General features: G+C 34.3%; 1 protein-coding gene and 1 non-coding gene across 2 annotated transcripts; both read right to left on the bottom strand.

Moving 5' to 3' along the window:
* Positions 1-102,911: 102,911 nt before the first annotated feature.
* CDH9 (cadherin 9) lies at positions 102,912-279,639 on the bottom strand. The gene is made up of 14 exons (XM_042997256.1): positions 279,611-279,639; positions 277,997-278,081; positions 258,681-258,795; positions 190,933-191,209; positions 136,924-137,218; positions 130,257-130,376; positions 129,500-129,667; positions 127,253-127,440; positions 126,049-126,302; positions 114,798-114,970; positions 114,263-114,384; positions 108,899-109,016; positions 108,538-108,789; positions 102,912-103,399 (listed from the first exon to the last, which is right to left on the bottom strand). The coding sequence occupies exons 4-14, from the start codon at positions 191,158-191,160 to the stop codon at positions 102,912-102,914; spliced, it is 2,406 nt and encodes an 801-aa protein (XP_042853190.1). The 5' UTR covers positions 191,161-191,209; positions 258,681-258,795; positions 277,997-278,081; positions 279,611-279,639.
* LOC122232172 lies at positions 211,022-211,128 on the bottom strand. Its single transcript, XR_006209530.1, has one exon. It is a non-coding gene; the product is annotated as a U6 spliceosomal RNA (small nuclear RNA).
* Positions 279,640-288,358: the final 8,719 nt, after the last annotated feature.

The following is a 288,358-nucleotide window of genomic DNA, read 5'->3' as shown; positions in this document are numbered from 1 at the left end:
GTAGAGATGCACTCACACATGGCTGCTGCTTTGTGGCTGTCAAGAAGATGGCAACCAGGTAAAGGAGAGACTGTTGCTTCTTAACAGCCTGACTCTTAGGCGATCAGTGTAAGAAAATATTTTAATGGAAATCAAATATTTTAATGGAAATATTTTAATGGAACACTATATGTCTTTCTTCTAGCTTAAGGAATAAAATATTATGAATAAAATCAAAACTCATTGTCATAATGGACACATTTCTCCCTTATGAAAATATATGATCACTGTACTGATTTGGGGATTTATCATTCCCATACGTAACTATATATAGCTGATATATATCCTATCTTTATATTTCTACCTACACAAAATTGTTGTGTCAATATATAAATTAATTGCAAAATCCTCCATGTATATTTGTATAGATCTCTTTTTCTCTACACTTATTATTGTTGTGTAAATCCATTGTTGATAATATGGATCTGGTAAATTGATCACTAGATGACTGCTGTTGTAACTATTTATTTTATGAGTATACTGGGCTTTATGGAATGCCCTGTAGATGAATATTGTTGTGCAGAGGGATTGTACATTTTATGTATCTGTAATTTTAAAAACAAATGGACAGTTTATATTTCTTGAATTAGTTAGAACTAGATAATCTGTTATTGTTAGTGTGTTAGCCATCATGTTTTCAAATAACACCTATCTCCTATATAAATATAGACGATGATAAAGTAGATAATGAGAAACTCATTGTAAAACCCAAGGTCACACAGATTTTCTCTAGATATTGTATAGTTTTACATTTTGTATTAAAGTTTATGATCTACCTTGAATTAAATTTTGTGTAAGTTATGAGACAGGGGCTAAATTAATTATTTTGCATTTGGAAAGTCCATTGTTCCACTACCATTAGTTGAAGAGATTAAGTGTCTTCATTGAATTACCTTTGCATTTTTATGATTCATCAAGTCACTCTATTGGTGTGGTTTATTTTGGGTCTTTATTCTGTTCCATTGAACTATGTATTTATTCTTTCACCAATACAGCACTGTCTTCATTATAATAGTTTTATAGTAAATCTAAAATCTAGTATTATGGCTCCTCAACTGTATTCATTTTCAGAATAGTTTGGAGGTATTATAGTTCCCTTTTTATTAATAAAATTTGAACTCTGCTTGTCAATATCTTTGATTTTTCCTGAGGTATCTCTCCTTGGTGCACAGACAGTTGCCTTCTCATAGTGGCCTTACATAGTCATTACTCTGAGTGCATATCCTTGTGTATCTTTTTTTTTTTTAATATAATCTCAGATTTATTTTCATTTTTTTAAAATTTACATCCAAATTAGTTAGCATATGGTGCAACAGTGGTTTCAGGAGTAGATTACTTCATGCCCCTTACCAATTTAGCCCATCCCTCCTCCCACAACCCCTCCAGTAACCCTCAGTTTGTTCTCCATATTTATAAGTCTCTTATGTTTTGTCCCCTCCCTGTTTTTATATTATTTTTGTTTCCCTTCTCTTATGTTCATCTGTTTTGTCTCTTAAAGTCCTCATATGAGTGAACTCATATATTTGTTTTTCTCTGACTGACTAATTTCACTTACCGTAATACCCTCCAGTTCCATCCATGTAGTTGCAGATGGCAAGATTTCATTCTTTTTGATTGCCAAGTAATACTCCAAGTTATATATATATATATATACTATATATATATATGCTATATATATGCTACATATAGCATATACATATATATAGCATATATATATATATTGCATATATATATACCACATCTTCTTTATCCATTCATCCATCAATGGACATTTGGGCTCTTTCCATACTTTGGCTATTGTTGATAGTGCTGCTATAAACATTGGGGTGTATGTGCCCCTTCGAAACAACTGTATCCCTTGGATAAATACCTAGTAGTGCAATTTCTGTGGCCTAGGGTAGTTCTATTTTTAGTTTTTTGAGGATCCTCTATACTGTTTTCCAGAGTGGCTGCACCAGCTTGCATTCCCACCAACAATGCAAGAGAGATCCTCTTTCTCTGCATCCTCGCCAACATCTGTTGTTGCCTGAGTTGTTAATGTTAGCCATTCTGATAGGTATAAGGTGGTTTCTCATTGTGGTTTTGATTTGTATTTCCCTGATGATGAGTGAAGTTGAGCATTTTTTCATGTGTCGGTTGGCCATCTGGATGTCTTCTTTAGAGAAGTGTCTATTCATGTCTTTTGCCCATTTTTTCACTGGATTTTTTTTTTTTTGAGTGCTGAGTTTGATAAGTTCCTTATAGATTTTGGATACTAACCCTTTATCTGATGTGTCATTTGCAAATATCTTCTCCCATTCTGTAGGCTGCCTTTTAGTTTCGCTGATTGTTTCCTTGGCTGTACAGAAGCTTTTTATTTTGATGAGGTCCCAGTAGTTCATTTTTGCTTTTGTTTCCCTTGTCTCTGGAGACGTGTTGAGTAAGAAGTTGCTGCAGGCAAGATCAAAGAGGTTTTGCCTGCTTTCTCCTTGAGGATTTTGATGGCTTCCTGTCTTACATTTAGGTCTTTCATCCATTTTGAGTTTATTTTTGTGTATGGTGTAACAAAGTGGTCCAGGTTCATTCTTCTGCATGTCGCTGTCCAGTTTTCCCAGCACCACTTGCTGAAGAGACTGTCTTTGTTCCATTGGATATTCTTTCCTGCTTTGTCAAAGATTAGTTGGCCATATGTTTTTGGGTCCATTTCCAGGTTCTCTATTCTATTCCTTTGATCTGAGTGTCTGTTCTTGTGCCAGTACCATACCGTCTTGACGATTACAGCTTTGTACTATAGCTTCAAGTCTGGGATTTTGGTGCCTCCTGCTTTGTTTTTCTTTTTCAAGATTGCTTTGGCTATTCTGGGCATTTTCTGATTCCATACAAATTCCATACAAATTTTAGGATTATTTGTTCTGGCTCTGTGAAGAATGCTAGTGTTATTTTGTTAGGGATTCAATTGAATATGTAGATTGCTTTGGGTAGTATCGACATTTTAATAATATTTGTTCTTCCTATCCAGGTCTCCTTCTTCTCTTAAGGACACAAGTCATATTGCATTAGGGCCCCACTTTCATTACCTCATTTAAATGAATTACCTACATAAAGACTCCAAATGTAATCACATTAGATTAGTGTTTCAACATATGAATTTTGGGGAGATAGTTCATTCCATAATAGTGGGGAGCATTCAGCTTCCCACCAGTTAGTAAGATGTTGGCTATAAATTTTTGGAAAGTGCTCTTCATTAGGTGGGACAAGGAAAACACATTTCTATTTTGGTAAGAGATTTTTATCAGGGATGGGTGCCAAATATAGTTGAATGCCTTTCTGCATCTATTGGAATGATTATACAATTTTTCCTATTTATCTTTTTTGTGATGAATTATACAGGTTGAGTTTTGCATGCTGAACAACTTCTGTATTTCTAAGATGAACTCCATTTGGTCAGAATGTATTATTTAATATATTGCTGGATTCAGTTACATAATGTAATCTTGAAGATATTTACAGCTATGTTCATGAGGGTTACTTGTCTATAGATTCTCTTTTTCCAATGTTTTTACCTGGTTTTGATGTGTCGTACTACCCATGTAAAGTAGTCCCTATGAATTTCCACCTGATAGTATCCATTGCCTACTGCAGACCTCTCCCTTTGAGTAACTAGCCACTGAATAGTGAGAACAGATCAGCACTGAAGGATGCCATATGTGATTAGGTTACAGAAGATTATGACATCCAAGATGGTAACAGACTCTCTTATTCCTGGTTCTGGTGAAGCAAACTGTCATGTCACAGAGTCCCATTTGGTGTGGAGTGAGGGTGGCCTCTAATTTCACTGTAATTTTAATAAGTTGACAATAATTGGAAAATAAATAAGGAAGAACAGTTAATAAAATCCTTTAAAACAAGAATCATGACAATCACATTTCAAAAAGTATTAAAGAGATACAAATGTGACGCATATATAAATTTAATATATAAAATTTAGCATTTTGAATCACTGATTGGACAGTAGTAATATACACTGCTTTGTATTTAATCCACTGCCTACACAATGTAAACAATTTCAACAAACTTCATATAATAGCAACTTATTTATAGATCAAAACCTAAAAAAATCTTAGTATTAAAAGAATAGTGTCTTGGGGAAGTTTTCTTGGTGTGACCCAAGTAATAATTGTCAGATAACAATCTCTCACTAGAGAATAGTTTCTATTAAAAAAACTGCATGTCAAATTTACATGATTATTTTTAATGCATATTAAAAAGAAAGTAATACTCATGGTCAACAAAATCAACAATAAAAAGAGAACAGTATATGTGCAAAGAATATAAAAAGGCAGTTTACAGCAGAAATAAAATTGGCTAATAAACATGGGTAAAGTAGTGAAATGTGATGAAAGATAGAGATGTTAAAATGATAGCATTAATTTTATATTAGTGTTTGACTATCATTTTAGAAAATGTTTAAAAATATATTGTTAAATATCAATAATGTGGGGAAAACACACTAAAACAGACTTGATGAGATTTATAATTTCTAACAATCCCTTCAGGGGAATTTGGCAATATCTATTTATTTATGGAATGCACATAAACTTTAACAAAGCAATTTCATGTTTAAAATGTATCCTATGTAAGTACATGTATAACTATCTCTCTAGATTCACACAGATTTATATAGATCATACGCTGAATGAATAAAGTCATAATTTACAATAATAATAAACTATAATAGTCTAACTGATTTAAATCATTGAAATTGGGATCTTCACATATTGGAATACTATGTAGTAAGAGCACTGGTTGAAAAATCACTGTCCCTTGAGTGTTTGTGTACATAATAGGAAATATCGTAGAAGCATACAATGAGCATGATTGAGTGCTTATTTTGAGAGCAGTGCTTTTGCTGGGGAATTTCACTTTATATTATACTTTTTATATTTTAATTTTTGTAATTTTAAAAATTTTATTGTGGTAATTGTCTATTATACTTTATATTAATAATACTGTGGAAAGCATTTTTGATGCAATATTTACTGACTATAGAGAGATGGCCATTGTATTTCCACCAGAGGTTAATAAAATATATATATAGTGTATATGTTTAAAAGTGGTTACTTTGACTATACACATTTCCCTAAGTCGATAGATCATGAAAGCAGATACTTCTAATACATAGAAGTGTCTACTTCTGAAAATAGGAATTTAACTGGATTCCATTCATATATAAAGTATCCCCTTCTTCCCTCTTTTTACTCAATTCTTTCTGGGCCCAGTTGAATTCATAGAATCTCTAATGAAATGCTTACTCCATTTATCACCACATCTTGTATCTAAAATTATTGGATGTTCCTTTGGAAGCCATCATGTACACATTTGCTCAATTACCCATAGTGGCAGGGCCACTATTATGTAATGAATATTTGTCTAATATTTGCTTATAACAATTTTTGTTTTCTAGGGGCTTAATCAGTGCTTTCTTATAAGCCCTACTGATGGTTATCCAACTAAGCATTGAAAATATGATATGTTTGGTCAATGCACACGAATTATTGGAGAAAAATGATCAAATTTCAGGGTTGCAAATTTAGATAAAGTATTAAAATCATATCTGTACTTTATCAGTTACCAATTAATAAGTAAGCCATGAAAATAAAATTACATTCTATCAGAACAATTCATAGGAATGTGAATACATATACAATACTATTAGATTAAAAATTCTTGGCAGAAAAGGACAAAACTAAATTTACATAGTGAATTTCATCACAGAACTTTTCCTTTGAGTCCTTTCATCAACTAGGACAAAAATATATTGTTAAACAAGTTTTATAAACCAATGGCTTAGGGTTTACAAGGGTTTAATTTCCAGCTACTTCATTTATATCTGAAATACCTTCCATTTTCCTCTCCTAATTTTCTTCTCTCTTACATCTATTTTCTATGTCCTCTTTACGTAACTATTATAAGTGAAGAAAAGGTGACTCAAACAGTTATGTACCTTATCCAAGGGCATATACTTTAATATGTGCCAGAAATAAAATATAAATTCAAGCATGACTAACTGCAAAATTAGCAATGTATTGGACATTCAGGAAGAGCTGATTATGAACAATATTCATCTACCTATTAGAGGAATAATTAGGCTATTAGTGAAATAGTAAGGCTATTTTTTCATACAATTTTTTTTATATTTACTGTTTGTTTGAAATACTTGGAACGTAGCAGTGGCTGCACAGAGCCAAAATACGTATATTTAATGTAGTTTTAGTTCTCCTATTTAGGAAAGATTCTGTCATGTTTTCTTTAACGTATTAGAACCACTGTTGTTAAATGTCTCAAATAGGAATCTAAAAAAACATGTTATAGTACATGGAGTAGTGGAGCACCTGATGGCTAATTCAGTTAAGCATCTGGCTCTGGATTTTGGCTCAGGTCATGGTCTCACCATCGTGAGATCTAGCCCCACGTCAGGTTCCCTGCTGGGTATGGAGTCTGCTTGATGTTGTCTCTCTCTGTCTTTCTCCACTTCTCCTCGGCTTGTGCTCATGTGTTCAATCTTTCTCAACAAGTGAATGAATGAATGAATTAATGAATTTCTTATAGTACTTGGAGTATCTAAGACACCTGCTAGTAACACTTTGTTAATTATTACATTTATTTATTAGGTAATACTAAAGTGCGTTTCCTTATATTTTTTAACTATTAAATTACTATTATAACAAATTTAAAGGGTAGTCAGTGGAGGAACCCCTGGGTGGCTCAGTTGGTGCCTCTGACTCTTGATTTAAGCCTAGATCATGATTTCAAGGTCCTGAAATGTCAGTCCCAAATCCAAGCCCCGCATCGGGCTATACGCTAAGCGTGGAGCCTGCTTAATAGTCTGTCCCTCTCCCTCTCCCTTTCCCTCACTCTCTTACCCTCTCCCTCTCCCTTCACCCCTCCCCAACTCATGCTCTCTCTTTCTCAAAGGGAAAAGAAATATAAAAGATAGTCAGTGGAAGCATTATTTTCTAGTAAGAAAATTAAGATTTAATGCTCTTAAGTTACCATTTTTAGTACCTGTTTGTGCTTGCACTAAAATACCAGGCGTTGGATTCCCCATAAGCTTTTGCATATCCCTGTTACAGCTATTAGCTAATCAGAACTTAAAACACCACTCAAAACAAAGGAAAGAAACACTTAAAACCTCTACATCTCATAAACTAAGGTCTTTATTTCATAGTTGCAGTGGTTCATAATTTCTTTTTAATTTCTGAAATGATCTAGGAGCAATAGTGTAGATAGGTGTATTTTGAACTAATTGCACAACCTGGATCTTTTTTTTCCCTAATTTTGGTTTGTTGATGATTTATATGGTTGTTTTGTGCAGCATGTGATTTATAAACAAACAAATAAATAAAATCATAGTTGTGTGAAAGGCTGAGAAGATGAAAGTAGAGAAAAATTGCATTATATTTTCGGTATTTGAATGCATCCCCTGGGAGTGATTCTCTTTTTAGTGAGGCAGGAAAGATCTTTTTTATTCCACAGTATTTTTTACCCTAAGATTCTGTGTGACCATGAGACATTTCCCTAATATGTATTTTACTAAAAATCAAATGCATAAGTAAACTTTAAAGGAAGGTGTATTATTGTAAATCTAAAAAAAAAATAGTACATCAAAAATAGAAAATTTCTAGAGTATTTAAAATATCAGAAGAAAAGTGATATACCTGTCTAGTTAACTTAATTCTACTCCATATCTTAAGTTAGTATTTTCAAACTATTTCTAGGTTTATGCTTTGCACCTGCATGTAAATCACACTGTTATTCACCTGAACAGCTTCTTTTGGATGCCTTCCCAGATTGGAGCCATTTATACACAAAATGTTTTCTTGGCAGGAGAAGTTCTAAGTGAAGTAAACAGTCTTGATTGGTCGGTGTATAAAATCCGCAAATGTACAGTTAGAAGGGAAGAGTTGGTACTGTAATTGTCCAAAAAGCAGTGCTTGGCATTTGCAGAATGAAGTATTTTCATTGGATCTCTCTATACGAAGAAGAAGACAACACTGTACTTTTCATTTGGCAAATGGAATAAATCCAGCACTTGTAATTTTCCATTCACTTGGAGATTCTTACTGCTAGAGTGCCATTAGAGTGATACTCCAAATTGATTTGTATTACTGCAGCTGAACCTTACCAAGCTTTAGGGGGGGAAAAAGGTGCTTACTGACTCTGCTTTGTATTTATATGTTTATGAATATGCTGAAGTTTCTGTTTATTCAGGATAAGTGAGAAAGATTGTACAAATGATTAAGCTACTAATAAAGAGTTTATTCAAGTATGTTACATACTATAGTTAAGAGTAAAGACTTCAGACTTAATGCATTTAAATCCTTACTCGAAAGGTAGAGTTGTGTGTTCAAGAGCAGTGTATTTGATCTCAACAGAATTCAGGTTTTGCATCCTTTATAACAAGCAAAAATACAGGACATGCCTGATAGGGTATGTATGAGGGGAAAATGAGGCAATAAATGAAAAGAGTAAGTTATCAACAATGTTTGTTGGTGATTGTCCTAGTAGCTGCATGATAAATTAATATTTTAGGGATACCTGGGTAGCTTGGTCAATTAAGTGTCCGACTTCGGCTCAGGTCATGATCTCAAGGTCCATGAGTTGGAGCCCTGCATAGGGCTTTGTGCTGACAACTCAGAGTCTGGAGCCGCTTCAAATTCTGTGTCTCCCTCTTTCTCTCTCTGCCCCTTCTCCACTCATACTCTGACTTTCTCTCTCTCAAACATAAAAAAAAACTTTTAAAAGGTTAATTAATATTTTAAAATATTTTTATATTCACATTGATCTTTGGAGTTTGCTTTTATAATCATTCTATAGGTTTTATTTTATTGTATAGATAAGGAAACTACAATTCAGGAACATTTAATGACCCCTTACTTGTCAAGTAGAAGAAGCAGACTGAAAACTCCAAGTCCCTTTTTCTCTCATATGATTCCACATAAAGATAAACATTTAACATTTCAGTCCTTGCTTAATTTTTCCAAAAAAAAAAAAACAAAATAAATAAAATAAATAAAACAACATCAGCAACAAAAACACAAAAACACATTCTTTTAGGATCTTGCCATACATAAGTTTATCACTGTGAGTATCAGTTAACATTCTTTAGTCTTACAGTAGGAATGAACTTTTTCTTATGTGTCCTATATATTGTTTGTACAACATATACGTTATATGTTGTACAGGTTTCATATCATATATTCTAATATGCTTAATCTTAATTTTTTTAACATGTCTTCATTTTTGAGAGACAGAGAGAGACCACACGTGAACAGGGGGAGGGGCAGAGAGAGAGGGAGACACAGAATCTGAAACAGGCTCCAGGCACCCAAGCTGTCAGCACAGAGCCTGATGCGGGGCTCAGACCCACAATCAGTGAGATTATGACCTGAGCCAAAGTCAGATACTTAACCAACTGAGCCACTCAGGCGTCCCAATATAATATGCTTAATCTTAAATGTGATGTTATTTAATTGCATCTTTTCATGGAGTTAACATGAAAAATTTATTTTAATAACCAACAAATTAATTGTGGCCATTTGAACTTGTTCCAGTAATAGATAAAGGTGAGAAATACTGGACAAATTTAACTTACTGAGACATTGATAGTATATGATACTGAAAAGGGAGGCTTTCATACAGTAAAACATAAATAATAGCAATAATTATAAAATTGGCCTTTTTTTTACCAAACGTATTTATTACTTTTTATCATAAGAAGCAAGTTAATGAACCTCCTGAAGAGGGAATCATGTTATCAATAGAAAATTTATTTGAATCTATTAATTTGAAAGGCATTTTTCTGAAGACTATTTGTTGCCCACTGAAAATTTATTCAGTAAAAATGAGCTTACTTTCAATATTTTCCAGGATTCATATATATTATTGATTGGTGACGCTCAATTCAATCTACTCATGTACTTATTCAACACATGTTTAAGTACATGCTATATGTGTGACGAAATAAGCCACCGTCAAATGGAACTTACAGTTTACTTGAGCAGATCTCTATTGTGATGGTTATTACTGTGTGTGTTAACATGACTGGGCTAAAGGATACCCAGATAGCTGGTAAACAAATTATTTCTGGGCATATTTTGAAGGTGTCTCTAGAAGAGATTAGCATACTCAGTGGACTGAGTAAAGATTTCCTTCACCGGTGCCATTGGGCATCATCCGATTCATTTGGAGCCTGAATAGAATCCAAAGGTAGAGGAAGAGGGAATATGCTCCTTTTGCTGGAGCTTAGTATTTAATGAAAAAGGTGAAACTACAAATGCAAGAGGTTCAACCATCCCCAAGTAGGATAAATTCAAAGACAACCTGAACTCGTCACATCATACTCAAACTGTTGAGAGATAAAGAGACATTCTTGAAAACATCAAAAAGAGATGACTCTTTGGGTTCAGTGAAGATACTTAAAATTAATAGCTGACTTATCGAAAATAATAAGGTGAAAAGTGATAGATGACATATTAAAATAACTGAAGGAAACAGACTGCCAATCAAGAATTATATATCCAGAAAAATTATATGTCTAAAATGAAAGAGACATTAAGTGATTTCTAGATACACCATTGAACAATACAGTGAAACTGTTAGACCTAACAGATGCCTATAGAACACTCTTCCCAATGATGGAAGAATACACATTTTTTGTAGGTGCATGCAAAACATCTTCTAGGCCATAGTTTAGGCCATGAGAGAAGCTTTGGTAAATTAAAAAGAAGTGTAAACATACAAAATGTATTATCCAAACATAGCATAATTAAATTAGAAATAAATACCAGAAGGAAAATTGGGAAATTCACGAATATATGGAAATTAAAGAACAAGTTCTTAAATAAAGAATGATTCCGGAGAGAAATCACAAGGTATTCAGAAAAATAGTACTTTGCTTAGATAAATAAGAACAAAAATGTAACACACCAATACTTCTGTGATACAACCTAAGCAGAGTTATAAAGAGAAATTTGCAGAGATAATAACCTAAATTAAAAAAAAAGATATAAATTCCACAATGTAACCTTAAAAAACCTTAAGACTAAGATGACCAAATTAAACCCAAAGGAAGAAAATAATTAATATTATTAGATCACAAATAGATGAAATAGCTCTTATTACAGAATATCAATGAAACCACAAAAAAGTTTCCTATTTGAAAATATCAACAAATATCACAAACCTTCAGCAAAAATGTCAAAAAAAAAGACTGAAGTGAATAATATTAAAAATGAAAGAGATCATCATTACTGAATTCCTAGTAATAGAGGATTGTAGAAAAATACTGTAAAAACTGCATGCAGAATAATTAGCTAACTACACATTAATATTCTACCAAACCATATGCAGCACTGTATAAAAGAATTATACAACATTACCAAGTGTGATTTTTATCTCAGCACTGCAAAGTTGGTCTAACATATGGAAATCATTTGATGTAATGCATGGTTGTATAGAATAAAGGGGAAAAATCGTGATTATTTTAATAGATGCAGAAAAGCATTTGATAAAATCCAGCATGTTTTCATGATGTGAGCACTAACCAAATTGGGCATAGAACACAATTTACTCATCAAAAAATCTTTTTGGAATAAGTCACAACCAACATCACATATAATAGTGAAAGACTGAATGATTCCCCATTAAGATGGGAAACAAGACCAAGATGTCTACTGTTGCCACTTATACTTAACACTGTGCAAAAGGTTTTATTCTGGACAATTCGATCAAAAAAAAAAAAAAGAGAGAGAGAGAGCGATAATAGGTATACTGATTTAAAATGAGAAAATAAAACTATTTCCATAGATGCCATGACCTAGTGTATAGAAAATTTATATGAATTCACTAAAAACAAAACAAAACAACCCCCACCCCCATATTAAAAGCAAAAACCCTACCAGAATTAATATACAAGTTCAGGGACATAAAAGAAAAATAAGATCAGTGTACAAAAATCAATTATAGTTTTGTATGCAAGGAATAAACAATTTGAAAATGAAATTAATAAAATATTTAGCATCAGATATGCAGAATCAAAAAAATAAAATACTTAAGAGTAAGGTAAGAATAATAAAGTCAAGATTTTAAACCGAAAATTACAAAACCTTGTTTAAAAACGAAAGCAATTCTAAATACAACATCCCTGTCTTTATTACATTTCACTTTATTGCACTTTGCAGTTGTATTTTTTACCAGTTGAAGTTTCAAGAATTCTATAAAGGAAGTAACTGCAATGCAGTAGAAATAGCAGAACTAGAATTAGTAGTGGAGCCTGAAGATGTGAATGAATTGCTACAATCCAATGATAAAACTAATGGGTGAAGAGTTGTTTTTAATGGATGAGAAAAGAAAGTGGTTTCTTGAGATGGAATCTATCCCTGGTGAATATGTTATAAAGATTATTGAAATGATGAAGGATTTAGAACAGTACATAAACTTAACTTGGTAAAACAAAAGCAGTATTTGAAAGGATTGACTCCAATTTTGAGAGTTCTACTATGGGTAACAACATTTATCAAAGAGCATCAAATCCTACAAAGAGATCTTTTGCAGAAGGAAGAGTCAATTGTTCAGCAAGCTTTATTGTCTTAAGAAATTGCCACGTAAATTCCCAGACACATGTAACCTATGAAAACTAAAGCAGGAAGAAATAGAAAATTTGAACAAACCAATTACCAACAATGAAATCCAGTCAGTAATTTAAAAAACTCCAAAACCAAAAGTCCAGGACCAGATGGCTCCACAGGTGAATTCTGCTAACATTTAAAAAAGAGTTAATAATTATTCTTCTCAAACTATTCCAAAAAATACAAGGGGAAGGAATACTTCCAAATTCATCCTATGAGGCCAGTATTATCCTGATACCAAAACAAGATAAAGACACCACAAAAGAGAGAGAGAGAGAGAGAGAGAGAGAGAGCACTACAGGCTAATATCTTTCACGAATATAGATGTGAAACAAAATACTAGCAAAATAATCCAACAATATATTTTAAAAACATATACCCAATCAAGTGTGATTTATTCTTGAGATGCAAGAGTGACTCAGTATTTGCAAAACAATCAACGTGATATGTCACATCAATAAAGAACAGTATAAAAACATATGGCCATTTCAATAGATGCAGAAAAAGCATTTGACAAAATACAACATCCATTCATGATAAAAACCCTCTGTAAAGTGGGTCTACAGAGAACATACTTCAGCATAATAAAAGTCTTCTATGAAAAACCCAAGAGTGGACATCATACTCAATGGTGAAAAACTGAGAGCTTTTCTCCTAAGATAGGGAACAAGACAAGGATATTCACTCGGCACTGCTTTTATTCAACATAGTACCGGAAGCCCTAGCCACAGCGATTGGACAACCATAAAGAAATAAAAGGCATCCAAATTGATAAGGAAGAAGTAGATGTCTCACTATTTACAGGTGACGTGGTTCTACGTATAAAAAATCCTAGTGACTCCACCAAAAACTACGAGAACGGATAAATGAAATCAGTAAAGTCTTAGGATACAAAATCGAGGTACAGAAATCTGTTAACATTCCTACACAGTAATAATGAATCAACAGAAAGTGAAATAAGAAAACAATCGTCCCATTTACAATTGCACCAAAAACAATAAAATATCTAAGAACGAACTTAACCAAAGAGGTGAAAGACTAGTACTCTCAAAACTTTAAAACACTGATAAACAAAATTTGAGATGACACAAAGAAATTCCATGCTAATGGGTGGGAAGAACAAATATTGTTAAAATGTCTACAGTACCCAAAGCAATCTGTAGATTTAATGCAATCCCTATGAAATACCAACAGCATTTTCCACAGAACTAGAACAAGCAATTCTAAAATTTGTAGGGAACCATGAAAGACTTCAAATAATCAAAGAAATCTTGAAAAATAAAAACAAAATGGGAGGTATCACAATTCCAGATTTCAATTTATATTACAAAGCAGTAGTAATTAAAACAGTGTAGTAATGGCACAAAAAATGGGCACATAGATCAATAGAATAGAGCAGGAACCCAGAAATAAATCCACTTCATCTTCGACAATGAAGTAATGAATATACAATGGGAAAAAATCTCTTCAACACATGGTGCTGGGCAAACAGGACAGGCAAAGAATGAAACTGGACCACTTTCATTCACCATATGCAAAATATACTAAAAATGAATTAAAGATCTAAATGCGAGACCTGAAACCATAAAAATCTTTGAAGAGAGCACAGGTAGTAATCTTTCTGACATCGGCCATAGCAATATTTTTCTAGGTACATCTCCTGAGGCAAGGGAAATAACGGCAAAAATAAACTGTTGGGACTACATCAAAATAAAAACTTTCTGCACAGTGAAGGAAAAAATCTTAGAGGAAGTCTATTGAATGGGAGAAGATATTTGCAAATGACATATACAATAAAGGATTAGTATCCAAAATATATAAAGAACTGATACAACTCAATACTCAAAAACAACAACAAATAATCCAATTAAAAATTGGGCAGAAGACATGAACAGACATTTCTCTGAAGACACGCAGATGCCCAACAGAGACATGAAAATATGCTCAACATCATCATCAGGGAATTGCAAATCAAAACTACTGTGAAATATCACCTCTTACCTGTGAGAATGGCTAAAATCAAAAACACAAGAAAAAAAAAAGAATGTTAGTAAGGATGTGGAGAAAAAAGAACACTCTTGCACTGTTATGAGGGATGCAAATAGGTCCAGCCATTGTGAAAAATAGTATGGAGATTCCTCAAAAATATTAAAAATGGAACTACCCTACAATCTGGGAGTCACACTACTGGGTATTTACTCAAAAATACAAAAACACTAATACAAAGGAATACATGCACCTCTATGATTATTGCAACATCATTTACAATAGCCAAACTATGTAAGCAGCCCAAATGCCCATCAATAGATGAATAAAGAAGATAAATATATCAAATGGAATATTATTAGTCAAAAAAAGAATGAAATCTTGCCATTTGCAACAACATAGATTGAACTAGAGAGTATTATGCCAAGTGAAATAGTCAGAGAAAGACAAATACATATAGTCTCACTTATATGTGGAATTTATGAAATAAAACAAGCAAAGGGACAAAAGGAGATAGACAAAACAAGAAACAGACTCAACTATTGAGAACAAACTGATGGTTGCCAGAGGGGAGGTGGATGGGGAGATGGGGGATGTAGAGGATGGGTTTTAAAGAGTATACTTATCACGATGAAAAAAAATAAAAGAAAATGATTTTTTTTAAAAAAGAAGAAATTGCCACAGCCACCCCAATCTTCAGCTACCACCAGTCTCATCAGTAGTCATCAAGATCGAAGCAAGACCTTCCATTAGCAAAAAGATTATGGCTCACTGAGAGCCCATCAGAGTAGTTAGCATTTTTTAGCAATAATGCATTTTTGATTAAGGTACATATACTTTTAGACATAATGCTTTTACACATTTAATAGACTACAGTATAGTGTGTACATAACTTTTATATACAATGGGAAACCAAAAAATACATTTAAATTTTTTTACTGAGATAGTCACTTTATTCTGGTGGTCTGGAACTGAACCTGCAATGTTTCTGAGGTATGCTTATGAAATGGAAAGCTATCCTTTGTTCTTGAATTTGATGACTTAATTCTATTAAGATCCAATACTTCCCAAATTCATCTGTACGTTGAACAGAATACTTAACAAAAGACTGGCTCTTTTTGCAAAAATTTATAAGCTAAGACTAAAATGTATATGACAATGCAAGTGACAATAAAAAAGGACAATAAAAGATAATAAAACAAAACAAAACATGTTATCAGAACGGCCAAAACAATCTTGAAAGAGAACAAATTTGGAGAATTCACATTTTTCTGTTTCAAAACAATGCATATTTATAGTAATCAAGATAGTATACTAGGTAAGCATAAGTATGAGAAACAAGGGAATTGAATTTAGAGTCTAGAATTAAAACCTTCCATAAATGGTCAGTTGGGTTTTCTACAATAGTGCGGAAACAATTCTGGAGAAAGAATATTCTTTCAGAAAGTGGTATTGGGACCACTGCATATACATGTGTGAAATAATGAATTCAGACCCCTACTTCGGAACATATACAGCAATTAACACTAAACTGAACTTGGATCTAAATATAACAACAAAAACTTTAAAATTCTTAGAAGATAGCAAATATTTCTCATCTTCAGTTAGGTAATGGCTTATTTGACAAAATGTTTAAAGCATAAGAGAAAAAAAAGAATAAGAGACATAAATTGACTTCATCAAAATTAAATCCTTGTGCTTCAAAGGACACCATTAAGAAAGTCAAAAGACATTCCATGGAATAAAATATGGCAAAGTATTTATCTGAAAATATATTAATAGGTGCAATATATAAAGAGGTCTTACAAGTCAATATTAAAAAGACAATTAGCTCAGTAAAAAATAATGAGCAAGAGATTTAAATAAACATTTTTCCAAAGAAGATTTACAAATGGCCACAGTACATGAAAAGATGATTCACAGCATTTATCTTTAGGGAAATGCATGTCAAAACTACAATTAAGTAAACTTCCCATCCACTATAATGGCTAAAAAGACAGATAACAAGACATATTAAGGAAGTGGAGAATTAAGAACAGTCCCAGATTCCTAGTTGGATAGCAAAATGGTACATTTACTTTGGAAAATTTTTGTAATTCTGTAAAATGTTAAAAATTGAGTAATTCTATCACCTAACTATTCCTCTCCTAGACATATACTCAGAGAAATGAAATATATCTGCACAAAACTTGTATACATAGCATTATTTTTTTAACGTTTATTTATTTTTGAGAAGAGAGAGACAGAGCATGAGTGGGGGAGGAGAGAGAAAGAGGGAGACACAGAATCTAAAACAGGCTCCAGGCTCTGTGCTGTCAGCACAGAGCCTGACGCGGGGCTTGAACTCATGGACCGCAAGATCATGACCTGAGCCGAAGCTGGATGCTTAACCGACTGAGCCACCCAGGCACCCCAACATAGCATTAATTTTTAACAGCCAAAAAAGGAAATGATTTAAATGTTCACCTACTGAATGGATAAACAAAATGTGGTATATGCATACACTTGAATATTATTCATCAACTTAAAAAAACAAAGTACTGATACATACTACTACATAGGTAAACTTCGAAAACATTATGCTATGTGAAAGAAACCAATCACAAAAGTCCACATATTGTAGGCTTTCATTTACATGAAATGTTCTGAAGAGGCAAATCCATTGACACAGGTCAACCGCTGACATAGATCAGCGGTTACCAGTGGCTACAGGTAGTGGAGAATGGAGAGTGAGTGATAATATGTGATATAATATTTTCTTTATGTTTACTTATTTTTGAGAGAGAGAAAGAACATGAGTGGGGTAGGAGCAGAAAGAGAGGGAGACAGTGGATCTGAAGTGGGCTCTGTGCTGACCGCAAAGAGCCGGATGGGGGGCTCCAACTCACAGACTGTGAGATCATGACCTGAGCCAAAGTTGGATACTTAACCAACTGAGACACCCAGACGCCCCAGGGAAGGGGTTTCTTTTTTGTTGTGACATCTAAATGTTTATTGATAAGTTCATTTTCCATCTATAATCTCATTTCTGTCACAAAACCAGTGATATGTATGTGTGGATCTATTTGAACATTTTTTTTCTATTCCATTGTTATATTTGTTCATTCTCATGTCATTATCACAGTATCTTAATTATAATAGCTGTATAGTATTTCTTCAAGTACAGTATTGTAAGTTGCCCATTTCTGCTAATTTTCATTCAAGGTAGTGTCATCTAATGCATATCACTTGCAAATTCTTGTCATTTCAAAAGAGTTGTTGACTTATTATTCATATGCTTAAAATCACATTGCTTAGAATCTATAGATTGATTTGGAGAAAGTTACCTCTTAAAAGTATGGAGCCATCTAATTTTGTCCTCACAAAAGCACAGAAGAATCCTAGCTTCATAAAATCACTAGGCAAGTCTTTCCTATTTTTTGAGTTTTTCTCTTTAAATGTGATGTGTGTTTCTTTCTTTCTTTTTTTAATCTGCCCTGGCACTGTTTACCTTTTATTCGTGTGTAGACCATTTACATAAAAGGAACTTATCATTTTGATTGGGTGTAAGTCTACCACTTGGTTATTTGTCTGATTTGTTCTGTATTCCGTATTTGTCCTGTTTTCCTACATACTTTTGGTCTAGAGCGTTTTTGGAATTCCTTTTTAACCCCTTACTGGCTTATTAGCTACACTTCTTTATTTTAATTTTTGATGGCTATTTCAGGGTTTACCACATGTATCTTTAACTTATGGTAGCCTGTTTTCAATATTAACCACTGAATGTATGCTGTTGCACCACCTAGGATCTCTAGTACTATCTTAAATAAGGATTGGCCATCCTTGGTGTGTTCTTAACTTCAGTAAGAAATCAATTAATATTTCACTATTGAATATTATATTTAATGTAGATTATTTATGTCCATGTTCTTAATCAGAAAAAAAGGATCCTTAATTCTGAGTTTCTTAAGTCATTTTTAAACCCAGAATAAATGTTGATTTTATCAAATTATTTTCTGCTTTAGAATAAATGATTACTTTTTCTTTGTACTACTAGTGTGGTAAATTATATTCAGTGATTTCTAAATGTCAAATCAACCTTGCAGTTCATGAATAAACTTTAGTTATGATGTAGTATCCTTTCTATATATTGCTGGGTTTTATTTTTTTAATGTTACTTAAAATTAATTAGTGTGTGAGAAATATCACTTTGTAATTATCCTCTCTTGTAGCACTCTTAAAATTTGGGTGTCGAGTGTATTCTTGATTAATAAAAGGAATTTGGAAATATTCTCATATTTTATATTATTTGAAAGTTTTTTTAATGAATTGTTGGTTTGCATTCTTATTTAAGTGAAACCATCTGTGGCTGGGGATTTCTTTGTGTATAAGTATTTTAAATTATGGATTTAAGGTTTTTAATACTCATAATTCTATGCCAGTATTTTATTTCTGTTTGTGATAGTGCTTGTAAATTTTATCAGGGAAATTATGATTTTATTTAATTTTTAAATTTTAATTGGGTTAGTAAACTTTTTCAGAATATCCTATAATTATCTTTTGGATATCTATAGCGTTTTAGTGATTTTGCATTTCTACATCTTTTAAGAGTTTATCTAGGGGCGCCTGGGTGGCTCAGTTGGTTAAGCGACCTACTTCGGACAAGCTCAGAGCCTAGAGCTTGCTTCAGAATCTGTGTCTCCCTCCCTCTCTGCCCCTCCCCTGCTCATGCTATCTCTGTCTCTCAAAAATACACATTAAAAAAATAATTTTAAAAAGTTTACATAATTTATTAATTTTTTTGGAGATACAGTCTTAGCTTTGTTTATTTGTATGGTTCCTAGTTTAATTATTCTTGATTTTATCTTTACTATTAAATTCCCTAGACATTTTGTGATCTACTCTAGTGCCCTTCACTTATGTCATTGTTTCTATATTTTGAAAATATGTTATTAGTGCAGGGTAGGGGACATGATATATTTTCTTTAAGCAACTTAATTCTTGATTTTTTTGTAATACTACTTGCTTTTAAATATGCTTTCTTGATATAAATATAGCTAAGCCATCCTTTGGTTAGTTTTTAGATGGTACATCTATATTTTCCATACTCTCTTTTCACCTTATCTGTGACTGAGTGATTATTTCTTTAACTTTTAGTGTGTTTCCTGAAAGCAGCACTGAATTGGGTCTTTTATTTTTGCCAGTCTTTTAATCTTTGTCTTTTAACCAGACTAAATTTATTTTGATGCAGTTATTATCATAATTAGGTTTACATCCAACAGTGTGGTATTGGCTTTCTCCTTGTTGAATCTGTAATTTGTTCATTTAATCCATCTTTCCTGGCATTTTTGCATTAATCAACAATTTTTATTTCTCCTTCTAGCATTTCATCATCTTTTAGGAGAGACTAGTAGCAAATAGATCTCTTCAAATAATGGAATTTAGAGTGATAAACTGTCATACGATGTCCAAGGAGCACAGAGTATACCATCCAAAATAGAATTCATTTGGTCCGTGGTTAAAAAGTACATAGTGTCGCTTCCAGCAAGTTTAACAATTAGTTATTAAATGCAGTCAGTGTTTCCATGTTCTACTTGAATTGCATTATCTCTGTATAGTGCAATCAAATAAGTGGTTAAATACATAGAATGATTTAAAAAATTATAAATATTGTAAATTATGACCTTTATAAGAAAGCTATTTGCCATGATAAGCACATAAGTACACAAAGATTTGGGCAATGGCTATTTAAATGTCAAAATTAGAGCTCTGGAAAACTAAGTTATAGTCAAATATAACAGTACATTTTTAGTATTGACATACATTTTACAGATGATCTAATTAAATCCATAGCTTTTGTAGAGAAATGTAAGATCTTTGGGGAAATACTTTGTTTCCAAAGATACAGAGTTAGAAGCAAACTTTGGCATAAAATTCAAGTCTTGTATTGGTCTAATGCCAGCCAAATAAAACTTTTCTAGTGGAATAACTCAGGTATTGCTTTAAAAACATTTTTTTTTCCCAATACATGAAACCTCTGGCCCAGGACAAAGTTACATAGTTTTTTTTTTTTTTGTTTTTTTTTTTTTTTTTTTTTTTTCACAATTTCTTCTGAGTCTGTCATGAAGTGCTGAAGTTAGTTAAAGAGAAAAGCAAAACTTTAAAAATTTCTTTCCATGATTCTTCTTTGTAATGAGAAAATTAAAACGTAGCATTTTTGTACTTTTAAATGTATTCAAACATCAGAATCATACTAATTTTAAAGTTCCAAGGATCTGGGGCACCTGGGTGGCTTAGTCAATTAAGCGTCTGAGCCTTGACTTCAGCTCAGGTCATGATCTCAGAGGTCCTGAGATGGAGCCCTGCCTGGGGCTCCTCATTGACAGCACAGAGACTGCTTGGGACTCTCTGTCTCCCCTCCTCCGGCTCACATGTGTGCACTCTCTCTCAAAAATAAGAAAACTTAAAAAAAATAAGGTTGTAAGGATCTATTTATAAGTTATCAATTATTTTTAAAAAGGTGAAGTAGGAATTCAGTCTATTTCCTAGAAGGCACAGGAAACAAATTACAACACACCTTTAAGAAATGATAAGGGATTTTTTTTCCATTCTTGAATTTCGCATTTAGGTTAGGTAAAATTGAAAAGTATATTTGACATTCTAGTGCATAGAGATTCCATATAAAAATGTCAAAAAAATTTTGTGATAAATATAAAACTCTAAATGAAACTATAAAACTCTAAATAAAACCAATGCATATGGTGAACTGAACAAGAACATTCATTGTGATTTTTATTGCTTTGATGATTACAACTTGTCCAGCCAGTATTCATTAATTGTACTAGTATACATTCCTAATTCTAGACTTATCCATCCACAATTTGGATTTTTCTGTTATTATTGTGATAGTGTTTATGCTCTTTGATTATATTCTATTTTTCTATTTAGGGAAAAAATGCATAACGTAAGCATTTTTCAATTCCCACTGAGAATTTATGCACTATTAATTAGTCCCTTTTTCTCAGCATATGTGAGAAAGTCAGATGGGGTTTCTGCTTGACTACAATGCATTAGAAATAGATGGCAATGTTTTTATTTTTACAGAGTACTTTACATAGGCAAAACCTATGAGGCAACATTCTTCCCTCTTAACACTCAGTACTACCGACATCACCTGCCATTTAGATCTTTTGTGTGGTCTCAGGAGAAACTTATGGCTTGAACTCCAGCAAGCAATGATACTGGTTCCCATCTGAGGCTCCTCTGTCCAATACTCTGATCCTTAATCTTTCTCATCCTGGAGAATAGTCATATATTATGAGAAGACAAAGGGTATAGTTTCCATGAAGGTGCTTATTTATTGAAGTTCCTCATAGCTCTGCTTTTGTCCCCCTCCCCCAATTGAAGCGAGTGGTGCCAAGAAAGCTAAGATGGCTGCCAAGTGGCGAAGGAGAAAAGAGATTTAGAGTTAGACTGAGTGGATTCAGACTGCAGATTTAGACTCAAGTAACATGTAGACAATATCTCTAGAGACTAGCAAGCTGTAATAAATTACACACTGTAAATATGCAATATGCAGGCCTCAGGGACAGGCTGCAATAATAGGTAAAATAATCCTCCTCTGTCCTATCTCTTTCCCTTTAGGGATTTGTATCTGGAAAGTGATCTTGCCTAAAACTGAAAGTTATGTTACACAAGCAAGCGCCAAGAAAATCATCACATCATAAAACTTTTTTGAGGTGTATTCCCACAAAGGTTAGCATAGTATAAGCTCAGGGATGTATTCACGAAAAAAAAAAATCTTATTTCTATTCACTGGCTTGTACAGCCTCAGAATACTGATTACTTTTGAAAACTAAAATGTAATCATGTAACACAACATAAACTGTGCTAAGGAAATACATAGATTTGAATTTTTCATATGGACTCTTAAAGTAATTTTTAATATATTTCAAGCTTTGATCCAGGAATAATCTAATCCTCTCACACGTGGAACCTGGCAGTATTTAATATGTAAGCACCTGGAAAATTATCTGTTTTCAGAAAAAATTAATTTCTAGCACCTCTAAATGAAAAGATCCTTTGAAGCAGAAAATAGGAAAAGATTGTGAGTGTGTGTGTGTATATGTCTTTAGAGAGGCTGGAAATTAAGGTATATAATCATGTGGAGACACTTTACTCTCTAATCAGCTAGTACAAAAATTTCTTGAACTAGAGACTGGCTTGTATGGAGAAAATGTTTTAAGTGTTTCAAACTCTAGAACTTGATTGTTAGCTCAAAAGAAGAATGAAAAAAAAAAAACCACTGAGTCATGGAAGGGTGAAGACAAAGGTTTCGGAGGGAAAGCAGGCAGTCTGCTGTGGTGTGCAAAGCAGAACATAATTAAGACATCTAATGCTAATACCACTTACAATCATTTTCCTATTTAATTGAATTCAAGTCTTTCACAAAATCATATAGTGCACTAATGTCATATATTGGTCTTTCCATATAAACTACAACAGACTTATAATTCTACACAGAGATAGATCTTGTATATGTAAAGAGGAAGCATATTTGGCCAAAGAATACAGAACTTGAGAAGTCTGCTCATTTTGTTCTTATATAAAGAACAAATGTATAATTTTTTCTCCATTTAATGTCTGATTCTGGTACTGGTAAAACTGTGCGATAATTGTGTTCAACTGTGTGTGATACAGGCTCAAACAAAGTACCCTCTTTATAAAAATTCTGAATATAATCTTAAAACCTTTCTACCTGAAGGGGCAGAGGAAGCCTCATTCACATAGAATTATTGATTTCCCTCCTGTCCAATTTGTTTAATTATATAAAGGATTTTATCAATATCTTTAAGTTATAAAAATAAAGTTTTATTTTAAAGTTTTATTTTAAATTCCTAAAGCCAAAGAATTTGCATTAAATTTATCATATACCTGAACTTAATTACTATAGTTTGAAAAAAAAAAACTATTAAAAAGCAAACAAATGCTAACTCATTCCACTTATAAATAGCTATTGTACATGATATTGTTTAGTGTACATGGTTGATTTCTGTGCTGATTCACAAAATTTGATTAAAGTTGTCAGGATAAAATGCCAACTGAAAAAGGTGGTGTAGTTGTTATAATGTGAAGGTTTTTTTTTTAAAGTGCACATAATTATTTTTTAATGAAGATCTAATTATATCTTATAATTATCTCAGATCATCCCTTCCTTTCAAATTAGAAACCCTAAATCATACTCACAGTGCCACATTTAAGTGAAAGATTAACTTAGAGATTTGTAAACCCTTTTTAGAACTTATATACTTAATATTTTCAGTTTTATTTACATTTCTAATACTCCCCTGAAAAGAAATGGACTTTTATTAGCAAACGCCTGCTTCCCACTAATTACAGGCTCATTCCTATCATTTCAAATTTTTCTTTTTGTCCAGAAGATGCTGCTGCTGCTGCGTAGATGCTCATACAATGTTAGCGACTGACTGTTCTGTGTCTCACTGTCACATCCATCCTTGACTAACAAAGAGATTGATGTGGTTTTTTTTTCTTACTGATTTTGTTCTTCATTCCACCCTGTGATTACTGCCATCTTAGAAAGCAAGGCTTATAAAATGTAAAGGGGATTCTAAGAAATCTATTTATGTTATCTGATCCAAGAAGGAAGCAAAAGTGAAGATTGGATTAAGATGGGATCAGGCACTAAAGATTTAGGATATGAAGGGTAAAGGCGATAAGTGATGTGAATTTGCAAACAGTACCATACCTGAAGAAATCATTTTAACTGAAAAGCTAGTGCAATAGAATACAATGTAATAAATCAGAATGGTCTGGCGAAGGAAGGAAGGAAGGAAGGAAGGAAGGAAGGAAGGAAGGAAGGAAGTGATTTAATTAGGAATAAATGAAATCAAATAAATAATTTTCCTATTTTTGCATATTTATGTTAAGGTATAAAACCTAAACAATGTATCTTTTTCCCCCAAACCCCACACCCTATTAAGAAGATACTGTATGATACTGCTCATATATATGCTCTATTCTTTGTCTTCTGATTACAGAATTAATTAACGTTAAAAAAACTGAAGAGGAATTCTAAAATAGTATAGCTCTACTCTTGCTCTGTGAAGATGAGAGGATCCTCAAAGTAGTACCGTTGTTTCACCTCCTGACCTCCTTGTTTGCAAAACTGCTAAACTAATCATAATGTCTCTAGGTGTCCTCTGTGGATACATATACACATGTGCATATGCACACACACTCACATACACACGCAGACACACACGCGCGCACACCAGTTATTTCAGTAGACATCTTTGACTAGTTGTTATGTACATTGCATTTGAGGGAAAATTTATATGTATTTATATGTGTTAATGGGGTATTTTAAAAATGCACGTATGGATTATGTGTACTAAAGTTACTAACCTAGTGTGTGTGTGTGTGTGTGTGTGTGTGTGTGTACACAAATATTTAGAGATTCGGATATGGCAGAGAGTTAATAAACAGTATGAAGCTTCTTTCTGACATACAAAAAATAATGGCATCTATAAGCTTACTCTGGAAAATAATCATTCCTTTCAAGCACACAAGGAATGAAAGTTGCCCATGTTCTCTTCGACCAAAAGAAGTCTCAGGAAATGCTAAAGAATAAAAACATACATGTCTCTTTTTTAGCCATACTACAAAACCCAAATATCTTAATAACAGTAGATAGCTAAAATAATATAATTTGGAAACAAAACATACTTCAGAAATGTGTGCATATAAACCAATAAATCATTAAGAAAATTGTGATATATTTAGAACTTAACAAAGAAAAACTTATAAAAATATTTGGGATAAGCATGGAGGTATTTATCGCCTATCAGAGTGTCCTTACAACATTGAACAACAACCAAAAAAATTATGAGGCATACAAAAAGACAACAAAAAACATTCAGGAGAACTAAGTTCAGACATATCATGATATAGATTGGACAGAGTACTTAAAATAACTATAAATAATATGAGAAAACCTCTAGTGAAAAGGTAGATGACAGTAAAGAACAGATAATTTCAGCAGTGAAATGGAAATCTTAAAAAGGAATCACATGGAAATGATAGATTCAAGCCCGTGCGTGGAGATGAAGAACGCCATTAATGAGCTCACCCGTAGACTTAGTGCAGCTGAGGAAAGAATCGGTCATCTTGAATATAGGGTGATTAAATTACACAAAAAGAAGCGCAGAGAGAAAAAAAGAGTAATCGACAAAACAGAACCAAACATCCAAGATCGGCGGCCCAGTGTCAGGTGCTGGAATATATGTATAATTGGGATCCCTGAAGCAGAAATGTTTCCAGAAATAATGGTTGATGTGATTCCAAAAATAATACGACAGACAGAAAATCATTGTTCTAAGAAGGTCAGGTAGCACAAACTAGATCAACACCAGAAGCACGTGCTTGCTCACACACGCATGTGTGCACACAGCACTCACCCACACACCTAGGCATCTTATAGTCAGACTGCTGAAGAGCAAAGACTAAAAGAAAACCTCGAACATGTCCTGAAGAAAAGGCATGTCACATTTCAAGAAACAATGGTAAAAAATACAGCACACTAATCATCAAACACAATGCAAACAAAAAGGCGAGAGTGAAAGTGTAGTAAAAGAAGTTTTTCAACCCCAAATTCAATACCAGCGAAAATCCTCTTCCAAATCACAAGAAATGGCAAACCAAACCTGAAGGAATTCATGCTTAACGAACTCCTTTACGGAAAATGTTAAAGGAATTTCTTCAAGAAGACAAAATCTGGGGGCGTCAGTGTGGCTCAGTTGGTTAAGCAAGCAATTCTTGATTTCGGCTCAGGTCATGATCTCACGGTTCCTGAGCTTGAGCCCCAAGTCAGGCTCTGTGCTTTCAGCATGGGATTCTCTTTCATCTCATGTTTGGGATTTGTTCTCTCATTTCTCCCTGCCTCTTCCCCTCAACTGGCACATTCTCTCTCTCTCAAAATAAATAAATATTAAAAAAAGACAAAATATTATATAGTCAGAAACTTGGATCTACACAGAGAAATGAAGAGAATCACCTTTGAAATAAATGACAGTTTACTCATTAAAGCAAAAATGGTAATATATATGTACAATACACATTTTTAAAAGAAAAATGTGTGATAATAGAATATGGAATGGGAAGAAGATACAAGAATATAAAGGCATACATTACATGTCAGTGCTGTAATTGAGTATTAATATAAGTTTTAATTGAGTATTAATAGAAGTTTATATTATTTACAAATGTGTATTGTAAACTCTAGGGGAATCACTGGAAAAGTCAAACAACAAAAGATAAATAAACAGCTGAAAATAAAGGAGAGGCAAAAACCATAAAGTCATAAAATGCTGAATTAAAACCAGAGAAGAATGAAAAGCTGGAAAAAAAAAAAAAAGAGCAAAAGAAACAAATAGAATACTGCTAGAGGGGCACCTGGGTGGCTCAGTCCCTTAAGCGTCCAACTTTGGCTCAGGTCAGTATCTCACAATTCGTGAGTTCGAGCCCCGTGCTGGGCTCCGTGCTGACAGCTCAGAGCCTGGAGCCTGCTTCAGATTCTGTGCCTCCCTCTCTCTCTGCCCCTCCCCTGCTCTTGCTCGCTCTCTCTCTCTCTTTCTCTCTCTTAAAAATAAATAAACTTAAAAAAAAGAGAACACTTCTAGAAAGATGACAGATTTTAATCCAAATATATTTATAATCAGTTTAAATAAGAATGGTCCAAACACAATTGCTAAAATAAAGATTATTAAATGCATTATTTCTAACGAACATAACCAAGATATATCCTGCCTTAAAAAAAATCCCATCAACAACAACCAAAAACAAACAAACAAGCAAACAAACAAACAGAATCAGACCTGTAAATGCTGAGAACAAACTGAGGGTTGCCAGAAGAGAAGGCAACTCCTCTGCAAATGAGAAAAGGAGTGGGAGCCACAGACTTTCAGTTATGGATCAGGTGTGTTACAGGAACAAAAGGCACAGCATAAGAAATATAGCCAATGACACTGTAATGGCACTGTGTGGTGACACATGGTAGACACACTTTGGTGAGCATAGCGTAATATGCATTTGTCAAATCACTACTTTGTGCACCTGAAAACAATGCAACATTGTGTGTCAACGATATATATGTATACATATATATATATATATATATATACATATATATATAAAATTATATATCCAATGGAAATTATATATCCAATGGAAAAATATCCCAATTTAAATATAAATATATAAGCCAGTGAAAACAAGGTAAAAAAAATTATATACCAAACAAAATCTGGAACGTAAATAAGACATTAGTGAAAAAAAAACTGTTGAAATGCAAGCAGCGTTTGTTATTTAGTTAATGGTATTGTACTGAGTTTACTTTCTTAGTTCGGACAAATATCATTATAAGACACTATTATTGGTGGAAGCTGGGTGAAGGGTGTCTGTTTGCTTTCTATACTACCTATTTAAAAAAAATCTACAACTATTCTAGAAGAAAGTTTATAAAAATATAAAGTTATTTTTCAGTTACTAGATAGTCAGGAAGTGTTTATTAGTCAGAGGAAGTGTATTTCCACCAATATGTGAGCAGAGAGATGGTAAGAAAATGTAGAACTATGTCTGTTTGTAAAACAAACAAACAAGCCCCACCCCCCCACAAAAACCCACAACAGCTCATCCTTAACTTTTTAAAATATAATATTTTGCTAGATAAAGAATGGTTCTTTTTTTGTGGTTTCAAATTTTTATTGAAACTGTAGTTAGTTTATGGGATCCCTGGGTGGCTCAGTCGATTAAGCATCCAACTTCAGCTCAGGTCATGATCTCACAGCTCCTGAGTTCAAGCCCCGCATTAGGCTCTGTGCTGACAACTGGAGCCTAGAGTCTGCTTCCGGTTCTGTGTCTCCCTCTCTCTCTCTGTTCCTCCCCTGCTTTCACTCTGGCTCTCTCTCTCAAAAACAAATAAACATCAAAAAAGTTTTTTAAATAAATTTTAGTTAAAATATAGTGTGACATTGATTTCAGGTGTAGAATTTAGTGATTTATCACTTACATACAATAACTAGTGCTCATTCCAACAAGTCCCTTCCTTAATGCCCATCACCCATTTAACCCATCCCCTGCCCACCTCCCCTTCTGCAACCTTCAGTTATAAATACTGGTTCATATTTTATATATTAAAATACAGACATCTACACCCTTTGTTTCATTTTTATGAAATAAATTATCTCAATAACAATAGCAGAATATATATATAGAGAGAGAGAGAGACAGAGAGACAGAGAGACAGAGAGACCTCAGCTGCTTAGTTTGGCTACTGTAAATAATGCTGCAGTAATCATAAGGGTGCATGTATCCCTTTGTATTAGTTGTTTGTTTTTTTTTTTTATTTTGTATTTTGTATTTTTACCGGATAGTGCAATTCCTGGGTCATAGACTCATTTTATTTTTAGTTCTTTGAGGAACCTCCATACTGTTTTCCACGGTGGCTGCACCACTTTGCATCCCCCCAACAGTGCAAGACGTTCCTTTTTCTTTACATCCTCACCAGATTTCTTGTGTTTTTGATTTTAGCCATTCTGACAGGTGAGGGGTGATATCTCATTGTAGTTTTGATTTGCATTTCCCTGATGATGGGGGATACTGAGCATCTTTCATGTCTCTGTTGGCCATCTGTGTGTCTTCTTTGGAGAAATGTCTGCTCATGTCTTCTGCCCATTTTTTAATTGGATTATTTGGTTTGGGGATATTGAGTTTTATCAGTTCCTTGTATATTTTGGATACTAACCTGTTATCGTATCTGTCCTTTGCAAATATCTTCTCCCATTCAGTAGATTGACTTTTAGTTTAGTTGATTGTTTCCTTCACTGTGCAGGAGCGTTTTATTTTGATGTAGTCGCAATAGCTTATTCTTGCTTATATTTCCCTTGTCTCAGGATACCTATTTCAAAAAATGTTGATACAGCCATTATCAGAGAGATTACTGCCTGTCCTCTCTTCAGAAATGTTTATGGTTTCAGGTCTCACGTGTAGTCTTAAATTCATTTTGAGTTTATTCTTGCAGATGGTGAAAGAAAGTGGTCCAATTTTATTCTTTTGCATGTGGCTGTCCAGTTTTCCCAACACCATGTGTTGAAGAGATTGTCTTTTTCCCATTGTATATTCATTCCTCCTTTGTTGAAGATAACTGGCCATGAAATTGTGTGTTTACTTCTGGGTTTTCTGTTCTATTCCATTGATCTACATGTCTGTTTTTATGCCAGTATCCTACTGTTTTATTACTACCGTTTTGTGATATAACTTAAAATCTGAATTGTGATACCTCCTGTTTTGTTTTTCCTTTTTCAAGATTGCTTTGGCTATTTGAGGTCTTGTGTTGTTCCATACAAATTTTCAGATTGTTTGTTCTAGTTCTGTGGGAAAATGCTATTGGTATTTTGATAAGGATTACATTAAATCTACAGATTGCTTTGGGTACTGTAGACATTTTAACAATATTTGTTCTTCTCACCCATTACCATGGAATTTCTTTGTGTCATCTCGAATTTTGTTTATCAGTGTTTTAGTTTTCAGAATACTGGTCTTTCACCTTTTTGGTTAACTTTATTCCTAGATATTTTATTGTGTTTGGTGCAATTGTAAATGGGAGGATCGCTTTCTTAATTTCACTTTCTGCTAATTCATTATTACTGTTTAGGAATGTTAACAGATTTCTGTACATTGATTTTGTATCCTGAAACTTTATCTGTTCTCGTAGTGTTTTGGTGGAGTCATTAGGATGTTTTTTTTTGTTTTGTTTTGTTTTGTTTTTATTTATACTATCATATCATCTGCAAATAGTGAGAGTTTTAATGCTTCCTTACCAATTTGAATGCCTTTTATTTTTTATGTTGTTTAATTGCTGCAGCTAGGAATTCCAGTACTATGTTAAACAAAAGTGATGCCCAGTGAACATCCTTGTCTTATTCCCTATCTTAGGGGAAAACCTCTGTTTTTCACCATTGAGTATGATGTTCCCTATTGGCTTTTCATATAAGATAAGTCCTTTATTATGTTGAGATATGTTCCCTCTAGACCTACTTTACAGAGGGCTTTTATCATGAATGGATGTTACACTTTGTCAAATGCTTTTTCTGCATCTATTAAAAGGACTGTATGGTTTTAATACTTTCTTTTATTGAGAAAGTTGTTTTGCAAATTTTGAACCACCCTTGCATCTTGGGAATAAATCCCACTTGACTGTGATGTATGATTTTTTAAAATATATTGTTGGATTCAGTTTACTAATTATTTTGTTGAGGATTTTTGCATCCTTATTCATGAGAGGCATTGTCCTATAGTTCTCTTTTTTTATGATGTCTTTATCTAGTTTTGGTATCAGGGTGATACTCATCTCTGAATTTGAATTTTTTTTTTTAACGTTTATTTATTTTTCAGACAGAGAGAGACACAGCATGAACGGGGGAGGGGCAGAGAGAGAGGGAAACACAGAATCGGAAGCAGGCTCCAGGCTGTGAGCCATCAGCCCAGAGCCCGACGCAGGGCTCCAACCCGCGGACTGCGAGATGGTGACCTGAGCCGAAGTCGAACGCTTAACCGACTGAGCCACCCAGGCGCCCCTCAGAATGAATTTGTAAGTTTTCCATCCTCTTGTATTTTGAATAGTTTGAGAAGAATGATTTTTAGATGAATTAGTTTCAAAATATTACTGTTTTAAACATGTATGACTGGGAGTAGGTGCCACAGCTATATTTAGAGTTTTTCTATATCTAATAATTTGTAAAGCACACATGATTTCAGCAAATATTTTGAGATTCTATAATTTACTATGAAGATATTTACTAGTAATAAGTTGAGAAGTAACTATTTCTTCATCATTAACTTTTTACAGTTTTTACCATTAGTACCCATTAATATAATAATAATAATAATAATAATAATATCCCTTAAGTGCACACTTACTATTTGCCAGGTAATGTTATGAATAGTTTAGTATCTTCATATTTTAAATCTCACTACAATAATAGAAAGTGGAATAATCTGAATATATGTAATACTATGAGCATGAAGAAATAATATGAAGATTTAATGATACAGTGTGGAATTTAAAGAAAGAGGAAATAACACTTATTTTAATAATACAAAGATTTACTATGGTACATAGGTAGAGTGTGAAATACACCAGTAGAAAAACTTATTGGGACAGTATTCAAAAAATATTGCTGTTTTCCTGATCTGCTAACTCTTGATATCAAATTCATAGCCCAGATTTGTATTTTTGGATCTTCCAGCTACATAGCCTTTTTATCAAAGTAGGTAAATGTACTTCCATTAAAAATAGATAAAATTAGCAAGAATATATTGAGAAATCATACACTACAATAAAAATTCTGAAATATACTTAATGTGCCTTTAGACTTAAACAACTTACATACATAGCAAATAAAAAATTGTCTTTTATTTTTTATTCATTTATTTAAAATTTATATCCAAGTTAATTAGCGTATAGTGCAACAATGATTTCAGGAGTAGATTCCTTAATGCCCCTTAACCATTTAGCCCTTCTCCCCTCCCATAACCCCTCCAGTAAGCCTCTGTTTGTTCTCCATATTTAAAGAGTCCCTTATGTTTTGTCCCCCTCCCTGTTTTTGTGTTATTTTTGCTTCCCTTCCCTTATGTTCATCTGTTCTGTGTCTTAAAGTCCTCATATGAGTGAAGTCATATGATATTTTTCTTTATCTTTGGCTATTGTTGATAGTGCTGCTACAATCATTGGTGTGCATGTGCCCCTTCAAAACAGCATACCTGTATCCTTTGGATAAATACCTAGTGGTGCAATTTCTGGGTCGTAGGCTAGTTCTATTTGTAATTTTTTGAGGAACCCCCATACTGTTTTCCAGAGTGGCTGCACTAGCCTGCATTCCCACCAGCAGTGCAAAAGAGATCCTATTTGTCTGCATCTTCACCAACATCTGTTATTGCCTGAGTTGTTAATCTTAGGCATTCTGACAGGTGTGAGGTGGTATCTCATTGTGGTTTTGATTTGTATTTCCCTGATGATGAGTGATGTTGAATACTTTTTCATGTGTTGGATGGCCATCTGGATGTCTTCTTTGGAGAAATGTCTATTCATGTCTTTTGCCCATTTCTTCTTCATTGGATTATTTGTTTTTTGGGTGTTGAGTTTGATAAGTTCTTTATAGCTTTTGGATACTAACCCTTTATCTGATTTGTCGTTTGCAAATATCTTCTCCCATTCCGTCCGTTGCTTTTTAGTGTTACTGATTGTTTCCTTCGCTGTGCAGAAGCTTTTTATTTTTAGGAGGTCCCAATAATTAATTTTTGCTTTTGTTTCCCTTGCCTCTGGAGATGTGTTGGGTAAGAAGTTGCAGCAGTGAAGATCAAAGAGGTTTTTTCCTGCTTTCTCCTCGAGGATTTGATGGCTTCCTGTCTTACATTGAGGTCTTTCATCCATTTTGAGTTTATTATTGTGTATGTTGTAAGAAAGTGGTCCAAGTTCATTTTTCTGCATGTCGCTGTCCAATTTTTCCAGCACCACTTGCTGAAGAGACTGCCTTTATTCCTGCTTTGTCACAGATTAGTTAGCCATACATTTGTGGATCTATTTATGTGTTTTCCATTCTAGTCCATTGATCTGAGTGTCTGTTTTTGTGCCAGTACCATACTGGCTTGATGATTAACACTTTGTAGTACAGCTTGAAGTCTGGGATTGTGATGCCTGTGGCTTTGGTTTTCTTTTTCAAGATTGCTTGGCTATCAGGATATTTTCTGGTTCCATACAAACTTTAGGATTGTTCCAATTATGCGAAAAATGCTGGTGTTATTTGATAGAGATTACATTGATTATGTAGATTGCTTTGGGTAGTATTGACATTTTAACAATATTTGTTCTTCCTATCCAGGAGCATGGAATCTGTTTCCATTTTTTTGTGTCTTCTTCAGTTTCTTTCATAAGCTTTTTATAGTTTTCAGTGAATAGATGTTTCACTTCTTTGGTTAGATTTATTCCTAGCTATTTTATGGTTTTTGGTGCCATTGTAAATGGGATCGATTCCTTGATTTCTCTTTCTGTTGCTTCATTATTTGTGTATAGGAATGCAACCAATTTCTGTGCATTGATTTTATATCCTGCCACTTTGCTGAATTCATGAATCAGTTCTAGCAGTTTTTTGGTGGAACCTTTTGGGTTTTCCATGTAGACTGTCATGTCATCTGGGAAGAGTGAAAGTCTGACCTCCTCCTGGCCGATTTGGATGCCTTTTATTTCTTTTTTGTTGTCTGATAGCTGAGGCTAAGACTTCCAATACTATGTTGAATAAAAGTGGTGGGAGTGGACATCCCTGTCTTGTTCCTGACCTTAGGGGGAGAGTTCTCAGTTTTTCCCCATTGAGAATGATATTAGCTTTGGGTCTTTCATATATGGCTTTTATGATCTTGTGGTATGATCCTTCTATCCTTGCTTTCTTGAGGGTTTTTATCAAGAGAGGATGCTGTATTTTGTCAAATGCTTTCTCTGCATCTATTGAGATGGTCATTTGGTTCTTGTCCTTTCTTTTATTGATGTGATGAATCACATTGATTGTTTTGTGGATATTGAACCAGCCCTGCATCCCAGGTATAAATCCCACTTAGTTGTGGTGAATAATTTTTGTAATGTATTGTTGGATCCAGTTGGCTAATATCTTGTTGAGGATTTTTGCATCCATGTTCATCAGGGAAATTGGTCGATAGTTCTCCTTTTTAGTGGGGTCTCTGTCTGGCTTTGGAATCAAGGTAATGCTGGCTTCATAGAAAGAGTTTGGAAGTTTTCCTTCCATTTCTATTTTTTGGAACAGCTTCAAGAGAATGGGTGTTAACTCTTCCTTAAATATTGTTAGACTCCCTGGGAAAGACATTTGGCCCTGGACTCTTGTTCTGGGGGGAGAATTTTGATTATTAAATTGATTTCTTTACTGGTTATGGGTCTGTTCAAAGTTTCTATTCCTTTATTTTTCAGTTTTGGTAGTGTATATGTTTCTAGGATTTGTCCATTTTTTCCAGATTGCCCATTTTATTGGTGTATAATTGCTCATAATATTCTCTTATCATTGTTTTTATTTCTGCTGTGTTGGTTGTAATCTCTCCTCTTTCATTCTTGAGTTTATTTAATTGGGTCCTTTCCTTTTTCTTTTTGATCAAACTGGCTAGTGGCTTATCAATTTTGTTAATTTTTTCAAAGAACCAGCTTCTGGTTTCATTGATCTGTTCTACTGTTTTTTTGGTTTTGATAGCATTAATTTATGGTCTAATCTTTATTATTTCCTGTCTTCTGCTGGTTGTGGGTTTTATTTATTTCAGCATAGATTTATGTTTGGAAAATATTGCCAGAAATATAAAATCAATAGATTTTTAAAGAAATTTGGCCACCTTCTCCTCTCTACCTTTGGTGTTTCTTTGTCCTTAGGATTTGATGCAAGTTTTTCATAAGGACTAGCTCAAAGTAGTAAACAGTTATTCTTTTCTAGATCTTTCCGCTAAGCATTACTGACAGGATTTGATTTCATTAAGACTGATGTGTTATACAAGTATATAAATTATAGTTTTATTCACCAACTCATAGAAAACGTATTACACTGTTTAAAGACTGAAGTTTCTCGGAATGTGTGAGACTCGGCAGTCTTGTCATATTCTATGAACTAGTGATGTATAAACTCTGATACAATATACACTGAAAGTTGTTTAAAAATGTACACTGTATAGAAAATATATTCATAAAACATATTAGAAAGTACACTTCCAATATCGAGGATAATGATGTAAATATAAAAAGAAAAATGTTAACCATATTTATCTCTGGATAGTATGATAAGGAAAATTTGTTAAAATTAATGTTTTTCAAATGATAATACCATACATAAAATATTTTTATGAATGGCTACTTCACTTACAATATATTCTTATATGTACTAGTATCCAATATCTGGATGAATAGATACTTAATTATCTACCTGATAAATAAGCAACAGAATGAGTTGTGAAGATATATATTCTCCTCTATATAAGCAAATTCTTAGCATAGAAAATAGAAGAAAAATATTCCTTTATAGACATAATCTTACTTCTTAGTCCTTCTCTATCTCTCTGCACCTAAAATGATTTTCTTTTATTTGTTTATTTTGCTCTTGGCTTAAACCAATAATTTTAAAGTGCATTATAATGGAACACTTATTCTTTAATATGCTAAATAATCTTTACTTGAAAAAAGTCATCTTTGTCAAATGTATTTGCAATATTTAGGGTTTGATTTTTCACATATATTATTTGTGGGACACCTACGTGGCTCAGTTGGTTAAGCGTCTGACTTCAGCTCAGGCTGGCAGCATGGAGCCTGCTTGGGATTCTCTTTCTCCCTCTCTCTCTACCCCTCCCTCCCAAATAAATAAATAAATAAATACACTTAAAAATTCTTTAAAAAATAAAATATATTGTTTGTGACCTCAGATGTTTGAAAAAAATTAAGATGTACTATACAGATGCAGAAGATAACACAAATATATTATACTAAAATTTTAAACTATAGAATTCTTCTTTTACATGAGATATTTTGTTTGATGCAGTTTCCAGCCATTATTCTAAAACTTAATCATGCAAATAATAACCTAAGACTTTGTTAAAGTTCAAATCCCAATTCAGTAGTTTTATGGTGAGGCTATAGATATCACAGTGTTCTCATTGATCACAAACTGCTAGGTGATGCCTCCCACTGTTGATTGAATAGCAAAATGGTCCAGCAAATAGATTAGAAAATCCTATGTTAGATCAATATCTGTAATAAAGTAGGTTCTTTACTTTGTGTCAATAATTTATTCTAAAAATATTCTTCTAAAATAAAATTTATTAAACAAATCATTCTAAAATAATTCATCCCATTAAAAATTCTAATAAAATTTTATTATATTTGTTTTTATATAGTTTCTAATAGTTTTTATAATTTTTTTATACTGAAGATACAATATATGCAGTTTTATAGCTACATGACATTGAGAAAAGTAATAAAATATCAATAGTTCCCCAGTTAAAACTACTACTAATAAATTTTCTCTTAGTACTATATTGTGTATTCATTCTTTCATTTGTTTGTTCATAATGTAGTTAATTTATAAATTATAGTGCCTTTGAGAATAATTGAAGGGACTATTGAAGAGAAGTAAAAGTAGAAATTAAAATAGTTATTAAGGAAAAGTTAGCACATGGAATGCATGTTATTAGGCCATATGTAATTAGTAGACTTGTTTTACAAAGGCAGCTATAAGAAGTTCCATAAGGCAAAGAAAAGATAAATAGGAATCAGTTAAAATAATCACAATATCTAGAGGATAAAAATAAAACTGGACAAACAAGTTGTCCCATGACATTGGGAGTTGGGAATAAAATTTCCCTTATAAAATCTAATTTAAAAATATACAGAAAGGAATGATACCAAGATCTCCAAAGTAAGGCCCATATTAAAAGTCATATAACCTTTTTTTATGTAATACTCAAAATATGACTTCATATCGCAAGAAAAACTGGTACGTAGAATATTTAGAAGGCCAATAAAATGTAGTGTTCTTCTTGTATATTTTATGATTTTCTGTTTCTATCTGAAAATATTATTTTACTAGTCTAAGTATCAAATATAACTAAAGAAATAGCAAGTTGTGTTTTCATGTTTTATTATTTTGAACATATCTTATAAATTTCCACTATTATCAGAGGTATTTAATCTTACTCTGGATGTCATTTATGTTTAAATGAGTTGTCCAAGGTACCTGAAATAATATTAAGAACAGTTTACCATTATAATTATTACTGTTTTTAATTTACACAGTGATGCTGTTTGTACCCATACAATGATCTACTTCTTGCATTGAGGAAAAAAGAAGAATGATCCTGGAACTCCTTTTATTCTAAACTATGAAACATAAAGCTTAACAAAACCTTGTGACATATTTTCCAACATATAAGTTTAATTTTAATTATTTTAATATTAAGCTGCATAAAAAGAAAAGAAATATGCTTAACAGTACTTCAGATTTATTTATTTTATCTCATCTTTTTTTTTTCTGATGATTCTCTGGTTTTTTTTTTAAATTCAGAATGTATTATAATGAGAACAGTAGTCATCACCCTTATGTGTCAACTTAAAGTTGATACTAATTTGGCATTAACAGTAAAAGAATGATAGCTACTGGAGCAGCAACAGCCCATACATAGATCTGTGGTTTCCTAAAGACTTTTACATCAGGTCTTGATCAGAGGTGGGCATTTTCAAAGGTCATCCAACTGTCCGTACTAGTCAATTACCGAACATCGGATACTACTGACAGTTAAGCACTGCTGAAAAATTATCTAAGGCACGACAGAGATACCAAGAACTTCCAACTGAACATTCTGCATGAATTTCAGAAAATTTCCCTGAACTTTCATATTAGCTGATCTTCCTTGTATGTAAAACATTCCATTTCTTTCTCCTAATATTCTCAAATTATAGGCTGTTGAAAATGGTCAAAATTTCAATCATTATTTCTATTTTGAGAACCCAACTTGAAATTCTCTCTTTAATGCTTTCTTAAAAGAGTATTAAAAAACCTCTCTAGAAATGAACTAAGTCCTATGACAAGAGTATTATGGAAATATATTCATCTTTAACATGTATACACACACACACGTATAGCTGTAAATATACATAAATATATACATGCATACATAATTTCCTTTGTATAATGATGGTGCCTCTACCAGAATATTAGCCCACTAGTAGATAATATGCCTGGATTTGAGGAAGTACTAAGTAAATATCAATTGAAACAAATAATGGAAAACAAAGAGGGAAATGGCATTGGTTAACTTTTCAATAATCTATTTATTTAGAATCCAGAATAAGCAAATTGAATCCAACGGTACATTAAAAGAATTATTCACCACAATCAAGTGGGATTCATTCTTGGGTGGCTAGGGTGGTTCAATATTTGCAAATTTGCAAATGTGATACACCACATTAATGAAAGAATAAGAACCATATGATCCTCTCAATAGATTCAGAAAAAGCGATTGACAAAGTACAACATCTGTTCATGATAAAAGCCCTTAAAAAAGTAGGGATAGAGGGAACATACCTCAACATCATAAAAGCCATATATAAAAAACTTACAACTAATAGGAAACAACTGAGCGCTTTTTCTCTACCCTCAGGAACAAGACAGAGATGTCCACTCTCACCACGGTTATTTAACATAGTACTGGAAATCCTAGCCTAAGTAATTAGACAACAAAAGGAAATAAAAGACATCCAAATAAGCAAGGAAGAAGTCAAATTTTCACTATTTGTAGATGACATGATACTCTATACAGACAACCCAAAAGACTCCACCAAAAAATCGCTAGATCTCATATACATATTCCATAAAGCCACAGGATACAAAATCAACATACAGAAGTCTGTTGAATTTCTATACACCAATAATGAAACATCAGGAAGAGAAATCCAGGAATTGATCCCATTTACAATTTCAGCAAAAGCCGTAAGATACCTAGGAATAAATCTAACCAAAGAGGTAAAATCTGTACTCTGAAAACTACAACACACTTATGAAAGAAATTGAAAAGGACCCAAAGAAATATAAAAACATTCCATGCTCATGGACTTGAAGAACAAAAATTATTAAAATTTCTATGCTACCCAAAGCCATCTATACTTTTAATGTAATTCCTATCAAAATACCACCAGCATTTTTCACAGAGCTAGAACAAACAATCCTAAAATTTGTATGAAACCACTAAAGACCACAAATAGCCAATGCAATCTTGAAAAAGAAAAGCCAAGGTGGAGGCATTACAATTCTGGATTTCAAGTTATATTCCTCAAAGCTGTAGGCATCAAGACACTATGATATTGGCACAGAAACATACACAGAGATCACAGAGTTCAATGGAACAGAACAGAAAACACAAAAATGGACCCACAATTATATGGTTAACTAATCTTTGACAACACAGGAAAGATATCTAATAGCAAAGAGAAAACTGGACAGCAGCATGTAAAAGAATGAAACTGGACCACTTTCTTACACTATACAAAAACTAAATTCAAAATGGATGAAAGACCTAAATGTGAGATAGGAAACCATCAGAATCCTAGAGGAGAACACAAGTACTGACCTCTTTGACATCAGCCATAGCAACTTTTTACTAGATATGTCTTCTGAGACAATGGAAACAAAGACAAAAATGAACTATTGGGGCTTTGTCAAGATAAAAACTTCTTCACAGTGAAGGGAATAATCCATAAAATTAAAAAACAACCTTCAGAATGAGAGAAGATATTTGCAAATGACATATCTGGTAAAGGATTAGTATCCAAAATATATAAAGAACATAGAAAACCCCACACCCAAAACACAAATAATCCAGTTTAAAAATGGGAGGGAGACATGAATAGACATTTTCCCAAGACATACAAATGGCTAACAGACAAATGAAAAGATGTTCATCATCACTCATGGTCATGGAAATACAGATCAAAACTACAATGAGATATCACCTCACACTTGTCACAATGGCTACAACTAAGAACACAGGAAACAACAGGGGTTGGCAAGGATACAGAGATTGCAAACTGGTACAGCTACTCTAGAAAACAGTATGGAGGTTCCTCAAAAAGTTAAAGATAGAACTAACTACCCTATGATCCAGCAGTTGCACTACTAGATATTTACCCAGAAGATACAAAAATGCTGGTAGGAAGGGCTACATGCACCCCAATGTTTATAGCAGAATTGTCAACAATAGCCATACTATAGAAAGGGCCCAAATGTCCCATCAACTGATGAATGGATAAAGAAGTTGTATGTGTGTGTATGTGTGTATACATATACATACAACTTCTTTATCCATTCATCAGTTGAATGGAATAATACCCAGCCATGAAAAAGAGTGAAATCTTACCATTTGCAACAACATGGGTGGACTAGAGAGTATTATGCTAAGCAAAATGAGTCAGTAAGAAAAAGACAAATATCCTATGACTTCACTCATAGTGGAATTTTAGAAAGAAAACAGATGAACATAAGGGGGAAAACAGAGGCCAATCATAAAACAACTCTTAACTATAGAGAACAAACTGAGGGTTGCTGGAGGGGAGGGGAGCAGGGGATGGGTTAGAAGTGTTATGGGTATTAAGGAGGGCACTTATGAGGAGCGCTGGGTGTTGTATGTAAGTAATGAATCACTAAATTCTACACCTGAAATTAATATTGCACTGTATGTTAACTGACTGGAATATAAATAAAAACTTAATTAATGAATAAATTAGTAAGTAAACAAACAAACGTGAATAAATAAATAAATAACAAGGGGGAAAAAGAAGCAAATTACACTGTGTATTAACTTTCAAAGTAAAATGGTGTGAAACACATAGACACACATAGGAATATTACTCAGCCATAAAAAAGAATGAGTTCTTGCCATTTGTGACAACATGGATGGACCTAGAGGGTATTATGTTAAGAAAATAAGTCAGACAGAAAGACAAATGCCATATGATTTCATTTACAAATCTAAACAGCAACAACAAAAAAACCTAGCTGAAACAGATTTATGAATACGGAGAACAAAAGGGTATTTACCAAATGAAAGAGGATGGGTACAAAATGTCAATATCAATATCAATAATCACACTATACATTGATTTCCTCATGAACAAAAAATGGATCATGATAACACCCACCTTCCTGTCTAATATCAATTCTTTTCTAAACACTTTTTAAAATATGTATATGTTTGCATGTGAGTACACATAAATTTTATATCTTTTTAGAAAATTGTCACATCTATCCCTGATGTCATGAAAAATAGAGCAGTTTGTGGGGAGCATATATCCATGTACAATGAAGGTAGTTAGCTAGTTACAGTAAAAACATTGTGTATTTTAATCAGTGTTCTAGAATGTTTGGTGTTCTATCTTGTGCATGATTCCCTTAATAAATATTATCTGATACTTCTCATTGATATCATTGGTACCATTACATTTACACAGAACATGTCTCTTTAAATTGGTAAGTGACACTAATACTAACAGAAAGATTTTAAAGGAAAAACAACTTAAAGCAAATAAAAACATTCAAAATTATGCACACTACCCAAAATATAGAGTGAAGCATGTAATTTATTTTCCTCTCTGCTTTTGATATCTAAAGGAGAAAAAAAAAATCCACTGAATTATGGAAGGTAATCCAGATAGATGGCTGTCCTTTTGGCCTGAGACAACCCATAAACTCATCCCCTTAACTGGCTTCTAGAAGACAACTAATCACATTGGCATAATTTGTTTTCTATAATTTTATTCAGGGTATGTGGGGTTATAAGAAAGGTCACATTGCCTACTCCACTGAATAAAGTGTTTCACTTCAAAAATTCCTGTTGTACTCGTTTCTTACTAATGTTTCGGGTTTTTTTCTTTTGTTTGTTTCCCCTTCTGGCTGCTCTTTTCTCATATGATTATTGGGTCTTTAGTTTTTCTTTCTTTCTTCCAGGAAATTCCACTTATTGCATTTTTCTCACGTGCCTATGAATTACCTGGGAATCTTGTTAAAATGAATCAGATTCTGTTTCAGTAGGTCAGGACTGGCCTTAAGATTGTATATTTCTTTTCTTCTTATGTTTTTATTTTATTTTATTTTTGAGAGAGAGAGGGAGAGAGACAGAGCATTAGCAGGGGAGGGGCAGAGAGAGAGGAAGACACAGAATCTGAAGCAGGCTCCAGGCTCTCAGCTGTCAGCTGAGCCCAACATGGGGCTTGAACCCACGAACTGTGAGATCATGACCTGAGCTGAAGTCATACGCTCAACTGACTGAGCCACCCAGGCGCCCCAAGATTGTATATTTCTAACAATCTCGCCTATGTTAACTGGTGCTGCTGGTCTTTGGACCACACTTCAGTAGTAAAGACATCATAGATGAATTCTTGCTCCCCATTAAGGTTTCACTCTTTCCTCTATCCCGCTAATTCAGTGTATCAAATTATTCCTCAGTAATAGATCAATCCCATTTTTAAAGAACTCTAGTCTCCTTCATTATATGTAATACTCCCCAACCTAATTTCCAATGTTCTTGCACATCTGTGCTCTCTTAACTTGTAAGCATGAAAAGCAGTTTTCTTCCTTGGTGCCTTTATTCATACTATTCACTGATAATCAGATAATCTCTGGCCAACTCCCCATTTTGCCTTGAAATGTCTGACTCCTTCTGATTTTTATGCCTCAATCTAAGTGTAACCTCTTCCAAGATTCTTTAAGAATATCCTAAGAAAAAAATGTACAAAATGCCTGATAATCTTCTCTCTCTCTGACAATGCTACAGATCTTTGCCTTCCTTACTGATATTTATACTAACTTATGCTGTTTTATATCTTCCCCTATATCCACCTTTCAAATTAGTACTTACCTAAATTAGACATTTTAAGCTATTTAAATTAGTTTCCTCTTGCTGCTTTAAAAAAACACTACAAATTTAGTATAATAAAACAACACAAATTTATTATCTTAAAGGTTTTGATGTCCAGAATCCAAAATAGATTAGGTGGGCTCTAGGACTCACCATACCCACACTCACTGTCCACTATTCATTGGAAAAATGGTGAAGTCAACTTGTTTGTAAAAATGAGCTTTGGATAGATGAGCTAAGTGTTATTCATTGGCCACATAAACTATTCGTATCTGCCTGAGCCAGCAGAGTTTGGCATTTTCTGTTGTGTTCAGTGTGGATGTGGGTAGTGTGTGTGTGTAAGGATGGGCAAGGATATATGAATAAGAAAGATTTCCAGGATTTAAAGGAATTGAAATGAGATCTTGCTCTGTTAGCTTTTGTTTGCTTTGATTTGAATTCTTTTACTTATACTTTTTGGAACTACTGTATGTTCTCAAAGTACATTAAAAAAAATGTTTCTACTAGTCCCATCAGAGAGGGTGTAATTTCAGAGCATCTGGAGTAAATTTAATAATATCAGTATTAACATTTATACAAGGCATTAAGTCGTTGAACAGTAATGTAATCCATAAAGACAGGCTTGAGACAATAAACTTGGGCATAAGGAGGAGCTATAGCTACATAGCAGACATTCTATGGTGATGATAGTAATCAGACTAATCTGTGAGGACAAAAAATGCTATTACACTTCTTAATGGTATTCTAGTTACTGACTTTCAAAGAAGAGGAAGGTGAGGAAAGACGGAAACAACTTATATATGTTGAGGAAAATGAATAATCAAAGGATAATAATTCTTACTCCCTTCTAAGGAAAACTGATCCTGATAATTAGATGAAAGTTTGTCTGTTAAACTTAAATAAAGTCTTCATCTTTAACATAAGATGTCTGTGTGTTGGAAGAAACTCTCAACCAATCTTCAGGGATTTCATTATATTAAGAACCTAAAAATCCAGAAAGCATAAAACTTGCTTGTGGTTGGAACAGCCAACTCTGAATTCAGCATCACGGGAGAGTTTCTTCATGCATGGCAAGAGCTCACTCATCCAGCCTTTGTATACTCTAACCTCGCTCCAAATGTAACATTTTGTTAGATGCTAAAAAAGATACACTAATCCTCAAGCATTTTCAAAAAGCTGGAGTAACCTTCCCTAGGAGCAAACCCATAGGATTTGAGGAATCCTATGTGTAGGAGTGTACCTGCAGAAGGCTCCAGCACATATACTTATTTTGGATGAAATCAAGAAATGACACAAATTCACTGTCTATAAATCATTAGCCCGATATATTGCGAGATCCCTTTGCTCCTTCAGCGTATATTCTGTTAGACCATTAACACTAAAACAATTTTATGTGTGTTTGATTCATTTTTATGATCATATGATTTTTTTTTCAAAAGTGGATATCTTTGTTTCTTCTTGTGATTACGAGGAACTTTAAGAAGACGCCTAATGAACTTTACCTCCTGATTTTATATCCTTATGCAGTCTCCTATGACCTGTATAATCAATATGATGTGGAAATAACAGCATGAGGCATTCAAGAAAGGCTCAATTATAAAACAAATTTTGGTTCCACATTATTTTTTTTCTTTAGCATTTTGCTCCAAAAGTCTACTGGTATGTCTTGATGACACTCAAGTATCCTTATGGGGATGTCTACATGGTCAAGAGCTGCGGCCTGGTATCATTAGCCAGGACCGACTTACCAGACATGTAAGGAACCATATTGGAAATGAATCCTCCAATCAGAGCTAAGCCCTCAGATGACTGCCACTGCAGTCCTTCCCAACCTCTTAACTATAACTGCATGAAAGACCCTGAACCAGGAGATTCCAGCTTCGATGCACCTGATTCTCTGACCCACGGAAACCATGATTACATAATACACATGTACACACAATACACATAATACACATAATAATACACATAATACACATAATACAATTATTGTGTTAAGCCACTAAATTGTGAGGTGATGTATTATGTAGCAACAGGTAACTAAGAACCCTCTTTCCTTATCTTTCTTCTCTGATTTTTCGTCTTTACTTTGCTTCTTTTAATCCTAATCATCCCAGATAATATGTTTTCTCACCATCATTGATCTGGATCATAATACTTATATCACGTAATCCTTGCATTTAAATATGATAAGCTCAGTAGAACACCCACATTTCAAACTATTCATGAGGTAACTTTTCTTTTGCAATTATAATTGGGTTTCAATAGAAAAAAAATAGAAATAGGAAAAAAAATAGTTGTATATATATAATTGGACCCGGGATAAATATACTTTAACTGAACAGGCTATCTTTTATTCTGTTAGCGGCTATTCTTTCTATTTTCTGTTTTAAGCTATGACTTGATTCATTTTTTGTTTTAGAGACTCAAAATGTTTATCTTAAAATAGGAATAACAGTATCTGATATATAATTTTATATATAGCTACTGACTTTTTTCTTTGACTTTTACACTAAGCACTGACATTTCAGTTTTGACAGTTTATTTATCACATAATTAGGACAAGTTTCCCATTAAGATAAAATGAACAGAAAAATATTACCAGAATATATCACATATTTTAATTGTAGGAGTGTTTTCCTGAAATGAAAACATGTTGAATTTAACTAAAATAATATTTATGAATAATTAATATGGATCTTAGAATTATCACCAATAGTTGAAAGCATTCTGTGGTTCCTAAGTAATAATGATATTGCAAACCATGCATCCAAAATGTTACTCGGTGAATTTTAGTTAAAATATTTTTTCTTAGGGGCGCCTGGGTGGCTCAGTCGGTTAAGCGGCCGACTTCGGCTCAGGTCATGATCTCGCGGTCCGTGAGTTCGGGCCCCGCGTCGGGCTCTGTGCTGACAGCTCCGGGCCTGGAGCCTGTTTCGGATTCTGTGTCTCCCTCTCTCTGACCCTCCCCTGTTCATGCTCTGCCTCTCTCTGTCTCAAAAATAAATAAACGTTGAAAAAAAAATTAAAAAAAATATTTTTTCTTAGCAATAAATATAAAATACTAATTAAACTGGGCAAAATATAGAAATAAAGTATATGATGGTTATTAGAGGTGGGGGGTGGGGGAAAATGGCTGAAATAGGTGATGGGGATTAAAGAGTACACTCATCATGATGAATAAAAATAAATAAAATAAAATAAAACAAATAAGGTATAAACTCCCACTTAATTTGTTTATATATACATATATATGTCTGTGGGTTTCATGGATGATAACTTTGACATGATAAAAATCAGTCCTAAAATTATAGCATTTCCAGCACATGTAAATATATATATATATATATATATATATATATATATATATTTCCGAAAACTCCTCCCTCAAATTTTATGATTCTAACTAAATCTTCCCTGGGGAATGCTTGCATCTCTGTCTCAGGTTGACACATTTTAAAGATGAATCAAGTTAGCTTTAATTATACATTTGTCAATAAAAAATGCATAACAATAGCCAAAAAATACCATGAAGACTGTATGTACCAATGTCCCTGTGGATTTCACATACCTTACAACCTTTTTAGTCTTCTCCAAACCTAACCCTTTAACCATGGTTACCACTATATCCCTTTTCCAAGAAAGTACTGTGTAAATGAAACCTAGCATTGCCCAAGACACAGCTGTCATTTTTTGGTGTATGAGGGATGAAGGAAAACTAGAGTTGCTAGGGGCCCAGGTAAGGTAGCTATCTCTCTTTGTCCAAAACAAAATGGTATAGCATGTGATGGGACTTTGGTAATAAAACTGATAAGAGTTCTAGGCAAATGGAGAAAGTGGGAAAACTGGTCTTCCTAAAAGTCTTGGCATATGAATTAACCACTGATATAACTTGCCTATATATGTTTTTCGTCAGTTTGTTAGAATAATAGCTCTCTCCAAAGATATTAATCTTCTAATCTCCAGAACATGTGAATGTGTAACTTTAAAAGGAAAAAGGGATTTTGCAGATGAGATTAAGTTGATGATATTGAGATGCAGAGATTATCTAGGCGGGTACAATGTAATCACAAGACTCCTAAAAAAGAGACAAAAAAGTCAGAGCTAGAGAAGTCAATGTGACTATGGAAGCAGAGAGAGATTTTGAAGACACAATGCTGGTGGTTTTGAAGGTGGAGAAAGGAGAATGACAAAGAATCTGGGAAAAAAAGAAAATAGATTGTCCTGTAGAGACTCTAGAAGGTACTAGGCCCACTGACACGATACTCTTAGCCCCATGAGACTGATTTTGGACTTCTGACCTCCAAAATTATGAGATAATAAATTTGTGTTGTTTTTTTATTATTTTTTTTAATGTTTGTTTATTTTTGAGACAGAGAGAGACAGAGCATGAACAGGGGAGGGTCAGAGAGAGAGGGAGACACAGAATCTGAAACAGGCTCCAGGCTCTGAGCGGTCAGCACAGAGCCCAACGCGGGGCTCAAACTCACGGACCGTGAGATCATGACCTGAGCCGAAATCGGATGCTTAACCGACCAAGCCACCCAGGCGCCTCAAATTTGTGTTGTTTTAAGCCACTAAATGGGTGGTAATTTGTTGCAGCTGCAATAGGAAACAAATAAATTCCTGAGGTTCATGCTTATTTTTGGATGATTTTTATGTGTTTGTTTTCATCTTTTATCCATTTTATTAAAAACATATATTTGTTATCAATTATTAACATCTTAACTTTGTGCCAGGAATTGAGCTTTTTCTGTGCTTAATTTTAGTATTCTTCCTTTCAGTCAATCTGAAATCTTATGTGTAAATGCGCATTTCCTCTCTTTTTCTCTTTCCTTTTTTTTTTAAATTTCTATAAATTACTAACAATATCAATTCAATATCTATTAATCATTTATTAATTAGAAAACACTGTAAATATGGTCATGCACTGATATACACATGGTTTCGACCAGAATCCCTTCATGATTAATAAGAGTTATCTGTGGAATTTCTGACCATGGTGAAAAAAGTAATTTGTGGATACAGAGCATGATGGTGTTTTCTTGGCTCAAATGTAATTTCCAACTTTTTTCCTAATTCCTATTAATGTTCTGGCTTTTTATCTAACCTGTCAGAGACACAGGGAATATTGCTTAGACACAATAACATATAGCACCTTGTGGTAAAAGAATTGTATTTAAATTCTTGTTCTAACATTATAGCTTAGACAATTTACTTAATGCATCTAATCACTATTTTTCCTATATATCTAAATGTAGATCTGTATATAGGTAATTAGACATTTAAAAAGAATATTTTTCATTCGAATACTATAAAATACTTTTTGGGATGTTTCTTATAAATAAATCATTTACAAGTTATACTGGTCTATTAAGCAATAAATTGCTGTTTTGAGAATGCAAAATAATGAAAAATAATACTGTAACACCTAATGAGTCATTAGAACTGAAAACAAATAATAGTACTAATGTTTTTAATAGTTCTGCTAAAGTGCTACTAACAGATGAACATAGGGGAAGGGAAGGAAAATTAAAATAAAGACAGGGAGGCAAACCATAAGAGACTCTTAAATACAAAGAACAAACTGAGGGTTGCTGGAGGGGTTGTTGGCTGGGGGAATGGGACAAATGGATGATGAACATTCAGGACGGCACTTGTTGGGATGAGCCCTGGGTGTTACATGTAAGTGATGAATCACTAAATTCTACTTCTGAAATCATTGGTACACTATATGATAATGACCTTGGATTTAAAAAAAAAAATGCTAAATTAGGGGCACCTGGGTGACTCAGTTCATTAAGCATCTGACTTTGGCCAGGTCATGATCTTGTAATCTGTGGGTTTGAGCCCCCTGTTGGGCTCTGTGCTGACAGCTCAGAGCTTCGAGCCTGCTTCAGATTCTGTGTCATCCTCTCTCTCTCTGCTCCTCCCCTGCTCATGCTCTGTCCATCTCTCTCTCTCTCTCAAAAATAAACATTAAATTTTTTTAAAAAATAAATAAAATGAAATAAAAAATTTAAAAAGGATAAATTAAAGGAAATGTAAACCAAAAACAAGACAAAACAAAACATTGTAATACTGTTTTATGGTGACAGACAGTGACTACACTTATGGTGGTGAGCATAGTGTAATATAAAGAATTTATGAATCCCTACATTGTACACCTGAAACTAATGTAACATTGGATGTCAACTATATATCAATAAAGAAAAGAAGATAGGAATTTTATAGGATTTTGGAGAAAAAAAAATAAAGTGGTATTAAAGTTAATATAAGTGCACACATTAATATTAGCATTTTTAAAGATATTATCTAATAAGATGATGATAGGTCACCAGTGAGAGATTCTTTCTAAATCATCTTTATTCTATTAATAAAACCCTTTCACACTGAAATTTGGAGCTGTTGCCTAATAGATGTCGAAGTATAGGATGATTTGTGTGTGATATTTGAACGTTGACTGGAATCTCTCCAGAGTACAAAAGACGGTAAGGTTAGTTAGGAAGTCCATTCTCCAGCACTTTCCCAAAGGTATTCATTATATAAAACTGAAGGGTTTTTGTTTGTGTCACCATAATAATTCCAAACCACCTTGAAGATAAATGCCCTTCAATGACTGAGAAGTCTTTCAATACTAATATCAAGAAATCATGTGTTGACAACTAGTGTATTATCATGTGGTAAAGCCTTAAATAATTTCATGTTTTCTCAAATTCTAGTCAAAGAATCAAAGAAGTTTTTTTTCCTCTCCTTCCTTTATACAAAATGGTTGAAACAGCTGGCTACCCATAGTTTAGTGAGTCATTTGATTCTGTGATTTGTTCTAAACACAGCAGGGTTCTCTAAAAAATTAAGACAAAGAAAACTAAATTCAAGCTTATGGTGAAATGAAGCTGTGATGCTATGAATATCATTCTTTTGGAAATCTTGGAAAGCTACTTAAGAAATCAACTCCAGTTAGGAAATGCATTAACACTAGGATGAATAAGACAATTTTCTTTGGTTTCATGGAATTACTAAGAGGGAGTTTTAGCTTTAGTTTTAGTGCTGACAAAAATATACCAAAATATCTGTGCGTATAAACTATATTAACATAAACAGAGTCACAGCATTTTATAACAGGTAGAAAGTTGGTCCTAGAAAAATAGAGATATTTAAGATTGCTTTAAACAAACCTAAACATTGCTTTAAGATTTATTAATGATCAACATATAAAAGAAGTGATATTAGAATGGATAAAATAGTGTCATCCAAACCAGATTTAATGTGTTCTCATATTTAAATCTTCACCATGACTCTCTATGATTGTTTGCCTATATATTAACTGTGTTCTTAGCATTCATATAAAACTCACTCCTAAATAACTGTGAAAAATGTCCCTTGTGTTTTAACTCAAATGACAGGGGTAGGGCCATAAATGCACAACCCCAAATTATCATGATAAGTGATTAGTTTAAGGCCTTTAATCCATTAAGGTCGTTTGGCTGAAATATACTATGCTTCATTAAAAAGTTGTATTTGCCAAGAAATCTAAAAGTAATGGATTCCAGGGTTATTTTAATTACTTAATAATGGTGACATCTTTCAGAGCCACCTTCTGTATTGTTTTCTGACCCTTCTTTTTGATGATGAGAGTGACTTTCAACCTCTAGTACTCCCAAAATAATGCCCTATAGCAGGAGGAGTATACCTAGTGTCTTTATTTCTCTCATCTCTTAGTTTATCAGAACTTGCAGAAGCTCCCAGCATATTTCATTTAGATTCAATAAGCAAGAATCAGCCTTGATGTCTGACACTAGATTACAATAGAAGAGAGGAATTTAGTCACTGGCCTTCTCTAGCTGCAGAGGAATGGGTTAGGCACTGCTACAAGGAAGACTCAGTTGGGAATTGTTGACGTTTAGGTAACTGAAGGAGTCTGCCATTGACTTGACAGTGAGTCACAGAGAATGAGGCCACTAGAGAAAGACAAGTGGTTAATTTTCATGAGGTTATTAACTAGCAAATGACGTTCATGGTAAACAAAACAATGTAAGCATATTATAAGCACACAAGGAATAAACAAAGACAAAGGGAGAGATTACAAAGGGTTGTTAAGTTTTTCTTAAATGGAGTCATAAGAAAATGGGCAGTCGTACAAGGTGGACATGATTCTGGCTGTGAGCTTTACAGATGTCAGCGTTATTACCTTTTAGTCACACTGAATAATGATGAATACTTGCAGTCAATTTCCCGGAACCTTGAAGGTGTGATGTATGTGATATATATGATATATGGGTTAAGGTCAAATTTTATTTCATAAATCAAGAGAATGTACCTTTCAGTGACACTAAAGGTTAAAGATTAAGTGCTCTGTCTTTTAGATTATCAGGTCATAACTGTATATTTAGAAAAATATCCCCATATTTTATTCAAAATAAGTAATATTGGTTTCTCTTCAAATCTCTTGTTTAAGCATGCAGAATAATGTTTGTATAATAATCAATATCCAGTATATGCATCAACTTAGATTTTTGAAATTTGAAATTTCTTATTATAAGTCATATTTGGCCTTATGGGTTTCTAATTGTGCACTGTGGACCAGAACCAGCTAGATTTCACAGTACTCCTTTGTTTTATTTGCAAGTATAATTACGACTTGTGAATTTCTCCCCGTTAATTATCTCCAATGTAGAGGTCAGGGTGAGAGCTAGGTTAATAATACCCTATTTTGAAAAGAAATGATCTACATCTTAAAATGCAATATGAGTGCAGGTATTAACCCTTTGCAAATATGGAAGGTGAGAAATTAAAAGATGAAACAGTTTGCCTACTGTCATATCACTAGGTCACTACTGAAGCATAGCTCAGCACTTTCCTCAGTGATCATTTTATCGCTTTCATCTCTGTCACCTTTCATCCCTGTGGTATTCTGCCTACACACAGGATTCTTAATCTCAGAAATGAATTCAAGCTGAGATGTTTACAGGTGACAATGGCTTCTGAAAACATCAATATTTTATCAGCAGCTTTCAGTTGTCTATAATGTAGCAACATGACAAAGCCCATGGAAGAGATACATTTTTAAAAATGTGACTCCATTATTGGCATTTACAGAAGAGCAGCATGAGCCCCAAATCTGATTCGTGCATCTAGGCAATTCAATGCTACAGGATTTCACAATGCTACTCTTTACACTTTATATATGATTAATTTATATGCTTTATATATATATATACGTATATATATAGGGGCACCTGGGTGGCTCAGTCGGTTTAGCGTCTGACTCTTGATTTCGACTCAGGTCATGATCTCATGATTCTTCAGTTCAAACCCCACATCAGGCTCTGTGCTGGCATCTCAAAATCTCAAAGCCTGGAGCCTACTTTGGATTCTGTGTCTCCCTCTTTCTATGCTCCTACCCTGCTCACACACACACATACACACACTCTCTCTCTCTCTCTCTCTCTCTCTCTGTGTCTCAAAAATAAATTAACATTAAAAAAATTAAAAATTAAACAATGTATGTATTGATTAGTTGACGAGTTATTAATGGTCTTATTTTAAAAATGAAATTTACTGTCAAATTGGTTTCCATACAGCACCCAGTGTTCATCCCAACAGGTGCCCTCCTCAATGCCCATCACCCACTTTCACCTCCCCCTTACCCCCATCAACCCTCAAACTGAGTTTGTTCTCAGTTTTTAAGAGTCTTTTATGGTTTGCCTCCTTCCCTCTCTGTAACTTTTTTCCCCATTCCCCTCCCTGCTGGTCTTCTGTTGAGTTTCTCAGGATCCACATATGAGTGAAAACATATGGTGTCAGTCTTTCTTTGCCTGACTTATCTCACTTTGCATAACACTCTCCAGTTCCATCCACATTGCTACAAAAGGCCAGATTTCATTCTTTCTCATTGCCAAGTAGTATTCCATTGTATATATAAACCACAACTTCTTTATCCATTCATCAGTTGATGGACATTTAGGCTCTTTCCATAATTTGGCTATTGTTGAAAGTGCTGCTATAAACATTGGGGTACAAGTGCCCCTATGCATCAGCACTCCTGTATCCCTTGGGTAAATTCCTAGCAGTACTATTGCTGGGTCATAGGGTAGGTCTATTTTTAATTTTTTGAGGAGCCTCCACACTGTTTTCCAGAGCGGCTGCACTAGTTTGCATTCCCACTAACAGTGCGAAAAGGTTCCCATTTCTCCACACCCTCTCCAGCATCTATAGTCTCCTGATTTGGTCATTTTACCCACTCTGACCAATGTGAGGTCGTATCTCAGTGTGGTTTTGATTTGTATTTCCCTGATGAGAAGTTACGTTGAGCATCTTTTCATGTGCCTGTTGGCCATCTGGATGTCTTCTTTAGAGAAGTGTCTATTCATGTCTTCTGCCCATTTCTTCACTGGATTATTTGTTTTTCGGGTGTGGAGTTTGATGAGTTCTTCTTAGATTTTGGATACTAGCCCTTTGTCCGATATGTCATTTGCAAATATCTTTTCCCATTCCATTGGTTGCCTTTTTTGTTGATTGTTTCCTTTGCAGTGCAGAGCTTTTTATCTTGATGAGGTCCCAATAGTTCATTTTTGCTTTTAATTCCCTTGCCTTTGGATGTGTCAAGTAAGAAATTGCTACGGCTGAAGTCAGAGAGGTCTTTTCCTGCTTTCTCCTCTAGGGTTTTGATGGTTTCCTGTCTCACATTCAGGTCCTTCATCAATTTTGAGTTTATCTTTGTGAATGGTGTAAGAAAGTGGTCTAGTTTCATTCTTCTGCATGTTACTGTACAGTTCTCCCAGCATCATTTGTTAAAGAGACTATCTTTTTTTTTTTTCCGTTGGATATTCTTTCTTGCTTTGTCAAAGATTTGTTGGCCATATAATCGTGGGTCCAATTTTGGAGTCTCTATTCTATTCCATTGGTCTATGTGTCTGTTTTTGTGCCAATACCATGCTGTCTTCATGAATACAGCTTTGTAGTAAGGGCTAAAGTCTGGGACTGTGATGCCTCCCGCTTTGGTTTTCTTCTTCAATATTACTTTGACTATTCAGGGTCTTTTGTGGTTCCATACAAATTTGAGGATGCTTCTTCTAGCTTTGAGAAGAGTGCTGGTGCAATTTTGATTGGGATTGCATTGAATGTGTAGATTGCTTTGGGTAGTATTGACATTTTAACAATATTTATTCTTCCAATCCATGAGCACGGAATGTTTTTCCATTTCTTTATATCTTCTTCAATTTCCTTCATAAACTTTCTATAGTTTTCAGCATACAGATCTTTTACATATTTGGTTAGGTTTATTCCTAGGTATTTTATAATTCTTGGTGCATTTGTGAATTGGATCAGTTTCTTTTTCTTTCTGTTACTTCATTATGAGTGTATAAGAATGCAACTGATTTATGTACATTGATTTTGTATCCTGCGACTTTGTTGAAATCAGTTATCAGTTCTAGCAGACTGTTGCTGGAGTCTGTCATCTGTGAAAAGTGAAAGCATGACTTTATCTTTGCCAATTTTGATTCCTTTGATTTCCTTTTGTTGTCTGCTTGCTGATGCTAGAACTTCCAACACCATGTTAAACAACAGCGGTGAGAATGGACATCCCTGTTGTGTTCATGATCTCAGAGGGAAAGCTCTCAGTTTTTCCCCATTGAGGATGATATTAGCTGTTGGCTTTTCATAAATGATTTTTATGATGTCTAAGTATGTTCCTTCTATCCCGAATTTCTCAAGGTTTTTATTAAGAAAGGATGCTGAATTTTGTCAAGTGCTTTTTCTGCATCGATTGACAGGATCATATGCTCCTTATATTTTCTTTTATTAGTGTGATGTATCACATTGATTGATTTGCGAATGTTGAACCAGCCCTGTAGCCCAGGAATGAATCCCACTTGATCATGGTGAATGATTCTGTTGAATTATTGCTGTGAAATAATGCTGTTGAATTCGATTTGCTAGTATCTTGTTGAGAATTTTTGCATCCATATTCATCAGGGATATTGGCCTGTAGTTCTATTTTTTTACTGGGTCTCTGTCTGATTTTGGAATCAAAGTAATGCTGGCTTCATAGAATGAGTCTGGAAGTTTTTCTTCCCTTTCTATTTTTTGGAACATCTTGAGAAGGATAGGTATTATCTCTGCTTTAAGTGTCTAGTAGAATTCCCCAGGGAAGCCATCTGGTCCTGGACTCTTATTTATTGGGAGATTTTTGATAACTGATTCAATTTCTTTGCTGGTTATGGGTCTGTTCAAGTTTTCTATTTCTTCCTGTTTGAGTTTTGGAAGTGTGTGGGTGCTTAGGAATTTGTCCATTTCTTCCAGGTTGTCCAGTTTGTTGGCATATAGTTTTTCATAGTATTCCCTGATAATTGCTTGTATTTCTGAGGGATTGGTTGTAGTAATTCCATTTTCACTCATGATTTTATCTATTTGGGTCATCTCCCTTTTCTTTTTGAGAAGCCTGGCTAGAGGTTTGCCAATTTTTTTTATTTTTTCACAAAACCAACTCTTGGTTTCATTGATCTGCTCTACAGCCTTTTTAGATTCTATATTGTTTATTTATGCTCTGATCTTTATTATTTCTCTTCTTCTGCTGGGTTTGGGGTGTCTTTGCTGTTCAGCTTCTATTTCCTTTAGGTGTGCTGTTAGATTTTGTATTTGGGATTTTTCTTGTTTCTTGAGATAGGCCTGGATTGCAATGTATTTTCCTCTCAGGGCGGCCTTTGCTGCATCCCAAAGCGTTTGGATTATTGTCTTCTCATTTTCATTTGTTTCCATATATTTCTTAATTTCTTCTCTAATTGCCTGGTTGACCCATTCATTCTTTAGTAGGGTGTTCTTTAACCTCCATGCTTTTGGAGGTTTTCCAGACTTTTTCCTGTAGTTGATTTCAAGCTTCATAGCATTGTGGTCTGAACGTATGCATGGTATGATCTCAATTCTTGTATACTTATGACGGGCTGTTATGTGACCCAGTATGTGATCTATCCTGGAGAATGTTCCATGTGCACTCGAGAAGAAAGTATATTCTGTTGCTTTGGGATGCAGAGTTCTAAATATATCTGTCAAGTGCATCTGATTCAATGTATCATTCAGGGCCCTTGTTTCTTTCTTGATCCTGTGTCTAGATGATCTATCCATTGTTGTAAGTGGAGTATTAAAGTCCCCTGCAATTACCACATTCTTATCAATAAGGTTATGTTTGTGATTAATTGTTTTATATATTTGGGGGCTCCCGTATTCGGCGCATAGACATTTATAATTGTTAGCTCTTCCTGATGGATAGACCCTGTAATTATTATATAATGCCCTTCTTCATCTCTTGTTGCAGCCTTTAATTTAAAGTCTAGTTTGTCTGATATAAGTATGGCTACTTACTCCAGCTTTCTTTTGACTTCCAGTAGCATGATAGATAGTTCTCCATCCCCTCACTTTCAATCTGACGGTATCCTCAGGTCTAAAACAAGTCTCTTGTAGACGGCAAATAGATGGGTCTTGTTTTTTTATCCATTCTGATACCCTATGTCTTTTGGTTGGAGCGTTTAGTCCATTTACATTCAGTGTTATTACTGAGAGATATGTGTTTAGAGTCATTGTGAAATCCGTAGGTTTCATGCTTATAATGCTGTGTCCGGTACATTGTGGTCCTTGCAACATTTCACTCAATGAGTCCCCCTTAGGATCTCTTGTGGGGCTGGTTTAGCGGTGATGAATTCCTTCAGTTTTCATTTGTTTGGGAATACCTTTATCTCTCCTTCTATTCTGAATGACAGACTTGCTGGATAAAGGATTATTGCTGCATATTTTCCTGTTCATGACACTAAACATTTCCTGCCATTCCTTTCTGGCCTGCCAAGTTTCAGTAGATAGGTGCTACTATCCTTATATGTCTACCTTTGTATGTTAGAGCCTGTTTATCCCTAGCTGCTTTCAGAATTCTCTCTTTATCCTTGTATTTTGGCAGTTTCACAATGATATGCCGTGCAGAAGATCGATTCAAGTTACGTCTGAAGGGAGTTCTCTGTTCCTCTTGGATTTCAACGCATGTTTCCTTCCCTAGATCAGGGAAATTCTCAGCTATGATTTGTTCAAGTACAGATTCAGCCCCTTTCTCTATCTCTTCTTCTGGAATTCCTGTGATATGGATATTGTTCCGTTTGACTGCATCACTTAGTTCTCAAATTCTCCCTCATACTCCTGGATTTTTTATCTTTTTCTCAGCTTCCTCTTTTTCCATAATTTTATCTTCTAATTCACCTATTCTCTCCTCTACCTCTTCAATCCATCCTGTAGCCACCTCTGTTTTATTTTGCAACTCATTTAAAGCATTTTTAAATTTATCACGACTATTGTTTAGCCCCTTGGTCTCTGTAGCAATAGATTCTCTGCTGTCCTCTATGCTTTTTTCAAGCCGGTAATTAATTTTATGACTATTATTCTAAATTCTTGTTCCATTATATTGCTTAAATCAGTTTTGATCAATTCATTAGCTGTCGCTACTTCCTGGAATTTCTTTTGAGGAAAATTCTTCTGATTTGTCATTTTGGCTAGTTTTCTGTCCCTTATACATTTTAAAAGCTTGTGTGCTCTGCACCTGTGGGCACTGCTATATTAAACACTGTCCAGGATCTGGCCCTTCAGGAGGTGTTTTTTCGGGGATTGTTACTTGCTCTCTGTTGTTTTGAGTTTGGTTATTTTATTACCCTACTCCTAGTAGTAGTTTGGACCCTCCAGTAAATGTGCTTTGATTTGTTCCTTGGAGTAGCCCTTTAAACGAAAACAGACATACAGGAGACAAAAACACGCAAACACAAAAATACCACAAACAAATAAACAAAAACCTAAAGATTAAAAATAAAAAAAACCCAAAACCACCATAAAGAAGAGGGTGGAGGCGGTGGTGATGGAAGGGCACATACAAAGCGAGAAATGACAGGGCGGGGAGAAGAAAAAATAAACCTTGACAAGCAGAGAGTCTAATAGGCTTAATCCAGAGAGAGAGAAAGGAAAATGAAGAAGGAGGCGGGGAAAATAAAACGAAGATAAAGTTACCTAGACAGAGAAACTATATGGCTTGATTATTCCAGAGAGAGAGAAAGGAGTGTAAAGAAGGAGGTGTAGAACGTGTATCAAGACAATGGATTAAATATGTCTGTTTAGACAGACCAATATCCAGAGTAACCAGCCTAGTGGAGGAAAGAGATAAGGAGGAGAAATGGGGGGGGGGGGAGGGAGGAAGAGAATGTATCTCTTGAGTTGAATTGACCTACAGTTAATCCAGGCAATGCTGCATCCCTTGTAGGTAGTAGCCCTCCGCAGGGTCTGTGCCGCTCCAGTGCATATGCCATTACCCAGTGCAAGGGGATGTGATTCGGCATAATCTGAACCCACCTCCACTATGGGTCCCGGGAGTGATCCCTAAGACTCTGCCTTGGTGGTGGTGGTGGGGGGGTGGGGATCCCCCAGTCTTTTCTCCACAGAGCCAGACCTGGTGGACTCTGTTTGAGTCTTCCTCACTGTACCGTGGGCACAGACAGGGTGGTCCTTCTCTCTCCACCATCTCCCCTGACCCTGCACTTGGCTAGGATTCAAAGTCCTGTTCTGTGTGCTTTGGCCCTGGGGAAGCGCCTCTCAGGGCGCTGATATGTGGTCCGTGCCGGCTTTGTCTGTGTCGCAGCACTTCAGGGAGGACTGACTTCTATTGCGAACTGAGTTGCTGCCCTCACCACGAGCCCCCAGGGTGGCAGACACAGGCAGGCTTTGTCTTTTCCCACAGCACTCCAGGGAAATGGCCGACTTATCCTCCTGTAGACTGTGCCCTTGGCCCAGTCACTGCACCCCGGGTGTGGCGGACACAGGCAGGTTCTGTACTATGGCACAGCCCTCCAGGGAGGGAACCACTTTCTCCAGCTGTGGACTGAGCCCCTGACCTACACCTGCACCCAGGCCTGGATCCCCCCCTCCCCAGGTACACGAACAGGGAGCTGGCCCCAGTCCAAAGAAAGCCCCACTGTTAGAGATCAGATCCCTCTCAGTCTCAGTCCGAGTCTCAGTCTTTCTCCTGTCCAGATACATTCCTGCACTTCCCTAGCCACTCTTTCTCTTCCCTTTGTCTCTCCGCAGAAGGGGTCCCTCCCCTCCATGCCCATGCGGCCTTTTTTTTTTTTTTTTTTATCTCCCCCTGTTCGCAATTACCCACCTATCTTTTTTTCCAGCTTTTCCATTTTATTCCTAGTAGATTCAGTCTCTTTTCCTCCCAGGCTCTGGTGATCAAAGTCCTTTGGCTTTTACACTTCTTTGTTTGAGAGATGTGGGACGTGTGGTTTCCCCCTACTTCTCCACCATGTTGACTGGAAAGCCTTATATTTTTATATTTGTGTTAGTTTATTCAGTCAGATTTCTATACAGAAGTGTTTTCAACAAGTTTACGGACTGTTAAGTTAAAGGTAACGTCACATCAGTTCATATCAGTGGTAAATACAAGTCACAGGCATGATGATTTTAACATTATTCACAAAAACTTAAGAATCAAAGATATTTTCTTGCTTGCAGAGTCACCTGTAAATTTTCAAGTATATTTTAGTTAAATAAGAGAAAAATGAGGAGATGTCATATTTAAGCAACTTGCCAAATACTCATGTATTATGTATAGTGAGGTGCCATAGTAAATGGAAACCTACAAATGGAGTATATAGATACTTCTATTCATATGGTTTATTGTCATGTTCTGAATTACTAAACTTTCGGATTGTACCCTACTGTCCTATGTGTTATATAGGACATCTAATTAAATACTATGTTATCTTTTATGTTTCAAATATAAGTAAATATAATCATATTAAATAATTAAAATGGGTCTTTAAAACCAATATAAATAAGTTTCGTAACATTATATTAAAAAAACATACCATATAAAGCTTCATATTTCCACATTGATGTTTACCCATAATAAATAAAAGTTTTTGAAAGTGCTTTGTAGTTTGTTTTCTTATGATGCTCCAGTTTATAAAATAAACTCAGTTTTTAAATAACATTAGGATGTATGGAAAATAAAACATCATTAAAGGATAGTGTATTTGAATAATTAATTAATAAATATATGTTTGCTTATCTTTGTATTTGTTTTTGTTTTTTTGTTGTTTTGTTTTGTTTTTACACAAATAGATTTAAGATTCTTAATACCTGAGTTTTAAAAGGCAGAGTGTTTCCCTGGAGACTGGCTTTTAAGTGGCTTCCCAAAGATGTGCATTGAAATGTTCCAAAGGGAATGTTTTCCCAGTAGGGAAAGGGTTGGGATGCTAGAGGGGTTACTCTTCATAAAATTGACTTTGATTCACAAAATACCAAGTAGCCCCTGTCCACAGAGGTTCAGTTCTGAGTAGAGAAATCACATTTACTAGAATAGAGAATGCTTCCATTCCCACTGACAAAATGTTCTCAGTTGCCCAATTCTCTCTCTCTCTCTCTCTCTCTCTCTCTCTCTTTAATGTTGTGGGGTTTTTTGTGTAGTTGATGCACAATGCCACAGTAGTTTCAGGTGTACAACATAGTGATTCAGCAAGTTTATATGTGAAGCTATGCTGGCCACAAGTGTAGCAACCATCTGTCCCCTTATTATGCTGTTACAACATCATTGACTATTTTTTACCCTCTGCTTTGTCCTGACCAACCGTTTGTCAGTCTTCTCTCCTCCCTAAGGGTCCCTGATTTCTAACTGCTCCCAAGTTTGAGCAAGAGCTAAAAAAGTGGAACATGCCCTCTTATCCGCTTATCCCAGGAATCCACTGATTGTAGCAAGAAACACCTCCTGTCAGACTGTAATGATCATTTTCCCTTAGTTGTCCAACTTTCTCTTAGAAGATTTTGCTGATATTTGTTACCTGTCCCCACCACATAAAGAAAAGCCTTTTTCCTTTTGATTTTGAGACATTTGGTAGGTTTCTAAGATTGAGGCATTCCCCTTTATAATAAACTTTGTTCTGAGTAAAGGATTTCCCTATCTAGGTCTAGATTTGTATTTGTTTCACAGCACCCCGTGGCTTGAGTTAGGATGAAAAGACAGGGGCAGAATAATGCCAGTTGTTTGTTCTGACAAGAAATTCAAACAGATTTCCACTGATGTGGCTCTTTCTGCTTTTATCAGTTCCTTATCCATGATACTTTTTTTTTTTAATTATTGGGCCGGTAGAGCTGGGGTGGGTGGGAGATTGCTTGGATTCCTCTACATGTTAACACTCAGAATGAAGACCCATTAAACAGTGAAAAGTTGTAGAAACGTCTCAGCCAAAACTGCGATGTCCTTTTACCGTGGTCTACCTTATCATGGATTGAGAGGGACATAAGCCATCTCTGTCTGTCTGTTGATCTCCATAAACAGAGGTATTCAAGAGTTACAAAAAAACCTACTACAACAAAATAATTTGTATCAAACCTGAATTTATTAATTTGGCAGGAAAGAGATTCCCATCACTCTGGAGAGAGTTCAGTGGTTCACTCTGATAGTGTGATTCCTAGATACAGGGCCAAAATTAACAAAGTTACTTTAAATTATGACAGGCTTCTGAAGACACTTTTTTAATGTTTATTTTTGAAAAAGAGAGAGACAGAGAGTGAGTGGGGAAGGGACAGAGAGAGAAGGAGACACAGAATCCAAAGCAGGCTCCAACTCTGAGCTGTCAGCACAGAGCCCGACACGGGGCTCAAACTCACAAGCTGCAAGATCATGACCTGAGCTGAAGTCTGATACCTGACCTACTGAGCCACCCAGGCACCCCAACATTTTTGATTGGTTACTAAATGAAATCTAAAATCCTAAAATCTCTCTTTTGACTGATTATTTTTCATCTTGACATTATTTGGGTAGATATTAAAACTGGGGCTCAATTTTTAATAGATTCTGGAATGGTTTAAAGCTCAAGCAGACTATGGACTTGTGAAAACTTAGAGAATTCCTTTACAGAGGCCAATGATATGCTTGAGATATTTTTTTATTTTATTTTTTTAAATTTTTTTTTACGTTTATTTATTTTTGAGACAGAGAGAGACAGAGCATGAACGGGGAGGGGCAGAGAGAGAGGGAGACACAGAATCAGAAACAGGCTCCAGGCTCTGAGCTGTCAGCACAGAGCCCGACGCGGGGCTTGAACTCACAGACCGTGGGATCATGACCTGAGCCAAAGTCGAACGCTTAACCGATCAAGCCACCCAGGTGCCCCCTGAGATATTAATCTTTAACACAGTAGGTGAAACATGTAATGCTATCAAATATGTGTTAAATAATGGTAAAATGTGTATTCGGGAAGTATTATGTTCCTAAAGTTCACACATATCAGAATCCTATTATTGACATTTCCCACTCCCATGAAAAATTACAGGGAAATGTGTATTTAGGATAAAGTAGGCAGATTTTTAATAGAAGTCCAACAACCTGGGATTAAGGTTTTTAGTTTTTTTCCAGTCCTTAAATTCAAACCCTAGTCTAAACATATGATTAGTTTGCTAAGGCTACCATAACAAAGTGTCACTAACTGGTTGGTTTAAATAACCGAGATTTACTGTGTTAAGATTCTAGAGGCTCGAAATACAAAATCGAAGCATTGGTAGTGTTCCTTTCTTCTGAGGGCTGTTAAGTTATTTGGGAAATATAATTAAAAACAAAATTATATGCTATCCCAGAGACCTTCCATAAAAGTAGCAGAGAAAGAAAATAATGTTATTATTAGGTTCCTGGGTGGCTCAGGTGGTTAAACTTCTGACTTTGTCTCAGGTCATGACCTTGCAGTTTGGGAGTTCAAGCCCCACGTTGGGCTCTGTGCTCACAGCACCAGACTGCTTAGGGTTTTCTGCCTCTCTCTCTCTCTCTCTCTCTCTGCCCCTCCCCTGATTGCAATCTCTCTCAAAAATAAATAAACAATAAAAGTAATTTTTTTTATTGAATAAGCATGAAATCAGAATGTGATGCTCTAACAGGCAATCCACGAAGAGGTTGCAAAGATAGAAAGGAATCTCAGCCTTTTATATAGTTGAGCAGTTACAACACATTGCAAATATATTCTCCAGATGAACAGTAATTAGTTTTGAAGTAAGAGCAGTTGGCAGCACCACTTTTCACACATAGTTCATGCCAGATCCACCTTGTAAGCGGGGTGACCACCTCTGTTAGCGAATTGGCTTTATGAGAAGAAAAACTTCTTATGTCTTTATGATACAGGTGATGATTTTGGAATTTGGAATGGGTGCTCACAGTAGTTAGGCTCCTATCCATCCTCAGAAATAGGGGAATCCAGGTGCTATCTCTCTTGATATTTAGATTTCAAATCTAGATTTAGATTTCGAAATCAACATTTAGGTAAAGCTATGACTACAGTGGTAAGACAAGAAAACACTCAGAACAAAGGTCAGAAAAGTTGATAAATTAGAGGAAACACCAGTACTAAGTACAGTGTTGAAATATAGAAACCAGTGAATAAGAACAGAAACTAGCAAGTCAAGAACAAACCAAAAAATATTCCCAGATGTGGTTATTTTGGTCAAAGTTCAAATGAAAAGAAATGCATATGTCTGAGGTGTTTGTTTGTTTGCTTATTTATTTATTTATTTATTAAAAAGCAATTATTCACCAACTGCTATGTTGCATGTGGGTAGATGACTAAATGTAAGGAATCTGGAGTAAAACATTAAAATATTTTATTTTAGAATGAGTCGAATGAATTAAAATCATATACTAGTTTTATGGAAAAATACTTTTGTTGCCAGTTATAGAGTCTCCATTGTGTGAATGGAGGTCTCAGTCCTTGGATTCCCCACGAGAAGGTTTACATGCAGGCCCACGCCCAAGTCAAGACAGCCAGAAGGAAAGTAGCAAACACAAAGCAGTTTATTAAAGCGACAGTACAGTGCCAAGGTGGGAGAACATCAGGTTCCAGGAGGTGCAAATGACCCTAGGTTGTTTTGGGATTGGGTATTATTGGGTCTCTCTGGTCTGTGAGGAGCTGTGATGTGCTGTGAGGTGGCCTCTAATGAGGCTTTTTCGAATCATTTAGGGACTCTTCTCACAGGTTGGGAGGGGGAGTTTTTGACCCTACAAGGTTTCCACCAAAAATGTCATGGCAGCCTTTCTCCAAGGGAGGCCTGTGCCCACAATGCAAATGCATTAAAGTGAGTCTGGGGTTAAGGTGGAGCAGAGATGGGAGAGAAGAGCCCACAGTCATACCTATGGCTCTTTGGTCTGACAGCCCCAAAGTGTTGGGAGCCACAAGGTCAGGATGTTTTGTCCCAGGGCTTCTAATGTTTAGTTTATTTATCACCATCCTTGCCTCCAGCTCATGCCTCTGTCATTCCCCTTCAAGGACTTCAACTTGGCCTCCAGGTGTTCCTTCCACTGTTCATGTCTAGCACCTACCTAACACTTTAAATCTAAATAATTAACTATAACTTTTCAATATCTCACATAAAAAATAAAATTAACAATATTAACATAATGCAATGTACCTTTTGAATATGCTGTTGTATAAAAGGTATATATTATACTAAAGCAGACTGTTTCTTGCTTCAGATTCTGTATTCTGGTATATACCACAAGTATAAAATGGCACAATATATTAGAAAAACTCAAATTCAGAAAAGCTTTATAAATAGTCAAGGCATGACAAGTTCCATTATTATGGTTAGTTTTAACAAAATGGTGGATCAGCAGAACTCAGCAATTTGATTACATGTAGTATACAAAAATATGTTGAATACAAAAATATGTTGAATACAAAAATATGTTACCTAATTTTACTTGCTCCAAGTGTGTACTTTAAAGGGAAAAAAAAAGTTATGTAAAGAATAATTATTGAAAAGAGTAAGTGATATGTTGAGTAATAAATTTTAATGGGTATCCATGATTCATTACAGCCTGGCAAGAGTATGTCAGAGGACAATTTTACTAAATGATACATGCTCTGACTTTGTAAAATGTGTATGTAGATGTATTCATATGTACATATGTGTACCTACATATATACACATAACATGTAATTTATTTCTGACTTGCAATATAAAATTAATTTAATTTTTTAAATAAAAATTTAATTTTTAAGTAAATCTAACACATTGAAAGATGAAATATGTTCCAGTTCTAAATAGATGAGATGGTAATTTTTGTTGGCCTTCACTTCCCTGCAGAGAATTTTCTTTTAATGGTCTCTAAGGAAAGATAATGATGCAGTATCCCTGAGTGAGTATCTCATCTTGAGAGAGCACAAGATTATAGTTTTTAAATGATAATGAGTTTGAATTAAATTTTGGCACAGTAATGAGTTTACACCATTTCATTCTTTGTCCTTGCTTCAAACTCTGTTTTGAAAAGGAAGTATAAGACTATTAACAGCTGATATTGTCAGAGCAAATAATGGTAATATAGACATCTTTTCTGAGGGATTTTGACAGAATCTGTACCATGGAAACAATCTCTCAGCAACAAAATTGTCCAAATTGGGAAATAATCCCCAGGTCTATGTATCCTTTTTACTTATACTTTTGTGATTTTCTTTAAGCTACTTTAATTTCCCCATTAAAGAAACTCCAGGGATAAAAATCTATGACTACATTAATACTGTATTCTATTTGAATTAGAAAAATCAAACCACAGAATCATGGCTTTGAATGTTCCCTTAGAAATAATCAAGACTAGCACATCCATTTGAGACAGGGAGAGAGCAAGATCCAGAATGCCAGTGTGCATTGCCCAAGGCCAAGTAGTTAGTGCGAGGAGAGCCTCCAGGGAAATACAAATCTTCCTTTTCCTTTTCAGGGACTATTTTACTTAAGCTGTTACAAACACAAAATATAAATTGAAATAGTTATCCATAAAATTATGAATTAAGGATACTTTTACACAGCAGGTATTTATTTTGATATTTTTCGTTTGAATATAGTTGACAAATAATGTTCCATTAGTTTCAGGTGTACAACATAGTGAATCAACTTCTGTATACATTACGTTATACTCACCACAAGCGTAGCAACTATCTGTCACCATTGAACACTATCACAATATCAGTGACTTTATTCCCTATTCTGTGCCTTTTATTCCTATGACTTACTCATTCCATAACTGGAAGCCTGTGCCTCCTGTTTCCCTTCACCCATTTGCTCATCCTGTAACCCTCCTCCCCTCTAGCATGCATTTATTTTTTAAAAAAGACTTGATTCTAGAGAATAACTCCCTTGTGAAAATTTCCATTAATATTCAAATTCATGTTGATTAGAAGCATGATTCTTAATTTTAAAAGTCTAGTGAATAAACTTTAATATGTGTTAAATTGGGTTTATTAAATAATACCTTTATATTTTATTTCTTGTAAAACAAAACAGAATAATTACATATAAGAAATTCCTCGTCCTGGGGCACCTGTGTGGCTCAATTGGTTAAGCATCCAACTCCTGATTTCAGCTCAGGTCAGGATCCCAGGTTAGTGGGATCAAGCCCTGTGTTGGGCTCTGTGCTGAATGGGGAACCTGCTTGGGATTCTCTTTCTCCCTCTCCCCCTCTCCCCAGGTCTCCCTCTATCTTTCTAAAATTAAAGAAAAAAATCCTCTTCTTATTATCAATTGAAAAAAGAACTCAATTCAAATTAGACCAAGAAAATGAAAAACTTGACTAATAATTTATAAGCAATCATTTGAAGAATAAACATTTTCTCTGTAGGTAGATATATCATCTACCTAGATATGTTTTTTGTTATTTGACTTTAGTTCATTTCTTTTTCTTTTTCCTTTTCTTTTTTTTTTTTTAAATATATATAACATGCATTTTGTTATAGGAGTAACTGCCATCTGAACAAACCAAGAAACAAAGATGTTTCCAGAATCCTCTTTTAGCTTATGCATTTCTGAATAATTGGTTCCAGAATTGCCTCTGGCACTTTACTTCTAAAAAGGAAAACCAAATTAAACCAAACCAAACAAACAAACAAACAAACAACCATGATTAAGTTAGTTTAAAACCAGAATGCTTCCAGTAAGCTTCTAATCGCTCTATCTTTGGACAATTATTATATGATTCTCCTGAGCACTATTGTTCTATATCAGAGTGTCTGTGTATTTTATTCAGTTTTTCCCTCAACTAGTATTTAATGAGGATGTGTTCGGTTCAAAGTGGACATTAGTGGGATCATTGTGAGCAAAGCACACAGGGTTCTTAACCTTGTGGAGTCTCAATCTAATGGAATAGATTGTAATCAAGCAAATAATCACAAAAATATACAAATATATGTAAACTACCATAGCTCTGATGAAACAGTACATGTAACCTTGAATAAATATAAAATAAATAACCTTGACATGGTGTAAGAGGAGGAGTTAATCATTCGATAGACCAGAAAAATATTTTCCAAGGATGTGATCTTTAATTTAAAAAAAATTTTTTTAATGTTTATTTATTTTTGAGAGAGAGAGAGAGAGACAGAAACAGAGTGCAAGCAACAGAGGGGCAGAGAGAGAGGGAGACACAGAATCTGAAGCAGGTTCCAGGCCTGTCAGTACAGAACCTGATACGAGGCTGGAACTCACGAACCCTGAGATCATGACCTGAGCTGAAGTCAGATGCTTAACCAACTGAGCCACCCAGGCACCCCTGTGATCTTTAATTTGAAATTGGAAGGAAGATTATGATTTCACAAAGTGAGAGGATGTGTGAGGTCCAGTTAATATTGTCCCAAGCAATTGAAGGAACAACTGACAGTGACTTTGAGCAGAAGCATGTCCCATTTGCAGAAATGTACGAAGGACAAAATGGCTAATATCTAAAGAAAATGGGGAGTGTATTTGAGGCAAAGCTAAAGAGGCATATAGGAGACAGATCTATGTCACGTTAAATAGTTTAAGAGCAATGGAAATGCCCTGATTATTGTTTCTAATTTTTATTTTTAAGGATATGGAGCAACATAAATAAAATTTTAACTCTATGAGAATATTCCTGAGTGCAGCATAAATAAAATGGTTTAAAAGTGCTAAAGGAACTTGGTGTCAAATTAAAAGGCTGTTGCTGACTCCAGGAGTTATATGGAAATATCTTGGAGTAAGAAGGGAGTTTTGCAGGTGGAAAACAAGTAGACACAGTGTTTGAACAGTGTTTAGTAGGAAAAAAAAATGGCCTGGAATGTTTTGATGGATTAGATAATGAAGAGTGTGGGAGAGTGTGATAGTGTGTTTTCTGACTTATATAGTTGGGTGGAATCAGTTCTCATTTACTAAGATAGTGAAGGCTAGAAGATAATCACTTTTGAGAGTAGAAAAATCATGACTTCAGTTTGGTCTTGTTGAGTTTAATTTGTCTTTGAGTCAGCCAGGGAGTGATTCAAGTAGGTATATAGGTTGTAGGCCTGGAGCTGAGAGTATTTTATGATAAAGTGTTTTGTATATGGAGGCAGATCTGGATAGAAGTAACTTTTATTTAAAAAAAAATAGTACTTTTGGCTGACAATATAGAACACTTATTAAAACTGTTATGTGTGTTATATGTGTTCATCCCAACTCAATTTAGTGTAATATCACATCCAAAAATCCACTCTCAAATATGACTGTTATGCAGATGAGTAAATACCGCCTCTATTGTGAAATTAATGCTGGTCTTTAAATTACTATTTAAGATCGTATTGAAATTTCAAGTAAGAATTACAACCTAATTGAAGGAAAACAAATAGTGATATCTGAATGGAATTTTTTTTATAATGCTTACAGATTCAAATATATGCTAAAATAAAGTTCAGCACCCAAGACAAGGCCATCAGATTATTAGTGAAGATTTAGGCTTCAGAAGCACCGATAAACATTTTAATTACTTCAAGTGGATTGTCAGACATTAGTGCTTGTACGCTACGTTTCTGAGACCATGTAAATAGTGTAGTTGGGAATATTCCTCAGTTATGAGGCTGTGGTAATTGTGTATAAAGCTTATAATGAGGGCTTCAAAGTGAATCTCTTAACTAAGACTTCATCCTTGTATGAATTACCATTTATTCTTTCAACAAAATATATAGTAAGAAAGTATTGTGTAAAAATCACTTGGAATGCCCAAAACCATAAGCCAGGAATTCTTTGTGGTACTTAACAGTCTCTCAGAGTGAGACCACTAGAAAGCTAAAGTGCTAGAGTGTATTATCAGAGGAGAAGAGTATTCAGGGTCAAGTAGTAACCCAAAGAAATTGTAGTCCATTGTACTTATAGGTGAGGGTTAGAGTCTTAAAGGGGTGAAAAGGACTAAGTGTTCCTTGCTTCAGACAGAATTAAATTTAAGTGCAGTTGATGGCAAAGTTGCACTCTCTTAGATGCCTATGTCACATCTTCTCCTCTCTCCTAAATCACTTAAGACTTCCTTTTCCTGCCTTGATCCAAGATATCTTTAGCATTTTTTTCACAGAGAAAATAGAAGCAATCAGAAGAGAATGTCCACATATATCTGCCAGTAAATTTATCAAATCTATCTGAATCCATGTTCTTGTCTTTCTTTCCATCACAGTGGATATGCTCCTTGGGTTTCTTAGAAATACCCACTTGTGATTTTTATGTCTTCCTTTCTTTACCATCACTTTAGAAATTGTTCCCTCTTTTGACTTCCTCTAACAGTATGTTTTTTTTTTTCTGTTAAATCATTTCATTAACATCTATCTTGGCTTATATATCTCACCATATTAAAAATTCTCTTTTGACTCTGAAGCCCTTCCAAGTAACATAAACTTTTCCATTTTTAAATCTTCTGGTTTACTTCTTTCTCCTTTGGAAACACTTACGGCATGATTCATTTCTCATGACTCCACTGACACAGCTTTTCTCAGGGTAACTAATAGACCTTGGATGCCAAGTTCAATGGACAGTTAGAAAACTTCATCTTTCTCAACTGTCAGCAGCATTTGACAAAACTAAGTGATCTTATACAATCTTTTAACTTTTTAAGTGTTCTCTATATAGATCAGCTGCGATTCATATCTCCTACCAAGATCTTATTCCTAACTCCAGGAACTCCACTTTGTTTCTACAAGGCATTTTAAATTTAATGTGTATTAAGTGAAACTATAATTCCCCTATCAAACCTACACTTTCTGCACTACTCCAATTTTAATGAAGAGATGCCTCGATTCTTCTACTTGCTCAAGCCAAATCTATGCAATCATCCTTGGGCTTTGCCCATAATATATCACACTCAATACACCAACAATACTATAGGTTGTTCCACTGAAATATACCTTGTCTCACCAATTCTCACCACCTCACTTCAGCCATCGTTGTCCACAATACCAAATTTGATGCCGTAAAAATATGTCTCATCATATTGCTCAAATTCTCCAGGGTTTTCCACTCCTACTCAGACTACAATCCGAATTCCATATGAATGGTCTTCCAGGATGTATGTGATCTGAACCACTTATATTTATAACCTATCTCTAACCTCATTCCTTCATTCTCATTCATATTTTCTCTCATTTTGCTTTTTGTTGTCCCCAAAATCATGCCAGGCAAATTTCTGCCTTGGTGACTTAGGTTCCTTTTTGTTTGTTTTGTTTTGGGGGTTGTTTTTTTCTGCCTGGGAAGTATTCTCCCAGAATTTTCAAGCACTTTTGTCCTTTATTTTCCTTCTAGTGTCTGTTCAAATATTATCATATCAAGGAATCTTTACCTAATACCCTTTTATGAAATACTATATAACCACTTAAGAATCTTGGTCTCTCTTAACCTGCTTTATTTTCTTCCTAGCACCTAGTCAACCTTCCTTTACACTATATTTATGTATTTCTCTTGTCTACTTTCTCCACTAGAATATAAATTATATCAGTAAGATATGACTACAGTCAAGTTGTCTGTTTTACTTACAACTATATTAATGATGCACAAGACTGCGTTTAACAATATTAATCTAATAATAGAATTTGCTGAAAGAACAATGGACTGACAGAATAAATAAATGAAAGGAATAATGTGAAAGGCTTTAGATATTATAGGGACCCAAGTATGCCTAAAAACATGCAACTTTAATACGACTTCAATTATAGCTATAATTTTTGTATGAGAAAAATTAACATGGCTAATTATTGTTTTTTTATTTGTATCATTTTATTTTATTTCATTTTTTAGTTTTACTTTTTGAATTTACATACCAAATTAGTCAGTATATAGTGCAACAATAATTTCAGGAATAGATTCTTTAGTGCTCCTTACCCATTTAGCCCATCCTCCCTCCCACAACCCCTCCAGTAACCCTCAGTTTGTTCTCCATATTTAAGAGTCTCTTATATTATGTCGCCCTCCTGTTTTCATATTATTTATGCTTCCCTTCCCCCATGTTCATCTGTTCTGTGTCTTAAAGTCTTCATATGAGTGAAGTCCTATGACAGTTGTCTTTCTCTGACTAATTTTACTTAGCATAATACCCTCTAGTTCCATCCACGTAGCTGCAAATGGCAAGATTTCATTCTTTTTGATTGATGAGTAATACTCCACTGGATATTACCACATCTTCTTTATCCATTCATCCATCGATGGACATTTGGGGTCTTTCCATACTTTGGCTATTGTTGATAGTGCTGCTTTAAATATTGGGATGCATGTGTCCCCTCAAAACAGCATCCCTGTATCTCATGGATAAATGCCTAGTACTGCAATTACTGGGTCGTAGGGTAGTTCTATTTTTAATTTTTTGAGGAACCTCCATACTGTTTTCCAGAGTGGCTGCACCAGCTTGCATTCCCACCAACGCAAAAGAGAACCTCTTTCTCTGCATCCTCGCCAACATCAGTTGTTGCCTGAGTTGTTAACCTTAGCCATTCTGACAGGTGTAAGGTGGTATCTCATTGTGGTTTTGATTTGTATTTCCCTGATGATGAGTGATGTTGAGCATTTTTTCATGTGTCGGTTGGCCATCTGGATGTCTTGTTTGGAGAAGTGTCTATTCATGTCATTTGCCCATTTCTTCACTGGATTATTTGTTTTTTGGGTGTTGAGTTTAGTAAATTCTTTATAGATTTTGGATACTAACCCTTTATCTGATATGTCGTTTACAAATATCTTCTCCCATTACATCGGTTGCCTTTAGTTTTATTGTTTGTTTCCTTCACTGTGCAGAAGCTTCTTATTTTGATGAGGTCCCAGCAGTTCATTTTTGCTTTCCTTTCCCTTGCTTCCAGAGATGTGTTGAGTAAGAAGTTGCTGCGGCCAAGATCAAAGAGGTTTTTGCCTGCTTTCTCCTTGAGGATTTTGATGGCTTCCTGTCTTACATTTAGTTCTTTCATCCATTTTGAGTTTATTATTGTGTATGTTGTAAGAAAGTGGTCCAGGTTCATTTTTCCACATGTCACTGTCAAGTTTTACCAGCACCACTTGCTCAAGAGACTGTCTTTATTCCACTGGATATTCTTTCCTACTTTGTCAAAGATTAGTTGGCCATACATTTGTGGGTCCATTTCTGGGTTCTCTATTCTGTCCCACTGATCTGAGTGTCTGTTCTTGTGCCGTACCATACTTTTTTGATGATTACTGCTTTGTACTACAGCTTTAAGTCTGGGATTGTGATGTCTCCTGCTTTGGTTTTCTTTTTCAAGATTGCTTTGGCTATTCAGGGTCTTTTCTGGTTCCATACAAATTTTAGGATTGTTTGTTCCAGTTCTGTGAAGAATGCTGGTGTTACTTTGATAGGGATTCGTTGAATATGTAGATTGTTTTGGGTAGTATTGACATTTTAACAATATTTGTTCTTCCTATCCAGGAGCATGGAATCTGTTTCCATTTTTTATGTGTGTCTTCTTCAATTTCTTTCATAAGCTTTCTGTGTTTTCAGTGTATAGATTTTTCACCTCTTTGGTTAGATTTATTCCTAGCTATTTTATGGATTTTGGTGCAATTGTAATTGGATCGATTCCTTGATTTCTCCTTCTGTTGCTTCATTGTTGGTGTATGGGAATGCAACCGATTTCTGTGCATTGATTTTATATCCTGCCACTTTGCTGAATTCATGAATCAGTTCTAGCAGTTTTTTGGTGGAACCTTTTGGTTTTCCATGTAGAGTGTCATGTCATCTGGGAAGAGTGAAAGTCTGACCTCCTCCTGGCCGATTTGGATGCCTTTTATTTCTTTTTTGTTGTCTGATAGCTGAGGCTAAGACTTCCAATACTACGTTGAGTAACTGGTGAGAGTGGACGTCCCTGTCTTGTTCCTGACCTTAGGGGGGAGCTCTCAGTTTTTCCTCATTGAGAATGATATTAGCTTTGGGTCTTTCATATATGGCTTTTATGATCTTGAGGTATGATCCTTCTATCACTACTTTCTTAAGGGTTTTTATTAAGAAAGGATGCTGCATTTTGTCAAATGCTTTCTCTGCATCTATTGAGAGGATCATATGGTTCTTGTCCTTTCTTTTATTGATGTGATGAATCACGTTAATTATTTTGCAGATATTGAACCAGCCCTGCATCCCAGGTATATATCCCACTTGGTCGTGGTGAATAATTTTTGTAATGTATTGTTGGATCTGGTTGGCTAATATCTTGTTTAGGATTTTTGCATCAATGTTCATCAGGGAAACTGGTCAATAGTTCTCCTTTTTAGGGGAGTCTCGGTCTGGTTTTGGAATCAGGGCAATGCTGGCTTCATAGGAAGAGTTTGGAAGTTTTCCTTCCATTTCTATTTTTTTTGGAACAGCTTCAAGAAAATAAGTGTTAACTCTTCCTTAAGTGGTAGAATTCCCCTGGAAAGCCATCTGGCCCAGGACTCTTGTTTTTTGGCAGATTTTTTATTACTAATTCAATTTCCTTACTGGTTATGGGTCCGTTCAAATTTTCTATTTCTTCCTGTTTCAGTTTTGGTAGTGTATATGTTTCTAGGAATTTGTCCATTTCTTCCAGATTGCCCATTTTATTGGCATATAATTGCTCATAATATTCTATTATTATTGTTTTTATTTCTGTTATGTTGGTTGTGATTTTTCCTCTTTCATTCTTGATTTTACTTATTTGGGTCCTTTCCTTTTTCTTCTTGATCAAACTGGCTAATGGTTTATCAATTTTGTTAATTCTTTCAAAAAACCAGCTTCTGGTTTCATTGATCTCTTCTGTTTTGGTTTTTTTTTTGGGGGGGGGGTGTTGATAGCATTAATTTCTGCTCTAATCTTTATTATTTCTTGTCTTCTGCTGGTTTTGGGTTTTATTTGCTGTCCTTTTTCCAGCTCCTTAAGGCGTAAGGTTAGGTTGTGTATCTGAGATCTTTCTTCCTTGTTTAGGAAGGCCTGGATTGCTATATACTTTCTTCTTATGACCACCCTTGCTGCATACCAGAGGTTTTGGGTTGTGGTGCTATCATTTTATTGACTTCCATATGCTTTTCAATTTCTTCTTAACTGCTTGGTTAGCCCATTCATTCTTTAGTAGGATGTTCTTCAGTCTCCAAGTATTTGTTACCTTTCCAAATATTTTCCTGTGGTTGATTTTGAGTTTGATCGTATTCTGGTCTGAAAATATGCACGGTATGATATCGATCTTTTTGTACTTACTTAGGGCTGATTTGTGTCCAAGTATATGGTCTATTCTGGAGAACGTTCCATGTTCACTGGATAAGAATGTATATTCTGCTGCTTTAGGATGAAATGTTCTGGATATATCTGTTAAGTCCAACTGGTCCAATGTGTCATTCAAAGCCATTGTTTCCTTGTTGATTTTTCTATTAGATGATCTGTCCATTGCTGTGAGTGGGGTGTTGAAGTCTCCTACTATTATGGTGTTACTATCGATGAGTTTATGTTTGTAATCAATTGATTATATATTTGGGTGTTATCACATTTGGTGCATAAATGTTTACAATTGTTAGGTCTTCTTGGTCTATAGACCCCTTGATTATGATATAATGCCCTTCTGCATCTCTTGATACAGTCTTTATTTTAACGTCTAGATTGTCTGATATAATATGGCTAGTCCGGCGCTCTTTTGTTGACCATTAGCATGATAGATGGTTCTCCATCCCCTTATTTTCAACCTGTAGGTGTCTTTAGGTCTAAAGTGGGTCTCTTGTAAACAGCATATAGATGGGTCTTGTTTTCTTATCCATTCTGTTACCCTATGTCTTTCGATTGGAGTATTGAGTCCACTGACGTTTAGAGTGAGTACCAAACGATATGAATTTATTGCCATTATGATGCTTGTAGAGTTGGAGTTTCTGGTGTTTTTGTTTTTGTTTTTGTTTTCATCTTTTCTGCCCCTTTTCTGCCCTCATCTTGTCTTCCCTTGTAGGTTAGGGACTTTTTTTTCCCTTGCTGCTTTCATGATTCTCTCCTCGCCTGAGTATTTTGTGAATTTGACTATGCTATGCCTTGTTTATGATCGGTTTTTTGTTGAATCTAATGGAATCCTCTGTGCTTCCTGGATTTTGATGTCTGTGTTTTCCCCAGGTTAGGAAAGTTTTCTGCTATGATTTGCTCACATAACCCTTCTACCCCTATTTCTCTCTCTTCCTCCTCTGGGACCCTTATGATTCTGATGTTGTTCCTTTTTAATGAGTCACTGATTTTTTAAATAGTGCTCTTTTGCTTAATCTCCCTCTTTTTTTTTCTGCTTCGTTATTCTCTGTAAGTTTGTCCTCTATATCGCTGATTCTCTCTTCTGCTTCATCTGTCCTTGCCGCTGCTGCATCCATCCGTGCTTGCAGCTCAGTTATAGCATTTTTAATTTCATTCTGGCTATTTTTTACTTCTTTTATCTCTGCAGAAAGGGATTCTAATCTATTTTCGATTCCAGCTAGTATTCTTATTATTGTGATTCTAAATTCTGGTTCAGACATCTTGCTTGTGTCTGTGTTGGTAAAATCCTTGGCTGTCGTTTCTTCCTGCTCATTCTTTTGGGATGAATTCCTTCATTTTGTCATTTTGAAGGGAGAAGAGGAATTAATAAGGTATAAAAATTAAAATTTAAAAAATTAAAATTAAAAAATATTAAAATTAAAAATAAAAACACACACAAAAATTGAATAGAGGATGCTAGATCCTAGGTGTGTTTTGGTCTGGGTGTAGAAAGTGGTTTGACAGATTAGAGAAACAAAAACAAAACAAAACAAAAAGGAGTGGGGGAGAGAAGACAAAAAAAAGAAAATCGTTTTAGAATTTGAAAAAATGAATACATACACTAAAGTAGACTATAATACACAAAAGTAGAGAATATAATAGAAAAAAATTATAGAAAAATATTTTTAATAAAAATTAAAAAGAAATATGAATTTTTTCATTTTCTGTATTTAAGGAAAAAGAAAAGAAACAAAAACAAGAAAAAAGATAAAAAAGAAAAAAGAAAATAAAAGACAAAAAAAGAAATCGTTTAAAAATTTGAAAAAGTGAATACACTGTAGTAGACTGAAATAAAATGATGGGAGTAAGATAGAATTTGAAAAATTTACATAAAAGCAAAAAATATAGTAATAAAAATTAAATGAAGATTTTTTAAAAAGAAATTGAAAGAAAAAATGAAGTTTTTCTCTTTCTGCATTCAAGAAAAAGAAATGAAAAAGAGAAAAAAGAAAGAAAAAAGAAATTGTTTGAAAATTTGAAAAGGTGAGTACACTGAAGTAGACCAAAATAAAATGATGGAAGTAAAGTAGAATTTGAAAAAATTTGCACAAAAGCAAAAAATATGGTAATAAAAATTAAAGACAGATATTTTTAATAAAAATTGAAAATACAAATGAGTTTTTTCTCTTTCTGTATTCAAGAAAAAGAAAAGAATTGTAAAAGAGAAAAAGGAAAAAGAGAAGGGAAAAAAATTGAATAGATGAACCTGCTAACAGATTGAAGTAGGATTGAAATTGCTTCGTTTTCCCCTAGAGGTCAGTCCATGTAGCCCTTTATAGTCCATAAATTAAGCTGGCGGTGAGGTTTGTGTTGTTGAAGAGCGAAGTTGGCCCGGTTGGGCAGGGCTTGGTGTAAAAGCTCCGCTCTCCACTAGATGGCGCTGCTAGCCTACTGGGGTGGATTGTTGCCGTGCTTGTGGGTGCGCATGCATGGGAGCGGTTAAAAATGGCGCCACCCAGCCACCCAGTCTGTTGTCCCAGATCGGCAATCGCACACCGGTCCTCCAACTTCAGCTCTCGTCCACTCTCTGTGACCAGGCCCCAGGCAGTACCTCTCTCCCATGTTTTGTCTCAGATGCAGCTGTTTTCCCCGGCCTCTTACTTCGGAAGGACTGTGGCTTTGACCCGCTCCAGCTCTCTGTGGGAGGGTCTCACTGAGCAATGGCCGAATGTCGGCTGCACCCAGGTACTCCCGCTAGACCCTGCTGTTGCCGGTGCCCAGAGACTGTGGCCAGGTGCCGGCCCGCCCCCGAAAAAGATCACGAGACAGTGTAGCCTCAGCGTTTCAGGGACCATGGAAAATCACAACACACATCTGACACCAGGCTTCACCCTCAGCAACCTTGCCCCAGAACCAGCGAATGTGGCTGCCTTCCCAGGTCTGCTGGGACCAGGTGGCTTCAACCGTCTCTACCAAATGTCCTTCCAGTAGTGGAACCGCTTTTCCCTGTGTGGCCCAAGAACCTCCCGGACCCCACTCTGTTCCTGGGGATTCACCTTTCCCACCAGAGCACCGCCAGGTATGGAGCTGCGGAGCTGCAGCCTTTGCGCTCCCCTTGTTTACAGTCTTCATGGAATTTAAACCCTCTCCTTTCTCCTTTCTCTCTTTTTAGTTTAGTCCCTGCGGCTGTTTCCAATTTTCCACTTTCTCTCCAGCTGCTTTTGGTGAGGGGTGCTTTTCTCATAATCTCCCCACTGTTTCCGTCCTCTCTCTGTATGCAAAAGCACCTCCCTGCCCTCCACGGCTTCTCTCTCCCCAAGTTTACCTCTCCGAGCCACATACGTGCTGAATTCTGTGGTTCAGGTTGTGCAGATTGTTGTGTTAATCCTCCGATCAGTTTTCTAGGTGTGTAGGATGGTTTCGTGTTGGTCTGGCTCTATTTCATGGATGCGAGACACACAAAAAACTTCCATGCTCTTCTGCCATCTTGGCTCCTCCCCCTGGCTAATTATTGTTTTACCAGATAAATAATTAATTATTATTTTTCTAGGTTTATCTATAAAACCTTAGGACTCTATTTCATTTAGGGTTCCCTGATATAAACAAATAGTTTTGAGTATCATGTGTTTGGAATCACATTAAGTAATTGGTATATAAAATGAATGAAGAAAACTAAATATCATTGATCAGGGAGAACAATCATCATGCATTTTCTATAGAGAAAAGTGAGTGCTATGATTGGAGAGCATAGTGTTAAAATATGCTTAGCAGAGGCATTTCACATGGCCTTTATTCTAGGATTTACAGACTTAACTATCACATAAACTAAACACATGCTTAAAGCAGCACCAGCCAACCAAAGATGCCGCTTACAAAAATGAATGTATTAAGTTTTTTGATGCCCAGGCCTTCCAGAAGTTTTAAAATTGCCTCTATTGTCTTGTTTCTCAAAGTGACACGATCACAAAGGGCTTCAGCTACATTTATCTAGGGATAAGCCTGTATCTTTAATTTTATTACCATACATTCAGTACAAATGCCTTTTATCTAATGCTTATGAGTACATTTATCTAAAAACTGGAAAGAACACTACTGAATGCTGATCAGTAGAGACATCTGCCAATGCAGATCTGAGATTATGTTGTACCATTTAAATCTACACGTGATGGGCTATAAAATGTTAAAAGTGAAAGTGTTCTGATTCCATTTCCTACTTTCCTTGACTCTAATGGTTTCTTTGATCTTGCTCAGAAGCTATAATTGGGACACTTCAGAGTGAGATAACCGGAAGTTTCATTGACAGGAGGGTAATTTTGTTTCCTGAGGGTATGATCATCCTTCTGGTATTTTGCCAAGAATCCTTTTTTAAATTCAAATATGATTAAGGAATCCTTAAGAAAAAAATATATAATGTTCTTAGTGTGCAAAAGAGGTAAAATAACTATCCTTCAAACGTGAAGTTTTAAAGGAATCACAGTACATAATGGAATATCTAGTTTGCATTGATATATTATAAGAAGTGAAGGAAGAGAAAAGAGACCCAATAAGTGACACAAGCAGAATCTTCAAAGAGGAAAATGAAAGCATTAAAGAAAAGGGGAGCAAAGGATACGGAAAGCTTATAAATTTTCTTGCTGAGTACAATGGAAGTTTAATGGAAGTAATCCTTTTTACACATTGGATCATTTCAGAGAGAGGCATTGCAGAGAGCCTTTTCAGATGATCAGAAAAATGGCAAAAGAGAGTGGAGAAACAGAAGACAATTAGAATGAACATGGATCAAATAATTAGAAAGAAATTTATAAAATTCATGCCTAAATAAGTCTTACCAACTATCTAGCTTGACTCAAAATTAAATGTCTACACTTTTAACATACTGCCATGATAAGTGTGTCTTTATTGTTTTGTTTGTTTGTTGGTCTTGTGATGTGGGCTTTTAAGATCTATTGGCAACTTGCAGATATGCAATACAGTATTAACTGTAGGCACTATGCTATGTTACTTCCTCATAACTTATTTTATAACTGAAGTTTGTACCTTCTGACCACACCCTTATTTTTTATTTATACAAAATATATAATATTTAATATAATGACTATAAATTTAATTATAAATTCTATCATAAATTAATTCCGTTGCCCCTCATTTTATATTGGGTAGATCATACAACACATTTTGGTTGGCTTAAAGTGAGGACACATGTTATGTCTATGGAATTGAGTTAAACTGAGAAAATTACCTTAAATAGTCCTATTTTTCTGATGCCCAAACCATGATGAATAACAGCTTTGTTTGGTTTTTGAAGCATTTTTTCAACCTTGGAATTGTTGATTAGTTAGATTGATATACAATTCTCCTATTTATTCTGTAAAATGTAAGCTATTATTTCTAAATAATTGTCAGGTTGGCATCTAGAAAGACAAATGTGGAATTTTATTGTAAACTTGAATTAATAAATTATACAGTATCATTTGACATAGCACATAGTTCTCAGAATTTAGAAGAAAATGAGAATTTCAGATTATATTACCCAGAGAAATATTACAGATCCCCACAATCCCTTTTATGGGGATAATTGCCTTAAGTGATTATTATGCAAATTAATCTGTGGGCTTATGCAAAAAGATTGAATGTACATGTGACTATAAATGATGCTATTAAGTAGACCTATGCAGTTACTTTTAAATCCTTTGAGGAAACATTTTCTTTCAGCTGGTCGTAAAGTATTTTTTGTCTTCTTGAATGAATACGTTAAGAACCTTTACTTCAATGAATAGTCATAAAATCATGTAAGCCCCAAGGGGTTCTACCTTTGGTCTCCTTTTTCTTTTTCACTTTGAAATGTAATGGGCCAATCATTTCACCAAGGGCCTCTGATAAACTAAACACATGGGAAAATTGTGAATTTATTCCAGGCAGATCTAGGGAAAAAATGTTCAGAAGCAAACATATATCTCCTAGATGTTGGAAAACAAGCTTGCACTTAACATAACCTCTATGTATTTTTTTTCTTCTTGCCAGTATGTTCTCACATACTGAAAGTGAGTCAGTCCACAATCATCCACTTTTCCATTCAGCTTGATAGTTTTACAGCTTGAGATAATTTTTGTGTTTGATGTTTATGTATCTAGAGAGAGAACAAATTGGACACATACAATCTAATTTTTTTAATGTTTGAGAATGTCATAATTGCTAGTTCTTGAGAAAATATGTTAAGGCTGCTTTCCCATGTGGTTTATATGAAATGCTTTCCCATGTGGTTTATATTAAATTTAGTGGTATTTAAATAGATACATAGTTGACCACTGAACAACATGGGTTAGGAGTGCTGACCTCCCACATAGTTAAAAATTTCTGTATAGATTATTACTCCTCCAAAACTTAACTACTAGTAGTCTACTATTGACTGGAAACCTTACCAATAACATAAACAATCAATTAACCCACATTTTGTTATATATTTTATATACTGTATTCTTACAATAAAGTAAGCCAAAGAAAAGAAAATGTTATTAAGAAAGTCATAAGGAAGAGGCAATGCATTTACCATACTGAACTGTAAAAAATCCACCTATAAATGAATAAGTTCTTTTCAAATTCATGTTGTTCAAGGATCAACTGTGGTCAAAGAAAGTTATAGTTTTAAATATTTTTGATGAATCAGTTGGTTAAACATTAGGTGACATGTTCATTCTCAGCACCAAAATCTGGACCCTATCATATGCCAACATAGTGTGAGAATCTTCATTGACTATGCAAATAATGCTTTCTATATTTAACCACAGAATTTTTTATTTAGAGTGCACCTTGCAAGTTGGATATTCCATGAAATATACTTTGATATAGTCTACAATCAGCTATTTCAAAGCCTCTCCATTTTCTCTGAATTTCCCATTTCTAACACTCCCTTTCTAATATTCAGTAGAAAGCAGATGCCAATAAATAGAAACTTACCCAAGTTCCTATCAGAAATCCAGCAGAATTATTTATATATGCATCAATTTTTTTCATTCTTTTCCCACCTAAAGAAACACCACCAACCATGCTCTGAGCTCATTGACTTCCATCTTCTCAGAATTATCCACCAACTCAGTTCTTTTCTATGTTTTCAGCCTCTCCAATTTTGCTCACTTTTATTCTTCTCTTCTAAGAATTTCTCTCCCCTAGGATTTTAGAACTGGAGTTCTACCAGAGGCACGATTATATGATATCAGTCTCAAGTACAGATTGTCAAAATTCTTGCCCTAGTATCTTTGGCATGAGTCTAGAATCCCTCAGAGATTCCAAATCAAACCTGAAGTAATAAAATCGCCAAAACAAACAAAAGAAAAAAAAAACACACAGAGTTTATAGCAAGGACTTTTCTGGAGATATATTTGGAGTACTCTATTCAAGATCTTTTCAAAATCATCCTTACAAATGAAGAGGGATGGAAAATGCTCTTTTCCAGTGCAGGTCTAGAGAGAAAAACTTCAGTGGGACCAGTGGAAGGGAGTAATAGGTATCACTAAAGTTAGGGAGCCACAGTGGTCTGGGGGAGGAGTATGCTATTGTTCTGACTACCAGTTCACCCAAATCATGTCTCTTTCTTCCTGAAACTATATCTAAGTCATAGTTCCCAACTTCCCATACATGCGGCTGTGTGTTTTCCATTCTGGCCACTGCAGTGTGGAAGGGAATTAGATACAATACTTCCAAGCCTTTCATAAAAGGCCCTAATTTCTCTCCTTTTCTTTTTCTTTCTTTCTTTCTTTCTTTCTTTCTTTCTTTCTTTCTTTCTTTCTTTCTTTCTTTCTTTCTTTCTTTCTTTCTTTCTTTCTTTCTTTCTTTCTTTCTTATGTTTATTTATTTTTGAGAGAGGGCGAGCGAGCGAGCAGGGGAGGGGCAGAGAGAGAGGGAGACATAGAATCCGAAGCAGGCTGCAGGCTCCAAACTGTCAGTATAGAGCCCGATACAAGACTCGAACTCAGGAACCATGAGATCATGACCTGAGCCAAAGTCGGACACTTAACTGACTGAGCCACTCAGGCGCCCGAATCTCTTCCTCTCCTTCTGTCTCTCTCCCTCTCTGTGTCTCTCTCTGCTGTCTAGCGAAGACAGCAGATGCAAGTGCAAATGCAAAGAATAGTGGAATTGCAAAATGGAAGGACCCAGTTGAGTTCTTGAATGGCTGGCTGTTCAGAAAATCAACTTCAGTACAACTACTTCAAACGATTGAATGAATATAAAATAAACTTCGTTTATACTGAATTAAGCCATTAGGATATGAAGGTTGTTTTTTTTTTTCCATATTAACTTCTAGAAGGTAATTTTTGCCTAAGACATTTGGAGATAACAAGAGTTACACTGATCAGATGCTTTGAGAGAGATATAATGGAGAAACATCCTATCAAATCAAAAAGAAAACACTTGCTACCAAAGTTTCAAGTGTACTAGTGTGTTTATAGGAGATGTGGACCATGCAGAGAGCAGAGAAAGATATTAGCTATTTTATAACAACTGTCTTATCTCTTCTTTCCTTATTTCTTCTGTGATTCAAAGCTAGAAAGGTCAAAAATATTAGCTACCAGGTTGAGGGAGGAAATGCCCAAAGAGATAGGATGGACTAAGCTTCATAGCAAGTGATTAATCCCCAAGACTCTGGCTTGGGTGTTTGAGGGTATTTGATATCAAAAAAAGTTGAGAGTTTGATAATTTTGAGGAACTGAACATTCCAAAACCTATAACTAAATATAGATTATGTTTTTAACGCTAACCTTTGGAAAACTTCTTACCTATGCATCCATGTGCAAGATAGAAATTTAACTCTTTATTATATAAGTCTGAGTAGTATATTGGCTGTGCTTCATCTATTTATTACATCATTTTTTCTAGTAATTTACCCTTATACATGTGTTTCCATCTTTATGTATTTCATTAGAGGTGATGGAATAGACAAAGAGTACCGTTTTAGTGGTGAAGCATATGAATCTTGCTCATATTCTAATAGTTGATATCAATGATATGGCCACACTAGCAGCAAGAGGCTTTAGTATTAGGTGTTTATTATGTATGACCATTGGCTAGGCCAAAGATGTTACTACTCTGAAGGAAAGCAGTAATAAATATTAGATTAAAATTAGCAGTCTGGTCCATATTCTACTAAATTAATTATAAAGAAGCAATTGCATTTTTATTATGTCCAGTAGGTCACCTGCCTTTAATAAACTAATAGATACTAAGAAACAACTTAAAAAAAAAAGTCAACTCAATAAATACAGCAAAAGACCTTTACTAAAATTATTTCCCAAATTTCTTGATTGAATCTTCAACCTGTGTTGTTTTTCCTTCTTCATCTTTTTTCTTATTTAATTCACAGTGGTATGGTCCTACTGACACTATTTTACTGATATTACACTCATGAAAACAAAACAAAAATCTCTTGTTTCCACCTCATGTTCCATCTAATCTTCTGTGTTACAGCTGTATTGAGGATAGTTGTCACTAGTGATAAAGATAAAATAAATATAAGCCATGAACTTGTTTTTGGCTAGTCACTGTGTATCTGGGTGTGTGTACACGAAGGAGAGGTTGGGAGAAAATCCAATCCATGTAGTTGTTTCCAATTTTGCTGTGACCCTAAAACTGCTCTAAAAATAGTCTTTAATAAAATAAAAAGAAAAACCAAAAACTAACAAAAATCTTTGCATGCTCAAGAAATAAAGCATATTCACACACAAAAACTTGTATGCAAATGTACATAGCAGTATTATGCATAATAGTCAACAAGTGGAAATGAATTAATTGGCAAATGGATGAACATATTTTGATATATCCAAACAATGAAATAATATTTGGCAATAAAAAGAAATGAGTGCTGATAACATGCTATAACATGGATAAACTTTGAAAACATTGTGCTAAGTGAAATCAACAAGTGTTAAGAGGCCACATATTGTATGATTCCATTTATATGGAAGGTACAGAATAGGCAGATTTATAGAGACAGAAAGTATGGTAGTGTTTGCCTAGTGTTGGGAGGAAAACATTACCTATATAACTTTGTGCAAGATAGAGTTTTCTTTTTTTTATCATATAAAGATCTGAGCTAGTATACTGGCTCTGGTTCATCTATTTCTTGCATCATTGTCCCTAGTAATTTCCCCTCATACATGTATTTCCACCTTTACTACATTAGAGGCAGTGGAATAGTAAAGGAATGCCATTTTAGTGGTTAAACAACACATGATAGACAGGAAATAGAAGGGTAATGGCTAAGGGGAGTGGGGTTTTGAGGGAGATAATAAAAATGTCCTAAAATTTCTTGGACATGTGGTACTAGATGCAAAATGTAGTAATGGATACACAATTTGGTGAAAATACTAAAAAACGTTGAGTAATACAGTCTTAATAGGTGAATTTTATGGTTATGAAATATATCTTTATTTCAAGATGCAAAATATCATTTAATTTTTTTTTATAGAAGTAGGGACCCACAGAGGCAAAACTTCCTGTGGCTCATGAAAACCACAATACAGCCTTGACTATATGCTATGAGAAGCTTAGAATACATGTGCCCTACATCTGCTGTTTTTGCCCCTACTTCTATTTCTGACCTCAAGATTCAGAAGCAATGGCAAGCCAATACCAATAATGTTTGCCTTTCAGAGTCTTCAGTCCCATTTTATGTAATTTTGAAAACATACACATAGTTCATGAGATATTTATGGTAAAAAATACCTATGGTTCTGAAAAATACAAAAGATCTGACTCTGGGTAGCAAGTACACAGCTTGAACTCAGCCCTTTTCTAGCATGGCAGATTTCCTGAATGACCTCAGTCTGGATCAAAATCAGAACAGAACTAATGTATCATTTTCGTAAATGCAGCATATATTAAAAGATAAAAAAATGTTCTAAGAAAAATTCAGTAGAAATGCTGGTCTCTGTTCTGATATTTAAATAAAAAATACAGACTTGGAAATAGCAAACTGAATAGGACACTAAAGCCTTGGCTGGATTTTCAGATAGAATTTACTAAGTATGGGACGTTTCATCTAAGTGGTATTAGGATTCCAGTTCCCCTAAGGATAACATTTGGTGAGTGTTCACAAATCTAAAATTGCTCCTATCCTAAATTTGGAGGACAGCTAATACATAAGCTAAATTCAGTTTTTTTCTCAAATACATGGTTTCTTTGGTAGTTAATTATACCCTTTTATGATGAGGAAGTTTGAATTAAATTATTTAATAATCATCTTTTTTGGGGTTGTGGTAAAGTTAGGCTGTAACAGAGATACAACAATAATTTAGCTACTTAAAAGGGATAGGAATTTCTTTTCTTTCACATAGTAAATCACGGACAGTATTAGGGTTAGCTGAACAACTCTACTCCACAGGAGCATGGCTCTGTTCTCCATGATCTCCAGCTCCACAAATTCTGGCTGATGTCTGAAGCTAGCTTATCTTCCCATTATAGACTATTATATTTAACTTCTTTAGAAACTTTTTTCATCTTTAGAGTTCATTATTTAATCCATCCTTAAGGAAGCAGATTTTAAGGTGGACTAAAGTGAGTAGTTTAGAAACTGTCAGAGCCTTCTGATAAAATACTCCTGGATTATTTTATAATAGTCACATCTGTAGAATCTAGAGGCAGGCTACCTGAGGGATAGTTTCAGCTTTATTACTTATTAACTGTGAGAACTCATACATGAAGCATGCTATTTAATGGCTCTGTATCTGTTTACTCATACAGAGATGTATGTTATAATAATCATACCTCAATGATATATTAATTAATAGATTTAAGGAGGCTAGAGAAGTAGCAAAGCCATAGTAAGTGCTCAATAAGGAATACTGAGTACTGTCTACTAAAATATTAAGTAATTTAAAGTAAGGTAAGATATTGTTGGTTTTTGTTATTTGTTTGTTTACTGTTTTATCGTCAATGCCCAAAGGGCCTGGTAAATAGTAAGCACTGAAATGTTAGAGTTAATAAATACTGAGGCATTCCACAAAATATTCTTACATCTATTTATTTGTTAATACAAAGAATCTAACACTCAAAATATGGTTTAATGTAATTGATATAGCATAACATTTGTGAACTAACATATTGGGATGCATCTGTCTAATTTGAATGCTGGATCTTCAACCCCCTAAAGGTTTGTTTAAATTCTGAGTTACATTTGCCTTCTCAATAAAATAGGATTACTAAAAGCATACCTCTCAAATGTTATTTAAGGATCAAGTAATATGGTATAACTAAAGTGTTTAAGATGATGATTAGAAAAATGATAAATGTATTACTGGTATTATTTTTACTACTATTATTACTTCCCATTTGGATAATCATTAAAAGTGTAGGGGTTCTCTTTATGCTGTAATTACATTAACATTCACTAAGCCTACTTTATACCCTTGTTATTTTGTCTTTCATTAACTTTTAAAATGCTTGTTTTCTCAGTAGACATGTTTCATACCATTTTATATTCCATCTGCTCTCACTGGTATATGACTGCAATGAATGCCAACTGGTGATTCATCCTAGTGATTTAGGGAAAGTGTTCTTTAGGTATAAAATCAAGCAAGCCACTTTCTCTGTGATCAATTACTCATGTCTTTCTTTCTGAAAAGAGATATTGTTTAACAGGGCTGCCACTCAGTAACCTCTCAGAAACGTGGCTTCGTCCAGACATCCTCTTCATGTAAATGAATTATTTTTTGCCATCATGTCACACAATAGTAGTACTTCTCTTAGGCAGGGGTTCATTGTTTCTGTAGGCACTGTTGCTAAGAAAGATCCTCACAGATTCTTTGACACTTATTGTCCTTTTGTTATTTTTCTCACTGACAAAGGACAAGAAAATGAGCTTTGACCTTATCATTATTATTCAGTGAGTCTTTAGTGGAGACAGTCCCTTTGGAAAAACTGTTGTCATCCATTTGCTTTTCTTCCTACAGAATCCTTTTGAATACCCTCTGACTTTTATGAGGTAAGGTTTTCCTAGTCTGCTCTCCTCTTTGAAGGCAAAGAATATTCATCCCAAATATTTTCATTTGGGTAACCAACAAATTTATGTATTACTAATTCCAGAGTCTTGGCATACGCTGTGTGTTAAGGATAAGTAGGATTTAGTCTCTGTATGTATGTTGCTAGTGTATTAAGAGATCAAATTTATTAAATTTTGAAAAATGAAAAGGTATACATTCATCCAGCATATTATTTGGGTTGACTCTTGAACTTTGAATCTCCTTATTTTACTTCCAGTCACTGTATTTTCAAAGACAGTATGTTACCAAGAAATCGGAATCATTTCTTTTAGACATAAAAAATCCTTCTTTCTCATATTTTTTTACTGAAACAGTGCCAAGATTAATAAACTACAAAAGCCTACTAAATCATCAAAATGATCACATTTCATGAGAATTTATTAACTTTCAGACTTTAGGAATCCAGAAGCCTTTGCATATCTACAGGTTTATTAACATTAGAATTTTATTGCCATAATGCTAATAAGGTCTAATACTACCCAAAATGATCTTTTGTTTTTAGTATAGTTTATTTGTTTATTTTTTTTTGCTATGAGGAATAATTGTGTAATTGTAGTTTGACCTTCAGAATGTTTTATAAAAATAGTCGTCTATAGATATAAGTTAGCAAATATATGTTTGATTAGTCAGAATGTTATTTTAAATTATATAGAAGTTTGTAATTCTAAATATTGATGTCCCTCTCTGTTTGCCATGGGTGTGGCATTGGACAGATTTCTCTACCCACAGGGACCCTATTCCAAACTTTTTTCCTGTCACACTGCTTGTCTCCTTATTCATTTTGAACTACGCGTGAAAAGTCTTCATCCTCATTCGGTCTCTCTTGATGGTTCTCTTAACTCTGTCCACTCTTTTGCGTATAATCCTTTTCTTCAGTTAAACACATTGAACACGTTGACATCTTTCTTTTTTGATTAATTAAATATAAGACGAGGACAAAAGTGTGTCATTAAATACTTCTTTGAGGTTTACAAATGGACCCATGAGATATCTCTGCCTTCCAATTACCAAACACATACTATTCACCTGATTTTATGTACCTAGAATTACAGAGAAGCAGAGGGATAGTCACGAGGTGCCAAAAGTTACAAAAGATCTTGTTGGTGGAAAACTGGCATTTTGGTTTCCTTCCTCAATGTACAGGGGACGAAATTATTCTTTCCCAATGCTTCTGTTATTTGTTGCTATATACCAAGCTACCCCAAAACTTATGGGCATAAAACAAAAGCATTTCACTTAACTCATCATTCCACGCGTTGGCAATTTGGTCAAGGCTCAGGTTGGTGGTCCTCATATTGGCCTGGATATTATTTTCTGGGTTTGTTCACAGTTCTGGGGGATTAGCTGGAGTAGCTAGAGGCTCTCTTTATATGAATATTTTCTCTTATTCCCCAGGAGGGTAGCCAGGCTTGTTCATTAGAGGGCAGACTATTTCTCAGGGCAGGGGCAGAACTGCAAGCTCAGAACTTGGACAAATCACTTCTGCTGTATTCTATTAGAATAAAGCAAGTAGAAACACCAACAGCCTAAATTCATGGCATGGGGAAAGAAATTATAATTCTTTTTTATTTAAGTTTGTTTTTATATATTTTGAGAGAAAGAGAGAGAGTAAGCTGTGGAGGGGCAGAGAGAAAGGGAGACAGAGGATCCAAAGCAGGCTCTGTGCCTTTAGCACAGAGCTTGATGAACTGTGAGATCATGACCAGAACCGAAATCAAGAGTTGAATGCTTAACCGTGAGAAACTTAGGCATGAAGCATGCTGAAGGTGCCCTAAGAAATTGTAATTATTGATGGGAGAAGTTGTAGACAATCTTTGTCCAATTTTTTAAGGTACCATACGTAGTCCTATCTCCCGGAGTCAGGTGAAGTGTTGCTCCATAAGAATCAAACAAAATTCACCTGAACATATCAGAGATATATTAACAAAAATATAATCTGGCTTCCCTTCTCGTCTTAATTAGATGCCGACTGAGTTCCTGAATAGGAAAGTTGCTTTATTGTTGTCATCAAAGCAGAACAGAGAGAACAGAACAGGATGCCTTTTTGGGAAAATGCAACATGTGTCTCATAATTTTGAATGTTGGGCAATATTCTGGAGGCTCTTTCCATTACTGTTTAGATGCTTAAAACCTTGATAATAAAATAGCCCATGATAGTGGGCTAAGAGCAGAGTATGGAATAACAGAGTACCCATGGAAAAGATGGAAGCTATCTCCAAGTTCCTCAATTCTGCATCCTTCCCTCGCATTTTCCATGACCTGCAGAAGGCAAAGAATATCTTAGAACTTCTGAAATACCGTGTGAATGAGCACAGAAAGCAGAGAAAATGTGCTTATATTAAAGAGACTGATGATCCCTAGAAAAAGAGAAAACTTTGATTTGTGAGTATGAATGCAGTTGGTCAAATCAGTATATGACACTGTGCAAAAACTGACTCAGTGCCGCAAGGCAAGTAGATAATACTTTCATAGTGAACTAGGACTAACTAAATTAGTGATTATGGATGCTTGATAATATCAAAAGTGAAAATAGTAAAAATATATATCTATAATTTAAATAAGAGAAGTAAGATAGACCAGGAAAACGTGTGTGTGCTTTCTTGTTTACTGTCTCTCTGGCTACGTTTTTTTCTCCTATCGAGATGCATTGCTAGGCTTTGTACTGATAAAGGACATTTATATAATGAAAGATAATGAATGTTGTAGGAGCACATAAGAACTTTCATATGAGCATATAATTCCTTAAATCATTGTCATCTTTGTTCTCAGTGGATTAGAGCTTCAGTCATTTCTATGGTTGATTTTGTTCTACTTGGGATTTAATTTTAAATTAAATTTTAATGAGGTGTAATTTCTTTTCCTCATAAATTGAAGAAGAATAAGGATGAAGTTTCTTCTTTTTTCCTCAAAATAGAATTCTACTTAAAAAAAATCTTAAAAATGCAACTACCCTTTGAGATTTATAGCATAGTTTTTAGCTTAGGGCTTTTCTTTTTGATCACTTACATTTATGCTTTTCCTCTTAGACCTTTCATAGGAATCTATAAAAAGAGCTTTTCTCTCAAAGATGAGCAGAATTTCCTCTTAATCTTAAGTTCACTTTCTTGGTCCCAATTCACAAAGGTGTTTCTGCTGCATATGTAGAAATTCACCAAAAATATATGCCTAAAATTGTTAAATACACATTAGTTTTCTTGGGAAATGTTATTTTATTTATAGGTTTCTGCTGCCTGGTAGCATGTATATTTATTCTTAAAAGGAAGATGAATATAGTATTTAGAGAATAAATAAAACATATTTTGTTAAGCTGCTGAAGATAAAAACAAATCATGTTAATTAATTTGTCATATATGATCTAACGGCAAGCAGTTTAGCTGTATTAGTTTCAACTGAATTAGATTAGATTTTTAAATAATTTTTTTAGGAATTCAGATCACTCATTTAACAGAGATTTGCATTTAAATATCTTTTCACATTGTTTCTAAATTATTTGTTATTCAGTGAGTAAAACTGATGGTTATTGCATTAAAGTTTTAATGAATAAAGGTGGAGAATATTTAATATAATTTCATGATAATAAGTATGAGAGTAGATTAATAATGAAAAAATGCAAAATACGATCTTTCATTATAGCTGGAAGGTTAAGGAATTAATTTTACAGACCATGAAATGGAAATAACTTCCCCACTATTTTATTAACTGACGCTTAGATCAGTCTAATCAACTCTCCTATTCGGAGCATGTCTGTCCTCTGATCTAGTAGCACTAGATCAACCTTTCCATCCGTTCATTAGGTTAACATAATTCGATAAATAAATACTCAAGTAAGAACTACATCATATTACATGATTATTTCTTGATAAGATGCCTTATTTCGCTACGTAAATACATCAACAATCCTAAAACTGAAACAAGTGTGCACTTGTTAGCGACATTTTTTGTAAGTTAGGCAATTTGTTAGCATGATGCAATCAATACAGGAAGCCACCATTCATCTAGAACATAGGGGAATATTTAGAATACTGTAAACTTCACAATTAGTTCTTTCTTATTGGGTGAGTTGTAACTCAAAGTATGATTTTTTTCTATAAAAATTAAAATCTGAGTATGGAAACACTCTCTGATGACATATATGAATGACCCTCTACACTTTCAGGAGATATTGTGATATAGATGCTACATTTTAAATATATTATAGATATAAGTATTATATCTGTCTATCTGTCTACCCAGATTAAATGTATTTGAGTTTTATCCTTGACAATGTCTGAAGTTTTCCATCATTGAGAAGATAAAGGCTTCCAGTTATGGAATGAAAAATTCATGGAATAAAAGGCAGAGTGTGGAGAATATAGTCAATGGTAGTGTAATGCTATTGTATGGTGACAGATGGTAGCTACAATTGTAGTGAATATAGCATAACACATAGGGAAGTTGAATAACAATGTTGTACAACTGAAAATAATGTAATATTGTGTGTCAATTATATTCAAATAATCAAAATATCAAAAATTAAAAGTAAAAAAGTCATGCTTTGGGAATGGGTGGATATATGTGTGGAGCAGAGTGGGCAGTCATCAAAATGACTCCCTGGCTCACCTCTGTCATGTTTTAAATGAATACACATGGGAAAAGAAAGCCATATATTTTATTCAGTGGCCAGAGGAAAAAGTAATCAGACTAGTGTCACCATCGTCCATTCTTCTATTCTTTCATCCTAGTAAGATGTTCCTAATTTCCAAATTGGCCACTTTAGAATGAATGTGGCTAATGATAACTGTGATGTTCAATATTCCTTCCTGACTTTAGACTTAATTGCTGCCAGGCACCATTTTAATTTGCTTGCTTTGCAGATTAATTCAAAAGTGGTCTTTCAAAGGTTTAAAAGTGTGATATGGAAATGCAGGATATAAGGTCTCACTTCTGACCTCAAATTTTTGTTTTTAGTGCTGGTGCTTTCTATTGCTTCCTCTGTCCCAGTCCTATCTGAGAGAATGTGACAAGCTTCCCACTATTACCTGGCTTCAAAGTGTGAATACATATTTGGGCACCTGGGTGGCTCAGTTGGTTAACCGTCCAATTTCCGCTCAAGTCATGATCTTGTAGTCTGTGGGTTTGAGCCCTACATCAGACTCTGTGCTGACAGCTCAGAGCCTGGAACCTGCTTTGGATTCTGTGTCTCTCTTTCTCTCTGCCCCTCCCTCACTCGCTGTCTCTCTCAAAAGTAAATATTTAAAAAAATTTAAAGAAGTATGAATACAAATTTACCTATTATTATTAGCATTAACTGAAGAGTAAAAATAAAGTCAAAATATTTAATTTTTAAGGAAAGTAGACATATCTAATTCTACATATACTCCATATAACTTATTATCCAATGCAATGTATTTAATATACAAGATTTTGTGGGAATTTCTCCTAATCACAGAGTGATTTCCCCATCTAAGGAGAAATAATCAATAGAAATCTCGTCCATATTGTGGCATTTTTTTTAAGTTTATTTATTTTGAGAGAAAGAGAGGGAGACAGTGTACACGAGTGGGGGAGGGGCAGAGAGAGGGAGACAGAGAATCCCAATGAGCCTCCATGCTGTCAGCAAGGAGCCCTACCCAGGCTCAGTCCCACAAACTGTGAGATGGTGAACTGAGCCCAAATCAAGATTTGGACGCTTAACTGACTGAGCCACCAAGGTGTCCCACAGAGTATCAATTTTTAATACATCATTTTATGTGCTGCAGTTTTGTTAGCTTTTGCTATTTATTATTAGATATTATATGTCTTCAGATTCTGATATTACCCTTATCTAGAACTTGCTTGTGTAATTTCAGATCCTTTCACTTACAAGAAAAATATTTTATATCCTTTAGTTTTTCAAAACCCCAAATTGTTAGTGGACATTTTATTATTATTTTTTAAAGATTTTATTTTTAAGTAATCTCTACACCCAATGCGGGGCTTGAATTTATAATCCCGAGATCAAGAGTCACATGCTCTACTGACTGAGCCCGCCATTTCATTATATTTTTAATCAAATTGAATATGATTGATATTTTCTGAGACAAATATATGATTAAAAGTTCCTAACTCGATGCTACTACCATGCTTTCCATTTCATAAAATGATGACCTAATATAGGATACTGGTTAAAAAGCTGAGCCTACCATATCGAGTCAGGCTGCCTAGATTTAAAGCTTTTCTTCATATTTTACTAACCTTTAACCTTAAATAAATTTTAGCTCCCTGTTATATATAAAGAGAAGGATAATACTTGTCTCAAAAGATTTTTGAGACTTACGTGAGTAATCCCTGTAAAATGCTGAGTACAGCGCCTAGCACATGGGAGCATAAATACATCTTAATGTAGCTATTCTCTTCTTCTATTTACCAACTTCCTTAGTCTGTCAATAACCAAGTGTGCATTACCCTATAATTAAAACCACAAATATGCTCTATACTAAATTATTGCATTTAATAAATAAATACAATGATATTTTGAGTAATTTCATGATTAAGAGGACCATTATAAAATATCTGTGAAATATTTTAGAGTATTTTAAATGTTTATAAAATCATATTTTATCTGTTTTTACCTTGCCAAACTACCATTTTTAGATGTCTAAAACTTAATTGTAATTTGTTTCTTGTGGTCTTCTGCACAGGTAGATGGACTCCCACTCAAAGTGTGACTTGAATATAGAGACCAAAGATGCCATGCACACACACCAATAAGGTATGAAAAGCTTTATTATTCATATGATTGACACCTCTTGGGAGAACACTGAAGCCTCTCAAGTAATTCCAAAATGGCTAAGTTTTTATTGTGATTAGAGGGTGGGGCTAGATGAAACTTTGCTCCTATGGGTAGGACGTATGTGAATTGAATTTCCTGTCTGTGCCCAAAGAAGGAACAGCCAGACTTTTATCAGCTTGTCCAGACTTGGGGTTCAAGGAAAAGAGGGAAGGGTAAGGCTTTAAAGCTCTCAGTAGTCAAATATCAAAAAATGGTGTCTGTGTCCTCGTTACACTGTGATCTTAAATTTTAATATCAAAATTGACTGAGTTAAATTAAGTAGAAACAGCTCCTTACCGTATTTTATTCAAAGGTGACTTTGATTGATTTTTACTGGATATAGTAATTCTTGTTTACCAGTTTTTAAATGATATAATTGTGAAACACATGTGAAGCCAAGAAATACTATTTTACCCTTTTTTTATACCATTTCTAAGCCTTAATCACATACCACTTTATATTTTAGTTACTCATGTTAATGTTTTGTCTATTGAATTGAATTTTGAAGTCTTATAAGAAATGGGTTCTGCGCTGTACTATTTTTGCTTTTTTTTCACCTAGATTCACATAATCCTAGCATTTAATTGGGATTTATAAAATTAATAAGTTAATCATTAACTTACATAAGATTTTATCAGTGAAGTTTCTTTGTTGCTATAGCATCCTGAAAAAAGTAAATTATAATTTGAATCAATACTTTCCATTAAAAGCATTACTTTTCTCAGTATACTATTCCTGTAATTAATAGAAAAAGGCACCAATATGTTTCCTATAAAAAAATAAATTTGAGGGGCGCCTGGGTGGCGCAGTCGGTTAAGCGTCCGACTTCAGCCAGGTCACGATCTCGCGTTCCGTGAGTTCGAGCTCCTCGTCGGGCTCTGGGCTGATGGCTCGGAGTCTGGAGCCTGTTTCCGATTCTGTGTGTCCCTCTCTCTCTGCCCCTCCCCTGTTCATGCTCTGTCTCTCTCTGTCCCAAAAATAAATAAAAAACATTGAAAAAAAAATTTAAAAAAATAAAATAAAATAAATAAATTTGAAACTAACAGACCACACAACTGAACTATTCTTACAAAGCTGGTAGGAGAGAGAGGTTATAAATGTGATATACTCTGATGAATATAACATTTGATTCAAATAAATATATAAAGGTATATACTTTATTTGGCTTTAGTTGATATTTTGTGCATATTATTCTAGATCATGTTGTACTTGATTATTAAATCAATGTGTGCATACTGAATTTCCAAGTATCTGAAGGGTTTTAAATGCATTTTTCAGGATTATATACACTGAAAAGTAGACTTGAATTGGTGTAATAAAACCAAACAGACAAAACCAGATCTGAATGTTTATACATTCATTTCAAGAATATGACTACCCACAATGTATTTCCTTATAATGCATATATGTGAGGCTATTATATATTAGTATAAGTAATGATCATATACTAAATTTATAATAATTAAAATCAAATAAATAAGATTTATTGATAATAGCATTCATAATTTTTTTTTAGAATTCTGGTCAAGGTTGTATACTAACATTGTTACAAACTCAAATGCCTAATGCCTATGAGGAATAGGCAGATCATATAAACTAATGAAGCTGCTGTGTAAATGTCCTTGGAGAAATTTCTGGTGACCAAGGAGTTGAAATACTTCCTTCAAACTAGTGAAACTTCACGACACCAATACAGTTAGAGCCAAAAGACAAGTGATTACTAAAGCATTTCTGTTTGTGTAAAATACAATGGAAGTATAGTATTAGACACAAATGTGTAGTAATGTCATTTAAGAGATATGTAGACAAAATTATCCTAAACATGAATGGGGAGAAGGAACAAGAAAAAAAGACTGAAAGTGTTTGACATGGGACATAGGACTCTGGATTCCAGTTCTGGAGGAGAGACTCAGGGAATGCCCAGGTAGATGGTGGGAGGAGGTACCAGGATGCATCTGGCTTAGAAGACAGTTAATCTCACTCAGTAGAGCAGTTCAGTGACTGAAGGAAATATTTCTTCAAGGAGATGAAATTAGCTCTCCACTTTTTTTGTGCTTCTGAACCTCGAGAGAGAAAATTTACACAGCTGACAGAATTTGGAGCTGAATTAGTAATAAGGATACATAGAAAACCAAGCAAAAAATTGCAGGGAAACCATAAGACATAGTTAATGGTTAACTTCATAGTATACATAATTTTGGTTACATTGAAATTAATTACAGTGAAAATGCAAGCCACATATTTGTGAAAGATATTTATATGTTATTGAAAAATGGCTACTATCAAAATTACATGATTATGTGTTTAGAAACAATAAGAAAATAATAGACATGAACTGGCAGTTGTTGAGATTTACTGAGTGATACATAAATATAGCAGAAAACTACCTAATTTCACTACTAGATTCCACAGGAAAATCCACAGGGAATTATGTATAGGTGAAATACCTTGGCCTTTAAATGCTGGTAATACTATGGTGATTTTTGTTGTCCTTTTTAACACTATATTTGGTAATAATATTCCATCAAACAACAACAATAACAAAAACTGCAGGTAAGATAAGGCCCAATGTCTGTACATTGCTAGTTTGAACATAATAAATAGCTGGTGTTTTTTTTTTTTTATATGAACTGTTATTAAGCAATGTTTATTTATTTTAATTTTTTTAATGTTTATTTATTTTTGAAAGAGAGAGACAGGAAGAGTGGGGGAGGGGCAGAGGGAGAGAGACAGAGGGAGACACAGACTGTAAAGCAGGCTCCAAGCTCTAAGCTGTTAGGACAGAGCCGGATGCTGGGCTTGAACTCCTAATGGTGAGATCATGACCTAGGCCAAAGTTGAATGCTTAACCGACTGAGCCACCCAAGCGCCCCCAAACAATGCTTATTTTTAAAAAATAGTCACACATCATTACTGAAATTTGGAAAGTAATTAAACATATTTAAGTAAGAAAACATTTTCATAGGTTGTTCAGCTTGCCTTTATTCACAAAATATTATCCAAATGTGAGAAAAGAGGGCTAAAACCAATCCAATAATTAGGTGATTATAAAGATAATTAAAACTGCACAGAGAAGGCTGTTTCTTTGATTCCTTATTTGTGTTGGCTTGTGTTTTGATTCTGGCATTTAGAATTGATGGCCTGAAATCTAGTAAAATCCCATTACCGTATACTTTTAGAAGCACGGATCATTGAATACAATTTTAATTTAGGGAGGCTTTTTTAAAAACTGGAAAAAATTTAGTCATGCTTTCTGTAATTTTGAAAAGATATTTTTAAATAGTGACCTAATCATGATCAACCAGAATTCAGCATACAGTACTTAGATTTAATACTCTAGGCTGTAATCAATACTGTGTTGAAGGCATATACTTTGTTATGAATTTGAATATAATTCTTTTTTGTTTACATTTGTTTTATTTAAAGTCCTATGTGTTGATAATATTTTACCAAATTAAGAAAAGTATCATATCTAAATATTGAGCATGTCACTTAACTTTTAACAAATATTTGCTGCACGTTAACAAGGTATGATTTGGGAAGAATTCTTGTTGGAAGAGGTCACTGAGAGTATGTGACCTCAGGCTGACCCCCAAACTAGACCCTGGGCTTTCAGAAGCTCCTCACAACCCTCCCCTGTCCTTGCAATGTACATTTTGCCCACCATTCTCACACTAGGAGCTGTTTCAGTGTTGCACCTTTGAGAGAGTAAGGAGCTGTGGAGACCATCTAGGCTGAGTAGGTGACTGAATCCAGTTAAATCCTTTGACAAACTTTTAAGATTCTGGCTGGCAGGTGCAGAAATGTAACTTGTCCTGTTGCTGCTCAAGACAAGCCTCGTATGCAAGTTCCTTTGCTTATTAAACCTGCCGCTGGCCAGTCTGAAGGGGCCTTCCTCCTTCTTCCACCTCCCCTTGCCCTGTGTGTGGAAAGGCCAGTTTGTGAACCAACAATCATTCTAGTAGAATTTGGCAAATGAAATAATTAAGTGATAAACACATTATGCATTGTGTTCAACAGTGATATTTTCTGTGGAAAATATTTATTTTAAAATAAATCGGGAAAGGAGAAATGGGTTTTGGGGGTTGTAGTTTTCAGTGGCGTTTGACCCAGGACTGGAAAGAAGTTCTAATGGTTAACTTCATGAATATCTAGGGAAAACTAATTTCAAGGATAGTGATCAGTCAGTGCAAAGGGAAAATGCTTAGTGTTTTAAAGGAAGAACAAGGAGCCCAGAATAACTGAAGTGAAATGAGTTAAGGAATTAGAGAAGAGTAAGATCAAAGAGATAAAGGGTACTTGATAACTTCGTGAGGACTGACTTTCACTGTAAAGAACAATTGATAGGTTTTGAATAGAGAAATGAAATGTTCATGCTTACCTAATTGAACGGAGGGAAGGAAGGAAGAAAAGAAAGAAAAGGAAGGAAGGAAGGAAGGAAGGAAAAGAAAACAAAGAAGAAAAAGAAATGCACACCAGTCTGTATTCTCTCTTCAGTCTTTTCAAATAGATGGTAGGAGCCAAGGTGAGTAAGAAAGAACTCTTAGAAGTATACTGTGATAATCCAGGTGCACAAAATGCCAGGATTGTAGCCGGGGATGTGATGAAAATTTATTATATACCAGACAGATTTTGAGGGTATAGTCAATAGGATTTCCTAAAGTATAGCCTATGAAGGATTATAGAATAACAGAAATGAAGGATGACTACAAGATTTTTGACCTGGACAGGTAGGAAGATGTTGTGGTCTTTTTTTTTTCCATCAACTTGGGCCACTTTGAGAGTAGAACAGATTTTGGGGGCAAAAATTAGAGGTTAAAATTTGGACATATCCCACTTCATTAAACTTTCATGTGGAAATTTAGAACAGTTCATTGGAAATATGTTTGGATTATAGGAATGAAGCAAAGATAGGGGGTTGTAGACCTCCAAAGATGGAGGTCTAAGTTTGAGAATTTTCAATTTATCTCTATATTGATATATCTGTATGTTCATATGGATATTGATGTAAAAATGTATAGAAACTGGGAAGGTGGATAGATCATCAAGAGCCAGAATTTAAGTTAAGAAAAGACAAGAAAAGAAAAGAAAAGAAAAGAAAAGAAAAGAAAAGAAAAGAAAAGAAAAAAGAAAAAAGAGGGCTTGGTCTACTCTAAAATACAGAGTTAGACGGAAGAAGCCAGTCAGGGAGGCTGAGTAAAATAAAAGAATACCCAATATAATAAAGGATCCTGGCAGCCAGCTATAGTGGTTACGCCAAAGTGGAAGGAATAATCCACTGAGGTCAGTTCAACCACTGGCTATGGTAGGATTTTTTCCCCTTATTTGTTTACTGCTTTGTGTTGGTAATGCTGTTTTCTTTTCTTTACTAAATTGATTTTTTTAAGTGACTGGAATCTATTTCACGTGTCTAAGAGCAGGATTGAAGATACTACCACCCAGTCCATATCTTAAAGTGCAAATAATGTAGATAGGTTCCTCTCTCTGAAAAAAACTTCAGATATAAATATAGACAATATATTATTTTGAATTTATTGAATATATAAAACAATGATTGTTTTAATTATATTTGGAAAAAAATGTTTACTCAACTAGCTTCAATTTTATCTTAAGTTTAAACAGTCAAAGCTAACTAATTTATTTTGTTTGGAAAGTAAACACACTTTAAGAATTAATTTTCCTCAGATTTTACCAGTGTCTCAGTCCCATGAGAATCAAGTGATGGAAACTAATATTATTGAATGTATTGTGTGCATCTTAATGAAATAAAATTATCCAAATACAATAGAGTAAATATTATTATCTCTATTTTTTGTGTGGGTATGGGTGGGGAAGTTATATTTTTCTTTCTTTTTTTTTTTTTTTTTACTTCTCAATTAGGAAATTTTTTTTTTATTTACAAAAAAGCTGATCATTCTTCTAAATGCATTTTCCTACTACAAGAATTTCATAGATTATTAGAAAATTATGAAAAGCATTAATATTTCATGAAACTGGTAATTTCTTTGACCAAATAGGACTCCTTGATTGATAGCAAAAACAATCATATACTTATTAAGTATGAAATCTATTAGCTCTGTCCTCACAAAGACATCAGTATATTAGTCATTCTCAGATCCAGGAAAGGGAGAACTCAAACCAGTTTTATTAAAGTGCTGAAAAATGGTAATCAAATGAATATTTCTTCATAATAAAGCTTAAAAATTTAATGTGTCTTATTCTATGTGGTATTAATATGATTTCCTCATTGCAGTTGTAGGTTTACAACTTACAGGTAGCTTGGTTTGTTGTGATGCGCTTAGTATTTGAAGTGTGGTAAACCCAGGCATGCAATGTAACTACCAATTCCCCTTTGTGACTCAACATGATTTTTTTTCATTTCTAGACAGCTGTTACACGTACAGTCATTATAGCCTCTTCTTAATTTGTTTACTTCTTGCCACTTATTCTAGTTATTATAGAATAAAGTGATAAGAAGTTTAATAGATATCTAATTCATTTTTGCCGACTGCTTTAAGCCACTCAACGTTATCCTCCTCAAATATTTGTCTGATTCATGCTGGAATAGCTCTAGCAATGGGAAAACTTAATTACTTTCTAAAGTAAAAAAAAACAAAAAACAAAACAAAAAAAACCTTTCTAAACTAAACCTAAAACTTAAAAACTTTCTGTTTTCTGGAAAATTCCAATGATTAGAAAAATTTCAAATTTTTCTTAAGTGCAAAGTATATTTTATTTTCTCAGCATCAAATTAAATCTGTAATATGTGTCAGCTACTGGTGCTAAAGTTCTTGAATGGTCTTTGAAAATTGTATAACATAGTAACAGAATACACAAATTTGTCTATAATTGGTATTTGCTATTTAAAAAGGCTTGGTAACAGACTAGTCAGTGTTAAATTTCTAAATAAATTCCACATTAAGAATGACCCTGGGTATGATATTTACTCCTTAAAGGATGAATAATAAAAGAGAAAGCAAAAGATAATTCATGGCACAGGAAATGAATAGTATGCAATCTCCTTGTGAAGTTTCCATATTTTAGTTTAGGTTTTATTCTCCAGATTAAACCGAGGCAGGTTTTCTGCATAGCAGTCTCAGAGATTTGCTAATGATTATTATGCACAATTCTGCCACTCTCTTCCTCTTTCTCATGTCTTAAAGGGTCCAAATTCTGTCCAAAAACAGATTTTTTTTTACAATCCCAATCATTAGTAAAACCACACATTCCCTAATTTTTTTTAATCTTCAGCCTACATGTCACCAGTTATTTCAAGATTTCCTCAAATACAGTGACTTTGAATCTACACAATAAAGTTTTCAATTAAAAAAAAAACCCTCTAGTTTGTTGATACTCATTTTAAATGTCACCTGGCTTATATTCCATGAATTATCTGATGAGGAGAACAAAATCAGAACTATTCCTTTTCATTCTGAAAACTTCTGTTGAAGGAGAAAGAGTGATTTACATTTTTTCCCCTGATACACATAACATTTCTTACACATACTTCATATACTCTCAAATAAAATTCACTGGCTGATTCTATAGAAAAAATTATATAAAAACCATAATCATTCACAAGTATATTTATAATAGTTTATATTTCAAAGGTCTCATATCCTATTAATGGGTAGGTATCAGTGGTTGAATAAGCATTTGTCCATATTCAAGTGGCAGAAACAAAAAATCATAACTTACACTAAAGCTCTTTTATAGTCTTGCTACATTCTAGTTCCAAATCACATGCAGTAACTTAGCTGTTTTTTCCCTGAGTAAATTGTGTTTTGTCTATAAAGATGTAAAAAATTTCTGTTATAATTGAGATCAGAACTGCTTCTAGGAAGTAAATAAAATGATATTTATTTTTATAAATACTAGTTTATTTCATAAAAATACAAAAATATAAATATACATTTATAAAAATATGAATGAATTAACACAAAGACATTCTTCAACTAAATAAATATGGCAGTAATAGTCATTCCTATTTCTTTAGGGATATATTTTCATATTAATTTACAAAGCAGTTGCACAATGTTTAATAGTAAAGGTGACTATAAGTCAGTTAAGAAAACATTTATAAAGTCTTTATATTTAAGGAAAGGCACAAAAAGCCTTTTATGTAATTTGTATTGATTATTGATGTGATATACTTTCGTTCAGAGATTGCTAGGCAAAGAGAGTGAACTGGTTATTATTACTTTTTTTAAAATCTATATCATTCATATTCATTCACAGAAACTTACTGATTAAGCAAACCCTTACTAAGACAACACCTACGTATTGTTTGTAATTTCAATTTTTAAAAAATTTCCTCCAAGGAAGAGAATGCAGGCCACTCAATCTAGTAACAAGAAGCGTACTTCCACTAACATGGATCAAGTCATACGATACTCTTAATCTCGGTCACTGTCATCACCCCCATACATATCAGCAAGCTTTTTAAAACGAGGTCCCCAGTCGCTGAGGTAATCATAATCTTGGTTACAATCGGCTGTGAGAGACTCCAAAGAACTGAGTGAATCGGCTATGGAATCATTGCCTTCGTAGGCGTATGTTGCCAGTGAATCATAAGGTGGTGCACTTGGGTCTGAGTCATTTTCTTTCAATCTTCGATGGATAAAATCTTGTACATCAATATTTTCCCACAGAGGCACAGTCCTCCTTATCTGAAAAATAGTTTCAGGCATTACATCTCTTCTAAGTTTACTGTCTTCTCTTGCTTCTGGATTCCTTAAGGTGCCAATGTCAAAAGCTTGGGTATCTTCTTCCCCACCACCTTCATCATTATAGGTCACAATGTTGTCACGGACATCGTCTTTTGAAATTATCAGAGGTTCCTTTTTTCTCTGCCTCTTCAGTGCAGCAAACAGCACAACTAAAACTATTCGTAATAACAACAATAACAACAACAAAGAGAAAATAGTGAAAGTCCATGATTCAGGTTTAAATTAAATATAGCACCCTTTGGAACAACAACAACAACAACAAAGAGAAAATAGTGAGATTCCATGGTTCAGGTTTAAATTAAATATAGCACATTTTGGAAAGGGAAGTTTGTGTGGTATGAGAGATGCTAAGATTTGTTTGGATAAAAAGTGACTATCCTACACAAATACACAGTGCCTTGGGCCAATGAGTAAATGTCCTGTATTGATAAAAGAGCAGATATTACAGTCCATTTATTTACTTTCAAGAGTCACTCTCCTGTAGAGCTCTGGCATTGAAAAATCCTTATTCAGTTATGGCTAATTCATTTAGCCAGCTGTTAATTATGTGATATCTCATTCCTTCCAACAGCAAACTTGCTTAAAAATACTAAAATTCTAAAGCTACACTCATTATTAGCCCAAGATAAATTGAGCAATAATTTAATAGTTTCTTAATGACTCAATATATGCAAAACATCACTCATATACATGCATATATACATAAAAGTGCAATATATGTGTGTATATAATATATACAAAAATATATATGTGCTACTGATCTAATCCTTCTAATAGCTCTTATCTATTTAAATTCCTTTTTGGACCTGGTTTTGAAAGCCTACCTAAAATCTGAGCCATCACTCTATAAGCTCTGATATGGAATTCAAATTCTTACTTATCTTTAACCTGTACTCATCTTACAAGATAGTTCAGATTAAAGATAGTTCAGACTAATTGTCTTGTTATTGAGGATTTCCTTGACTTATAGAAGTACATTGGAACTTTCTGGCTGACCTGTTATTTGTAATCCCTCTATTTGCTGTATCGTTTTATTTTTTATATACTTGTGTTATCAAATTAGTTGTGAACTCCCCACATGAAATATACTTTCTTATTTTTGTTATGTTACTAAAATGTAACATATGCATATATGTGACAATGAATGTCTGTATGCAAAATAAATACATTTTGCAATTTACAAATACATTTAAAAGTAAGAAAAAATAAATAATTTCCAAAATATAAGTTTTTCATTGAAAATGGAACAAGTTCCTAATTTTGTATATAAGAAAAGTTAAAAATTAAATAAAGATAAACTTTCCCAAAACACACTTAGACATTGCATGAGAGAAATAAAAAACAGCTTTTCCTTAATTTAGGCAGCTAAATGTTTTGCTAATACTATTTAGGTTTTATTAAAAAACAAGAACATGTTGGCTCAAAAATCTATCATTTCTTTTCTTGATTTTTGTATTGAAATCACACAAAGCAAACTCATTTACATTGAAACCACACTTCACCATGGCCCTTGAGTTTCTTGTAACTCCTTTAAAGTCTGCCCAATGCTATTGTCCTATCAGCCAAAACACTTTCCTTAGCTCCTAATAATTGGTAGAAAGAATAAAAAAAAAAAAATCATTAGTAACATCTTCAGTTAACCTCCATAGAATAGGCTCCGGGTGCTGAGCTATATTCAGAATCATCTTAGAGACAATAAAACAAAAAAACTACTCAATAAAAATGAGACATATCTCTATTTCCCCTATTAAAGGATGAACATAAGTTAATTAACTCAGCATAGATCTGAAATCCACCAATCTAGTGAATCATGAAGTAGAAAAAAGGTTTTTTTTTATAAATTTAATATTGAATTAATTTATAAATTATCTACTTTCCTCAAAATTTTTATAAACTCTGGCTATAAAATAAGAACAACATAGTCAAATTATATTAAGGGCTCTTAGCTAATATAATATTTATTAATTCCCAAAAATGGACCTTGGAACCTGTTCCTTTGTTGGGTCACAATTACCTGCTTCATTTCCCTAGACTGAGGTTATGTGAATGGAATTTAGAAAGGTAAAGATAATGAATAGAAAAAAGTATGTCATTATTTTTATTAATCTATTACTGGAATTTAGTATTTCTATTATGAATATCAGAATATACAAGTACTGTAGTGATAGTAACAGTATGTGTGACTATTAAACCAACAGAAATCATAGATATTTTATATTGCATTTTAGTTATGATATATCTTAAATAATCATTAGACTTGCACTAGAATAAGGCACATATGACAATAATTAAACACATTTTGCTTTTGTTTCTTATTTAATTTGGATAAACATATTTCCTTTTTTTATATATCCTGTTATTATTGATTTATTATTCTAAATAGTTCCCATAGTTTGATTCCCAAGGTGTGTAAGGAACTAAAACAGTTAAAAAGTCCTGCATCAGGTTTTAATCCTCGACTTTGCCTTGTAACATAGACAAACCCTAATAACTATATTTCTTCAAACTGTAAAGGTAGGTCTGAGATATTATTGTCCATGCTATATCACTGTCTTGCAAAGAGGCAACTCTTCTAACTATAGAAATTTAGTAACTGGGGGCGCCTGGGTGGCGCAGTCGGTTAAGCGTCCGACTTCAGCCAGGTCACGATCTCGCGGACCGTGAGTTCGAGCCCCGCGTCAGGCTCTGGGTTGATGGCTCGGAGCCTGGAGCCTGTTTCCGATTCTGTGTCTCCCTCTCTCTGTGCCCCTCCCCCGTTCATGCTCTGTCTCTCTCTGTCCCAAAAATAAAATAAAAAACGTTGAAAAAAAATTAAAAAAAAAAAAAAAAGAAATTTAGTAACTGTGTGCAAACAACAGGTGTTGGTGAAGATGTGGAGAAAAAGGAACTCTCTTGCACTGTTGGTGGTAATGCAATCTGGTGAAGCCACTCTGGAAAACAGCATGGAGGTTTCTCAAAAAGTTTAAAATAAAAGTACCCTATGATTCAGCCATTGCACTACCAGATATTTACCCAAAGAATACAAATATACTAATTCATTACCTACAATAGCCAAATCATGGAAATAGCCCAAGTGTACATCCACAGATAAATGGATAAATGGATAAAGAAGATAAATAAATATATATATGTGTATATATATATATATGTATATATATATATACACACACACATACATATGTATACATATGTATGTGTGTATACATATGTATGTATGTGTGTGGAGATATATATATATACACACATACATATGTATATATATATATATATACATATGTATGTGTATATATACATACGTGTGTGTGTGTGTATATATATATATATATACACACACACACAATGAATATTACTCAGACATAAAAAAGAATGAAATCTTGCCATTTGCAACAATGTGGACAGAGCTAAAGAGTATTATGCTAAGTGAAATAAGTCAGAGAAAGACAAATACCCTATGATTTCATTCATATTTGGAATCAACATGGGAAAAAAGAGAGAGGCATAAAACAGACTGTTAACTATAGGGAACAACTTGAGGGTTACTGGAGGGGAACTGTGTGTGGGGGGGGGGATGGGTTAAATGGGTGATGGGGATTAAGGAGTGCACTTGTGATGAGCACAGTGTGTTTATGGAAGTGTTGATACTGTACACCTGAAATTAAAACTACATTGTACATTAACTAAATGGAATTCAAACAAAAACTTTTTAAAAAGATGAAATCACAGCAAAAATGTTTTAGGAACTTTGATAATGAAACCTTCTGAATTAGAAACAATTTTAACTAAAATAATAGAAAATCCCTCCATCTTTATGCAGTCGGTCGGGAAGGTGGAAAACAAGAAATGTGTGCCTTCTATATTGTATAGGGCAGGAAGGTGACCGAGTTCTCAAAATAAAGAAACAGCCTTGTAGGATTTCTGCTTAGAAAAAACTGTTAAACAATTTAGTGTCATAAGACATAGTATGTAAGCTTATTAGGGGGCGCTTTTGTTTCCTCATGTATGCATGTGTGTCTTTGCGTGTGTATTATCTTAATATAGAAATTTAAAAGTCAAATTTAAAATATGCATATTTCCATGTTGTCCTAAATTAGGAAAGTAGAGCTATGTGACCAAATAAAACAATATAATATCAGTAGCACTTAGCTGAAAGGTAAGCCAAAATTGATACTTCATGGGGATACAAAAAATATTTTACAGAAGAGCTGAACTTTCTAGCAGCAGTTCTGAGATGTGGACTGGTGTTGGTGTATGTATGTTCTAAAGCACCCTGAAAAAATGTTTTTCTAAATAGTTGGATCATTTGAACTGAGACAAATGTTTTCCCCTCACTTTTATCAATCCCCCACTGAAGTCGCATAAGGATATCTGGCCAGAGGGATTTCATCCAGATTGCTTGAAAGGATTTGCGGTGAAAAGGAGCCAGCACATATGAGCATTGGAACATAAATTTGGCTGGCTCTCATGCCCTAAGCATAAGCATTTTGGATGAATATTTGATGGAAACAATTTTGGGGGGAATGTTTTACAGTGGAACAACTGTTTAATTGAATTAAATCGTTGTCCTGTTAGGGCATGCTCAAATCAAACATTTGCTATAGCAAGCATGACTTTATTTAGAAAATACTGCAGGACTACGTAGACCACAATGCCATACTGATATTTTTAAAAATGAACTTAAACCTTTAATTTGCACCTATGTTCAAATTGTATCAATAAAATGCTCATCTTATATTGACAATTTAATTGCATTTGCCAACTAGGTGCCTAATATACATAACTTGGTATTTGTTAGATATATTGTTTGTAAAGGTAGTCTTTGACTTTGAGAATAATGGTTTAGAAGGAGAATTCTGAAATAGACTAATATATTGACTCTATTTAAAACACTTTCTAAATGACTGAATTTATGTAAGTTACTTAGTCTCCCTTGAGAAGAACCAGAGTATCCATCTTATGGAGTTGATACAAAAAGTAAATCAGTTCTAAAAGTAAATGTCCTGAGAACAGTGACCATGATTAGCTAGTACTAAACAGTATAATACAAAAAAGATTTTAAAATGTGTGTGTATACATGCATAAGGCATGAGCTGTTAGCTCTGTTTTTCATCTCTAGAAAGCTAGTCCTATCCTCAGAGACAACTAGATTTTTTTTCAAATCGAAAGAACAATTTCAATAAAGAGTTAAAAATGTCAATCTTTCACTCTAGAGAAGTGTGCTTTTCAGTAGCCCCATCACTGAACAGTGCAGGAGAGACTTATTTGAGTCAAATGAACATTCAGAGGCAGAGCTTACCAAGGAGTATGATGATGCAGAGAAGGATGGCGATCAGAGCCCCTGTGCTGAGACCGGCCGAGAGGACCAAGGCCTCTGCATTGCAGGACTGCATGTTTCCTTGATTATCACAAGCGCACACACGGATAGTGAGTGTGCCGGTGCTGCTTTGAATTGGATAATCATTGTCAAATATTAAAATCGGTAGTAGATAGGTGCTCATTTTGTTGCGGCTATACCCGTCTTTTCGAGTCATGATTCCTGCTGTATTATCTAAAAAAAAAAAAAAAAAAAAAAAAAAAAAGTGGGGGAAACAATTGAGTCCAGTCTTTAATTTTAGAACATAAGGACTTATAATTTTACTTTTAAAAATATTCTATACCTTTATTATCTACAATGGTGAAGTTCGGATTGAGAGGAAATTCTGGCACTGGTTCAAAGAAAAATTTGTGGCCTCGGGGAGGATCATCTCTGTCCATGACACTGACAGTCTGAATCAGCTGAAACCAAGTCAATAAATGAAATAAAGCACAAGAAAAAGCAATGCATGTTGTTTTTATAGGACATTTTAAATCAGTGTTTGGGTTTTAAAAATATCACTGACATTAAATAAATAAAAAGAGCCCATTTTCAGAAATTATGGCAAAGCTTTTTATGGTTCTGTATAATATAACAATTAGTTAAGGATAAAAAAATGTCCATCAAGTATTACCATGCAAGGTATCTCTATGAATTATTGTCCGATTCCCAGCCACTGCAATATCCAACCTTAAAGAAAAATTCAATCACTCCAACATCTCCTCTTTTAACATTGTTAGAATGTCCCAGTGTGTTTTAATAATAATTGGTTACCAATCTGTTGCCTCCACTAAATAACGATTGTCTCAAAGGCAGAGAACATAACAGATGCACTTTTCAAAAACAAAAGTGCTTAGCACAGCCACTCTTACAGATCAAGGACACTATGAATATAGTTTTGAAACAATGAGTAATATGCCACATGATACCAGAAAGCAAAAGATTTTAAAGCTAGGGGGCACCATAACTACAATCACATTGCATAGTTTATTCAACTTATTTGTTTTTCTTTTAGTGGTATTTGCAAAGCTTAGAAAGAGATACAAATAAATGCTTTTAAGGTTTCATAAAATCAGTGTTGACGTTGAGAAATTATGACACCTCTTAGCTGTGCTTGCTGTAAGTTACAGGTGTGCCCTCGTGTGAAGACGAAGCTGCAAATTACAGGTCACACAAAAAATTCTATTGAACATTTTACAGTGGAAAAAGCACCAAGCTACACATCGGGTGCTGTTTTCCTAGTCCTGGGTCTGCCATCTGTGTGGCTTGAAATCACAGCCACTTAATTACTCTTACTTTCAAATTTCTTTTCCACAAAAACAGTTGCGCCACTCGCTTAGAGGCATAGTAGTCCGACTTCTGTGATGAACAACTGTTGGAATTTCATAGTAGTTTGGCATATCCACAGTTTTTGTTACTGTGAACCTTCTGTAGCCATACTAACCTGATGACTCACTAGTCAATGTTTTTTCCTGTTTTAATACTAAGTAGGATTTCATTCATTTTATTGACAGAGTGGCATGTAGCCTTACGCTTCTTTATATAATTCTTCTGTATGTGTACAATTATTAAGAGAAGTTTAATGCACATTTTCTCCTTAGAAGATTGGGTCATGACATAGAAAAAAATACTTTTAAGACTTCAGCACTTTTGCTAAACCTCCTGTTCCATATCGGCAATGGTATATCCAATATTTAGCAATATTTTATTTTATTTTTTAACGTTTATTTATTGTTGAGAGACAGAGACAGAGCATGAGCATGGGAGGGGCAAACAGAGGAGGAAACACAGAATCCAAAGCATGCTCCAGGCTCTGAGCTGTCACCACAGAGCCCGACGTGGGACTTGAACCCACAAACCCGCGAGATCATGACCTGAGTCGAAGTTGGCGCTTAATGGACTGAGCCACCCGGGCGCCCCATGATATTTAGCAATATTTTAAATCATAAGCAATGTAGGTCCTCTGGTTATACGGCAGAGTTCTTGAAGTGATTAGATCAGCCATTGTTTAAGCATATTTTAACAGAGAATACATATCCGTAGCTTAAAATACATTTTTAACCTTGTTACTTTTAACAAGCAAATTGTTATGTGTCAAGTATAGAAACAACGACAGAAATTTTAATACTAATATTACTATTAAAATAATTTTTAGTTGAGATCAATTATTTTTACCAAATATTAATTTGTAATACATATCAACTACTCACATGAAAAGCATATTAATAGACAAACGAGTAAAGAATATCTATACACTGTTGTCAATTGACTTCTTTCTCTACAAGACATATGTTCAAATCCTAATTTCCAGTACCTGTGAATGTGATCTTATTTGGAAACAAGCTCTCGTAGATGCAATCAAGTTAAGAAGAAACCGTGGTGGATTAGTGTGGACCCTAATCCAATGACTGGATTTTTCCCATAAGAAGAGGGAAATAGGGATACAGATAGAATGTCATGGGACAGTGTATGCAGAGATTGGAGTAATTCTTATAAACCAAGGGATGCCAATGGTTTCTGGCACTCACAGGGGCTAGGAAATGGCAAGAAAGAGTCTACTCCTAGAGTTTATAGAGAAGGGATGGCCTGCTGACACGTTGATTCCAGACTTTATTCTCCAGAACTGTGTGAGAGCACATTTCTGTTTTAAGCTTTCTAGTTTGTGGTAATTTCTCATGGTAGCCTTAGGAAACTCATACAGTTGTGAAAATGGCCACATATTTATGAAAAATGTTCAGCTCAAATAATGTTGGGAGGATCCGTGTTAAAATTATTATGAGATATTATTTTTCGGTAGACATTTTAAAATCTAGTGTTGCCCAATAAATAGGCAGTCATCCACTAGATATATGACATATTTAGGCAACTATTTGTAGGCATTGATGCACATTTACATATCAAATTTATTCCTACTTTGAAGGTTGTATCAAAGGAAAAGAATACCAGGTAGTATATAAATATAAATGTACTATAAGGCTCATTATAGTGCTGTCTGCTAAGTTAATATTTTGTTTGTAAACCAAATTTCCATTTTAAGTGGGTAGTTGAATAAACTAATTAATGTATAGCTATGCTGTAAAAATTCAGCATCGGTTTAAAAATAATCATTTGCTGAACTGAGAGTATGTCCATTACATGTTGCAAAGTGAAAAAAGAAAAACAATTTTTAATCCAGATAACTATGTAATGATGCTTTTTTGGCAAGTAAGAATAAGAGTAAGAATAAGAATACCCCAATTCTATCTTTTGTGTATGCAAGTGGAATATGGTACATATCTCTGTCTTAGTCTACTTGCTTGGGCTGCCGTAAAAATTATGCAGCCTGGATGGCATCAATGCCAGAAATTTATTTTTCTCACAGTTCTGGAGACTGGAAGTCTGAGATCAAGGTCTGTGAGAGCTTTCTTTCAGGCTTGCAGACAGCTGCCTTCTTGCTACCTCCTTACAATGCCTTCCCTTTAACTGTATGCATAAAAAGAGAGAGAGGGAGAGTGATCTATCTGTTGTCTCTTCCTTAAAGGACACTAAACCTTTCAGATCATAGCCCTAACCTTATGATCTCATTTAACTTTATTTGCTTCCTTAAAAGCTCTATCTCCATACTGGGGGTTAGGGTTTCAAATGAACATTTCGTCCATTGCAATCTCTATTGGAATAAAAAGAAGACTGTATTTCACTTTTATTTTCTGTGTTTAAAAAAACATGATGGAGGGGTGCCTGGGTGTCTAAGTTGGTTGGGCGTCCGATTTCCGCTCAGGTCATGATCTCATAGATCATGAGTTCAAGCCCCGAGTTGGGCTCTGTGCTTACAGCTCAGAGCCTGGAGCCTGCTCAGATTCTGTCTCCCTCTCTCTCTGCCCCTCCCCTGCTCACACTCTGTCTGTCTCTCTCCTTCAAAAATAAATAAATATTTAAAAAATAAGTAAAATAAAAAACATGATGAAATTATATATGATTCTTAACATCCACCTACTTTTTCCTTAAAAAATATCTTAATAATGTGTTAAAATTTCCTTCAATGAAATTTGTGCGGTTACTATCATTTGTAAAATACTATATTAGTGTCAAAAATGAACATATTCTGCAGTTGCTTAAAGTTACTTTAGAGATATCTTATATATGAGGGAACTTTGCAAGAGGACTTTGTAACTCTTGTACAAACAGTCTCTTTTTATCTCAATAAGATTAAAGTTGAAAAAGCACAAAGTATAATTATCAAACCAAAATGTCTTGCCTGAGAGATTAAAAGAGGAAAATGTAATCAACAAGATAATTATTTTGATTCCCATTATACTAACACAGAACAATTTCATGTTCATACTTCATGTGTTATTTAGTAATGTATTCCCATTCTATTCTTTTTTTTCAATATATGAAATTTATTGTCAAATTGGTTTCCATACAACACCCAGTGCTCATCCCAAAAGGTGCCCTCCTCAATACCCATCACCCACCCTCCTCTCCCTCCCACCCCCCATCAACCCTCAGTTTGTTCTGAGTTTTCAACAGTCTCTTATGCTTTGGCTCTCTCCCACTCTAACCTCTTTTGTTTTTCCTTCCCCTCCCCCATGGGTTTCTGTTAAGTTTCTCAGGATCCACATAAGAGTGAAAACATATGGTATCTGTCTTTCTCTGCATGGCTTATTTCACTTAGCATCACACTCTCCAGTTCCATCCACGTTGCTACAAAGGACCATATTTCGTTTTTTCTCATTGCCATGTAGTACTCCATTGTGTATATAAACCACAATTTCTTTATCCATTCATCAGTTGATGGACATTTAGGCTCTTTCCATAATTTGGCTATTGTTGAGAGTGCTGCTATAAACATTGGGGTACAAGTGCCCCTATGCATCAGTACTCCTGTATCCCTTGGGTAAATTCCTAGCAGTGCTATTGCTAGGTCATAGGGTAGATCTATTTTTAATTTTCTGAGGAACCTCCACACTGCTTTCCAGAGTGGCTGCACCAATTTGCATTCCCACCAACAGTGCAAGAGGGTTCCCGTTTCTCCACATCCTCTCCAGCATCAATAGTCTCCTGATTTGTTCATTTTGGCCACTCTGACTGGCATGAGGTGATATCTGAGTGTGGTTTTGATTTGTATTTCCCTGATAAGGAGCAACGTTGAGCATCTTTTCATGTGCCTGTTGGCCATGTGGATGTCTTCTTTAGAGAAGTGTCTATTCATGTTTTCTGCCCATTTCTTCACTGGGTTATTTGTTTTTCAGGTGTGGAGTTTGGTGAGCTCTTTATAGATTTTGGATACTAGCCCTTTGTCTGATATGTCATTTGCAAATATCCCTTCTATTCTTGAATATAACTCAGTTTCAACATAATTATGAATCCAGGTAGAAACTATTTCTTATAGATAGATAGATAGATAGATCTATATGTATAGATATTTATTATATACCAGTATATAAATTGAAGCATATATTACAACCTTTTCTATTATATCATGGGTTCCATAATAGAAACCACTTCAAAAGTTACCTTTTTAGATCACTGTGAATGTTCTGGTAAGGGGAGATAAACAGGTGACAAAGAGGAATGGCAATAGTTTGCATGAAAAAAAAAAAAAGATTTGTTCAAGTGAATTAATATAATGGTACCTGCCTTTGGAAACAGGAAAAAACAAATTTAAGTTTATAATGATTTTATTTACCTGCCCAGGCTTTGCATTTTCACAAACAAATGTTTCATAGTACATGGCAAATTCTGGAGCATGGTCGTTTATATCTAGAATTCTGATGAAGACAGGGATGTGGCTACTTTGTTTTGAGTTATCTGCAACAAGAACATGTGTAAGACTTCAGTCTCATTTACAGAGAAGCGGTGACACCACTCTCCCCATTTGTAACTTAGCAACAGATCATTTATGTGGTATTCACTTTCTCAATTGGATTGCTGATGAATATCTCAGCTTGCTTACATGGTCCAGATGGAAAGCATGATTAAAAAGAGGAGAATATGATTGAGAATGAAGTATTATTATTTGTAAGACATAATTTTCTTAGATTACTTATTTTTATGAGGTTAGATTATATTTCCATCCTACAGTAAGCTATAAGAGAAAATTAAATTTAAAAAGTGGATATTTGATAATCATTAAATAATATAATATCCAACACACGCTCAGGCTGCTAACGATAAAATTATTTCACTCAAGAAATAGAGTCTACTTATTGCTGTTATTTTACCACTTTGGTGTTCAGATGGATGTATTTCCCACTCACTTATTTCTGTGGCTGTAATGGTGATGTTGTGCCAAGGAGATGATTCCCGGTCCAGGGGTTTCAAAGTGAAAATAGAGCCATTTTCGGAGTGAATACTAAAAATCCGGTCCATATCAGTATGCCGATCAATGGAGTATCTGGCAGAAAAGAGATTCATGAATCTAGGCATTATTTTAAGATTATTAGTTCATCTACTATTTCTTAAAAGTTATAGGCAATTCAAACAATGTTCTCATAAAGTCATGACAGTAAAATGCTGATAACTTTCTTGAATTTTTATTTAATGTAACTGTCACTTAGACGATTTGATATGTTTGGCCTTTTCCATCATTACTATTCTATGATTGTGTGACTTTAGAGTTATTATTTATACTCAGGAATACTTGCAGCAGCCTTTGAGTGAGTTTTTAATTGTCACTTGATTTACTTATCCTATCATAGACCTATTGCAGTGCTTGAGACATATTAAGTAGTCATATTAAATTTGATGGAGTCAGTTGCATAGATAAATTGAAATTATGTTAAAAAGAAACATAAGAACTTGTCCACAGAGTCCTTATGGCTATAAGTGAATAGAGAAACTGTTGTAAAATACTTTGCTCTTGAATGGCTCTCTTTTAGGGAACATATCAGCTGAATCAAAGGTCATCCTCCAATCTATTCCTCTGACCTATTCCAAATAAAAATGAAATGACATATTACACAGAGTTCCATGACTCTTTCTCATCAGGGTTGGATATGGACACTCTATGATTGGCAAAATAATGCCTCCTCATGTCCCCCAAAGGATGCCTACTTCTTAATCCCTGAAACCTATGGATATGTTACTTTACATGGTAAAAGTAACTTTGCAAATGTGATTAAGGTTAAAGTCATTGAGAAGGAAGACTATTCTTAATTACCTAGATAGGCCTAAATGAATCATGCAAACCATTTAAAGTGGATGAAGAAGGCAGAGATGTGCTCTAGAGAAATGAGACAGGAGGAAAAAAAAAGAGATTTAAAGTATGGAAAGGAATTGATCTCTTATTGCTGGCTTTGAGGATTGCAGGAAGGGGTATCATGCCAAAGGATGCAGGCCACCTCTAGAAACTCAGAATGAACCTTCAGCTGAAAGACAGCAAGAAAATAAGAATTACAGTCCTGCAACTGCAAGGAACTGAAATCTACTAATAACCTAAATGAGGAAGGAAACGATTGCTCTCCTACCGTGTCCAGACAGGAATATGGCCCTGTCCACAGTAACATCTTTAGCCCAGTGAGATTCAGCCCAGATCTCGAACCCATAAAACTTTAAGATAATAAATTTAAGTTACTTTACGCACTAAGTTTATGGTAATTTGCTATGGCAGCAATAGAAGGCTGTAATGTAATCATAAGAAAGATCTTTTAAAAGGCTAGCTTATAATAAAATACCTTAGGTCAGGCCATGTTAAGCTGTACTAACACATCTCTTTGAGATTTCTGCTGCTGAGTATCTAATTAAGCCATATAGGAAAATTAGTGTTTCTCAAACATTAACGTTCATATGAATTACATTGGGATTTATTTATTTTTAATTATTTAAAAAAATTTGTTTTTAACGTTTATTCATTTTTGAGAGACAGAGAGTGACAGAGCATGAGTGGGGGAGGAGCAGAGAGAGAGAGGGAGACACAGGATCTGAAGCAGGCTCCAGGCTCTGAGCTGTCAGCACAGAGCCCAGCACAGGACTCGAACCCATGAACCAGGAAATCATGACCTGAACCAAAGTCGGATGCTTAACTGACTGAGCCACCCAGGCACCCCTACATTGGGATCTTTTTAAAAACGGATTCTAATTCAGTAGGTCAGGTGTTGGAGCTGGGATTTTGTATTTCTAACAAACATCTTAGGTCAATCCCATGTTGTAAGACTTTAGACAAGACTTAATATAGTAAAGCTATATACCATGGGATAAACTGTTCAGAATAAAGATGGAAAAAGGAAGAAAATGACAGACAAGAAAGAAACTAATCAACATCTGATGTAGTTCTCATTTTTCTAAATATCTTATTAAAGTCACTTAACAAATGAACTCCTTTTTGATCTGGTGAATTTGGAAATTACAGCTCCCATTATAAATCTGTAATATATTCACTATCAAACATTGACTTTCATAAACATAAGTAATAGAAATTGAGCAGCCAGTGTTCCTTTTTTTTTTTTTTTGCTTCCAAGATTTTATTTAAATTCAAATTAGTTAGCATATAGTATAATATTGGTTTCAAGAGTAGAATTTAGTGATTCATCAATTACATACAACATCCAGTGCTCATCTCAACAAGTGCCCTTCTTAATTCTCATTGCCCATTTAGCCCAAATCCTCCTGCCTACCTCCCCTCCAGCAACCCCCAGTTTGTTCTCTACAGTTAAGTAGTTAAGAGTCTCTTATGGTTTACCACCCACACTGCTTTTATCTTATTGTTCTAAACATTGTGAAACATTTGTAATTTAAAAAATATTTGATGAAAATACATTTAGGTTTTCTATGATTTTTTTGTTTGTTTGCTTTGGTTGTTTTAAAAAAGAGCCTGTGATTTAGTCTATGGCTATAAGACCTATATTGAACTTAAAGGATCCATTAGTAAACTCAGATTTCCAAAATAATTATAATAATTTAACATCATGGGCCTTGCCTAATTTATTTTATGCTAAATTTTATAAAATGATTGTCTCAACTGACAGATACTATTTCAAAGTAAGTATTTGAGCATGTGGGAAAAAAATATGTATGTACTGGATTTCATCTCAAAGGTGGAATAGCTAAAAACTTTGCATGGTTGGTTTTAGATTCTTGTCTGTACCTTAGTCTCAAAATATAAAACCAGTCCAGTCACCTTCTTGCCCTTTGGAAGAGTTGTGCAATGGGCAGTAGACCTACATGGAAATGGTAGTATCTTCTCACTTTTTCAATAATCATAATGATAATTTTTCTACATGGTGTTATGAAAATAATTTGGGAGATTTGAAAAAACCTTATATAATATATGGTCACTGCCTAATACTAGTGATACTTTTGATGTAGGAACTCCTAAACAGATCACTAGAACCAAGATATAAAAATCAATATATAAAATACATAATGGCGTATGCATATATCTCCTAGGAACAAAAGTTCTATCAGATTTTAACCAACAATTCAATGTCAGACAAGGATCTGAGATGACTCTTATTTTTCAAATAACTATTAATATACTAAAATTGAGGACAACGGTCATATTAAATTTTCTCTTTTTAATCACTATTGCTTAATACATGCCTAAAAAAAAAATACAGTGTTTCCTATCTCTAGAGGTCAAGTCTCCTATAACTTAGTTCCTAACGTGGACTAGGAAAGTCATTAGAACATTTTTTAAAATGTTCCATTTTACTTAAATAGTTACACCAAATTCTGCTCATGAATAAAACAAACCTAAAATGAACACAAAGAAAGCACAGTAAAAGAACATAACTCAACCACATCTATGTATTGAATGGAATTCAATTTATAATATTTGCCTGAATATATATGTATTTTTTTCATTGTTGGAAAAGTCAATAGCAACCATTATCTGCTTATGGCTAAACAGACATTGGGTTTCTTCCTACTGTTTGAATTGCAGATCAAAATTAAAAAAAAATCCTTTATGTTTATTATTACTTGCCCTAGAGATTAGCATGGGTGTTTCTATGATTGAGGAATAGCTAACAATTCTAACCTTATGTTAGTCCAGATTTGACTCACTTGGAACTTATGTGGGACCAAAATAGGTCTGGGTTTCTGACTGTTCTACGCTTAGATTCAATCTTGAAAGGCACTACTTTTCAGGTTGAGACTTCATGATGGAGAACCACTTTGACAATGTAGAAATAGCTCAGTTTAACATGAATACTGCCAACTTCCAGGTCTATATTTGCCCTAGTGCAAATGATGTCTCACAATTTGTCAAAACCCAGAAATATTTTTCTTTTATCCAGCAGCCAGTATTCTATTTTCAACACAGAATGGGGCATTTTTATTTGCCTATTAATAATAAATACAGTGGATTACCACAGATGACCAGAAAGAACCTGATAAACACTTAACACAGAACAAAGCTATCTCTGTGTTCTAGTAGACGGCCTATTAAAACAACACTATTTTATTGATCTCCTTACATTTAAGTTTGAGCAATAAGTTTTGTTTTTTTTTTTAAAAAAGACCACTGGTATAATTTTTTAACTGAACACCTTCTGCAACAACAGGATGTGCAGAAACAGCAAATAAGTAAAAAGCACAAGAGAACTGAGGTGTGGAAGTGAACTCTGGTTTTACTTTGCTTTTAATTTTTAATGTTCTCCCATTAAGAATCTAACACGTACCAGATCCCTGCATTTTCATCTAGCACAATAAAATATGTAAAGTAAATTACAGACACCAGAACAAATCAGTACTATGCAGAAATATGTCAAAGATAGCATTCCCTTTCCTTTCCTGAATTCCAGGTACATCTTTCCCTGACTAAGTCAATACAATTAGGTAATAAGTTTGTTCTTTTCTTTCAATCCACTGCTTTCCAGAAATGTGTTTTCTATCTATGACCTATGGAAGTTTCATTGTCCTTCAAAATGAGAATGTGGCTATATAATGCTTGAATGAATAGTTCAAATCTTTTTGTTGTTGTTTTTTCAAATATTAGTGGCATTATTTTTATTTAAAAAAATTTTTAATGTGTTTTAGTTTTGAGAGACAGACAGAGACAGAGCACAAGTGGGGAAGGGCAGAGAGAGAGGGAGACAAAGAATCTGAAGCAGGCTCCAGGCTCTGATCTGTCAGCACAGAGCCTGACACAGGGTTTGAACCCACCAATCATGAGATCATGACCTGCGCCAAAGTCAGACACAACCAACTGAGCCACCCAGGTACCCACCATTATTTTTAAATAATCATAATTTGTAAATAAATAATAATAATTATCCTACTCTATAATAAAATCAGGCAACTATTAAGGAAACTGTTACACACACACACACACACACACACACACACACACACACACACTTATTCACCAATTTCAGCTTAGGGTGGAATCATGTACATTTTCCTGAAGCAACACTAAAAAAGCATTTTTTTTTCCATCAGGTTTGTTGTGTACATACTTCTCACTTTGCAGTAAAAAAGATTTCTTCTAAAATTTGTTGAACTTTAAATGTTGAGTATAAAATAGGTGTGAAATGAGACAACATGTTCTTTCAGAACCTGTAAAGCTATAATCAACCCTATAACTTGAGAAATCCATGATTACTAATGGGGTGAAACAGAACTGACAACAGCTGCTAATTGTAATCATAATTTCATGTTGCAAGTGGCAGATGTATTTCAGAAAATATGTTTGATGAACAGATTTACTGGTGAGTGAGAAATAGTTCCTCAGATTTCCCTGGAAAATATTTGTCCATGATGCTTATCATAGCCTATTTTCTGCTCTAGGGATCAGTCATCCTTCTAAATTCTATAAGAGCAAACAAAAGAGTCACATATTACGATGTTGTCTCCTTGTTGAATTATTGCTAGTTTTTCACACTGTAATTTGATACATAAATGTTTTCTTTGCATATATCTTTATGCAAACAGGAATCAGCCTATATGTTAACAGGCTTGGCAATATTTTAGAAATACAATTGAGGATAAATTTGTTTCTTCAATACTTTTCTTCTTTGTCATAATTTCTGAGATTTTATAGGTAAACCACTGTACATTGTTTCTTTCTTTATACTTGAGTACTCTATAAAACAAATATTTTGGGGACAGATATAAACTTAAAATGTACCAGCCACTTTTATATACTATGAAGCAAGGTTGCAAGTTTATCAGTTTCTGAGCTAGAAATTTTACTGCTAAAATTGTATCCTGAGGAGATTCCAGATATAGAAAAGTATATATTTATATATGCACTGAGCATATTATATATCTATATCTATGTCTGTTTACATCTGTGTCTAATACATATATATACAGGTTGAAAGACTGTTTGCAACTAAATTTCCATCAACCATGTATCACCTACATGGTAGTGTGTTATTTATACAATAGAAGTTTATTGAGTAGTTTAATGGCATTATCAAATATTCGCAATTAATAAAAATACATACACCTCTATATATTATAATGATCTCTACTTACTAAAATTAGGTGATTGATAAATTGAAAGTTTCAACACTTGATAAAAATAGAATAAAATGCCACTGAAGTATCTATTGAGAAGAGAATTATACCTGTCTTCTTTGCCACAAAATTTCCTGTGTAAGAATGACTAAATATGTTGATCAAAAACATGTTTAAAATGATATTTTGAATGTCCCTTTGTAACAACTATAGAATAACAAGGGTTGGATTTGCCAGCTCCCTACACACACACACACACACACACACACACACACACACAATCCACTAACACTAAATGAAATATATGAAACAATTATTTTTGAAGGATTAGACACCAGAGAACAATGACCATAATCTCAGAGAAAAGAGAAAGATATGAAATGATACATAAGACTTCCTTAGTTTGCTGCCAGGGGGAGGTTCCAGACAGTGAAACAGAAAGTGGGATCCCAGATGGAGTCTGTCAGCCCCCTCAGTCAGGAGATAATGCTGATAGTCCATGTTGAAACCAAACTGCCTAGAATTTTAAAGATGGAGTAATTCAGGGGAGAGAGTTTCATAGAGAGGGAACTACTGAAATTTGAAGAGAACGCTACTCAACTTTTCAGCGGAGTTCTGATCAGAACTCACATGGGAACAGATAGAGTGAAGCAACAGAGGTATTCAATCACAAAGATAAGAAGGAATGAAACTGTGAACTAGCCTGTCACTGGGAAGAATTCTAGTTTCCACCAGCCAAAGGAAAAAGTTCAAACTCAGGGGGCTTTGGTAGACTACTCAGAAAGGTTTTACTTGATTTTTTTTTAAGTTTATTTATTTATTTTGAGAGAGAGAGCAAGAGGGGCAGAGAGAGAGGGAGAGAATCCCAAGCAGGCTCCACACCATCAGTGCAGAGCTGGATGCAGGGCTCAAACCCTTGAACTGTGAGATTATGACCTGGGCCGAGATCAAGAATAGGCCACTTAACCGACTGAGCCACCTAAGTGCCCCTGAAAGGTCTTGCTTGATTTATTGGGTAAAATTAGGTCTAGAAAAAGGGCACAAAAGCTAGGTCCAAAAAGATTAAGATGTTTCAAGTAACTTAATCACACATCTGAATGGAGCTCAAGAATATTTATGAAAATGCAAAGCTATCTAACACTAACCACAGTGAGAGCACAATGTTTGATATCCAATCAAAAATTACAGGCATGCAAAAAACAAGAAAATATGACTGAAAGAATATGATTGAAGAAAATCCTAGCAATTGAAAACACTGAGAAATAACACTTTCAGAGGAGAAACTATAACCTGTAAAATGAAAAATATTCTAGATGGAATTAAAGCAGGTTAGATATTGGGGGGGGGGAAAGCTTGGTAAACTTGAAGATGAAGATGAATGGGAACTATTTAAAATGACTAGGAGGGAAAAGAGAAGATTAAATAAACAGCACCAGTGCACTGTGTTACGTTTTCAAGAGACCTAGTATAATTATAATTAAATGTCCTTAAAAAGAAGAATGTAGGGCAAAAAAATATTAAAGAGATTACAGCTGAAAACTGTTCCAAATTTGAAGAAAGGCATAAAGTTACATATTCAGGAAGCTTTATAAACTTCAAATACAAGATGAATGAAGCATACTATAGACAGGAGCATCATAATCAAATTACTTAAAAGTAGTGACACAATTTAAAAGCATCCTAAAGAACAACTGACAAGTTACAAAGAGAACAATAAAGATAAGAGCAATGCAGAAGTTTTACTGTATTGGTAGAAAAAAACATCTTTGGCCTCTAAAGCTGTACCTAAATAAATAAAAATAAATAAATATAAATAAAAAATTTATTCAGCACTAAAATGTACGTATGAAAATAGGAATGAGTCTCAAATCAATGATCTCAGCTTCTGAATCAAGGAAATAGGCAAGAACAGCAAATGAAACTCAATGTAAGCTGAAGAAAGAATAATCAGAGGAAAAAAAAGAGAAAACAAACAATTGAAAAAATCATTTACTCACACAGGTCAGGAAAAAGACAGAAGTAGATACAAATTAACAGTATCATAGAGGACTATTATTATTAGAGGTATCAAAAGGACAATAGGAATATTATGAACAACTTTTTTTCAACTTTGATGAAACTACCAAATGCCCTGAAAGATGAAGGAAAAGGAAAACAAAGCCAAACAGGCTCATGTAAGAGTTAAGATAACCTGAAGTCTTACAACTGGTAAGGAAATAGGATTTGTAGTTGTGACTCATAGAAAAAAGAGAATATCATCCTTTGCTTTTAAATTGTACTAAACATTTAGGGAAAAATAATGTCATTTCTATGCAAACTCTTCCAAAAAATTAAAAGAGGATCTTATACTTATGACTGCATTCTGTGAGACAGTCTTACCATGACGCTAAATACAAACAGATGTTACATGAAAACAAAACTGTAAAATAATGTTCCAATGAAAATAAGTCCTGGGGTGCCTGGGTGGCTTAGTCAGTCAAGCATTAATCTTGATTTTGGCTCAGGTCATGATCTGACAGTTCCTGAGATTGAGCCCTGCATCGGACTCTGATTTGGGATCTGTGCTGGAGTGTGCTTAAGATTCTCCCTCTCCCTCTCCCCTTCCCCTTCTAAAAAAAAGTGCAAAATTATTTTTAAACTTTAGTGAATTGAATTCAACAATATATAATAACAATAGCATAATGTGGCTAAGTGGCATTTATCCCAATAATGCAGAGCTTGTTCAATATATGAAAAATAAATCAAACATATTTCATATTGAACATATGAAAAAATGCTCAACATATCGGCATAGAGATACAATTATACCCCTATTAGAATGGCTAAAGAGGCTCCCAAGTATTGGTGAGGCTATATAGAAACTGAATCCATCATAATTGCTAGTAAAGATGTAAAATTGTATAGCCACTTTAAACTGTATAGCCACTTTAAAATGTAAAATTGTATAGCCATTGTTTAACTTTAAATAATATGCTGGTTTCTTAAGCGTTCAATACATATCTGCCTGATGATCTGGTCATAATTCTTCTAGGTATGTTTTAAAGAAAAGTGAAAACATATAACTATACAAATACCAATGCGCAAATAATTGCATATGTACTTATCAACTGATCAGTGAACAGATAAACAAAATGTGGTATTTCTGTACATTGGAATATAACAACATGGAAAAGTCTCAATATGGTTATGCTAAGTGAAACAAGTTAGACGAAAGAGAATAAACACTGTATGATTGCATTGGTATAAATTCAAGAAAACAGAATCCATTCTGACCTATACCAACAGAAACCCGATCGTTGTTTGCCTGGGGATCAGGGGTGGGTTTTGGGAAGTTTGGGAGGGAGGCATTAAAAAGACATGAAGAAACTTTTTGGGGTAAGATATATCTACATTATCTTGAATTTGATGATGTTTTAATGGGTGTATGAATATACAAGAGTTTCTCAAATCATACAAAGTTGTGCAGTTTATTGTTGGTCAATAATACCTTAATACAAGTGTTAAAAAAGAAGAATGAAAAGGTTGTAATTTTCTGGGGTGTCTGGGTGGCTCAGTTGGTTAAATGTCCGACCGGCTCAGGTCATGTTCTCATGGCTTGTGGGTTCGAGCCCCGTGTCGGGCTCTTTGCTGACAGCTCAGAGCCTGGAGCCTGTTTCGGATTCTGTGTCTCCCTCTCTCTCTGCCCCTCCCCTGTTCGGAATCTCTCTCTCTCTCATAAGTAAACATTAAAATAATTTTTTTAAAAAGGCTGTAATTTTCTAAGCTAACATGTCTGTAGCTGGAGCTGATGAAACTCCCTACTGTGGGAAATGGGGAAAATGAAGAGAAACTAGACCAAATTCTGAGGGGCAAAATACATGTTTTGCCTTTTGCAGAATTTTGTCCCTGAGGGATCTACCTTGTATAACTGAAGTCAGTCAAATTAGTCTACAAATGCAGCACATTATATTAATTATCTCTAATTAGTAAACAGGTCATTAGGAAAGCAGAGTATGACTGCTAAAGAATTGGCTATGTATTCAGATCAACTAAAGTTTGAATCCTTGGTCTGCTAACTATATTACACTGTGTCCTTAACTCTTTGCATCTCTATTTATTCTTCTATAAAATTTGGGTGATAAGAGTTGTATCTGCCCAATAAAGTTGTAATGAGGCTGAGCTGAGCTAATAAATATATATCTCTTCAGACTCTCTAGTTTATACCAGGTGCTCAATAAACGGTAACCATTATTTTACAGAAGAAGGGATAGGCAACATGTTTGACAGTCTCATGTCATGAATTTAATGCCACAATCAGACACTCATCTTCAGCCACCCATTGTATTCATTCATTAATTTCACAACTATATTTACATTCCCCTTAAGAACCATATAAAGCAATCACTTAAGATTCTGGCATATTTGAAATCTTTGAAATGGTCCATACTATATTCAAACTTTGGGAAAGTATTTACGCTATACTACACAATATGATACTAATTTTAATATGTTTTATATTTGCGAGTATCATTACTTTCTTTACTAATTCTCTGTTATTAGAAAAGGTTGACATATCGTTTTTTCAAAAATTTTGATGCCTAGTGACTATTTTTAAAAGATGTTTCCACATTTTCAAATTACCTCTTAATAGCATTCCTAGAACAAATTTTTCTTCTAATTTATTTGTTTAGGTCATTTATTATTTGAACTATGACTTCTCCAAGAGAGGCAATGAGATAAGAATCACTACAGCAGAGGATTAAAATCACAGACTCTTAGAGCCAGATGGCCTGATTCTCAAACCCAGCTTTGCCACTGACTAATTGTTTGGCAAGTTATTTAAATGCTGTGTCTTCATATTATCATCTGCAGTCAAGTATAATAATAGGATCTACCTTGCAAAATGATGAGTCAAATACAATAATATATTGAGATCACTTAGAAGTTAGTTCAACTAAGAATCGTGCTATGGAAGGATTTAGTCTTATTACTGTACTTGATCATACATAGTACCATGTTATTTTTTTCAAACAGCTTGTAAATGGACGATGATTATTTTTCTGCAAACTTAAATTATCACAAAATACTTACTTTATTAAATTGTTCATAGCATCTGGATCATATGCTGTAACCTGTCCAATGATGCTGCCCTCCTTTACATCTTCATCTACTTCTATCAAGTAATAAAGTTTGCTAAACACAGGAGGCTCATCTATATCTTCTACAGATATTTTGACCACAGCTGTGTCTTTGAAAGGTCCCAGGTGTAGAAATCGTGGATCAGGGTGAGTGTTACTTGCATCCACTTTTAAAGTGTACAGCATTTTGCTTTCAAAGTCTAAATTCTGGAGTTAAATAAGAAAAATTAGTATAATATAGCAGATATGACAAGGGAAGACAATATTAAATTTGAATATCCAGCTCTGTTACCGGTGCCAGGAATTATGGTTAAAAAACTTCCTCAGTTATTGCTGCATAGGTATATCAAATAAACTAGTAATTTTTTGTTTTGTCTTACACTTATTCATAAGGGGTAACTGAATATAATGGTATGCACATTAAGACTGAATCCCACTTATTAATGCAATTCACATTTTGATGGTCACAGGCAAATGTATTATCTAATGGATATACAGATTATTTACTATTATTATTAAAGTTATACAAAGTTAAAATCAGAGTAAATATAAAATGAAGTAGAGATTTAGCAAACTGCTCATATAAGTTGCCCCCTTAGTTCCAACATTTCTAAAACTGATATTTTAAAAAGAAAAAGCATATTTCATTCATCTGAACACTATGGAAAGCAAGATATGAATGGAAACAGAAAAATCAGGAAAATAGAACATGATCAATATTTAGCTGGATTATTCTAGATAAAGTTTCATCCTGTTCTCCCACACTGCATTAAAAATCAAGAAATCCAAAATAAAACACACATCTTCAAGTTTCATCTACTTGAAGAGACAAATTGGAATATTTTGAAAAGTGTGTGAAATAAAGTTATGACTGCATGCCTATTTTTTCAGCCAGGGAGAGTATAAAACAAGGACTTTCGAGGCTGTCTGGTCCTACCTTGAGTGTCTGCTATAAAAGCACAAGCAATTAAGGCTTTGTATCACTTTTTAAGTGTCAGTGGTGAAGATGCGTAACTTGAGATGAAGCCACAACTATACCCCCTTCTATGAAGACTGTAAAGATGGGAAAAATAAATCCTAGGCTTTTCTTCCCTTAACTGAAAAGCAAAAATAAACTATAAGCACTCAATGAAGAAATGAAGACAGCGTAAAGAAACCTGTTTGACAGTTATAATCCCTTCCTGTGTGTCCTTGTCAGTGATGACATCAAACATGTCTGTTCCATCTCCTTCAGCAATGCTGTATTCCATTTCAGCATTCTCCCCCACATCAGGGTCATCGGCTTTTATCCTTCCAACATGGGTTCCAAGAGGTACGGACTCGGGAGAATTAAATTGATACGTACCTGAAAATTCAATCAGAGCTGTTTTGGCATTTCATCTTCAGATAACAAAAACCTTTCTTTTCCTCTGCCTTTTTTACTTCAATAAATTAATTTTAAACTGGGAGAGTTTTTCATCATATTGAATTGTAAGCTGTCAAAAATTATAGATTTATTAAATTGGAAAAATAATTTATAAAGGCAGAGCACTCTCACTTTGTAAATGAGAAATATAAGTTCCAGGAAGATTAAGTGGATGCTCCAAGGTTATTGAGATAACAGATGGTAGGCACGATATTAGAATCCAGAACTTTTACTTAAGAGGGCAAGAAAACCAATTATTTACCGCTTATCTGGAGCTTTCAATATTGTCATTATTTTCCCAACTTTCAAATTATTTCAAAAACATGCACTTATTCTTATATTCTAGGTCAGAGATAGAAAAATAAACCCATACACAGGAATTTCCTTCCTTCCTTCCTTCCTTCCTTCCTTCCTTCCTTCCTTCCTTCCTTCCTTCCTTTTTGCTTGTTAATGCCTTTAAGGGATATGAATGTTTCTGTTTCCTTCAGTTCCAGCCAATTATATTGCATTGTGGTGTCCTTGAAAGGATTTTAGTTTGTGACAATTTGTTCAAGAATCAATAGGAAAAAGTTAAAAAAAAAAGTTAATGAAAGTTAGAAATGTTTTTAAACATTTAAAATGTGCTGCATTCTGTATAAGGCCAAAGGCCCTCTATATTAATTTATTTAATTCTAATATCCGTCCTCATAATACCAAGGTAGGGATAGGGCTCAAAGAAACAATCCTATAAAATTGAGAAAAACAGCATGCAAAACTAAGTCTCTCTGATTCAAAGTCTTCTCTTTCTAATTTGTTTGGTGATTAAGGAGGACTTCTAAATCCAGCTGCCTGGATTTGAATTCTCATCACTGGGCAAGTTAAATTCTCTAACCCTTGATTTCTTCATCTATAAAATTGGGTGATAATGACAGCAATCATCTCACAGTTTTTTTTTAATGAGAATTACATGAAATTATGTCTTTTATATGTTTAGCCCGGGGATAGTTCTTAAACATTTTTGTTATTACTACTATTATTGTTCTAAACCTTTTGCTAAGATTATAATGGATCATGGAATTATAGAGTGCCAAGCCGTTTGAGAATTCATCAAGTCATACTGTTTCAGTTTATATTTAAGGAAACTGAATGCAAAGTTTAGATTTATGTTAATTAGGCTTATTGTTCATGTTCTTAGCAAACTTTTTAAAACATTTATCAGATACATATGTCAACCATCCAAAGCTGAATCATCATATAGTTTAATTTTGATTAGCTTGGAAAAATGCTCTAATGTATTAGATTCAATATCATAAATTTAAATTTGAGACCCCCTCAACTGAACATTTCAAAATAGGCCCTTCATATTTGTATTCACTGCAAAATGGAAAGGATTGGAATCTGTTTGTGTGGGAATTCATGGCATGCAAAGCATTCAGGATTTAACATACGTGCCTAAAATGGTGATGACTAAAAGGGTATTGACTGATTTGACCTTTACAAGTAGATAACAGATACTAGCAAACATGTCTCAGATGTCATCAGAAAGAAGGCATACCACAACTCAAAAGGCCATTAAGAAAAACAAGTGCTGCCATTTGAACCCATTTTGTGTTGATTGTAATACTAGTATCTGATATCTGAGACTTTAAAATATCAAGTCTGTGTTTTAGAATCAATTAAATAAGGGAGTATAATTCTTATATACAGATAGGATAACTGTGTATAAGATAATCTCAGATAACTGAGGTCTGACGAGTGACAGACATGGGATTTGAAACCAGGCTGTCAGAACTAAGAGTCCATGCTCTAAACCGTGAAACAGATAAGAGAAAGAGTGAGATGATCACAGCCAATATTGGGAAGTCAATTTGTGGGAAATTATAATATTTTGTCGGAGGGATAGGTTGTGGATTTGTCTTTGTTCACAACCGAATAGTGAAAACACTGGTACAAATCTAAGCCTCTATTCGTAGTGTGTTGGAGAAGGCTTCCTACACGAGAGAAATAAAACCTTCCTTACTCTGGGGAAATCGTGGAGGATTGTTGTTGACATCTGTCAGAGTGATGTTTACGGTGGTGGTTCCAGAAAGGCCTCCCATCTGGCCGCCCATGTCTTTGGCTTGTATAACCACTTGGTACTGTTCTCTATTTTCTCTGCTCATGTCTGGTAGTGCAGTTTTTATTATGCCTTTTAGAAAAAGTAGACAAATATTTTACAGTTTAATCACTGAGTTCTAAGATTAACCTATGCAAGATCTATTTTATAGAAGTTCATCATAACAAACAGCCAAAAAGCTGGTGTACCTAACTGTATGAAATCCATAACCAATTTAATGTAATGGACAGAACAGACAGAATTCTTCCACTGGCTATTGTACAGGGAATGAGCTTGGCTAAATCAATTTAATTATATTTTTTGATTTAAAAAAATTAACTTCATTAAAAAATATTCAGATGAATAAGCTTACTTAATTTGATGATTTTCACATTCTTTCTGTTTTGAGTATTTCCTAGGACACAAAAAGTGCTAAATCTCAAATTTTGTATTTGGTGTCGTAAATTTAAACTCTGTAGATAATAGTCTAAAAGGATAACAGTTCAAATAATCTATTTAAATAATATGAAATTTGCTTTTATTTCCATGGAATAACTATGGGGAATAAGTGGAAGCATGATACTGAATCAATAGCTCTTAAAATACAGAAAAATCTATAATTGTGCATCCGGATGTATTACATAATGAGATGAGAAAGAAACCAAGTATGAAAGGCTATTACCTGATTCTGGGTCCACGGAAAAATATGGCTGTCCTTGCAGTATGCTGTAGACCACTTTTGCACTGTTTCCATAGTTGGCATCATCTGCATCTGTTGCGGTCACTTGTATGACAGACGTACCTACACGAATCCCACCCACCCAAACAAAGATACTTAAATACTTCTAACTTTGAAACGGTCTTTCCGAAAAATTATTGCTGGTGGGTCATGTGGTGTGTTAGATGATGGTACATGTTCAAAGAAATGTGTTGAAATGATGCTGCCTCAAAAAAACAACAACCACAAAAAACAAAACACTTCTCTTTTTTCATTTTTTTAAAAATTAAATACCCCATAATTTTATTGTTTGAGCTGAGAAAAAAATCAGCAACCTATTTTATCACAAAAATGAATATAATGAGACAAATGCACTGCACTTTTAGTTGACCAAAAATATTGTGAGGAACAATTTTTCTCTGAATACAATGTGCATGCAATTTTCAATTAATGCATTTCTTGCTTACTGGAAATGTATATTCAAAGATAAAACCAGTATTGGTAACATCCAGGTTGCTTTTTACTCTGATAAATTAAATGTATATTATACATAGAATAAAAAATAGAGGGACCCTGTTTTCATGGGGAAAAAAGGGCATAAAATTGACCTGTAATTTTGTGTGTGTGTAAGATATAAATGATTATTAAGCATCTGGGCCTCCCTTTAAAATATAGTTAACATAGTCATATATGATTATATCTATTGATATGCTACATATTATTTGCTGCACATAAGTAAATCAGTAGATATTTCCCCCAAATTAAGAAAGTATAGATTTTGTCACATGCAATACTATAATTTAACACTACTCTGTTTAATTTTATTTTCTGAAACTTAAACCACTGTCTTTTAACTTTATCACAATTTTTTATATTTAAAAGATAAAAAGGTTTTAAAGGGGCTAAACATAATGCAGTATATTAATGGGCTTTTCTGATATCTCACTAATCGCTATAAAGATTCAAAGCATGGTTGTAAAACTACTATTGATTAAAGCCTACCATGTATCCCTTGGGCAAAATGAGTTTGTATGACATTTTCTAGTATACTACATAGAATTTTCCGAAGTTTGACTCTGATTCTACCTAGATTGTGAAATTCTTTAGGACAGGGCAAATTCCATATTGGCCATATCACTTACTTTAAAACCCCCATACGTTACACACTCAGAACTGGTCTAATTTAGTTGTAATGAATGTTTCTCAAAATTTGCATGTATATGCTTAAAAATTATTAATTGTATGTTAAGATTATACTAACAGCTCATTTCCCATCAATGTATCTGAATACTAACACAGGAATCTAGCAGCATTCGTTTTTATGGTTTTTTTTTTTCAAAATTAATTAGCATAGAAAACTTGAGTTCTTTCTCTTGAGGCCTCTGTTTCCTCAGCTGCAACAGAATTGATATGTTCTGTAAGAAGACACAGTACAACTCACTCGTCCATCCCAGGGGTACTCCTTTGTCATTTAAAGAACACTCACTCATGTCCTAGCCAGACCAAGGCAAAAATAATAGTTATATTATAATATAATATGTATAATACAATAGAATACAATAATGTTTATAAGTTCAACTAAAGTGTTTTTCTGACTTATATGAATTCTTAAATATAATTTTATGTGAACATATATTAGTGAGAATAATAATTATTTTCATACTTGAGGATTATTTGAAACATGAATTATTAAGTGTAATCAGTATTCTAAATGTAAGTAGTGAATTCATCAATTTCATGACCGGTATTTTCCTAACCAGTTTCATTTTTCTTTTACTGTGGGTATAATTTCATAGTGGAAACAGGTAAAAACACTTCTCTATACCTTTTGACACTTTTAATAATGTATTTTGCTGTTAAATTTGTTTTCTATTGTTTGCTTTTTATTGTAGGTATGTGATCTTTGAACATATCCAAAAATACTTGACCTAAAAAAGAAAAAAATAATTCAATCTAAATAATAAAAATCAATTTTGTAATGTAACTAAAATGTTAAAAACACTCATATAAACTACGATCTGTTCTTGTAGAATCATGGTAATGATTAGGAATGCTGATAAACACTGAAAAACACTGACAGCTTAATACTATGATATTTATAATAGCAGAATGAAAAAAGAGAAGTACCTAATGTGTTGGACATTAGGGAATGGAGAGTTGTACTTTTTTTTTCATAAATGCAGTGACTTATTATCAGTTAGTACTATTTAGCAATAAAATTAGAAGGTGGTTTTTATGTTTTTTGTACCAATTTCGTAAATATGTGTTTATAAAGATGAATTAAAAGATTTTGATTTTTATCTCCCTCTGAATTTTCTGGAATTCTTATAATTTTCATTTGCTCTCAAATAATCTAAATATTTTACTTTTATATTAAACAAAGATTAAAAAATTATAGTGAAGCTTAAATGACAAATGTATCATATGACATGACATTTGTCGTATCATGATAAATTTATTTGCAGGCTTTGTCCTGTATGATGTAATCTCTCCAAAGGCAGGGGCCTGTCTGGTCTTATTCAGATTTTAACTGAAGCCCAGCATGGTTTCCAGCAGAAAGTCATAATGAGAATGTACGTTTATAGACTGTAAGGTAGACGAGGCAGAATACCCAGCCCTTAATTTGTATGATTACTTTATTCTTATGATTAGCATAAGATATAGGCCTTGAGACATATAGAAGTGGCTCATGGTCACCTGGTAGGTGACAGAGATGGGATGCATCCTAGACAATCTGAGGAAGGAAACAGCACTCTAAATTCTTTACTAAGTGGCTTGTCTGGCATTATGGCTGTGATTAGACACGTTATTGAATCCACAGGTAGTGACTGCTAAGAAAGGGCTTGGGTTAAGTCATAAAGGGTTCATTGATGAGTTATATGTGCCAACTGTGAAAACTGCAAAAGGATTTCTTGTTGAAGTGATGGTGTTGGAGAGGAACTGGGTAAGTTTTTGAGAGACCAGTATGGTGAACTAACCAGTCAATGAGAAAAAAGTTGGGCTCTGCTATAAATATTAAAATCAATGCATCCCATTTGCCTTCATTATATATCCTTAAATATTGTCCAGATTATGTGTTCTGATCAGAAGATGCAACGCATTTAAGATTTCAACAATTAGAGTCATTTAATTTTAACTAAAAAGTAATTCTGAGCAACACAATGGAATGTGGCATATGGTTTTGATAGAAGGAAGTAGGGGCAGAGAGATAGAGCAAGGAGAGGAGTTGGTGTGAGAGAAACAGGAGACACAATTCGGACAAAAATAAATAGGAAGAAAGGGACAGTATCGAGGAGACCATTAGGGGGTATATTGGGGAGAAGGGTAGGATAATAATAAAGAAATTTCATTTTATTTTAGAAGACTTTATTTACCCCCCAAAGTTAATGGTAGTAGTTTTTTAGCTCTGGTTTAAGTGAAAATCACTAATATAAGGAAGATAATATTAGAATTAAATGACTGTGCATTACTTCATTTATAGAAGCACTTTTTGTTGTCTGATTATGCATGGGCTTTAACTATTAGTTTAAGATCATCCTTTAGTTTTTCTCTGCAATTGATTATTTATATCAGTAAAAGCATAGAAATAACATCTACAAAATTATAGTGAGTTAATATTTATTTTCCCTTAAAACAGGATTACTTATGACAAAAGAACCATATAATTTAAAAATATAAAATTTATAGACTTTATTTAGACATGTTTTATATATTAACAGGTCTAAAATCTTAATGCAAAATGCACTCACTCCCTTTCCTCTTATTTGGATTTAATTTTAATGAGGGGGCATTTGAATTAAGAGATAAAAACTTAAAAAATGTTGCTTTTGAGGAATTACTAAGAATCTAATAAAATTGGAAGTGTTCCAAACTATGTTTTGCATAATAAGCATAACTATTTTACAGTGGGGACAAATAGTAAGGCATTAAAATTATCCAGCTTTCCCTGCATTTATTAAACATTGTTTTTCTGTTTACAATAGTATAGTAATAAATTATGTTTTGGGGCAAGCCAGTTTAATTCTTTTGGGCTCATTTTTACTTATTTATTAAAATAAGTGCTTAAATCAAATGTAGTGTCTTCCATGTGTGTGTATAATATGTACATTTATATTTAAAACTAGATATACATACGAAGTCTATTGTTGGGCCAAACAGGAAGCAATTAATACAGTGATGTCAATCTTAGTACTAATAATAACTATCCTCCATCAATAGGATCAAGATCTATCTGTAACTTTTAAATCCTCTTTTATTAATATGAAAAGCTGCAACCAGAGCCATACATCTCTATGTTGTTGTTGTTGTTGTTGTTTTTCTGTTTTGTTGGAATTCTAGGCACAGAGGCAATAAAATTGACAATTACCCAAATTCTCACTTAAAAAAAATAATGTTTATTTATTTTTGAGAGAGAAAGAGAGACAGAGCAGGGGAGGGGTAGAGAGTGAGGGAGACACAGAATCTGAAGCAGGCTCCAGGTTGTGATCTGTCAGCACAGAGCCCGACGTGGGGCTTGAACTCACAGACTGCGAGATCATGACCTGAGCCAAAGATAGCTGCTTAACCAACTGAGCCACCCAGGTACCCCACCAAATACGCATTTTTAAGTCTGCAACAATAAGAAATTGTGCTGCCCATAATTTAAAGTTTATATAAATATAGATTGCCTTACAGGAAGGGCTTTTTGCACAAAATAATCTATAAGCCTTCTTCCATGTATAAACTTATATATTCTATATTTTATGGTATGGAATGAGCAAAGATTTTTTTAAATAAAATATACAAGTGCTTACTCTAGTCCTGATATTATTACGTATTTGATAAATATTAATGTAACCTAGATGAGATAGAATATGTTTGAATTAGATAAATGATTGGAATATACAGAATAAGAGAATATTCCATTAAATAGCACAAAATAATATGGGAGAAAATGCAGGTATCTGAGTTTAAATATAAATAGTCTCTGATAAATAAGTATTTTGGTTTTTAAAATGAGTTAATTGAGTTAATTCTTTGAAAACTTTAAAAGTTATTCAACTATAAATCAGTTATTATCAAAATGTGTCTTATTCAAATATCTGTCATCCAAATTATACTTTTTATTCCTGTATGTATATCAAATCTATTTCCAGAAGGATAAGTGACAGTTTTTGTACTATTTGTCAAAATATCTGGTAAAATAACATATATGCAGGATAAACAATAATGTGTTATAAAGGTTAAAGTGTGTTACCAGAAAACCAAACTATTTTAGAATACTCATCAACAGGCAGTTGAAATGGAAAGTATGATTTTAGATGTATCTTCATCTCAAATATAAGCCCATAAAGACATCATCATATGTATCTACATTATCCCACTGGTCGACCTATATGGATCAGTCCAGTACTTCCACGGATCTATACCAAGCTAACATATTTTAAAATATTAAAGAAAACACAGCAACTCATATTTCATCCTAGGCTGTATGATTTCCTAGGACTTCTGTCTAATTTGATAATTCTCTTTCATATTATTGGAATGAATACCTAAAAGATAAGAGAACTGCCTCTTTTCTCAGATGGATGAGATTTCATTTGAGGTGAAAAGAAATAACTTCTTTGCAAACCCCTGGTTCTTCTGTCTAGATGACACACATAGTTAAGAAACATTTTATATCATTTCACTCAGCAAAGGTGGTTATAATTTTGTTTTCCTCATAAAAAACTATTTTAGACTGAAACATACTAATTGTAATAATGTCAAAGTTAATCAATGAACAATGATTTTGAAATAATATCCAACTACATAGTATCAAATTTTGAAAATCAGTTGTGCATATTTTGGATACTATAGCAAGTTTATATCACTTCTTTTTAAATATGTAATGACTTAATAGCTCTTATTTTATTAAGACATCTAAACATACACATACAGATAAATTACATAATAACAAATGTTTTTTAAAATTGTAGGCAGCCCTAAAAAATGAAACAATTATTTTCAGTTTGCATGATAAACTATTATTTGGTAGTAGAACACAACTAAAATAATATTAAAAGGCTTGGAATATTGTTATTAGGCTACCAGGTTATTTGATCTTAATTCAGCTGCTTAATCATTCAGAATCCTGGCTCCTAATTAACAGAATGGGGATTTAAAGTTCTATTTCCCATGCTTTCCACATGAAGTTGTTTCAATGATCAAATGAGATGATCAAAAGAAATTTGTCAAATGCGAGTATTAGTTGTTATGCAAAATAATGCAAGCAAAACTGTCCAAAACTGCTGACACTATTTGATATCCCTTTTTTATTTCAAGCAGAAATACATTCATCTTGACTGCTATTTGAATAGCAGTTGAGTAGAGGTGAAGGTGTTGGTAGAAATGCAATGGAATAACTGCTCTCATTAATCATATTGTTAGATCATATTTTTAGATATCATTTTAGGTATAAGGTACACCATAGCAGGAATAATTGAAATATATACAATTGAAAATAATTAGAAGTGAGACAGTTAAAACTAAATAGTAGTTTTCAGTTATAGTTCTCATCTTGAAAGAACCATATATGGTAACTGTATGTCCATAATTATTACCTTAGCAAACAAATAAAAATGTTAGTTTACATGGATTAACATATACCTACCGACTCCAGACATTTCAGGAACACTGGCAGTGTATAAGTCTTTTGTGAATTTTGGTTCATTGTCATTGATATCATGGATTTTAATAATAAATTCAGATTCCGGCTCCACCTGCCGCCCAGTCTTTCTGTCTATAGCCTTGGCACGGAGAATGTATAGGGATTTTTCTTCTCTGTCTAATTTCTTTGCAGCATGAATATCTCCTGTATTTTCATCTATAACGAACAGACTGCCAGCCCCATCTCCTGTTAATATGTATTTTAAATTTCCATCTCCTTTATCTTGGTCAGTGTGAAGCTTCAGAGAGGCAGAAAAGAAAAGTTCTATAAGTACATGCATTGCTGTTACAGAAAAAAATTAATTTTGGCACATATCAACTCTTCACATAATGTCATTAAAACAACGATCACAGTTGTTATCTTAATTTTCAGGTGAGAATACTAAACATTCCAGTTTTATCATTCTCAAAAATGTTAAATAATTACATCTGTACATCATAGGGGACTAAATTTACAATGAAATAAAAATGAATAATATATCTTTTGAAACACAGTGTTGAATGATTCAAAGATTTAAACTGTGACACATTAACAAGAAAAAACAAAACATCCATAAACCTAGAGCTTGAGTATAAAATAGTGACATACTCCTGGTTACATTTAATATCACTAAACTAAGAGATGATGTGAGACGTTTTGAACTTTTCATGATAAGTTTAGAATATATACCATAACTGCAAACTGATTTTACCTCTCGTCAGTAAAATATTTGTAGATTCAGAGGCTCTGTCTTCAGAGAAACCAGAGGGATGGAATTTTATTTCAAAGATTCTTCTCTATATGATTTTGGGAGAGTACACTTTCAATCAGGATATCCTTTGTTTGTTTGTTTGTTTGTTTGTTTGTTTGTTTGTTTGGAAATTGACATATTTTATAGACTTCTTTAAAATTCAATTGATATAAAAAACACAGGGCTTTTCCACTGGCCGTATACATATTGTTTCATAAATTATTTTTCTTCTGATACATAACCAACTAAAAAATAGACTTTTTAATGTAGGAGACAGTCTACTGAGTACTTAAAACAGACAAACAGATCATGTATTCACAGAAATTTAGAATTGGAAAAAATCTTGACATTTTTTCAAACCTAACACTGTTCTGAAACTTGAGTCTTAACTAGCCTGTCCCCTAGAAGACAACTATGTTGTCTTCTATCATATATCCCAAAATTCCCATTACTTTCTGGCTCCACCTATTTCTGTGTCCCATTCTATCTTTGAATTATTTGACTTTTTAAATAGTTTTTTTATGGTAGCCAAAATAAGAAACTTGGGATGCTTATTTTACTCTTCTTTACTTTTAATCTCAATGCCAAAATAATCATATGCAGTCTTCTCTGAAACCCCTTCCCGACCCATCTATATGTCTCCATCCTATGGCTATCACCCTGGTTTTGTCCTGCATCGTATCTTATCTGGACCACTGTAGCAATCTCCTAATTAATGTCTGCCACCCCTCACAGTCTACTCCAAAGAGTTTTCCATTATAAAGGTGATTTTCTTTTCTTTTTTAAAATAATTTTTAAAAATGTTTATTTATTTTTGTGAGAGAGAGAGAGCATGATCAGGGGAGGAGCAGAGAGAGAAAGAGAGGATCCAAAGTGGGCTCTGTACTGACAGCCTGATATGGAGCTCGAACTCACTAACCTTGAGATCATGATGTGAGCTGAAGTTGGACACTTAACCAACTGAGCCATGCAGGTGCCCCAGGGAGGTGATTTTTCAACGTCACAAATCTGGTCATGTTACCTCTTAGCTTAAAAATCTTCCACAAGGTACAGTGCAAGAGAAACATAAATCTAAAGTCTTACAAACCTGGGTTATACTCATGCAAATTTTTGTGTTCTATTGGGCAAATGTGTGTGTGTGTGTATGTGTGCATGTGTGTTTAATCTAAGCCTGTTCTATTAAAAAGACATAATATTCTTTACAAAAATAATCTTTACTTTTATTATTCTAATTTTTTGGACTCTATCGCCTTATTTATACATCTTCCATAATCTTATCCTCATCTCTAGATACATCACTGCCACCTGTACCCACTTTGTTACCATTCTGTACCAACCAATTATATTGTTATATATTAGTATATATATGTAATATACATATTATATATATGTAATATACATATTACATATACATATATATATGTAATACATACATACATATTATATATATGTAATATATATATACAATATAATATTATATATTGCCTTGTTCTATCTTCTTCATTTCTCAGAGAATACTGTTCCAGTTTTTATTCTTGATGTTTGCATATTTTCCTCTTACCCTTTAACACCCTTTCTCTTCTCTGCATTGTCTCCTAATTAAACATTTATCATATCTCATTTAAAATCAGGATGACTTTTCCTACTCTCTAGATTAGAATACATATGCCAGCTCTGTAGTTACAAAGCATATTTCATTGTCCTATCGTGATATTCACCACATTTGGTGAAATTATTTATTGTGCCCACTAAACTGTAAAATTCCAAAGAGAACGATTGATATTATTCTTTTAAATTGCTAGGATTTCATTGAAGGTGACAAAAATATGGAAAGACATTCCATGCTCATGGATTGGAAGAACAAATATTATTGAAATGTCTATACTACCCAAAACAATCTACACATTTAATGCAATCTCTATCAAAATACCACTAGTATTTTTCATAGAGCTAGAAAAACAATCTAAAAATTTGTATGGAACCACAAAACACCCTGAATAACTAAAGCAACCTTGAATAAGAAAAGCAAATCTGGAGGCATCACAATTCTGGACTTCAAGTTATATTATAAAGGTGTAGTAAAACATTATGGTACTGGCACAAAAATAGACATATAAATCAATGGAACAGAATAGAAAACCCAGAAATGAAGCCACAGCTATATGGTCAGTTAATCTTTAACAAAGCAGGAAAGAATATCCAATGGGTAAAATACAGTGTCTTCAACAAATGGTGTTGGGAAAACTGGACAGCAAAATGCAAAAGAATGAAGCTAGACAACTTTCTTACACCATACATAAAAATATTGAAAATGGATTAAGGCCATAAATATGAGACCTGAAACCATAAAAATCCTAGAGGAGAACACAGGCAGTAACTTCTTTACATGGGCCATAGAAGTTGCTATGATACGTCACTAGAGGCAAGGGAAACAAAAGCAAACATGAACTAGTGGAGCTTTATTAAGATCAAAAGCTTCTGCACAATGAAGGAAACAATCAACAAAACTAAAAAGCAGCCTACAGAATGGGAGAAAAGATATTTGCAAATGACATCTGCGATAAAGGGTTAATATGCAATATATATAAAAAACTCTACACCCCCCCCCCCAAAATAATCCAATTAAAATCAGCAGAAGACACGAATAGACATCTTCCCAAAGAAGACATGCAGATAACTAACAGACACATGAAAAGATGCTCAACATCACTGATCATCAGGGAAATACAAATCAAAACTACAATGAGATATCATCTCACACCTATCAGAATGGCTAAAATCAACAACACAGGAAACAACAGGTGTTGGCGAAGATGCGGAGAAAGGGGAACCCTCTTGCACTGCTGGTGGGAATGAAAACTGATGCAGTCACTCTGGAAAACAGGATGGAGTTTCCTCAAAAAGCTAAAGTAGAGCCATCCTACAATCCAGCAACTGCCTACTAGGTATTTACCCAAAGGATACAAAAATACTAATTTGAGGGAATGCATGCACTCTGAAATTTAAAGCAGCGTGATCAATAATAGCCAAATTATGGAAAAAGCCCAAATGTTCATGTCTATTGATGAATGGATAAAGAAGTGACATATATAATATATATATATGTGTGTGTGTGTACTCACACACACACACACATAGTTATATAGTTATATAGTTATAGTTATATATAAAATATTACACAGCCATAAAAAGAATAAAATCTTGCCATTTGCAACAATGTGGATAGAGCTAGAGAGTATTATGCTGAGCAAAATAAGTCAGTTATAGAAAGACAAATACCATATGATTTCACTCATTTGTAGAATTTAAGAAACAAAACAAAAGAACATGGGTGAGGTGTGGGGGAAAGAAAGGAAAGCCAAGAAACAGACTCTTAACTGTAAGGAACAAAGTGATGGTTACCAGAGGGGAAGTGGGTGGGGGGGATGGATGAAATAGGTGATAGGGATTAAGGAGGGCACTGTGTTGAGAATAGGGTGTTGTATGTAAGAGTTGAATCACTCAATTCTAATCCTGAAGCTAACATTACACTGTATGTTATCTAATTGGAAATTAAATCAAAACTGGAGAAAAACAACGTCAATGGAAATTTTACATATATACACATGAATACAAAGTATTTTTTATTTTTTTGTATATCATTCCTTTTTAGTTTTCCATGTATTTAACATAATTCCAATATGTCAACCTAAAAAAAATAGCCAGGTATTTTATTAGAAAAATGAGTTTATTCAGGAAGAGAAGAAGAACTCTAATTCAGGACAAGCAAACTGTGGCAAGCTATAGGCAAATCTGAGAAAAAGTGACGGTCAGCTTTTGTTAGGTTTTAGGAGGAAATTGAGGAAGATTGTTTTTTAAACAAAAGTTCATTGGAGAAGAACAAAATTTTGAGGTTGTGGCTGCTTCTCATTGGCTGCAAGTGCTGATTAGTGTATTGTTGCTGGGGCAGGGAGAGATCTTCCTTCTTTTTGCAGGTTATGTAGGCTGCAACCAGTGGTACATTGGGATATATACTTATATTTATATTTATATTATATTTATATTCATATATTCATATTCATATTCATGTTTATTTATTTTGAAAGAGAGCGAGAGCACAAACGGGGGAGAGGCAGAGAGAAGGAGAGACAGAATCCCAAGCAGCCTCTGCACCATCAGAGCAGAGCCTGATGTTCGTGACTTTAACTCACGAACTGTGAGATTATGACTTAAGTAGAGATCAAGAGTAAGATGCTTAACCCACTGGGCCACCCAGCTGCCCCAGGAGTTATATCTTTTTATCTTACTTAGATTCAAATACCAATGGAAACCACTCACTTTTCAAACATTTCTCCTCATTTAAAGTATTTTGAAGGCTAAAAAAATATTCAGACAAACATGGTAATCATAATCACTACAATTTTCTGTGAATGATTTTATATTTGATTTTAAAAATTTCAAGGAAACTTCAGTATTAAAATTATGCTGCTTGGACTGAATATGGTGTCCAGAGATAAATTAAAATAGTAATGGAACTACAAAATTTTCAGAATAAGTTTGTGGTCTGAAAATATTGAATTTTAATTACAAAATGAAATATTTGCAACAGAATTATATTTTAGTCATCCCTATATTGAAATCATAATTTAGGTTTACATCCTATTCCTATCCGTTCTAATGTCTGCCATGATATTTTATGTGTACTCTTTATTCTCTTAATTTAAAATGCCATAAGAAAATAAAATAAACTACCATTTTAAAAGAATTATGTCACATAAAATCAAGCACATATTTTAAAGCAGTGTCTTTAATTTACAATTTCATTTTAAGAATGAAAACACAATAGTTATTATCTGGTGTAATCTAACAAAAAACAAAAGATGCTATATTAAAATACGGATTTTTCCATCATGTACATTATTAATTTTCAATTACACACTTAGAGTTGATAGAAATCAATAGCAAAACCTATTATAACGTAAGTATAATATCTTCTATATGGAATCAACACTCAGCAATTTTATAGGATCAATGAAAATAAAGTAGAAATCTTATGACTATTGCTTATCTATTATAGAACCAAGCCCACATAAAATTCCTGAAGAAATATGAGTACCAAAATATAGTTATTTTCTTCAGATCTCAATGTACCAAGTAGTCCTCCCTCCCTGGAAATAACTTATTTGCCTCTTTTAAACTTGAATAAAACCATGATAGCACAATAAATCCTAAATAATGTTTTAAAATGCTAGCTCTTATTGTCCAACAGTATCATGTTTTGTACAAAATCAACAGTATCATAATTTTGCCAGATACAGTTGTTTTTAGAAATTTGAAAAATTTAAATGTACATGCAAAATAAGCTAAAAATTTAAATTATATAGATGCGTATATAGATAGGAAGAAGTCTACCAAGTTCTCCCTTGATCTATAAAAGCAGAAGAGTTCAAGATCAAAAAAACGAAAGACTAACTTGAAGGTAAAAACAAGGAAGTCATGACTCCTCAGTCCATCCCCAGACTTGAGCCAGTTAACAGACCCAGACCCTTTGAATGAAAGGGATGCTCAAGTCTTCTTGAGGAAGGTCCCCAGTACATGCCTGAACATTCATACTATTAGTCTTTCTCCTGGCCTTCCGCAAATGGGCCTATGCCTTTTACCAAGTTAACTGTGTGCTGGATAAAAAGGAAGTAATCAGACACCTGAGGAGTCCTGGACACAAGCTCTGAATTCTCATTGACTCCAGGAAACCCAAATCAGTGTGATCTGCCAACCAGAGTAGAGGTATGAGGAAGTCAGGTGATTGATGGAGTTTTGCCTGACATCTGTCTAATAGTGGGCCCAGTGGGATCCTAAATCCATTCTGTAGTAAAAGATAAATTGCTGTATCTTCCCCATCCTCCAACCAAAACAGAAGCCCAATACCTCGTGGTCTTTGGAGGTAGAGTATTTTTCATTTGGATATGTTATTTCTATCCATTTACTGAAACACCTGAAAAGCTGCTAGTTTTGAGTGGGGCCCAGCACCTGAGAAGATAGGATGATTTGGTCTGTGTATACAAGTCAGTCTCTTTCCTCAGCCAGTTTTGTCGTTTCCTAATGGGCTCATGAACAAAGCGGCCATGGTGGCAGGAGTGGAAGTTATACATGGGTTTAACAACTTGAACATCCACTGACTAAGGACCATCTGGCTACAGTTACTGTTGAATGCCCAATGTGCAAGCAGTAGAGACCAACATTGAGCCTCCAATATCGTGCCATTTCCTTGGGTGATCATCCAGCTTCCTGATAACTAGTCAATTACACGGGAATGCTTCCATCCTGAAAGGTATGATGCTGTTATTTTGTTTTGTTTTGTTTTAAGCTTATTTATTTATTTCGAGAGATACAGAGAGCATGAGCAGGAAAGGGGCAAAGAGTGACAGGAATAGAGAGAATCCCAAGCAGGTTCTACGCTGCCAACACAGAGCCTGACATGGGGCTCGAACTCACAAGACTGTGAGATCATGACCTGAGCTAAAGCCAAGAGTTGGACATTTAACCTACTGAGCTACCCAGGTGCATTGGGACAATGTTTTTGTTTTGTTTTTTTTAATTATTATTACTACTATTATTACTCCTGGAATAGACACTTACACTGGATATGTATTTTCCTTCCCTGCACACAGTGATTCTGCCAAAATTACCATCCATAGACTTACAGCATGTCTTAATGGTATTCCATACAGTATTAGTTCTGATCAAGCAAATCACTTCACAGTGAAACAAGTGCAACAATAAGTAAATACTCTTGGGATTCACTGGTCTTACCGTGGTCCATGGTCCACACCATCCTGAAGCAACTGATTTGGCACAATGATGGAATGACCTTTAGAAGACTCTGTTACTATGACAGCTAGGTGCTGATGCCTTGCAGAGCTGGGGTGAGTTTATCTTGAAGGCTACATATGCTCTGAATCAGCATCCAACAAGTGGTGTTGTTTCAGGATTCACAGGTCCAAGAATTAAGGAGTGGAAATGGGAGAGGCATCTTTCACTATTACCCCTAGTAATCAACTAGCAAAATTTTTATTCCCTGTTCCTGAGACCTTATGCTATGCTGGCCTAGAGTTCTTAGTTCTAGAGAGATGGGGAAATTTTTCCACCAGGAGACAAAAAAATAATTTCATTGAATTGCAAGCTAAGATTGTTGGACTCCTCATGCCTCTAAATCAATAGGCAAATTATAGAGTTATTGTATTGCCAAGGTGATTGGTTCTGACTATAATGGGGAAATGGAGGCAAGGAGCAGTACTTGGAATACAAGAGATCCCTTAGAGTGTCTCTTAGTATTACTATGCCCTGTGATTAAGATCAATGAAAAACTACAGCAACCCAGTCCATAAAAGACCACTAGTGTTCCAGACCCTTCAGGAATCAAGGTCTGAATCACCCCGCCAGAGAAAGAGCCATAACCAGATTAGGTGCTTCCTGAAGGCAAAGGGAATACAGAATGGGTAGTAGAGGAAAGCAGTTACAAATACCAGTTATTTGTTACTTACAGAATGTGTCTAGTTATAGAATGACTCATTGTCATGAGTACTTACTCCTTATTTTGTTATGAATACAGTGTGTTTTTTATAAACAAATTTCTTTGTTTTTTCCCATCTTTTTCCTTTATCATGTAACATAAGATACATGAACTTGTTATCACAGTATTTAAATATTATTAATTTTACATTATTGTATTTATGTTACAAGATACCAAGGAGAAGAATACACATCACTAAAGGACTATACCTCTTCTGGAAAGGGGTTAGTGTAATCCCAGTTGTGTGCAAATAGTTGTATTCTGTTAGGCAGAATTATGACCTTGTTATTGTCTTTCTTTGAGATTAGCATGACTTAAGGAGATATGTGTGAGTGCCAAGTTAAGAAGAAGTGGCCTTATCATGGTTAATTTTATGTGTCAGATTGTGCCATTGGATGCCCAGATCTTTGGTTAAACATTATTCTGAGTGTATCTGAGGGTGTTTCTGGATGAGATTAATATTGGAATTGATGGGCCAGGTAAAGCAGGTTACTCTCCCCATTTTAGGTATGAATCATCCAATCCATTGAAAACCTGAGAAACAGAATTTGCTTTCTCTGCCTGACTGTGTTTGAGCTGGGACGTTGATCTTCTCCTGCCTTTAGACTCAGACCGGAACATAACACTTTCAGGTCTTCAGACTCCCAGTGAAGCTATGTCATTGATTCTCTTGAACCTCTGGCTTACCAACTGCAGATCTTGGGACTTCCCAGCCTCCATAATCATATAAACCAATTTCTTATAATATATATATCTATATATATATTATATAAAACAAATACATATGTATACATATATATGTATACATATATATGTATATATAGATATATATCCTGTAGACGACTACAATTGAAGGCAAAATTTGCAAAATCCAAGCAAATTTATTCCTAATCCATTTTCTTTTAGGAATGTAAGAACTCTTACATTCCTAAAAGAAAATGGATTAGGAATAAATTACTTGCTTGTTTTAAATTTTGTTTAAAGTGTTTATTTTTATTTCTTTATTTTGCACACGCACATGCAAAAGAGAAAAAGAGGAAGGAGAGAGAGAGAGAGAGAGAGACAGAGAGACGGAGGGGGGGGAGAGAGAGAGAGAGAGAGAATAAGGAGAAGGGGAGAGGGAGAGAGAAAAACTCCACACCCAGCATGGAGCCTGATGTGGGGCTCGATCTCCCAACCAGGAGATAATGACCTGAGCAGAGAGCAAGAGTAGGGTGCTGAACCAACTGAGCCACCAGGAGCCCCTGTTTAACATGTTTTTAATTTCAAAAGTATATCGTCCAACTCTTATTATCAACAATCTTCACATATTCCTAAAAAATATATATGTGGAATTTTCTAACTGTTCAGTTTTTAAAGAGGAATGATATAAGAGCTATAGCTGACAGTTACTAAAAATAATGATTAATAATACTTCTGATGTCTTAATAATGTTAAAATATATGTCCAATATATTAAAAATAGTGTGTTGTGCAGCAGTCTTCAAGGCAGATTTTTCTTCTTTATTTCAGATAAATTGAATTATCTTTAAATTTACTTGTATTAAGTATTGGGTTTATAACTAATATATTAATACGCAGTTTTGGGTAAATGAAAATTACATATAACACCACTGATATGCAATGTAGCTATGCCATAAAGATTTCCAGTTTTGACTAAAGAAGCATTAGCTGGACATACCCTCTCATAGTAAGCAACTAAAAATCTGGACAAACTACATGAAGTCGCTGTTTTTAGGAATTACACAACAGAAGGGAAGCAACAAAATGAGCTATAAATTCATTCTACCAGTTTGCCTGGGAAAAATTTTACTGTAGGGATGTGGAGCATGTACAGACAGTGGCAAATCTGCTGGGCAGAGAAAAACAGAGATGGGAATTCAGGGCTGTTACTGTGGCACTGATTTGCTGGACAGGATACAAAGGGGCGAGAGCCACAGAGTGCTCCAATCAGAGCATCTGTGTAAATATGGTAGAATCATATAGTGTACATGTCCACAGAGGCTTAGCATAGAAAATTTCTGGGGATCTAAAATTTTAATAGAGAATTTCACTGATTACAAAGAATGGGAAGAGAGGAGTTTGGGCACAGCCAGAATGGTTCAGTCTTAACTGAATGTTGTGGGTGTTAAGAATTGAGAAAAGCCATGCCTTGGGAGAAACAACTGTGTCTATGAGTGAAGAATACATCCTAAGAAAAAAAATACAGAGGGTGCCTTGATGGCTCAGTCAGTAGAGCATGTGACTCTTGATCTTGGGGTTGTAAGCTCAAACCCCACATTGGGTATAGAGCTAACTTAAAAAAATCGACAGGATTTAATAAAACTTAAAAAATGAAAATTCTTTAAAAATAGACAAACTAAAATGGACCCATTCAAACAGTTATTAAAACAATGTTTGAGGGGCGCCTGGGTGGAGCAGTCGGTTAAGCGTCCGACTTCGGCCAGGTCACGATCTCGCGGTCCGTGAGTTCGAGCCCCGCGTCAGGCTCTGGGCTGATGGCTCGGAGCCTGGAGCCTGTTTCCGATGCTGTGTCTCCCTCTCTCTCTGACCCTCCCCCGTTCATGCTCTGTCTCTCTCTGTCCCAAAAATAAATAAAAAACGTTGAAAAAAAAATTTTATAAAAAAAAAAAACAATGTTTGACAAGAAGACTGTATCATCTACAATTCCCAGAATATAGTAATATAGTAGTATATATCAATTATTAAGTTCTAGGAAAATGTGTTTTTTAAATATATATTTAATATATATGTTAATATATATTTAATATATATGTTTACATATACATGTGTGTATATATATACATATATATGTGTGTGTGTATGTATATATATATATACATATATATATATCTCCAATGGAAACAGAAATACAGACAATCCCAATATGTGAGCTACTAACAGACATACATGTAATTGGAATAATGTTCATGCACTTACAGTTGCAAAAGGGAGAAAAGAATATGACAGAGAATATTTTTTAAGAGATAATGGTAGAAAAAATCTTAAAAGCATCCAAGGAATAAACATAAGTTTAGGTTAAAAAAATATAACAAGAAAGACAGCTGATTTCATATTAGAAATAATGGAAGCCAGAACTGTTTAGTAAAAATAACCTTCAAAAATTAAGAAATAGTATTTTGAGAGAGAAAAAAAATGCTGAGAGAATTCACTGCAATAAGACTTTCACTTCAAGCAATACTAAATAGATATCTTTAGGCTGAATGGAAATAATGCTAAATTGGATCCTTGACATAAAGAAAGAAATGAGGAGACTTCATGAGAGCAAAACAGCTGGCATAAGAGATTATCTTAAAGTATTTTTAAAAGAAAAATGGCTGTTTAAATCTTGTATAACATCAACATATTATAAAATTTATATAGCATAGTAAACATAACATACATAACAATAATAGCAAAGTAGATGGAATTCTGCTTTCACCAAGTTTTAACACTATGTAGTAATGACATCATATTCCAGTTAGACTTGAATAAGTTAAGGATGGATATAACCCTTATCCTTATATTCCTTTTATAATCCTCAGGGCAACTGCTAAATAATACAAGGAGATAAAGCTAAAATGGCAACTGTGGAAATAAAATGAAATGCTAATTAGTAGACAGAAAGTTGAGGAGACAGAGAGAAATATTTTTCTATAAACAAAGGCAAGAAACAAGAGGTAAATGGTGAATAATTAGAACAAGTGTAAAACAAGAAGGCCAGCAGTATATAAACACAAACATATTAGTGATTACATCAGTATCAGTGGGCTTAAAACCTCAAGTAAGACTATTAGAATCCACTACAAAAAGGTACTTAAGTATATGTAGATTACAAGAGCCAAGCCTTCAACATGATAGTATAAATGAATTTAAAGTAAAAAAATTAAAATGTCATAAATACATATTATAAGAAAGCATGTAGGGCTATATTAAAATTAAACAAAATAAACTTTAAGAAATAATACAGAAGAAACTTAGTAACACTGAAGGGGACATTATCTCAGAAAGATATGACAATCATTATTGTTCATGGAGCTAAGAATAAATTTCTAAATGAAACACTTGTCATAAAACTAAAGAAGTAGCAGACAATCCAAATCACAGTTGGATTTTATTATGGAAATGATTAGGTTTTGTTTCTTACAAGAAACTAATACATTGAATACATATAATTGAAATAATGAGATTTCAGAACAGATGATCACAGCGAGTCATAATACTGCCCACATATCATCCAAGCAGCAACATACAAATGTACAATGTGCAGTAAATGTACAAATAATAGGTATGTTCTTCTAATCCTCTACATGTATATTAATAATGTTTTTAGAATATTTTTATTTACACAGAAATTACAAAGCTATCTCTATCACTTCTCACATCCTCACACTTAGTTTCAGTTATTAACCTCATATTGTGGTATATTTGTTACAATAATGGACCAATATTGATAAATTATTATTAAAGTGTGTATCTTATTCAGAGTCCCTTGCTTTTTACCGCATATCGTTTATCTGCTCCACATTACATGTAGTCCTCATGCTCCTTAAACTCCTTTGTACTGTGACAGGTTCTCAGACTTTCTGTTTTTTATTATCTCCATAGTTCTGAGAGTGTATGTCATGTGTTTAGTGATATATCCCTTTTTTGGACTTTATCTCATGTTCTTTCTCATGATTATTCTAGGATTATGTGTTTTGGGGAGAAAGACCACAGCCGTGGCCTTTTCATCACGTTTCAAGGGTATATTCTGTAATCATGATATACCACCGTTGACGCTAACTTAGTTGACTTAGTGTTTGTCCAGTGTCTGTGCTACACAGTTACGGTCTTTCTCCCTTGTCTTACTGTATTTTTTTTTTAAGTTTATTTATTTATTTTGAGAGAGAGAGTGTGTGTATGCATGAGCAGGTGAGAGGCAGGGAGACAAGGAGAGAGAGAATCCCAAACAGGCTCTGTGCTGTCAGTGCAGAGCCTGATGTGGGACTCAAACCCATGAGCGGTGAGATCATGACTTGAATTGAAACCAAGAGTCAGATGCTTAACCGACTGAGCCACCCAGGTACCCCTTACCATATTCTTTAAAAGGAAGTCACTACATTCTGCCAATATTTAAGGAGTAGGGAGTTACACCTCTTTGAAGGGAGACTATCTTCATATATCATTTGAAATTTCTCTACATGGGAGCCTTGTTTATTCTCTCCCCTTTACTTATCTATTGTTATTTAGTTATATCAGTTTGGACTCTTGGATTTTTTTTGCGGGGGGGTGCTAATACCAGTGTATTTCATTGCTCCAATTTTTTCAGTTTTGCCCACTGGGAGCCCTTACAGTCAATTCTTGTGTCCTTTTGCCATATTCCTATCTTTGTAGTGCGTTTTTGTCTATATGCATTTCCTTAATTTCTGGCAACACAAGATAAACCATAATCATCTTGTGTATTTCTTGTTATATTCCTAGAATCATCCTTTTTTTTCAGGAAGACTCAGTTCTCTTTATTGGAGAATGACAGTAGAAATCGAGATCAGAATGCTAGATGTGTTTACTGCTACTAGGTGTTGTTGCTTTTAGAACCTTTCAGCTGACAGAACAATGAAATTTATGGCTGACTACTAGTCTGTGTATATACCTCCCTAGATGACACCAGTTGTATCAATATAAAGTTCATTCTGATATCTATATTTGGATATTTTAACATATTAATTTGAGTAATTAGAGAAAAAAAAGGCAAATAATAGTAAAGGTACAGAATATTTTGGCAGTGCTCTTAGCCAAATCAATCCCAATAATACTTCAATAGCACACAGCCCAGCATCTTCATAATATGCATTCTTTTCACATACACATGTAAGACTCATCAGATTATGCTATGTATTAAATTGCATTGGAGATGACCAAAATATCTGGCCCATGGCCTATTGATGTAGGCTCTGTATTATGTTTGTTGTTGCCCACATATATATGTATATATGTACATATATAAAATATCATGTATAATATGTAATATATGGAGTTAATACTATCCCTATCAAAATTTCAGTGTTACTTTTCACAACAAATTGATAAGCCGAAACTAAAATTAACATGGGAATGCAAATGACCTAGAGTAGCCTGGACAATTGGAAGAAGAAAAAAGTAGAATTTATATTGTTAAAGTTCAAAACTTATTCTAGAATTACAATAATGAAGAGAGTGAAGTATTAAATAGACAAATGAGAACAAAATAGGAAATCTAGAAATAAACTCACGGATACACTTGATTTTAGAAAAAGGTGCCAATGAAATTTTGTTGTGGAAACATTCTCAGCAAATTCTGTAGCAACTCCATTGATATTGGTATTTAAAAACAGAAGAAACTTCATTCATACCTCACATAATCCACAAAAATTAATTTGAGATATATTACAAATTTAAATATGATAGCTGGAACAAAAAGATCATCTTGGAAAAACCATGAACTTGACTTCATGATATTGAAATAGGCACATATTTCTTTTGTAAAATCAATAGGTCCAAACAATAAATACAAATAATATTTTTATTTAATGAAAATTAAAATATACTCATCAACAGACCATGTGTTTTTGATACTCTGCTGTTAAGTACATACACATTAAGGATTGTTGTCTTTTTGGAGGAATGGCCTTTTTATCATTATGTAATGTTTCTATTTATCCCTGATAAATGTTCTTGTTCTGATATTAGCTGTATCTGAAGTTCATCTAACTACTCCAACTTTCTTTTGATTACTGTTGCCTTGGAATGTCTTTCTCCATCTCTGTACTTTTAATCTAACCCACTTTAAATATAAAGTGGTTTCATTTTAGACAACATATGGTGGAGTTTTATATTTTTATATTTTTTATCCACTCTCTACCAGTGGTGTGTTAGACTCACATTTAAAGAGTTTGATTGGTATAACTGATTTAATATCCTCCATATTTGTAATTATTTTCTATTAATTACTGGTTCTTTATTTCTTTTTTGTTTATTTGATCTTTTTCTGCATTTTCTGTTTTTTTTTTAGCATTTTATTTATTCCATTTTCTCTCTACCCTTCACAAATCAATTATAAGTTTAAAAACAAAGACGTGAAGGAACTTTAAATGCATATTACATTTAAATGTAAGTGAAAGAAGCTAATCTGAAAAGACTGCACACTGTATAATTCTATGTGATGTTCAGGAAAGCGCAAAACTTTAGAGATAATCAAATTACTAGTGGTTGCCAGGCATTCAGGAGAGGGAGGGAGGGATGAATAGATACAACACAAGGGATTTTTAGGGCAAACTACTCTGTATGACACTATAATGGTGGATACAAGACACAATTCATTTGTCAAAACCCATAGAACTGTACAACACAAAGAATGAGCCCTAATGTAAACTATGTATTTTAGTTATAATGTAACAATATGGTTCACATCAGTTGTAACAAATGTACCACACTACTGCATGGTGTTAATGGAGAGGGAACTCTACTCTCTGGTCCGTTTTTCAGTAAACCCAAAACTGCTCTAAAAAATAAACTCTATTAATTAAAAACAAAACACAAATTATAAATTTATAAAAAAAAGTCCATGTAAGATTGAGAATCAAGCCACAGACTGCAGAGAGAGTATAAAGTAGCAAAGGACTCATCTCTCTAAATATGAAAATACTACAAGTCAATAAACAAAAGACAAATCCAGCCAATACAAAGTGGGTCAAAGGAAAACAGGCATTTCATTAAAGTTGATACTTGACTAGTCAATAAACATAAAAATGTTCTCAACGGCATTACTCTTCATCAAAACGCTTCAGCTGTGAAAGCTCAGTGGGGAGTACTACACATATACCAGAAAACCTGAAATTAAAAATTAAACTGAGAAAGATACGTTGTGCAAAACACTGTTCAATTTGGAAGGAAGCTTGTTTCACAGATCTGATACACTCTTTTGCATTTTCTAATAAAATCATTTAGGGGCACCTGGGTGGCTCAGTCAGTTAAATGTCCAACTTCAGCTCAGGTCATGATCTTGGAGTTCCTGAGTTCGAGTCCCGCGTTAGGCTCTGTGCTGACAGCTCAGAACCTGGAGCCTGCTTCAGATTCTGTGTCTTCCCCTCTCTCTGCTCCTCCCCCACTCACCCTCTGTCTCTGTCTCTCAAAAATAAATAAATGTTAAAAATTAAAAAAAATCATTTATATACTTTCCCTTAGACCAAGTGCATATACTTCTTGTTACGTATCCATATGCCAATGCCCACTTCAAACACTTGTATAAATTTGTTGATATAGGTTTTATTTGTAATAGTCTGACACCCAATAGTAGAAACGTGAAATTATGTATATCGATAAAATTCAGTACTGCTCAGCCTTAAATAACAAAATACTGATGCATTCCACAACATGTATGAATCTCAAATACTTTCCAGTGACTACAATCATTTTAAAGAGCCATACAATTTCATTGATATAAAGTTCAAAAACAAGCAAAACTTATTTGTGATAATAGAAGTCAGAGTCTTGGTGTATTGATTGGGAAACTAAAAATGACACTTTCAGAAATGCTGGACAGTCTCTATACCTTGATCTGAAAAGTAGTTACTAATGTGTGTGTGTGTGTGTGTGTGTGTGTGTGTGTGCACCTATAAACATATATGACATCATCAAGCTCTTAAGATTAGCTTTACACTTTATTGTATATAGATTATGACTTAAAATTACTATAAAAGGGTGTTCCTTAAATAAACAAACAAAAAAAAGCAGATGACAGCTCATAAAGGCAATGGAATGCCAAGGCAGGGCCTTAGTCAGATTTCTGGCGCTAGCTATTTGAGTTTATAAAATGAAAGCATGTGTTGGGTCTCAGTCAATCACTGATGTGCTGGGAGATCAGAAATGCCCTTGGCAGCCAACAAAATATCCATTGTGTCAAGAAATTCATCCAATATCAACAGAAAAAAAAATTGCTTGAAAATGGCTGTGAGTAAATTTCCTAAGTACTAGGGCATGACATAGTTCATATCACATGACCTCTATTTGCAGCCTGAGGAGTTACAAATATGTGTTATGGGGGCCTGCCACTGATTCTTAGTTCAGTTTTGTTAATCACATAACAAGTATAACATCAGAGGGTACATTTAAAGGATTAGAACAGCCATGTGGCTTGCATGGGTGTATTTCTTCTACTGAAGTACAAGTTTTTATACAGTTACTACTCTATAGATAGAATCAAGGAAACAAATTTTGTAAGCATATCACAGTACTTGTTACACAGAGAGAAGTGCTCTACTCAACAGGCAATTGAAACACTTGTTATTCAAAACAGGTGACTGGAAAGGGTCTATGGGTTGTCTTAATAGTTTAAAGGAACACATTCTTGAGTATGAGAGGAGGTAAAGAGAGGTCTTCACTAGAATTGTTTATAGCCTCTAGAGAAGGAATGGACAAGGAGGGGAATGCAATTACAAAACACTTCATCTTTCCATCTAAGAAAATTTTTCTTCCATTCTTCTTTATCCAGTGATGTCACACCTACTTAAAATTTTTGTCTATGTAAAGAATGCCTAAGACCTAATTTTAATGTCACTGAATTTACCAGTGCATATTTTTAAAGGTATTTTGGAGTAAGTCATAACACCAACCCCCGTGGCCTAATTAGGGCTACCTACAAATGCAATTCCATTATCAAGCAGCAGGTCTTGTCCAATATCCTCTACCTGCAAATCCCAATTATGCCTAGAGATGAGGGCAGGGGTGGATGAAAAGTGTTAGTAAAGCAGTTTTTATTACCAGCTCTGTAGGTAAATAACATTCCTGCTAAGTTTAAAAGTCAACCTTAGGTGGAAAAGTAACAAACAGAAATGGGAGGTATACCAAATGGAAAAGGCATTCATAAGAAAAGATTAATAAACCAGGTAGGGATGCAACTGTGCCATTTCCAAGTGAGCATCTCATGGCAAGAGAATAATACTTTTAGTTATCCCTATCAGATCTAACGTGACCATTGGCGAGTGGAGAAAGAAACCTGAGGACTTGTTATTCACACAGAAGAAATATTGAACTCTCGCTCATCATGCTCTCGTAAAAATATGTGTGCTGATTTGTAAGCACTGGTCCCATTGTTTTAAATGTTCTGTAGGTACAGTAGGAGTCCACCTGGAGACTCTGAGTAGGATTGAAATAACATTCCTAGAAGGTTGCCAACTTGCTGAAAACATCTTGCTTATCCAAATAGGGACGTCAGAAAATGCTCTTTTCCAGGAGATTGGCAATGGCCAGAAATTGGTCTTGAGAGAAAACAAAGCCCTAATTATATGGATTAATTTAATAATAACTTTAGCAGAGCTGTCAAGAATGGTGGAAAAGAGCTTATTCATTACAAGGAAAGGCTACCAGACATCATGCAATGGCTTTGTGGTGTAGAAAGGCAAACAAAGGAAGTTCAACTGTGTGGGTCATCACAAAGAAGTATGGCTTTTATCATTGCTTTCTAATGGCCTGAATATCACAGATGAAAGGAGTCCTCGCTATGATACAACCCACTGGCTTTGAATAGAGGAGCAAAGTTGAGTCATCTCTACTGGGTATGGATGGACTGGGCGACACAGTGCATTGTTCTAACACCTGGAAGCCAGTGTCCTAAACCCTTTCCTATGGTAGCTGGGATATTTTTATGTCTACAAATCAAATATAACATGTATGTATGGAATGTATCGTATGTAGAGAAATTACTACATTAATCTCTTTGCCAAAGCTATATGAGGAACATATGACTTAGAGAATTAAATTAGAGCCAGACTTGTATAAATAATAATTCTCCAGGCAGAGAAAACATTTTATGATCTAAACTGAAGCCATCACTTAATGAAAGGACTCTGAAAACAGTTTGTCCAGAAAATGAAGTAAGGTTGGCCTTATAAAAATTACACATTCAATAAATGCTTGCATCAATGTATAAAAAGTTCAAATGACTGTCATCACTGGGGGAATAAGAGTAATTGCACTGACAAAAGAATATTAAAATAACTCAAAAAGGATATCATCATGTTTAACAAGCTTTGCAAGGAAATACCTATTTAAAATTGCATGAGTCAAATCCCATTCATTGTCATGGTGTTAGTAAGATTAATCTTTGAAGAAAATATAGCACAAACTATAAAACAGATAATTAAAATGTGTCTTAGAAATATGAAGATATCGACTGAGGACAGAGATCAGACTAGGAAGTTAGTTTACCTTCAAGGTGTTTCCTTTGCATTACTAGAGAGACCCTCCTTAGGTTGAAAGAAGGCATGTGAACATCACCTAACCTCAATGTAAACATGCTAAGAATAGATGTCCTAAAAAAAAAAATAATAATGGCATTTTATAGGAGAAGAATTCTTCTCTTTTAGATGTGTTAGTGGACTATCCCTGGTTTAGGTTTGCCTTTGGTAATTAAATAAAAAAAATCCATGATTAATGAGGTATGCTGTCTGGAAAATGTCACATGTGACTACTTCAGTACAAAATGGAGATGATTTGTGACCGAAATTTACCCAGTTTTCTAAAGCAGGTGATTATCCATTTCACACAGAAGCCTATTCTTTAGAAATGGGCTGGAGATGCATCCTGTAGGGATCTGGTGAGCTGTACTGAACTCCCCCACCTCTCTTTCCTTTATATATATATAATATATATAATATATATATATATATTATATATATGTAAATATAAATATATATATTACTTTATATATATTCCTTTATATATATATATATATATATTTTAAGTTTATTTATTTGTTTTGAGAGAGACAGAGAGAGAGTGTGAGCAGGGATGGGGCAGAGAAAGAGGGGGAGAGAGAGAATCCCAAGCACGTTCTGTGCTATCAGCTTGGGCTCAATCTCATCAACTGTGAGACCCTGACCTGAGCCAAAATCAAAAGTTGCACACTTAACCGACTGAGCCATGCAGGCACCCCTCCTTCATATATTTCTGTAGATTACACGTATCCTTCAAATACATGAAATATCACAGGCTTGATATTGGGTAATGTGTCTGATCAATGCAAGTCTAATTTGACAATTCCTTATCATTTGTCTTATTATTAGCTCAGAAGGAAAGAACAATTGTTTATCATTTCTTAATCATAGGCATCCTACTGCTGTTCTCACAGATGTATTTTTCCTTGGACTTCAAAAGTCCCCTCAAAACTTTCATCTTCAATGCATAGTTTCAATTAAAGAAATAAGAAAGCAAGCAAGCAAGAAAGAGAGAAAAAAAATTCCCAAGGAATTTTGTTGTTCTAAGACTAATTCTCATTGTATTAAACCAAAATTCTCCTTTCCCTAAAGAACACACAGTTTGAGGAGAGTACAAAGTTGAATGGTGAAAAAATTTTAAAAACAGTAAAGAAAGGGGCTCCTGGGTGGCTCAGTCGGTTAAGCGTCTGGCTTTGGCTCAGGTCACGATCTCACGGTTCGTGGGTTGGAGCCCTGCCTCCGGCTCTGTGCTGACAGCTCAGAGCCTGGAGCCTGCTTCGGATTCTGTGTCTCCCCTCTCTCTGTGCCCCTCCCCCGCTCATACTCTGTCTCTCTCTGTCTCGCAAAAGTGAAGAAAGATTAAAATTTTTTTTAAAAAAACAGTAGAGAAAGTAATTAGGATGCATGCTATAGAATTGATCTTCTATGCAGTCTTGGCATAGAACATACTGGCTGTAGTGGATGATCCACATTAACTTCTGTCTAACCTCAATGTTTATAGATGTTTTCATAATTTTGCAATATATTTCCTCATTTTTGTTTGAAAAGATTAAACTTCCCACTTAGTAATATGTCAAACATTCTTATTTAAAAACCTAATAAGTCAGTAACTTGATGTATAAAGACATTATATAATTTAGGTTCAGTTATGACAGAGTGAATTTGAAATTTTAATTATTATTCTATTAATTTTTCTCTATTATACTTCAAAAATGTTATTGAAAATAAAGCTTATACACTAGTGTACTGCAAGTACACGCACAAAGCATTCTCTCTGAGACATATCCATGGATACCACTTTAATGAATTTATTTTTACACAATAAGAGTCCTTATCCCTGTTTTCTATTTATACTTTCTTCGTAAGCAGTTTAGTCAAATGACTTTACATACAAATTATATGTAATGACTCTCACAATGACATCTTCATCCGTAATTTTTCCAGTCTTTTCAAATCTAATATGTAAATGCCTGCCTTTTATACCCATCAATGTGTCAAATAAGCCGTTTAAAACTTTATATGTCCAAACAAGATTCTCTTATTTCTCTCTGAACTAGCCATTACTCATCTCTTCACCTGCTGTTTCCACCGTGGTCAATAGTGCTACCCTTTGTACGATCGATCACACTGAAGTTCTTTTCTCTCTTTTCTTGAAACCTCTCCATCCAGTCTATCTGTAAATCCCATGGTCTCAAAACTCTTTTATTAACATCTTAGTTCAACTTAGTGTATCTTAGCCAGCACTGTGGACCACCTTAATTACTTCAATAGCCTCTTACTCCATCTCCTTGAATTTCATTTTCCATTAGAATCCATGTTCCACACAACAACCAGACTGATCTTTTCAAAAAACAATCAGTTTATATGAATCACCTGCTTAAAACACATCATCTATGTTTTTTCATTGCCCTAAGTTACACACACATATCAAAAACCAAAACCAGGCAAATAATCAAAAACCACAAAGAAAATCAACAGATTACCATGGCTTACGAGAACCTACCTGACCTTGCCTCTTTCTACCTCTCCAAATTTATATGGTCATTACTTCTCTCCTCACTCATTGAATTACATCTACATTGGCTTTCTTTCTTCACCATGGATTTCCATATAACTGATTCAATTATATGAGTTCAATAAACTCTTCAATTTAGAAAGACAAATTAATTACCTTGTTTAAGATCATGTTAGAATTTTATTGTGGAAAAATATTTAAACAGATTTCCTGACTTAATCATTGTTCATTCTTTTCTATAAATGTCTAAACTCCAATTAAAAACAACACTCACCACAGCTTCCTTCATTTGTGATTATCAATTATGAATATGAATTCTCTCTCTAACTGGATTTCTGAAAAATTTAGAGCATTTTTGTCTTTTTGGTAACTGCTCAATTTTTCCCATTCTCAAAAAATTATATCTCCACTTTTTGGATCTTAAAAACTCCCTTCTGTGATGAAGATAAAAAGTTGTGACATAAGAAAGAAAAATTAATGATAATTTTAAAATTATAATAATCCTGATGAAACTTCATAAAAGTCAAATGCTGATTAAGTCGTGTGTCCTCATAAAATTCAACCTAAATAGCAGTTTATATGGGACTGTTAGAATATTTTCATAACAAGCTGTTAAATACTCACTGTAAACTAAAACCAAACATCGCTAATCTATCATTCGTCAGCTGTTCTTTTTCTTTTTAGCTGTTGGCTCTATCTCTCTTTTCAAACGTTAGCTCTCACCATCTGAAATATCTCCTCACTTCTTTGCAGTGTTAACTTCTGATTGCTGTTAAAAGTTCAGGTTAGATGTTACAATATTAAGAAGACCTTAACTTCCAAGTGCTGCTCTAACAATTTACTACAATCTTACTTATTTACTTATTTATTTATTTATTTACTTATTTTTAAAAGTTTATTTATTTATTTTGAGAGAAAGGAAGAGTGGGGGAGGGACAGCGAAAGACAGAGCCCAAGCAGGTTTTGCACTGTCGGTGCAGAGCCTGACACAAGGCTTGAACTCATGAACCATGGGATGATGACCTGAGCCGAAATCAAGAGTTGGATGCTTCCCTGACTGAGAGCCACCCACACGCCTCAATTTACCATGATTTTAATGGCCTAAACTAACACAATTTATTATCTTTAGTTTTTACACTCAGAAATATGACAGGTCTAACCAGGCTAAAATCGAGATATCACCAGGGTCACATTCCCTTCTGGAAACTCTAAGGGAAAATCTATTTCCTCATCTTTTTAAGTTTCTAGAGGCTGCCTGGTTCCATGGCTCATAAGCCCCTCCTTTATCTTTAAAGCCAGTAATAGCAGGTCAAGTGATTTTCACATGGCAGCTCTCTGAGATTTTGTGGTTGTAGTTCAGTCTCTTCTCCTTTCCTCTTCTCTCTCACCCTCCCCTCTTCCCCCACAAGCATCTCAGGATCAGCTGATTACCAACCTCAATGCTCTGTTGTCACATAATGTACCAATGTCACAGATTCTAGGCATTAAAAAACATACCTGTACATGAATGTTCATAACAGCACTATACACAATAGCAAAAATGTGGAATTAAAGACCCATTGATGGATGAGGGATAAAGAAAATGTGGTATATTCATACGATGGAATACTACTCAACTATAAGTTGAGTGAGTGCTTAATGGGAATGGGTTTTCTTTTTGGGGTAATGAAAATGTTTTTGATGGTTGTACATTGAAAATGTACTAAATTACACTGAATTATATACTTCAAAATGGTTAATTTTATGTTAGTAATACTTCTCTGAAAAACTTTAAAAAAGGGGTGCCTGAGTGGCTCAGTCGGTTAAGCATCTGACTCTTGATTTTGGCTAAGGTCATGAGATCAAGCCCTGTGTTGGGCTTCGTGCTGAGTGGAGCCCGCTTGAAATTCTATTTTCTCCCCCTTTCTGCCCCTCCCATGCTCATGCTCTGTCTCTCTCTCTCTAAAAACAAAACAAAACAATAAACTTAAAAAAAAAGTAATGAAACAAGACTTTGGCTACTCTTTGATTTTCTTTCTTTTGTGTTATCATGAACTTTTACAATACTACCTAAAGAAAAGGCATCCTAAATACTTCCAGTGAAGAGATCAGTTGTTTGGGAATGTGCATTATGTAAACAGTAGACTTGTCATCAACAGTCTTGGACACTGAAAGCTAAAGGAGTGACCATTGTTGTGAATGTGTATATTCATGTTCAAATTATTTTGAAACTGAATTCCATACTCAGTAAAATTGTTAATTAAATGTAAGGATAAAATCAATATAACTCATGCATGGACACAAAGAGCTTACCACCCATGTGCCATTCATAAAACAACTGACAAGTTTAGACATCATATTAAACTTTCAAAGAATAATATAATTAGTAATATAATTACGATACAAGAGGCTGTTTGTTGAGAATGGTATTTAGAAATTTTCTCAACATAAAAGAAGACAACCAGTGACTTCAAACACACATCTCTGTAAAGTACTGCCAGCTCAATTAGAAAACAAACTAAAATGTAACATCGTTTTAATAATGGTAGATATGAAGAGAGAGAAGGAAATTGATATGATTTTGAACCTCTGAATATTTTGTCATTTAAGTGACATTAATTTTAAATTGTGTATTATAGCTCCAATTATAAACTTGATATCACCTGGTGTATTCAGAACTTGAAAATTTAGATGAAATTGCACAAATCCCCTTTTACTATATACTATTATAATGCAAAGCTCTCTACATTCACTGAGCCATTATCAAGAGTATATATTCCCTTCCCTCTTCTCTTGCAAACTGTCCAAGTCATCCCAGGTACAATTGTTTAAGTAAAGAAAATAAGAAAAAAATTAACTCACTTAATTTCCAAACAAACTAACCAATGAACCAATCAACATATCTACTAACAATTCCATATGCAATTTTTATTTTATTTGAGGAGATTTTTATGTACTTATTTGTTTGTTTGTTTATTAAATCAAAAGCAAGAAAGGCAGGCACAACTGAGTGCAAGAATGTACCAAGGCACACTGAAGACTAACCCTCTAACTGATTCTAACTAACATAAGACTCTAGAACCCCTCAGGTAACTTTCATTATAGATATGGACTCAAAAGCCTAATGAGGAAGCGGAACCTTCCTCATCATGTCTTCTGAAAATGTCTCCTTATTTACAGCAACAACCCTCTTCTTTTAGTGTTTTCTGTTTATCTTTCTGTTTATCTCACACCTAATGGGACAAGGGTTAGTATCATCTCATATGTCAAAGAGATAATAAAGGTACCTCAATGCAGAATATTTCTGGTTTTGGCATAATGATTTTTTTTGATTCATATACTTAATTATTTGGGCCATATGAAAATAAAACTTTCAATATTATTAAAGCAAATAAACAAACAGACCCAGGTTTTTGTTGTTGTTGTTTTTAATTCTCAAGCACTATATCAGAAACTTGTCAGTCCCACTTTCTTCTTTTTAAAGTCTCTTATTACTTGATTTCAGAAAACTTATACAGCATACTAAATCATTTCATCATTGATAGTTGCTCAAAATCAGATTTATCATAACAGAGTAGAACGTATTATAAAATAAAACTAATTAAAGCTAAGAGGACAATAGATTTTATCTATTATATGACAGTCCAGGCACAGTCACCGTGACTACTACACAGAAATCTAACACTATGTGTTCACTGTGTTAAAGCCTTTTTACTATCAAATCCAAGATTTTCTTTCTGACTTTTACTGATCCTTCACCATACAGAACAGGTAGCTTCCTGTCGCTAATAATCTCCCTGACCTCTGTCCTCTTTTGTTGGACAACCCATCCACAGACAAAAACCCCAAGCTTTCTCCTTTTAACTATTTTTTTGTTGGTTTAGATTCTCCCCAAAGATCTCACTCTATAATCAGTTTATCACATTTTTTGTAAACAAAAATTACTTTCTTTAAAAAAAAATTTTAAGTTTATTTATTTTAAGAGAGAGAGAGCAGGGAGGGGCAGAGAGAGAGAGAGAGAGAGAGAGAGAATCTCAAGCAAGCTCTGCACTACCAGCACAGATCCTGACGTGCAGCTGGAACTCACAAACCAGGAGATCATTACCTGAGACAAAATCAGAGTTGGACGCTTAACCGACTGAACCACCCAGGCGCCCCACCAAAATTATTTTCTTAATAAAAGGAATCTTCCTGCAGCTAAGTCAATATATTTTCCTACCCCGCCCCCGAAAAATCTCTTCTCTTTGAACAAATTAATCTGCACAGTGATATCATGACAATTTAAAACAAAGTAAACAATCATCTGTGTTACTATTATTTGCAAAAACAATTATTTGCAATCATCTGTGTTACTATTATTTGCAAAAACAATTACTTTACTAGACAAAAATACTCCATGACAATTGATCAGAACTCTTTAAATCACATTAGAATTGATTGCTTTAGAACTACAGATAGTGATATAATCTTCAATCTATAGCATTTAGATTTTGTCCTTTTTCAAGAATAGTGTTTGCTTTGCTCAGAAGAAAATGTAGAACATAAAATAGTACCAAAGTAATTTACATTCCTTTGTAGTTTAGCAGTGGAACAGCTTCTGGCTTTAATCTCCTGTGAGATGCTATCTGCTGGACTTTTAAGTATGTCACTTTGGATATGTCACTTATATCTTAGACTCTCTCAAAATATATAGAAAAATAAGGGTAAGCACAAAGACACTGAATGCCAGTTCTATGTTTCCTGGTTTATGCTGACAACAACTGTGCGTTGCTGAATTTTGAGCTCAGCCAGAACATTACAAGATAAAATCAGCACTACATAAATAAATTAGATATGGAAACGTAGATCAAATAAATAATAAATAAATAGCCATTACTATTCTCCCAAAAGTTTCTAAACTAGAGAAGCCTGGGAATGTTTATTTAATTATTGTATATATTTTTCTCGAATAATGAGTGCAAATGCAAATTGACTCTTACCATGTATCCATGAACATTAGTGCAGATTGGTGATTAGGTCTTTGTCACTCTTTATAAAATGATACATTATTTCAATGGACATTGTGAAGTTACTCCCAGAGATTAGGTAACTCAGTGAATGTTAAATGAATCACAAAATAAGAATATGGAAAAATGTACCTTTAACTTGAACTTAAAGATTATTAGAAAGAAATGGCACTGATTAAAAGTTTGCAAATCATTCTGAATAAATACTACTATGATTTTAGAAAAGAATCCATCTCACTAAATTGAAGGCTTTTTACCAAATTATATTCAAGGTTCATGGAAGCACTAATATTATAGTTTTCCATTAAAAGGAAAAGAAAAAGTATGAGTGCTCATGCTAAGTGCAATCAAGAAATTGTGAATAGTACTTCCATAAACTTTATAATAGAGCTGTCGTTGTGTTCTGCTTTATTGTTTTGTTCAAGGAAATATTCTCTTCATAAAACTTATGTTCAATATAGAACAAGCCTTTATGATGATTCATACACACACACACACACACACACACACACACACATACACACACACCTATTTTAGAAAGTGGAGATTGAGAAATATTTTTTAATTTTATATTTCACTGCAGAAAGACTAGACTAGACTTCCAAGAGCATCACAAGGAGACCGTTGTTCCTACTCCCTAGGAATTTGGTCTACTGAGTTATGGCCTATCCTTTCTCAATGAATGCACAGGAATCAAAGTCATAAAATATATAAAACTATAAATGATGGTTATTTTTCTCCATTGATCTTTTTCTCTTCCCAGAAAAATGGTGTGTTGATTGAATAAAATAATTTTGCCTTCATGAATCAAATAGATGTTCTCAATACCATTATATTTAAGTCGTGTAATTATTTTGTAAAATACAAGGATACATCTTCTGATCCAGCAAAATTCCAGTCTCTTATTCCCTTGCTAAAAATTTCCAGCTAATAACTAATTCTTGTTGGTCTCCCAGTGATTTTCCTGGGTCAGACAATGAAGAGATTAATCAATGACTAGAGACTATTATAATATCTTTTACCGATGATATTCCTTTTTAACTGAACAGTTGCAAATCTATCTTAAAAAGAATGGAATCTCTTGTAATTAAAACATCCAGGATACATTGACTTTTAACTAGTTTTCCTTTTACGTCATTAAAATAGTTTTCCTATTGCATCATTAAAATAAAATATCTCTCTTTTGCAGTTGGTGATACCCTTGTGTGCTTTATGAACAGGAAACAGTAATTGAACAGCTAGAAACTGAACCCACTATTTTAGCCTAATTATGTGAACACTTCTGGGCTTGTCCCAAGAAATGTGGACTTCATAGTAATAGAATGAGCCAGAGGACTAGATTATTTGGTTCATTTTCTCTCATGTTCTATGTAGAGCTGATTCAAAAGCATTGGAACAGCAGTAACAGTAACGCCAAAATTAAAGATTTTAAATCAACTCTATGACCATGTAAAATACAGCAAAACATTTTATATTTCCATAAGCATTTAATATGTTAAATAACCATGTAAATCTTTTTGGTGGGTTTAAACCTATATACTGTACTATACTATTATAATATTATATACCATTTTTGCCAACTGAATTTAGTGCTATGTATGTTCCGATCAACCTATCTCCTCTTCAGAACTAGGGCACTTTCCCCAGGTCACTGATGAAATTCTCTTGTTACTGCAGCTCAGTGAAAGGGAACCACCTCACCCAAGTTAAACTCTTTCCCTGAAGCTCCCCACATCCAATGCTTGATGCACAGTACAAAGTCCCAGGTCCCTTGTCTCAGTGTTGGGTAGCTCTGAGAGCAATTCCAGATCTAGAACTCTTCACGGGATTGGCTTTTGCCCTATGTCCCAGTTCAACTTCTCTTTCCAGTCTTGAGTCTTTACTTCTTGTGGCTCTGGTTCAGAGTGTTTCCTGCTACAGCTTCATACCAAGCTCTCAGGATCTGCTGTGGTAGGAAACAGTCTAATATGCGATCCGTATTCAGATGATCTTCTAAACACACATCACCTGATTTCTCCCAATTATCCACCCAAAAAACAAAATATTTAATTTCTGTGAAGGTACCACTTATTTTTCCTTTTCTTTTGTCGTACAATAAATGAAAGAGCCTCTACTAACTTTCTCCACTTACTCTACTGACATTCCCAGGACAGTTCTTCACAATTTGGCTTCTACCCACAAAATTGGAATGTTCTTTTACAGTTAACAAACCCAGTATTTCTCTTAGCCCAATTACATAAATACATTACTGTGACATCATTTACCATGTAATTATTGCAAATTATCCTTGTTTGAGCTTTGCAATGTTGAATTTTTCTAATTCTCCCAGAGCTTGTCTCTATCTGTGGTTTTCTGACTCTTTCTGGAATGACTACTAGCCCTCGGGCTGGAACGTATGCATTCCTTAGTTTCTGTCCTGGAGTCGTCTTCTGTTGTTTTATGTTCTTTTCTCTGGTCTTCTTTCCCTGTATGTATTGCCCCAGTAATTTAATTACCATCAGTATCAGCAAACCCCATACTTACCTGTAAGTTTCTCTAAAGGAGTAGCCTTGCTCATAAGATTCGAGACCAAGTTCTGTTTGAAATTAAAACTGTATCTATCCAAATTTAAATGTATTATAAATTCAAATCCTTAAGAAAGTTATTTAATTACTTTAATTATAAGTTTCCTCAGAAAGAGTACTTATGAATGCAATTACAGTTCTACATCTGTTCTAATGTTCATTTGTTTAGTATCAAAATATATTCCAGGCACGGTTTTAGGCACTGTGAATACAACAACAAACACAAGTGAAAATGCCTGCTAACTGGAGCATACATTCTACTAGGGGGAAATAGTGAGAGGTATTCACATCCTATTTTAAGTGACATCTATACGTATAAAAGTCTGTTTTGTGGCACCTGGGTGGCTCAGTTGGTTGAGCGTCAGACTTCAGCTCAGGTCATGATCTCAATGTTCCCAAATTGGAGCCCCCATCGGACTCTGTGCCACCAGCTCAGAGCCTGGATCCTGCTTCAGATTCTGTCTCCCTTTCTCTCTGCCCCTCCCCCACTTGCCCTATCTCTGTCTCTCAAAAATGAATAGACATTAAAAATTTTTTTTAAATAAAACTTTGGTTTTTATTTCTTATGGTCTTTATTTTACTTTTCATTAGATAAAATTATAGATCCAATGTGAACCATCAGCTTATGCAATACAGTATCTGTAAGAGATAAAAATAACATTAATTTAATGGATTTACATTTTAGTAGAATGCCAGGCATTCAAACAATGGAAATACAAAATGATATTATTAGAGTATATATAGAAGTATGTTCAGGAAAGAGAAGAAACCTGGGGATATTTGAGAGAATGTTTTCTGGAATTGATGGTATAAGAGATGACTTTTGATAGATGAATAGATATATATCCCAAAGAGGTGGATGGTCTGAACACAGTAACCATTTCAGGATAGTCAGGGTTCTAACTTTTGGCAGGAGTAGTGCCTAGAATTTAGAGAGTGATGGGGCCAAGTCTGGACAGATTTTCATGTCACATGAATTAGATAGAAGTGTTAAGTATATAAACCAAATTAAATAGAATGATCCCATCTGTCCTCCCCTCACTGACCAGAAACACAGTCTATATATATCAGATATATAAGTATGCAACTATTAACTGATGTTTTTTTAATCCTCCTTAAACCTAAAATCTCTCCCTTTTTTGTTTTTTTACTAATTTATCTTAGAGAGCTTCTCATATCATTTTATATAGTTTCATGTACTCATTTTCCACAGCGAAAGAATTGTTTATTCTTATTTAAGTAATCTTCAATGAATAGATATTTAGTTTGGATCCTTTGTTGTTGTCATTGGTTATTATATCAAGTGCTATAATGAATAGTCTTGTCCATATGTCTTCATATATTTCTAAGAATATATCTACCGGACAAATTTCTAGTGGGGGAATTGCTGCGTCAACTATTAACTATTATCTTATTTTTTTGGTAGTTTTGGATACTTATAGCTAAAAGGAACTTCAAAAATCCCTTGCCAAATATCAAGCTTTTTCACTTTTACTAGGCTCATTGAAGAAGAATTGCATTTCACTATTGTTTTGATATTATTTTTGTTTTTGTGGCTAGAGAATCTGTTCTAATGTTAATTGGCCAGAGAAGGGTTTTCAGAATGATAATCATTTCAAAAAATAGCTTTTTCTTTTGTATGTATGTTCTTACTCCTGTTGCCATTGGATTGTGTGGTTCTTGTAAACATTCACTGTAATCTGAAATATCCTAGCATAGAGCCTCAAACTAGCAGATGCCAGTATATAGTTGTAGAGTTTAAATAGATGGTTTGATGCTTTAAAGATTCAAAATTTCCTTTGCTTGGTATCTACACTTATCATTTCTATTAATTCTCTTTTCCTTGTTTTTTTTTTTTCTGACAGCAAGAACCCTAGACTTTTATTTTTCTTAGTCTGCTGATTTCACTGGTAGATTGAAAAATAAATTACATATATACATATATATTTATACACCTTTTTCAAAGTAAGTCTGATGAGTTTCAAAATTTCTTCAAAACAAAATATAGTAGTAAATTTTGAATTCTGATAATTCAAGAGATGTCAGGTTTTTGTTTCTATGGAAATGTCACAAAACTAAGTAGTCATTGTCTTTTTTCTTGATAACACATACAATTTAAATTAAAGCTATTGACCTTAAATTACAGGTTTTACTAATCAATTAAACGTTTTCCAATAGCTTAGTGAAGAAATGATTATGAAGCTCACTGTTTTTACAGCAAAAAATAATCCTTATCAATTTATTCATGTTTTTTCTAACAACTCATGTAACCTGTAATGAGAAATAAACCTCATTAAATTAATATATACATACACATGATATATATGGTCTGTATTCATGTAAATGTTTTTCACAATATTTCATTGCTTTCATATTTATGATCAACCTTTGTTCTTCAAGGCACATCACATTTACCAGGCTTATTAATCTAAAGTAAACATAGAAATAACTAAATCATTGCAACTCCAAAGAAGTATGATAGAATAATTGAGTACATCATGAAGTTTTTGCATTAGTAATCAGAACCTTCATTTCTCTGCCTTCACTGATTTTTCTTTCCATATATTTACATAGACTAGACCTTATTTATTTGAGAAAAACCTCATTTTGCAAATTTGACCTTGTCTTCTATACCTGTATACATGTAAGTAAGATGATTTTTTCTCATAAATGTTGCAGGTCCTACAGCGATTCAAATGTCTAGTGTAAATATAATAAATATGGTCCTGAGATTTTTACATATAATTCAAATTGAATACCAACATAAACTTTCATTTCCTTTAAATTTTCTGATCCATAGCGGGGAAAAGAATGTTAGCAGTAAAAACCTCAGAAACGCTTCCGACATAGAAGAGGCCATTCTTATCACAATTCACACATTTCAGCTACCTTTTATTCTATGAAGTTCCTTTTGACATAAATGCAAACTCTGCTTCTTTTCAGCTTTATGCAAAGCTAAAATGGGAGCCTCTATTTCTAGCCTTGACCAGAAAGTCAGAAAAGAGAATGTGTACTGTATGATTCCAGCATTATTCACCATGAAAATGGTCAAGATGAAGCACTTATTACCAGGAGTGAAATGACATGAGAGAAAATTAGGATTCACTCATTGGTCATATTATATCTCATAGAATACAAATGAAGGTTATTGCCTTGAACACATCATTTTCAAGAGGCAATTATTATACTCTGGGGAGTGCTAACTACAGCAATGTATTATCACTCCCACTATTTCATTCCAACTTTAGAGAAGTACCTGTTCAGTAGGAACAACTTTAAATGGTATTATCCATTGTGCCTTCAATGCACAAAATTTATTAAATGTAAGACCTGCAAGTCAAAAAGAAAAGAATTTAGAATGAATCATTTTCATGCAAGTGATTATTTGTACATGTTGCCAGAATCGACTACATGGCTGAAAAGCACTTGACAACAGGATTTTCCTTAGGATATTTACTCCAGAAATTTAGTCTCTTTACAGAGAAAGCTGTTCTTATTTCTCTAACAAATGTGTGTGTGTGTGTGTGTGTGTGTGTGTGTGTGTGTGTGCATGTGTGCGTGTGCATGCAAGCACTGAGCTGGGACATTGGAATGTAAAGGGATTAAGTAATTTTTCTTTTCACAGCCTGCACAAAAATCACTCACAACATATGCAGGCACACACACCCATGCTCACCATGCGTGTGCACACATACACGTATACAGATACAGCTGTGTGATAGGAAGATACAAAGATACTATAAAACATAGTGTTACAGGACAGGGAAAATAGCAACCACTGGCTGGCAGGTGGATAAACAGCTCTCAAGAATGATATCAAATGTAGACCTTTTAAATTTGAACAGGATTTAATATGCAATGAATAAAATGGAAGGTATAAATAAACAATGGAGATTTCAGGATTAAATGGAAATTAAGTATGGGGTGATTGTCCCAAGAAGAATAGCGAATGCCCTATTCTTAAAGGTTTTAAAATAACAGTAGTCTGAACATATTTGAGCATTTTCCCTAGGTAAGAACAATTAAAGATGTTCAAAGAGGATAAGATAATTTAGAAAAAGTACTCTCACAGAGTATATAAAGGCAATTTGAAAGACAAAACAAAAATCAGAGGGAATAGGGCCAGTTAAAGATTTAATATAAGAAAGCTGACAAGAGACACCGATAAACTACTTGTGGCAGAAACAAGTATGTCACCACACTTATGAGTCTGGAAGGTAAATTAATGGAACCAGATCAATCACAGAAGAGGAATAAACTCATGCATTCGTTTTTCTTGAACCTATTTTGTATATTAGATGCTTTTCTGTGGCCATGTCACACTAAATATTAAAAGCGTCTTTATCACAACTCACAGCATATGGTCAAACATTTTAAAATGTCTTTTGGTTTTGCATTTAGTTGCAGGTGGAGGGCAGGAAGGAACTAAGGAGTGATAATGATGAGGTTTAATTTTAGGATTGCTAACTGCAGCAAAGGAATAGTACCTTATATTTTTACACAACTTTGAAATGATACCTGATCATGATTTGGGCTTTAAATTGATTGTTGAATGTGTTCTATATATGACCCCTATACTATATGGCTTCAGTTAATGGCTTAAGAATTTGGAAAACCTAAGCAACCATGGTCTGTAACCTATAAAATGTTTGCTAAGTATCTGCATAAATATATCATTTGCTTTTGTTCTTTACCTTGCGATCACTTTTATGGCAACTATTCTTTTACTGAAAAAAGCTCCTTGAAGATTAGCAGTGCAAGCCACATTAACTATTGATATCCAGTAAAGACTGAATTTAAATTGATCACAAGCATGAATATTATCTATCAATTTCAACTTCTTCATAACTGAAGTTTTTCAAGTGATTCTAACAAGAAGTTTCACCAATTTGAGTGTCTGTCTCTCTACTTAGGGAATGTCTGTTAATGAATTATTCTTTGAATTAATTTTCTTTCTTTTTATATTGTGATCTCATTTTTAACATAATGTTATTCATGTTAAGGTCCAAAATACTGCATTTTTATAATTTAAAATTGAAAAATCAACAAAATAATATCTAATGTTTATAGTATTTAATATGACTCAATTTTACCTAATTATCTTACCCAATATATTTTAAAACTTAATTTATTCTCTCTTCTGGTTCATTTTCTTAAAATCGTGTCTTCATGGTAAGGCCATATGTAGTGAGCAAAATGATGATTTTTGTACTTTTAAAGACAAATAAGTAAATAAGCATGATATATAATTTTCCCCTTTGCAAACTCCTCTAAAACAGTTCAGTGGGTTTGGAAAATATCTGCTTGCTTAGTTTAACTGTGCCTTGTCCTTAATGAGTGCAGTGATAACAACAATGATAATAATATCACTGTCCCATGCTTAAAAAACTGGATTAAAACCAACATTGATTTGAGTGCTAATATGTTCCAGGCACTAAAGTAGAATAAAAAAAATCTATATTTTCAAAGAATAACCAAGTCTGAAAAGATATAATGGAAGTATTTTTATAAAATACGGTAAAACATAATGGTGATGTTGGTTTTTATTTTACATAATTCTGTTATATATAAAGTAGTATGAAAGATTAGATAGTTCAAGAGGTGAAGGCTAGTTAGTGACACCTGACTTCTTGCCCCCACACTCTTACTGAGGTATTGATGGAATGAGTGGAGGTGTTGGAAATTGCCCTGGAAAGAAGGGGCACTAATCATCAATCCCACAGCGCATTCGAGATGTGGCGATGAGAAGAGCAGAGTATAACTCTAAAATAGACTTGCTGGTCCAGACAAGAAATGAATAGCAAATGTTTACAAATGGCCACTGCAGATGTTCATTGGAAGGTCTGAGTTTTTTGCCAGGAAGGAAACAGTGAAGCACCATGTTTCTTAACATGCTAGAGAACCCCCAAAGTACCAACAACTTATCCTTCAGAGTGACATATCACAGTAAGGAATCGACTCACACTATTACCTATGATAAAAAACACTCTGAAAGTTCTAACTAATATGATAAAACAAGAAACAAATAGTAAGTATATCTTATTTTTATTAGGCACATTGGACAAATACTTAAATCTTAACAATATCACAAGCCTTAGTGGCCCATGAACCCTACATTCACATTATGAAGTGTTTCTCAAAAGCAATCTTGGTATTTAGCTGCACTGGACAAATATACCCGCTGGGAACAATTATAAAATATGATCAAAACAAATAGATATGCAGGCAGACAGACAAAACTGATGACGAATCAAAAGAGGAAGTGCTGCAAAGTATATTCCTTTGAGTTATACCTTTTGTGGCCTATGCTATTACCAGCCTTTTCCCCTGAAGGTACTTTCCAGTTAGGGAGTTAGTGATGATATGTTTAGAGCCCAAACAGAGAGAAGCAGTGTTATTTGGCTGAGAAGACAGTGGTAAGAGTTTGGGTTTGCCAGAGTGGCTAGAAATTGTACAGCACAATCTTAGGGAGGATCACAGAGAGTAGAGCCCCCCTGTCTCTGCTAACATCTCCAAATTGAGGTCTAAGCTTCATGTACTCGAGATCTGAAATACACAGGGATATCAATAGGATGGCATTTAATCTTTAGATTATTTTTGAGTCTTCTATCATCTAAGCATATTGTATTTTTCCAGATATGTGCCCTTCAATGTTGCTCGCATTTATAGCATTTATAGTTTATCCTGAATCTGTGAGAGTTTCAGTTTGTTCATACCATCACCTCCCCTTGGGATTTTCTTTTTACTTTTAGTCATTCTGTTGTTTAAGTGGTTTAAATCTGCATTTCCTAATAACTTGAACACCTTATCATATGTATCTTATTGGCCACTTGGGTATCATCTTTTGTGAAATAACTGTTCAATCATTTTGCCTGTTCATCATTTTCTTCTTCATTTAGATACTTCTGTAGGTATATGATATTTGTCATATCTATTATGACATGTACTGTATGAATTAAAATTGCTTTTATGGGGCACCTGGGTGGTTCAGTTAGTAAGCATTCGACTTTGGCTCAGGTCATGATCTCGCAGTATGTGAGTTCCAGCCCCATGTCGGGCTCTGTGCTGACAGCTCAGAGCCTGAAGCCTGCATCAGATTCTGTCTCCCTCTCTCTCTCTCTCCTGCCCCTCCCCCACTCATGCTCTGTCTCTGTTTCTCAAAAATAAATGTTAAAAAAATGTTAAAAAAATAAATGTTAAAATTGCCTTTATCAATTTGTAGACACCTTACCAATTTATACTTCAAAATGAATATTTCAGAACAAGAAAATTGTCTAATATAATCATGATAATAATTATAAAATTAAACAAATTTAATAGTATAATTATATTTAACGTTAAAACAAAAGTCCCTCTTCAAATATAGCAATTGTTCTAATAAAGAATTTATGATAATATGCCACAAAATCCAGGATTCAATCCAGAGTCACACATTTCCTAAAATAGGTATGTCATTTTAGTCTCTTAAATCCAAAACAGTTCCTGAGACTAGTGGAATTTGACAAACTAATTTTTAAAAGTTTATGAAAATGCAGAAGACCTCAGAAGCCACAGTGGTTTTAAAGAAGAGGAATACAGTTGGGGGACTTAAATGGCTATATTAAAAACTAAGACAATAATGCTTCGACAAGAATTTGGTATAAACATAAGGACAAACGAAAAGATTAGCAAACACATGTACACCTAAACAGCCACATGAATTATGCAAAAAGTGGCCATTGGAATTAGATGCAGAAATGATCTTTACAAAAAAATTAATACTAGAAAAAATCTAGGCCTATATTCACTCCTTGATCTCTACTTTACATGTGGCCCATAATGAATTTCAGTTGGCTTATAAACCTAAACTTGGTACAGAAAACAATGAAGTATCCAGAAAAAAAGCAAAAGATATTACCCTAATGATAATTCAATCATAGGACACAAAAATTAATAGCCTCAAAGGAAGAGATTGGTATACTGAACCGAACTAAAAGTAAGAAACTTTCTTCATTAAAATACACTATGATGGTAATGAAGAAGTGAGCTGAAATTAGGAGAAAATAATTTCAATATCTCTCAAAAAATGACTAGTATGTATAAAAACCTTTATGACATGGCAAGGTAAAGTTACATAGCATTAGTAATATATATGGAGTAACATATATGGAACTAAAAGCATTAGTAAATACATGGAGTAAATGGAACAGTCACAAATTCCTGGAGGGAGTGTAACGTTGGTACAATTTCTTTGAAAATGCTTTATGAGTATCTAATAAAGACAAATCTATGCCCACTCGATGATTCAGCAATCCTACTCTTAAAATATACCCAAAGGAAATAAATCCACATGTGACAATAAAATGTGTAAGATTCTTCATAGTACATTTTATATATAATAACGTCCAGTTAGAAGTGCATCAATCATTTATCAACAGAATAAATTGTGGCATACTTAAGCAATGGCATACTGTGTAGCCATTAAAAGAATTAATTCTACATATAATGTCATGGATGAAGTTATCCTGTATAAAATTGAAATACAGAATCCAGACATACTGTGTAATCCCATGTATATAAAATTCAACTACTTGCAAACTTATCAATAGGGATTGGGGTCAGCAAAGCGGTAACCTATGGGAGGTCATTGATTAGGAAAGGCTAAATGAGAGGGTGTCTTCTTGGATGCCAAACATTTTTTATATTGTGATCTTGGTCATATTAACATAGGCAAATAGAAATATAAAATCTCGTTGAGCCGTACAGTTAAGATGTGCATACATCAGTTTGCACATGTACATCTTAGACAAACCAAGTTGGCAACACATACCCATACAAATACAGGCATTCTTTAAAATGTTTTTCTGTTGTTTCAGAATCATTTATGTTTACAGTCACTATTTTGTGACTTGTAATGGGGTTTTTCATAATACTATTTTTATTTGACACAATGTTACAGAGCAATTGAAAACTATTTCTGGAAAATCATTCTGGGACATCAAACTATGTTCACACTTTAATCTTAGGTACACAGCCCAGGTGCCTATGTGGCTCAGTTGGTTAAGCCTCCAACTTTTGATTTTGGCTCAGGTCATGATCTCACAGTTCGTGAGATTGAGTCCCACATTGGGCTCCATGCTGACAGCGTAGATCCTGCTTGGGATTCTCTCTCTCATCTGTCTCTGCCTCTCTCTCTCTCTCTCTCTCTCTTTCTCTCAAAAAAAAAAAATATATATATATATATAAAATCTTAGGTACATAGGCAGAACACCATTTCTAATTTTCAGATATTTACTATATACAAATTTTATGACAAAAAAGAATACCAAAAAAATTATCTCATTATAACCATAATTATCAGTGAGTTTGGGGGTTATATTTTCTTCTTTGCTTTGTTCATCATTTATAAATTTTCCACTCTCAGTGTACATTTATCCTCTCCTTGCACACTTTAAGAGGAGGAGTGTTATCATTTCACAAAGGAGACCAATTTATTAATGGTCTAGTTTTAAAATTATTTACAATTTTCTAATGGCACTTTTACACTCTCATCCCAAATCGTCACATTTTATATTACTGCCTTTGACTTAGAACTTAAAGAGTACCAGAGGACACAGAGATAACGGCTAAATGATCCAAGGCAAAGAGAGTAACATTAGCAGGCAAAAGTTGAGGGGCAAATATGTAACACCAATTTCCTGGCATCTCTAAGAGTTATTTTTAAATTTGTGTTTATGCCTCACTGACTTTCTTTCAATTCCTCTAAAGCTTCTAAGAAATGGTCAAAAATAATGTCTATGAAATTAATTCTAAATGTTATTAATTCTCATAGTCAAAGAGTCACTCTAGCACTGTTGTTTTGAACTTACTGGCACTCTGAATGTCACAGTTTCAGTATATTAAAAAAATATTGAAGTATGGTTGACATACAATGTCATATTAGTTCAGGTATATGACATGGTGATTTGGCAACTCTGTACACTACTCAATAGTCACCGTAAGTCAACATACAACATTATTATAATATTATTGACTGTATTCCTATGCTGTACCTTTCACCTCCATGGCTCACCTATTTCATTTTATAACTAGAAAACTGTACCTCTTAATCTCCTTCAACTATTTTGCCCATTCCTTCCCATCTCCCTTCTGTATTAAGAGCCTGCTCATTTGTTTTGTTTTTTTACATTTCACATGTAGGTGAATTCATATGGTATTTGTCTTTCTCTGATTTATTTCACTTCACATAATACCATCTAGGTCTATCCATGTTGCTGCAAATGGCGAGATTTCATTCTTTTTATGGTTGAATAATATTCCATTATATATGTAGACTACATCTTCTCTATCCATTCATCTATCAATGGCTACTTTTAGAACTAATAAATGAATTCAGTAAAGTTGCAGGATACAAAATTAACATACAGAAATCTGTTGCATTTAAATACACTGATAACAAAGTGTCAGAGAGAGGAATTTCAAAAAATGATCCCATTTAAAACTGCACCAAAAAGAATAAAATACCTAAGAATAAATTTAACCAAGGAAGTGAAAAACCTATATTCTGAAAACTAAGACACTGATGAAAGAAATTGAACATGGCACAAATACGATATACCATGCTCATGAATTAGAAGAATGAATGTCATTAAAATGTCCATACTACCCAAAGCAATCTACAGATTCAATGCAATCCCTCTCAAAATACCAATATCATTTTTCACAAAACTAGAATAAATAATCCTAAAATTTGTATGGAACCACCAAAGACTTCAAATAGCCAAAGCAGTCTTGAGAAAGGACAAGGCTGGAGGTATCACAATCCCAGATTTCAAGATATACTAAAAAGCTATAGTAATCACAACAGTATGGTACAGGCACAAAAGCAGGCATATAGGTCAGTAGAACAGGATAGACAGCCCAGAAATAAATCCATGCTTAAATGGTCAACTAATCTATGACAAGAGACAAAAATAATACAATGGGAAAAAAGAAAAGTCTTTTCAATAAATGGTGTCGGGAAAACTGAAAAGCTACATGCAAAAGAATGAAAGGGGGCACTTTCTTACACCATACACAAAAATAAACTCGAATTGATTAAAGACCTAAATGTGAGACCTGAAACCATAAACAGCACGGGCCAGTAAATACTTGACCTTTGGCCTTAGCAATATATTTATGTATATTTCTCTTTAGGCAAGGGAAACAAAAGCAAAAATAAACTATTGGGAATACACCAAAAAAATAAATAGGTAAGTACGTAAGTAAGTAAGTAAGTAACTTTTTTGACTAAAGCATTTTTTGTGTATTCCTCCCATAAGCACTAACCAGACAAGGCACTTTGTGGAATAGGGGCTAGGCAATGTCTAAGGGCATGTCTACGCTTCTCATCTCTGTCCCTATCTTTCGTCTCTTGGTCAAAGATTTTAACTTTCAATTTAATCTTCCAATTTATCACCAACAAAGCAAGTTCTTTGCTAATATTAGCCTAATAGAACTAGGAAGAAGAAAAATGAAATTTTTCTAGTACCTCAGGTTTATATAATTTGAAGATACTGAAGTTTCCTGACTTACTTTAGAGGAGTTATTATGAGAATTTATGGGAAATAGTAGTGACATAACTTTGTATTTATGATATTTTATATTTCATTGTATTCCTAATATCCATTTTATAATAAATGTTCACCATTGTTTTGTTCACATTAATTTTGAAGTAAAATATACATATTCATTTATGTGAAAAACACTTGCTAAATTTAGCTCATTGTAAATTAGAAATTAAACTTATAAAAAATGTATTTAATGACAAATTTTGGGAAAATGGAATATACTTTATGATTTTTGTTGTATATTATAAAACTGATTTCATAACATGTTTAAACAAATACTTATTTGTCTGTGGTTTGACCAAGACACTTATTTTTTCATATACACATAAAAAATGACTTCACTTACTTGAAGTGAAGATTTTTTTTGACAGTTTAAGACATGCTTTATTGAGGTAAGCATAGAAAAGTCAATAAAACTTTTTATTCAGAGATTCGTAAATGTAAAGCTTTTGTCAGTAACCTAGTATTTTGGGCCTTTAAAGATATTGAATGTTGCATTTTTATTGATTATTATTAAAGTGAAATATACTACAGCAACTACAAAGAATGATTTTCTAAGCAAGTAAGAACTTAAAAACGTGTTGCAAGTAAGAACTTAAAAATGTGTTTTTAAAACATACATTAACATAATTACTGGAAATATTGTTTTTTTTCCCTAAAAGTTTATTATCCTTTAATTTATTAAATATAGTGACTGAATTTCAACAGTGATTGACAGATGAAGAAACAACACACCCAGGGGCACCTGGGTGGCTCAGTCAGTTAAGTGTCCAACTTCGGCTCAGGTCATGATTTCGTGGTTTCTGAGTTTGAGCCCAGTGGCAGGCTCTGTGCTGACAGCTCAGAGCCTGGAACCTGCTTCAGATTCTGTGTCTCCTCCTCTCTCTGCCCCTCCTCTGCTCATGCTCTTCTCTCTCTGTTTCTCAATAATAAATACATGTTAAATGTTTTTTAAAAAGAAAAATGAAAAGAAAAGAAAGAGAAGAGAAAAGAAAAGAAGAGAAAAGAAAAGAAAAGAGAAGAAAAGAAACAACACACCCAGAAAAAGTGGTGGATATAAAGAACAGTGGTGGATATAAAGACTTCTGCCTTGTCACTGCCATTATTCCTGTATAGTGTTAGGACTTACTATTACCTAATGACTTAATATTATCTAATGACTTAATGTTCTCTTCAAGAAATTTGCTTCATTCTTAACATATTGACAATACTATTCCAATTAACAATCTTAAAATAGTTATTTACAGCAGAAAATTAAAATTTATTATGTGATATTCTTAGGGCCTTTTATAGGAATGCCCAGCCCCTTCTTCAGTTCCTTCTACTGTGGAAAAGAAAAATTATTCAAGAAAAGAAAATGAAATAAAATAGTTTTTTCCTTTTTAAAATGTTTATTTATTTTGAGTGAGGGAGAGAGAGAGAGAGAGTGAAGCAGAGGCAGAAAGAGAGAGAATCCTAAGCAGGCTGCATGCTATCGTCACAGAACCCAATGCATACTCGATCTCACAAACCATGTTATCATGACCTAAGCCGAAATCAAAAGTTGTACACTTAACTGACTGAGCTACCCAAGTGCCCTAGAATAAAATAATTTTTAATCTATATGCTCTGAATTATATTTTCATCACTGACTTTGTCTCATAGGGCTTCATTTTATACATACATTCAATCATAAGACATTTATTTAAAGGAAACACAAGTTTTAAGAAGGGAATAATACATAGAAGTTGATTTTAGTCATGGAACATAATTTGTGTGGGAACAACACTCTTCTTGAAATAATTAACTGTTTACAAATTAGTTAAAAAACAACAAAAAACCCAAAAAACTAAAAATACAAAACACTTTATAAAGGTAGTAGATAAGAACCAGGAGCAAAAATTCAGAGGCTTACTAGCAAATAGGGAATAAAGTGATTTCCACATTAACCCCTTTTTTTCTTGCAAGTATACCACATTTCATATGTCATGAAGAAGACAGGGTTCAAGCAGAAATCAGCAGTCTTTATGATGAGGCATCGGAGGTCAGGATTCAGGGACATCATAATGGCTAAAAATTGAGAGAAGAAATCCAGGAATAGAGGAAGCCACAGAAGAGAGAGCCCTAAACCTTGAATATACATTGCATGTAACATGTAGCTGACTTCTAAACTGACCATGTACAGACTAAGACTCCAAGGAATCCAGAGAAAAGGAACAGTCTGAAGATTAACTAAGCAGAGAGGTTAGCCATTCCAGCTACTAGGAATGAAGAGTTTAAGATTAAAGCTCCTTGTAGGTAAATGTGTTTGGTGAACACTTTGAGATTTCCAGTAAAACAGCAGAAAAGTGATAACTTAGGAGCCAGGAAGATATGCTAGGATTTAGGGTTATACCACAGGGCTAAGGGAATAAACAAAATAGTCTTCCTTGAAAATCCTAAAAGCCTACATACAATCAAAGTAGAATCCCATAATTTCACTTACTTCTGGGACAAAAGTCAACAATCTTCAGAGGAAGAAAACAAAATCCAGAATCTCCACAATATGTTACCCTTAATACCCAGTATGTAATCTAAATTTTGTAGAGACTTAACAAGCAGAAAAATACAGCAAAACAGAATAGTCAATAGAAATAGATGAAAATAAGACTCAGGTGTTAAATTTAACAGGCAAAGACTTTAAATATAGCTATCATAAGTATATTAAAGAATGTTTATGGCATACTAAAATAATGGACATAATATATTAGGGATTTCATAAATTACATGCAAAATCAAACAGAAAAGAAAACCTAGAACTGGAAATTATAGCTTCTGTAATAAAAATGTGCAATGGTGGTGTGGACACAGAAACAAAATAAACAATATATTTGATGACACCAAAAATAAATGATCTATATTAAAGCACCAATATAAAAATATATTGACACAGATATAAAAATATAGAACACAGTCTCAATGATGTATGGGACAATGTACAATGCTCTAATATACTTGTATTTGGAGTTCTCCTCCTCCAAAGAAGAGAGAGCAGGCCATAAAAATACAAATAAACATACAATTTAAAAATTGGATGAAAACGGACACACTGGTCTAAGAAGGCCAGTGAGTCCCAAACAGGTTAAACAAAACACATCTAGGTATCAAAGTACAACCCCTGTTGAAACAGACAGTCAGAGGGCTGAGGACACAGACCTTTAAAAGCAACCAGAGACAAATACACATGACATACATGCATTACTACCAAAAGTAATGAAATCCACAATGCAATGTAGCAAAAATTTTAAGTACAAAAAGAAAAAAAAAACAGGTAAATCTATATTTCTACATTCAATTAAAATATTTTTCTTTTTAGGGGTGCCTGGGTAGCTCAGTTGGTTAAGTGTCCTACCTTTGATTTCAGCTCAGGTCATGATCTCAAGGTTCATGGGATCAAGCCCCATGTTGGACTCCTTGCTGATAGTAAGGAGCCTGCTTGGGATTCTCTCTTCCTCTCTCTCTCCCCCTCCCCTGCTTGCCCTCTCTTTTTCTCTCTCTCTCAAAATAAATAAACTTAAAAAAATAAAAAGTAAAACAAGTATTTTTTTTTCTTTTTCTTGTTTGTTTCACGTTTTTTTTTTTAATTCTACTTATTTAACATCTAGTGTAATATTGGTTTCAGGAGAATTTAGTGACTCATCACTCACATATAATACCCAGTGCTGATCACAAGTGCCTTCCTTAATAGCTATCACCCATGTCGCCCACCTCCCCTTGAGCAACCCTCAGTTTGTTATCTATAGTTAAAAGTCTCTTATAGTTTGTTTCCCTCTCTTTTTTTCTCTTCCCCTATGTTCATCTGTTTTCTTTCTTGGATTCCACATATGACTGAAATCATATGGTATTGGTCTTTCCCTGACTGACTTGTTTCACTTAGTACAATATACTCTAGATCCATCCATGCTGTTGCAAATGGCAAGATTTCATTCTTTTTGATGGCTGAATAATATTCCATTGTATATATCTACCACATCTTCTTTATCCATTCATCACTTGTGAAATAATGATATTTTCAGATTAAAAAAAAACAAAAAATTTGTTTCCATCAGATACAAACTACAATTAATGTTAAAGGAAATCTTCAGGTTGAAAGAAAATGATAGTACACAGAAATTCAGATCAATATGAAAGAATAAAAAGCACTGACTGGAAATGGTAACTACATAAGTAAATATAACACAACATAATGTAACATAATGTAACCTAAGATTGTTTTTTTTTTTAATTTTTAATAAATAATGGAATGCTTAAATAATAAAGTATTAGCAACACAGGGTGCAATTTATAATATATACAGAGAGAAAATATCTGACAAATATAGACTAAAACCCTACAGAGGAAATAAAATCATACTGTTGTAAGATGATTGCATTGCATGCTAAAAATATATAATATTTATTTGATTTATATTATAGTAGGTTAAGGAGACCAAATTTAGACATTTAAGAAAACACTCAGTTGACCCAAAATATGGTAGGAAAGCAAAAACCAAGGTAGAAAGAATAAATGGAACAAATGAAAACAAGAAAATGATACACTTAGATCCAATTATGTCAATGATTACATTGTTTATGAGTGGACTTAACACTAATTAAATGTTAAGGATTGTCAGATTGGATAGAAAAGCACAAACCACTTCTGAGATGTTTACAAGAGCTGTTTTTTATATTAAATTGTACAGAAGGGCTGAAAGCAAAATGATGTAAGTGATCAACCATACAAATATTATCATAAATGAATTGGTGTGGCAAGTTTGTACCAGGCAAAGTAAACTTCAAGCAAGTAGTATTATGAAAGATGCAGGGTGATATTTCATAATAATAGAGCATCAATTAATCAGAAACCTAAGAGATAATTGGCCATGCATCTGATAATTGCATAAAAACAAATAATATTTGACAGAGGTAAAGAGAGAAATTAAAATATTGAACTTTTTAATATTCTTCTCACAGTAAGAATTGGAATAAGGAGACACAAAACTTTTAACCATAGAGAACTGAATAATACTATCATCAAGCTTATATAAGATTGCAAAATACTGTACCCAGTAGGTATGCAATAATTCCTTTTAAATATAGAAGACACATTTACGAAAATAGTTTTTAAATTGCATTTTTAAAAACCATTAATATGCAATAGCGATGTATCCTATTGTATTTGTAGAGTAAGATCAATAGAACATAACTGTGGGGCAATGTTTTAATTTTTCAAGAAAAGCTTTTGTTATAGTAACCATTAAAGGAGCTGAAACTTTCACAAAATGGCCACATACAAATATATCCCTTCCCATTGTAGGAAAAAGAAAGGCCTTTTTCCTCTTAGATTTGCCAATACATTTATTTACTGATCTTGAACTCACTTTTGTGTTTCTGTCTGTTAGCGTATAGTTCTGAGTATGATGATTTATTGTAATAGCATCCCTAAAACATTCTGGCTGTGAAACAGGATACTTACTGAGGGAGTTCCACTAAATGTATATTCAGTGGCATATCTAGAGTGGCCTCATTTACTTTATGAAGTCAGTGCAAAAAAGGCTGAACATCTTTTAGGATATTGTCCTAATTCCTTTTCCATGAACAATACCACAATAGCTATAAGACTATTAGTATGAGTCATTAGAATTTACTGTGGACACATTACAAAAAGTTTGCACAAGCAAAGTTTGAATATTTTGTTAAAATCTGGTAAAAAAAATAGTCTACGTTCATGGGAATAGGGAAATATGGCAGTCCTAAATTAACAAAGAAACAAACATGCATACGTTATTAACTTGGAGGGTGATTCTAGTGCTAAATTAGGCTAGGTAGAATTTAGCTATTAGGAATTCAGTCTAGTAGATAAGGAAAAAAGTATTTTCCATCATCTAAATTGAAACTTCTATCAGGTATTTCTCCAACAGGCCAGCAATAATAGCATTTTGCTTATTATAGATAGAGACTATTTTATTTACAACAAATTATTTCTATCTATTTCTAAGATAGAGACCAGTACATCTTATTTACTCTTAGTTTAGGATTCAGTCTTGGTGTCCTGCATTGTAGGTGTTCAGTTTCTAAAACTAATTGAATAATAATACACAGGGTTAAGATCCACATTAACATAGTCATAACTTTACAAATAAATATCTTTATTTGTAAAATAACTTTGTTATTCTTTTTATTTGTAAAATAAATTTGTAAAAAAACTTTACAAATAAACACACTAATGCCTTACGTTGGCATATTTTTGGAAGATAAGCATCATAAATTTTCTGAAATGCAACTGACTAATGCATACCCAGAGCTTTAAAATCCATTCATATCTATTACTCTTGGAATTCTACTTTCAGTAATAAAGTAATCTAGTAAGTGTAATTTAAAATACACTCAAAGTTATTAGCTACCAAATTTTCATCACAGAAATGTGTGTGTGTGTGTGTGTGTAATACCAGTCTAAATAGAAATTTCAGAAAACACATAAATTTAATTTAAAAATTATATGTATGATATTATATGGCAAATACTGAAATTTTAACAATGTGCAGAAACACAGAATTAACTGAGAAAGACAAATTAAAATATATGTAAGTAATATGAAATCAACAGTGCTAAAATATATAACTGGAAATAAGCAGAAATATGTAAACTTTTAACCTTATCTTCATAGTGTGATTATAGTTATCTTTGAGATTTTTTACATTAACTTTTAATTTTATGGACCTAGTTTTTTGTAAGGAACACTAATAACTTTTATTAAAATAATAATGCTTATTATTAAATGATGCTTGTGCTTAAATATTTTTTCACAGTCCTCCCTCTAGACCTTCCTAGAGTTTCTACTACTTCTTAAGTTTCTTTGTTTTGTTTGTTTGTTTTTTAAACACTGATGAATATGTAAGCGTGGATCTTTTGCAAGTTTGGCAATAGAGGAAGAGACTGTTAAAATATTAGAAATATTTCACAAGCACTGAAGTTGGTGGAAGATGTCAGGGAAAATCACACATATATTTGGTAATCGTACTAATAAACATTTCTACCATACTCTAATATTTTAAATGGTTTAACGGTTACTATATTCCAGGGGGAAAAAAAGTTTAGTTAAATTTTAAATGTAAATTTTTCTAGAAGTAGTTATGTTTCCTTAATCAGTCAGAATTTGTTTCATCTTATCTTTTAATTCTTAATGCCTGTTTGAATTACCTGTATTCAGGGCAGAGAAATTGTTGGAATGCAAATGATTCTAAAGTGTGTGCTGTTTTGGCATAGAGCAAAATGAGAGGGTTGCAGCTGCAATTAGGGGCTTCAAGGATAATGGAAATACAGGAAAGGAACTGACTTTTTGCAAAATGTGCCAGGAAAAATGAGATATATTTATTTTAAACCTTCTCTGCTGTTTCTATGTTTCAAAGTGCCAGTCTCTCAGGATCCAGAGTAATAAGTGCTTAATAAAGATAGCAACTGAATATTAATTTTGAGTAAATAAATATATTTTGTCAAACATTTGGGGGAAGAAAAAAATGAAATCAAACACAGATTGAAAGCCCAAAGGCCACAGATTCTAGATGGTAAAATATTAGACCAGAATAATTTAAATTATGCCTTGAATAAGATTTTGATAGGCGGTTAAATTTTGATGGGAAATTCTAGCCAAGAAGAATGGGGATGGGCTTTATATAAGAGGATGCCGTTGAGATAGGACTTAAAGCAAGGAGAAGAGATGAAATTATGAAAAAGCAGGTTAGATACTCCCTGTAAAAGTGCCTGTGACCATGATAAAATAGAAGTGAAGCCTATGGAAGAGGAAAGGTTTCACTTTGTCTAGAACTAAAGCCATATTATACTGTTGTGGGAACATAGAATACGGGCTGGAATGTACAATGATATCGAATACTTTGAATCTACTTAAGTCAATTTGTCTATAGATATTTTGTCCAAGAGGTTGGTATCATTCAAGAAACAGTGTGTAATGGGTTTTTAAGAATTAAAAAAAAAAATAATGAAGTCAAGTAAAAAGTCATTAGGTGTGCTAATGCAGTGGTTCGGGGAAGTGATAATGCAGTGCAAGCGATGAGGGGCTTGACAGTAAGAATTAAATACTAGCATTCTAGTACAAAGGCAGAGTTTTAGAGATCTCAGTGTGAAATAAGCCATTGTAGACTTTCCAGAGAACCTAGCCTTAATGCTTAATATTTTTCTCATGTGTTTTCAGTTTTAAACAACTAACCTATAAAGAGAATTTTGGGATACAATGTGCCCATAAATCTGAAACAGCTGCTACATGTACTGCACCATAGTAAAGCTTTACAAAGATAATTTATTTAGATGCTGAAAAACACTATAATACACTATAAAAATTTATCAAACATCCTTCAGGAACTTTGAGACTTTATTTCTGTTTCTGTACACATCAAAGTGCCATTTTCTGAAAGCCTAAGAGAAAATTGCCTATCCAAGTACATTATTTTATGTATGCTTTGGGGGGATATCAATATTTAGTGCATATGTCAATATCTGTAAGTGTAAAGGAGAGTCATCCCACAGTTTCATTACTCAATCTGATATAAACCACACTCCCATCCATTTTCCAGTTGGTACCTGTGTTTTCCACTGTTTTAGTAAGAAGTAAATTGTATCCAGTTGTAACCAAGAGCTTGATAAATGTTAAAATCCCATTCCAATTTGAGATTCTGATTATACTCATGGTAATTTTGGCTATGGTATAGTAAAAGGTTTTGAATTAAAACATAAAAACATATAGAGCTAACTCGGTAAAAATATGTTGTATTTAAATGGTGACTGGTTATAGGCATTTCCATAGCACAATATTGATTGCTGTGAGCAAAGCAAATGCTTTGAATTAAAGTGTAATGGTCGGTTAAGCTGATATTTCAATTATTTTATAAATACCAGTGCTTTCTTTCAGAAGGAATAAACACTATACTTTTAAGTTTGGTATCTCTCCAAGTAATAAATGTGTTTTAATCAGATGTTAATTATAAATTCTCAATAATAGGCATGTGATCTATTAATTATTAATTCATGACAACTAGGGATTCCTCAGGATCTCGACCTATTGTGTAAGAAAGCAAGTGCATATGAAGTTTCTCTAACAGAGTTGTAGGAGCCTTTGCTATACTTCTTGTTAAATTTATTTAAATTCTTCTCTTGAGCAGTATTACTCTTTTGCTTAAGTAATTCAGCCACATGCTTCTATTCAAATTATGGGGAAGCTACATGGCGATTGTCATAACTTTGTAATCCTCTTAAGTAAGAACCAAAAATTTCCCTCATTACAGAAAACAGAATTAATATATCTCTGATAGCATCCATCAAAAATGAGCAACCAAACTTCAGACTGAATTATTGTGGAAAACGAAAATTACTCTTAATTTTATTTTTATTTTTCATTTCTTTAAAAATTTTAAATCCAGTATAGTTAACATACAAAAACTACTCTTAATTTTAACATTCCTCACTTTTCTGTCCTGTCTTGCAAAAAATACGAAATGACATACAGAAATATCCCCTTATTTTTCCTTTTAAAAATATCATTGTGATTCATTTTTTTTGCTCCTCCAGTCCATCCTAACAATGAAAGCAAACCAAGCATCCCAGACTTGTGCTCTACCAATAATGAACTAGTACAAAAGCTTTCAACAGGGTTCAGCTTCCATGCTGTATATAAAACAACTCAGCATGGAATTCTGAGCCTTTGACAGTAGTAGTCTAACTTCATCCTGTTAAGCTATTCTGTGTGTGTGTGTGTGTGTGTGTGTGTGTGTGTGTGTGTGTGTGCGTGTGTGCATGTGCACACAAGCGTTTCACATGCATATCATGCCATGTGCAATCCCACCTCCTTGGATTTATCCACATGCAAATTTTGTTAAATTTTTACTATCCCTTCTTGTACACAAATGCAGTCCCATCCGCAATCCTAGAAAACATCAGAATTTTAAAGTTAAAGAGATCTTAATAACAATTTAACCTAACAAGAATTTGAGGTTTGGAAAGTTTAGTTAATTTCTAAATTGTATGCGATTACTAAATTGCAAAACCAGGACTGACCCTTGTAAGTTGCATGTTTATGTGCATGTACATTTTGTTACATTTTACTGCTACTATTTTCTTACTTGTTTTAAAACTTCTTCATTTAAATTCAGGATCAAACCCTAAATTTTTCATCCAAGGATTATATATCCTTCCAACTTTATACAATTTTATGTCACCTATAAATTACAATAGGCCTTAATATTGTCTGCAATGCCAAGCCTCTGCAAAACTAGGAAAAAATACGAAAATTTCTTTGCATTAGAGGCTACATTATTCTTTTTGAATCACGGTACACGGTAAATATGGTAGGCCTTTACATCACATGGAGGTTGCCACGGTAGTGGATCCCAGAAGACTAGGCAAACAGAGCAATGTGGTCAAAAAGACCATCTGTTTGGTGTTCATGTGTTTGACCAAGTTGAGTCCTAAATGAAGGACTCAAGTTTGACCAAGTAGAGTCCTAGCTAGGCTCTGCATATGCAAATGAATAATAATGTTGAAAGCCAAGAGAACAGGTTAGGAGTTCACAGACCCTTAAGAAGTTAATGAAAGTAAACAGTAGTTGGAAGCCTACTTTTATAGTGAACTCCATATATGGTGCATGGCATATCTAAGAAAAGGCCCTATTTCAAAACAGAGAAATCATTTTTTTTCGAAAAAGTAATGAGTGTTTTATTTTGTTGAAGCTTCTCTTTTGTATATATATTGCTTTCCAAATATAATATAAAAATAGTTGACATAACCTTTTGGTTTGATTATCTTCATTTGACAAAAATTCTTATTATTATAATCGGTTTTCTACCTTTGGCTCATAATCTGGTTGTCAAGGATAAATAGCCAGTAAAAAATTGAATACCTTAACTTGTGTATGGCTTAAAAAAAACAGGTTATTGTCCAAAGACAAGTGATCAAATATTTTATGAAAACTAATTAAATAAAACTATGCACACATTTTAGTAACTATTTTTGACAGATTACAGAACTAATTAAAAAAAAGCAGGATGGTACAAAAAGTTCTAAACCATAGTGCATATTTTAAAATGTCGGTGCAGTAATGGTGTCTGTTAATCAATGCACACATAATTTTTAGAAGGAAGCATCTTTGTTTACAGCTAAAAATAAATGCTTGTAGTGGAGCCTTGATTGCCTTACGATTGAGCAGCTCTTTTTATCTGTAGCTATTCTTCTGCATCTGTGAATCTCCAAGGATGAAACCCTCTATGTAAGACCTTGCAAACTGAATGTGCCCTTTATACACTGCCTTAGAAAAAGAATCATAAGGCAATTTCAAGTCCTTAGACACAAACATTTGTCAGTTGAACTTGAAATATCCTGATGTTAGTTATTAACTATGGTGTGAGAAGTGATGTTAAATGAGGGATGCTGGGGGATGCCCTATGACTAACCTGAGGAGAAATAAGAGGGAAAAAAAAAAAGAATCAGCAAGTGAACTATATGGGGCAAAATGAGTGTGACCTATGGAACCAGGGGAGGAGGTATCAAAAGAAGAGGAAATAATAGGCTTCTGATAAAAGAAGCTGCAGTTGAAAAAATACACTGCCACACGCACACACACACACACACACACACACACACACTGAAAAATTAGATCAAGATTTTGGCAATTTCACAGAATAAATGTGTTTCTAGTTTAAAAGCAATATAGGCATGACTTTTGTGATATCAGATGCTTTTTATGTTTTTATTTTTGGCCCATTCTATCTCATCTGCCTCGTGTTGCTAGTAACTCAAAAAATACTGTGACCATCACAGTCATTTCTAGTATCATGTGCAAAGAATCAAGAAAAAAAAGTATGTGATTTATGAGCAATATTAGTATTCATCATTGTTTATTTTGTTTTATTTTTAGAATTTGAACATATCTCAGCATTAGGCACATATCTGGAATAATCCAATAAACAAAGGATTTGTCTTGCATGTAGAATGGTATGAATGAGACTGGTAGATATTAGATAAATAGAAAATTCTGGATGTTGGAACGATCATGTCATCTATTTTGAGGAAGACAGAAAAGAGGAAGAGAAAGTTTACGAGTCTATTTTCTCAAAGTTGAATACAAGAAGGAGAGTTACGTATTCTCTATCGCGGTTTGTTCCAGACTGCTAATGAGCCACTATTGCTGTTAGGATGGTTTTAACCTTCCCGAAGGTACTGCCTTCTTTCTACTTCTGTTTTCTTTCTCCTTCTCCTTGAGCCCTTTGGTCTGGATTACAGGCGAGAAGTCGTTCAGTTTGACTGATATTAAGAAACAGACTACTGAGAGAGAAGTATTTATACTTATTTACTTCTCATACACAGCAGACTATTCTTAATTATGATAAATTGTTTATTAGTAGTCACCAATATAGTTTAGTAATTTTTGGTATACTATAATTGCATTTTGTTTTGCCTCACATAGCACACTAAGTTATTCTTTATCCGATGCTTTAAATTAAATTTCAAAGAACGTTTTTAAAACATTTTAGATGCACATCCATAAACATATAAATATAAATCATATATTGCTGACTAATAATGCTATGGACACTGACCCACATTTAGCTACCTGAGTAAATCACATTACCCATACTACCCTACTGAAAACATTTGCAATATTATGCCTTCTGCATATCATAATTAGTCAAATATTGTAAAATAATCATTAATAATATGGGAAGTTGCTGTAAAAAGTAAATAAATTGCCATCACTTTCAGCTTCTAGATTTATCACATAAAAATTCTTACCTTGCCAACATACTGTGTGTCTGTACCTGTGTACTCTTCCAACAAGAAGAACTGATTCCACATCCAGCCACGCTTGGTACGATGTAACATTTTACTATCATCTTTTGTCAGATCCACAACCCTTTTGCTTGGCAAATCCCTACTAGCTTTTTCTTCTAATGGAATAGCATCAACTGTATGAAACATATAGGTCCAGATGAATAGTGATAGGCAATAGTATGTCCTCATTATAAGCAGCTTCAGTAGGATATCAAATCCAATGTACTGTCCAATTCCCCTGAGGAGTAGAGAGAGAAAAATGGCTTATTAGGTTGTTTCATTTTCACATAACCTGTAAGCTATAAAACTTTTCTAAATATTAAGATTTTATAAATAATATATATACATTATTTTTCCATGTTACATCAGTGAACTTATCATTAAACATATCACATCATATAGCTCACATATCATATAGCGAGGTGAGGAGACGTGTAGCACAAATAAACTAAACAGAAATTTAACAGGTGACTTTAATATCACTATATTGCAGCATATAAATGAGAACATATTTGTAATTTAAAATACCAAGTATTTGAAAAAAAATTAAGCTCTACCATATACCAAAGATCGTACTGAATGTTCCTGAGTCTTAAAGACTAATAAAAACTAGTGTATTTATTAATATATACATATATATGAGCTTATATACCTTTAGTAACACTGTTTTCAGTGCACAAGCTATCAACTTTTACAATGTTTCTTCTCCTCCACCTTTTCCTTTTCCCTCTCCTCTTCCTCCTCTTCATCTTCTTCCTCCTTGTTTTTCTGTACCATGATAAGGTATTTCCTCAAGGCAAACTAACTTGTACCAAATACACTTTGGACTGTGTCCTGCAATTCGTAACACCATACTATGTTGATCCTTTATAATTGATAACTGTATTTTTCCTGACAGTCAGTTGAATAACTCACTCAAATTTACTTGAGGCTGAAAAGAGCATGCTCTAAATGGACACACTTTACCTGATAATTAAAAACAACAACACATATTTATTTCCTAAAATAATAGGAAAAATGAGTGCACAAAATTGATGTGGTAAAATTCGATATGGGGGTATTAGCTATGAGATAACTTGATCGAGAATTTTGCAACACTGTCTCTCTGTTGATATGGTAAGTTGAATTTTCTTGAAGCGAAAAAAACACTAGTTCATTTGGTATTTCAGAATTAATTTTGTTTATTAGCAAAACAAATTGGTTTCATTTGGAAACATTCAGAAGATGTGAAATCCTAATAATGCTGCTGCTGATGGTAATGATATTGGTGAGCGATAGAAACCCATCTCAAACTAATGTAGGCAAAGGAAGAATTCACTGGAATATAAAATCAAACTAAATGGGGAAAGGAAGAAATGAAAGGAGCAAAGAAGCAATTGGGCCTTTCCTGCTCATGAAAACAGGAATCAGGGGCGTGGGTACTTTAATACTATTCTCTCTTAATCACTCCTCTCTCCTCTCTTGCTTTCAACTAAGCCTCCTCGACCTGATGGCATATAGGAATATATAAAGTTCAGATTTAACATCTTCCAATCCAGAAAGAAACTGACAGTGTTTTCTAATTTGAGTTTGAAAAATTGTGGGAATGGACTCTAATTTACCTGGCTTAGGCCAGATGCCCAACACTGGACCATAAGTCTCTGGAGTCAGTTGTTGTTATCAAGGCATAAAGGTCAAACATGTGCCTCTAACTTGGCTTTTCCATTATTATCTGTGAGATTTGGTGATATTTACTTGGTCTCAACTACTTACTCCTAGAAAGGTAGAATAATTATTACCTGACTCACAAAACATTGTTATTAATTTTATTTTAAACCTTTAGGAATACAAAGTAATACTTATTTGTATCACAAAATTTTATTTTATCACAAAAATTTATTTTATTTCTACAACAATGTATACCCATGAGAAAACTGCATGTGAAGAATTTAAGTAATCTGGCAAATGCACAAGTAGTAAGTATTGGAACTAGATACACAGCCTTAAACAATGTTTTACAAAAGATAATATATGTAAAGAAGTTAGCATAGTGCTAGCATACAAATTGTCAACATGTTAATGCCATCATCATCATCATCATCATCATCATCATCATCCATGGTTGCTTCCACTATAGTCATAGTCATATATCAGATAAGGAATGGTGATTGGCAGATAATGGTACGGATGCTTGCTATGGTCCACAGCTATTGGCTCTGTCCAGCACACATGTACTCTAATTTCCATACCTATTATTTAAAAAAACTTCTTACTTAACAAAATACACATATATAATCACAAATCCTCACACTGCAAAATGAGAGAAATTAAAATCCATTACTTTTTGACTCTGAAATCTCAGGTACTTGTCTTTCTTAGTACTTTATGTGGCTATTCGTAATCCTGTAAACTACAGAAAATTGGTAAATTTAACCACAACAGATGTAAAACTCTGAAATAAATATCAGAAAACTACAGTGTCAAAAAGTGCTTAGAAAAAGTGCAATGGAAAAGTACCATCTGGTGGCTACTAGCTCAGAACATGCCCTGCATGGTTTGAACAGTGATGGTGCAGTAGGAAATGAGCAGCCGAAGGATCTCAAGAACAGCTGGTGTCTCACTTTGATAAAATACGACAAATTCCTTAGTTGACCACACTGGCCACCTGTTTTCCCCCCAGTGGGAAATCTCTTTTCACCATCATTTTTACTGACCACTCTTGCAAGAGAAATTAGAGAGCATTCTTCATTTCCTGTGGTCTGTTCTAATTGTGATGCCCACTTTAGATGGAAATAAGCGTTTAAGCAGAAAAGTTAAGTTGTATTTGGTGGAGCCAGAGACTTAGGCAGAGGCCAGGATCCCATAGGTCTTTATAAGCTAGAGTAAAAAAAAATGCATTCATTTTCAGTGCAATGGAAATCAGTTGGAAGATTTTTAACATGAAATGGTTAGAAAAGATCAATCTGGCTGCAGAGTGGAAAGTAGGTTAGAGGCTAAGCAAGAAATTTGGTTAAGGGGGAGATCAGTTAGAGTCTATCTCTCAAGTTAAGAAAAAGATGGCAGTGGCATATGGAGAAGTGGTTTCCAGTGGACACTGACACTGTGCTCAGGTTCCCTTCATTCTTTAATACGGACACACACACACACACACACACACACACACACACAAACACACATGCATACACATCACATGCACTAAAATTTTTTCAGGCTTTTGCCTCTAATGACCTGCACCTGCAACTCTCTTTGGAGGACTTCCTTTGGCTACTGGAACCACTCTGCTCACACACACAGGGTGCCTAAAGTTCCTACAAGTTTACAATCATCTCCCATGAAATCCCTGAGCCATTGTCTAACAGGTGCAAAAATGTGGAAATTCACACTTTATTTACATCCCAGAGTTCCCCTACAGACTCATGCTAGGCTGAAACTTTGAAATCACACCCTGTTTGGATTCTGTTTTCCCATGCTCTTTCTCACTTTCTGACCTGGAAGCAATTTGTTAACCAATCAATTGTATACTAATCCTTGCTTCAGGATCCAACTCTGGAGAAATGGACCTAAGGCATGAATACAATCCAAGTATTGACACGTCAATAAGAGTAGATGCTACCTGCTTATGTTCTAAATATTGAAGGTGAAAAAAGATACATAAAGTATAGCTTTTAGATTATTAGTTTGTGTGTTGAGTAAATTATTGTGCCATTTTTGTGGTGTCGCTTATAGCAGGGACACCTCTTATAAAAGATGATCTATTAGGAAAATGAAGAATCAAGTTTTTTCTTATTTTTGGCCACTTTTATACTGGTACTATTACTAACATATTAATCGTAGGAAGCAAAATGATTCGCTGTCCTACTAATTCAATGTATATATTTATGACAACTCTTTAAAATGAGTTCTTCCATAATCCCTTATATTATGATGAGGAAACTGAGGCACAGAGAGGTTAATTGGCTTTCCCAAGTTTATATAAGCAGACCCAGGAGAACTGAGAATTAAATCCAGGTACCCCCTTGCCTTGGGCTGCACTGCTCCAGAAATAGCCTCCTGACATCTGTGAGGCTGGCAACCAACATTTATCTTAACGTACATTCTGTGTTCTAGACACTATTCTGAGTCTTTTTTCAAGCATCGTTTCTTTAACTCCCATCACAGAAATATTACCAGGAAGGGATGTCACATTGGACAAAGGGGCAAACTGAGGCTTTGCTTGTTTAAGTAACCTGCTGTTATCACAAGGTGGTAGACACCTGTGGGAAAGGTGGAAGGCATTCAGGATTTGAATTCTGTTGGACTGATGTCAGTGCTCCTGGTATGAATTGTACTGTTGCTAGATAATGATGCTCCACGTGCGCCCACCTGGGGCCTCCTTCACCTGCTTTTGCCCTATTCAGGGTCTTTCTTTCCTCCCAGTGTGACCTGCAACAGTCTTACTTGGTTCATCCATAGCCATCTCCGTTTTATTATTTTCAGTTTCTCTATCACATTCTGCTTTCTTGAGGAGTCTTCTATAACAACTTTTTCAAAAACACCCTACCCCACTTCAGTCTTTATTGATTTCTTTCATACCATCCATTTATTTCCTATATAGTATTTACCATGATTTTAATGATCTCTTTCGCTTTAGTGGATTATGTATTTATTGATGGTTTTTTCTAGTTATGATGTAACTTGTATGGTGGTGAGATACTCTGTAAGTCACTGTATTCTGCATAAAATAGTTATTGATATATAGTAGGTGCTTAATACGTATTTATAAAATTAGTTGACTCACGCCTAAATAGATAATCCTCAATTTGAGTCTGGGATCACAAATCAGATTGACTTAATATTCCATTGCCTAAACAAGCTAATAGAGATAAGGAAAGAGCTCAGCTGGGAGGAAATATGCCCTTAAAAGAACTCTGTTGGTTTTCTTCCCAACAAATGGACTACAGTCCATTTTTTCAGTAAAATAAGAGCAATATGCATAAACATTTGCATAATGTGGGATTAAATATGAACTTTAAACATGAGTCATATAAATTATAGACTGTTTGTTTGAACTTGAATCCCTTTCACTAAGTAGATTCTTTTCCTCATAATTCTTAGCATAATTCTTTCACATTTAGGAATAATAGTGTATGCCTCCTGTGGCCAATTTAACACCCGCACATTCCTCTGCTTTTAGACAAAAGTACACATTATAAAACGTTTTTTATTGCACTTTGTTTTAAAGTTAGCAAGCTCTTATCTCATGGGGTTTATTAAAAATTCTTCCTATCCTTTATTCATTCAATAGCAACAAGCTGATTACTAAATTTTCTATGCTTAATTATCTCTATCAGCCTTAAATGTTCTGCATTTTAATCATATTTTTTGTTGATAAGTAAATACCATCAGATGCATTATAAAGTACAATATTTTAAATTTGCTTTAACTTTGATTTTGTAATCAGGGAATTCACTTGAATCTTGTTAACTTTAAAAACTGAAAATTGTTTTATTATTATTCCCTTGTTCCCATAATTATATTTCAATTGCATTTGTGAAAAAAGGCTGTTGGCTATTTGTGAATCCAAAAAAAAAAAAAACAAAAAAAACAAAACAACAACTGTGCATTATTGTGATTAAGTAGGATGTTCAGTATATAAAATCCACATCTAAACTAAATTATATCATTATTTCTTATCCCTATAGTGTAAACTCAGATAAAGTATTTTAATAATTCCAATCATGTCTTTCAGGTAATTTCTCAAATGAAATGTAAGTATAACACAATTGTATACTTATATCTTATTATACTGTTTGTAATCAACAAAGTACTTCCACATAAATTAACCATTTATCTTTTTAGAAAATTTGGATTTGGTGATATAATTTAAAATTTTTTCAGTAAGATATATGAGGATAAGAGAAATGAAGAAAGCTGTTTCTGATTACACAATTATTTTATGGTTTGGGCAAAAGTCATATACATGTTATCTGATTCCTTGGCCAGTGATCTTTCCAACATAGCATTATGTTTTGTTTTACATAGATAGATAGATAGATAGATAGATAGATAGATAGATAGATATCGATGTATATATCAGTTGGAGAGACAAGTCTGACAACTCATTTAAGTGACACAAATGTAAAGAACAAATTCTATGAATTTAAATAGACATTAAAATTAGTCTTACATAATCAAGGAACTATTTAGGGCTATATGTTTTAACATGTCTATTTTTCACAGTAATTGATGATTCTTCCATTTATTATCTAAATGTATGTAGGCATACATATGAATATATATAATTGATTATTGGGTTATCATATTTATTCAATACATATTTAAGATCTCTAAAATCATTTATTGATTTTTTTCAACAACCTCATATTCAATTATTGTCACATTACAATTTGAGATTTTACACTTACCTGAATGATGTTGTACATGATTTCAATAAAAACAGAAATTGTTGGAAGAAATAAAAGCTGCCAGGTTTGTATAAGGATTTCTGAATAGTTAACATAAGTAAACTCTCAGCTTTAAATATTTAGTTTTAGGTCTTTAGAAAACTGGCAGTATAGACTGATATCAAAGAGAAGCTCTTGAATCAGGTTTTGCCAGTGTCCTATCAAAATAACAATGATAACAAATGTATGGCCAACTAATCTTTGACAAAGCAGGAAAGAATATCCAGTGGAATAAAGGCAGTCTCTTCAGCAAGTCGTGCTGGGAAAACTGGACAGCGACATGCAGAAGAATGAACCTGGACCACTTTCTTACACCATACACAAAAATAAACTCAAAATGGATGAAAGACCTAAATGTAAGACAGGAAGCCATCAAAATCCTAGAGGAGAAAGCAGGCCAGACCTCTTTGACCTTGGCTGCAGCAACTTCTTACTCAACACGTCTCTGGAGGCAAGGGAAAAAAAAGCAAAAATGAACTACTGGGACCTCATCAAAATAAAAAGCTTCTGCACAGCGAAGGTAACAATCAGCAAAACTAAAAGGCAACTGACGGAATGGGAGAAGATACTTGCAAATGACATATCAGATAAAGGGTTAGTATCTAAAATCTATAAAGGACTTATCAAACTCAACACCCAAAAAACAAATAATCCAGTGAAGAAATGAGCAAAAGACAAGAATAGACGCTTCTCCAAACAAGACATCCAGATGGCCAACCAACACATGAAAAAATGCTCAACATCACTCATCATCAGGATAATACAAATCAAAACCACAATGAGATACCACCTCACACCTGTCAGAATGGCTAACATTAACAACTCAGGCAACAACAGATGTTGGCGAGGATGCAGAGAAAGAGGATCTCTTTTGCACTGTTGGTGGCAATGAAAACTGGTGCAGCCACTCTGGTAAACAGTATGGAGGTTCCTCAAAAAATTAGAAATAGAGCTACCCTATGACCCAGCAATTGCACTACTAGGTATTTGTCCAAAGGATACAGGTATGCTGTTTCGAAGGGACACACGCATCCCAATGTTTATAGCAGCACTATCAACAATAGCCAAAGTATGGAAAGAGTCCAAATGTCCATTGATGGATGAATGGATAAAGAAGATGTGGACATTCTCGGAGGTTCCGGAAGATGGCGGCGTAAGAGGACGCGGGGCTCACAGCGCGTCCTGCCGATCACTTAGATTCCACCTACACCTGCCTAAAGAACCCAGAAAACCGCCAGAGGATTAGCAGAAGGGAGTCTCCGGAGTCAAGCGCAGACGAGAGGCCCACGGAAGAGGGTAGGAAGGGCGGCGAGGCGGTGCGCGCTCCACGGACTGGCGGGAGGGAGCCGGGGCGGAGGGGCAGCTCGCCGGCCAAGCAGAGCCCCCGAGTCGGGCTGGCAAAAGCGGAGGGGCCGGACAGACTGTGTTCCGACAGCAAGCGCGACTTAGCGTCTGGGAGGTCATAAGTTAACAGCTCTGCTCGGAAAGCAGGAAGGCTGGAGGACAAAGGGAGGGAGAGCTGCTGAGCCCCCGGACGGCAGAGCTCAGCTTGGCGGGGAACAAAGGCGCTCGCCAGCGCCATCTCCCTCGCCCATCCCCCAGCCAGAATCCCAAAGGGAACCAGTTCCTGCCAGGGAACTTGCTCGCTCCGCGCAAACACCCAACTCTGTGCTTCTGCGGAGCCAAACCTCCGGCAGCGGATCTGACTCCCTCCCGCTGCCACAGGGCTCCTCCTGGAGTGGATCACCTAAGGAGAAGCGAGCTAAGCCTGCCCCTCCAGCCCCTGTGCACCTTGCCTACCCACCCCAGCTAATACGCCAGATCCCCAGCACCACAAGCCTGGCAGTGTGCAAGTAGCCCAGACGGGACACGCCACCCCACAGTGAATCCCGCCCCTAGGAGAGGGGAAGAGAAGGCACACACCAGTCTGACTGTGGCCCCAGCAGTGGGCTGGGGGCAGACATCGGGTCGGACTGCGGCCCCGCCCACTAACTCCAGTTATACACCACAGCACAGGGGAAGTGCACTGCAGGTCCTCACCACGCCAGGGACTCTCCAAAATGACCAAACGGAAGAATTCCCCTCAGAAGAATCTCCAGGAAATAACAACAGCTAATGAACTGATCAAAAAGGATTTAAATAATATAACAGAAAGTGAATTTAGAATAATAGTCATAAAATTAATCGCTGGGCTTGAAAACAGTATACAGGACAGCAGAGAATCTCTTGCCACAAAGATCGAGGGACTAAGGAACAGTCACGAGGAGTTGAAAAACGCTTTAAACGAATTGCAAAACAAAATGGAATCCACGATGGCTCGGCTTGAAGAGGCAGAGGAGAGAATAGGTGAACTAGAAGATAAAGTTATGGAGAAAGAGGAAGCTGAAAGAAAGAGAGATAAAAAAATCCAGGAGTATGAGGGGAAAATTAGAGAACTAAGTGATACACTAAAAAAAAATAATATACGCATAATTGGTATCCCAGAGGAGGAAGAGAGAGGGAAAGGTGCTGAAGGGGTACTTGAACAAATTATAGCTGAGAACTTCCCTGAACTGGGGAAGGAAAAAGGCATTGAAATCCAAGAGGCACAGAGAACTCCCTTCAGACGTAACTTGAATCGATCTTCTGCACGACATATCATAGTGAAACTGGCAAAATACAAGGATAAAGAGAAAATTCTGAAAGCAGCAAGGGATAAACGTGCCCTCACATATAAAGGGAGACCTATAAGACTCGTGACTGATCTCTCTTTTGAAACTTGGCAGGCCAGAAAGGCTTGGCACGATATCTACAGTGTGCTAAACAGAAAAAATATGCAGCCGAGAATCCTTTATCCAGCAAGTCTGTCATTTAGAATAGAAGGAGAGATAAAGGTCTTCCCAAACAAACAAAAACTGAAGGAATTTGTCACCACGAAACCAGCCCTACAAGAGATCCTAAGGGGGATCCTGTGAGACAAAGTACCAGAGACATCACTACAAGCATAAAACATACAGACATCACAATGACTCTAAACCCATATCTTTCTATAATAACACTGAATGTAAATGGATTAAATGCGCCAACTAAAAGACACAGGGTATCAGAATGGATAAAAAAGCAAGACCCATCTATTTGCTGTCTACAAGAGACTCATTTTAGATCTGAGGACACCTTTAGATTGAGAGTGAGGGGATGGAGAACTATTTATCATGCTCCTGGAAGCCAAAAGAAAGCTGGAGTAGCCATACTTATATCAGACAAACTAGACTTTAAATTAAAGGCTGTAACAAGAGATGAAGAAGGGCATTATATAATAATCACAGGGTCTATCCACCAGGAAGAGCTAACTATTATAAATGTCTATGCGCCAAATACCCGAGCCCCCAGATATATAAAACAATTACTCATAAACATAAGCAACCTTATTGATAAGAATGTGGTCATTGCAGGGGACTTTAACACCCCACTTACAGAAATGGATAGATCATCTAGACACACAGTCAATAAAGAAACAAGGGCCCTGAATGATACATTGGATCAGATGGACTTGACAGATATATTTAGAACTCTGCATCCCAAAGCAACAGAATATACTTTCTTCTCGAGTGCACATGGAACATTCTCCAAGATAGATCATATACTGGGCCACAAAACAGCCCTTCATAAGTTTACAAGAATTGAAATTATACCATGCATACTTTCAGACCACAATGCTATGAAGCTTGAAATCAACCACAGGAAAAAGTCTGGAAAACCTCCAAAAGCATGGAGGTTAAAGAACACCCTACTAACGAATGAGTGGGTCAACCAGGCAATTAGAGAAGAAATTAAAATATACATGGAAACAAACGAAAATGAAAATACAACAATCCAAACGCTTTGGGATGCAGCGAAGGCAGTCCTGAGAGGAAAATACATTGCAATCCAGGCCTATCTCAAGAAACAAGAAAAATCCCAAACACAAAATCTAACAGCACACCTAAAGGAAATAGAAGCAGAACAGCAAAGGCAGCCTAAACCCAGCAGAAGAAGAGAAATAATAAAGATCAGAGCAGAAATAAACAATATAGAATCTAAAAAAACTGTAGAGCAGATCAACGAAACCAAGAGTTGGTTTTTTGAAAAAATAAACAAAATTGACAAACCTCTAGCCAGGCTTCTCAAAAAGAAAAGGGAGATGACCCAAATAGATAAAATCATGAATGAAAATGGAATGATTACAACCAATCCCTCAGAGATACAAACAATTATCAGGGAATACTATGAAAAATTATATGCCAGCAAATTGGACAACCTGGAAGAAATGGACAAATTTCTAAACACCCACACTCTTCCAAAACTCAATCAGGAGGAAATAGAAAGCTTGAACAGACCCATAACCAGCGAAGAAATTGAATCGGTTATCAAAAATCTCCCAACAAATAAGAGTCCAGGACCAGATGGCTTCCCAGGGGAGTTCTACCAGACGTTTAAAGCAGAGATAATACCTATCCTTCTCAAGCTATTCCAAGAAATAGAAAGGGAAGGAAAACTTCCAGACTCATTCTATGAAGCCAGTATTACTTTGATTCCTAAACCAGACAGAGACCCAGTAAAAAAAGAGAACTACAGGCCAATATCCCTGATGAATATGGATGCAAAAATTCTCAATAAGATACTAGCAAATCGAATTCAACAGCATATAAAAAGAATTATTCACCATGATCAAGTGGGATTCATTCCTGGGATGCAGGGCTGGTTCAACATTCGCAAATCGATCAACGTGATACATCACATTAACAAAAAAAAAGAGAAGAACCATATGATCCTGTCAATCGATGCAGAAAAGGCCTTTGACAAAATCCAGCACCCTTTCTTAATAAAAACCCTTGAGAAAGTCGGGATAGAAGGAACATACTTAAAGATCATAAAGGCCATTTATGAAAAGCCCACAGCTAACATCATACTCAACGGGGAAAAACTGAGAGCTTTTTCCCTGAGATCAGGAACACGACAGGGATGCCCACTGTCACCGCTCTTGTTTAACATAGTGCTGGAAGTTCTAGCATCAGCAATCAGACAACAAAAGGAAATCAAAGGCATCAAAATTGGCAAAGATGAAGTCAAGCTTTCGCTTTTTGCAGATGACATGATATTATACATGGAAAATCTGATAGACTCCACCAAAAGTCTGCTAGAACTGATACATGAATTCAGCAAAGTTGCAGGATACAAAATCGATGTGCAGAAATCAGTTGCATTCTTATACACTAACAATGAAGCAACAGAAAGACAAATGAAGAAACTGATCCCATTCACAATTGCACCAAGAAGCATAAAATACCTAGGAATAAATCTAACCAAAGATGTAAAAGATCTGTATGCTGAAAACTATAGAAAGCTTATGCAGGTAATTGAAGAAGATATAAAGAAATGGAAAGACATTCCCTGCTCATGGATTGGAAGAATAAATATTGTCAAAATGTCAACACTACCCAAAGCTATCTACACATTCAATGCAATCCCAATCAAAATTGCACCAGCATTCTTCTCGAAACTAGAACAAGCAATCCTAAAATTCATATGGAACCACAAAAGGCCCCGAATAGCCAAAGTAATTTTGAAGAAGAAGACCAAAGCAGGAGGCATCACAATCCCAGACTTTAGCCTCTACTACAAAGCTGTCATCATCAAGTCAGCATGGTATTGGCATAAAAACAGACACATAGACCAATGGAATAGAATAGAAACCCCAGAACTAGACCCACAAACGTATGGCCAACTCATCTTTGACAAAGCAGGAAAGAACATCCAATGGAAAAAAAGACAGTCTCTTTAACAAATGGTGCTGGGAGAACTGGACAGCAACATGCAGAAGGTTGAAACTAGACCACTTTCTCACACCATTCACAAAAATAAACTCAAAATGGATAAAGGACCTGAATGTGAGACAGGAAACCATCAAAACCTTAGAGGAGAAAGCAGGAAAAGACCTCTCTGACCTCAGCCGTAGCAATCTCTTACTCGGCACATCCCCAAAGGCAAGGGAATTAAAAGCAAAAGTGAATTACTGGGACCTTATGAAGATAAAAAGCTTCTGCACAGCAAAGGAAACAACCAACAAAACTAAAAGGCAACCAACGGAATGGGAAAAGATATTTGCAAATGACACAACGGACAAAGGGCTAGTATCCAAAATCTATAAAGAGCTCATCAAACTCCACACCCGAAAAACAAATAACCCAGTGAAGAAATGGGCAGAAAACATGAATAGACACTTCTCTAAAGAAGACATCCGGATGGCCAACAGGCACATGAAAAGATGTTCAACGTTGCTCCTTATCAGGGAAATACAAATCAAAACCACACTCAGATATCACCTCACGCCAGTCAGAGTGGCCAAAATGAAGAAATCAGGAGACTATAGATGCTGGAGAGGATGTGGAGAAACAGGAACCCTCTTGCACTGTTGGTGGGAATGCAAATTGGTGCAGCCGCTCTGGAAAGCAGTGTGGAAGTTCCTCAGAAAATTAAAAATAGACCTACCCTATGACCCAGCAATAGCACTGCTAGGAATTTATCCAAGGGATACAGGAGTACTGATGCATAGGGGCACCCGTACCCCAATGTTTATAGCGGCACTCTCAACAATAGCCAAATTATGGAAAGAGCCTAAATGTCCATCAACTGATGAATGGATAAAGAAATTGTGGTTTATATACACAATGGAATACTACGTGGCAATGAGAAAAAATGAAATATGGCCTTTTGTAGCAACATGGATGGAACTGGAGAGTGTGATGCTAAGTGAAATAAGCCATACAGAGAAAGACAGATACCATATGGTTTCACTCTTATGTGGATCCTGAGAAACATAACAGAAACCCATGGGGGAGGGGAAGGAAAAAAAAAAAAAAAAAAAAAAGGCTAGAGTGGGAGAGAGCCAAAGCATAAGAGACTGTTAAAAACTGAGAACAAACTGAGGGTTGATGGGGGGTGGGAGGGAGGGCAGGGTGGGTGATGGGTATTGAGGAGGGCACCTTTTGGGATGAGCACTGGGTGTTGTATGGAAACCAATTTGACAGTAAATTTCATATATTAAAAAAAAAAATACATTCTCACTATTCTCCTAAAAGTTAATGTGTGTGTGTGTGTGTGTGTGTGTGTGTGTGTGTGTGTGTATACACTCATGAGGATCCCTGTGATCTGGGTAGATCATTTTTAAGTACAGAGAAAGAATGTTGCAGGCTTTTATTGACTAATAAATGCTTCAAACTTCAAAAAAAAAAAAAAAAAAAAGAAGATGTGGTGTATATATATACAATGGAGTATTACTCAGCACTCAAAAAGAATGAAATCTTGCCATTTGCAACTACGTGAATGGAACTAGAGGGTATTATGCTAAGCGAAATTAGTCAGAGAAAGACAAATACCATATGGCTTCACTCATTTGAGGACTTTAATATACAAAACAGATGAACATAAGGGAAGGGAAGCAAAAATGATATAAAAACAGGGAGGGGGACAAAACATTAGAAACTCTTAAATATGGAAAGCAAACTGAGGTTTGCTGGAGGGGTTGTGGGAGGAGGGGATGGGCTAATGGGTAAGGGGCATTAAGGAATCTACTCCTGAAATCATTGTTGCACTATATGCTAACTAAATAAATTATTTTAAAAAATAACAATTATAACATTGTACATAATAGAATATAAAGACATATATAAAAATAAATAATTATATATATATATAATATAAAGAGATGTAAAGACCGTATTTCCAGAATTTTAGAAAGATAATCACAATCAATAAGGTTAGTGAGACTAGGTTAGGAAAATAAATAATGGTTGATAACTCCCTGTTATATATGAAAAGTGCATTGACTTTCAATTAAAAGAATAGGCACTTTTCCCCAGTGTTGGTCCCCTGAATGGGGATCACAAGGATCAAAACTTATGTATAATCTTTTTATACCCCCTTTGAAGTTTGTTCCGATACTATTACATCTATTCGATATATAACAGGGCTGGGAGGGAAAGGAGACAATTTAGGGGGTATTATTTTGTATATATTTTAATTTGTAGATATGCCTTATAAGCAACTTAGTGTGAGAGATGGAACAGCTAAGTGAGAGAGGTCCATGTTCAGGACTTGTTTAAAATGTTGGCTAATGAGGTATTATTGGTGTGGGGGGCAGGTAGAATTTGATAGTGTCATAAACAAATGACATTTTCAGTCAATATGTTCTTAAAACACTAGAAACTAGATTAAACATTTCCACGTTGGTATGAGGAAATGACATAATATACAGCATGAAATTGGGCTATACGAAAGCCTATGGGAATCCACACCATCCTATCACACGAGCACATGCAATAACACTTTCGGCTGAGGGAAAAACACAAAACAAAACAAAACAAAACAAAACAAAACAAAACAAAACAAAAAAACACCTCACCAAGCACAACAGAGAGTCTGTGAACAATGTAGCAAGTCAGATGAAGCGAGGGCTTTATGTGGGAAAGAGCAGTTCAATTTCTGTAGGAGACAGAAGAGCACTTAAGTCTCAACACATCTCACAATCTGGTGAACTTCTTAAATACATGAGAAAAGGAGGGGGAAAAAGACAGCAACAAGCTTTATAGAGAATGAGGCAGTATCATTGATAAATAAAATATTCTTCTCAAAAATAAACTTAAAAAAATAAAAAAGTTTAAAGAAATGAAAATATTCTTCAGAACTAGTAACAAAGTAGTGGAGTTATGTAAGTATTTTAAAAGAAGCGCCAATGAATTGTGGGCATGTATTCATTCACTGTCTAAGAAAAACTGGTAAAAAATCATGCAAACACTGTTCTAGACACTGATGATACAGTAATGAATTAAAGTACCTTACCTTGTAGAAATGTTAGCAGAGGACAAATAGTCATCAACAACAACAAACAAATAAAGTGGCAGACAATTCCAAAACTTACTATAAATTTACACTGATCAAGGCAGCATGATTTTGCCAAAAGAATAGACACATACAATTGAATAGAGTACAGAATTTGATCCACAAAAATTCAGTAAACTAATATTTGATAACAAGGCAAAGGAAATTCAGGGGAGAAAAGATAGCTTTCTCAACAAACTGCATTCTAGTTAATAAAATTGCTTCTCCTGAGGATATAGGTTAACAAGTCTCATGCTGCTACACATGTATACTGACACTGAACAATTAAGTAAATAGATGACAGATATTGGGAGTCCGTCTTCTTACTATTGTTATGGGAATTCTCAGATAAGCAAAAGGAGGAGAACAGTGAAATTCATGTGGTGATGGATTAGAATTGGAGGCATTAAGAAAAAGTTGTATACTTTGATATAGTTACAGATGGCTACATATTGAAATATTTATAGAAGTGTGCATATGTACAAGTTTGTATAGAATATTTGTTCGTTTGTTTGTTTTTCTGTCAGCCAAGATGGCCTAGCGCATTGCCACCCAGTACCAATAAACCTAGCACCCAGATCTTGGTTTCTAATACAGTTTTCCAATTAAGTGAACCAGAGCTCCTTGGGGGAAATAGCTGACTCTAGGACTAGACCAAGAAACATATAAGATGAGCTGGGAGCATCTTGCAAGGTCTGGAAGTAAAGGGGTGCTTAACAAACACACAAACACCAAAAACATAACCATTGACAGAGGTATTTCAAAAGCTCACAGAACAAAAAAAAAAAAAAAAAAAAAAGTCTCAATGGCCAAAACTGGATTAATTTGAGCAAGAAACTAAAATATTACATTATAATTACATGGGTAAAATAAATATCCATGCATTCAGATTGATATAAATAAATGATTTAATCAATACATGAGTGAGGAAGAGAAGACAAATCTCCCTTAATATGAGTTCCAAATATTTATATAGAAACTCTGCCCTCAAGCAGGAAGATTCTACATTCCCACTACGTAAGTGCGTGATGTACATAGTAACTTCCTTCCAAAGAGTATAGTATGAAAATTGGAAGAAACAATTATTCTTTTTAACTTTATTAATTTATTTTGAGGGGGGAGGGGCAGAGAGAGAAGGGGAGAGAGAGTATCCCAAGCAGGCTCTGCACTGCCAGCACAGAACCTGACACAGGGCTCGAACCCATGAACCCTGAGATCATAACCTGAGCTGAAATCAAGAGTAGGACACTTAACCGCCTAAGCCACCCAAGTGCCCCAGAAGAAACAAGTACTTTTATTTTATTTTATTTTATTTATTATTTATTATCTTTATGTATTTTTTGTGTGTAGAAACCTGAGAAACATTATCTCAGCCAGGTATCAAGGTCAATATCAACAATATAAAATCAAGCTGATGTTAAGTACCCTTGACACAATATCAGGAAAATGGTACTTTACCTCCGTGGCCTTCTCCTCCAAGCCAGACTCAGGCTAATTACAGAAGAATATTAGACAAATTCCAATAGAAGGCCTCCCAACACAATACCTGGCCAGTTCTCCCCAAAACCATCTAGGTCATCAAAAGCAAGAGAAGTCTGAGAAACTGTCTTTGCCAAGAGAAGCCTAAGAACACATGACTACTAATGAAATGTAATATCCTAGATGGAATTCTGAAACAGAAAAATTATTAGATACACAGGAAACCTTAATAAAGTATGGACTTCAATAATAGCAATATATCAAAATAGATCCATTTATTATAAAAAATTATATATTATACTAACATCATATATTAATAGTAAATGGAACTAGGTAAAGCATGTATTGGAACATTATGTTCTATGTTCTTTATTTTTCTGTGAATCTGAAACTATTCTAAAAATAAAGTTTAAGAAAAATAAAGTGAGTTTAACAGGTAGAGGGGATAAATTATGTGTGTTGGGGGAGGTTCTGTTACTTTTGATAATATGATCAAAGAAGGGGATTCTAGATTACGGTGATATTTGAGCATAAAGCTGAAGGGACTTAGGGAGATAGTTATGAGGATTTCAATGGGAACAGTGTTCCAGAGAAAGGAACTAACAAAATGCAAACACTTAGCAGGGAAGGGGTAGGGGAAGAAAGCATGTTCATGTTAGAAGCCTTCAGGTCATAGAAAGGACATAAATGTACCTACAGCTGAGTGAACAAGGGGATAATTCTAGGCTATGAGATTCAAGAGGCAACAGACTTCTAGAGTCTTACAAGCCATGATAAGGAGTCTTAACCTTCATAATATTGAAATCACAGGAGGGTTTGTGGCTGCGGAGGATCCTGACATAACTTAATGTTAAATGGTAACTCTGACTGGCGTATGGGAAAATAGATTTTATAAGGAAAGAAAGGAGACAGAGAAAATGGTGAGGTGATCCAAATAATCCTGATAAGTGAATGTTCTCATTGGGATGAAATTAACAGAAGTGGAGTAGGTAGGAATGAATCCAAGGCTTTGGCTTGAACATCCGATTAGAGCTGCCATTTGCCCATTAGAGGCGCTAGAGAAGTTCAGGTTGTATGAGGAATTAGGGAATCAAGGTTTTGATTTAGAACATGCTTTATTCAATATCCAAGTGGAGATAATCCACATGCATTTGGACATTCAAGTCTGGAATTTAAGGAATTGTCAGGACTGACTGAGACTATTGAGTTTCACCAGTGCATTCCAGGGTTATTAAATCCATGAGAGTGGTTGAAATTACACATGCAGTACAAAAATAAGAATACAGTTTCAGTCTCAACGGAAGGTAAGGAAATGCAAATTTTATAATTAAGGTTTAAGGTTACCTGGCTTAATATTTGACAATGAAAGCCAAAATCTGAAAAAAGCAAGGATAGTACTGAGTGCTGTTAAGGCATAGCAGGGTGGGCATAGTCCTTGGTATACAAAAAGAAGAATATTATTAATGATGAGAGTAAAATGCATAAAATTTTGTTGAAAGTAATTTGTGAATAAGGATCAAAGCCTTAGAATGGTTTACAGTGTTTAATGAATAAAATTCTAAGAAAGTTTCTTAAGAAATTAGGCATTTGAAAGAGAGGCTTGGGTATAACCATATTTACCAAAGCAATGTTTAGTATTAGATGTACTGGACCTTTTTATGTTTGCACCTCCAGACGCACTCTCAGTTCTTACTTTGCTCAGTGCAGCAGGAGATAAATTTGTAGGAACTGTGTCAGTGGGCTCACTGGTCCTTGGGTGCATTTAGCCGGTGTGAGGCATAGGCAGGAGATGTTGGGTAGAAGGAGATGGAGGTAGTCTTCACACCACACCCTTAATGGCCAGTTGCTTTTCTTTACAATGAGCCACAGCTTCTTTCAGATAGCTGGTGCTCTGTTAGAATAACCGGTACTCTCTCGGAAGTAATGTCTACTCAGGCGCCTTCCTCCTGTAGATCCAGGAGGGGTAACAAGTTTATGCTGCTGTGAATTCTGCCATGCCACCATCCCTAGTTAGTGCCTTTAACACTGCCCTCACTGTCTATTAAACCAGTCTCAGTCACTGAGTATGTCATCTGTTGCCTGTAAACATTCTGACAGAAACATTGGAGAAATTGGGAAATGAACTAAATGTCTATGAAAGGGGAAGGGTAAGAAAGTCATGCAACTTACATGCAACATAATGACATGATGAAGTCATCAGAACAATCTACATATTAATTCTTCTACCAAATATATACAAAATGCTTACTCTTTTTCTAGGCATTTTTATAGGTGAAAAGAATAACAGACTCCTTGAGGAGTTTACATTCCAGAAATATAGTCTTACATACATAAAAAAAAAACGTTTATTTATGAAACACCCTGAAGAGATTGCTGACATTAGAAGTAATGTTTTCTTTGTTCCCTGTATCTATGAATCTGTTTCTACTGGGCTTTGGTTGTTGTTTGTTTTGTTTCCTAGATTCCACATATGTGTGAAATCACACAGCATTTTTCATTTCTCTGTCCGACTTATGTCACTTAGTAAAAATCCCTGTGTGTCCATCACAAATGGCAAGCTTCCATTTTTTATGGCTTAGTAATGTTCCATTATGTATGAATATACGTGTGTGTGTGTGTGTGTGTGTGTGTGTGTGTGTGATATCACATCTTGAATTTCTTCAATAATATGTCATCTATCAGGGAAATTAAAGAGAAACTTATTTTTATATCTCAAATTTTTAATTAGTGGAGAAGGTATAAGTGAATTTCCTGCCTGTGGTTTCACGTCAGCTTCCAGTGACAGAAATGAACATCAGAGTCTGTCAAATGCAAATTAATGAGTGTTTCACATGCCATCAGCCTACACTAAGTATTTCTCATTTAAGAAAGAGTGAACAGTGCTAAAAATTGTCCATATTTAACACTGTATTTGATTAGACAGAGATTGTTTCTTGAGTTAGGTCTAGAAACCAGTAGTTCAGACAAAACTGTTGGCCTGCCTATGTCTTAGAGTGGGAGGGGTGAAAATGGGGACAAGAGGGTGTAGTGGTAGGATGTGCTTGGCAGTCTGGAGGAGAAGAAGGGAAGTTAAATAGCTGTGGAAGAGCAAATTATAACGTAAATGTCCAGACATTTATAATAATTTTCACAGTGGAGACATAGATAAGTTAATATTTTAACTATTCAATGTTTTAAAATTTTTAATTAAATATTTTAAATATTTCAAATATTCACGGGTATTATGGATTTCATTTTATTTATTCTTATTATTTTTGAATGTTGAATGCTTAATGAATTTGTGTGTCCTCCCTGCACAGGAACCAAGCCAGTCTTCTCTGTATCGTTCGAATTGTACTATCTGTACTGCCAAGGCGAGCACGAGAGAATATTTTGGATTTTAAAAAGGAATTTCAATCTTTTTGTTTCATGAAACTTTTTGTCAATCTGATTACAGGATAATGTTTTTAAATCATTAATTAAGATATGAGACATAAGTATTAAAAAGAAAATCAATCCCAGGGCGCCTGGGTGGCGCAGTCGGTTAAGCGTCCGACTTCAGCCAGGTCACGATCTCGCGGTCCGTGGGTTCCAGCCCTGCGTCGGGCTCTGGGCTGATGGCTCGGAGCCTGGACCCTGTTTCCGATTCTGTGTCTCCCTCTCTCTCTGCCCCTCCCCCGTTCATGGTCTGTCTCTCTCTGTCCCAAAAATAAATAAAAAACGTTGAAAAGAAAAAAAAAAGAAAAGAAAATCAATCCTATTAAAATACAGCTACCAAAACATTTTAAAAACTGATTTTGGTTAAATAATATATATGCTTCTTGATTAATGCAATAAATTACAAAACCCATCAGCAGATCTATTAGTACCATGGTGTCAAAGAAAAAAATGAACATACAAAGCACTTAGTATGATATTTAATTCCTACTGAGGATAAAATCACAGATACCTCTAATACTTCTGTGTAGTAATACCCATAAACATAATTGGGAGGGGGCACCTGGGTGGCTCAGTCAGTTAAGCGTCCCACTTCGGCTCAGGTCACAATCTCGCGGTATGTGAGTTCGAGCCCCGTGTCGGGCTCTGTGCTGACTGCTCAGAGCCTGGAGCCTGTTTCAGATTCTGTGTCTCCCTCTCTCTCTGCCCCTCCCCCGTTCATGCTCTGTCTCTCTCTGTCTCAAAAATAAATAAATGTTTAAAAAAAATTAAAAAAAAAACATAATTGGGAGGGATGCTAAATTTCAGTTCGAGAATAGTACAAATATTGATGTAATATATTTTCAGTTTAAATATATAAACTCTATGTTAAGATTTCTTAGAACTACTTACAAAATTTAAAAAAAAGACTTAAATTTTGAAGAATATGTAATTTTATAATAACATTAGGCAGAAGACTGGAATGAACAGTAAACCTACGGGGAGGACATATGGATTAAAATTCTGAGTTTGTCACTCTCTTAATGAGCTTAGGCAAGTTTATTAACTAGGTTTTATTTTCATTATATCTGGAATGGGAATCATAAGCTTATCTTATACAGAGATAAAATGATTAAATAAAATCATGTGTATAAAAAGAATCTGAAATATAGTAGATTAATAACATATAATTATAGTCTTCCTTTCCTTCAACCTGAAACTATTGATTAGTTCATTAAATAATTATATTCTATTAATGTGCAATAAAGCAATATGCATTTGCCTGGGAAACTATAAATGAGACTTGAGAAGGTCATTGTAAACTATTACAGTAACCATTTTAAAGGCATAAGCACATCCATGGTTTATTAGAAGTGTTAATCTGGAGTCTGTGGTAGACACTGTGTTCCACACGGATACTGTTTACCAAGCCAGTCTACTTACTAGCCAGCTGTTGTTAGGTATGGCTGCTACCTGCTTATAGCTAACTCGTTCTGAGAAATTTTCTGGACTGATGAGAACCACCAAACTAGGGACTTACTCCACTCACCACTATCATCAGTAACAATGAGGGGCAAATAGATCCTTTGCCTCAAGGTGGGTCAACTGTATTCCAGAGTCTTCTCTCTGTGGATCAGGCAGGCTATACTCAATCTGAGAATATGTCTCTATGATCTTTCTTTTTCCTGCTTTATTCCCTTTTATTACAGTTATCTCCTGAGAAGCACATTTTCAATCACTCACCTATATCCAAATCCAAGTCTCAGACTGGATCTAGGGAAGCCCGTAAGATTGTACATATATAGTCTGAATGAACTTCTACTCTGTTAGAAGTGAGCCATTCAGTTTTTTTTTTCAAATATTTATTTGGTGCCTACTTTTGCCAGATGCATAGCACACTTTAGATGCTTGAGATGCAAACAAAGACTTCTGCCCTTGTGTAACTTACATTCAAGCCGGAAAAGATAAACACTATCCAATAAATGTAATAAATATGAAAACAGTAGAGAGAAAGTATCCAGTGCTATTGAAAAATAGTAGAGCAATATAGGGGAATCTGAATATAGGGTCTGGGGAAGGGAAGAGAGGTGAAATTCCAGGTTGGCCTCATTGGGAAGGTGTTATTTGAATAAAACTTTGAAGTAAGGGGAACTATACAAGTAGATATGCAAGGGAAATATTTTCAGCCAGAGTAAAAGCCTATAGCAATGGAGTGCCTGGCTTGTTTTAGTTGTGTCTGAGAAAGATAAGTGAAGGGGAGAGTATAGGAAGAGAGGACAGAGTGAGAGTAGGAGGTTATTTTATGCCAGAAAGGAAAGTATATTAAGAGGTAGTGGCATCAAGCCAAGTGATCAAAACTATGGGGACTGGAAATTGACCATTAGATTGAAACTATAACCTTCACTATGTAATTAATATATTGCAATGGTTTTCGAATAAATATATATTTTCTTTTACCTGGATTATTCAAATGGCCTCTAAATATTCAAATGGTCTAACGTGTAATTCCTAGGACATGCTACAGTCTTTGTTAGTGACAAATAAATTTGCAAATATCTTTCTATCTATCTTGATTTCACTTTTCTGTGAAGTTGGCCTGGGAAATTGTTCAAATTTTAAGACTCATACTATTACAGCTTATTGTTTGAAAGCATTAACTTTGGAACTTGGATGCCTGGTTTCAAATCACAGCTGTCCTAGTCCTACCAGATGCCTTTGAACTTCTTATTTTACTATGAGTTCTCCACTTACCTTGCTGTGCATGTTGTATTATTGTGGGTTTTTAGGATGCTTTGAGTTAAATTAGCTGATACCCATAAAATAAATGATATATTTTCTGGATATTCTATTTCGAATGGACTATTTAATGCAATGATAACAGTATATTAAAATAATGTTTCTCACACACACAGCGTGTTTATCATAGGTCAGTTAGTGAAGATGGTTCCACCTTATCTCCCCCCCCCCCCTCAGGATCTCATTTTCAATTCACTTAGGCCAGAAGTTCTTTTATTTTTAATTTATTTCCAGTATAGTTAACATACAGTGTTGAATTGGTTTCAGGTGTACGTTACAGTGATTCAACAATTCTGTATATTACTTAGTGCTCATCAAGAGACGTGTACTCTTAATCCCCTTCACCTATTTTACCCTGTCCCCCACCCTCCTCTCCTCTGGTAACCAAATATTTGTTCTCTATAGTTAAGAGTCTGTTTTTTGGTTTCTCTCTCTTCCCCCCCCCTTTTTTTCTTTCCTTCAATTCCACAAATGAGTGGGGCGCCTGGGTGGCTCAATAGGTCAAGTGCGTGACTTCGGCTCAGGTCATGATCTCCCAGCTTGTGAGTTCAAACCCCATGTTGGGCTCTGTGCTGACAGCTCAGAGCCTGCCTTCTTCAGATTATGTGTCTTCCTCTCTCTCTGCCCCTCCCCTGCTCAAATGCTGTCTCTCTCTCTCTCTGTCTCTCTAAACAATAAAAAAAAAATTAAAAAAATCCACATAGGAGTGAAATCATATGGTATTTGTCTTTCTCTGACTGGTTTATTTTGCTTAGCATTATACTGTCTAGATCCATCCGGTTGTTGCAAGTGGCAAGATTTCACTCTTTTTTACGGCTGAATAATAATTTATTCATGTATACATGTATATATATGTACACATATATATAATTATTACTATTATATGCCCATTCATCTGTCAATGGACATTTGTGCTGCTTCCATAATTTGGCTAATGTAAATAAGTCTGCAGTAAACATAATGGTACACATGTACTTTCAAATTAGTGTTTTCACACTCTTTGGATAAATACCCATTAGTGTGATTACTGGATCATATGGTAGTTCTATTTTTAATTCTTTGAGAAATCTCCATACTGTTTTCCACAGTGATTGTGCCAGTTTGCATTCCCACAAACAGCGCACGAGGGTTCCTTTTTCTCTACATCCTCGCCAGCACTTGTTGTTTCCTTTTTTTTTTTTTTTATTTTTTTTATTTTAGCCATCTGACAGGTGTGAGATAGTATCTCATTGTGGTTTTGATTTGCATTTCCCTAATGATGAGTAATGTTGAGCATCTTTTCATGTGACTGCTGGTCATCTATATGTCTTCTTGGGAGAAATGGCTATTCAGGTCTTCTGCCCATTTTAATTGGATTATTTGGGGGGGTTGGTTGAGTTGTAAAGGCTCTTTATATTTTGGATACTAACCTTCTACAAATATGTCATTTGCAAATATCTTCTCCCATTCAGTAGGCCGTCTTTTAGTTTTGCTGATGGTTCCACCTCATCTTTATCAGAATTTCAGGCTAAGGGAGACAGACATGCTTCTCTCTCTACTTCCACCTTTACCAAGGCAAGAAAAAGTAACTTTGCAAGTGACATTCAGTCATTTAACATCTCCACACACATCAGTTTACACACTTCAATTACACTCCCTTTTGACCAAATCAGCTGAATTTGTCTAACTTCAAAGGTACTGGTGAAATACCTTCCTAGCAAACACTCAGAAGTTAGAAATATCTGGTAAATAACATAGATGATTATGACAATTCAAGCCCTCATTAACCAAATATGAGGCTGATTCTTCCTCCTGGAGAAAAATGTGCAAAGATACCACTCACAAGTTCCATACAGACTTGTCATCAAGTTCAAATCGAGGGAGTGTAGAAGAAACATAGCATGAAGTAGTTTCTATATCAAATCTACATGAGGCTTCTCATGACCAGAGATTAAAAGATAGCATGTGACACAGGGGCAGCATAAGTGCAACAAGTTTTCTCCAGAAAATGATGGCTGTTTTGAAATCCTGTTTGCTTGTCCTACTATTCTGACAGTAGAGTATTAAGCCATAATTAGATCTTATTCTCCAGTTTTGTCTCTTGAGAGGATCTCCCTTATCTAGTAGTCTTTTTGCCTCTTCATTTTCTGGAATTCTTTCATATTTGTTGACCTCATGGACCACTGCTGAAGAAGGCAGAGTGAATAGTATCACTCTTTGCAAGATGAGCAAATTTCTTAGCGAACTTACTGGCCATGCAAGTTGATGGCCCCAGAATCATCTTAACCTCACTCAGACCCAGAGTTTTGGATCTGGCCTGGCAAGACAGTTCTTAAAAACTAACTCCTCTTTTTCTTTTTGGCTCCAGTTAGTTTCATGTGTCAAGTGTCACTCCATAGAAATATGTTCCATTTAAACATACTTCTTAGATTTTTCTATATTTATTTATTTTCTTACCACTGCTCCACAGGTCTTGCTGTGTCTACTTCATTATAGGTTTCTTAGTCTTATTAGGTTTTACTGGACAAAACATAGTTTCAATGTCTTTAACATGAGACAATTTATCTGGTATAAGGATGTATTGAGAACCAAACACTTAACTGGGTCCTTAATTTTGCTGACATAATCTGTTCAGAAGTTTGAAAATAGCCATGATGGTCATTCTTTTGCTTTGCTTTCTGCTACAAAAGTTTCAATCATCCATTTTCAAACCAAACTATTATTTCTTTTAAGCAAGGAGCATTGAAAAAGTTGGCTCTTTCACTCAACTTGTTGGTCCATTTATGCCATTTGCATTTCTTCAAATATTTTGCCATCAAACTGACAATAATGCTCTGAATTTATCTGTTTTCTAATAGCATTTTGACAATACAGGCATGGTGACAAATATGTCCTTCAATTACTCTGATTTCCCACATTTTCCCTTAGGGCTACAAGTTCACTGGGTCCAGGATCTGCGTTCCAAGTTACGACAAATATTACGCTCTTCTATGAAGTGAATTTCCACCTCTTGATCCTCTGATTAGGCTTTCTTTATGGCTGGATAGCCAGGAATTAAGTTAATGCTACAAATTTTAGGATTTCTTATTGTTTTTAGGACAACATATCACCTCTAGTAGATATTTATGTACCTGTCATGCTATAGTAATTGAAAACTTACAAAATTGCAGTAGCTTTAGAAACAAATGCATACTCAGAGTATATGACCACTGTTCTTGTCCTGGGAGACTGTAATAAACCTTATCACCAGGAACCCAAGGCAGGAGAACTTCTATCACTGTACTCCATGACTGCCAAGAGAAGACAGAGAAAACATGGAGAATCCCATGTTGGCCCTTAGGCCTCCCATGCAGAAGAGACACATTTGCACCCACATTTCAGTGGGCAAAGCAAAACATAACCATGGTTATGTCTAAATTCAGAGGTAAGGGAGTAAAACAATCTTATGATGTGTTTGGAAGAGAGAAATCCAGAAATATTTGGACAAGAGTTCTGATGATTGCTTCAACAGCCTATGAAAATGCTTGTTCTGGGTTGAATTGTTTCTGCCAAAAAGGTATAGTCAACTCCTCACACATGGTACCTAAAAATGTGAACTTATTTGGAAACAGTCTTTGAAGATGTAATCAAGTTAAGATGAAGTCATCCTGAATTAGAGTGGACTTTAATCCAATAGGTCCTTATAAGAAGAGACACAAATATAGAGTGAAGAGGATCATGTGAAGGAGGAGGTAGAGACTGGAGTTGTGCTGCCATAAACCAAGCTATCAGAGGCTGGAAGAAATAAGGAATTATTCTCCACTAGAGTCAGTGGACAGAGTATAGACCTGCCAACACCTTTATTTAGATGTCTGGCCTCCATTGCTATAAGATAATACATCTCAATTGTTTGAACCTACCCAGTTGGTTGTGTTTTGTTACAGCAGCCCTACAAAACTAACACAGTGCTAATTAAATATAAATGTTTATTATCAATTTGTAATATTTCCTTGAATTTATCAGGTAAATTTAAAAGATTCTTTTTTCTGTTCTTCAACATCATTAAATCCATAACATTAAGGACAGAGAGTTAACATGAAGGATTTTTAAGACCATAAACTTAGAATTGTTTTGGAAGGCTGTCATATAACTTTTGGTAAGACACTAACCTTCTCTATGTCTCAGTTACTTACTTTGTAAAACAGTTATAATAATAATAATACTCATTGATTGCTACTAATTCTCTTAAAAGGTTAGAAAAATTTTCAGTTAAGGTTAGATATTTTTAAGTTACTTATGACTATTTTTACTATGATTTTTGATTTTTGACTATAATTTGAAATTGGAATAGGGTTTTTTTTCATCCATATATTAAATCATCTTGCTCAATGCAGAGCACAAGATTAAAAAATATGTTTACTGACTAAATAATTTAAGTTAAATACTTAATGTTCAGTATACTGAATTACATATATTTTATTTTTTTAATGTTTTATTTATTTTTGAGAGAGAGAGAGAGAGACTGAGCTGTCAGCACAGAGCTCAATGAGGGGCTCAAACTCGTGAACCACGAGATCATGACCTGAGCCAAAGTTGGATAATCAACAAACTGAGCCACCCAGGCGCCCCAACATATATTATTTTTGGAATTCCTTCTTAAAAAGTAATGTAATGTGGAAGAAAATTATATGAAGTACTCTAATATTAAAGTATGAAATCACATATAAATCATGACCATTTATATATATATATAGTTTTTTATATATATATATTTATATATATATAAATTTATATATATTTATATATATATATATAAACATTTATATATAAATTTATATATATATTTATATATATTTATATATATATAAATATATATATATTTATATATATATATTTTTTAATTTGTTTTAATGTTTGTTTATTCTTGCGACAGAGTGTGAACAGGGGAGGGGCAGAGAGAGAGGGAGACACAGAATCTGAAGCAGGCTCCAGGCTCTGAGCTGTCAGCACAGGGCCCGACACGGGGCTCGAACCCCCAAACTGTGAGATCATGACAGAACTGAAGTCAGACGCTTAACCGACTGAGCCACCCAGGCACCCCGTGACCATTTATATTTAAGCATTTCTCTAATAATCTATTTTTAAACATATATATTTACTTCTAAAATGTGTGTGGTTTTTAAATATATATTTTTATGTTTAAAACACTTATACATATTTTTTTTCTTTTTCCTCAGCCTATATGAATAAAAACACCAGCAAAATTCCATTTATTTTCTTGAAATGCACTGTGAAATGAACTCTGTCAGATCGATAGTAAGGATCTTGGCACCAATGCCAATTTAAATGTTACTATAGCAATTGCCATGGTTATGTTTTCAATTAGTGATACACAGTCACAGCATAACATGGATCTAGTTTATCATTTGGTAACTTCAAAATGGATCTACAGATTATTTGATTTTACCAGTCAAATAAGAGCCAAACAGGAAAGAAAGAAAGAAAGAAAGAAAGAAAGAAAGAAAGAAAGAAAGAAAGAAAGAAAGAAAGAAAAAAAGGTGAAACAAGCAACAACCATGGTCTATTCCTAGGTTTCAAATTTCAAATATTCTCTAACTAAAGTTTAAAAGTATTTTAAATCCATTAGCATGTTTACGTTTGCAAATCAGCTATATAACCACAACACAGTTACAAAAAATTTTACTTAATGAGTCATTGTCAAGATACTTTCATTAAAAAATCCAGGGTTTATATCATCTGGAAAATCTATCTGAAAATAAAGTTACATATGATAAATAGTTACTATTAAATCTCATGGAGGGAAGGAAAATAGAGATGATAATAATATAACACTCATTCATTATGGATCTATCCAGCATTTATTAAGTACATGTCATGGACCAGACACTCCTCACAGCTTTGGTAATCATTCATTCTGTTTTGAGACAGCCCATGTCTTTCTCTTCCTAGTCCACTGGAATTTTTCCACCTCCATCGTTAAGTTTCCTGGGGCTATTTAGCCAGTGAAATTTGGGTGGGTGTGATGTGTGCTCTATCTGGGAAGAACGTTTATGAACTGCTGCGGGATCTTTTCTCCTCTGCCATACCAAGTATGGCAAGATTTCCCAGCCTAGGACCCCAAATAAAGACAACAGGAGCTTACCCCCACCCCTGCAAGCCAACCTGTGATGGATATATAATGGGAGAGAAAAAGAAAATTTTTGTTTGAAACTTCTTGCACACCCTAGGCCTTTATAACTGATGCATATATCTTAAATCACAGAAATTGCTGAAATCACACTCTCAAAAATCTATTTGATGAAGGCGCTATTGTTCAGATTTTATACATGAAAAATATGAAAGTTCACAATGTTTAAATAAATTGCCCAAGGTAAACATCTATTAGGTGGTGAGGGAGAAAATAAAAATCACGTCTGAGAGCTGACAGCTGGTACCTGGCCTGCTGACTAAGAGCTATGCTATAGTTTCCCCTGCTGAACACCAATTGAACAGAATATCATCAGATGAACTCACTCGATAGCTGTGAATGGATAAGGCAAAAGCAGAGACACTAGGTAGCCCCAAAATGACCAAATATCTTTCTTTCTTGGTTACGTTTTCAAAGACAATCTCAAACTGTTTTTCCAGCTTTCTATATAGAAGATAATATACATCTATAAAATTGCCCTGATTTCCTGATATGACCTAATCAAGTGCTGATCTCTGCTTTCATAAGCACTTCCCAAATATCCTAGCATATTCCCAAATTCTGTAATAAGCCTATCCTAACTCTCTCTGACCAAATTACTTCCAACTTCCCCATGATGGGAAGTGTGCCTCGTTGCAGGAAGTTAATACACCTAAGTTTGACACAACTGTATTATTCGTGATTTTTTGGACATTGGACTTTTCCAATGGTAATTGAGACTTATACTAGGGGAGTCTGGCTCTAGTATCCATAACACACCACTGTGCTGTAATCTGAATAAAACAGTATGAATAGTGATAATTAATAAAGTAATTAACATAGGTTATTTCCTTTCTTTTACTGAACTACTCAAGGGATTTGAATTAAAACAATATGTCAAGGAACATTGTAGTGAAATCAGCACTGATAGGATTTATTGGTGTGTGTCTGTGTGTGTGTGAATTTATAAGGAAATTTTGTTAAGGAATAGGCTTACTTCCCACCCCCCTGCCCGAACCTCACATGCAGAGGCTTGCATCAATTATACTCCCATCTTATGAGCCATAATTATTGTTTGTTCATACAAGGATCTCTTATTTCATTGATTTATTCTTATTTTTATTCCCATACTCTACTCTCAGCTACCCCAGTTTTCCTGAGAGTTTCCAATAAATAAGAACCTGTGAATCAAAAGTATCTTGCATTAAAAATTAATTACCCTTATCATGTACCCAGGGGTTTGTGTAGAATTATGATCTGATTTGATGGAGGAATAATGGATCAAGAGTTCAAATGACTCAATGTGCTTATTTTATGCCTATAAGATGGGATGTAATGGAATACCTAACTGTAGGTACTATTTCAACAATTTGAACATGTTATCTTTCACTTTACACATATTACACACATTGCACATAATTGAATCTATTGTTTTAGGGACTGTAAAGTTACAAATGCTTAAAATTTAGTTAGAAATCCTGCACAAAGAGGTTAATAAAGGACTGAAATATCTCTATAACCCACTGCATTCCCAAGGGAGAATATTATTCTCACCTTAATCATACTCTTACTACTAATCTTCATTAGGACATCTTTTCTTTGCTATAAAAGGAAAACTAAGAAGCAAAAATGCATCCAAGTTAATCTAAAATTAGGCCTAGCTGAAGTTCCTTACACCTCTTGCTATGGATCCTTCTCTGTAGGAAACTCATTTAAATCTGTCACATGAGAAGACCAGTTTATTTTTATTTTTTTCATCATATATTTGCCAAAGGAACATATGTTTGCTGCTTAAATAACATCATTAAGCATCAGAGATATGAAGTATATTCATCAAAGCCAAAATCAGATTCTCAAATATGGCCTCTTAGGAAGGAGCCTGTTACTAAATATAAATTCTAGAATGTATGCTTTGGTTACTTGGACATTAATAGTGAGTCACAGAATTATTTAATTATTGTTTTTATTGCATAATACTGTGACCATATACTCTGCCACATACTTGACACAGCTTATCTTTTCTAATACGATTCTGTTTACTAAGCCTCTAAGAGTCACCTTTGTCAACAACACTGTGACTCAGGATATTCAGTATGTCATAATCTCCTGATAGATAATAACTCAGCGAACAATCATTTTTAATTCATGATTTTGTCATCCTAATCTAATGAGACCATCATCATCATGATTTTCATCAACATCATCAGAACTAATGTAGGTAAATAGGCAGAGGAAATGTATAAAGACAGATACAACATCTACTGACATTTTATATAATTTTTATTAGTCAGCTAATCTATCCTTTAACATTTCTACATTTTACAGATTTTGAGCAATTTATTTTTCCCTTAATTGCATCCATCCTCAGAAATGGATATTGTAGCATCTCAATAAATCTCTAACAGACAGTACCAGCATATGAGTACCTACTATTAGTAAATTTATCTTGTTTTTTTCCCCAGAACTTTGATGCACTGTCAAGTGTGGGTTTGGGCCATACCTTCACAAGTCAATTCTGCAACACGGTGCTGGAATCAATAGACCGTACAAGGTTGAGGAGAGGGATAAAGTTGAGAGAGACTGTCATTTGATGAAAAAATATATCACTCGTCACAAAATGCCTCAATGTGAAGACAATTATAAGATTTATATATAAAAATTTCAACTACTGTGAATTTTACAGTTGGCCACTGATTCAGAAGGAAGGCTCATTTGGCCAATATACTTAAAAACTTATATGCTATTCATCTTATAAGAATGCTTAAAGTTTAGTAATATGTGAACTTTGAATTTTTCAATGGCTGGATTTAAAAATCTGAGAATTTGGTTACATCCATTTTGGGATGAAATTTAGCATGATGGGCCACATAATTTTCTCTTAAGTAGTAGTTTTAAATTCAAGAGTAGCTTAAATCCAATGTGGAAATTGTCCAGCAAGTGAAATTCTGTTTTCTTTCACCAACTATTAAAAGTGCTTTGAAGAATCAAAAATTTAAGGTATGATAACTCTTTATTTATGAAATTTTGGTGAGATTGAGAGAAAGATTAAGGAAGCAGATTGAAAGTTTCAAAGAACACCTTATTTCTTAATCCATAGAGAGGAAACACATATTGTTATTCACTTAAAATAACCCTGATAGTCTTTCTAAAGAGTTGTATTCAGATCACTTGGAGTTCCAAGTGCCAGACTGTTATCAACTTTTATCATTCTTTTCCTTTCTTGTCTTATCTTTTCCAACACGACAAGCTTCAAGTTTAATAAATATAGGAACCTATCACCCCAAAACTTTTCATATCTTCTATTTCTCCTCAATCTGGCTTTTCTCTGATATCTGACATAACAACCTAAAAGTACTTTTCTTAAAATACTTTTTGTACATTGTATCTCCTTTATCATCATAAACACATACTTTTCAAGTATATTTCATTGAGCCTTACAAATGAACATATTGGGAAAACTATGACGGGTTGCTTATACAGATAAAGAAATTTGGGCTCAGAAGAATCAAATTACCTCCCTAGGATTAGAGTTAGGATATGACAGTGTTGGAATAGGAAACCAGATGATCTCATTTCAGAGCACATGATAGTAAACTCTGATCTACATTGTTAAAGGAGCCTCTGGTGCTGCTGCCTACATCAGGTTCAATCCCTCTGCTCATTTTTTCAGAGATCCATTCTTGAACCCATGCTACCCTTTCAACTTCAGGCCCCACTGCTTCCTAACACATATGCTGTTTTCCAAGATGGCCATGTGTGTTTGAGAGAGGGATTATATTATCTTTAATTTTCATAATAGAAGCTGGCATTAGTTCTAGCAAGGCTGAGAGACATTAATTCTAATTTTTATCCATGTTTTAAAAAATAAAGTTTAAGACCCATTATCTTTCTCAGAAAATTATTCGGATCAATTTCTATGTTGCAAATGATATGTTTTATAAATAGGGGGCATCTGCCAAATAGAAAGCCATTCAAACTGATATAGGCTTCCATTTATTTAAAGAAGAGCTAAAACTGGGTGTTATATGTAAGTAATGAATCGCTAAATTCTACTCCTAAAACTAAAATTACACTATAAGTTAACTAACTAGAATTCAAATAAAAACATAAAAAAAGAACTAAAGAAATTTACTTTTTACATATTATATATAGAATATTTCTCAGACATATATTGTCTTTCCTTAACCACATATTAAATATATAGAAAATTAAGTATTTTTTATATCTACCTAAAATTAAGAGAGAAAAATAGTACAAAATAGATCTAACCCATGGGTAGTTATTACTGATAAGATATTGACAAAATCAATACCTTTTTTTTAGTTTGGATTCTACTATTAGACGGTATGATTTGTCTTTGTGAAAGCTCTTTCTGTTCTCAGGGAGTCCTTTAAATCATGTAGGTTATAGATTAAGTGATGGAAAAATCCAGATGCTCATATGTCATACAGGGGTATTAATCTTTCTCTTTAATAATGTAAAATTTAGTTTAAAAGTTCGCCATCTCTGAGAGGCGCCTGGGTGGCTCAGCTGGTTGGGCGTCCGACTTTGGCCCAGGTCATGATCTCCCGGTTTATGAGTTCAAGCCCTGCATCAGGCTGTGTGCTGACCGCTCAGAGCCTGGAGCCTGCTTCTGATTCTGTGTCTCCCTCTCTCTCTGCCCCTCTCCCACTTGCTCTGTCTCTCTTGCTCTCAAAAATAAAAACATTTAAAACAAAAAAAGTCGGCATCTCTGAGATAATGTTATCATTCAATTATTTTCATTTTTTTTTTAATGTTTATTTGAGAGAAAGTGTGCATGCATGTGAGCAGGGAAGGGGCAGAGAAAGAGAACCCCACATAGAATCCCCACTGTCAGCACAGAGCCCTGTGCAAGGACCAGTCTCGCCAACCATGAGATCATGACCTGAGCTGAAATCAAGAGTCTGATACTTAGCCAAATGAGCCACCCAGGCACACATATTTTACATCTTTTAATCCTTTCCCAGAGTCTGAGAAGGACAGAGGATTCTGAACTCCCAAATAACAGTTAGTACCAAGGTAATACATGCTGGAGAAATGTTCTGCAGTCACATGGCAGCAACCTGAGAGCAAATGATGGAGATGGCCAGTCGTCAAGTCCTGGAAAACCACCTGGACTATGGAATTTAGATTAAGCAGCTATGTGCTACATGTCAGTTTTTCTTTCCAGATGCTTTCCGGTTCCCTAACATTATCTTCACTCCTTTTATCTTTCTGTAAATGGTGTCAAATTATATTATTATTATTAATTACTGTTCTGTGCTAGTATTAGTAGGGCTAAGGGAAGCAAGAAGGAGCCTAGTTAGGGTTAGGCCTTGAGATCAGCAGAGAAACTTGAAGAGCATTCCTAAGCAGATGGTAACAGGTGAAATCCAGAACTTTTACAACACTCCTAGAAATTTTAAAGAAATAATTGGTAGGGTGGATTAGGTTTGCTTTTATCATGCAACTAGAATTAGGTATTTGGGTATGAAAGGAAAGAACAGCTTTGAAGATTGGAACAATTAGGTACACACCTGACGTGACAGATGCTGTGATAGATGACAATATAGCTTTGGAGAGGCTCATATTGATATTTTGAGAAATTGACATATGTACTATATATGGGCATAGTTTTGTATGGTAAGCTTGAATAATGAGTAATACTTAAAATACTAACTATTTTAAGTATTTATTATATAAAATTGACCCTTGGGCAGTGTGAGGGTTAAGGGCGACAAACCTCCACCCAGTTGAAAATCCATGTATAAGTTTTGACATCTCAAAAACTTAACTACTAATCACTATTGTTGACCAGAAATCTTACCAATAACATAAACAGTCGATTAACACATATTTTGTATGTTATATGTATTATATACTGTAATCTTATACTAAAGTAAGCTAGAGAAAAAAATGTTATTAAGAAACTCATAAGAGAAAATACATTTACAGTACAATACGGTGTTTACTGAAAAAATTCCATATATAGTGGACCCATGCAGTTCAAATCTGTGTTCAAGGATTAACTGTCCATATATATATTTATATGTGCACATATATATATGTGTATGTGTATATACATATGTGTATATACCAATGTGTATATGTGTATATACATATGTGTATATACATATGTGTATATAGTTGCATAACACAACATGTTTGCATATGTTTGCAAACTAAGAGTTTGCACAAATTACTTATTTTATATATCTTGATGTGTTACTGTTTATGTCATTAATGAAAGTAGTTAGAATCTTTTAAATAAGAATTCCCCAAATTTATACTATCTGGTGTCCAATACTTTGAAAAGTCTTTCTTGGTTATTATATGTTTTAAGGATAACTAGTACAGTTTATGACACAACTAAGCTCAAATATTTTATTTGGAGAAACAGTACTGAAAATCCTTGTAAAAGTAAGTAAACAATAATTGATTTTAAATCATATATATTAAAACACTGTGTCAAAATACATCTTTAAAATTAAGTGTACATAACATTCAACCAGAAAAAAAAAACAGAAGTATATTTGACTTATTTTCAATAGAAAACTGATTTAAATGATTAATTTTATGCAGTCAAATAATGGAATACATGTTACCTCAAATATAAAATGACAGTAGGAAAGAGGACAGACGAGGGTATTTTCTCATATTTTTTGTATTGCAGTCTGGGCCATCCAAAAGGGGGAGCTAAAGTATTGTGCTAAATAGCTTGATTTTATGACTATGAGATTTTGAATCCAATTCACATATGAGTTGCACACTGTGTCTGCATATAAATTTAGTCTGATGTTGGCTTATTAACATTGACTTATTATGTACTATACTTAGCTTATGGTCCTAAGATTGTACATTCCCCTAGAAGAAAATTATTTTTTCAACCATAATATAATTACAAAAGTAAATTACAGAAGATGGGATGTACATGAAGCAAGATCTCTTAATAGAGAGTATAGAAAGTGGAGGAATCACATAAGCCTCAGGTAACTTGAATCACATGATTTACCTCTACGTTTATATAAATAGGACTAATAATATTGACATTGTTTCCATGTACATGAAAACACTTAAAAGTAATATAAAATATGATGCATCTATAAAACTTATGCCAGGAATATATAATATTTTACATAACCTCAGCAATACCATTGGCAACAAGATCCTGTATGCTAATTGTATGTGTGGTTTATCTAACACAGCTGCTATCAATTTTCCCCATAGACTAGGGCAAGATAACATTATAAATAAAGGTTCAGGGCCAAAGAGAAACAGAATCTGTACTTCCTTATTACAAAATGTTATTTTACAATGATATTAATTTAATTAATGAATAGATTAATCTCCTTCTTCAGAACATCAGAAAGAAATCTAACTCCAGTAGGAAATTAAAAGGAGAGGAGATAATTTACCTATAAATAATTAATTTTCATGTAAATAGATTGTGAAGGCAAAATGTTTAATTGACTATCAGATATTGGTATTGTTATGTTTTCTCAAGACAATACGTTGAAACAGAGGGTGTTGCTCTTTTGTGATTTGGGAGAAGTTATCTTACACATTCATGCTTTTCTTATTACTCTCATAACACTATAGATAAAACATGGCTAAGGATAGTAATTTCTTGTCAGTTTTAGTGAGGGGTCTAAAACCTAAAGTCACCAACAGATTATTTGTTGACATAAATCAATGATATGGTATCCAAGGACAGATTTATTAAAATATTCCAATATATAATGTCTCGAAGAAATAACTGACCTTTAATTTCTTTTTCAAAAAATCTGGTCTTTTACAAATTGAATGTTTTTTAGGGATTCATTTGACATTAGAATTGTTTGTTCTTCAAATGAATCCAATTTTGTCTTTAGAACTGGCAAACTGACATACTTTCTTTTTTTCCCAAAGACTGAACAGTTGTATTAACAAATTGTTCCATATTGCACAATCTTTGCTATAATATAGAAATAATTTGTATATGTAAATAATGCAAAAATAGCACAGTTTTATAACTGTAAATATATACATAAGTTCAATCAAATGAGCAGATTACACTATTTGAATTATCTGAACACAAAAATGGCTTGAAATATGTGACTGAAACTTTAATTTCTTTTAGGCAGCTGATAATTTGAATTCATTATTATAGTTGTGAACAGACAGAATGTTTGAAAGAGACTGGTGCTATAGACATGACCAAGGGATACATTTCTGAATATTTGTGGACAATGATGAAATTACATATCATATTCTTTTTATACATGGAAATGCTGGTATCAGTGGAGGACATTTAGGCAATATGGAGAAGGTCAATTGAACAGATGCAATTAGACCTAACACAGAGGAATCCACATCTCAGAAAATGTCTTCAGGGCACCTGTGTGGCTCAGTTGGTTAAGCATCTGGCTCTTGATTTCCACTCAGGTCATGATCTCACAGTTCGTGGGTTCCAGCCCAGCATTGGGCTCTATCCTGACAGCACGGAGCCTGCTTGGGATTCTCTCCCTCTCTCTCCCTTGTCTGCCCTTCCCCTGCTTGTGCGCATGCTCTCTGTCTCTCTCTGTCTCTCTGTCTCTCTCTCTCTCTCTCTCTAAATTAATAAAGAAGCTTTAAAAAGAAAGAAAGAAAATGTCTTCAAGAGGGCCAGTCATGAGAACATGTTATCCAGGCCTTTGGATACTACCAAGCATTTCCATTATTTCTATTGTTTGCTCTCCCCCCACCCCCCACCCCCCACCCCAAGATAGAAGCTGGTTTGAGAAACAATTGAAAGTTTAATATGATTATTTTAAGCAAAGATCCATTGACTTTGGAACTAATAATGCCCTTAGATGTTTCCTAGTAGATAATTTTTAGAGTGAAGAAATTAAATCCCAGTTTGATAAATGAATACACATCCCTTATTCTCTGGTCTTTTTATTTCCCATTCATTGCTCTCTTTACCACACCAGCTTGGAGTGGAATCCCACCATGTAAAATTTGGTAAATAATTAATCAACTATACTTTAGTTCTTTTAGCATATCATTTGGCATAAATCTCTTTTTCTTTCTCTACATACAGAGTTTGGTTGGTTCATCTATCCGTTCAGCAAGGTTTGTAGAGACAACCAGGCCCAACCACAGTGGTGAATCAAACTGTGGTTATTTTTCACCTTTAGCTACACATGCTCACCAGCATGCCACATTTTACATGTAAAAGGTTATGAATCAAAAACAACTTTGTAAAAATATAAGGATTTACATTGATAAAATAATCTTAATCACATAATCTATTCCTGGAGCCCTGGATTCTACTCTTGGTTTTTCTCCTCTAGGATCACTTTGAACAAACATCTCAGGGTCTTGCTTGTTATCCTTAATCTGTAAAATCAGTCAAACAAAATGTCAGGTTTCTTCTTGTTATAATAATCCTTAATTATATTGAATCATGCTTTTTCCATTTAAAATCTCCCTTCCAAGAGAGAGATCACATTTTATAGAATATACGTTTTTTTTTTAATTTAAAGTAGCATGTAATATCATTAGAAACCATTATGATAACTTGGCTCTATTTTTATTTATAATGAAAATTGAAGAAATATTTTCCAAGAATCATATTTTTCAAAAATTTTCAAACATATTTTTCATACTCCTATAGTTGGGAGGGTTTTTGTTTGTTTGTTTAATTTTTTTAAATGTTTATTTATTTTTGAGAGAGAGAGAGAGACAGAGCATGAGCGGGGGAGGGGCAGAGAGAGAGGGAGACACAGAATCCGAAGCAGGCTCCCGGCTCTGAGCTGTCAGCACAGAGCCCAACGCGGGGGTCGAACTCACAGACTGCGAGATCATGACCTGAGCCGCGGTGGGATGCTGAACTGACTGAGCCACCCAGGCGCCCCTGTTTGTTTTGTTTTTAGTGGTCCTTGTCTTTTACAAGTGTGATTGCTTAAATAATTTTTAACAACGTTTCTTTAACTTTTCCAATCTGTTCTTATTGTTACTGGTACTCTCTGCATTCATGATTGATCATATGGTACTTTTAAAAGCCAGTGTATATTTCCTTGGAGAAAATATGTTGTCTAATCAAGTAAAGTCTTAGCATGGTCCAAAAGCATCTTTTCGTCAACTATTGGGGGTATAATTATTTTTTTATTTTTTAACTTCTTTTTGCAGTCTAGACAAGGAAAGTCCTACAAACATGTACAGAATATTGTAACTACTTTTCCCAAATACAGTGGTAAAATTCTCTAAAAACAGTACTAGGAACTGAGAGTTTGAGTATATTGTGAATATAATATTACTACTACTACTAATAGTAGTAAGCAAAATTAATATATACTAAGTGGCTACTATGATAAGCACTTTGATGTATGCATGATCGTAATCATTGTCAACAACACTAACAAATACAATTATCATTTTCACAGGAGGAAACTGAAATTTAGGAAGATGAAATAAATTAATGAGACCACACTGTAGGCAAGAGGTGGAGCTGGTGTTTCTGGTTCAAGAATCTGACATCTTAACCATTACAGTTAATCTTTAAGTAAATACTTCTCCCTACTCTGTAGAGATTTGTTCCTGTTCTGTAGCTCAAGGGAAGGGCAGGCAGATTTTGGCTAGAAAAGGGAGAAGCAGGGAATTAGTACATACAGAATTAGTCTCAGACAAAAACTTATAAATACCATACCTTCCAATGTGGTATATGAACCAGTTTTATTATTAAGCAATGTAAAAATTACCAAACATAATTCATCCAAAACAAAATTCACCCAAAACACCTTTACTTTTGTATTTCCCCATTGAAAACAACCAATAAACTTTTTGATATGATCTTAAAACTCCAAATTGCCACATTTCCATTTTTATTTTACAACTATTAAATACATTTTAGCCAAGTAAACACTATTAAGTAGGGTGATAAGCATATCATCTACATGTTATTTGGGGAGCAGCATGTTGTCATTATAATTGCCTACTTTGTACAAATGGTGTAGAACTCTCAATATCCATTGAGTACTATGTCCACAGGTCCTTTTAAAGAGGGGTGTCCAACAAGTCTTTGTGAGGATAAAGGTCACTTTTCAGTAAAAACATTGTTTACCCAAGACCCAAGAGAATATGACTGGGGTCATCTAATTTAGATAAGGTTAGGGAAATATTGAATGCCAACCAAAAGATTATCTAGAGTTCTGGTACAAAGAAATAAGAGTTCTTTTAATATAATTATCTCCGAAAATTTAACTAGAGATCCTTGAACAGAGGAGATCCGTAAAAAAGAAAGAGAAACCAGGAAAGTGTCAGAAAATAAAGGTAGGCATGACCGAACAAAGTGACGAAAACAGAACTTGCAGAAAATATACCCTTAAAAGTAGAGAATTTCAGTCACATGATTAAATTCTTTTGGAAACTGTATTAGAAGTATGAAAATCATATCCAAGGTAAAATCGCATAGATAGAAAGGAATCCACATTTCAAGGCATTTGAGAAAATTCTAGGACAGATTTTGCTCTTTCTAGTGCCTTCAAAAAGATAGAACCTCCCTCAACATTTAGGATAAAGGAGAATCAATCCTATTATGGATTTCCTTTTGGGGGGTGTTGTGGTAGGGAAGACTTGTAAGACTAACAGTCCTATTATTATAGCTAATAATATAGAAATATACAGAGCTATACACAGGCATATTAGTTTTTGTCACAATGAGATATTCTTCCTTGCCTCAGCTTGAGTCTTCTACTTATAAAAGGAGAAACTAGACAACTTAATAATTTGAACACTCATAGTTAATATTTAAATACTATACAGCAGCTGAAATTCCCACTACTGTAATGAATAGTAACATTTAATGACAGTTTAACTTTGTATACCTGAAAAATAAATATATTATATTGGAAGTACTTATTTGATGAAGCAAAAGAAAAGTAAGAATGCAGGTTATTATTAATATAGCATTACTATGAAAACTGGAAAATGTTCAGCTCATGTTCTTATTACTAAATTTATAAGTATCTAAATAGGCATAATATGACAATGTAGTGTTTATATATTACAATTAACTGTAATTAGGAGTAGATTATAAAATGAGCAAAATTTGTTAACATTGCAGGCTTTTGAGTCTGCCATTTCTTCCACCTAAAATAATGTTTCTCATAGTATTTCCTTCTCTCCATTCAGAATCAATTCAAATATTACCTTCTCAATAAAACTTCCCTCATGCAACCTGTTCTATCTACCCCTTCGGTAACTCTCCGCCACACTGCCTATTTTCTTAGCATTTATCAATACCATATTTATCTTTGTTTATTATTTGTATCACTCCTCTAGAGAATACCTTCTTGTGATTAGAATCTCTTCTATCATGTTTACTGCTATAACCTCAGCACCCAGAAAAATGCAACATGCATAGTAAACATTGAATAAATATTTGGCATCCATACCTGATTATAGAACAAATTTATGAAGTAATATAACTTAAAATGGTTTCTGTGTTTCATAAGTAACATTAACTCCATTTTATGCATATTATGGATAAACTATCAAATTGTTAATATTGACTACAAATACAACTTTCAAATTAATTAATTTTTTTATGTTTATTTATTTTGAGAGGGAGAGAGAGTGCACGAGCAGGGTATGGACAGACAGAGAGAGAGAGAGACAGGAAGAGGAAGAGAGAGAATCCCAAGCAGGCTCCTGCTGTCAATACAGAGCCTGACAGAGTGCGAGGTAGAGCCCAATGCAGGGCCTGACACGGGGTCCAACATGGGGCCTGACTCGAGGCCTGATGCAGGGCTTGATCCCATAACTCTGGGATCATGATCTGTGCTGAAATCAACAGTCAGATGCTTAACTAACTGAGCCATGAAGGCCCCCCCACTTCCATGGTAATTTTAATCAATGTTATTCACAAGCAATCATTACCACTAATTTTGTTTGAACTTTTTTTTTTTCCCAAACTGCAGTAAAATTCTTATACAAATAAACCACCTTGATGAGCTCTATTCATTTTAAGGTCAAGAATGTCATTCACTTTATACTCACTAATATAAATCAATGAATAAAAGGGAGAAACCATAAAATGCTAGAAAAGGAAAATTAAATACCTGGCATTAAAATATGTGATGAAAAAAAATATGTGATAATATGAGATACTATGAAATTTTATTACCATTGAAAATTTATCCAATGTTACTTATATTTAAAAGGCTTTTATAACTCATTCTTGTCTCCAAGATCCAAGTGTAATATACTTATTCCAATTCAAGCAATAAAACTTATACTATTTATTTATGATAGCAAATATTCTAAATTAATTTTAATATAATAAATTTACAACACAAAATATTTCATTGTATGTTGGGTCAACTTAAGGAGCCATATGATATATATATATATATATATATATATATATATATATATATATATATATAAATATGTATATTCGTAATGCTTCTAGATTTATCTTACCTAATTTCAAGAACAAAGAAATTAATCGAATTAAGCTAGGTCCCTTGTGCTTTTCTATATGGAGTACCAATAATTTTTACCTGAATATAATGAGCCTGAGCAATAATATTCTTAATAATATAATAGTAATAACAGAAGTTATTCCAAGGACAATCATGTTTCCTCATAATACATTATAATATAGATACTGCTAATATCTTAACACATTAAGCTCCTAGAACTCCGAAGTATTAAAGACTTTCTCCAACTCATGTACTTTGGACGTCTGACCCCAGGACTCTTTCTAAGTTTTTTATTTATTGCATATTATATGTGAGACAATTTGGACCCAGAAGTGAAGATAACCTACCAACAAAACAGAACAAGTAAATGGAGCTGGGAAGAAACTAAGTCTGTTGACATTGCCAGCATACTGCATTTTTACTCTTATTCCAATAAAGTAGTATTATTAAATATTGATATTTTAATTCTATGGATTCAAGTTAAGCAGCCCATATTTTATTTTGGGGTGATATGAAAATTCCATGAATATCATGAAAGCTTTGGCCTTTTTCCAGGGAACTCACACTAAATCATAAATACAATATTTCTGTAAAGATTTCAGAATAGTTTTGATCATTTGAAGCCTAAACTTTGAGCTCCTTAAGGCTGTGGCCATATTTCTAAGAGTACCAATTTAGCTCAAAAACTTAAAACATAAAATAAACCAACTGCTGAAGACTTGGATTCAAAGCTGAGGAGTATTGATTTACTTCTAGATGTAACGGGATTATGGGCTGAGCGTAACAGGAGACAGGGTTACTTGACCAAATTCTTAATTGACAAAATTATGCTTTGTGGAATGTATCAGTTGTTAAAGAAATTGTAAGTGAGGTGAGCAATTAAAAGGTTATTATAATAACACAACAAAGAGATATTAAGATTCTTACAGGAGAAGCACCCCAATGACTAGACAGGAAGAGACCAATGTAAGATGTGACAAGGGTTACATCTGTCAGAATTTGGAAACATCTTATAAGAAATAATTATCAAGTATAAAGAATTCTTTTTCTGTGTATGTCATATGGAAGCAGTGAGAAGGGATAAAAACATGGTCTTAGCTTAATTTGAAAAGTAGCTTTTAAAAGGGAGTTTTTAGTCCCAGTTATTGTGTGCCCCATATTTCACATTAGGATTTTTTAATTTCAATTTTAGAGACAGCATCAAGCAAAAGTTCACCTCACACAGGGTAGCTAGAATGGTAAGGCAGTCTGTAAAATGTTACTTATATTAAAAGTGAAATAATGAGGGATATTTATATTGATGACTAAGTATAAGATCGACGCAGTTTTCTTTGAATGAATTTAATGCTATCAGATAGCAGTGGAGTAATGATTCCAAACTATATGGGCAAGGCTAAGACGAAATAAAAAGCGTAGTTACAAGCAGATAAATTTTGTCGCATATGGAAAGAAGAGACTCTCTAACAACTGAAGTTGTTTGGAAACAACAACCGTGAGAAGTTCTCCCTAGCACATGTTTCACCACAGCACAGAGCGTAGGGACCGAGAGCAGGCACTCAATAATGAGTAAGTTCACAAATAAGAAACTGAAATAATCATCCGGTGGATGAATAAATTAATTATTGCCAAGTATCTGAAGGTCTTTTTCCTGATGGTGAATTTAAAAGAAAAGAACAAAGGGTACATACAGGATTCTGAATAGGCTGTACACATTGTGGATACTACATTAATGTACTAATGTTATGAGAAGCATTGCTTCTGCCTATACCTGCAAACTGTAAGACAGATGTCATTTCTACTACATGGACATGGGACAAAGACCAGCTTCTTAATGTGAAAAGTTTGTATGCATCGATTTTGGGTCTCCTGACGCCAACCAGTCAATATCAAAACAGTTTTCCAATTTGTCTCCACATACAACATACCTTATGAAACTTCAGAATGTAAGGATAGCCTTAGGTTTTCGAGCCCCAATTTTTCTTACCAATTCTCCAAAATCCTTATGCAGGACTGCATTCCTGGACTTATGGTCCAGGACTTATGGTACTCTTGTCAGTACCAGTAAGTCTCCTGTTCTACTCTTCTCTTCCTAATGAATTGTGACCTTGGTAATACTTAATCCTTTTAAGACCCATTGGCAGTCAGTTAGAAAGTGAAAGTAGGGGAAAGGTGGAATGGAGAAGTGTTTCTAAAATCGCCCATGAATATATCGACCAATATTTATTAGCTCCACATCTAAGGAATTTCTCATGTTGGCAAAGCTACTTTTGTGTTACAGTTTGCTGAATCATCTGCCCACAATGCAAGCCAAGTTAAGGAAGACAGGCCCTGGTAGTTAAATAGTCTGTCTTTGAAGTGGAGGTGTGGTGGGGGTGGGGAATAATGAGAAGGGGATAGAAGCAAAGCAGTAAAACTTGGAAACGGAAGTAGCAGCAAAGTTAAAGTTGCAATAAAGGTAAGAAAGCGCGTGTTCATGAAAAACAGCAAGAGAAAGAAATCATCACAGTTCATTGCATGGAACAGACCAATCAGCTTTCTATTAATCATTATAAATTTGTACTCAATTTGATAGAAGGCAGTGGATAAGGCACAGTTTAAGTGAAGTCTGTGTTAGCCACCAAATGATTTAAAATTAAAGCATAAGAGAAAGGATAAAAGATGGATGTAATATCTTTTCCTACATATTATAAATATATTTTAAAGAGAAAACATAAAACGTGTCACCAAACATATTAGAAATAGTAACGTATTAGTGTATCATATATGCATATGTATAGTTATTAGTATATCAGGTGATATATTTTATTAGTATATATGTTGTTTAAAACTTTTTAATCACATCCTAAATACTAAAACCCCTTCTGTAAACTTAACATATGCTTACTTTCCTATATACTAAATTAGTGGAAAATATTCTTGTAGTAGATTGATTAATTAATGCTTTAAAATATTTTTTTCATAATGGAGATCATTGAAGAGCAGTTTCCATACAAGTTCTAGGTTAGAGAAGCGAAATTCCAAGAATAAGAAACAATAAAAACATCATTACATCTAGAAAACTTATCTAAAACTGAATTTTTAATAAAATATATATCACTGATAGCTTATAAGAAATCTCTTATTGGTAGAAAGCCATTGTATTGTATTGAATACATATAGAATTTTATAATTTAAAGTTACTTATTTATTAAAATCTGCTTCCAAATCCATATTTTATAGAACAAAATATTGTTTATAAATAGTTAGGGATATGTTTGTCCAAACCCATAATCTGGATCAAATTTTCATTCCAGGTAGAATTTCCTCATATTCTTTTCCTGTGGGCTGTTTACTTACATTTTCTTATAATTTTAGAAGAGTACAATTTATAAATATATTGAATGAAATGAATGCAAGTCATATACAAATGACAGTTTTATTCTGAAATAACATTTTGTTCCTCCCTGAATATATTTACTCAATGTCAACATAAGACTTCCATGACCACAATTTACTCTTGGGTATAATGGAGGAGAATCTCCATGCTCATGTTTATTTTATTTATTTTATTTATTTCATTTAATTTTTTAAAAAATGTTTATTTATTTTCGAGAGAGAGAGAGAGAGAGAGAGAGAGAGAAAGCATGAGCTGGGAAGGGGCAGAAAGAGAGGGAGACACAGAATCCACAGCAGGCTCCAGGCTCTGAGCTGTCAGCACAGAGCCCGACGTGGGGCTCAAACCCATGAAGTGTCAGATCGTGACCTGAGCTGAAGTCGCAGGTTTAACCAGCTGAGGTACCCAGCACCCTTCCATGCTCATGTTTAAATAAAGGGTTGCAGTGATACCAAAGGCAGTGCTTCATTTGTTTAGCAGCAAGCCTAAAAACAGCATAGGTCTGGGAAGATGTCAGACATCCGCGATGGCCTCATTAGAAAATTCAAATTGTGTGACTCTTCTCCTGAGCATGGCATGAAACCCCACCTCTTCCTAGTCTCCTTTCTATCATGTGGTCTCCATCAGTTTCAATATTCATCTTTGGGTATAAGTAATTATATCATATCAAGTAGCTTCCTGATATATACTTATTTTTTAAATAATATCAGAACAATTGTCTTATTTGTCTAAAATCACAAAAAAATTCCAAAGTTGGACATTTCTTATTTTAAGTAGCATTCCATATTCAGCCATTGAAAATGAAATTTTACATGGGTTTCAAGTCCAAAGTAGTGAAGTTGAGACACATCATACATATCTTCATATCTATGTCGGTATAGAGAGATAAACATATAGATACAGTGCTGATAAAAACTCTTCATTTTAATGCGTAAAATAACATGGCAATATTAAAAAGGATGTTTATTATTGATATTCACTGTATTTTAATAGAACTACCTATTTTAAAGTGACCAAAGTTAATTTTATCATAAAGAAAAATATATTTATTGCAGGTATGACAATAACATTCTTCGTTGTTAATGATTGTATCAGAGGTCTCAATTCTTTTTTTTTTTTAATTTTTTTTTTTAACGTTTATTTATTTTTGAGACAGAGAGGGACAGAGCATGAACGGGGGAGGGGCAGAGAGAGGGAGACACAGAATCTGAAACAGGCTCCAGGCTCTGAGCTGTCAGCACAGAGCCCGACGCGGGGCTCGAACTCACGGACCGCGAGATCGTGACCTGAGCTGAAGTCGGCCGCTTAACCGACTGAGCCACCCAGGCGCCCCCCGAGGTCTCAATTCTAAGCTAAGCATAAAAATCGGACAAATATGATTTGCATACATAATCATACATATTATTGTAATAGTACATCAATTGTTTCATCTTTCGAAGAGTAAGTACTGTCAGAAATACAAATCTAAACTTTATGGTAAATATAACAGAATTAAATCTACCTATAAAATATCACATCATCTAGATAAACTGGCAAGATCTGGGGGAAAAGGAAAAATATTATCTTTCTTTTAATAGTTAATCTAATTCCTGCTCAGTACATGCACACATAGTTGATTTATAATGTACTAATAGGTTATAACATTAATCTAGAAGGAGTGGTAATAATACAAATATTTATCCTTGTTGTATTAAGTATGGTGTTTATCCTATTAGATATAAGGAAATGATATTTAATCTTAGTATTACATTTTTAATATAAAACAATTTTTCAGTTAAGCAAATAATTTACCCAGTAATATAAGTATAAAATGCCTTGATCTAATCCTCAGCTAGGGAAAATGACCAAGTAAATAACTTTAAAATTCCACCATGTAACTGTGCTTTCTTTGTATTATACATAGCAAATGAAAAATAATGAGGATTTTATTTTCTGATAGTAATAATAATCTAATTTTTACCAATATGATTTGAGATAGCATTATAATTCCTACTTTACATGATACTTTACCTCCCATGGTAGGAATGGGTAAAGAGATAATATTTTTATGAGGTTTTCAAGAGTTGCGGACATTCAGTGGAGAAAAATTATTTTGGTTAGGGTTTTAAAAAGTGAAAGTCTAATTCCCCCTATTCAAAAACTTATCCAGATCAGCCATAACACATGGACTATGAGTTTATTTTTTCCAAAATTAAAAAAATATATAGTATTGTTATGTCATTATTTATTCATAATATAACATCTATAATCACCTGACAAAAGAGCTTTTTAGTGTATGAATGAATGTTATACCATTTTAACAATTTAGAACTACAGTTGATGTATACATCGATATAATTGTGTTTTCCATATATTTTTTGAGTCTACACACACATAAACATACATACACACAGAGATACCTACAGATACAAGTATACAGAATTATGAATGGGAACACAGATATAGATGCAGGTATGTATATTTAAGACAGAAAGGTACAGATATATAGGTTACTTTGTAATTTGACCTGTGAGTTTTCTCGGATGTTTCATCTGTGATTTAATTACCACTACAGTGAAAAAGATTTGAATTTCTTGAATTTATGGTATATTCTTTGCATTTTAAAGCATTGATAACACATAGAAGTGAATATTTAAAAAATATTTCCGGCAATTACATTAAATTATTGCGGTAACCTACTTTAGTGGAAAAAAAATAGATGGTGAGAAAGTTACTTGATTATCTGGGGGAAAACTCCCCTTGAAAACTTTCAGGTTCGATGTCCCAGTTTTAGAAAAGCAGAATATTTCACATGTCTTTTGTCACAGGAAGTGGTTATTGGTGTTTATTTGTTAGACTACATATTGTTACACGTGTTGTATCTCCCTTGTTATACTGGCTTCCTGTGAATATTATTTCTAGATTACTATGACTTTCCTGAAATTGGGTTTCAATAAAATGGGGAAAAAGTTCTTTATGCATTGGATACTTAATTAATAATAAAGTATAGTAAGCTTAGCATATTCTAATATAAATTCTGTCAGGTATATCTATTTCTTAAATACATTTAGGAACACATTCAACTTTAAACTCAAAAATCAAATAAAAACTATTAGCCACTGCTATTTCCATTAGAAGATGAATAAGTGTTGAGAGTAAAAAATTTAATGAAGTCATCCATGCTCTTCACAACTATAAAGCTAATCTCCAAAAGTGATATGAAAGGCAAGCTTTTTAATTCATACTTATGAAATAATCATACACTCTGGTGTTTCATTGATTAATTAGAAAGACCAGGACTTATCTTGCTCTTGAAGAGAAAAATAATACAAGAGCACTCATTTCTCCTGCAATTGATTTATAATTTGGCAAAGTAATGCAAAAGCACAGAAAAGGAAAAAAAGAAAATAAAAACTCTGTCACTTTCAGAAAATATTTAGGTGTTCTCCTTTTCCCCACCTTTCCTCTTGAAAATAAATCTCTTTCCCTCTTTGTGTGTGTGTGTGTGTGTGTGTGTGTGTGTGTGTGTGTGTGTGTCTCCCTCTCTGTCTCTGTCTCTCTCTCTGTGTGTCTCTCTCTTCCAGTCTCTTTCTCTCCTACCACTCATGCACGCACACACACCTCACAGCAACAAAAACAATACCTTATGAGGTTACCATTTTCCCTTCCTAAGCAGTAAGATCCATTATCATGACTTTTATGTTTGGGGAGATGTTTCTTGGTAGTGCTAATATAAAATGTCTTGCTTAGGCTCCAGAGATCATGCTTTTATTCAGGCACTTTGCATTCTTAATGTGGCTGTAAGACCATCTCTTACTAGTGCTAAATTTAGGGATAAGAGCATTAACATATTAGGACTGCTATGGAAATATATAAAAGTGCTATAAAGACACTCACCTCACTGTGCATTTCCTACCATATTTTAATGATAAAGATAATGGTGGTTCCAGGCAGAGGATTTGAAGTGACTCATAAGAGAAAAAAAAACTTTTTCAGAATGTTTAAAGCAATCCAGGAGATACTGTTGTCAACTAAACATTGTGTGTATGTGTGTGTGTATACCAAATGATTTTCATGAGTCAACATTATTTATTTTCACATAATGTTGCCAATTTTAATATACAATTTGACAACATTGGATACATAATCTTATCTTTTTAAACCTCCATTTTCTCATGTAATATCAGAGTTGAAGGTGGTTAAAATCCCTTTTCTAAAGTTCTAGTTTTATTTAAACACCTAAATAGGATAATATCATGGGTATTAAGAGACTTTGGGGGGATATATTTTAAGACACAACTCATTTTTTAAAACAAATATGCAAGATACAATGAACAAAATTATGTTACCTTAGGAAAGATGTTCTACAATGAAAAATTATTACAAATTAGCATCAGGTAAAGACAAAGCTAGTTAAAACCAATGCGGTTTTGGTTCTATTTCACATGCTGTCGTCTTTCTTGAGAAAACTTAATTTTAATTAAGTAGATAATTTAAGCAGTAAAATATCAAAGAACTTAACTAGACTTTTGTCTAGTTTTGACAATAGAACAAACTTACTCTACAGTTAATATTACTATTGATTTGATACTTATAATATGGTAATATAAATTATATTTATAACTTTATAAATATAATATCAAAAGTATTGATATCAAAGTCATAAGTATAAATATATACTTTAAATATATAAATATTTAAAATATCACATTGGACGTTTTGTAAGTTATCACACTGTTTTTTCGAATGTTAGATTTATTTATACTTTAGATTTAAATTTTCATTTGAGAGAACAAAATTAGTCTTAAAGAACATAGCAATCTAATGATCCATTACATTGAAACATCTGTATTAATGCTAAGTAATTATTCATTTAGACTGTTCACTTTCACAGAGAACAAATTACAGCCAATGTTTATTCATGACATATTCACATGTATTCTTTATATTAACTTTCATCTAAATTTATACTTTCCTGCATACAATATATTGCCATATTACTCATATATTTTATGTTAAACAATTTGAAGCATTGTCCAAAGCATTCTGATTAACTCCACCTATACATTGTGCAAATATTATAGAAAAGGCGTATGTACTTCAAATCACTATGTCTAAAGAGAGGTAAGCCAGTGGAAAAAATTTCTCCGGTTATTGTTTTTTAAATCCCAGTTGGTGAATGCACCATAGAAGGGACACTTCAGAGACTAAACTTTGTATATACAGGGGTTGTAGGAAAATACCAAATGAAATCTCTTCATGGAAGGTGACATTCAGAAGAGCTTCTGATCCAACATGAAATGTATCAAGTCAAACAACACAACATTTAAAAAGATCATTTCAAAGCCAACTTTGATATTGTGATCTTGCTACACATAGGCAATGGTACAATACATTTTTACTTCAAATATGCAATGAATACAACATTGGTGAGTAATTATGCAAGACCATTTCAAAATTATCTTAAAAGCTATCAGCTAATGTAATAAAGGGAAAGGCATATTTTTTCATCCCAGAAAATAATGTTATCTTAGATGACTTGTCTTGTTAGTCTTACCAAATCTATCTGACTTAAAGTTAGAGAATTACTTTCAAATTGATACTACTATCTGCTTCCCCTGAAGCATTTTTCTATTCATTATTCTCAGAATTAGATTTGCTCGTACCATGCACTTTACCTTACATTTTCTCATTTTTCAAAACAAGCAACTACAAAGTTGACAGTATTTCAACATCTCAGGATACATCTATTAAGGGCATATAGTTATTTCGTACTCTTTCTTTGTGAAAACTTCGGTTGAATTCCTGTGTTTGATGCCAAGACCACAAATGCATGCTGCTCCTGTTATGTCTAAGTTCTTTGCTACTATGTGCTGAAACAACGTCCTATTTCATTTTCTTTATCTTTTAAAAGATCTACTGTTCAAACTTGGATTAGCCAGATTCATGGTTACACAAATGTGTTCTACATGTGACATAGCATCGCCTAGGCAATGAAGCAGGCAATGAAAATAGGATTTATTCTCCACTGAATGCAGTAGATTTTAAACACATTTCTTTTCCAGTTAAGAGCACTGAATGATCAAATTCTTTTTTAGTCAGCTATGGCTGAAGATGGGTAACTCTTCTTATTCCATAGATAAAGAGCCAAATGAAGATTTCTTCCTGCCATGCAAAAGTTACCACTTTTTCCTGTCATGAAATCATTAATTTTTTGTGCTACATAGATTTGGAAAACCTTGTGGAAAAATATCTTTATTATTAGTAATCTCATAGGTCTATAACATAAAATATTAAATGACAACAGATCTTCAGAAAAGACCTCCAATTTCTCCTCAGATCTATAGTCCACTACATTCTCATCAAAAGTTGATCATACAAATAAATGTGAACTTAGCTACTTACTACAGGTGATCACCTTTCTTTTAGTGCACCTTTGGTTTTCAAATTAGATTCTGAGAACACACACTGTTACCAGTATCTAAGTGTCAATACTATAGAATGCTGACAACCTTGTAGTTGAAATTCATCATGCTTTTTTTGAAATTAATGTGCTTAAGAATTTAATTGATATGAATGGTTATGTTGAGTATGCAAAGAAAAATAAAACAATGCTTGATCAAATCATTGCATTTTCCATATCATTTCAAAAAAACATGCCAATTTTGCCTTTGATGCTCTCCCTTCTGTGATTTTCATCCAGTCTTTACTCTATTAAGATACATTTGCCTGTGATAATGGAGAGCAATTATAGCCAACAGAGGTGCACATTCAGAATGTTGACTTGAGTGAGAGCCATAAATATGTGGAGAAATCTTCTTTGCGAGGTATAGTGATCACCTTAATCCTGACAGCCTATGTCTGTCCATCTCTACATGTGTTATTTGTACTGTTTATATATTATTTTATTTTAATATTAAAACTAAAGAAATTATTTATTCAATGATGAATAAAGATGCCTTTATTTTTGACAGTTCTGACTCACATTTTGGAACCAAAAGTTATGAGAAAGCCAGGAGACCATTTCAAATTAATATAATAATAGCATACATAAACACATTAATGTGAGTAATTCAACACCCCTCCAAATCAACAAACGCAATGTGAAGTTTAGTTTTATTTTTATAATAATGCTCCATGTGCAAATTTTAGCACGATGAAAAGAGCTTAGATAGGTATCTGTTTTGTAAAAGTAAAATATGAAGCAAGCATTGCTAGTTTTTTTCACTGAGCATCTTAATATCTTATTCAAATACTACAAAATAAATTCTTACCTGTTTCCCAACAAATGTTGAGGGAAGGAGAGAGAGAGAGTGCAAAATAAAGCAACTAGGAGAAAAGCAGTATTTGTACTACTTCAGTATAAGAAAGCAAAAACTGAATAGATTGTATAGTCAGGTAAAGTAAATAGCATTTACCTTGGTTAGTAGCGGAACTGAGTTTAGCCCTGCTCGGCACTGACAATTCCGGTGTTGCTTCTGTCTCGTTCCTACTCTTCTCTTTTTATAGTATCTTCACAGCTGAAGCTTCATGCATCTCAGTGTGCCTCCCTCTCCGAGCATCACTTTTAACTCAGACAGGCAGAAAGCTGAAGCCAAAGAAACTCTCTGTCTGATTGGTTTCCATTCAGCGTTTCTGATTAATAAGAGACGTCCCTCACGTAGGAAGATATTGCCGCTGATGGCGCTGCAGGGCTCAAGGGTTGGGGCTGGGGGAGGAAGACCTGTTCAGGCACAGCGATTTGCAAGCGAATGAAGTCGGAGGGTTCAGAGAGGAGGGCTTTGTCAAAGACCCCCACCGGAGAAAATAACCCAGTGTTTTTAGTCTCGGTTAATCAGCCCTGCTTAATCTGTTTGCAATTGGGAGAGAGGTCACAGCGTGTCTGTAACCTGTAAATCATCTATGGAAAACATGTATCCCATGGAGAATGCTTCTGCTCAAAAGAAATTTTGGCTACAGTCCCTGCAGAATTCACGACTACCTATTTCAGTTCAGTACCACAATTTCAAGTTTACGAAAATGAAGAGAAAGAATCCAGATCGCATTTATCATTGATCATGAATTGTTATCTGTCACTGAGTTTATAAACTAAAATTACCTTTCAAAAACAGCGATTTAAAAACATCTAATAACTGACGTCCTAATGTGTTCTTTTTAAGCAAGGGAATGATTTCAAATACAATTTCAAATTTCTGCAACCCTGATTTTTATTTGATAATGCAATTGGAGGGGGCGGGGGGTTCACCTTGTCCAGAAATGTCAAAATTAATTGTGACCATAGACACATCACAAGAACTTACATGGTCCACCTGTTAGATTCACTGTTATACACTGTACATTATTAGAGAGAGTAAAACACGAGAGAGTCAAACCCTGTTTCAGAAGAGAAGTCTCTTTAGTACTTCTGGAAATGGCACAATAAGAAGGATATTGATTAGTAGATAAATCCTTCTGAAAAGAAGTTCTAGTAATAGTTGTATGAAATGCACGGTGGGAATATGGCTCACTTTATAACGGCTCGTTAAGTCACAATAAGTAAATAGCTTAAGTGCCAAAAAATATCAATATCCTATTTGATGCTTCAAAGGAAAACTGACAATAGAAAATAAAAATAAAATTGCCACCTCCCACCCCAACAGTGACATTTATCTATAAAATATAGATTATAGAGCCGCCTATTTGTGGCATGTGCACTATGGAAGTTCATTTCTTAAAAGGGAAAACAAATACTTAGAAAATAAAGTTTTACATATCCCAAAATAAAACATGGCACTACTAATATATGGTAATTGAACTTGGAGTACAAGGTTTTTAAATAATTGTGAATTTCAAGTGTAGGAAATGGGCAAAAAAAAAAAAAAACGGACTTCATTTTGCTCATCTACAAATGAAAGAACAGAAAACAGAAATAAAGCTTTATGCATATTATCCAGGGCTAGATGGATCCAAGTGGTTAAGAACAGCTTAGTGAATTCTTCATGGAGGCTAAGAGTGTTTTCTTGAGGCAAAGATATTTAATATAAAATTCACACACTCTTTTATACTCATTTCTTCCAGCTCTACTTGTTACTTTAAATAAAAGTGTATATTATAGAAGTCTCTTTGTTAATTCTGAGATAAAGTAGTGTATGTAAAGTGGGAAAAAGAACCAAACAAAATGTTTTATCATAGTTTAACATAAATATTCACAAATACAAGCTTTAAATCCCTAAAGTTGAATAGATTTCATTTCAAACCCAACTGTAAGAAAAAACCTGTTTTGTCTGAAACTACAGTCCAACAAGCATTCTATTGTTACCTGATTTGAAGTTATTTTTACTACTTCTAGAGAAAGTGGGGAGGGAGCATTTTTACCACATTAAAAAAATGGTTATGGTTGTGCTATCAGGAATCTTCTGCTCTTTTCTTCTTTTTCATAATGATTATGAAGCATTTGAAAACAGAGGGCCTAAACCATGGAATTTTGGAAAATTATTTTGTATCGTATGTATAGCTACTTGTAAATTTTCATGTAGAAGTAGAAATCTATATTAAATAAAACATTTTAATTCTTAAAATAATGTTTATGAATATTTAGCAACAGGTTTGCACAAAAATATTACTCATTCTTATTATTTATAGTAGGAGTATATTTTCCCTTCTGATATACTCACACATCAAAATCATTAACAGTAAATGTAAAATATTATTTGAATTATTCTTTCCAAGATTATTTTAGCATAAGCTAACTTTTCTTAATCATTTGGTACTGTAAATGTGTCAGAAGAGCCAATTAATGAGGCTAGCAAAGAGCAAGGCATGGCCAGCTATCAGGGAAAGTCCAAGGCCTGTCCTGGCATCAGTCCAAAACAGGACCACAAGAGGCTGGATGAAACCAGACAGGCCCACGATGCCATGACAGGAAACAGGAAACCCCTAACCAAATAAGGAAGAAAAAGTATGGAAACCTCCTTCCAAGGAATCCCGGCCTCAAGTAAGGCAGATTCCACCCTTTGTTAATAACTGTGGATAAAAGATACAAACCTGAATCCCTGGGATGCAGCTCTCTCTCTGTCTCTCTGTCTCTCAAGCTCACGTGCTTTCACATCTGGAAAGTGTACTTTTGCTTTAATAAACTTTCCCGCCCTTGTCACTCTCCCCCATGTTGTGTCTGTCCTTGAATTCTTTCTCCTGACAAGAGCAAGAGTCTCTGGTGACATCCTAGGGATGGCTGGGTTAAGGCCTCAGGGCCCAGGTTCTCCCCGTTTCAACCAGCAACAAATGTCCCATATGAAAACAAAACAAACAAAACAAAAAAGAAAACATGTCTTTGAATTTTTTTAATTTTCTTTTTATTTGAATGTAATGCATCTCCATACTCAAGGGCTCCACCTATTTAATGCTGTTCAAAGCAACTCTTTATCCTTGTGATATTGTGATTCATTATAAAACATAAATATTTAGTCTTCATCCATATTTCTGGCGCAGAGCTCCTAAAACCTTTGAAATTTCCAAAGCGATGAGAGCATAAAGTTGTCTTTTGTTATGTTAATTAGATGACTTTTCTAACACCACAAAGGATGGGGGCTGGTTGCCAGGAGAACCAACCATGTGATTAGAAGGTTAGAACTTTTAGTCCTACACCCTTGATTTCTTGGGAGAGGGGTGGGGGTAGAGGTTGAATCAATCGCCAATGAGCAATGACTTTATCAGTCCTGCCTATGTAAAGAAGTCTCCATAAAACCCAAAAGCACAGGCAGGGTTCAGAGAGCTTCTGGGTTAGGGAACACCTAGAGATTTGGGAGAGTGGCACATTGGGATGGGTCATGGGTTCCATGCCTTCTGTATCTCTTCCATCTGTCTCTTCTTGAGTTATATCCTTTTTTAAAAAACTGGTGATCTAGAAAATAAAATGTTAGTCTCAGTTCCCTGAGCCCTTGAACCTAAGGTGGGGCCTTATTTCTGAACAAGAGGAAGCAGCTTGGTCAGAAGTAAAGGTTAGAGCCTGAATTTGTTACTTGCATCTGAAAGGAATGGGGGAGGAAGGAGGCAATCTTGTGGAACTGAACCCTTAACCTGTGGAATATGATGCAACTTTCAGATAGATAGTGTCATAATTAAGTTAAATTATAGGACAACCAACTGGTGTCCCAGAATTACATGTTGGTGTGGTGAATCTCCCTGCCTCCACATTAGAATTGGTACTGGAACGTATTTACCCTGCCACGTAGACAACTCCAAATATTTTCCTTTTCAATTTTAGTAATTTTAGACTGTTGAGAAAGAAATATTGAAAAAGTCAAGTAGTCATAATGCTAGTTTATCTTGCACTGAAATGGAAAATAACAAGATGAATTAATGAATAAAATGAATTTTATGCTAAAGTGAGTTGTTGAGCACACAATTGGCCCTTCAGTGTTCAGAGAGGACCATGAAGACATGGTATTGAACTGGGACAACTGTGAGAAGTGTCCTGGGCTATGACACCATTCCTAAGACCACCCTGGAATTTAAAACCAACAGCTGAGAACTGCTCACCTCTTCCCAGCTCAAATCTTTGTAGAACATCTGTTGCCTGCCACTGTTAAGACTAACCCCCACAAGACCTTGAAACCAAGAATTTGCTTCTATAATCTAGAGATTAAACTGTAATCAGGATGGAGCAAAATTTATGAATTATTCCCTCTTTTAGCCTAACACGCTGTCAATATTAGTCTGGTCACTGCTCACGTTCCTCCTTACATCATGTCCTCTCTAAGTTGAAGTTTCCCTGTCATTTCCCCATGATTCTTGTCACAATGTGCTTTGAGATCTCCCCACATCTCATCAAAATTCCCTCAGACCAGTTATACCCACTGGTGAATCTGTTTTAACATCAGAAAATTGTGTCCTGAGCCTTTGCTTTGGACATTCCTTTCAATTCCCAGCTCTAACTCAAAGATAGCTATTGTCTGAAGATTCTTTTCTGTTTCATATTTCTCACATGAGAGATATTACTCCCATAGTCCATGTACCATAGGACCTAGAGTTAGAATGAATTGATGAATTGTCTCCTTGCTTGTCACTGCTAGACCATTCTTCCTCACCTCTTTACCCATACATGCCATAGATTTTATCATGCCTAACTCTCCTTGTTGAAATCAGTTAAAAGTGAGATGATTATTACTCATTCATTGAAGCTGAGTATAGTACTTGGTTTAGTTTCTCCTGCTCTCCTTCTTTTTCTTTAAAATTTTTTTCATGTGTATTTATTTTTGAGAGAGAGAAAGAGAGAGAAAGAGAGCATGGGTGGGGGAGAGAAGAGACAGAGAGGGAGACACAGAATCTGAAACAGGCTCCAGGCTCTGCGCTGTCAGCACAGAGCCCGACACGGGGCTTGAACTCAGGAATGGTAAGATCATGACTTGAGCCGAGGTCAGATGCTTAACTGACTGGGCCACCCAGGTGCCTCACTTTTTCTTCTTCCTCTTCCTCTCCTTCTTCTACCATTCCTTTGCTTCCTCCTCCTCCATTATTATGTTGTTGTTGCTGTTGTTTTGATTTTTGGCCACTACTCTCATCATTCTTTTTTTTTTTTTAATGTTTAGTTACTTATTTGGGAGAGAGAGAGAGAGAGAGAAAGAGAATGAGCACAAGTGGAGGAGGAGCAGAGAAAGGAGAGAGAATCCCAAGTAGGTTCAGCACTTTCAGCATACAATCTGATGTGGTGTGCAATCTCAAGAACTGTGGGATCATGAACTGAGCCAAAATCAAGGGTCAGACGCTTAACTGCCTGAGAACCCCTCTCATCATTCTTAAATTAAGCAACCACTTACCTGATTTACACAACACTTTGACTCCTCTTGATTTTTCCATTTCCAATGATTATTTCCTCCTCTCCTTTTCAGCTGTAGCCTTATCGTCATACCCTATCTAGAAGAGAAAAAACCTGTGGAACCCTGATAGCTCTTCTCATTCTGTGCCTCAGGGTAGAATAGCAATGAGTTGACTCAGTAAAACAAAACTGGATCCAGATGAAAGGCTACTAGATTTCTATTTGCCTTTTATGATTGGTAAATGGATGTCAGTAGAGGACAAAGTCAGAGGAGAGAGAATGATCTTTTCATCCATGTGGCCTATCTCAACCAGAAAAATCAAAGGACCTGGTGCCCCACAGGCCCCTCCTGGGACATGGATTCTCTTTTGAATGATTACCTAGGGTTCCCAGATGAAACAACCCTCTCTGTGAGATGGAGAAAGCCAAGGCAATAAAAAGATTTGTCTCAGCCGCTTTGGATTGTTGCAACAAAATACTATTGTCTCGGTGGTTTATAAACAACATAAATTTGTTTCTTACAGTTCTGGAGGCTGGAAGTTCAAGACTAAGGTGTCAGTAGATTTGGTGTCTGGAGAGAGCTTGCTTTGCATCTTTTTGCTATATCTTCATGTGGTGGAAGGGGTGAGGGATCAATCTCTGTTCTTTTTACAAAGGCACTCTTCTTTTTGATTAGGGCTCCACCTTCATGACCTAATCACTGCCTAAAGGCCCTACGTCCTGACAGCATTATCTTGGGCATTAGGATGTCAACATATGAATTATGGGAAAACACAAATAGTCAGACCATAGCAAGATTATATTGATTTTTCTCACTGTAAGATTGTTTTTTCCTGGGTAAACCTTACCTTGTACCTGGTGTTTGCTCCTAACTTAAAACTTAATACCTAGACTTGTTACTATCAAAAATGATATGCGTATATTTTTTTTCAAAAATCCCAATTTTGGTATTCAAACTTGTACTTCCAAGTCACTCTCTCTGTTGCCTTGATGCCAGAAATTCTACCTCCCTTTCAGGACTTCTCATCCATCAGCCCCACATCATTTTTAATGTTTGTCTCTCCTCTGAGATTCTTACTTCTCTGCCCATTCATGTTTGATCCTAAGGGCAATTATCAAAACTACTCCATTGCTTACCCTCTGGTTCAGTTCTCACTCGATGACTATATATGCATTGCCTCTAGAAAGTAACACTTCTGCTAGAGAATGTTGAAAAAATGATAAAGAAAAAGATTTATATTATGTCTGTGGCAACAAAATATGGACCAGGGGCAGACTCTGGGGTCATGGAGTGATCCATATACAGCAAATAATGCAGCTGAAGTAGAATTTGAGAGTCAGAGTTACTGTTTTAGTTGCTCTTTGTTCTTTCTTCATAGTTCAGAGAATCTTGACATATTCCAGACCTGACTCAGAAGATGAAAGTTTAGGAACTTCACAGTATCCTTGAAGTCTGTCCTTGGATATCTATAAGCCATGCACAACATAGGTGGCTTATACAAGTCCTCCACCATTTTTTCTCAAAAACCCAATTATGGTTAAACTTATTACGTGAATACTATTGTGACCAACATTACATCTGCTACTGCTATCACTAGTAATAATGATACCACTAATTTTAGGAATAACAACACTATAATTTATTGTATACTTGCATTAACTGCACCCTTTTTATAAATGTCTTTAAACAACTCTACCAGATGGATTTTGGTTTTTCTTGATATAGTGCAAGAAAACTGATGGCCAGGAAAGTTATTCCTCAAAATCCATTTGCCTAGGCAGTTGTTAGAACCTAGAGTAGAGACCAATTCTCTTTAAGTTTCATGCGCATCCTTCTAAGCACTATACTTATTGTACAGCCTCCTTCAATTGCCTGCTGACCACACAGTGCATGACAACTCAGGCACTAATGGGCAAAGCTAACTGGAATATTGTGTATCCTCTAGATGTATTTCTCATCCTCAAAGTTTCTACACAGTATAGAATTCTATCTAAGATGTTTATCCTTGCCAAAGAGATTTTTTAATATAATATGTAAGAAACACGTATCTAGATTTAGCATAAGTTCTAGTAAGGAACTAGGTTAGGAAAAACATTCCAATTTATAAATGATTTATAAGTATTAAACATACTTTAAAGATTATTTTTCTGGCTCATGGGTAATCTTTGGAAATACTTACAAACGCTTTTCCAGATGATGTTAGTCAGATAACTATTCTAAAAAGAACATGTTATAACAAAAATTACACTGACACCTACATTAAAGGAAGATGTATTTTTAAAAACCCTAGGGTTTTATTCATCTTTGCATCTTTTTAGCACATGGGAAAGCACAGAGTAGTTTGCCAGTAAATGGTATGTTATGTGTTATATGTAAGTTTCCAACAAAATTAAAGTTTAATAAAAACACTGTCACTTATTTTATTTTTAGTTAAAATAGTTTTGTTATAAACTTGTACATAAACACTATGTTTATCTTAAAAGCCAGAGAATAAAATCTCTTGAATACACACAAATAAAATTTCTATTGTTATCACTTAGCATGCAACTGAAATCACTCACACAATTAATTTTTAATTAACGGGATCATATCTTGTGTATTATTTTTATTACGGATACCTTAAAATTTTCATTTTAATACTTTTTTTCCTCTTTTTTTGTCCCATTCATGTTGCTTTCTGCTTTGACTACCCCTTCTCTCAGTCTAGGTACTGACATTAACAAATTCTTGTAAAATTTTTCATACCTTATGTAATCATATTTAAAAATCTATTATCTGTACCTATGTATCCGTCTTCGTCTCTCTGTATCTATGTCTTTTTCTCTATTTATCGCTCTCTCCCTATGACCTATGTTGTTTATATGTTACCTTTAGTGTTATAATTAAAAATAAACAGCACATTTGATTCACGTTTCTTCATCTTGCTTTTCTACTTAATAATATATTGTGGGCATTTCTACAAATCTATTGATAAACATTGTTTCAAAGGCTACTAAACACACTTTTCTATTTCATATTTATGGACATTTTCTTTTTATAAAGTTTATATAAGCTTTTACAATTGAAAATTTTAGATTTGTTTTTCTTGGTAAAACACTTCTTCATCTGCTTTCAAGCTTCTGAAATTGATTTACTATCTTCTCCTTGTCTGCGATTCCCTCCCGTGGAATATCTTTGGTTTGTTTATTTGCTTGTTTTGGTTTTTTGTTGTTGTAGTTGGGAAGGAGTGAAATAACATATCTGTGTTCAGTTTTCTGAGTAATATAGGTTCTCTGTTTAGGTTTAGTGTATTAACAAATGGAAGAACAAAAAGTAATGCCATTTGCATCACAAAATTTCACAAGAAAAATATGAATTGAGAGACTTGGATATTGAAAAGCCTGGTATTTACAATTTAAATCCTAGAAATATCGACCCTTAAATCAAAGAGCTTTGTAATAATCTGCACATGCAAATAGCAGAAATTATGGAATATTAAAGAAAGAAAAATGTTTCCCAATAAGTAAGCTAATGGTTACTTCTCAGTGTGTGCCATGCTTCGATTTAGTAAACAGCAATTTCTAGTAAGTGGTTTATAAATTTTTTTTAACTCTTTATTTTAATTTTTTGAGAGAGAGAGGGAGAAAGAATGTGAGCAGACGGGTGTTTTAAGGGGGGGGGGGGAGAGGGAGACACAGAATCTAAAGCAGGTTCCAGACGCTGAGCTGTCAACATAGAGCCTGCTTCGGGGCCCAAACTCACAAGCTGTGAGATCATGACCTGAGCCAAAGTTGGACACTTAACCGACTGAGCCACCTAGGCACCTCTGGTAGGTGGTTTGTAAAGGTACTTCCATCCATGCCTTAATGTAAATGCCTTGCAAAGCTTCCAGCTAATGATAGTCCTTTTGTTTTTTACCAAGTCTTTTGAAGATAAAAATCTAATTTATATTAAAATCTAAAAGTCTAATTTATACAGTCCTTTTATTTTTCATTTGGAGGTTTTAATTTTAAAATATTGTTAAATTGTTCTCTATTTCATCACGGCAAATTGTTACATTGTATGTTTTATAATGTACTATAGATCAACACATTGTATTATAATGTGATTGTAATACACATGAGTTGAACAAATTGCACAAAAATTATAATTAATATATTTTAAAAAGACATATATATATCTTAAGTGCACAGCCAAGACCCAATAAAAGATCGAAAGCTCTGAGTTAAACAGTGACTTTAACATCATCTTCATAAATAAGCAGACTTAAAGAATACCTTCACACACACAGTACTTTGCTAGAAACACCGAAATACCAAAGTAGAATGTCTGAGTTTTTTCTCTTAAGAAACCAAAAGAATACCTTAGAACCCTGAAGACTGAAAATGACCTTGAGACAGTTTCTTCTTAAACCAATAAACAGGAAAGACTTTTTTACTCTAACGTACTGTCTATTAGCATCTTACCCTGGTTGGAGTAACTAGCTCAGTGGTTCCTGGCCCTGGTCACACATGAGAATCAGGTGAGTGTAGACTTCTCTTCCTGAGATTCTGATTCAGTTGTTCTAGGGTAAAGCCCAAACCCTGGCAATTTCAGTAGCTCCCCTTGTGATTCCAATAAGCAGAATGGTCAGATAACAATCATGGGCTCAGGAGCTGATTTGAGAATGGGCTTACAAATTCAGCCCCTGGTTATGTTCAGGAGGTTTAAGTGCGTGACGTCTAGAGATCTCATAAGACTTTAGATTCCGGTCCTTCCCACCCCAACATGCAGTACTCAAGGTAAATGGAATTTTCCATACTTTCTTGAGTATATCATGTTTTGTTTGCCTGTTTTTCATATTTCTCATACATTATTCCTTCTGCGAGAAAATCTTTCTGTTCTCTGTTGTTGTTGTTTTTTTTTTTCAATTTCACCTCTGTGAAAGTGTCCTTCCTTCAGTGAAGGCCTCCTTCTTGTATGCCCCTCTTCAGATATCACTAGTGGGTATATATTTATTTCTGTGTTTTGTATTTGCTGTTGACAGGTCCACCTTCAGCCATCAGACTGTAAGTTCCTTAGAGGCTAAAAACTTTCCTTATTTACACACTGTGACATCACCAACACATATATCATTACCTGCCTGGCATATGGTTTGGCTCATGAAGGGTGCTGTCAGATTTTTAATTTAGCCAATCAGTTAATATATAAGACCTCAGTTTTTTTGTTTTTTTTTTAATTTTTTTTACTAAAAGAAAGAGCCCTCTGCAATCACTTCATTATCTGTAAAGTATGATTAACTTTATACAGCAAAATAATTTAACAAGCAAAAGTAGATTAACAACTATTATAAACACACCACAAAAGGAAATGTAACATTAGTCAACAATTCTGTGTTGTTGAGATTAATATTTTAATACCTATGTATTAATTTTAGGTCTTAAAATGAAAAATATACACAGAAGTACTAGACTGTACTTGTGTTTTAAGTATAATTGGTCTTGTTTTTTAACAGTGAAACTGCCATAGCTTGAAGACCAACTATGATGGTTATTCCATTAGGGACTTCTTAAATTTACCTCATTGCAAGTCCACAGTAATATAAAAAAGCATGCCTGAGTTTTCTCATCTTACATGTAGGCTCAGAAATGGTCAAGTATAATGGCCAAATCACATAACCAGCAGGTGGCACAGTTGTGATTGAACCCAAATTTGTTTTTTTCTGATACTTGTTATTTCTAGTGTGCCATACACGAAAACATCAGATTACACGTTCCGAGCACATTTGTCTGATTTTTGCTGTGTCTTCCATCTTTCAGAGGAATGGCTTTAATAATTTCGATAATAATTCCAAGTTTTCTGTGTACTAAAGGTGTGAGTTTGAGCAAGCTACTCATGTCTCACAGCCTGTTTTCGCCCAACAAATGAGGCAATAATCATAGGAGCTCTGTGAGGACCAAAGGAGACAATGACATTGCTATAGAGAACTAGGTTTATGTCGCTGGTGTCAAATTTGGAATTTTTGCTTTTAAAACACATGGAAGTGCATCACTGGGGAGAAGGCTCTGGTCATTTTAGGAATTCTGGTTCCAGTGGCCTACAGGTATCATCTTATTTGATGGTGTCTGTTTGACTTCCAGGCCCACATTAGCATTTGGTTTGTATCTGTTCACTCACAGCTCAAGTCTCAGATGTCTGTTTGGTTTTTTTCACTTTGAGATACTAGACTAACACTGACAGCTAATGTTGACAAAACCTGGTCATGGAATATTAACATGTGAAAACGTGGCAAGGACAAGATGATGGAGAAAAATCACTTTCTTGCATGTAGAGAAAAGAGAATCTACCAACATGTTTATAGAGAAAGACAAAGGAGGAAATATAAATTGTATGTCCTGAACCTATGCAATGTGCCACAGGAGAGCACATCTCCTGACTTATGGCTGAGAAAAGCGTGGTAAAACAATTGCATTAGTAATGTCATCAGTGTTAGATTCCTGCTTTGTATATTACACATGCTTAGAGTAGGGAATGACTCTGGATCTGTCAGCTTCATATATAATTAAATACATTAAATGTGTGTATGTCTTTAAAACATTTTGAGTTATCTGTTTTCAAATCCTGTCTCATAATATTTGTGTTTTGTGTTTTATTCTTTTTTACATTTTATTTATTTTTGAGAGAGAGAGAGAGAGAGAGCGCGTGCACAAGTAGGGGAGAGGCAGAGAGAGAGGGAGACACAGAATGTGAAGCAGGCTCCAGGCTCTGAGCTGTCAGCACAGAGCCCAACGTGGGGCTCGAACTCACGAACTGTGAGATCATGACCTTAGCCGAAGTCAGACGCTTAACCGACTGAGCCACCCAGGTGCCCCATAATATTTGTGTTTTAATTGGCATGTTTAGATAATTCACTTATAATATGATTGCTCACATAGTTGGGTTTACATCTATCATATGGCTCTTTGTTTTGTTACTTTCTCCCTTTTTTAAGTTTATTTATGTATGTTGAGAGAGATAGATCATGAGCGAGCAGAAGCGGGGCAGAGAGAGAGGGAGAGAGAGAGAATCCCAAGCAGGCTTCGCACTGTCAGTGCAGGGCCTGAGTGGCCCTCGAACTCACCAACTGTGAGATCACCACCTGAGCCGAACCAAGAGTCAGACGCTAAACCCACATAGCCACCCAGACATCCCTGTTACTTTCTCCTTTATTCTTCTTTTCTTGTCATTCCTTATATTAGATATTTTGTAAATGTCAATTATTTCATTTTTCTGTCTTCTACTAGTTTTTTGCTGTGTCATTTATCACTATCCTCTGCTGGTTATCTTAGAAGTTGAAAATGTATTGGAGACGACAATACATGTTTTATTATGAGAGACAACAAATTAGTATTTCTATAGCATATGAAACAATACAAAAATAATGATAGTGGAATAACTTTATTTCCTGTGCCCACTTTTTGTGCAGTCATAGTTATGTATTTTAATTTTACATGTTTACAAAGCATTAAGACATTGTACAGAATCTTGAAGCAGGGTCCAGGCTCCGAGCTGTTAGCACAGACCCTAACTTGGGGATTGAACTCACCAGCCATGAGATCATGACCTGAGACAAATTCAGATACAACCGACTGAGCCATTCAGGTACCCCTCCTGAGACTATTTTTATATCATCTTCATTTTGAAGGATACTTTTGCTGGATATAGAATTACTTGTTAACTGTTCTATTTTCTTTCATCACTTTATAGATAGCATTTCTTTGTCTTCTGCTGAGACAAAGTTTCTATATATTTCTTATTGATTATGAAAGATAATATTTTTTCTCTGCCTGATTTTATAATTTACTCTTTACATTTCATTCTCTAAATTTGCTTATGACTTTCCAAGTTGTAGTTTTCTCTGTGTTTCTTCTTCTGGTTTATTTATTCACATTTTTGAATGTGTGGTTTAATGTATCTTTTTGTATTTGGAAAATTAATGCCCAATATTTCTTCTAAAAATGACTTCTGGGGGCACCTGGGTGGCTCAGTTGGTTAAGCATTGATTTCGGCTCAGGTCATAATCTCACAGTTCGTGAGTTCGAGCCCTGCCTCAGGCTTTGTGCTGACAGATCAGAGCCTGGAGCCAGCTTCAGATTCTGTCTCCCTCTCTCTGCCCCTTCCCCACTTGTGCTCTGTCTCTCTGTCTCTCTCAAAAATAAATAAACATATTTTTTAAAAAAATTACTTCTGTTCCATTCTCCCACTCTCTTCTACTTCTATAACCTTGGTTGCATGATGGTTCATTTTTGTTTATCATATGCATTTCTCTTATGCTGTCTCTCTTTTCCATTATTTTTTCCTCTCTATGCTTCAGATAGGATATTTTCTAATAAGTGGTTTCCAATTGTTCTAATCCCATTTTCTGTTTGCTAATACCAGCCTGGTCTTAGCTCATCTTATTGACATGATTTTGTCAACTGTTTTCCCTGTTTCACAGGTTAGTCCTCATTGTTTTGATGCTGTGCTTGCTGTAATATCTGGATTATTTTCAAGCGTTCCTTTATGCTATATTGACAGTGTCACCACCTGAATATCACTAGACTATTTTATCTCCTAACATGTCTAGAGATTTTTCGTTTATACTGAACATTGTGGATAATATGCCCTGAGAATGTGGATTATGGTGTCTTCTGAAGAGTATTGATATTTGCTCTATTGTGCAGTCTAATTCTCATGGATCACCTTGATCGTATTGAAACTGGATTATAGGCCCATTAAGGCAGATTTTTTTCTATTTGATCTTTCTCCTAGTGCCTTTCACAATCTCAGCTGAATAGTCAGAATCTTCAGTGTTCTCTCTGGCTGGGTTCATACACCAAAATATTTCAGCACTGTGAAAACACTGACATTTCCATTTGGCTCTTTAGATTCCCAGCATCTGTTCTGTCTTAGGCATCCCAAAGTTTTGCCTTGAATATGTATAGCCAAGGACACCAGGGAAATTTTTTATATAGCTTTCGGAGAATCCTTATATGCAATTTCTACCTTTCTCATATCCTGTCTCCAAAATTCAGTTGCGCTGGCTGTCTTGGTTTCCAATCTCTGTTTCATTCGTGCAGCAATATAGGCATTTCTGCTTGTATTCCATTTTCCTGTGCACCTTTGGAAAACACACCCAGAAAAAAAGCTAAGATAAATGTGGAGTTCACTTTTTATGCTTTCCTTATCTCAAGTTATCATAGCACTGAATTGGTTATTGTCCTAGAGAAAAATTGGTGTCTCAATTAAATTAACCTCAAGTAGGGAAGGGGTGACTCAGATCTGCTAGTGTTATCTCTTTGCTTTACAGATGGCTTATGTGACTCCTTATGGTATAAAATCTCATCTCTTGCACACATGGCTGAATCTCAGCCATGTGCTCTTATTTTCAGGTAGCTGTATATGTCGGTTTATTTTTTACCTCCATATGCTTATCCCGCTGTCTAGAAAGTTTCCAGTTCATTTTAATCTCTCCCTCCCTGACTATTCTACCCATAAACTCAATTTACCTGAAGAACAAACTTATACGCAACCCTCAAGTCATAGATCAAATATCACTTTCTCTTTAACTCTCTATCCTCCACTGCACAAGCAGAATTAGGAGACCCCTGCTTTATGCTCCGAAAAATATTGAGCATAATTCTACATTGGCATGTTTCTGTTTAACATGTGGCACACTAAACTATATGCTTTTTAAGCAAAACCTCCTTGTTCTGCTATTATTTATGTTCCTTTCTCTCCCACTATAATAGGTACATAGAAGAGGGTAATAATTAATATTTGTTAGGTAAAAAATAAATAAATAAATGACCATGTGAATAAAGAGTGTAACACATTAGATTTCTTAAGCAATATTGGTATGATATATTTAGTGCCTTAAATAAAATTTCTCTAATTATCCTAACCACCTTTCAATGCAAGATTAAAAACAAAAAAAGAAAAAGAAAGAAAAAAAACAACTGAAGGAGAGAAAGTTCCTGTAATAGGCAGTCTTGAATCCAGTACTTGGAAACTGTTTTTCTAAGACTCCAGAATCCATATTCTTTCCAGTAACCCCAACTGACATATAATTCTCCATTTGGATGGAAATTTTAGCAAAATTATTATTTCAAATTATGCACATGATGTACTAAGAATACAACATAGGTGGAAAGCTTTTAACTCTATGTTATAATCCAGAGGAATAGCATAGAATCATCATAGTGAGTAAATTTGAATATAAAATCATATTTGGATAGATAGATAGATAGATAGATATACATTTTTTTTAGAAAATATATACTTCTATATTAATTTCTTTTTTTAATTTTTTTTTAATGTTGATTTATTTTTGAGAGAGAGAGAGACAGAGACAGAGACAGAATGTGAGCAGGGGAGGAGCAGAGAGAGAGGGAGACAGAATCCAAAGCAGGCTCCAGGCTCTGAGCTGTCAGCACAGAGCCTGATGCGGGGCTTGAACTTATGAACTGCGAGATCATGACCTGAGCTGAAGTTGGATGCTTAACTGACTGAGCCACTCACCTGCCCCATATATTAATTTCTTACAATATAAATCATAAAACTCAAGGAAAAGATGTCATTCTGAAAAAGTAAATGGTATATTCAGAATTTCCTAGAATTTGAAGACACACATGCAAACTATGTTTGTATAATTTAAAGAAATAAGTATGTTACTAATTTAACTGTTACCACTAAACATTTATAAAACTATAAACTACATAACCAAGCAAATGTCTTACAAATCTTTATAAATGTGTATACATAATTCTAATAAAATTTTTAGAGAAAAATTAAGTGTGGATGATTTATATAAACACATAAAGGAATTATTCCATCTGAAATAGCAATTTATACTATTTAGGTGAAACCATTCTTTTCTTAATCACTAATATAAAAGTAGAAAATGCACATGTGACAGTGTGTTTAATTATAAGCTGAACAGTGAGACAAATTTAGGTAGAATTATATATCTCCTATTGTTCTACCGTGAAAGTGAAATAAGGCTCCTCACTGATACTGCATTTGACAATGGAATTAAGTTTTTTGTTTCAAACAGGTTTTATCAATCACATAGGAAGCCAAAACTGTTTCAGATTTCAGCACCCTGAGACTTGTCTCCTACCATTACATAATGTTACTGATTAAACCGAAGTTGCAGAAATGAACTTTATAAATAGTTATCTAAACTCAAGCTACCAAACACACTGAGACTGGGCTTACATTAAATTGATTTTTCAAGTAATTGACACAGTTTCAAACTTCTTTGTGCAGAAATGTCATTGCCTTTCTCTGTCTCTTTTTTCTTTGTCTTTTTTTTTTCCTCTCTTCTTCATTGGAAGTTATTTCTAGTTTGGGACACAATATTGGCAAATAGCAACTAACCATGAAATCATTCCATCTATATTGACAGTTTAATTCTGATGTCCAAATAAAATGGGTTTTCCCAATTCTTTAGACATACAAATATTCATACTAAAGTACAAATGAAACAAAATTGGATTATATAATTAACTGCTGGTATAACTGGATAAATAAAATTTATGTTTTTTTGCTTTTTATATATCTTACTAAGAGGCTATAGTATACATAAGATCCCACAGAAGCAGCTTCTAAAAAGATGCAGAGATAAGTGTTTGTACTGTTTTCAGAGTACCTATCTTTTACCTCTTTGGTTAGCTTTATTCTTATGTATCTTATGTTTTGGGTGCAACTGTAAATGGGATTGATTACTTGATTTCTCTTTCTGCTCTTCATTATTAGTGTATAGAAATGTAACAGATTTTTTGTAACAGATTAATTTATATCCTATGACATTACTGTATTTGTGTATCAGATCTAGCAATTTTTTGGTGGAGTCTTTCTATATAGAGTATCATGTCATCTCCAAATAGTGACAGTTTGATTTTTTTTCCTTGCCAATTTAGGTGGTTTTTATTTCTTTTTGTTGTCTAATTGCTGAGGCTAGGAATTCCAGTACTATGTTAAATAACAGTAGACAGAGTGGGCATCCCTGTCTTGTTCCTGTCTGTAGAGGAAAAACTCTGTTTTTCCCCATTGAAGATGATGTTAGCTGTGGGTCTTTCATATATGGCCTTTATGATGCTGAGGTGTGTTCCCTTTATCCCTACTTGTTGAGGGTTTTTATCAAGAAAAATTCTTTACTTCGTCAAATGCTTTTTCTGCATCTGTTGAGAGGATCATATGGTTCTTATCCTTTCTTTTATTAATGTGATGTATCATTATGATTGATTTGTGAATATTGAACCACATTTGCATCCCAGGAATAAATCCCACTTGATTGTGGTGAATGATTCTTTTAATCTACTATTGGATTCACTTTACGAGTATTTTGTTGAGAGTTTTTGCATCGTGTCCATCATGGATATTGGCTTGTAATTCTCTTTTTTAGTGGAATCTTTGGTTTTGGAATCAAGGTAATGCTCGCCTCACAGAATGAGTTTTGGAAGTTTTCCTTCCCTTTGTATGTTTTGGAATAGTTTGGGAAGAACAGGTAATAACTCCTTAAATGTTTGGTAGAATTCTCCTGTGAAGCCATCTGGCCCTGGAGATAACACAAAGAAAGGAAAAACATTCTATGTCCATGGGTTGGAAAACAAGTATTGTGAAAATGTTGATAGGACCCAAAGCAGTCTACATGTTTAATTCAATCCCTATCATACCACCAGCATTCTTCACAGAGATAGCTAGAACAAACAAATAATCCTAAAATTTGTATGGAATCCCAAACATCCTGAATAACCAAGGAAACCTTGAAAAAGAAAAGCAATTTCAAGGCATCACAATTCTGGGATCCATGTTATATTAAAAAGCTATAGTGATTAATACAGTATGGTATTGACATAAAAAAAAAAAACAGACTGATAGATTAATGGAACATAATAGAAAATCCAGAAATGGACCCACACCTATAGTCAACTAATCTTCAACAAAGAGGAAAAAATATCCAATGGAAAAAAGATTCTTCAACAAATGAGTCTGTTGTCTCTTCAACAAATGGTGTTGGGAAAATTTGACAGGCACATGCAAAAGAATGAAACTGGACCACTTTCTTACACTACACACAAAAATAAATTCCAAATGGATGAAAGACCTAAATGTGAGACAGGAGACCATCAAAATGTCAGAGAATACAGGCAGTAACATTTTTGACATTGGTCATAGCAACTTCTCTTTAGATGTCTCCAGAAGCAAGAGAAACAAAAGCATAAATAATTGGGATTTCATCAAGATAAAAATCGTCTCTATAGTGAAAGAAACAATAAACAAAACTATAAGCAGTGGGAGAAGGTATTTGCAAATGACATATCTGATGAAGGGTTAGTTTCCAAAATGTGTAAAGAACTTATCAAGCTCAGCACCCCAAAAACAAATAATCTAGGTAAAAAATGGGCAGAAGACATGAATAGACATTTTTCAAAGAAGACATGCAGGTGGCTAAGAGACACATGAAAAGATGCTCAACATCACTAATCATCAGGGAAATACAAATCAAAACTACAATGAGACATCACCTCACACCTGTCAGAATGGCTAAAATTAACAATGCAGGAAACAACAGATGTTTGTGAGGATATGGAGAAAGGGGAATCTTCTTATACTGTTGATGAGAATGTAAACTGGTGCAGCCACTCTGGAAAACAGTATGGAGTTTCCTCCAAAAGTTAAAAATAGAACTACCCTATGACACAGCAATTGCACTACTAGGTATTTACACAAAGGATACAAAAATATTCATTCAAAGGGATACATGAAACCTGATATTTATACCAGTATTATCAACATGAGCCAAATTATGGAAAGAGCCCAAATGTCCATTGACTGATGAATGGATAATGAGGAAGTGGTATACATACGTGTGTGTGTGTGTGTGTGTGTGTGTATACACACACACACACACACACACACACACGTATGTATGTGGTGGAATATTACTCAGCCATGAAGAAGAATGAAATCCTGTCATTTGCAACAATATGGATGGAGCTAGAGAGTATTAGGATAAGTGAAATAAGTCAGAGAAAGACAAATACCATATGATTTCACTCATATGAGGAATTTGAGAAACAAAACAGAGAAGTAAAGAAAAAAAAGAGAAGGAGGCAAACCAACATACAGACTCTTAACTATAGAGAGCAAACTGAGATATGCTGAAGGGGAGGTGGGTGGGGAAATGGATTAAATGGGTGATGGGTATTAAGGAGGGCACTTGTGGGGCTCAGTTGGTTAAGTGTCCAACTTCAACTCAGGTCATGATCTCCCAGTTCGTGAGTTTGAGCCCCACATCAGACTGTCTGCTCTTAGCACAGAGCCCACTTTGGATCCTCTGTACCCTTCTCTCTCTGCCCCTGTATCTCAAATATAAGTACACTTAATAAAAAATTTTTTTATAAAAGGAAGGCACTTGTGATTAACACAGAGTACGATATGCAAGTGATGAATCACTCAATTCTACTCCTGAAACTAATGTTACACTGTATTTTAGCTGACTGGAATTTAAATAAAAACTTGAAACTACAAAAAATAGGAAAAATAAAAATAAAAAGGTACAGGGAAAGGATGAAAATCCAATGAAAGTTAGTAGAATTGAAAAGACGAGGTTGTATTAACTCTGCTTAGTCCCTTAAATATCAAAATACCAAAGGGAAGTACTGAACATCTGCTTATCTGTGGGCTTTCTGGTCTTTAAGTAAACAGACAAGATTTTTCTTCCACATTATGTTAAATTATTCCTTTCCAAAATTGTGTCTATTAAATCAGATCAATTTTTGTATGCTATTATTCCTTTTGATTGTCCTAAAATAGTCTTCCAGTCAAGCATTGAACAGTGTCAGCTACCAAAAAAAAAGTTTTTAGTTTGAGTTTTCTTGTAGCAGAAATGAATATTGAACATCAAGATGCTAAAAGCCTGTCAGCAATTGCATTATAAACCTAACTTTGTAATGACTATGAAAATTCAGTTGGAAAACATTTTCATCTGTGGCAACTGTTTTCAACAGTCAAAATTTGACTTTATAATGCTGTAAATTAGAAATGAATAAAAGAATCTAAGAAATGTTTTATGATCAAGTAAATTTTCAAAGTGAAATTTAAATGTGCGGTTACTTTTGCATATAAACTTCTGTGTTTCTTGAAATCACTAATTTCCCCATGATCTTCCTAAACAATGGTATTGAATGATCTGGTAACAATTTAAGTGTTAAAGGAAAGTTTTGATTTTGTATTTCATGGCTAAGACATATTTTATAAAAAAGGTTTCACAATGTTTTGAGTTCATAAAGACTTTTTTTTTGAGCACAAGTCATTGTTGTCTATCTAAGATATTCAGGAGGAAAACATCACTAAAATTCTTTATTAATTTATTAAGGTGAATGATAAATCCCTGTGGACAATAAAAAGGCCCCCCAAAAAACATGGTTGATGAACTTTCAGAGGCTGAACATGCTAAATGTTGACTATGTACATAATTGTGTGTTAAGGGGGGAAGGAAGAAGTTTCTTTGCTTCTCTTCATCAAATTATAAATTTATTTAGTTTATTCTGAAAGTGAGGGAGAGTGGGAGAGGCAGAGAAAGATGAGAGAGCGAATCTGAAGCAGGCTCCATGCCATCAGAACAGAGTCCTGAGTGGTGCTCGAACTCAAGAACAGTGAGATCATGACTTGAGCTGACATCAACAGTCTGATACTTAACTTACTGAGCCACCCAGGTGTCCCAATCAAATTCTATATTTAAATGAAGGTTCTTAATACTTGCATTGAGAAATTCATGTGTGTATTTTATTTACAATCCTGTTTTTTGCTTGTTTTTTTTTTTTTTTTTTTTTTTTTTAGATTTTGCTTTAAGTATGATTATGGTATTAATTTTTTTAAAAGAGTCTCTGTCAGTCTCTTAGCCCCTTTGGTAGCTTTGGTAGCTATCTTTTTTTTTTTTCTTTGATATTTTTTTCAGCTGTCTCCTCTCTTTTCTTCTCTTCCCCCTCTTATATATTTAATCTTGCAACAAGATTTCATACTTAATTATGATGGCTTGACATGGATATATGATATTTCAATTTCACTGGGTGGATATAGAAAAGGTCAACCATTCCCCACTGATGGACATTTAATTTTTTTCTCATGTTCTCTCACTATAGTTTTACAAGGTATATGCATGGTGTTATCATTTCTATTAGAATTCTAAAATTTGATTTGATGTGTCAAAGGTAATATACATGTTTGATATTAATTTGTGCTGCCACATATTTTCTCCAAAGTTTGTCACAATTTATATTCACACTGTCCATGACTGAATTGCTTTCCAACACTATTGCTGGTACTAGAAGTTATCATATGTGTGTGTGTTTGAGTGTGTGTGTGTGTGTGTGTGCGCATATCTATGAGCAATTGTGATCTGCTTCCTAAAAGTGGAATCCAAACTCCATGTATATCTTTATAAGCAATTTAAAGTAGAAAGGCTAGTGCTGCCTGGGTGGCTCAGTCGGTTAAACATCTGACTTTGACTCAGGTCATGATTTCACAGTTTGTGATTTCAAGTCCTGCATCAGGCTCTCTGCTGTCAGTACAGAGCCTACTTTGGATCCTGCATCCCCCTCTCCTTCTGCCCCCCCACTCATGCACAGGAGCTCTCTCTCTCTCTCAAAAGTAAACATTTTTAAAATAATGTAAAAGCTAGAAGGATAGGTCTTAAAATTTGATACTTCTCACTTGCCATAATTTTAGGATGTAGTTACTAGATTCAAAAGGCTGCTTCTCACAAAAGACCCAGATAGCCAAAGTAATTTTGAAGAAGAAGACCAAAGCAGGAGGCATCACAATCCCAGACTTTAGCCTCTACTACAAAGCTGTAATCATCAAGACAGCATGGCATTGGCACAAAAACAGACACATAGACCAATGGAATAGAATAGAAACCCCAGAACTAGACCCACAAAAGTATGGCCAACTAATCTTTGACAAAGCAAGAAAGAATATCCAATGGAAAAAAGACATTCTATTTAACAAATGGCGCTGGGAGAACTGGACAGCAACATGCAGAAGAATGAAACTAGACCACTTTCTCACACCATTCACAAAAATAAACTCAAAATGGTTAAAGGACCTGAATGTGAGACAGGAAACCATCAAAACCCTAGAGGAGAAAGCAGGGAAAGACCTCTCTGACCTCAGACATAGCAATTTCTTACTTGACATCCCCAAAGCAAGGGAATTAAAAGCAAAAGTGAATTACTGGGACCTTATGAAGATAAAAAGCTTCTGCACAGCAAAGGAAACAATCAACAAAAAAGGCAACCAATGGAATGGGAAAAGATATTTGCAAATGACATATTGGACAAATGGCTAGTATCCAAAATCTATAAATAGCTCACCAAACTCCACACCCGAAAGACAAACAACCCAGTGAAGAAATGGACAGAAAACATGAATAGACACTTCTCTAAAGAAGACATCCAGATGGCCAACAGGCACGTGGAAAGATGCTCAACATCACTCCTCATCAGGGAAATACAAATCAAAACCACACCCAGATACCACCTCACACCAGCCAGAGTGGCTAAAATGAACAAATCAGGACACTATAGATGCTGGTGAGGACGTGGAGAAACGGGAACCCTTCCACACTGTTGGTGGGAATGCAAACTGGTGCAGCCACTCTGGAAAACAGTGTGGAGGTTCCTCAAAAAATTAAAAATAGATCTACCCTATGGCCAAGCAATAACACTGCTAGGAATTTACCCAAGCGATACAGGAGTACTGATGCATAGGGGCACTTGTACCCCAATGTTTATAGCAGCACTTTCAACAATAGCCAAATTATGGAAAGAGCCTAAATGTCCATCAACTGATGAATGGATAAAGAAATTGTGGTTTATATACACAATGGAATACTATGTGGCAATGAGAAAGAATGCAATATGGCCTTTTGTAGCAATGTGGATGGAACTGGAGAGTGTTATGCTAAGTGAAATAAGTCATACAGAGAAAGACAGATACCATATGTTTTCACTCTTATGTGGATCCTGAGAAACTTAGCAGAAGACCATGGGGGAGGGGAAGAAAAAAAAAGTTAGAGAGGGAGGGAGACAAACCATAAGAGACTCTTAAAAACTGAGAATAAACTGAGGGTTGATGGGGGGTGGGAGGGAGGGGAAAGTGGGTGGTGGGCTTTGAGGAGGCACCTGTTGGGATGAGCACTGGGTGTTGTATGGAAACCAATTTGGCAATAAATTTCATATTTAAAAAAAAAGGCTGCTTTTATTAGCATTAATAGGAGGAAATAAATATGACTATGCATTATAATTACCCATAGTATTTTAACAGAAAAAAAGTAGATGCCATTTAGTTAAAAAACAACAACTTTTGATTTATTTATTTATCTCCTTGATTTGCTATTATAATTAGTAAACTAATGAATTTTCCTATGATATGTGTTATCAAGATATTAAGCCAATTCAGTTAAAAAGAAAATCTTTTTTTCTTAGGTTTTGACTTATAAAACCAAGAAATCCATAGGTATTTACTTTTCATCATATTATATTGAAAATGTGTTGTTATCCATCAAGTTACCACTAGTTTTACTTGAAGCCTAATGACACATGCGAATTCCAGGAAACAGAATACAACACGTATGTCGAAAAGGCAAGTGAGCTGAAGTATGCATATTCTGTCTTCCTTCAGTCTTTGGTTAAGCTCTGCTCCTAAGGAATGATGCCAATTCCAGAAGGGTTTTCAGTCTGTTGAATATGTAGCAAATTGTTCTCAGAGAAAGCATTCAGGCTAGCAGTAGAAACTTGGTTAAATGTGAAGTGAAGATTAGATTAGAATGTTGATTAGCACTGGTAACCAAGGATTAGTGAATACCTTATGTGCCTTGTTTGGAAGCACTTATGAAAAAGAGTGAGAAACATAACCTACAAAATCAGAAGCCTATTAGTTCAGTAACATTTTTATGTTTCCAGTGGACCAGGGTAGGTTGAGATTTCCCCTACAATAGTAAGAACCTTCTGCAACTGGCATTTTTTTTTTCACCAAGAAAGACTTAACATGCTTAGAAGGTTCTTTGTATTCTGGATGAGAAACCAATTTAGGGAGAACAATAGGGAGAACACTCAAAATCCTAAAAATTATACAAATTCTTATGTAATAGATAAGTAATTACATTACCCAAATCAAAGAAAATCAGGTGAATTCAAACTGGTCAATTTTGAAACAAAAAATAAATGACAAGAAAATTACCCTATATTCTTCAGCATTAATAGTATTAATATCTAATCACATCAGTATTTGATAATATTGTTCAATTGGCACATTTCCTTACTCTCTCAATTGTGTACTCATGTCTCTTTCACAGACAGTCCCTTCTACCTTTTCTCCCCAAATATCTGCTTCTTTTCTCTTAAAGCCTCTTGCAGTCTCATCAGCAATGCAATTTTGAGCAAGCTGGCAAAGCTCTCTAAGCCTCAGTTCTTACATCAATCAAGTGATAATTTGAAGATTATAGTTAAAGTCTTATTACTTTTCACTGGATGCCTTCTTTACAAAGAGCTAGAGTCTAGACCCACAGACAATATTTCAGTGCAGACCACAGGAAAGGTTAAGTTTTTGAAGCATTGATAATTGTTTGGACTTGCCCTGAAGGAAAACTTAACCTTTCTAGACCTATTTATTAAGAGATAAGAATGTTGAGACATAAAAAAAAATATGATGTCAGTATTAAACCATGCACTTTGAGGCAAGGGCAGCACATGCAAATGGAAACGCCCTATAAATTGCTCAAGAGATGAAATTAGGACTCATATGTAAGGTCAGTATCAGAGAGCTGGACAGCGGGGCCACTGCAGTGAATATTGTAACTGGTGATTGTGCATCATGAGAACTTTTTGTTAAAACATAGGGACATTATAGTTTAATAGACTATATTAAATCTTTGTTTTTACTTTTATCATCTCTTGCCTTTGTTCATTAGTAATATAAGTTTTTAATAAAGCCTTTATTTATTATAGGTCTAAATATGCTACTATGGAAACAAATTCAATAAACATAATGGCTGTTATTAGACCAATTAGTTCACTGTGCTTGAAGAATTTACTTAAAATAGTGGATCCCTTTTGACACTAATGAAACCCACTAAGATACTTGCTTGGATATTCAATGTCTGCCAGGAATGACCAACAAACCCTGCCCCGAGGCATGAAAGATTACTCTACACTTTGCCAAGAAGGAGAGGAGAAGGCTTGGAGGTCAACGTTCAAAGACGAAGACCCCGTTCACCTCACTCCTATTCTCTTTTCTTGCAGTGTCAGGCCGGTCACAAATCTCAGATGGCTTGTGTACAGAGGGCGGACAACATTTCAGGTACAAAAACAAAGGGTGGTTGACTTCAAGGGGAACAATCAAAAGAAACTCATCAAATCAGAGATATATGGCAAGGGTCTTTGTGTCCTATTGTTTTGCTAAACTTTGTATACAAGGTACAGAACAGAGTTCTCCAAGGACTGCAGAAACATCTGAGAGGGCCGGCCCCCAAGCATTCCACAATCAGGCTGGTTAGACAGGCATCTCAAGAGACCCAAGGCCCTCCCAGGCTTAACTGCAGCCCACCTGAAATCTCTGAGCTACACTTCAGTTAGCCAAGCATTGTGTATAATCTCATCATCCTCAGTAATAACCCCAACAAATGGCTAAGCAGATTCTCCAATTTTACATCATTTCCTATTTCAGATTACCTATACCAATATGCCTCTTGGATCCCACAAGAAAAAAATCCTTATTTCAGATTGCACTCTCAGTGCAAAATGTATTAAAGAACATTTTTCCAATGTGATTTGTTAATGGATGGCAACAGTGAATAATAACAAAGGTTTGCATATTCTGATTAGAATAAGGAATATTAGCAGGCTAGAATTAATATGAATATTAATACTACAATTGACTACTAAAATAGACTGTAATTTACAGAAATAAATATGCTTCTAAATAACTTTTTACAGACATTTTGAAATGCTAAATTAAAACATGAAATAAACTGAGTTTTCAGAAATAATGTCTCACTTCTACAGTGAACTTTACTAAAAAAATGTTATTATTATATCTTGTGCTTGAATGAGAGTATCTACTTCAGAGTCATGAGAAATTTGCATCTACAATATGTATTTTAGCTAATATATTTTTTGCATTATAAATATGTATTTTAGCTAAATATATTTTTTCCATTACAATACACAGAGCCTTCGGTATTAAAAATGCAGACATTAAGTTTACCTAATGGGAATATTATTTATTTTTTCTTCTTGTGTTATAGACTCCTTATTGACTTGTACAAACTATTATCAGATGTGGATGACTATATTGTATACATTATGCATAGAGTAATAAGCAATAATACTCCTCTCAGTGAGGAATATACATGAACTATTAGCTTCTTATAACCAGAATCCCTTTAATGGAGTTTAAGCTTTGCTGAAAATAGGATATACACTTCTGAATTATAGGTAAAAAACTGAGAGTTTTTCCTCTATGGTCAGGAACAAGACAGAGATGTCCACTCTCACCACTGTTATTTACAAAGTAAATAGCCTCAGCAATCAGACAACAAAAAGAAATAAAAGGCATCCAAATCGGCAAGAAAGATGTCAAACTTCTACTATTTGCAGATGGCTTGATACTCTATATAGAAAACCTGAAAGACTCCACCAAAAGATTGCTAGAACTGGTACACAAATTCAGCCCCTGTGGAAAACAGTATGGTCGTTCCTTAAAAAGCTGAAAATAGAACTACCCTATGATACAGCACTTGCACAAGTAGGTATTTACTTAAAGGATACAAAAATACTGATTCAAAGGGATACATGCACCTCAATGTTTATAGCACCTCAATGTTTATAGCAGCATATAGCCAAATTATGAAAAGAGCCCAAATGTCCATCAACTGATGAATGGATAAAGAAGATGTGGTATACCACTTATATATATGTAATATATCATATATATGATATCAGATATCATATATATATCTATATATGATATATATTCATATATGTCATATATGTATATCATACACACACTTACACACACACACACACAGACACACACACCGGAATATTACTTAGCCATAAAAAAAAAAAGAATGAAATCTTGCTATTTGCAAGGACATGAATGGAGCTAGAGAGCATTATGCTGAGTGAAATAAGTCAGTCAGAGAAAGACAGATACCATATGATTTCACTCATATGTGGAATTTAAGAAAGAAAACAGAGGAGCAAAAAAAAAAAGAGAGAGAGAGAAGGAAGCAAACCAAGAAACAGACACTTAACTATAGAGAACAAACTGATGGTCACCAGAGGAGAGGTGGGAGGGGGGAATGGGTAGATGATGGGATTAAGAAGTGCACTTGTGAGGAGCACGGGGTGGTGTTGAATCACTATATTGTACACCTAAAACTAATATTATACTGTATGTTAACTAACTGGAATTTAAATAAATACCTTAAAAATAAAATATCAATAGATATTTCCAATGGAAAAATATTCTTTATTTGTCTCTTCACCATACACTTACTAAATCCATGATATTTGCCGAGACTTTGTTTGATACCAGTTATAAGGTAGTAGACAAAACAGGTTTAGCACCTGTGACCCAGCATCTTTTTGCAAATCAAGATGTATTGTAACATAGCCACTCTAATTCATTTATATTTTATTTAAGACTGTTTTACTTGAAACAGCAGAGTTGAATAGTTGAGACGATGTTGTGTGCAAGTGTATAACACACAGTGCCTCTTTTATAAAATATTTTCTCAATTATTTCTTTAGAATATGAGATATACTTGCAAGATAATCCTCAGTCTAGATTTTATTAAATTATTTTTTCCAACACAAAGAAGAGGAACAAAATCAAAGACCTGAAACTGCTCAAATTCAAGACTTACATAAAACTACAGTATTCCAGACAGTGTGGTATTGGCAAAAAAATAGACAAGTAGATCAATGGAGCAGTATAGAGATCAGAAATAGACTCACATAAATACATTCAACTTATCTTTGACAAAGGAGAAAGTACAATACAATGGAGAAAAGATGGTCTTTTCAACAAAAGGTATTGGAACAACAGGTCATCCACAAGCACAAACATAAATCTAGACACAGACCTTACTACCCTTCACAAAAATTAACTCAAAGTGGATCATAGACCTAAAGATGAAATGGAAAACTATCAAACTCCTAGGAAATACCATAGGAGAAAATCTAGGTGACCTTGGTTATGGTGATGACTTTTTTAGACACTATACCAAAGGTATAATCCATGAAAGAAAAAAATAATAAGCTGGACTTTATTAAAATAATAAAAAAAAAAACCTTTTACTACGTGAAAGATTATGTTAAAAGAAAATGAAGACAAGCCACATACCAAGACAAAATATTCGCAGAAAAAAATATACTTGATTAAAGACTGTTAACCAAAATATATAACTAACTCTTAAAACTCAGAAATAAGAAAATGAACAATTTAAAAATGAGCAAAAGTGGGTCTCCTGCGCTCCTGGGTGGCTCAGTCAGTTAAGCGTTGACTTCGGCTCAGGTCATGATCACACAGCTTGTGAATTCAAGCCCCACATCAGGCTCTGTGCTGACAGCTCAGAGCTTAGAGCCTGCTTCAGATTCTCTATTGGTCTCTCTCTGCCACTCCCTGACTTGTGCTTGCTCTGTCTTTCTCTCAGATATAAATAAACATTAAGCAAAAAAAATTAAAAATGTGCAGAAGTCTCAAGCAGACACCTCACCAAAGAGCTATATAGAAAGAAGACAAGCATATGAAAAGATACTCAAGATCATATGTCATTAGGGAATTGTGCATTAAAACAATGAGATAAGTGCACACCTATTAGGATAGTGAAAATCCAAAAAAAAAATGAGCAATGCTGGCAAGGGTGAGGAGCAACAGAAACTCTCCTTCATTGTTGGTGGAAATGCAAAGTTGTGTGGCTACTTTGGTAGACAGTTGGCATTTTATTACTAAACTAAACATATTCTTACCATATGATCCAGCAATTCTGCTCCTTGGTATTTTTACCCATAGGAGTTGAAAACCTATATCCATAAAAAAAATGTGCACATGTATGTTTATTGCAGCCTTATCCATAATTGCCAAAACTTGGAAGCAAACATGATGTCCTTTAATAGAAAAGTGGATAAACGTTGGTATGTACAGACAGTGGAATATTATTCAGTGCTAAAAATAAATGTGTTACCAAGACATTAAAAGACATGGCGGAATTTTAAATGCTTATTACCAAGTGAAAGATGTCTATCTGAAAAGGATACATACTGTATGATTCCAACTATATGACAGTTTGGAAGAAGCAAAAACAATGGAGACAGTGAAAAGAGCAGTGGTTGCCAAGGGCTCTGGGGGCGAGAGGGATAAATAGAGCACAGAGGACTGTATGATACTACAACAGAGGATACATGTCACTACACATTTGTCAAAACTCATAAAGTGTACAATGCCCAGAGTGAACCCTAATGTAAATTATGGATTTTAAATAATTAAAATTTTTTAATTGGAGAAAGGTAGTAGAATTTGTATGAAATCCCATGTAACAATGACTTCACTATAGGAAAGAATAAATTTCTGTAAATTTGGTTGAATTATTAGTAACATAACACCAATATATTTGTAAAAAATGAAAATAGGGGCGCCTGGGTGGCGCAGTCGGTTAAGCGTCCGACTTCAGCCAGGTCACGATCTCGCGGTCCGTGAGTTCGAGCCCCGCGTCAGGCTCTGGGCTGATGGCTCGGAGCCTGGAGCCTGTTTCCGATTCTGTGTCTCCCTCTCTCTCTGCTCCTCCCCCGTTCATGCTCTGTCTCTCTCTGTCCCAAAAATAAAAAAAAAAAAAAAAAACGTTGAAAAAAAAAATTAAAAAAAAAATGAAAATAAATTATGGTTTTCTGTGCATTCATTTGACAAACTGTTTGCTATCATCTTGAGCAAGATCACCTATCACAAAGTATATTAGGTTTGCAGAAAAACCCAAGTATAACCCCTAACAAAAACAAAACAAAAAAAACCATGGTGTCACAGGACACATTGTCAATATTAACTACTAACATGTTTATCTCCATTTTGTAAATATGATGTATTTTTTTTCTTTGTATTTAGCTTTCTGTTAGGCTGATACTCACTTGGTTTGTATTAGTCCTTACTTACTGGCAGTTCATACCTGGCATCTGTTTTTATTTGATTATGCCTAATATCTTACCAGTGACAAAAGTTTTAGTATCACCCCATTTCATGATGATTCAGTAATTTTTAGATTATCATTAAAAGCTAACTCAATGCTGGAAGTAAGAATATCTTCTCCACTTCAGGAAATGAGAATAAGCAGGTGAAAGGCAAATACCTCTATGATAAATCTTCATGATTATGAATTAGAAAGTGATTTCTCTGGACTAGTCAGTTATAATCTCATTAAATCCAGATGATTATCTCATATAAATCTCATAACTTCTTGATATCATTCCAATATCATTATTCTAATTTTAGTGATCAAGAAACAAATAGCGGGACTAAATTACTTGGAAAAACCTGTTTGCTGGTGGTTGATAGGCAAAACTGAAGATAGGAATCCAAATCTATGTAGCTCAAAAATCTGTGTTCTTTACTACACTATTCATAGTCTTTTCTATCAGAAATTATTTTAACTATCCAATCATTGGACAGTTTTTTTCTTTGCTTTAAGATTGTTTTTGTAATCCATATAACACATTTCTAAGTATATACTATTATCTTGTGCTTATTTGGTTATTGTTTGAGTATTACAATATCCATTAGAGATCTCAAATAATTATGTGTTTTCAAGTGGACACAATGAAGTGTGATGTAAATATTCTAGAAGGAATAAAGTGAATTGCAGATCTCCTCAAATCTGTTTGATTTTTGTATTGATATCTTGGAATACAAAGATTAAGAGCTAATTTTATAAGACTCTATCTAAAAGGCTAACAGTTCAGCAAGAATGTATTTATATAGAATGCGTTCATTGAAAGAGCCTTCTTAGTTTAGATATGACAGATTTCTTTTCTTGGAGTCTTTTGAAGCACCATGTAAAGTCCCCAAATCTTTGTATCAACTTTGTCTAAGAGCACCAGAATGAGAATGATAATAATGTGACCTCAAGAGGGTTATTACGAACCCCACACTCTACTGTTTACCCTCCTCACTCAACTATAGAGTAAATTCAATTTTCCAACTTTCTAAATGACCAGCTAGCTACATTTTCTTTTTAACAAATGGCTAGTTGATATAATGGAAAACCATTTTATTACTTTCTAAAGAAACTCTTTAGAGACCCTTGAATAATATTTCTATATGGAAAATGATTACTAGCACTGTTTATATGTCACCAATTTCAGCTTCACATTCCTAGTTCTGATGACATTAAGTTACCTTTTCACTTCAGCAGCTTGGGGATTGGGTCTACTATGTTCATTCAACAGAGAAAATCCTGAAACCAATGTGTAATTTTTCACTGAAAAAGTGAATCCAAACAAATAAAATGAATAAAAATGACTAGCAGAAAGATTCCTACCACGGAAAATTACTTTGACACAAGCCCAAATAGAATCTATTCATAATTTCTAAAGAAAGTGGAGTTTAAAAATATACTACTATATTGAAAGTAATCTATATCCTTCATATTTTCATTATGTAGCCCCCTGAAAATTATATCCTTACCCTTGTGTTTGGGCAAAAGTTTTATAACTGATATCACTAGTTTCTGAGACATTAAAATCTATTTATCTATCTGTATTTTTATGGCTGTTATTTGATTGACATAAGAAAGCTACCTAGAAGAATTCTTGTACTAAGAGGAAAACATGAGTAACTGATTATTTTCAAAATGTTTTATAAATGTAAACCATTATTAAGACATTTTTTAAAAAGCATTTTAAAAGATCAACTACTGCTTAATTTACAAGACACTAACAATTTTGTATTACATATTTGGCATCAAACAAAACAAGTTATACTGTAATGTGGACATAAGTAGGCACACAATTTAGCTACAAATTTCATTAAGTGAGCTAAGCAGTGTCCTTTTAGTGCTTGGTCTCTCAAGAGCTGATGTAAACACATTAGATTATCACATCAGCCATATTAGATATGAGTTATTATTATCTCCCCTTTTTCTAGCTGAGAAATTATTGTACAGAAGTTAACATCCTTCCCAAGATCATACAACTGATAAATGGCAGAACAGAGATTTGAACTCAGGTAGTCTAACTTCATAATAAACCATAATCACCATCGTATAAGCATTGCCTCCTTCTATACATGGCAAAACCAGAGAAAAAGATATGTCATTTATTTCCCAAATAAAAGCTTACACATCTCAGAGCTAGGAGGACAAAAAACCTTACTATCTCACTTATCAAATATTTGTTGAATACTTACTATGTGATAGGATATAGAAGTGCCAAGGATATGGCCTTGAACATGACAATGCTTCTCCTCATAGATGTTAGGTTTGTGAACATATCTTTAACTTTAATGTTGACCCAAGCCACAATCCTGATTGAACTATTCCAATTCTAATTTTATTTGCCATCAGGACAAGATAGAAAGTGTGACACAATGGTATTTTTATTTATTTTTTTTTCACAATAGTATTTTTAACAGTAACTATGAAGACAGGGTCACACTTGTGACAAAATTTGTAAGCTAATCAATAGGCATACCTTGAATATAAAAGGAAATGACAATTCAAGGTTACATATAAATTCAAATATTGTGTGGCATCCTTTGTATAAAAGGAAATAATTTCACTTTTTGTTCAATTACACTTGACTCTGTCAGAATACTTTGCTGCAGGAAAAACATATCAAGGAGAAACTGATTTTCAGACAGAATATGACACTGCTTAAACTGAAGGATCTTTCCCCCTCACTTCTGAGCTCTTTGGAAGTTAAAAAAAAATCTTTTATGATATTTTTGTTTAATTTTTAAGTTCTTAAAACCCGATTCTTTATATAGACAAGCAATTCAGTGGGTACATTTGATTTTTTTTAACTGCATAGGATAAATAAAAAATCTAAGGAATATATTAAATTATACTTTATCCAAATAGGTCTTTTATAATTAGGATTGGTCAAAATGATTACCCTCACTCATTTCACTTTTAACATACTAGTTTGAGACATTTGTACTGATCTGTATTTTAAATAAGTTTATTCTGTTTCAATTTGATTGATATACCTCACAGATGTTAAATTTTAGGTAATTATTTCTATATCTTGCTCTCTACTCACCATTGGGAAGATCTAGAAGCCCACTAGTGCTGATGATCACATTTTTCATGCCCCATGTCTCTGGCGACAGTCATGAGACTAAAATCTGGCCAAAGGAATGTAGGGCAAGTTGGTGAATACTGTTTTCAGTCTTAGTCACTAACTCATCTCACACCAACCACACAAAACCTTACAGCCCCAATGCAGAGGACTTGTTCAACCAATTATGGCAAATTTATGCATAGCAGGCACAATATATCTTATGCAATAATACTATTAATCATAATATACAAGTAAAGGAATATAGAAGGATAAACACCAAACCCAACATAGGATGATTGGGATCATGATTGTTCTGTATATTCTTTTGTCATATCCATATTTTCTGATTTTCTTATGATGAGTTTGTTCTACTTTCCGAATTAAAAAATGTTGTAAATTTAGCGGGGAAAGAATAAAACAGAATGTAAGTTTTTGTATTGTAGCATGTTTGATGGAATTTTAATTTAAGGTTTGGGCAATGATTTCTTGCAAAATAGTAAAAACCACATTATCATAGCTATCGATTTTTATAATCTTTGTGTTCAGTGTATAGGCCTTTTTTTTTTTAACCAACTTTATTCCATCAACAATTTTCCTATTGTAAGAGATTCATTTCTAATTATTTACTATTATGAGTGTGTTTTTTGACAGAACTATTTAACTGGAAACTATACCCAATTTTCAAAACTTAAAAAATGTTACAACTAAGAATTACAGGGACGAATTCTGATGAATAAACATTAAAGACATCAAAATGTCTAACTTTTGTAATGTCATATCCTAACTGAATATATGAAGGATACAAATGAAGTTGAGCCATTTGAAGAAAAGCTCTGCATAAGAATGATAAAAGCAATCTTAAATCTGATTTTTAAAGTATAAATTAATGTAGCTTTATATTAAGTTTCTCTTGAGAATGAAAAAAAAAAGCCAAATAATAACATTGGAAATATATAGCAAAATCTCTTTAAAATCTTCCTCCTGATTGATGTTCCATTCAGGTTAGTTCTGTTATTCATATCTCATTTTTCCATAATTTCCCAAACCCTTTCCCAGTCACTTACTATGTCCTAATTCTTTCTCTTCCTTTATCTTTTTCTCTCTCCAAGCACTAGCTATACAAAGCTTACTACCCTTTTTGTTTCTTAATTTTGTTTTTTAGTTTCTTCAAATCTGTAACTCCCTGTCCAGTGCAACACCAGACTGAAATCTGAAGCAATACCAAAAAAGAAGAGAGGAATGGAAAGAAACATTTTGGCAATATTTATACACTTATACTTTTAATATTTTTAATGTCACCCCAGATAAAAACTCCTAATTGGAGGTGCTTGTTTTTGACCAAATTGAAAGCACAACCAATGTTTTCATTATTTTTGTTCTAAAATTTTTAGCCAAATGAATATTATAAGAAGTGTCACCTACCACAACATACAGACATTTTTGAGACTCCAGTAGTTAAATAAAGTGAACAAAAGTAATGTAATTAATTTAACCACAGGTCAAAGAATTCTGTCTTAGATTTCCTCTTTTAGGAATTGATTTATAAAGATTTATTAAAATCAGGAAATCAAAGACCCAAAGTGAGATATTTACCTAAACAAAACTTATTTCTTCCTGCAGATGAATACAGTTTGATGTAAAGTTTTTTTTCACTGTTCTAGAACTTTACATAGATGTGATAATCCAGAATGTTCCATGTTTGGATCTGACCTCTTCCACATAATGCTTTGTGTGGATCAGTAGTCTGTTCTTTTTTATGGCTTAAGAGTATCTCAGGATATGAAAGATGTGTATAATTCTATAAAGATTCCTGTTTTTATCTTACGAGTATATCAAAGTTCAGCACCCTTTTTATTTTCTTGGGAAAGAATCTTTCCCCAATTGAATTATATTGGCACCTTTATAGAGTTTCAGATGATTGTGTGTGTGAATGTCTTTGTGGGCCTTCTGTTCTGTTCAGTTGATGTTTATGTCTATATTGATGTCACGTTCTCTTGATTGCTATGGCTTTATAGTGTATCTTGAAATCAGGTTAAGTTAGGCCCTCCACCTTTGTTCTTTCTTTCTTTCTTTCTTTCTTTCTTTCTTTCTTTCTTTCTTTCTTTTTTTAATTCTAGGTTCTTAGACTTAACCCTAAATATTTGTCTTTTATTTAATTGTTGTATATTGAGTGGCGTCTGGGTTAAGCGTCCGGCTTCGGCTCAGGTCCTGATCTCTCGGTCTGGGTGTTCGAGACGGGCATTGGGCTCTATGCTGACAGCTCAGAGCCTGGAGCCTGCTTCAGATTCTGTGTTTCCCCATCTCTTGGCCTCTCCCATGCTCATGCTCAGTCTCTCTCTGTCTCTTAATAATAAATAAATGTTAAAAATTTTTTTAATTATTGTATATTGATTTTATGTCCTATGGCCTTGCTAATTTACTTATTTCTAATAGGTTTTTATAGATTTAGGATATTCACTTATATTAAATACATATGATTATTATGATTCAAGAGAGTTTTACATTTTATAATCTGTATGCATTTTCTTCCTTTTCCTTGCCTTAATGTACTGGGTGGAACCTGCAATGAAAAACTAAATGAGAGCATGAGTGGAAATCATTGTTTCATCAGGAGAAAATATTATAGTTTTCACTATTTTTTTTGTTTTTGTTTTTGGGTTTTTTGACTGTATGATTTGCTTCTATTTTATTTTATTTTATTTTATTTTATTTTATTTTATTTATTTTTTAATATAATTTATTGTCAAACTGGCTAACATACAGTGTGTAAAGTGTGCTCTTGGTTTTTGGGGTAGATCCCCGTGGCTCATCACTTACGTACAACACCGAATGCTCACTATTAACCATGGTGACTGCTGCTGATTTTTCATACTGTCCTTCATCGGGTAGAAGAAATTTTCCTTTATTACTAGTTTTCTGGGTGTTGAATTTGGTGAAATAGTTTTCTACATTCCTTGAAAAGATCACAGTTTTTCCTCTCATGATAGTTTGGTTAGATTTGTGTAACAGTAATTCTGGCTTTATAAAATTAGAGTTTCTTTCTCTTCTTTCATTATTGGTATTAGTAGTTTGTACCATTTATATTTTCTTAGAGATTTATTGATTTTACTGAGGTTTTCAAACAACCATCTTTAATTTCATTGATTTTCTATATTGCTTGTCCATTATATATTTCATTGATTTTTACTTTTTCATTAATGATGAAGAGATAGAGTGCTTCAATCTCTTTTGATTAAGTCTTTCATCATGATGAAGTGTTATCTTTATCCATGAAAATATTCTGTTTCTTGTAGTCTACTTTTTTTTTCCTGATATTGTTAGAGTTACTACAGTGTTCCTTATAATTAATACTTGTATGGTATGTCTTTACTTTCTCATTATTTTATGTTCAATCTACCTTTATTTATATGCAGCAAATCATGTGGTATTATCTTTTTTTTCCCCCAAGTACAATGACTGCTTCCTTTTAATTGTAGATTTGAGTATCAGATATAGACGTGCTTTGGGTAGAAATGGATGTGAAGGGAAGCCATTTCTGTTAAACATGCAAAATTCCCTGCCCTTTTTCATAGTTGTATATTTAAGATGAACTGTGTGGCCTCTTATTCTCAACCAAGTGCTAAATTTAATATTTAATGTGCAAATGTCCAAGAAAAGTACCAATTTCGTAGTGCATAAATAATAGAAGTACAATATCAATTAAAAAAATTTTCTAGTTCAGATTTCTGCTTCTCATTTTTTGTAAAGATTTAACCTGTAGAATAATCTGGAAGTATTAAAAATGTCAGCCCCTAATAATTCAGCTATACAAACTCAACATTTCTTACTTCCTTACATAAATGCTCTCACTATTTACTTAAAGTCTAAAACTCATCCCTAAATCATAAATACAGTTTTGGCTATACAGTGTAATAGTTTATAATTTATTACCTATTAGAAAATATTGTTTTCAGTTGTTCTAAATTAAATATTTGAAAATTATAAGTAGAAACATTAATGAAAATACAATTTTTCTTAGTTACAGAAAAAGTATCAAAAATTACTTTTTAGTATAGTATTTTGAATCCAATTACATTTAAGGAGAGATTAGTAATACTGCCTTTAATAATTTGTGTAAACTAATATGATTATTGAATATTAATTTTCACAATCGCCATTGTTTTCTGACTTACAAAATCTACCAATGATTCATAAATAACTGAAGCATATAAAAGGTCTTAATGTGTGTTGATAATGTACAATGCTCAGTAGTGCTTAGGGAATACTAGCAAATGGGACTTGATAAAATAGTTTATTTGAGCAAAAATATTTATACTTGGAGACTTTTTATGCACTTTCAGTATGTAGACATCCAACACTTCCTATATGTAATAAGGAAATCCATATTTTCATTCTAACTGTAAGGCTTTCATCCTCACAATGTAGCCTCATTTTGTAAAGCTTTCCATTTTATTTTTAATTTGAGGTAGAATTTTAGCTATATGAATGGCTTTATTCCTCCATCCTTATAAACATACTTGCTATTCTTATGTGGAAAGTTCTTTATTTAGTTTTTTTCATTGAAATTAATCTAACAAATTTAAAACAATAGATAAGTGATTCTTTGGTGTTTTTTATTTGCAGTAATCTTTACTTTGATATTTTAATTTTAATGACATATTTAGCTAAAAACTAATCAGCCACCATTCTGATAAGAAAACTAGATTTATTTTTCAGAGCTAGAGATGATGGCATAAATTTGAGAATTTAGAATAACCTAGACCATTTTCCCCATATTGGGGCTGACTTTTCTTTTAGATCTATTTTAGCATTTGAATAACTGTATATTAAGATTAGTTCTATTTTGCTTACGAGATACAGAGAGAGACAGAGAGTGTGCACATGTACGCAAGCAAGGGAGAGGGACAGAGAGAGAGACAGAGAGAGAATCTTAAGCAGGCTCCACACTCAGTGCAGAGACTGACAAAGGGTTCGATCCCAGGACCCTTGGATCATGACCTGAGGCGAAATCAAGAGCCCAATGCTGTACCAACTGAGGTATCCAGGCACCCTCTTAGGATCAGATATATTAGTTTTGCCCCCAGTCTACTTAAATAATGTCTCAAAAAACTTCAACTTATGAAAAAAAATAGTGGTGATAAATTCATGGTTAAGAGTTTGAGGTATAAGCTTGGATAAGTACTAACAGTTTGGTCTATTGAGAAAACAAAACTGTAAATTCCCCCCAGGCATTGCAGAATTAACACGAGATGTTCCTAAGTCTATCCTGATTAGAAGTCCAGAAAAAGTGGGGCGCCTGGGTGGCTCAGTCGGTTAAGCGGCTGACTTCGGCTCAGGTCACGATCTCATGGTCCGTGAGTTCGAGCCCCGCGTCGGGCTCTGTGCTGGCAGCTCAGAGCCTGGAGCCTGTTTCAGATTCTGTGTCTCCCTCTCTCTCTGCCCCTCCCCTGTGCATGCTCTGTCTCTCTCTGTCTCAAAAATAAATAAACGTTAAAAAAAATTTAAAAAAAAAGTCCAGAAAAAGTACAGATATTAATGGTCATGCCCTTACTGTGTATAAGAACCGCTGGCTTTATTGGCATGTTATTGACTGGACTATGGTGTCCCTGGGGCTATTTGATTCTCACAGGACTTTCTGAGTTGACAGGAGGTTAATTTGAATGAATGATATGAGCCAACTTTAGGATGAGGACTATTTTTTTTAATTGCATAAACATCACCTTTTTTACATTTTTTTTCAAATATGTGATTTCTTATAAATCTCTGCTCCAAAGTGTAAGGACATGATATGCAGTCATATTACCAGAGTCAAATTAACAAATACCTGGGCACTTTGACACCAACTACTAAGTTCCTTTGTGGTTAAAACTGTGTTAGCAGTTACTGGCCTGAAATAGTCATGCTTCTTATCTTCATATCCAAAGTCAAATATAAGCTAGAGAATAAGAAAGGAATCAAAGTTAAATAAAACACCTTTCTTTCCACAATACAGAAATACTGATGTCTATTTCCAAATAGAAGCCTATTTAGAAATACCTAGAAGTAATACAAAAGGTTTAAAAAGGAATGAAGAAAAAATTTGAGTATTTATTACTTAAAGGTAGAATATTTTATATTCTAAGAAGCATTTTACTAAGCATGAAGGAAAATAATTCTAGTTTCATGACTAGCAGAATACATGCATTTTCATCTAACCTAAAAATGTTCCTTTGTTGTATAGGAAGCTTCAACAATAAAACTTACTTTGCTTTAAATTATGTAAATTAGAACAAATACCAAATCCAGAGCCTGAAATTTCTGAATCTGCCTCCCCCCAAAAGTTAGGTAGTCAGCAAGTAATTATTTAAAATGAAAAGGAAAACTCATTTTCCTTGTATTGAATTCCTCTTAATACTCCATTGTGAATGCTTGAAAGCCTTCTATTACTATTTGTCTTTGATTTTGACTTGAGTTGGTGCATGTAAAATTTAATCATTAAGTTGATACATGTGAAGGTATTTTAGTGAGAATACTTAAAATAAAAAGACCTTAAAATGATTTTTTTATAGAAAAATAAACCGGTTTCTCTATGAAGGCTTGCAAAAAGTTACCCACGGAGTAAAGCTACCTTCAAAGTAAACATATAGAGGTGAGGTAGATAGTGGTAGAAGACATCAATGCTCAAAAGATGAGAGACAGACACACTCAGCCTATATTCTAGCTTTCTGTAGTACTCAGGGACCTTGATCAAATGACATAATGCTTCCAATATTACATTTGGTTTTTAGGATATGGTGATTACAAAAATTTTAAGAGGGTAAATGAAAATATGTTCATATACTGCTTAGTACAATGCCTTGAACGTAATAGTTATTTAATAATCACAATTTACTTTTACTATCATTATTATATTATTTTTATCATGATACACAGTCATTTCCAAAAAGAGTACTTTTGCTTTAAGAGTCATTATCTAAAAATATACTTCTTTTATCAAATCCTAGGAAAACAGATTTAAAGAATATTATTATACTCGTGCAACAGAGCCAAAGCAGACTCCTCATAATTAATTAGACCAAAAGTTCACTATTTAGACCCTGGCCTGTCCCAGGTCTTTTTTTCTTTCTTTTTTCTGAAGTGGCTTGGTTTCCTTAACAGCTTGTGCCTTCTCTATGAATGAGTCTGAAAATATCCTGCTACAAACAGACAAGGAACAAAAGATCCATCTCTACAACCATTATCCATTACATTTCATTTTGAGGAATCACTTGAGTTCTTCTTTCTGCTCTGATTTAGTAACAATAATGTCTGGATTCTTTTCTGACGTGGCCCCTTCAAATTTATGTCACTGTCTCTCATATCAATCTCAGTTCAAGATTTGTAGTTTGGAAGCCCATTCTGTCCTCCATCTCTCAGAAGAATTTCAGATAGACACAAAAACAGTACATGTTCAGTTTCCAATGGAGGCTGTTCAGACACCTCCCATTTACCCCAGAATAGAGTCTCTTCTCTCTCCTTTCAGCTTCAGTACTGGCTGCTAATTCTATTCCGGCTCTCCCACGCTCATATCTGAAAAGACTAAAGAGAATGTACAATGACAGCTAACGTAAAGGAGTAATCACTTTACCTCCTAATGTGAAGCATAATTCACAATGTAGATGTCATCACATTGGATTCTTAAAATGTCAGGAAATGTGGAAAGGAAGAAAAACAAAACAAAACAGTCACCATCAATGACTATAATAGTTGGAATATTTAAATTTTTTTCTTCTGACTATGCCTTCAAAACCAATTCAATAACTGTAATTTACTTTTACCATCATTATTATATTATTTTTATCATGATACACAGTCATTTCTAAACAGAGTACTTTTGTTTTCTGTGACCAAACTGGACACATAACATTTTCCCAATTCAAACATTTTTCTGAGATCTAGCAATTATCATGAACACAGGGAATCACAAGTAGCTAATCCACTTTCCACAACATCCATCTGGTGGGAGAGTATCCTTCCTGTAATCAAGACCAAGAGCTTAGTCCAGGCAAATGGTTGATTCAATTACAAGTATTTCCTTCTTGGCTTACTAAAACCCTAATGAATTGTACTTTACCTAATCACTTGTCTACCGATAACAGTATTGGTTATGTAAGGTCCTATACCTAGACTGAGATTAGAACCAATTTTGATGCGTGGCAAAACAGTCTAAACAGGTGACAAAGTGATAAGATGTCCCCAGTACTCTTCAAGAAAGTCTGTGTTGTAGACAATGCAGTCTCATTGATCTGCAAGAGATAAGAAGCTACTAAAAATTAGCGCAACAAGCACAATATGAAAGTTAAATGGCCCTTAAACTGTAGAACACACTGTAAATGCAAAATTTATCCCTGCAACCCCCAAACCATTTTTATGAGGATAAGGCAGAAATTCTATAAGCTATGTAAATTTTCCAAAAGTTTAATTATTATAGGCCAAACAAACACTTGTTAAAAGGGTAGAGATTATTTTCTTCCATTTGTACCTGAATTATTTCTTAGGTACTCTGAGCCTACTAACTAAACCATCTAGAACAATGAGTCAAGTTGACTCAATTAAGAACAAAATAAAAATAAATTTCCATGGAAATAGAGGGCTGCATTCATACAAATGCCAAAATAATGTCTGATGAATAACATTACAGTGAACACAAATGAAATCATAATTTGCCATTTACTTAATTTGCGCTATTAAATGCTTGATAAGAATGTCAGAAGTGTTTTTAAAAATGCTCATTAAAATGATTTATTATAATGATGAAGTAGAATTACTATTAAAGGATTAATATGAATTAGGCATGTAATGGAAAAGGATTGCAAGGGGAAATTGTAAGGAAAGAAGAGGAAATATGATCCCAAATATGGATCATGAAAATGCTTTTTCTAAAAATACCATAGGATAATCATACGAATTTTAAGAGTGAGATTTTTAACAAAAATAAATGTATACCATAAGCACTCTTTTTTTTAAGTTTTTTTTTGTTTGTTTTTAATGTTTTTTTACTCATTTTGAGAGAAAGACAGAGAGTGCAAGTGAGGGAGGGGCAGGGAGAGAGGGAGAGAAAATGCCAATCAGGCTCCACACTGACCACACGGGGCTCCATCCCACAAACCCCAAGATCATGACCTGAGCTGAAATCAAGAGTTGGACGTTCAACTGACTGAGTCACCCAGGTGTCCCCCATAAACACTCTTTCTTAAAATTGTGTCCCTCAACTTAAGGAATAAATACTAATTAATAGTTTAATATTTTCAGAATTTCAAGATTAGATTATACTAAGGTAACTAGAAAATTACTATATAAACAATCTATTATATATGTTTGAAAATATTATTGGCTGTTATGGATTTTTTATGCTTTAACAATTTTAAAACATTTATCATTGCAATATATAAAAAATATTTTATATTGAAGATAGTAAACACTCTCTTTTATAGTTTTCTTTTTTACTTGTGATATCCAATTTCCACACTGCACTTGAATTTTATGAGGAAAGACTTCAGTCTAAAATATTCAGTTCTCTAGAATTGAATAGTTTTACTTTCAGGAGGAATCTACGCAAGCAAAGTCAAAGGGAGAAATGAAAAATTATCTGCTGAATTTGGCTCATGTGCTTTGAAAAGCAGCTTATGCAAGCCAACCCCAAATTCTTCTATCATCTGCTAGAATAACAACCATGTTTTCACACATTGAATGTTTTAATCCTATTTGTCAGTTTGTTAGCTTGTGTTTCCAAATCTCTGGTTTAAACTGGCCCACAGAATCTCTGGTTAACTAAAGTCTAGTAAAAGGAGATGACTCTCTGTCACCAGGCTGTTAAAAGGTCAACAAGAGTGACAGCTTCACCATCTCAATTGCAGATTTTCAGCTAAAAAGCCAACTGATGTCAAGATTAAGTCAAAGCTGAAACCTCATCATAATAAACAGATTGTCAAAACAGCAAAGTGCTCCACAGCTTAGAACCAGTAGCTTAGGAGGCTGGCTTTGTGTCAGTTTCAGGGTATGACGGGTTGGGGGGGGGGGCGCTTAAAAGCCCAACCTACTGCTTTGTCATTCTAAGGTTACTCTTTTGATCTTGAAAGTTTATTGGTCTTCCATACATAATTTTAGAGACACAGAGAGAGAGAGAGACACAGAGAAAGGAAGGAAAGAGAGACCGTTTATGTGTCCCTGGCTTTCAGTTCCCTTATTAATTTTGATATCTGTGCTAATATAGAAGTACTAGAAACAACTAAATGAAGTAGAAGCAAGTGGTAGAAACTTAACCATACGTAATGGCAGAATAAGCAAATAGAAAATGACAATGGTGATGGTAAGGCACACTAA

Source organism: Panthera tigris, chromosome A1 (genome assembly GCF_018350195.1).
Source record: "Panthera tigris isolate Pti1 chromosome A1, P.tigris_Pti1_mat1.1, whole genome shotgun sequence".
In the NCBI taxonomy this organism is placed as follows: domain Eukaryota; kingdom Metazoa; phylum Chordata; class Mammalia; order Carnivora; family Felidae; genus Panthera; species Panthera tigris.
This window is presented reverse-complemented; position numbering and strand designations above follow the sequence as displayed.

Coding starts and splice junctions, on each gene's coding strand:
- CDH9 (XM_042997256.1), bottom strand. CDS start 191,160: ATGAGGACATACTATTGCCTATCACTATTCATCTGGACCTATATGTTT. Junction 130,377..136,923: donor TCCTGAAATGTCTGGAGTCG/GTAGGTATATGT, acceptor GGATTCGTGTAG/GTACGTCTGTCATACAAGTG. Junction 114,971..126,048: donor GCTATGAACAATTTAATAAA/GTAAGTATTTTG, acceptor CTTTTCTGCCAG/ATACTCCATTGATCGGCATA.